This window comes from Leptopilina boulardi, unplaced genomic scaffold (assembly GCF_019393585.1).
Source record: "Leptopilina boulardi isolate dan_hultmark-lab unplaced genomic scaffold, ZJU_Lbou_2.1 LbouV2_123, whole genome shotgun sequence".
NCBI lineage: Eukaryota > Metazoa > Arthropoda > Insecta > Hymenoptera > Figitidae > Leptopilina > Leptopilina boulardi.
The window spans coordinates 1,060,861-1,347,753 of record NW_026137667.1 but is presented as its reverse complement, the minus strand read 5'-3'; the positions used below and the strand labels follow the sequence as shown (position 1 = coordinate 1,347,753).

Here is a 286,893-nt window from a genome sequence, read left to right as displayed (position 1 = left end):
TTGGTGAATTTATTGCATTAGTTCTTTTTTCTCATATTGTCAGCATGTCAAATTTAACAATACAAATAGAATAATAATAAGAAGGAAATTTTCAATTCAAATGAAAAGTTTTTGTATTAGGAATTATTTGTAACTAAATCTATGGTTCTGACTCGTAACCCCTATGAAGACATAAACTCATGTCCACGCGTAATTTAAAGTTTTTAACTCCCAGTAGGTGGTTGACCACCACCTGGGGCACAGGACACCTTATCGTGCCAACAGCTATATAACAACTTTCTCTGTTGTCTTCTTTTTAAAAAAAGAATTTTTGTTTTTTCCCTCTTATTAATTTTTTATGAGTTGTGTTTGCAGTATATATTCGCTACCGCTGCTACTATATATATAGTAGAAATAAATAAATTTCAATCTTCTAGAGAAAATTAATATTCGGTGGCCAGAAAGGCAAGAAAATAGTTTGCGTACGATAACGACGGAATCGAAGGGATTTCGTTAAAGACAATTATAGTTAACTATACATATAAATGTTATACATACTTAAATTGAGATAGTGGCTTATATGAGTAATAATAAATCACAGTTTGGTAATTTGCAGTAAATAAATAAATAACAATTAATAAATAAATATATAATAAATAGAAAAAGTAGTTGAGAAAATGAATTGTAGTTTATCAATCAACATTTGTGGTTTCCTTTTTTGAGATTGCCTTTTCAATTGAATGAGTTTTACATTTCAGATTTCACGTTCTTTCGTAAATGAAATCCTCGGACTCTAAAGAAAATTAATATTCGGTGGCCAGGAAGGCGAGAAATGTTCGTCTTACACAAATTAACAAAAGAACATTGAATTTATATAACAAATGATTTGACTAATTGTAAGTGTTAATGTTATATTAAAAGGTAAATTTTGATTAAAGTAAATTTATTTTTCTTAGTTTCGTAAATCGAAATACCGAGGCTTTCGTGTCATGACGCCATTTGCAATATTGGCACGCGTAGATACGTTGCATATCAAAAAATGCTCGAATTTCTAAACCTACTAGGCCATTACTTTCAATTTATGTGCTTGCCGATTCTTAAATCGACAAAGTTTGGGCGACCGCCCGCGGCTCATTTGGTCAGGCTGCGTGATATTTATATAGGTTCTTACGTACTTATATAAATCGACTGAAAGCACGATTCATTTATGGATGATTGGTCGAATTTTCTGTTTTCATCAACTGCCAAAAAATGTTGATCTTTATTCATTTTTCGTAGTATAGTTGTTTGCACTATAATAAAAAGTGCTACCAGCAAATACTTAACAATTGCTTAAAAGAATGTCGTCGTATATTTGGATCGATCAGTCATATCGAAGCCGCAATTCGTCGAGTGCTATTCCTTTCTCAAACAATGGCAATACGTTCTTTTCGGGTCACTGCCTTGGCATGATACTGGAACCAACGCGAATTGGGGTGCCGCGTAGAGGTATAGGGTGAAATTTAGTGCGGCGCGAGGGGTCCTCTGAATTTTGCCTAAGGCGAGGTTTATAGCCCTTCTTTGTGAATCTGGACGTGTGCTCCACTACAAACCTATACATATATATAGACTCTCGAAAATTTGCTTCGATCCACCAGGTTTATCGATGTAAAAGACAAATGTCGGGTATTCAAAAGATTTCAAAACTTAAAGCAATAGCTCTTTAACTTCATTTTTGTTATTCCCATTTGTAGAAATTTTTCTCAGTCTTAATGATAATGAGCCTAGTTAAAGGATTAGGATTATAAATCCACCGGCTTCTTTAAAGTACCAAACTTGCTTTTCTTCTGGCATATATATGAAACACACTCTCTGGTCACATTAAATTTTTTTTAAAAGCTTCTCAATTTTACCGTAACATTCCTTTTTTTGCTTGAAAAAAATTTAATAACAGAGGTTTCACGTGGATATTTCTTATTTCTATGGGTTAAACTAAATTGTCAGTGAAGGTATTTGAAGAATGTTGAAAATCTGCATTGCCAACGTCACGCGACAAAACCTGATTTTTGTGGCAATTTACTAGTTCACGAAGGTAAATATATTGACGTATTCAAACATGTGCCAGCGTGCGTGGGTTCACGCATGAACATACTCACGCACACTTAATACAAATTAAACTCACGCATATATATAGCAGGCAGAGTTTAAGCCTCAGGCGAAGTACCAACTATAATGAGAGAGGCGAGAGCAAACGGATATCTTCGACTTCAAGACTTGCTTGAGTCGCATATCAATCGCGACAAACTATCTCAAGAAAAAAATTATTATTTCTACAAAACAAATTTTGAAAAAAAGATATTATTTCTAGAATCTGTCATTTAGCATAATTCCTCTCGGCATTAAGCTAAATAAGTAAACGTTAATTTGTATATTTATTTTTATAATTTGCATTAGTAATAATTCTGCTTCTGAATATTGTTGTATATGAAGAAAGTTAAATCTTGGAGTTGAAATAAGTTCAAGTTGCTTTCTTTCACATTCTGAAAATAAGTGCTTGAGACATGATACTACATACATCAGAGAAATACCGGGCTTTGGTGAGTTCGAAGCTTGTTCGCGCTGTGGGCGTTCGACTCGAGTCTCAAATACGTTCAGAACTAATGTTTTATCACGAATTAAGAGCTGTAGAGCAGTAACGATCGTACTGTTCTGCGTCTTTTTTATGGCGCTGTATTTTTATGAGCCTATGCGTATGGGGCTTGTAAAATGTTACTGGATCACGCACCAAAGTTCAAAAAGAAATATCCAACATTTTAAAAAAGAAATTTTCTCCTCTCAATAGAAAATTATTTAATTTTTCATAATTTATTATAGAAATAATTGTCTAAATTAAGTTTATGAAAATAAAAACTTCATATCTTTCTGAATTTGATATATTCCTTTGAATAAATTACAAATCTGAAAGAATCCATCGATATTGTACTCAATATCGAGGGGTCGTTTCTTATCAAAGAAAAATATTCCCTCGTGAAACTTGAAAGAATCCGGAGAAACTGCAGATTTAAAGTAGCCAGAAATTGTATCTTGTAGAGTAACTTGAATCCACACGTTATGCATACATCAAATTCGAAATTTACATTCTTTTGAGATGAGAAAATTGAAAAATAAGCTTTTCGTTTTACAAATCTTTTCAAGACATTTTTTTTAATATTGTTAAAAATTTTGCTATTTTTTATGTGTAATAGTTTTTTAGTTTATAAAAAAATGGAGACTTGATGAAAACAGGTTAAAATTCGATAAAAAAAAGATTGTATACAAATATTCGCTGAATCGAAGAGATTGGTTTGTGATATAAATCTCTCTTTTTTCTGTATCTTTGTAAAATGCTTAAAGATTGATTGAAAATGTTTTGAGAGGCCAATTCGCCACGCGCTTAAGTCAACAAGCTCTTCACCACCCCAAGAGAAAAAAAAACTCTCAATGGGCTTTCGATGTTTCGAGAAAAATTTTGTCTATACAACCCCAAAGTGTATAGGAGATCCTTTGCACCTGACAACCCTCAGGGGCTCTTTCTTGAACCTGAAAGGATTCTCGGTCACAGGCATTTGTATTTCTCAAGATCAATAGGTATCAATATCAATCTTTTCAACGATCCTTTCAGAAATTCTCCTGCATCGTTTCCCGATTTTCCAACGAATCATCAGACCACGTCGAACCTCCACCTTCTAAACCAATATTAGGTACAGCTTTTACGTTTTGTCAGTTTTCTTTCCATATGGCGACATTTCTTGCAAACTAAACATGTTTAGCTATTTCTTGATTTGTTGGCATCACATGTCAAGGAACAAATATATTCTATTGATAAGATATTTATTTTCCACTAGATTTAGTTTTTAGATAAAACTTGCTATTAAATATATAGGTACTTGTAAATTGAAATTGAGTTTGAAATTATGTTAAATTTTTTAATGAAATATAGAAATTTTGTTCCAATCAAAATATGCAAATTAATTTTCTGGTTTGTATTTTACTTTACAATTAAGTTGTATATATATTTTTTTATGAAATTGTTGATAATTTATCGGATGCATTTTAAACCGATATTACCGTTAACTAGAAAACAACTCTATTAAACAAAGTTTACGATGTAAATTAGAACGCAGTTGATAATGTTCAGATTGAAAATAAATATAACTTACATCAATGATGCTGTTGATAGAAAATAGTAAAAATTATCCATTCTCCTATTTACTACGCATGTAATAGGAAATTACTTACGCAATATGCACATTAGATCATTTCCTTCCCTAATTAGGTAATTAGGGTAAGATGGTCATTTCGATCGGATGGGAAGCATCAGCTAAGGATATATGTACATTATTTACGCTCGTATACCGACCAATGGATAAACACATGCGCAGATTACATGATGCTTAAGGGCTTTTCATAGGTGTATGCAATTTAACAAGTAATTTCGAACTTACTCGAGCTTAACTTTCGGGGTAATCATGTAGTAGTTAAATTACTTTACACGACCGAGTTAAGAAGTTCCTCTGCAATGAGTTTTCCCGAATGTCACAAATTATCATTGATTTCTTTAAGTTGAAGAACATTTTCGGATGAAATAGTGCTCCCCAAAAGTTTCAGTCTATATATAATGTTAAAAAATCTTAATTTCGAGATGTTTATCAAGTAACATTATGTAATATAATAGAATTCCAGTGTCAATTTCAGAAATTGGATATTCAGGATATCCAACGGACTTTCTAGGGATATCATTTATTCCGGGAAAATTAGGATATCCCTAGAATGTGCCCTAAACATCCGTGGATGTTATGAGGACATTGTACGGATATACTAATTAGTATATCCGTACAATGTAATCCGGACATTAATGTCCGGATTACAGTTCGTATAATTATTAACTCTGATTCATTTTTTCGGTAACATTCGTATTAGCCAAAAACGCACGAAACGGAGCGATGCAAAATGGCGGATGCAATATGTCGAAAATATTTTTGAGAAAAGTTAAATAAAACTATACATATAAATGTTATACATACTTAAATTGAGATAGTGGCTTATATGAGTAATTATAAATCAGAGTTTGGTAATTTGCAGTAAATAAATAAATATATAATAAATAAAAAGGTAGTTGAGAAAATGAATTTTAGTTTGTTAATACAAAACAACATTTTAATGTTAATTTCGTTATAGTTAACTATACATATAAATGTTATACATACTTAAATTGAGATAGTGGCTTATATGAGTAATAATAAATCACAGTTTGGTAATTTGTAGTGAATAAATAAATAACAATTAATAAATAAATATAAAAAGTATTTGAGAAAATGAATTAGGTAAACACCAGATGTATTGCAGTTTAAATCCCAATAGAAGTGAATTAAAACGGAGACCAAATTTTGAAAAATATTAAATACAGAATCAATTAGGGAAGAATTTTTCTAAGAAGACAAGTCAAAGTATAGGGCGGTATTCATAGTTCCGACTTAAGCAAGGACTTAAGAGTTGCTTGATCAAGATGGTCTTATTCGAATGAGTCGAGCTTAAGACCATATATATTCATAGTCAGAAATAAGCAATTGCTTGGTAAAGGAAATGCAGCTTAAGAATTTCTTGACCAAGCAAATGCTTAAGATGATCTTATTGAACGATCGGCTTTTTCCGTAAATATTCTCTTGAATCCACCAATAAGAAATGGTTTTGAAAATTCGCCTCAATGCGCCAAGGAATATTTATACCTGCGTTGTTTTCAATTTGAGTTTTTCGTTTCAGCGTTTGAACGAACAGTTCATTCTGTTATTATAATTGTTTTTATAGTAAATAATAATTACAAATATAAATATAAATTTTGTGTATAAGGTTAAAAACTGTTTTATTGTGAACAAGTGATTTAATTATGTAAGTATATTTTTAATGTCATTTATAAAATTTTTGTGTGTAATCATTTGAAAAAGTAAATTTGTAAAATATTTTTTTTTATTAAATGTTTGTAATAAAAAACAGTAATAAAACAAAATTCAAAAATATGAACCTGTGAATATATTTAATATTGCTTAAAAGTAAAAATTTTTAATAATCAACGAATGAAATATATTTAAAATTTAATAAATAATGATACATAATAGTGAAATATTCACAATAATTATCAATATATTAACATTAATATTTTTAAAATTAGGCGTACAATTTGTAGAACACAATTTATTTTTCCTTTTTCAATTTAAAAAGACTGGTAATTTTGTTTATATCTTATCTTTATTGTCAGAAAAGTAATGAATTATGAAAATAATAAATAGAAGCAAAGTTGAAAATTTGTTATAAACGAATAAACTTTATTTTGTTCTAAGAAATATAATTTTTCTAAAATAATTTCTTTAAGGTTAAATATATATTTTAATTTTTGAAAGTAAAATCATTCTTACTTCTTACTGCTTTCAATGAGATGAGCAAAATGTATGTAACATCTGGATTTTATTGGGGGTAGGATTAAGTCCCTTAACGCGAGCAATATCTCAATATTTTCAGAAAAAAAGTACCCGCAATAAAAGTAAAAGGATACAAAAATGACTACCTGAAAGGAGAAAAAGTGAAATGTTTTTAATCCTGCTGAAATATATTTAGATAAATTTTTCTCCATTATTAAGATATGGAAAAATTATTTGAAATATTGTTATAGATTTTTAAAAAATTATGTGATTTTAATTTTTAATTATTAAATTTTTTTAATAAAAAAATCTTTTCATTATTATTAAATTTTTTTAAAAAACCAAATTATACAATTTATAAATGCATACAAATTTTTTAATTTTCAAAATTTGTAAAAAATAAAAAAAAAATTAATAACAACTTCTAAAACAATAATTTTTGTCAATTTTCAGAATATATGCGATTAGATGATATAAATGTATACACTTTCGTTTTTAAAAAAGTGCTGTACGCTAAAAAATTTTAATTGTTTATAAACATAAAATAACTACTTTCATACATAAATTCTTTTTTCTTGTAGAAATAAATGTATCCAAATAAATCTTCTTCTTTCAGTCCCTTAAATTATATATTAAAATCAAAAGATAATGGAATATAAAATTTGTAAACAATAAATAATTAAATTATTATAAATAATACTAAATTTTAATACTAATTAATTAAACTTTTTTTTAGTAATAAAATGTCTAAAAAGCATTACACCAATACGGAAAGAAAACTTTTCCTGGAAATTATCAAAAGATTTTCCCATGTTATTGAAAATCGCAAAAGCGATTGTTCCACCTTGAAAGCTAAAGAGGCTGCGTGGAGTGAAATCGAGGAAAAATACAATGGCTCAGTACTTATTGCAGAGCAGGTAAAAATAATTAATTGTGCTAAACAAATTAAATGTTTAAAGTTTGAAATTTCTAAAAAAAATTTTTTTTGCAGAGGTCGGTTAAACAGTTAAAAAAAATGTGGAGCAACATGAAGCTGCAGCAGAGAAATGCTTTAACTCAGGAAAAGCAAGATGTAATGGCAACGGGAAACTTAAATGTTCCAATAAATGTTGCTGAAGTGGACCCAGATATAGCCGCTATAGTTCCTGATTTAATGGCCACTGCGCCATCATATTTTTCATCAAACTTCTCGGAAGATTTAATAAATGGTAATGTATTTTTCGGGTTGTAAGTTTAAAATAGATATACTATTAATAATTTATAATCTAATCATTTTTGTATTTTAGAACGTCGAGAAGCAGTTTTTGATGATGAAGAAGTATCAACAGAGTCCCTCAGAAATGTTGTAACTTCTAATTCTGAGATTCAGGAATCAGAGGTTTCATTCCTTTTGAACACGGCATCTTCTGTGATTGATGTTAAAAAGAGACGTTTTCAAGAAGATGAAATTAATTGTTCACAAACATCGACTCCTTTGTCTGTGAAAAGGAGGTGCATGAGCAAGGAGTCCATGCTCGACTATGAAAAATTGGACATAGTGCGCTCTACAGCAAGTAGTAAAGTAGACAAGCAAAAGCTTGATAAGGAGACGAAAAAGACTGAGCGTTTGTTGAATATAATGAAAAAAGAGGAAGAGCTGCTTTCGTTAAAATTGGAGCACCAAATTAGAAAACAGAAGTTAGAAATGGAGCATTTAAAAAAAATCCACGAATTAGAAATTCGTAAAGCCGAAGCAGAAGCTCAATTGGCGGAAATGCGGTTAACACAGGCAATAGAGCTTACACCATTGTGAATTGAGATGTATTGTTTATGCTTCGAGTTTTTAACTTATGTTATTTTTTTAAAAACCTTATTTCCTATTCTTTTAAATTATTTTATTCCAAAGCTAGTACAATTAACAGTATTAAGTGAACATTTTATATTTTAGTAGACAATTTATTACACAAGATTTTATACTATTTTTAGATTTATTTATATTTAACTATATATTTATACATTCCATTATATTATGAATTATATTTTATTATATCATATTATATTTAATTTTATATTTACATTTAAGATTATTAAACAAATTTTTATTCTGAAGTGAAATGAAGTAAAGCTGTAAAAATATTATCAATGTTATTTATTGTGAAGAAAAGATTTTATTGAAATATGTACATAAAATATTTTAATGTAATGGTTTTTCTTTTTAAAATATGATATTGAAATAAATAATTTTTTATTCCAAATTATTACTTATTATCCATTGAATAAACGGTGAATTAGTAACTGACGTGCGACTTCTCCATCCATATTTATATTTTCTGCATTAGGTACAGGAACTTCTTCATATTCTTGTAAGTCATCATCTTCTAATATGTCATTGAAACGTAATGCCATATTATGCAAAACAGCACATGCAACAACAGTTGTTGTTGAACAAATAAGCTTAGTTGACATTCCCCGTGCCAAACATGGAAATCTTCGCTTCCATACACCAAAAGTTCGCTCAACAATTATTCTCGTTCGTATTTGAATTTCATTATACCTGAAACAATTTAATATTACACAAATGTCAAGTTTTATCTTCAGCAAATTAACTTATATTGATGTGAAAACAATTTAAATACTTACATGATTTCTTCTTCAGTATGAGGATTTCTGAGAGGTGTCATAAGAAAAGGCAAACAGGGATATCCTTTATCACCTACAATAATCCCATCTAATTGTCCTTGAATATAACGCATGTGAATTAACGAATTCTGAAATATACGGCTGTCATGTGCTCTACCTGGCCATTCCGGAACAATGTCGAGAAACTCCATTCGGGGTCCAACAACAGCCTACAAAAAATTGTACAATAATATAAAAACTATTCACAATTTTTGTCAAAAATAAATTTTCTACTAATATTAAAAAAAATCCTCACAGTCATCATTAGTATACCTACTTGTACATTAAGTGAAAAATAACCTTTTCTATTTCTAAACATTTCCTCAATCTGGTTAAACCTTGTGCCGACTAACTTAACGTGAGTGCAATCAATCGCTCCATCAACACGAGGAAGTCCTATTGCTCCATGCCCTCTTCCTAAAACGTTAAACAAACGATGATTCTCATTTCGGGCATCACCAGTTGCTGGTATTTTAATATATAAATTAATGAGACTGGCAAGCAACGTGGCGACACGAAAAACAATTCTTGAGACAGTTGATTGAGAAATCTTCATAGTGTCGGCAAGAACAAGCTGCGAAAATATAACATTAAATAAATTTTTAAATTTTACACTCCTATCACATAAAAGAATATTTATAACTTTCGAAAAAAAATTTGCCAACAAAATTCAACAAGTAGAATTATAGAAAATCTTTTATAGAGTAAAATAATCTATATATTATTTTTAAAAAATTTGATGTAATTTTTAAGAAAAAACACAAAATGTTAATTTTTGTTTTATTATTTAACAATAAATTTTGTTTCAAAATTGTACAAATGTTATTTAAAATTAGATAAAATCAATTTCAAATATATTTTCAGTTCTGTTAAAAACTACTTTTAGCTTTGAGGTTATACTAATAAGTCAAACATATTCAAGTTTAACAAATGTAAAGGTTACAGATTCTTTTTAATTTCTAATAATAAAAGTTACTTATTTTTATTATATAGCGCAAAATCTGTAAAAAAAATTAGAATCGTTGATTTTTCATACAAGGAATATTCTATTTGGAATAGTATATGGGTCTATATATAAATAAAAATTTTAAATTACCTGAAAACTTGAAGTTGCGAAATATCGTAAACAGAGAAGTAGTTGGAGTTGTGGTGCAATGGGTAAACCACGATTATTATGTTTAATTAGCCCTGCCTGTATTTCAGGCAAAATACCAACTAACACAGAATCTTTTGAAAAACGATAACGTCTCTGAAACTCCCACTCATCTATTTCAAAAGGATTTTCCGCATCTCGAATGTATCGTTTTGCACGTCTTATATTGTTCGGACCATCTTCATTATCAATATTATCCTCAATGTCACTTAAATAATCTATTATATCCATAGTTAACACTTTTTTCACTATAAATACACTAATAAGTTATTGCTTAAGTCAACTAAAACGTTGACTTTAAATCATAACCTCATTTCGTTCAAATAAGTTCACCGGTAATGTCAAATAAGAAAATCCTATTTGACTATGAATACTTGGCACTCTTAAGATGGGACTCTGCATCTCAAAATCAAAAGCATTTACTTCTTTAAGCAAATGCTTAAGTTGCGGCTTAAGTCAATCCACAATGCGCGACTATGAATCTAGGTGTCAGCTTAAGTCGCTGCTTAAGAAATAAGTATCGACTATGAATACCGCCCATAGAAAAAAAGCAATGACAATCAGATAGATCATCTGTTTTGGTGTGAGACTGATCTGTGAAAATGAAAATAAGAGAAAATCCACTGTGGCGAATTGTTGCGTGTAGGGGTTGCTTTTTGCCTGATGTAGGGGCATCGATCGTTGATGCGCAGGCGTGGTAGAGCAAGCGGAGGTGTGCGGTAGTTGACCGATTTCGATGACTGTGGGATGCGCAGATGAGCTTGCGCCAGGTGTCGCTATAGGTCATGTTGAGCGTGTACGCAAGTACGTTTTGCGACAAGGACGACGACGGCGGAGGGATGAAGTCATGTAACTGGAGGCGGTACCACACCCCCCCAGGGGACAAAGGCGGGGGCGCCACGGCGCCTCTTGCCTCAAGCACAGTGCGACGTCGCGACGCGCCACGTGCAGTGCTGGTACGATACAAAATCACTTCCTTCCGCTTGTCTTTGTTTCCTTCCGCTCATCTTTTCTTCCTTCCTTCCTTTTCGTCAACCTCTTGTCAGAACAAACCGGATCTGGCCTTCCATCCCCACCAGAAATTGCTTCTCGATTAGTCGCTCAGACTTGCCGTCGCCGGAGATACATACATGCATGAGAGAAAGAGCGGGAGAGAGAGTGAGAGAGAGAGAAGGTACGGCGTCTGATGTTGCTTGCATCGGATCGCTAATTCCTTCGAGGTGTACGCAGTGTGTGTACCTTGGTGATTACACGTGTGTGGGTGTATGTAGTATCTCCGGGCGTGAGTGCGTAGCCTACGATCTAATCTTTAATTTAATTGTCCTGTGCGTTCATTTTATCCAAATATTTAATCTTTCGTTATTGTTTGTTGTTGATACTTAAGGTGTTGGTGTGTTCAGGGGTTGTTTATTGTTGCCACCGTTGGGTTTGTCTTTTCGAGAATTATTGTGACATCGGTGTGTCGTGTAGTTATTGAAACACAGAATGAGGGAAGGTAAGTTTTCAAAGGATGTTTATGACATTTCCTCATGAAACAATCTTTTTTATTTAAGTCAATCGAATTAGTTGTACGTTTAGATAACTATGCTTGAATTATTTTACATCGGATTACGTGACATACAATAAGATGAAGATGATCAGAAATGCTATATGATTCTGTTATAAAAAGCTTTCAGATTTAAACCAAATCTCAATAATGTCCCAAGTGTCAAATTTTGAATGTTTTATCATTACCGCTAAAGAGTTTTTAAATAATTGTATTTCAAAATTTTTTTGCAAAACAATTTTAACGTCAAAAGTTGTGATTAATAGGGATTAAAAAAAAATTTTTATTAATTGTAAGTATGATTTACAAATATTCAAATTTCTATTTTCATTTTTAACAATATTTTCCGTACAGCAAATTTACCTATCGAGTTTCCCATCTAATAACTGGTATTTGCAAAACAATTAATTTGCACAGGAAATTTAAATCGGTACAGAAAATTAATAATGTTACGCTCAATTGAGTTGTTTAACTCAATCTGTACTCGAACGCAAGTTCCTAATGCTAGTCAAGTATAGCAGGGAATGATTCATAATCAGAGACCTCAAAAACTTCCTAGTATAGTTATTATTACCAGATTACAACAAATTTTTATATTTTTCTTCTTTTCTACAATTACGACTTTTCGTGTTCTCTTTAACATTTGCATGTCCAAAATTGTATACTAGAATTAAATAAGTATGGACGTTATATTTTTCTTCTGAGATCTGAAATCGTGACGTCATAGAAAAAAATGACGTAACAATATGGCTTCCGCAAGCAGATAGATTGTAAACAAGGCTTTACTTTTTAACCCTAAAAAGAGATTATTTTGCAATTTTAAGCAATTTTTGGATATATACCTATAAAATTACTCATCTTTTGAAAAGTGAATCAAAACAATTTTTTTAAATCAAAATTTTTTTATTAGTTACCTATAATATTGTACCTAATTTTAAATGTCATTCAAAATCAATTGTTTTCAACTTAAAAAATGTCTAATTTCGGCACCAGAATAATATTACTTCAAAAAACATAAACATCATCTAAAATTTGGTTGCAGCTAAGGTCTCTTTCACCGTAAAGCTTTTTAATTATATAACGTTTTCCGTATTTATAAATATATGTTGTGTTTAACCTTATGTAAATTGTGCGGTTACTTCGCGAAAATGTTAGTGAAATAAAATAGTTTAGTTTTAACAAAAATTTCTTATCACAAATGAAGATATTATTTCATCCACAAAGAGTACTTTAACGAAACGGGAAACTTTGGGTCTATAATGAAATGCGGTGAATACTCTGGAAATAAGGGATGGTAAAGTTTACAAAAAATATCAGAGAATATAAACTTTTGCGCTGTATAAAGAGAAGTTTTTTTCGAGGAAAGAGATGCGGTCCCCCTTCATTTCTCGAGAATATTTGCAATTAAAAAACGGTTGTGGCACCTCTGGGAGCCGTATTTAACTTTACTAACTAAGTTTTACCTTCGTCGACGGAACGCCCGAGGGATATGAGACGTCGTCAGGGCGATTCATATTTTTAGGGTCTACACCTGTACCTGTTGGCCGATTTCGACTACGTTCTTATAGTATTTGGTTTTCATTTTGTAGCTTAATCAACTTTTTCACAAATTTCGTTTGTGATAATTCAAAAAATGAAATATATGATTAACCGGAGGTTTTTGGGTGTCGTTGTTTACGAATCCGATGTCAGTTTTTCGATATTCAAAATGGCGTATAGGATTCAGTGTATATGAAGTTGACTGTCTATATAAGAAGGAAATACGAATAAGATTTATATTGTTTATTATAGTTTTATAGAAGCAATTGTTTTGCACTTAATATTTTGAATAGAAATTATCTAACACTTAAATCTCATTGAGAATAATATTGTACAGAGAGGACAATAAAAATGATTTTGTTCTGATATTTAAAGAAATATTATATAAACAGGAAACGTTAACATAAATTTATAAGTAGCGAATTCAAAAAATTTATTACAGCAAATTAAAAAAAACGAACAATCGCAATGAATTTTAAGGTTAATTTCGTTAAAGACAATTATAGTTAACTATACATATAAATGTTATATACATACTTAAATTGAGATAGTGGCTTATATGAGTAATAATAAATCACAGTTTGGTAATTTGCAGTAAATAAATAAATAACAATTAATAAATAAATATATAATAAATAGAAAAAGTAGCTGAGGAAATGAATTTTAGTTTATCAATAAAAAACCACATACAAATTTATTATCATTGTTTCCAATCGCCATTTGTCAGTCATACCGCACCCTGCTCTAGTGAAAATTTAGTGAAATTTTAGTTAAAATTAAAAGTTACTAAATTGACAATAAAAAAAAATAAAATTTGTACGACACTTTATAGAATATATATTTTCAGCCTGTGAGAATTTAGCTCTGAAATTACCAAAAATTTGTGGCTTTCCTTTTTGAGATTGCCTTTTCAATTGAATGAATTTTACATTTCAGATTTCACGATTCACGTTCTTTCGGAAATGAAATCCTCGGACTCGTTTTGGTATCGAATATAAAGTTGGAGGGCTCGAGAAACGTATGTCAAGGTTTGCCGCTTTTACAACGGAGAACCAAAACGCCAACATGTCCTATTTGGCTTTGGATTCAAACGCTTGGCAGGTAAGTTTTTTTAAAATTCATTTTTGAAGATTGATGAAAACAAATTTAAATTTTTATTCTCATGCGCAAAAGGTGTAACTATATATTACATGCACATATGAACGTCATTCTTGTTATTTATATATACTCTTTGCAAAAAAAGTATGTCAAGTCACTTCCATTAACCCCTCACTTTAATATCATTTGAAATATTACATTTTTGTTCAGTGCGTCGCAAAGCGAAAAATTTATTCTCGAAATTAAAGTTGTTCTATTAATATAAATCTGAATATCTAAATAAATTTACTATCTGTGGATATTTATAAAAATTTAACTGTAAGTTTGAAAAAAATTTGGATTTGGGGCATTTGGTCACGAAAATGAAATAAAAACAGGTATAAAACCAGTTTCGATACCTTTCGTGAACACTTTACTTCTTGAAGAATGTAAAAAAATAATTAACACCATAATTGCCTGTGACGATTAATTTTAAACAATGATAGATTTCTGAAAAATTTTTCAGGAGCGTAAAAAAATGTTTGACAATATTTCAGAACAGTCACTTAAGAGCATTTGAACCTTCGTGACGTCACAAATCATGGCGCATGGCACGCAAACTTCTCAGGTATGTGAAAAGCACAATTTTGAATATTTTTTAAAAAAACCTTTTGGAAAATGTTCAGAATAACATAGACTCTGTCTGTTATGTGCGGAAAATTCAAAATTTTGCGTTTAAAACGTTTTTTAAACAATGTTAAGGTCACAAATCATGGCGCATGACACGCAAACTTCTCAGGTATGTGAAAAACACAATTTTGAATATTTTTTAAAAAAACCTTTTGGAAAATGTTCAGAGAAACATAGACTATGTCTGTTATGTGCGAAAAATTCAAAATTTTGCGTATAAAACGTTTTTTAAACAATGTTTAAGTTGGTTGTCACAACTAAGGAAAAATACACGAATTGCTTATATGTAGGCATTGTTTAAAAAACGTTTTAAACGCAAAATTTTGAATTTTTCGCACATAACAGACATAGTCTATGTTTCTCTGAACATTTTCCAAAAGGTTTTTTTAAAAAATATTCAAAATTGTGTTTTTCACATACCTGAGAAGTTTGCGTGTCATGCGCCATGATTTGTGACCTTAACATTGTTTAAAAAACGTTTTAAACGCAAAATTTTGAATTTTCCGCACATAACAGACAAAGTCTATGTTATTCTGAACATTTTCCAAAAGGTTTTTTTAAAAAATATTCAAAATTGTGCTTTTCACATACCTGAGAAGTTTGCGTGTCATGCGCCATGATTTGTGACGTCACGAAGGTTCAAATGCTCTTAACTAAACAAAACTTAACACTTAATTTTGGAGCCTTTCAAAATTTTGCTGCCTCATTTCATGTCCTAGAGCCGATCCTGTTTTATAATTAAGCTACTTGCTATAGTTCGAAGTCACTTATATTAGGGTTTGTTTCACGTTGGCAAGTTGATGTAATCATCTTTGTCAAGGTATATCGAAGCCTGACGCATAATTGCAACTAATTGCATTATCCTTCCTCAGTGTACCCGCAAAGACAGTAAGGATTCGCTTCTCTTAAATCTTGCATGAATATTCATAAACAGTGAAAAGATGAACAAATTGATATGCAGTAACATTTTTTTTCTGTAACAATAACGTTTTTATAATTTAATTTTTTTACTGTAACAGTATTTTCAAATACGGGCAACTGAGAAAATCATTATTTTATTATTTAGTAAGCTAATAGGAACTAATAAGAAATAATACTCGTATAATCATAGGGAATTAAAATTTGAAGCTACATATACAGTCATCTGCTAAATGCAGATATTCGAGATGTCGGAGTATGAGCATAGTAAATACATTAATAATCGTGGATCAATCTCTAGCAATAGCACATGTTCTATACATGTAGCAGATTTCAACCATATACAAATCAACTAGAAACTAGAATACCAATCGTAATAAATCCTCTACTAATTCCCTCTATGGATGCAGCTATTACTGATCTAAATTAGTAACTGTTGATCCCTATTTTGTCTATATGAATATATGCAATGTGGATAGTGAATTCCCATCATCTGATAACGTATTAATATATATATAAAGCTCCGAAATAATGTCAGTAAATGTTTCTCGAAAACTGTTGATTTGAAAAATAACTAAAATTTGTTGATTACATATTTACCTGTACATGTTAAAAAAGATATCTCTTAAAAAAAAGATACAATTGGATCAAAAAGTGTCCGAATAGAATTAAATGCTAATAATATTTTAGAAAGTACCCAAACAAAAAATGATAAACCATTTCCGCTTCAGCTCTAATTTACCGTAAAATAGGAGAAAAAAGTTTAGAACGAATCATTTCTTCAAAAAAAAGTACTCGCATATGTTTCTAATTTTGGTGAACGAAAAATGACGCAGAGTAGGTTAAAGAATAAAAATTGAAATTGTTTAGGCTAAAAAAGTTTATGAATTACTGGGTCATGTTAGACACAGTATGGCGCGCATCAAGATCCCCTTCGGCAACTATATATACGAACCTACACGGGCCAACCGGAAACGTAAGACCTCGACCTTGTCATATAGGGGAAACGAAATTATCTAAACCCGAAGAAATTGGTCTGTTAGTGAATTTTACCTTCGTTTACGAATAATCACTAAAAGCGTAACTAAACAAGAGAAGAGACTAACAATTTTATTGTAATTCATCGTCAATAAAGATGTTGTCATCATAGTTAGCTAAAATTAATTTATTCCACCATCTCTTAAGATTTATTTTTGTTACTTGTTGCCAAGAATTTTGTAGTCTCCAATAGTAATTCTCTTAAAAGACATTTTCGATATAATTTTTTAATAGCCCCTTTGTCCATAGGTTAAAGAAGTCCGTTGACATTTGGAGGTAGAAATTTTACCTGCAGAAAAAATGTTGAAATAATCATAATTTCAATTGAATGCATTTCACTTAAATTCTACAGTACCTAAAATGTCTGGAATATTATCATTATTTCTACAATATTGCTGCATGTATTAGAATAAACGATTTAGAAAGATTCATAAATTAGTCACTTTATGATTCGGAGACTTTTTCTACATTGTATTGTGGCAAATCCGCTGAGATTTTAAATAATTAAATTTAGTAAAAAGAGAGTGGGTACGACTCAGACGAGATCTACAAAGTTGTCAGGTGTCCTTCCATTGAGCGTTGTGCGAGAGCAAATCAATGAGAGCAGAGCGAAAGCGAAAGAAAGAAAAATGTCGCTTGAGCGAATTTACCAGTACGATGATTATAATCATTGGTCAATCTCGATTAAATTTAATAATTGTTACGAAATATCTGTATTATACAATTTACTGTTCAGAGTTTAGATAATACATCTTTTTTTAACGTCTTTTAATATGATTCTTATTTTTCTAGAGGTAAAGTAATCTTGCGATTCTTTACATTATATGAATATATGTATTATATAAGAAATAAGGGGAAAGTGAATATGTCGTGTATTTGCACATTTTCCAATAAAGTGAAATCTGCCGCGTGGCAAAGTTGAGTGGAAGGTATGTCTTTGCCTGAAATAACAAGGGGGCACACGTCGAATTAATATATTTTGCTCCCACAGTATATATGTTTATAGAGCATCACCACAAATAGGCATAGCAACCGCACATAGGTTATACTATGCGTATGATCGAACTCTATATATTTCACTGCCGTGGGAGAGAATGACACTTGACTGCTACAAAAGATCCGTATTAGCAAACACTTCAATGTGTTCGGGTTAATAAAGTGGAAGTACCGAATCACAATTATTATATTGACGATTTCTGTCTCCCCTATTTACTGCAAATATATAAACTATACAAATTTCAATATCTTTTTTAAATTAAAGAATTTTAAAATTCCACATTTAAATGAAATTTTGAAATAAATAATTTTATAGCTCAAAATAAAACTGTTTAAAGAAAATAATATTTGTGTTGGAAATTACTAGAGAATATTAAAATCAGGGAGTTGAAAGAAATATGAAAGCGCATAGCAGATATTGTCTCAAAATTGTCGTTGTATCTTTGTTTAATGCATGATTCACTGTTTTGCATGTTAGATGAGAACAGTTGGTGGATACATCAAAAACCCGGCGCACTTCAAAGATGTTGGATCATGAACATATGAGGGAGGAGGAGGGCATACATACGAATACATGGTTTCGTTTGCGTGAACCTGTGTAATGGGAAGGAAGGAAAGGGTAGGGTGAAACGAAAACTAAATGATAGCTGAGTTAGTGTAATCGTGTGATGGTTTGCAAGGGAAATCCTCGTCGCGGAACTGACTGAAAATTGCAGGGGACGACAAATTGCATTTCGATTTCCATTTTGGTTTCAATTACTGTCACTACAACCCAGCTCCAGGATTAAAGAATTTTATTCTTTTCCTATTCAATGAATTTCAAATGCTGTAAAGTTTTAATAAATCTTTGAATCCAATCTTGTGCAAGAAGAACAATACCCTATCTCAAATAATTCTATTTTATTTTCATTCTTTAATTAGATCAGTTTTCTCGGAGAGATTAAAAGTACAAACATGAAAGACTGTTTTTTACATTACAATATGGTAATTAAAATACCCCTAATCAAATAAAAATTTAAAAACATCGATCCTTGGAATAAAATAACAGAGAAATGTTTGTTATTTATTGTCACAAAACAAGAAACGACGTAAACTGACTTTAGGAATTTGTTTATATAAGAGAGCTCGTGAATTAATAATATTATTCATATTTTTTTATGGAATTTATTAATTTAAAGTAATTTCTCTAGGTCAATAATTTTCCATATTTTTAGAGATGAAATTTTTGAAAAAAGATATATATTAGTGAGGATTCTGACGGATTTGAAATATGGTGTTTGAAATATTCCGTCCGTATTTTCCCGTGCATGGAGGAATTGTGTTGAATAAGTAATGTGACCAAGTCCACACTCGATTCTCCTGTTAGCGATATTCACATGTGCTACGTGACCTTTGTTTAATATAATGACAATGCATCGAGTTCGCGGTGGGTCGCTTCAATAGCTGCAGACACTTTGTAGGTGTGGTGTGTCCGAGACACCGTTTTCTATAATTCAAAAAGTAAATTCTGTTCCACAAACTATACACATGAGTTTAACTTCCCGCTTTTAATTGGCTCTTTAATTAATTTATAAAGGCAAACTGAAAATTCACAAATAATGGATATCAAATAATATAAGAAAATACAGAAAACTGCTATTTGATTATGATCAAAAAATTAATTAAAATCAAAGAAGAAAGAATAATAAATGTCAATGACTATCAAAAATTTTAATCAGCAATCTCGTTTTCTATTAGTTTCTTTTATCTCTTCTTGCAGACCGACGGAATTGACATTGGCTACGATATAGTATAAAACACTACACTAATGGAATTTAAATTCAAATGTCTCCCAAAGTGCTAATATTTTTGCAAATGCAATGTCAGCCTCAGAACAAAATTTAATATTTCTCTGTGTGAAGTAAAGGAAACTTGTGTAATGTATAAAAACAATGAAAAAATATCTGTATGTAAAGAGTTATGATAAACAGATAAACAATGAAAAAGAAAACTATGCAGGAGAAAAAAGAAAAGAGATGACGAGTATAGTAGGTGGGTTGGTCCATGCGATGACATTGTCCTTTGTTCTGCCCTTTTGCGGAAGACAGCGAGCAGTGAATATAATGTTTGCAGGCGCACAGAGAAATAATGACTAGTCCAGAGTTCAACTAATATTTGCTTCCAACTTTTAGAGATTTTTCTGGAGCATTCCTATTTACTTCGCCTTTGTCAGCCAAGCTACAAGTTGACAGGAGTACGAATTGGTTGTTATAAAAGTATGTTTCTTCTGACGGTATACACTACACACCCTTCAAGATGATTTTTTTTATATTCCATTGTTCTACCTTTTCTTTCCGTTGTATTTTTCAAGAAATACCTCCACTGTGTGTTTTTGGAGGAAAATTCTTTCAATTATTAACACGTTTTGTAATTTCAATGTTGTAACGTATTTTTACACTCAATAATTACTCTTAAGTTAAATCTCTAAATTTTACTGTAACAACTAAATATTTTTAGTACTAAAATCACTAAACTTTGACTAAATTGGATCTGGCAAATTCAATACAAAATGACTCGATATTTCGAACTTAATTTTATTATTGATAATTATTAAAAATCACTTATAGATATGCTCTGCATCGTTGAATGGACCGATGACGGAAAAACGAGTAATTGTAAACTGATTTGAACTTTAAATTAAACTGAATTTATAATAATTGAATTAAATAATATTGTAATTGGATTTTATTAATATGCGGCTGTAACTACAAAACTGTAACTTGAAATACATATACTTGAAAACTAAACATGTTGACTCGTTGAGGGCTGGATGGCAAATCTGAATAATATAATAAGCATTTTATTGTTTATTAGGATTATGAAGAATAATAGTAATTTTAGGACATAAGACATTACGATAGGTGAATGGAAAGCTTTTTATAGTAATAACCATTGATAACAGAGGCGCAGTGATCGCGGCATTTATGGTTTCGTACATTATGAACAAGCGTTGTTCCCAACCCTTCTAGATATGCGTTTCATGAATATGAGAATTTCACTGATTCAAATTTAGAGTGTATTTTATTAAAACATCGTCTATTAACGAAATATATAATTTAAAAAAAACGTATGACTATTTAAATAAATTTTTATGAAAATGTCAGTCAATGTCTGGAATAATAATAATAGGAGATGTAGGATAATGATAAGCCCATGTCAAGTGGGAGGTAAAGGGGGATTGATTTTGTAGCGGTATGAACAAGGCAAGTGGTCGACGAAATAGACAGACACTGGGGTAGAGAGAGTCTATTTCATGGTTAATTTGAGTAACTCGATTTCGGCACCACCATTACCGCTCGCCCTCAACGACCAGAACCGTTAAACTGGATACAGGGTGGCTTTGGTAACATCCCTTTTTGCTCCTTTCAACGATGCTAGACTCAGTAAGACCCCACAGAGAGGTCTACTGTAAATTCAACGACCTTTTAAGAGTAGTGAATAAAATCACTCAACTTAAGATTTCAATCTTCTTCTAAACTCCATCATTTTATGACAAGCAGTATTTTAATAATGTTGGATAATAATTTTAATCTTTAGAAAATATATGAAAAAGTAAATTCCGTAATCAATTTTAAAAAATTTAATTTCAATAAATTATCTCTTTTATCGCAACAATTATTTCGTGTTGAAATATTTAAAGTAAAATTTATACCGCTGAACACGAATATCGTGATGGATTTTTGATATTGACAATATTGATCCAGTACTGGTTTGCCGTTACTTATAGATAATATAGACGCAGTATTTTAGTGCTGCGCATGTTGTCAATATTGGCATATGAAAGCCTGCACTAGTTCTTCATTCAACATTTTTGAATAATAATTAATATTTACTTACTAATATATCACTGCATTTAACAAAACTTTTCCACGAAATAAAACTATCATCGCATGCTGCAATGCCGCGGATACGTGGTTTACATGCACGGACTTGCTAATCCTTAGCTGCGCAGCTAAAAATTAAACCTAATATACTTTTCATCAAATGTAGCAAATATCTATTAGCTGCAATAGCAAATAACTTTCTGTATCAGCTAAATTGTTAGCACAATTAAATTTATTAGAGAAGTGACTAGAGAGTTCTATCATATATAAGAATGCAACGTCGAGCGTCTTGGGTTTGTGATTCATGGATGATCAGGGTGATCCCATTGACAAATAAGAACGACGAAGGCCAACCTTTTTCTCATTAGCGGCTCTTTGAACTAAACCGCCTACGTTATGACAAACTAGATTAATTTTCTGTCCAAAGAGAGACCGCCTCTCTTTCTTCGATCGTTTATTATGAAATTACAACTGTCAGAGGATTCTTTATCGTTCACGAACCTTAACGAAGGGTTAGCAATAATCCCATAATGCACCTGTTCGAATGTTTCTCTTGTTATAAAATGTTTCATTGGAGACAATTCTTTTTTATTTAACTCTTAATGTATGATATTCTCTCTATTATAATTAAAAGCACTTTAAATTTTTTTTGGCTTCATTTTCCAATTAGAAATTTGGTTGATAAAATAATAAATAATTTTTCATATATGTAAAATAAAAATTTGCTTGAAAAATATTCAGAGGCTTTATGTGTTGAGAGTTAAAAGAGAGGGTGACTGGTGAAAGAGTTGAGAAAGAGAGTGGGTGACGGGGGGTTTATAACTCACGTCAGGCAGGTAATTAGCCGCTTTTGCCCAGCTGTAATGGACCCGCTAAGGCACCGAGCGAGACCCTTAACTTATTTAAATGAACCGGTAACCCATGTCCATGTCCAACGCGAGCCAGACACGAGACGATATAGAAAAACCATTTATAAACACTATTTCGGAGGCTTTACTTACTTTCTTTTCGTTTTATTACATTTCGGACATTGCATTGATGCACTAGAGATGTTCTTTTTTCAGTCAAGTAATTATTCCACATGATTTCAGGGGATAGATGGGGGTGCCATGATTCTCTGCAGATGTTGAGACAAAAGAAACCCGCAAACGGGAAGCGCAGGTGGAGCTGAATATTATTAATTTATTTAAATTCTTTATTTTTTTTTAACCGTGAAATATATTTCGATGCCGTTATCATTTTAATGAAGTTGAATTTTTAATAGATCCTAATCTCGAAATGCACCTGTTACACGAAAACTGATTTAGTAATATTAAACTTTTACTCATTCCATCTTTCAGGGAAAACGTTTTATTTACCTACTGAATAGTGATTAATTTAAAAAAAGTTTAAAAATAAAATTTTTTTAAAAATAACACCACCTTACCTATATTTCTGAATTGAATTGATATGAAATTGAACCTTGTGTATTTTGTGCAGTTCTCCTGTTCAAATTGTATTATTTGCTTCCAATTTTTTTTATGAATCCATCTCTGATTGAAGAGAACAATGTGTAGGTATACTGTAAATTTGGTAAAGCAATGAAATATTTGATTTGTTTTTGATGGAATGTAGAGTCAGGTCTAAAGGGCAGATATTGATTTTATGTTGAACTGTAAAAGTGTGATTTGAATTTTGATTGCGGACTGCGAGAGATCTCGTAACAGGATAGTGCACGCTTTGCCAAGCGCACAAGGACCCTTCAAGCAAAGCTTACTCGTCTAGAAAATTGAAGGAATATACGGTTTAAAGTGTTGAAACGACCAACAGACATCAATGCTTTCAAAAATCCACTTTCAATAGATAGGTACTTTTCACTCAATAATAATAATTTATTACTAGCGTCAATTTTGTTATTTATCTATCAAATTATTATGCAAACCAAAAATTATAAAATGATAAGAACTATTTTATTAAAAATAATATCAATTTTTGTTGATTGATATAATTTTCCATCGATGATATAAATTAGTTGACTTTTTAAATTATAAAGTAGGATGATAAATTGATATATTATTATTTTTTTGAATTTTAAATTCTCTAGTCAAAAGGAATTAATTTTGACACTGTAACGAAATTATTTATTATAAATTTATGAGACTTAAAAATTATTCAAAATTAAATATCGAGGAATTTGCGTGATAAAATCAGCCTTGAAGTTGATCTGAATCGAATTTTTTATTTTCATTTATTAGCTAATCTAACTATGCAAAAGAAAAGGAGTGAAAAAAAATATCGTGCCGCGTAGGCGTCACCAGGCATACACAAGAGTTTCTTCTAGGCTCTGATTACGATCTTCAGCGTACTATAATTTGATAATGATATGAAAGCACAGTTTTTATTATAAATACATGCTAATCTTTCTTTAGTCGTAACCTCGGATGACTATAATTTGAACCAAGTCAAAAATGGGTATTAAAACATCATGGCAGACGGTTTCCAGGTATTGGGAGGTTCATTTTAGCCTCTGTCAACTCAAACCACTTTAAACAATCCATTTCGCATATATGACATTTTTAATTCTTTCATTTTATTATTTTATTTTTTAAAAAGTTTATTTAACGATCAAACTAATTATTTTGTCAATATGCAAGGAAATTTACAATCAATATGCGTTTGCAAATGTTATCTGGAGTGCATTGTGATTTGTAGTTTCGTTAGTGAGATCGTTTGTGTATACTTGACGCGACAAAATGACTTGCATTTATAGCACTCATAAAAAGTCGATTGCCGGGTATCGCAAAGAAAATCACTCGCCACACGAAACCAAAAGATTACACATTTGATGAACCCTAATGGATACTTAAGATTGAACTTTTTTCAACAACAAAAACGCGGCAGATGTTTTCAATTCTTAAAAGAGTTAATTTTTTTTTTTTAACTTTTTCTATGATATTGTGGTGACAGCTGAATTAAAAGTGAAGGCATTTATGCAATTGGATGTAGTTGACAAAATTTTCTAGAAAATCAATCGTATTGGTAGAAATCGTTAGAAAACCCCTGAAAATCAGTTTTCCATTACTAGAGTAATTTAAGGATTCTTTTTTTACGATTTAATCTTTTGTATCTCCAAATTAAGAACAAAAATTTTCGTGCAAACTTTTTACAGATCCTTAAACAAACTTAAAAGGTGGATGAACTGACAAAATTAATGTATTTGGTTCACTGGTCGAAGATGTTGAGTATTCCAAACCAACTTTGCCCACCTTCTTTAGTCCTTCTGTTTCTTCGTGTTTTACTCTGAGCTCTCCTCGCCTTCATCACTTGTCCCTTTACCCTCTGATGCTTTTTCCCCCTTTCCTCATCTTGACTGTGGACTCTCCTCTCCTAATATCTCGTGGCTCCAATTAGTTCTGAACGTCGGTCTCGTAGCTATGTCCGTTTCTGCCGTTGCTTAGTTCATTCGCGAGCCTCAGCTTCATTAAGAAACGGTAATGCGTTTTGTTTTTCTTCTGCCGTACACCCAAAGAGGGAACGAGCTAGAGACTTTTAATAATTCCGCGCAGAGAGCTTCAGAGATTTATTATTTTCGGACTGAGCTGGATAAGTCCATATGGTTGATGCTCCCGTTGCCCCGGCGTATATTTTAAATCTTTTCTTTCTCTATCTCCTTGAGTTTTGGTCCTCGGAACTTCTGTCTTCCTGCACTGATGACCCACACTTATCATTTCCACCAATCACGATGTCTGAAATGCCCTCAAATTAACTGCCTTAATAGAAGTCCAAAGAAAAATGACATTTATTTAATGAAAAAAATACAACTACAGAAGTTATTTACCAATTGGAGTCTATATTTACCTAGTTGGCATTAAACATTTTCATATTTATTATATTGTCAATTGAAAATTAGCCCACATCGATTATTGTAATGCTTAAAAGAATCTCATACAACCAATATATGCACAGACTTTTTTGATTTAACGAGGTGTGGTGTCGGTTATGCCATAAATGGAATATCGAGACCGCTATAAACCAAACGGCCGAGTCAGTAAATTAGGAGCTGAGGCCTCTCGTAGGAAGCCCCTAAAAATACAATTAACGAGTCGTTTAACGGGTTCCGAAGAGGTCACTATCGTGTTAAGATTAACCTTCAGTACAAACAATAAGATTCAAATTTCTACAACAATCATTTTGTAAAAAATCGTATTCAGAACTTTTAATTTAAATGCTAAAATTCATTGTTTTAAATCTCGGCATAATAAAGAAAAAAGTTCTAATGTTTGATGAATAAAATTAAATATTAAATTTGTATAACTGATGCAAGAGTTTTCTCAATGTAAATAATATCTGATTCCAAACGAGTAATATACATTCATTACGATGTGTGATACATTTACTCTGACCATGGTGGAATTTATGTCCTCCGTTCAGAATTGTTTTTGAATAGGAGCAGAGGTAGTATAGTTTAGGTATAGGTATACCGCAATCCACGATAAATCATCTCGGGAATCTCTTGTTTAATGAGTTTTTAGTGGCGGTCCAAGCGACTGCAGCTCCGTTTATTTTTTAATCAAATCATTAACGCCGCTCTTTTTCCTTTGCTCTTCTGTCTGCGCCACCACCTTTTGTAATCGTCCTTGATACGCTCAACTTTCATGGAGATTTCTCTACACATGATGGGTCCTGCAAAACTAATTTTCTCGACAAAATATTTAATGTATTTTTAATGAAATCCTTTCATGGCGTTTGCTATATATATATATATATATTCTTTAACATAAGTAATTTTAGAAATTTTAAAAAAAGTTTGATTTAAAATAGACACAAAAAAAATTAAGCGATATATGAGTACTAGAGTGAAACTCATGACAAAATTCTATGCAATCAATCCAATAAAACTTCTGCAAAAGGGAATTTAGAAAAAAAAATACTTTAAATAATAGAGAACCAAAAGATGATTTAAAGAAGAAGAATCGCAAAAGAACACTAGAGGATCAACCAGGAGAAAAAAAATGAGAATCAAGAAATGGAAGAGTATCAAGATAATTAAAAGATAATCAAAAATTCAAATAGAGATTTTGCATTCTAATCTTTTAGTTAAATTTAATCGTTTCACAAAAGGATTTGAATAATAAAACAGAAATTGATATTAAAAGAATTTTATTAACTAAATCGAGTATTTAGAGAAATAAAAAATGCGTTATGACAAATTGAATTGTGAGAGTATTATGTTCGAGACATCCCTCATGTGGTTAAGAAGAAAAAGAAGAAGAAAAAGTGTGTTAGAGTGAGAACCCCGCGGGATACGACCCCTGTGGTGACCACACGACTCCTGTATAAGCATCTGTTTGGAAATCGCGCTTCTTATTTGCCAAAGGTCAAAACCTTTTGGTCAGAGTTTCTTTCACACCAAATAAAATGATGAATCTTGCTATTAGCCAGGTATTATTATGATATTGCTTATATTTATTACACTTTGTTTTAATGGTAATAAAATAAGATTAAAATCTACATAATGTAATTAAAAAATGGGTTAAATGATGATAATACGTGATGGGGAAATTTAGTGAAGGCGCGGCGTGACCGTTGAAGAAAGACGGATCTATTAAGGCTCCCTGGGTCTTGGTTGTAGTGTAGGGTTAACCCTGTAATTAACCGGTAGCTCTTTTACTCGCGAGAGAGCAAGTCCGACCGTTAAACGGTCTGCTTTTATTGGCCGCTTATTGGGTATTTTTGGCTCTTAGTGCCTCAAGCTTTGACGCCCTCGGCATTCGAAAAGCGGAAGTAGAGAAGTAAAATGCAGTACCGACACGAAAAAACTTCCTGAAGAGTGTGAATCACGGAATATATATTTTACAATGTGTTTAAATATTTCATTATAGCTTCGGAAGCAAAAATTCCTGATCAAGCATATGAGAAAAACAAATTCTAAAAAAACCTATTTATGATTTAAAAAATTTACAAGACCCTTAAAAAGACGCAATTATTACAGAGCGTATAAGAATAACTACGATGAATGTTTGAGTTTATAGATCAATGTTCAACCCTCAAAATCGATCCTATTTTGCTGGCGCTGTTAAGGTACTCAAGTCTAGTGATACTTGAGTAAAAACGAGCGAAACAAAAGTAAAGCTTACAGTATCATGATTTTAGGTTTGCACGTGTCCATAGCGATATTATTTTGCTTGCTAAGTGAAGTGCACTCGAAACGCGTTGTTTATTATCTGGCTCCATTAATTGTACTTTGAAACTTCTACCCTAATAGTCTTACATTTTTAAAATTTTAATTCAAAACTTTCAATAGCAGCAATTTGTAAATAAATTTTTATGGTGTTTAATTGAATTATAAAATTTAAGGTGTGATTTATGAATTTTTTTGTCTTTGTTTCGTTTAGTCTCTTTTTTTCTTGAAAAGTACGTAAACTACTACTTTCTAGCTCGATTAATATATATCCGTTGGAAGCTTAGATTATCCGTAATTAACGCCCTAACCATCACCTTTAAGAAATTGGATTATTTTTACGCCGCAACATTTCAATCAGGCCATCAACGTCCCCCCAAGCTATACCAAAAGATTGGACCCTGCAATTACTTTTCTAATTAAATCAATATCGCGCGTCAAAACAAGATTTGTCGATAGATTCTCATCGTAATTATTCATATATTTTTCTAGTGCACATTGAAATCATTTACTGTTTTCCAATCTTTATAATTTTTTCTAAAATACTATAACTGAAATCGACTTATTAAAGTCATCAAAATATCAACATTCCCAAGAGGAGCTAAAGGATTCCCAAATATCATCAAATTGGCGGTCTTTTTTGTCTTTGATAAATTCCACTTCAGACAAGAAAGTACTTGTTATTCACACCTGCATAGTGAACTGTTCTTTTACTGCAAGTTCATTGAAATATTACAATATGTATATTCTTAGCACTTGATAATCTAAAGCCTTCTTTGGACAATGCTTGTGGTGAACGCGTCGAACGTCCATATCGCCACGCCCTAGTTGCAGCTCTGACAGTTCATGTCGGGAATCGCGGTATTATAAGCGGCGTATCCTGACCATCATCCTTGTTTATGATCAGTAAAACGTGTTCGTTTCGCTGGGCACGATCTGGTGCTTTCTTTTCTTTATACTCACCTCACCCGGGTCCAGATTCAACCTTTCCGTTTCTTCACCTCTCACGTCGTTCCTTTTCTCTCGGGCAAACTCACGATACATAACATCGGCTATGTCCCTCTCAAGAAACCTAAAACTGATGGTTAATTATATTCGCCCCGCAACTTGGATGAACGAGAGCACGAAGGGTCTTTTTTAGTTTGCGCCACGTGCCGCCACGTGTCCGTTGCGCTACCACTGAAAAAGGAAACGAACCGACACCCTGTACTGGCCCATGAGGTACGTCCTCCTCTGTTATCGATAGCGAGAGCTCACATAAAAGGCACTCGTTTTCTTTGGCCTTCTGATTTCAAAAAGATTCACTATTATTTACTTAGGTTTTAGTCCTTCTCTTCTGATTGAAGACTTTGCTTTTGAATAAGAATATCATATCACTCTTTTAAATTGTAAAAGATTGTCATTTTTACTTTCATTTTAATAAAATTTTGATTACAATATATGAGAATATTTATATGCAACCTTAATGTTGAGAAATATTTTAACTAAACGAAATCTTAATTTTTTCGCACCTTTCCTTGATTATACTTTTTGCTCGGGGCTTTATAAAATGAAGGATAGCAACACAAAATCAAACGGATAAATGCCCGGTGTTCATATTACGTAGAGGAGCGCTAACTCAACTATTCAAAATATCTGTCCTGCAGCAAAATGCAATCATGACGCGTGGGATTTGGGACAGCTGTGCGCGTGCTGACGACGATTAACATGAATTATACGAAATGCCTTCGGACCAGCCGAAAGGTCCAACGGGGTTGGGCTATTGGGCATCAACCATGTTCGGCTTGTTTTGCCTTCCAGGCTGATGAAATGCTCAATGTTGCTGTTTTCGTGTTCATTCTATTTGGTTAAAATTTTTTATCCTTCATTTTTTTTCCAAATGTTCCTTTTCCTTAAATATCGTATTAGAAGTCAATAATTTAACTAAACACTCTTCTGAATTCATTATCATAATACTCTGCATTACTATTTTTACTAGGAAGCGGAAACATTGTTTTGTTTTAATTTTGTTTTCCTGGAAAAAAATATATATATAGCATTTCTTCCTTTGTTCAGAAATTGAATAAATTTTGCCATTTGGTTGAAAATAAATTACTAAATTTGTTTCTTCAGGCTTCTTCCATTTACGCCACTTATTTTTAGTTAATTTTAGCCATGATATTGTAAACGTGATAAAATTAAATTAATATGGAATTATAAAATATAGATAAAATAAAATTTTAAAAATGACAGATTGACTTCAACTAACTTCACAGGGTTTATTAATTACTTCCTCTTCGATTAGTGACAGAAACAATCATGTAAACGATGCACGAGATTTATAACCATCATCTTCAATCTCATATTCAATTTTTCTTCTGCAAACAGATGACAGATCTTAATTGACGATTTTATATCCATTAAAAGCTAATTGATATGAATATGCATACGCGTTGAAATGCATCATTGAGATAAATATTTATTTAAATATTTCATCTAAACTAGTTGAATACATAAGAATCGAAAAAAATAAAAGAAAAAAAAAGTTATAAAGAAATTTTGAATCCATTATGAAGTCAACATAGCCATTTGTCGTTAACTCTTCCTATGGCTTAACTCTTTTTATTTCCGGTGCTCGCACAGTACTTCCGATTGTTTAATATTAGATTGAAGGCACGGTTGAAAGTTTTAAACGTTAACGCGTTTTGCTGCCATAACTTTCTACCCTCGAGATTAAGTTACCATAACTAAATCCCGCATAGAACAAGGTGACGTTACCTGCTGGTAATCGCTTTTCCGAGACCTCTTCCTTTGCTGCCATTCATATATTTTGTCTTGCACGCCTCAGGTATTGAGATCAATATGCACCGGCAACTATTATAGTTACTGCTTTGCGATCCAAGATGAATCTATGTTCGTTAATTACAAGTCAGTAAATTACTTTTCTTTTTTTGAAAAAAGAAAAGCATATATATTGAGAGAAGAAATTGGAAAATGTGATTAATTACAATCATTATCAATTTTTAATTTATTTATGTTTACTGTCATTCACCCATATGTAAATTTTGAACTAATATGCTTCTTAGAATCGACTTATAATCTGAGAACTTATGAATGCTTTAGCATTTATTTTTAAAAATTATTTCTTCGTTATGTTCAAATAGAAATAGTGATCAGAGGAATTTTGAGATAGCGTAAATTGAAGTCAATAGGCGCCAAGTTGAAGAAAACATTTCGTCTCGTCTAGATGTTCGGCCAAGCAAGTAACTACCCTTTTATGAGTGCGAAGATACTGTGGACTTGAGGGTGGATCAAGTTGGTTGCAAAGGCGATAGCTTCGGGCTGATAGATGTTGGCTAATTATGTGGCCGAGAAGTCTTGGCCTCGAATGGTCAGAAAGAACAGCCCTTCCACACAGTCAACTCGCCCTTAGCCATGCGAATGTATATATATATGTCCTCCTGCATGAGGCGACCACCCATTGATATTAAACTCTATAGTGTTATATACAGCAACCCCAAAACCATCCTTCAATCATTTTCTTGGTCAATCCCCTCTTGAATAATAATAATAAATAGAAAAAAACGACACAATACCCAAAACCTCTTGTAGGTAATATGTTTAAATTTTAATGTCGTATACTTAGGGAACTGTAAACTATCTATCCTAATTTAATATTTCATTATCTATTGTTATTAAAAAATTTTACATAAAAATTATTTATTTATAATATAAATTTTTTTATATTTACAATAATAGCTGCAAATAATAAGCTTCGAATTAAATTTCCATTCGCCAAAATAGCACAGAAAAAAGCTGATAAAGAGAAAATCACAACACCTTAAACATTATTCAATGATAAAAAATCTTTACTTTGATTCTTATATTTTCCTTAATATTTATTTGCGAATATATTTTTGAAATTTATTTATGTAATATTTTGACAGCACAATTAAATTACATTCATTAAATTAAAAAGAAATAAAAGAAAAAATATTTTCTAACCTACAAAATTTTCTAATACATATATGCATTAAAATGCATGAATTTACAAAAATTTTCGAATTATAAAATTGCTACTTATCAACGATTATTATCAATTTTGTCAGTTTTTGATTTTAATCTCACTTATTGCTTTACTTTTTGAACTTTGACGGTATTATTTAGAAAGATCGCTGTTTTCTTTTCGTCGAAAATACTTGTCACATACATGTCCCGAAGTTGGCAACTACTGCTGGTGTCATATAAAGCGAGCATTAAAATTTAGAAAACAGTTTCACAACTTTATCAATTCTGAGTGATAGTGTCAAAATGCTCCCCTTTTTTTGACATTTTCGTCTGAAACAGATAATAAAATAAAGAGGATTAGATGTGAAAATTGAGTAATTTTATTTATAAAATTAAAAGTTACTATAAAGTTACTAAATTTTCACTAAAGCAGGGTGCGGTAGTTGATGAGAATTATGACAAATGACGAGTGGGGGTTTTTGGCTAGTGGGGACAATGGAAAACCCCAAATGCCCTCTTTTTGAAGAATCGCTAGTATAAATAAACTGTTGTTTCTAAAAAAATGAAAGCTGTGAATGACGTAAAAAGTGGTATATTTTCAATTCAGAAAAAAATTTGACAAAAAAAATTTATCGTTCTTTTATTACCTTCTTGTTTATGGGTGAAATAATAATTTATTAGTCGGCTGACTTGAGACTCGGGTTTCTGTTGATAATGGCATTTAGGTGGGTTGGGTGTATACTATAAACGCTAATTGCTAGGTCAGCTCTTGACTGTCTTGTTGTGTCTTGATTAATAGGTGTCAAAGTAAGTGGATTGTCCTAGAAAAGTAGTCAAGTTAAATTGGTTGCTGTGCGAATATTGATCTAATCGAAATCGTATATGACGCGCATAAGAAATAGTATATAACCTACGCCATGCGCAGTTTTATAATGCCTTCCAGCGTAAACTTTGTAAATGTTATCATCATCACTGTTATGTTCTAAGATTATAAATTTATAAACATAATTCGTTTATCGTTGCTAACTTTTGAAATACGTCAATAAGCCGCTGTTGCCTCAAAGCGTCCTAGTTTCCCCTTAAATAAAAATTTTGTTAAATGTGAATTTGAACAAATGGCACTCCTATCACATGGAAATCAGGAATCTTTATAGTTAAATATTTTTTCAGTGTTCTTTGATGTAAATTCCTTGAAGGTTTTAAGTAGATGTCAGGTGATTATTTTCAATTAAATGAAGGGATCATTAGTGTTCGATAGATTATTTCTCGAAGTAGAATAATAGAATATTACGATTTTACAAATTCACGATATGACCTTGAATACTGCAAGCAAGAATTGAGGCAATCGCGATGCTCGAAAGTCTCGAACGTGGAGGCGTTCGTTCGGTGGTACTGGCCCTGTAATTGGGCCCAAAACTTTTAGCTCCGCTCGGCCGAGCAAAGATTATACACCCGCATGTCCGGAGGGCCTACGGTCAAACGTTCTTGTGTGATATATTATGCTGCAGATACCTGTATCTGATTCACGAGGTGAAACAGCGTAAACGGAGTAACTTTTGTTCGTGTTAAGTCAAAAACTAAACAGGAAAAGCAAAACTTTCTTAGCCGCCGGTCCAGGCGCAACCAAAACATATCTTTTAAGTATTTATGCCTCGAGTCTTTGCGTTTCTAAATTTTTATTTTTAAATCAAAGAGGATTTTTCATTGTCAGTCATGGTCCAAGAACTTAACCTAAGAACCTAGGGACTAATTTTTTCCTACAGCAAAAGTTGATTATTAAAAAAATCTTTTCAGTTGAGGATTATCACGAGGTCATTAGAATTACATATCTGCTTTTAAGAAAAACAACAACAAAAAAAGTTACAAGTAGTTTAATAGAAAATAAAACCGTGTAATAAAATTGTGAGGAAGAAAAGAAGAAAAAGGAAGAGGTAAAAGAAAACGAAGAAGCTCTGGAGTGCGTACTCGTTGACGTGGCCACGCCCGTGGCGGATTCTTGGTACGTAACTCGTGCGATGGCTCAACCTACCAGTACTCGTTCTCCTTCCTATACTCACCGACTAAGATTATCGGTTTATTGCTTTTATTGCAATTGAATCCATGAATCCCTCCCTCCAGTACAATTCCAGTTGATGCCCCTTACCACCACGTTGTCCTTAGTATCCCCACTCTTCATACTTTCAACAGGACCGCCTTTAACCTCTACCAAGTCCCTAAGCATACTATAATACAATATTAACTCTTTTAAATATCCATTATATACTTGTTAATATGATAACGTGACACGCGTTATTTAAATTTTTCTTTTCAAACATTCCTTAATTCATTGCTATTAAACACCTGTGCAGAAATTAACTGACTTTTCATAAATTTGGAAGTAAAATGGGACTTTCCCTGCATATGATTTCAACCGTGAGTTTGGAAAGGACAGAGATATATTTGTGTCCTTTTCTATCTCATGCATTTCGTTTGCGAAACTATTGTGCATTGGCCCTAAAGTAAAATACACAGGGTGCAATCACAGTTCAGATACTTTGAGAAGGGTTGTCATAGTAACGTATAAGAGTGAGAGAAATAGAAGCATTCTCTGTTTCTCTCACCCTTATACGTTACCATGACGATCCTCCTCAAGGAAAATAAAGTTGCGCAGTCGAAAAAGTTGTAGAAAAGTACTGCATCAACTACCACACCCTGCTCTGGTGAAAATTTAGTGACTTTATAGTAACTTTTAATTTTAACTTTAAAGTCACTATATTTTCACTACAGTAGGGTGCGGTAGTTGATGAGAAACGTAACATGTAATCACCAGGGTTCGGAATGGTATAAAAAATAAATAATTTCTTTTCATTTATTCTAATTAATAAAATAAGTGTTACTATTAGAAACGTAGGAATTGTATATTTTATATGATGTCAGGATGAAGTGTTTTGTATTTCCTGCTCTCTCTCTCTCCCCCTCTATATTTATCAGAAATCCTCTGTCTCTCTTGTTCTTAGCTTCACGGATGTTTCTTATATCCCTTCACGTGTCTTCTCTTTGCCCCTCGCATGAAATATTTTGCTCGCACATGCCTTTTTCTTTCTATATCCCCGTTGGCTTTTACATTACGAGTTTTGCTCTTGCTCGTCGCGGTCCGCTCTTATATTGCTCGTCCGCCCTGCGGCTCATTAAAGTGATGCCTTCTTGATCCATAATTACAAGATGGCGGCAGCGCTTACATGGCCGATCTGCTTCTCAGTAAAACACTGCTCACATTTATCAAACCGATTTGCCTCTATAAAATTTGTAATTTCTCTAATAATTTTCATATTTATCATCTAAATTGTTTTGTGATGAATGTAGGTACTTATATTTATAGGAAAAAAAAATAATTTATGCCAAATTTTATTCCAAACTTTGATGCAAATAATTTGCAACTGCGACTCCAGTTAGTAAGGATTTTTGGTATAGAAAACATTCTGCACTATATTTAAAAAAATCTATAATAGTTTATTTCTTATGTTTGAAACTAAAATCTTTTGTTTGTAATATTTTAGTTTTTTATCAAATTGTTATAAGTAGATATCTAGATTTATCAAAACGAATGGTTTTCTTTATTAATTTTTTTATTTAACTCTCTGTCTATTTTAATTTGATTAACAATAAACAAATTGTCACTATAATTGAATTAGTCAAAAACTACTATATATAGTATTTCTATATGAAATTAGTTTGTTTGATGTTCAATATATAAACATTCCTAACAGTATAAATCTGTTTGAAATTAAAACTCAATAATCTCTGTGAAAACACGTCGAATAACTATATATTCATCCACATAGAAAACAGATTCGTGTTAAATAGACTGAAAGACATCTAAAAATTTAGCTATTGGCTAAAAATAATTCAATATTAAATTTTCTAATTGATAACTGATAAGTGCAATGAAACAATGCATTATATATCCGCAATTTTTTTTACGGCATTTTGAAAAGTCGTGACACTTCTATAATAATTTTATTAGTTCATGGGAACTTTGACATTTTTTCTCATACACCATGAACTAATACAATTATTATAGAAGTGTCACGACTTTTCAAAATGCCGTCAAATCGGAAGGACAGCATTTCTGCAATTTGTTGTTCATCTTGACTGAAAACTGTTTGTAATCTCGTAATAAGAAAGGTTGGTTTCTATTGTCTCCACTCGTCAAAATTACTATTTGCCATTTGTCATAATACTCATCAACTACTAGTAAAAATTTAGTGACTTTATTGTTAAAATTAAAAGTTACTAAATTTTTACTAGAGCAGGGTGCGGTAGTTGACGAGAATTATGACAAACGGCGAATGGGGATTTTGGCGAGTAAGAACAATGGAAACTAACCCAAAATGTGTTTTTAGGTTAGAAAAGTAAAAACATTCCAGTCAGGATCATTTTCAGTAACTTGAAGTTTGCCCCTTCTCAATTCCATATACCCAACTTAAAATGTATATGTTGCAACAAAAATGAGTCCAATTTTTTTCTGTGGCGTTTTTTTGATTCATTTGATTACAATTATGTGTAATTTTAATTTCAATATGTCTTATATGGTATTGAAAGATAACTTTTTTTAAAAATTGTGGAAGATTTTAAAAATCGCAGATGCGCAATGTTGAAAAGCTTTTTGCGAGCTTCATTTCTGATACTTAAATATAATAAAGCCACTCGCACCTGTTCCAGAAAATAAAACAAAGTAAAAGCAAGTACATAAATAATGGTGTTCGTCGAATGCCATTTAATTACAACCAAAAAAATATAAACGCACCCACGGGCTACACCTGTGAGTCGACCATTTGCAATCGTAAAGTTCGTTTCATGTACATTATGAGTACACAAGCCTAAGGAAATTTTGAGTCACATATAGCCCAGCAATCTTTATGATGAAAGAAAAATTCAATGGCCATGAGATGTTTTTGAATGATTTATATAAATCGGAAAAGACATAAAAATTCTATATTCAGTGAACACTAAAATACTTCTATTAAATTATATATATGTTTAATCCAAATGCTTATTCATATATTCAGAATATATGAAATATGTATACTTGTCGAGAAATTTTCGTTTGCGCGTGTCCATGTCAAGTGATTCACTTGTCAGAGTGGTAGTGGTTGCGATAGAGTAATTATTCGCAATTCCAATATTCCACCCTCGGGCATGGTGCATTCGGTTATTCATGCTGCTCAAAAACAATCGTTGGACCAAGGCCGTCATTTCTGCACAGAAGAAAATTATTTACGAGTGTTATTTAACTGCATTTAATAACTCATTTTTTAAACTTCTTTCCGTAAAATAAATTTTTAAAAATTTATATAAATACCCTGTGAGGTGTGTTATAGATTCCGAATCTAAAATTATTTATGAATTTATATATTCGACTTCCGAAATCAATAATTTTCCAATTTCTCTTGCCATTTAGAGAAATATCATGGCCATTGTTCCTACTCGACATTTGTCATAATTCTCGATAACTACCGCACCCTGCTCTTGTGAAAATTTAGTTACTTTATTGTTAAAATTCAGTTAGTAAATTTCTCACCTGAGTTGCAGCAGTTTCGCCGCAAGAGCGCTAGTATCGCTTTTACGAAAAGAAAAATCGTCATAAAAATAATTGTTCGAATAACTTTTATGACCTCGAGTAAGCTGGACCTCCAGTAGAGGCTAAAATATATAACCTCTCCTAACATTAATGATTCAACTGAGAAATCGAATTGCTACTTTGGAGACTTAAATTGGAAAGTTTTCTGCTAGAGTAGAAAGTAAAAGAAAGGTGATAGAAACGGAAATGAAGGTAGAACCGACGCGTATAGGCATTGTTTCCAAGTGGTCGCCCGAAGGGTGTGGGCTTCTTCAGGGTGCTGGCGTCCTACCGAGCGGCCCACGCCGACTGCCGCTCATCGACATCCCGACAGCCCGGGGACTCAAATCCAGAACCTCCGCACCCCTCATTTGTCCGGTCACAGTTCTTCGGGGTTCCTCCTCTCAGCTCTCACTCTGCTTGGTCCGGTTCGGCCGGTCTTGGATATGCACCGTGGTCCTTGGGTCCGTTCGTGCGGGCGTGGGTGTGCGTGCCTTCACTTTGCTCAGTAATCGTATGTAAATCGCATAGCAGCGGATTCGTTGTCTTGGTCGCGCGACCGTTCACGTCTCTCTGAACCGAGGAGGACGAACGATCCTGAGAGATGGTTGCCGAGGTTACCTCAAGGCAATCGGAGGAGAGCCGCATGCGTTGCTCGTAAACAAATTATCCGGACCTAAGGGTCGAAGGTCTATTGAACCGAGGCGATCCGTTCTCCGTTCTCATTTACATAGTTAGCCCTCGAGCTGCCGATGCCTCTTCTTCTTAGTCTTTTTCTTCTCGACCAGCGACAATCTTCCGCTTATGACCATGCATACATCGGTATATATAATGCCTCCACTCTACCAGATAAATACATTTGCTTCTCGGTAAGACCCTCCTTAACGGAGGCTTCCGGACAAGAATCCGAACTCCATGATGGAACAGGCTAGGGAATTCGCAATGCGATGGCGTGACTCCTATTCACGCAATCACGGTTCTCTGATAAACCACTGATATTCCTCAGTATGGCCTTTGCTGCCGGCGATCAGTTCTCCCATCTTCTAGGACCAATTGCCAAGAATAATCAACTTGGTAGATGCAGTTTGTAGTCCTTAACTGCGGTACAAGAGCAGCGCTACATCACGACTTGAAGTTGCAAACACCTTCAAGTCAAGAAATCTTGGGATCCAAGAAGAGACATGGCGTGTAGTTAGACATTCATATTTTAGCGAACAGTTGCTTGACACGATAGGAATATTCTTCCGGTATCTGGAGTCCTTTGTTGTACTCGGTTGGTTTCCATTGTCCCCTCTCGCCATAAGTCATAATTCTCTTCAACTACTGCACCCTAGTAAAAATTTAGTGACTTTATTGTTGAAATTAAAAGTTACTATAAAATTACCAAATTTTTACTAGAGCAGGGTGTGGTAGTTGACGAGAATTATGATCAATGGCGACTGGGTACAATGTAAACCAACCACTCTTACTAGTAATACGAATACTAATAATACTAATACTACTTAGAAGAATTATTAAATACTAAAAAACCAAATTGAATGAATATAATATTTATAAACGAATATCATTGATCAAAAACCTTGAAAAATAGTTGATGAAAAAAAAAAAGTTGTGGAATTTTGTTTCAAGGCGTGGACACCCGCGCTGAAAAAGAGGTGCATTGCACACGGACGAGTCAGTGTTATGTGTCGAGTGCAGCCTGCAAGAAAAGGGACCCACCGAGAGGTATATGGTTGGGGAAGGGAGTTAGGGCCCCATAAGAGGGGTCTGACACGCGATGCCTGCCTCAGGGGGAGCAATCACGTGGCGGGCGGCGGGGGCGGCCCGATTGGGCCCCAAAGACCGCACTGACCCCCCCCTCCCCCCAAACTACACCGCGCATAACCCCCTCGACCGCTCCTCAAGCTGCCAGCTAGCTATCTGACTCTTCTCTCCTCCCATGCTTCTCCGCTATTCTCTTATCTTTCTCGCTCACTCTTCTTTAAGAAAAAATACATATCCCCTCCAAGTGGATCTCTCGCTTCTTTGACCGTAGCACTGGCATTGCTAGGGGGCACTATGATTACGCCTGTAGTACACACTGCCGACAAAACGAGATAGCCATGCAATGCGCTTATACGAACCGCTTGTCTTGTCTACCTCCTAATGAGTATTGCCTACGAATTCCAAAGCATTCCCCCGTCCTGATAAAAAAAATGCTTATTTGCAATTTTCGTGAAAAATGAGACTTTTATACTCGCTACATAATGGGGAATCTGTCTACAGAAAAAAAATACTGAATGTATTTTTGTAATGTATCATTATAGATTCAGTACCAAATTCTATAGTAATAGCAAACTTCACATTGTTCAAAATAATTCTTAAGAACTTGTAGTTTATTTCGATTTGTATTTTTATTTATTTAAATCTGAAAAGTTTCTAAGGTTTCTTAAGGAGTAGGTTTTTTGTAGGTTATAATTATGGCTTCAATATATACACCATACATGTTGTTCTGCGCATACCATTGCTTTGCTATAATGTTGAGCTTCTGAAATGTGACACGAAAATATCTATAGTGGAATAAATTCCAGGGTTGGGAACGTAAATTACCTCAAGTAAATTCTCCAACCCTGGTAAATTCCCCAGCAATCTGTCACACTTCAGACGCTCAACTTTACTTTAAAAACCCTTTTTTATCATGCTTTACAGTGTAAAACGTTATATTATTTGGTGTAAGATGTTAATGACTAAAGTCTCAGTTTTCATTTAGTAAGTCAATATATTCTTTTAATAGTTAATTCTATAAATTGAATTAACATAAATAGACGTTTTGATATTTCACGTATCGACGCCACCTATTGATATAATGCATATTCAAATAACAAAGCAAGATCGTTCTTATTGAATTTTTTGTGCAGTATGATTCTTACAGAAATTTCAGTGCAGGATAATTCTTATTCAAAATCGCGTGCAAAACAATATCTACTGAAGCTAGCGGTCAATGTAATTTTTATTTAAATGTTAGTACAGAACAATTCCTATTCAAAATTTGGCAATATTCTAATAAATTTATCAGGAATTTAATTTTCATTTCAAAAGAAATATGAAATTAATTAAATTCCATTATTTGTAATTAATTAATAATAATAATTAAAATTGTTTTCAATTTCGATAGTTATGAAATATACAAAGGAATTTTATTACCGACCACATTGTAAAAAAGTTTCTTTATATATTTCACAACATTATCGAAATTGAAAACAATTTTAATTATTAGAGGATAAAATGTTGATTTCATAATTAATCAATTTTTCTATCTCTGTAGTCAAGAATTTTTTATTGCTGCTTCGATAATTTTAATTGCTGCTATTATACTACAATAAAATATTGATATAGGTTTGTAAACTTTGTACGAGTAAATGAACTTTTAAATGGGGATATAATGATAATCTTAATAGTAGTATATTAATTATTCTAAAAAAGGACCACTATTACTTTGTTTAATAAACTCGTTAAAATTATTTTTAATTATTCACATATATCATGAATTTAAATATAATGTAAAACATATTAACTTATTTCACAATATGTAGTTGTAGTTTCTAAATTTCAAATGATACTAATCTCTATTATACTATATACTAATCTATAATATAGTAATCTTAGTATTTAATTTTGATTTTATTATATTTAACTTACAATTAAGTTTCCAGATCAAAGAAACGGTTATTGTTTTAAAATTATTAGCTCCTGAATAGAAAAAAATTTTTAAGATTATAGTTTTCTGTAAGTATTTATTTGAATTTACTAGCCAATGATTTTTATTCTTCTTAATTAAATATAGTTGTAATGAAAGGAGAGATTTTTGAAAAAATAAAAAAAAATATGGTTTGTATCATATATTTATGTATTTCATTCAGTTTTTTAGAGTAATGTGAGTACATTTTTTTTCTTAAAAAAGCCATTACTAAAGAAAAATGTATAAGCAATAGGTTATGTCGTAAATAAAACTTTAATAGCTTGATGAGAGCTTGTTTATGGCCGCCTTGTTTTTCAAACATAATTAAGAGATCTGAGTTACCAAACGATGCTTTATTATATCGACGCACAAAAGCATTTAAAGGTCATGACTTTTCTTTTACCTTATAATAGAATTTCTAATTTTGTCTGTATATAACTTAAAAAATCGACGATACTGCGGTCATAAAGCGTATTATATTGTCATTTACATATTCTAAAAATTACATCAAATATTTAAAATTCATTTAAATTTAAAAAAAATTTCATCATCTTTTTTTGAAAATATAAACCTTCGAAATAATTTATTACCTCCTCTTTTTAAAAAAGTCTTATTATATCCTTTTATTGAGAAAAATATCTTTTCTTCGTGTGTATATTATTTTGTACAAAATCTATTCCTCGTAGACTGTATAGAACGTTAATCTTTGCTGTTTAGGCTGCAAAATGTTTCGTTCGCGCATATAATGGCGTGCAGAATGGTGGAAAGCTTCGCTATAGTGGAAAATTAAACGAAATTATCAGCAACGCCAGACCACTTGTTACTTGGTACCAGTGTATTACCGTGATGGAATTCTCGTTTATTCGCTAGCGCACGCGAAGATTGATCCTTGAAAAACGCAACCATCAGAAAAGGAAAATGGCAAACTTGTAATTTTCAGCATTCACCAATCGAATCTCTTCACTACTTCATATTTCAATGGCTTCCATTTTGTAATCTCACGTTATTTCTTTAATATATGAGTGCGGCAATTCTCATTTGGTTAAATATTTAAAAAATATAGAATTTGAGAATATAAAATTTATACTCAGAAAAAAGTTATTTAAATTTTTCATTAACACTTAGAAAAAAGAATTCTTAATTTAAATACAGAGATTATTTTTAATCGATTTTTATTAATTTAACAGAGTTTATAAGTTTTATTTTAATATATGTAAAATATTTATTACTCATTTAAAAATATTAATGTTTTCAATGAAAACTAGAACAACTTAAGCGCACGACGTGCGCCCTTTTTCTTATTAAAATTTGTAGACATTCCCTGGTAGAAAAAAATCTTGGCGCTAGCTAGCACCGCTAGATTACATAAGCGCCACTATGGAGTCTAGCAGTGCTAGCTAGCCCCATGATTTTTTTCTACCAGGGTTAATGTTTTACTGATGAAAGAAACATTTTTAATTTGCATGCGAAAAAAACTACGAAACGCTGTTTTCTGTCTTATTAAAAAAGACAAAAATGCTTTTGGATAAATTTACAACAATCTACACATTCTTCTGAACATTTCCATGATTACATCAAGATTTCTTTTTGCACATATATTTTTTTATATAATTATGAACGGATTTTTTAATTGCCTTTATCTGCTCTCAATAATAATTTTAATTATTCCTGTTAGAGTAATGTAAATTGCCACTAGAATTTCAGTAGAACGTCCGAAATATAACATATTAGGCTGCTTCCACAATAGCTAAATTGAATCATCTTGAATATGATTTTTAGGAGACAAACATACCTTTTTCCATTTACTTTTATATTTTATAAATATATTAAATAAATATTTAAATTTGACTTCCTTTTACTTAAAACTTTTTTTTTAAATAATGTCATTTGAACATTTGAAGTTCATCAGACAAGAAGAAGCATCACAAAGTATTCATATAGTTATACTTTATATAGGTGTGTATAATGCAATTCATGAGGTAAATGGTAGTATCATTTTGTGAGGAGTCAAAGACTTTCTTCCTCATGGGAACTGACAATCTGACAGTCGAAATTACAAGTTTCACGTTCCTTCGTGCGTAACTATAATCCACATATATATACCTGTATATAGTCTATTCTGATATGCAGACACACCCGTCGGATTCTTTTATAATCACTTACCCACGATTATATTTCTCTTAATTTTTATTGAACTTTTTAAATTTCTAATAAATTCAAAAGTTAACTTATCTATTTTATTGATAGCTTCAATTTATTTTGCCTTCCAATAACTTTTTTGTCCAGCAGTGATTTACAATTTTCATTTAATATACAATAATTTTTTTTTTGAATGTGCATTAGCCTAAAATTTAGGTTTTTTCAGTGCGGAATACTATTGCACAATAATTTCAGTCGATGAAGAAACATGCGTGCGGCTATAATTTTATTTTATTAATCCACTCTATTATTCTATAATCGCTCACCGTCGTCTTCTCCTGTCAGTTTGTAAAATTTCTATCCGCCTTGATGTGGGATGCTCTTTTTTTTTGTTTTGACCACTTCCGGAAATTTAGGTTTTGTTCTGTATAATTTTGTAGTTGATATTCTAACACTATTTTATTTTATATGTTTTCGAATTGCCTTTATTTTATTTTTTTTATTAATAACCATTAATATTTTTATTTAATTGCTACTTTTATGGTTTTATTTTATAATATGAATTTTATATGAATGTTTTTAATAATTGTGAAAAAAGGTTTCTGAACAGAGAATCTAAAACATGAAATCGATGAAGATCTGTGTGTCATTTTGAAGGGTACTTTTACGTAAACGTCCTTTATTTGATAATAATTGCACTGTAAGATCCAAGAATACTAATTTTCTCAGATTCACATTTAATATCTGGTATTTCCTTGGGGCTGCCCCTGTTTTTTCATTCATTCCTTTAGATAGCTACCCCGCAGCGTCGACCACTTTGTGAATTACTCGACAACCTCGTTCGCATTTTAAACCCTGCCTGGTTAAAAACTCAAAGCGTTATTCTTTTAAAATTATTATCTGTACTGAATTTTTTCCTGACACTCTCTCGCATAAACTTTCAATGTTTTTTAAGCGACGTTGATTTTTATATCTAATCTTAAATTTAAAACACAGTGTAAAAAAATTAATGTCTTTTTAAATATTAATAATTTCGTATAAAAATTAAATCAATCGAACATACCTAATTTGTTAAAACATAACGCACATTTTAACATGTCATAATTAATAAAATATTCCACACATTTTTATTTTTATAGGGTCAGTTGGGGTAAATCCGAACGGGGGGTAAATCCGAACGCTAATTATTTCAGCTTAATTAAAATTTTTAAAAATAAGTTCGATATGAGAATTTTTACCTCAGATCCTCTTGAAGAGATTCTAAGTATTATCCCATTTTTTGTTTGTTAATTAGCAACAGCATAAACAAAGATAACAAGTATTGCAAAAAAGATTGAAAATCAAAGATGACACTCTTTTAGTATTTTGTCTCGTATTTGAAGAAAAAGAAGCTAAAAATTCATTTTATTATTTATAATTGTTTGTTATGAATACTAGAACAGAAACTATATTTGATTTTTGCCTTCTGTAAAATTTTATTAATAATATCAGACCGTTCGTATTTACCCAAGAAAATTGGAAAACTGGGGTAAATCCGAACGGTATTTTTAATAATTTTTTTTTACATCAAAGCCACACAAAATTGTTTTTATTTGATTACACTATTATTTTAACATTATAAAAGTACATAGAAAAAAGTTTTTCTTTCTATACGTATCCTCGTTAGTAATTAATAAGCAGAAACTTAATCTCTGTTCTCTCGAAGGAGTGTTTCAATTTTTTTGCCAAATGGTTTGTTGAAAAAAGTTTTTCAGGATCTTAATAAAATTTGGTATTCTACGGTTTTTGGGGTCGCTAATTACCAATTTGAAGTCAGTTTTTCAAAATTCAAAATGGCGGACGAGAATTAAAAAATTCATTGGATTCGCTCGAAAATTGTTACTCGGGGGGTTTCAGGGTTATCAAATTTGATCATTTTTAAAAATAAGTTTTAGGAAAGTACGCCATTTTGAATTTAAAAAATTTGACTTTTATTTTTGTATTTACATTCAATCACTCCAAAATACTTTCTGTACCAAGTTTTGCAAAAATCCGTTATGATTTGATAAAGTTATTGAAGGTTTTAATTGTGTAATGCATTTTAATTTTTAACCTGTTTGATTTTTGTATTTATATATGATGCATTATTACATAATAGGTTTATTATCGTATTTTTTTTGAGTTTTTATATAAGTTTAACAATTGCAATACTTTAAATTTATTTTCCCTAAGATTTTTCTGAAATACAGTGGCGTTCGTATTTACCCCCATATTTTAGGAAAGTTGCAAAGTATCGAGGTAAATACGAACGCTAAGTTTCCTGCGATTGTAATTTATTAAAAATTTTTTCTACCCCATAAAATTGTTCTATGGAAGTAAAGTAACAACTTCATGCACCAGAATACCGGAAGTATTTTTTTTTAAAGAAAAAACTTATGTTATTGTTGAAACTTACTAAAAGCGTTCGGATTTACCCCAGTTGACCCTAAATAAGATTAAAATTTTAATAAAAGTAATTAAAAACGAGGAAGACATTTCAACACGCCATATTAGTGTCAAATGAAATGAATTTAAAATTTGCTTATATGCGAAAGTCCAAATAGTATAGATAAGAGGAAAGTCAATGAACTAGAATAAAAACACCTATTTGACTATAAATATTAGTTCTATTTTTATTGTTATTATTTTCATTAGTTGAAAATTTTAATTTGTTCTTTCGGATTTTAATATGTTTTTCGATAAAGTCCGCAGTATAACTATTGTTTTTATTTTTTTCAAATTGTCAAAATGGAATTTTTTGTTGGACAATGAAATTGCTCTATCAACCAAATTGTACACAATATTCTTTTTTTGTTGGATTGGACGATCTGAAAAATAATTATTAATAATAATAATAATAATTAATAACAATTAAATTTTAATAATAGTAATAATAATAATGATTAAAAATAATTTTGTTGACTTATTATTACAACGAAATTACAGCGCATTTTTGACAAAAAAAAGAAAAAAATATGGTTGAAACTTTCCTCAGTTTACTAGGATGATTTATTGGACCAAGTGATTTATACGCGGCTTGACCATGAGTAGAAGAAGAGATAATGCCCAACAAAGGACCAAAGTGGAAGATTAGAGACGATTATCGTGGATCAGGTGCGCGCACATAAACTCGTAACTCAAGCAACTTGACGCGTGGGTGGTTTAGCTGCGTGCGAGGTAATGGAAAAAATTCCTTATAATAAAACTAAATTCACTAATAACGCATTCTTTTACTCCCAAAAAAATTTTTTTTCTTATTTTCAAATTTTTTTGTTCGGCCCAATCCATTATATATTTACGATGTGTATAAACAAAACAAAATAAGTTTTATTGACTAATTTGTGGCCGCCTTTTTTTAATACAAAATAAAAATTTTTTGTATCACGGTGCTCTTGAACGAAATAAAATAAAAAATTACAACACCTGAAATTTTCTTCCAGATTCTGAAAATATATTCATATAAAAGAAAAAATTAAAATTTTTTATCCTGGGCTTTATAAGAAAAATTATTTTTTAAATTGTAGTACTATTTTATTTTGAATAAAATAATCAAATCTCAAACAAATTAGGAAATTTGATTTGTGACCTTAACTTGATCAATCGAGTAAAATCAAAATGATTTAAAAACGCGAATTCGAATGCCTCGGAAATAACCATTCTCAAAGTACCTGCACACATAAAATAAGCGCGAGAGGATGAAATTCGGATCTCTTTTTCGGTAGGGACTATATCATTTGTTACATTAGCATAATGACTAGGGATTTATATTATGAGTTCCCAATAAGAGAAGAGAGCTAGTAGCAAACGTACAGAACGAAATAATAAATAGGATATAGTTTCTGGTATTCGAAGATTATACACATCGCGAAACTCAAATTATAGATTTGTGGTTATAGCTCCTCTTACAATCTGTGGGGATTCAAAATGATTTACCCAATTTCTAAATTCAATTATCCTTTTTTTAATAACAATTACATAATAATTTAAAAATTATACATTTTTAAATATTTTTAGTAAATTTATTTAATCATTTTAAACAATAATCAGGTTGGAGAGTTAACTTAACAGTAGTTACAAATAAAAAAATTATTTTACTTAATTTTGGAACTTTACAAAAATTTGGCACCCGAGGCGGTTACCCGCTCGGTCAATATGGTCCTAGAGGCGGCTCTGATTTATGTTAATAATGTCTACAATTGTCTGTTCAGTGAATTTATAATATGTATAGTTTTCTGTAAATGAGGCATATAGAAATTTAGTTGTTACGTTTCCTATACACTTAATAAAGAACTACTGCTTTTATTCTTAGTTCTGACGCATCATTTGAGTCCTAAAAGACCATATTTGCCAGGAGAGTTCAGTTCAGATTTTGCTACCAGCACGTCATATTCATATACGAAATTTTGTAGAAGTACTGTTACTCTGTACAATTTTATACTCAAGTTGGACTTAGAAGAATCTCGTCAAGTGTTAAAAAGTTTAACAGCAAAAAGAACTTATAAAAGTATTCAAGGCTTTGACTTTGCCATAATATTTGGAAATCATCTGTTCTTACTTTTCTGGAAGAATTTTATTATTTGGGTTTTCATCACGGCCAACTGAATTCCGAACCTGTGGTTATCACCAAGGTGCGTCAATCTTCCTGTGAGCTCATAAGCGACAGCTGATACCAGCCGATCCTGTCTGTATTTAAGGACACAGCATTGGTCCTTTTTCATACATCTTACTACTAAATTATTAAGTGGAATGCTAACTTCCTTTATTTTCAAGACGGGTTGCTTCAGGATACTCTCTCTTTCAAATATCAATGCAAAACTTGCAAGTCCAATATAATTATATTTCAAATTCATATCATTGACGTATAAATTATGACGAGAACATTTAATTAAATAATATAATTCAACCCCAAAAGTTGTAGCAAAGCTATACAAACTACCTTTTGTTGTTTAATTAAATTTAGAACGCACCGTACTATTGTTAAATTAAATTCCATATCTTAGTATTCTAAAGTTGGACAAGGTATATAATATTTATTGAAAAGTTGGAATAATCATTCGATTGGATCCTCCCCTGGATGGTATTATAATTATATATGTATGTGCAAGGTGTGTGCTCGGCACGCGTGCTGAAAATGCTCTCTCTCGCCGATACGATAATTTTGTGAGCAGTTTAAAATGCTAGCGGACGAGTTGCAAGTGAGACGAGGGTTGAAGTGGTTCCACAAAAGTATATATATATATACTTGCTTTGCACAAAACTGCGCACTTCTCGTCGTGGTTTAATATATAAGTTTGTGTGTTACATGTTTTGCAAGAAGAAGAAAGCGCCCTGCCCACGCGCGTGTACATTCCACATTGCAGCTCGTTTCTATACTTGCATATGTATATACATATATACGTCCGTCTGTTTGTCCGTTCCAACGTCTGTCTAACCTGTTCGACTGTACCCTTCTCCCTCAAGAGCCAGAAACCTTCATGTCCGTAGGGCTTATATGCTTATAAATAAGAGCCAAGTAAGATTCACTTCTCTGTATATACTTTTAACCAGCACTTCAAGCAGTTACAAACAACTTATGGATTTCATGTGTTTGAGAGTAGCTTTGTCATTTTATGGAGAAATGCAAAAACAAGTAATTACTGTATTTATATGAACTGAGATGAAACGGTAGTATTTAAAAAATATATATCAACTTAGATTTTATAGAATATCACAGTAAACCTACAAGTAAACCTAATAATTCGTAAACAATAAATTAACCATAAAAGAACATTATATTTTCAATAGAATAAACAAGTGATATATTATAATATTTTCTTTATAAACTGTAACTTGAATTTATCTCGTTATTATTAATAATAGAAAGAAGGTGAAACATTATTATTGATAATTATTAAAAAAGACTGACAGTTATGCTCTGCATCGATGAATGGACCCATGATGGAAAGACGAGTTATTGTAAACCGATTTGAACTTTAAATTAAACTGAATTTATAATAATTGAACTAAATAATATTGTAATTGGATATGAATTAGATTTTATTAATATGACTGTAACCACAAATTGTAACTTGAAACACATACTTGAAAACTATTGAAAACTAATCATGAGGCCTCGAAAACTCGATGAGGCCTGGATGACAAAAGTCTCAATAACGATTGGTGCCATTGTGACGCCAATCACAAAAAATAACGTAACAGTATATATATATACCAGAAGAAATGTTGGATTACGTGTTTATACTTTTCACGCAACTTGAACCCCACTGTCGAAAAGTATCGACATCGTGGGGTCCAAAATGGACGACACCGACGCTTTAGGCAATGCGCAGTTTGTAATTCCGTGCGAATTTTCAGAATGGAATATTTCGCCTCGATATTATTGCTTACATTTGAATTTGCCGTCGCCACTGGCGCAGAAATCGTTTTAAAATTTACTCAGGTCATGCAATGTTTGACCTTTGCCATTCATATAATTTATAAACAGAAATACCGCGTATACGAATTTTTGAACAACTTCTTTTCACCAAAACATGCATTATAATTTAAGTTTTTATCACAGAACAGGGGCAAATATATCTGTTTACATTTATGAAGAGTATAATTCTTTTTAGGCATTTTAGAATCTTGAATCAATTCGATGTGATTCTTTTTCTATTATTATTTACTTACAACATGAAGAGTTATTAATGATCTTTATGCGGTGGAGTTCATATTAATTAATCAATATCCGATATATTTTTTTAGTTCGAGCCTTTCAGTATCACTGACAGAAAATGAATTACTGAATGTATCCTGAAGCAAAAGGACGATATGGCAAGGAAAACTGAAAAGTACTCACTACTCAGTGATTTTGTATTTCCGTTGCAAATTGAATTTCGATACGAATGTTTGCATCATGAACAAACGTCAGAGAGCAGTTGAATCTAGTAGATAATCTGTTCTTCGTCGCATTATCGCCCGCAGGCAAAAGCTTGTCCGTCCGTGCCGTGCAGTCGGTCTATCTCACTGACTATGGTTACCTGTCTATCTGTCTGCCTGCTCTCATGTCACACGTAAAGTATTCCTCTAATTGCGTTTATCCTCATTTCATCGATTCAATTTTCTACGCACACAATGCATTAATACGATTTCTTGATAGTTATACTGCTGCTGATGCTGCATTATTGTAAGATTTTCATTTGTATAATGACAATTTTACTTCGCGTCAAAATGTATATGGACAGTTAACAGTGGAAAAGTTTTGTTAAATGCAGTGATATATTAGTAAGTAAATATTAATTATTATTCAAAAATGTTGAATGAAGAACCCAGTTATTTATTAAAGGGAATAAAAAAGCCAATCAAGTAAACTTTCTTCGAATATGTATGTCAAAGGATTTTAGTGCCTTTTTCTTATTCTGGGAGTTTTGCTAAGTGACCCGTGGGATCCAACTGGGTTATGAGATAAAGCAAAAGAAGAAATATCGTCTACATAACCTGATTTTAGATTGATTGGGAAAAAATTCGGTAAAGTAAAAAAGCGACTCTTGTGTACTTAAAGTAATTGAAGCACTGCGGGGGATGCTGCGAGCGAAAATGAAAGAGCAAGGACGCATTGTTTCAAGGTAAAAGTTATAGTAGAAAGTATTCTGTTCCCACGACTGATGACAGAAATGTAAAAAATCTTTCATTCCTTTACACTATGGCTACTCGATTTCTGTTGACAATTAAAGTTTCCGTTTTTTGCCATAAAAAGATGTTTGGTAAAAAGAAGATTTCAAAAATGATTCCCATAGTTTACTCTTTCTGAAGATTTATGCCATAAACTCTTAATAAATCTGTTAGATTAATAATAATATTACATCGATTTCTCTGCTAATGTATGATATATCATATAAAAGAGAAATAAAATTTGCAAAATGAAAAGGTTTTCAAATTCTGCAACGTAGGTGATAATTAGTGAACACATGTCTCCAAGTCTGGCGCCAACAAATTACAAGGCTTATGTCTTCTCGACACACTAATAATTATATACTTTATAGTTTAGGATTCTTATAGGGGATCATTGCTTGCGTCAATGTTTAGGAGCTTTGTAGGCCACGATGCGGCCACTTGGGGTTAGCTAATGAAAAGGTTACTTGACCCCGCCAGAACGCCCCGGCGCCTCCTTCTCCAAGCTAAGAATCCCTCATGCCCAAATATACTGACGTTCCACATTGTATCCGCTTGAAGTAAACCAGATCTAATTCATAAGAATTATCCACATCCTCTTTTCATCTATAAAATACAAAACTTGAGTTTAAAATTATGATAGGTCTAGCGTATAGTTGTGGGTGGATCAAAGGTTTCTTTTTATAAAAGGTATCTATTTTGTGGCCTATTGACCAAATTATCAAGTATAAACTCTTTCGATACATTCTGTAAACATTCGAAACTATCTTAACAATTGGATAAAGAACAACTAGATAGTTTTCAATTATAGTGCGCGTATATAAATAATTTTCATTGACATTCTTTACTTTTAATTTCTTAATTCTATATACCACCAAAACTAGTAATGCCACTGAGATGTCACGGGCCAAAAAATACTGCTTGGTTGGCAAATTTTCTAATGAAAACCACGTAGAAAATTGATGCAACATTGGATCAGTTCAAAAAATAATTTTGCTTCATTGTAATTATAATGGTTCGTAACATTATTTTGTATTTTTTCAATGTCTTGGAATAAAAAATTTTTTGGTATGTATAAGGCTAAACATCGAACATTGGTTGAAATGCGAATAATGTGAATAGTGGAATTTCGGAACGTGAAAAGTTCGGAAATGAATGGTTTTGTGCATTTCTGAATGATTACACGAAACCCCTAATGAAAATTACAGAGGTTCTTAAGTGGCGCGAGGATATACTTACACACGGGACTCCGTTGGCGCTTTTTAAGCCAAGTTTGACTTATTCCACGACTAAGATTGTGTGGGAAGAAGCGTTTCGGTAATGAATGGTTCTGGCAGGTATATAGGCGCCCTTTTAGTCCTTCTTGAAGAGTATATAACTACAGTTTTGAGTTCAGCCTAGGAAACCGTTGAATTGGATGGGGGTGGATTCCACCTCGCAATTTTACTCAGTATTTCTCTTCTCGAAATACTTTCGTGGGAGGTTTGCATTTCTCATTTACGTTTCTTATTCTGTTTCCCATATTCACACTTTTCCCCAGACTACTATCATAATTAATTGTTATCGTTCTTTATCATTTGCGTTTTCAACCGAACATTTATTGGAAAGTTTTCTCTAATTTGGTATAATAAGGCCTAAACCTAAACATTTTTGTTTATGGTCATTCAACCACATGTTTGAATTTATTAATTTCTCAGAACCAAAATAAGTCAGGGCCAAATTTGATAAGAAAATGCTTCAAGGTGCTATGCTTCTTCTTCTCCAACTAATTATAAATTTATATAGTTAAACATTAAACTCATCTTAAAAAGTAATAGTAAGTGCGGATGTATAATTTAATAATACAACAAACTTGAAGGGCGTAAACAATTTTAAATTTCTTATAAATATAATATTCAGATGATTAAATTATTATGATTCTGAAATTCAAAATAGATCGTCCTTTCACGGTTGAAACACACATATGTGAGTAAAATGGTTTAATCGAGGTCTAGATTCTTTCTCAATAAAGTTGAATCGATCTTGTGATTCCAATATCGCAGCTCTTCTTCGGCACGTTTATTTGATCAGGCTCACATCACTTCGAGGAATTAAATTTTTAAGGTGGTGTACGAAATTGAAAAATATATTTGACAGCACAATTAAAGTACATTCATTAAATGAAAAAGAAATAAAAGCAAAAATATTTTCTAACCTACAAATTTTTCTAATGCATATATGCATTAAGATGCATGAATTTACAAAAATGTTCGAATTATAAAATTGCTACTTATCGACGATTATTATCAATTTTTGATTTTAATTTCATTTATTCTTTTGGTTTTTGAACTTCGCCGGTATTTATTTAGGAAGATCGCTTTGTTTACTTTTCGTCGAAAATACTTATATCACATGAAATGATTGGTTTCCATTGTCCCTACTCGCCATTTGTCATAATTCTCATCAACTACCGCACCCTGCTCTAGTAAATATTTAGTAACTTTAGAATAATTTTTAATTTTAACAATAAAGTCACTAGCTTTTCACTAGGCTATTAAATTAATTGAAAAAAACTTTCATTTGTAAATATAAGTTGAGACGGTAAATAAAGTAAAGGATAGAATAGATATCAGTAACTTTTGATAAGAGGAAAATTCTTCAAAGTATATATAGGAAAAGAATGGGTTTTCTTGTTAGGATGTCGTATGCAAGGTTACAATAGAGCCTCGGCCTTACTTTTGGAGATCGTTGATGAAAAGACTAGCATTACGTGTGTCGGCTCGTTCTTTTCGTCCGTTTTGTCGGAGCGTCCGTCAGATCGACCTCCGACCCCTCAAGCCTCTTTTCATCTCTTTCTTTCGTATTCTCTTTCTTTTCGATCTCTCTCAAGTTGGGACCAGAGAAAAGGAAAAAAATCGTCGCTTAAGGGGCGTATGGTGCGCCACGTCGTAAACATATTTTTATTAAATAATTAGATATTAGGGCTCCCTTTAATGGGTGGTTAGCCCTCGCGTGCCCTCCATTCCGAACATACCATCGTGTTGTACGTGAGATTCCCACACTTTGTGTCTCTTTACAATTTTAACTCACAATCGCCAAACAAATACTTTTTAACATCTAAACCGTTTATCCGTCCGTTCGGTTCCAACTTCAAATTTCTTTACAAAATTAAAAATTCAAGTCTCAATGACTATTTGAATATAATATAGAAATAAAAATTAATATCATATTTAATAATGAAAAAATCGTAACTTTTTTTCACCTAATTTTAAAGAAAAAAAATATAAGGCCAGGACAGGCAAACATTTTTATATCTTCACTAAAAATAGTTTTTGAAAAAAAAATTTCAGGTCACGAAATAGATCAAAGGAACTACCAAGTGTGCGACGTAGTTAAAAAGTTAGAAAGAGAATGGTTAAGTTAGTCTGTTAGTAGAAAAGCTTTTTCTTCGCTTGTGCTCTATATACATCACGATGGAGAAGGGGACTTAGAAACTTCTTTTTCTAAAGGTAAAAACTCTCTTAATATTTAAACATTCCAAAAGAGTTCATCGAAAAAAGTTTTTTTTAGTAGAAACTAAAAGAATACGTGAGATGTTTTTATATTGTATTATTTACTACAGATTTAATATTAAATTATAGTTATTTTTTAAATCATGAAACAAAATTTTGTCCTTAAATAATAAATAACAAAACATTTTAATTTTTTTTTAATGATGTCTTTCCTGTTTAAGGAGAGATAAAAATGAAGTGACGAGTTAAATTTTTCCGATGCTGAATCCACCCCAGGTGTTGTTTGGTAATTAATCTAAGGTTTAGGAACTGTGGTCAGAGAGCAAAAATGTTGAAAAAAAAACTAAAAGAAATGCCTTGGAGACAAGACCCGCGGGCGCCTCGAGAGTGTCGACCGCCGACACAAGAACGTGGTATTCATTCAATTATGACGCTGACACCAACCACATCGATCTTAAACTACCGGCGCTATATTATATTCTACTTTTACACTTCGAAAAATTCTACTAATTCCATTTTTTATTAACTGCTGATCAAAAGATATTATTTATATTTATACAATTCTATTTTTTAAGATTTAAATTTTATTTAATATTTTTTAAATTAAATTAAATTTTTTTTTATAAATAGATCCTTAAAATTAATCTAACACGATAATTCATAAACATTTTTACCAGCTCAATAAAATTATCAAACAAAATGAGAGCAATTGGAAGGAAGTGTTGTGAATTGCTATTGTACATTGGCCTTAACATGCAGTCACCAGAGTTGTGAATATAGCCATTAATAAAAACTGACCCTAATAAGCTGTCACATTTTAGACGTTTTACTTTAAACTGCATATAGTAATTTACATTCTGAACTCTGGTGACTTCATGTTATCAGTTTTTTGTCGTCTGCAGTTTAATATGTGTTGGAGATTCAAAGATATTTATAAAATATTTAAGGTTTCAAGTAAAATTTAGGTGGAAAGGGAAAACTTTGATCTTACAAGACTAGTATTTAAATTTAAAATCTTTAAATAAAAAAAAATCGTTTTCGTAAATTTCTGATTTGTTTAATAAAATTTTTAACGTCGAATGTCAAGTTCGATTGGAACAATAGTCAGTTTATGAAAAATTCGTACAGTAAAAGAGGTGGAGTAAATGAAAGCTGCGTATATAAAATGTAGAGTGCACATGACGTTGTCGATAAAAATTTCTTCCTATCCGCGTATACATATATATATGTATTGAACGTATCGACCTCACGCGAATAATGTTTTCCCGCGCAGTTTTTGCCATCGTGTTTACGCTTCATCCTGCTAAATTGAATTTTGTCCTGGGGCAAAAGAGGGAATGGAACTGGGATCGCGTTTGTTTACCCAAAAACAGATGGCGCACCCGAGAAACGCTCGAGGTCGTAGGGAAAAGAGGGGCTATCCTAATCCTTTCTCTGCGGGATCAGACCAAAGTATACAGTAGTCACCTGGTACTGACCTACAACTTAATTTCTATTTTTTATTAATTTTTTCATATATTTTGATAATTTCTTTTTCTTTTAAATTTCATTATCCCCATTCGTCATTTAGTCATAATTCTCGTCAACTACCGCACCCTGCTCTAGTGAAAATTTAGTAACTTTTAATTTTAACAATAAAGTTACTAAATTTTTACTAGAGCAGGGTGCGGTAGTTGACGAGTGGGGACAATGGAAACTAACCTGTAAAACAAAATTTTATATATCCATTGAAATTCTATATAAAAAATGGAAATTAATGACTCGGTTCCATCAAAAAGTGTTTCATTTTATTATTCGCAATATTGTCTAATAATGACTGGACAGTTAACGAATTGAAATATATCCTAAAATGATGCGTTGAAAATGCAAGAGGCGCGGAATTTCGTAAAGCCGCGGGATACAAACCGGAATGTAGTCACATCTGGCCATTCTCATGCGTCGACTCACGGTTTACATTGTGAGCAACGGAGTGGGACGGAAAATCACGATTGCTCCCGGCTGCTTATGCATGAAAACAGAAGGAAAGAGACAGATAAAGAGTTACTCGTTCATTCAAACACACATGTAAATATATGATAGTTATATCGTTACATGTATATATACATAACTTTTAATACCTCTATATATACCAATGAGAAACACATATAACTATACTTTCTGATATGTTGTGCATTTATACCTTGAGGCTCCTCATAAATAACAAATAATTTTATAATTACAATTGATGCACTGCCCGCGTTTCTCAAAAATGTATTTTATAATAATAACGAGTCAATAATGATCGATAATCGCCTCGAATGAATATACTGTATTTTTGCCACTTTAATTTTTATTATTTTATTTCTAATTAACCTCTCGACAAAGAGAAAATCGTAATCACATATCGAAATAATATTTCTTGTTGTTTCAATTCTAATTGAATGAATTATATTATATATTTTTAATTATAATTGTTTCTATAAATAATTTTGATAACATCCGTGTTCGTATTTCCTTCATATAGAGGCCATTTTCACCTTGTGGATAAATTTAATCTTCCGAGAGGTTAAAGGCAGTAGATATATTCTGCGTCTGCGCATGTTTACTTCTGCGCAAGCGCAGAATATATCTACTACCTTTAACCTCTCGGAAAATTAAATTTATCCACACAGTGAAAAAGGCCTATTAAATTAGAAGTTTTCTTTTTTAAATTTATTGAAAGCTTTCTTGTCAGAATTTATTTTGATTTTTATATTCTATAAATTAATTTCACTTTATATTCTTATAAATAACATTGCATTCTAAAAATTGATTTATTGATGTAGATTACAAAGAATCGAAATGCAATTATTTAAACGATAAATAATTACAAAGAAATCTAATTGGAAGACTAGAAATTTATATATGTTCTCTCATTTTATAATATATTTTCCTTTTATTACTGACTCAACATTATAAAAATAGGTACGTATACATGATCTTTTAGCAACTCCCACATACTATATTCTATTAAATATTCAATTGTCTTTTCCTGATATATAAGTCAAGTGTAAAAAATTCAACACATTTGAGAATATTTATACAAAATGAGCAACAGCGTATATAGTATAAACGAGCTGCACCAGTTATTCGTGCGGTGTAATATTTAAGTCCAATTACTGCGATTCCAGGTAGGATTTTATGGCTAGACTGATCAGGATCAGGTGTACTTGTTATATACGATATGGCTCATCGTATTATTTTATTCAATGACTTTGTTTATAGCATTTATGCTTATTTATGAATTTAACTGCAACTTTAATATAAATCTTTATATGTGTACGTATAGTGCAATAATAAATATATACGTGTCATTGATGTGAACATAATATTTATGGTTGGGAGGATTATATTTTAATATTGATAAATATAAGGGCAACTGGTTTCAAATTAGATATAACAATAAACTAGAAAAAAGTTCAAAATATGTGGAAAATATATTTAGAACAAGTTTTGAATTAGCTTTCTAACAATTTCCAAACAAGTTAGAACAAGTTTTAAATTATAGTTCGAAAAAGTTTGAAAAAAATGTGACAAATTACGAATTAGTTGTAACGAGTTGTATTATAATAAGTTGGAAACAAGTTAAGACCAGTTTCGAATTAGTTGATACAAATTGCAAACAAGTTTCGAATTTTAAGGAAACTAGTTTCAAACAAGTTAGGGCAAGTTCCGAATAAGTTCGAACAAGTCTCAAACAAGTTAGGGACTGTTTTAAATTTAGCTATATGTAACAGTTTTAAACAACTTTTAGAACAAGTTTCAAATCGGTTCGAACAAGTTCACCCCACTTTGTTGCGAATTCGATGTCAGTTTTTTAAAATTCAAAATGGCGAATCCAATATGGCGGACTATTTTTCGAAAAATCGCATGAATTTGCCTGAAACTCGTCACTCGGGGATTTTTGGGGTTGCTGATCACGAATTCGATATGTCAATTTTTCAAAATTCAAAATGTCGAACAAATATTTTAGTTGCTCTTGTGCCTATACTTTTGTGTACGAAGTGAAAAATTGTGAATTTTTAGTTTAGAGATGCTCTCTCTTTAATTCTTCCCAAATATATATATAAAATTAAATCTAGATATTATAAATATCAAATCTTTTTGACATGTTATTTTAAAAATATAATTATTAATAGAAGAATTTTCACACTGTTTGTATAAAATTGAAATTGAATGATTTGTTCTAATTAGCATTTGCAACATAGATGGAGAAAATGAAGTACAATGTGAAGGGAATTTCAAGTGGTGTATAGAACATAAAGCAGGCGTATCGATATTCATTTTACATGTTTGGTGTAGAAGCTCGAGGCAGCACCTTCCGGACCGGTTAATAATTCAATTCCTTCCACGTTGGTAACCCTCCTCGGCTTCTCCGCGGGTCTCGTGTCTCCTAAGGTGCATCGATTTTCTCAAACCTCCTACCATATTCGCATACACCTCAGACAAAGAGACCTAGATAGACGGAAGCCTTACCCCTTACATGTGGAATATAGTGAACGCTGAAGGAATGGAAACGCTGCTAGCGGCCATTTTGTAAGCTCTTCCCGGAGGAATCGATGTGACGTCGCCCTAGGGGCGCTTGCGCTGCAGGCAAACCTCCGTTGGTTCCTCGATTTCCTCCATTTCGCCCCTTCCTCAGCATCTCTCTGTCTCTCTCTCATTCTCCGATCAATTCTAACATTATACTTTGCCCCTGAATTTTATTTTCTGCCACCGTACTCTTACATTTATTCCTTTTCTAAATAAATTTATTTTCTTTTCTGTCATTATTACATTCATTTACTATTCAATAATGAATTTTCAAAATATAATTTAGGTAGGTTGAATTTAGGTCCCTGACTATCTTTTTAAACCATTAGGGGTGATGTAAGGATGTAAAAGTGTCTGTACTCCTAAAAACACCCTCCATTACATCGCATTCAGAACTTAATATTTTTTCATATTGTATTTTGCAAACAGTAAGATCAGTTTTTTTTTAAATTACTCAGGTATATATTGAAGTTTGCGAATTAAGTCCTTTTTCTAAATATGTTCCATGAAGACTAGTTTTATTCCTATATGATTGTTTTTTTCCCTCACTGTTGATATTTTTTCCCCAAGGGTGTGGGTAGGTGCAATATTACTTCACAGAGAAAACATTATATTTTTTCTTAGGGAAATATTTTTTACCCAGGACTGCGGCTCTAATGTATGTGCGAGTGGGGTCTGTCGCCTCAAGCGTCATAAATAAGTATAAAAATAATTTAACTCTCTATTAATAAAAAAAAAACTATAATTACCATAATATTAACATATTGTTGAAAAGATAAGATTTTTAAAATTTTGTTCAAAAATCTTTCTAACAAAGATTTTTTGTTAATTCCAATACTCGACAAAATCCCCACTCGCCATTTGTCTTAATTCTCGTCAACTACCGCACCCTGCTCTTTAGTAAAAATTTAGTATAACTTTAGAGTAATTTTTAATTTTAACAATAAAGTCACTAAATTTTTACTAGAGCAGGGTGCTTTTTTGAAAAATTCATCGGATTCGCTTGTAACTCGTTACTCAGGGGTTTTCGGGATCGCTGATTACGAATTTGATGTCAGTTTTTAAAAATTTTAAATAGCAGATCCAATTTCGGGGTTGCTGATTCCGAATTCAAGGCTGCCCGGAATTTCTGACAACTTTTACTCAGGAAATATATTAAAAAATATTATTTCCGGAGTAAACTTTATATAATATATATTTCAGGAGTAATTTTTTCTATTAACAAAACAAAAGGTTATGCCAGAGATTGTCCATCAGAGAATGAGATGAGAGACGCAGGACCAGAGGAGGTGCATCTGCATTTTCGTCTTTTGGGCGAAGAGCAACTAAAATTTATAACATCGGTAATCGTAGCAGGGCGTACACGCACCTGGGTACTAGGGTACTGGCACGTTATTATGATTAGCTACTTTCGTCTGGACGAGTGTGCTGTGGAGATTCCGATGGGATACGCGATACGCGATGCACACCTCGGATTACAGTTGAGATCATCTTCGTATGGATGCCTCAGGCCGTCGTCAGGTACCTATACCCTACCCACCTCCTACCAAGGCATACTTCATTTATTATGACTGTGATCATCGATTATGCACCGACATATTCCTCTCTTTTTCTCTCTCTTCTCCTCCTTCCACCTCCACATTTTCCCCCATCGTTTTGAGCGTCTCTTCTTCTTCTTCTTGGTCCTTTTCTTCCTTTTCCAGTCGGACCATATTCTCTCGCATTATATTCTTTGCCAAAGTTGGCGCGGTGGATTACGCTTTGGGGGAAGTACGAAGAATGCTGCCGGGTCTGATGAGGGTGTCTGGAAAGATCCGTTGCAAATTTTCAAAAGAGTTCGTCCTTTCTTTCTCTCTCTTTTTTTTCTCCCATACATATACTCTCAGGAATGCTTTCAGGGCGTTTTGCATATACGTATATAGAGTGCCGACGAGTTAACGATCTAGATTTTTGGCGATCGCGAATTATAAGTTTCGCGTGGTTTATGCTGCCATATGTATCACGATCAAACTGATCTTTTGAGCTGATATACGTGTCCCACAAAAATTTCGATCTGCGCATCATTTTTTAAACTCTGAAAGTTATGTTTGTTCTATGGTAAATTTTTTTGGGAATGTGATTTATATCATGAAAAGTCTTAAGGACTCTTTTAAGGATGGAGATGTTTTCTAGCTCCCGGTGATTGGAAGTCAACCCCTGAGGCCGAGAGGAAGCAGGACATGGACGCATGCGCGGAAGCCACGATCCCCTATGCTTTAGGGTTAGCTGCGGTCCTCCTTGCGGCCAAACAGCCTAGGATGACACGCCCCGGGCTACCAGATCAATAAGATAGCTTACTCCATACACTATCTACCTACCAACCTACCTGTTTTACAGCCTGCCTACCTTTTGGTTACGCCCTGAAAGACATTCAAAATCAAAATAGTCTAGAAAAAAAAATGACTAGCCACCGTTTTGCTGATTTATTTTAATTTTTAATTTTACCTAATTATTATTAATTATACCAACAAAAAACTAAATATTTTTAGAGATACAATATTGTTCCCACAAAGCGCTATACATAAAAACAGTATTCCTAGAATTTGAAATTGATAATACCTTTTCGCAGCGATTTTAATGGTTCAAAAAACATACAAACAAATTGAGCTGAGCGACGCAATGCGCATAGACTTTATGTGAAGGTTTTCATTTGAAAAGAGTATACGAGAGAATCTTGGATTCGATGATAATGCCATAATATAGAGTTCTAAACGAAAGCTATATAAAATTACGTTGCGCGAGCGAATTATTGTTTCCTCGAAGAGACTTTATATTTTCTTTGCTCTCTCTCTGTTCAAGACGAAATTTTTATAAACCCCATGAAAATGCGTGGCTCAATGGAAACAATGAATTTATATATAGTGTTCGGTATACCAATAAAAATAATGAGCGTGGATTGAACTGGTGAGATATTATATTGATTTATTTATCTGCTTTTCTATAGAGAGAGATAATTCCTATATCACAGTTTAATTATATTTAAAATAACACCATAAATGTAAAAGATATAGAAAAAATGGTTTAACCCTAGATTTTCAAATTTAACCCTTATTTTTCATTTTTAACCCCTTATGCTTTGTCCGTCTGTCCGTCGTAAACTCCTTTGGTTGCCATGGTAACAGTTACCATATAGCAACCATTTCCATGCCAACTGTTTCCATGACAACCGTTACCATAGCAACCTTTACCCTGGCAACTGTTAACTGTTTTTAAAATAAAATAATATATATTATAAACAGATATAGATTGAAAAAAGTATCTCAAATGTGGATGAGAATAAACTTTTCTATATTTTTGAAAAGACGTGCGAACAATATATATATTAAATGCGCATAAAGATAAATATATTTATATTTCGATTTTGAGAAAAGAATCAATGAGAGAAAGGGATCAGTTCGCCTGCAGTTGTCAGGTTCAGTGGCGACCTGCTCGTTAAAAGAATATCCCCTTAAAATTTCGCTAAGGTCAATCGCAAATTTTCTTGTAAGCTCGCGTGTACGCCCTAGGCCATCACGATCTGAACTTAACTGCTATGCGTTCGGATAACCAATTCAAAAATTCTTCGTAAAAGCAATTTCATCGACAAAATTCTTTTCGCGCCCTTGCACTGGGCTACATTCGTTTCACATATTATTGCTATTTCAAAGCGGAATATATAAATGTTACATTTTCATCATCAAATCACGGAAAAATTAGTGTTATTTTTGTTTCGGGTAATTTTGTCCAATATATGCTAAAACCCATAAGACTTAATCCTAAACTTATTTTTATACAAAAATTTGGATCAATTTGATATTCTATAGGATATTCTACACTAAGAGAAGTTTAACGCAACGACATCTGCATTTTTTGAGGGACAGATATTGTACCTCAATCATGGCAGTACTAAAATCGAACAGCAGCAGCGCCAATTGAGTATACATCAGATTCTGACCTAACTGTTATAGGTACAGTATTTGAACGTGTGTTTAGTTCGAAATCTGTGTTTAACTTTTCTCAGTGTAGGACGTCCTAGAGATATCCTATAATTTCTGGATATGTCTAGGACGTCTACAGGATATCCTGAAATATCCGTTGCTGATAAGAAAATTACAAGGGTGTATAGATACCAAAATTTCAAAAATATGGTTAAAAATTTTACGCCTTACACTTAAGGTAGAAGTTAATGTTCTTGTGGTATTTTTAAAAGTGATTGTTAAATGGTTACGTGGTGTTACTTGACATTATATTTTTCTATACCTGTTCGTTGACGTTTATGTTTCTTCAGCAAACTTTTGTAATTTATTTTTATTTTCTCGATGATTTTTTCCACTTATTCAAATTTAGATATAACATATGGTATATAAATATACTTATATATATTACTCTCTAAATCTGATTCAGTGAATAAAATCAGTCGCTAAATTTCAGCTAATTTTCAAATCAGTGAAATTTTATTGATATCTTTAGCATATATATATATAAAAGCCACCAATTCTCGCAATGAAATTTCTCTAATTCTCAAAAGTAAAATCACTAAAAACCACTAATTCAAGTAGATAGAATTTAGCAACTGATTTCACATCAGTGACTTTTTCACTGATCCAAAAGTTATAATATCACTAAACGTACAAGAGTCTGATTACCCAGTGGGCACAAAAAGTTCTGTGTTACAAGTTTTTACAACGTTTTTAGAAAGTTAATATCAGCTTAAATATAACGTTCTGAAAATGTTTCGCCAAACGTTTTCGGAACTTGAAACGTCAGAATATTATTTTAACAAATATACATTCTAAAAACAATTTAGGAACATCATTTTGGAAACAGATTTTGCTAATTTTAATAACTATTATAACCTCCACTTGAATCACACTGCACTTAATGGAAAATAAGACTGAAAAACTATCAAACAGTGTTACTTTTTGATATATACCTTAAGGAAAAATAAATCTGGAAAGGAGTGGCTTATTGTCGACACACGATTAGGAATTTCATTGATTCGTTTCTTGTCTAGTCAGCCAATCGAGAATCTACCCCGAAGGCACCACCCCTCAGGGAAGGGTCGTTCACTTGTATGCGACGGGTTTTCATGGCAATGGATCCCATTTAAACGCAAAGGGTAGCGTCCGTCAGATGGTCATACCACAAACAGAAAGTAGCGTTAACTATAATATATACCCACATCTAAAACTGAATTCCCTCCTCTATAACAGTTCCATTATAAATTAATTTCTTCCTTCTAAAGAAGAAATACTCTTCTAAAAAATGGTTTTTGTATCCAAAAAATCCATGTGTCTTATAAATAAACTTTATTGTTCCGAGTTCAAAGCTCTATCAGAATAATCCAAACGTGTCTTTATCTTTAAAAAAATAAAATTCGCGGAGGTTATCTGACGGTTTATCTAAAGACGGTGGTGATTTGGACCAATAGAGAGGAAGACTGGGCGTTACCAGGGCCCTGAACAATCTCGCGAGTCGAAGCTTCATTGGATACAGCTTGGCTGTTCGCGACCAATCCGCGAGTTGATTTCACCGATCGGGCCTTAAGGCCGCTCCCAGTTCCCCCCTTGCGTTCTCCAGCACGTCTTTCTGGTAGCTAAGGCCCCGCGGGCGCAGTAACCCTCGAGTCTTCCTGTACGACGGTTAGAGGAACCCATACACAAAAGACGAGGTATCGGAAACAATATCCTGCCTACAACTTGAAATATATCCTGGGTCCAAGTCACAATTTCTCCCCGGGGGCCGTATAACACATCGATCCAACTTTTGGGTCAAGTATGGATCTTGGATAAATTCTCTTGGGGGAAATTCGAAAAAGTGTCTTTAAGTGACCTATTCCGTCGGTGATTTTTTTAAGTGTTTGACTTTTTAACTGAGTTAATAGAGCTTATAATTTTTAAAAGAATTAATTTCTTGATAAGGAATTCAAACAGTTATTGATGTGCTTTGCGGTAATTTGTGGAAGTTAGAAGAAGTCCAGTGATATAGGTGATAAGTGCAAAGACTTTTCATAAACTGTATAAGTGTTAATTGTTTAAAGATGAACCGGCTTTTGTAAAAAAAATAGTCATTTCTCTTTTGTTCATCTTAGGAATTTTCTCAAGACGTCTTACACAATCAGCCAAATGCCAAACTTGGACTACTATAACACTGCAAGGATGCACCAAATGGTAAACTCTTTTCAAAATGCTTTACCTTTGAGAAACACGTTTGTTTCTGACAAATTGAACAAGAAACAACAAAATAATTTTAATGGTATTGATATTAAAATTTGGATCAATTTGATACTATATCTGCATCGGTAAAAGATGGGGTTGGTTTAAATTCTGCATTGTATATATAGCCATATCTTTGGGTATTGGGAAATCATCTGGTAATAAGATATATGCGATTTCTCTAAATAATGCAAAGTCACTTTAGCTTCTGAAACGCGATGATCAGTTCCCATTTTAAATTCTTTTCAACATATTTCTTTTTCGATATTATTTGGCATATCAGATTGTTTAATTAAATTTAGTGAGGATCCTCAGTCCACGAGCAATCGTAATTCTCTTCAAAATCCGAGGGGTTGTACACTCTAAATCTAAATCATTGAAAATTTCACTGAATTCAAATCAGTGGCTCAGTTTTCTTTAATTCACCAGTAGAATTTCACTAAGAATTAGTGGTTTGTACTGATTCCCAGTGAAATTCCACTGGTGAATTAAAGAAAACTGGGCCACTGATTTGAATTCAGTGAAATTTTCACTGATTCAGATATAAAGTGTATAATAATTAACTGTAGAATGCTAATATGCTCTAAAGATCTTAATTAAGACCTTTTTATAGAGCCTAATATGTGGTCGAAACCAACTGTTTATTTGGATCAAATAAATATTTGTTTTAATTAAATAGACGTTTGTTTGAATCAAATAAATGTTTTTTGAAATCATCAAAAAATTGTAATTTAATCCAGAGCAGAAAATAATTAAATTCTAAAGATTTAGTTACTTTTGCTTGATTTCCAAAAATGGTATAACTTTGGTATAATATAGTGACTTTTCAATGATTCGAAGAGAATGCATATATCTTTAACGCATCAAGTTATCAATTATCGTTAATTAGTTATTGATTGTAAAAATATTCGGGATCGTTAAATGAATTACCATATAATTAGACATAATCATTTTTGACTAAACTTAAATTGTCTATAAATATATAATCTACATATATATAATTACTACAATGCGCTTATCATTACACTGGAACGCTACTTGATCGGACTCGGTGGGAGATAAAACACAATGTTCGATTCTTTAATTTTCTTGGAATTTTCTCCAAATATTTGACCTATTAGGCGGTCGACGCTCCTGAACAGAACGCTTAAGTGCACACTTCATTGATGTATTTACACTTATTTAATTGTTATGTATATAAACATCGCAGCCAAGTTCTTATTTCTCTCACTTGTTATATAGTAGAAAATTGCAACTCGCGCAGGCATAGTATCTGATGTTTGGTATAACGTAGAGAGTTGTAAAAAAGGTCTATTTCTGCTAATTGACTGTTTTTAATATTTGAAAACGATGTAAACAGAACATTTGTTTCCTGAGGGGTTTCATAAGTGAAAATAGACACGTTAGCCTTATGGAATATAAATTCACAATATTGAGTAGTAAATCATTGAGAATTTCTTCGTATAGTTGTTCGCATACAGTAACCGCAGACGCCGTAATGACAGGCTTTAAGCGCAACTCGTAAAATCCTGGCACAATGGAATCATTCTTGCGCATTCACCCCTTGGTACACACGAGAGATGATTCTCGTCTATAAAGAGGTGTGCGTATTACATACTTACGAGTACAGAGCATTTCTTGTGCGTACCCGATGATAGGAGATTGTGAAAAACCGCTTTAATTCATAATATGTATGTCCAACGTTTTTGAACATTTCATGAAGTGCTACTACACCAAATTTTGCACTTTGTGAATCTAAATGAAATTTAAATACGTCCAAATATAAAATGCATTTCATAAAATGTTCAAGTCAATGACAATAATATTTACAACTGTAATTCCTTAATTTCAATTTTTGAAATTTAATATCATTTTTTTAATTATAAAAATTGCATTCCTTTGATTTATATTTAAATGCTGGTTTTACAGATTACGTTTTATTCTTTGCTGCCACTTTTCACTAATCATGTTGTTTACTTCGGCACGAGTATAAGGTTTTTGTAGGTAATGTTGCTCCAATTTTTCGAGATAATCATACTCTCATTTACCAACACAGATTCGTTTATTCCATCTTCTTTTCGAATTATAAAATATATAAGCAGTCTTTCTATGTCAAATGAACTAACGACACTATATTAATAGACATATATTGATTTGTAAATGAATGACTAATTGATTTTAATTAAAGATTAGACTTTCCGTAGAAATATTGGTGAGAAATTAACTGTTAATACAATTTCTTCATCATCGGCATTGAATAACTTGGACATTTCATGAAATGCATTTTATATTTGGACGTATTGTGAAATTTCATTTAGACGAAAAAATTAAATTTATAATTACATATTTTACTTACTAAGAAAAACCGCCATTACTGATGATGAATATTAATTCATGTTATACTTTTTGCTTCCTTATATGTAATATATATATAGCTATATTGTAAAACAACAAGAGGCGTTTTCATATATTGTTAAAAGAGAGTATATACATATAATGTCCGGAGTTAAGTCTTTCCGTTTATCGTTAAATTTAAATCACCTCCTTCGCAACTGTATTATACTAATTAGTAAGCTGTTAAAGAACTCTAATACTCAGTATTATATTATACTGTTAAAGTATAAATAAACAGCCATTGTCAAAAGTTATATGTACACAAATTACACATAAAAATAATTTATGATCGAATTTGTTACTCTCTTATACTGTTGTGATAAATATGCATTGAATATGTAATTTGTACTATTTTATAACTACATAAAGGAATAGTGATAGCATTAGAATTCTATATACAAATTAAAATTTTTGTTAAAGAAAGAATATATTTAAGCACACTTTTGAAATACTGTTATTTGAATTTCGAGAAGAAGGAACATTTAGTTCAGAACTAATTATAATAATCTACAAACTTTTTACTCTTTATAATTTAAATTGGCGTGTTTAGTATCTTTTATACTTAAATGAAAAATCATAAATATGAGAATTGTACGGACTATAAAGGGTTAAAAGTGAGGGAGAAATTTTAAAAGCTTATATAACTTTCTTACATTTAATAAAATATTCATTTTTATGGATATAAATGAATTCACTGTTTAATTAACTTCAAATAAATGTGTCTTAGATAGAATTAATTTGATATACGCAATTAAATATAATTCGGGGAATCCTGTGAAGCAGACTGTACAGCATATTTTACTATTCATTTTCGAGGACTCAGTATTGAATCAAAAGTCAGCAAATACATGAGTATTATATTAATATTTAATAAGAATATATTAATCAAAAATTCTTCATTATAATAATTACTGGCATAATTATTAAAAATATTATTAAAACGTTTTTAAAACGAACATGGTTTTTTGCTCACTGGGTATTAATTTGAATAAATGGAATTTCACTGATTCACCATCAGTAGAATTTCAAAAAAATCGATTTTGGATTTTAACGGTTTCTTATACACTTTACGGCACTAAAAAAACTAACAAGTTATATATATATGAAATAAAAATCAAATAAGTGTATTCATCCAGAATAAAACACCACGCGTATATATATATATAAATGTTATAATTAATACTTTTATCTAGAGCATCAATTCCGTTGTTGCTGTTAGCGCCTTGGATGTTTTATGATCGCCAATTACTTGGTTTCAATCATTGGAGGATAGTTTACAGACATATATCCGCGTGCACGCACGACTCCAGGGTCTATTTTCTTTCTTTTTGTTCCATCCACTTTTTATGAAAGACATATAGTGGTGGGATGCAAGAGTCCTATGTACCACCATATAGAATATATATACCTATATATATGTATATATACAAATGTAGAAGCATAGTGCAAGATACGGCAAAGTGTAAACTGTACCACTGGCACATAACTCCTGCGGGCTGACATTTCAATCAACTGGAGCGTGGTGTTACTTCTCATCAGTTTTATCGCGGCCATGAGACAACCCTTTCGAGACATCTTGAACTGCTCAGTCAGTTCTTGTCGATTTATAGTTTCCTATATAGGTATTTTTAAAAAGATATAGTTTTAGGCTGTATAGTATCACAAATTGTGACGTAAAAACAATCGAAATGTATTTCCTGCTAGGTCCGTGAAGTTCACATCGATTACGGTCATCGAAATATTAAAAACCATTAACAAAATAAAAAATAGTAATATGGATCTTCCTCTACTCGGATCAGGCTGTCAATTTTTAACTACACTATTAGGTGTATTTTGTGCAAGAAAATGCAATAAAATAGTCTGCCTAAGAAAAATTGAATTTTTTTGAAAATTTTTTTTTGACGAAAATCGCATTAATGGTCATAAAAATGGTGTTCCTCTACTCGGATCAGGCTGTCAATTTTTTTTCGACACTTTTAGGTGTATTTTGTGCAAGAATTTGCAATAAAATAGTCTGCCTAAGAAAAATTGAATTTTTTTGAAAAATTTTTTTTTTCGAAAATCGCTTTAATGGTCATAAAAATGGTGTTCCTCTACTCGGATCGGGCTGTCAATATTTTCTACACTTTTAGGTGTATTTTGTGCAAGAAATTGCAATAAAATAGTCTGCCTAAGAAAAATTGAATTTTTTTGAAAAATTTTTTTTTACGAAAATCGCTTTAATGGTCATAAAACTGGTGTTCCTCTACTCGGATTTGGCTGTCAATTTTTTTCTACACTTTTTGGTGTATTTTGTGCAAGAAATTGCAATAAAATAGTCTGCCTAAGAAGAATTGAATTTTTTTGAAAAATTTTTTTTTTCGAAAATCGCTTTAATGGTCATAAAAATGGTGTTCCTCTACTCAGATCGGGCTGTCAATTTTTTTCTACACTTTTAGGTGTATTTTGTGCAAGAAATTGCAATAAAATAGTCTGCCTAAGAAAAATTGAATTTTTTTGAAAAATTTTTTTTTTCGAAAATCGCTTTAATGGTCATAAAAATGGTGTTCCTCTACTCGGATCGGGCTGTCAATTTTTTTCTACACTTTTAGGTGTATTTTGTGCAAGAAATTGCAATAAAATAGTCTGCCTAAGAAAAATTGAATTTTTTTGAAAAATTTTTTTTTACGAAAATCGCTTTAATGGTCATAAAACTGGTGTTCCTCTACTCGGATTTGGCTGTCAATTTTTTTCTACACTTTTTGGTGTATTTTGTGCAAGAAATTGCAATAAAATAGTCTGCCTAAGAAGAATTGAATTTTTTTGAAAATTTTTTTTTTTACGAAAAGTGCTATATAGGAGGTAATAGGTGTCTTCCTCTACTCGGATTTTTTACAATACACAAAATCACTTCCAAATAGTAATCATACCGAACATGCAAGAATGAAAGTATTAAAATCAACTAATAAAGGATCAAGCAATTCTGTTGTCCATTCTCCATGGTTGTGACATTTGAAATTTGTACAAATAAAATTTAAAAAATTAGTTGCATTTGGAATATATATTAACAATGGTTTACAGCGGAATAATAAACAGCTGTATTTTGAGAAGTTAAGTGGCAAAGTTAAAAGCCGAATCGCGATATCTCTCTGGTGTTAAATGCGTTCCGGTGAGGGTCCCCATTTTTTTCACCTGTGCCACTGCGAGCAATAAATAACCGCCAGCTTAGCTGATTTTACTGCCGCGTGTTTGGGTGATCCCAATACTGCTGCTTGGAGCAAGGACCAATAACGCAAAGAAAGCCAATCTTCGGGCTAACTAGCCGTTGAAACGGCCCAGTGCCAGACAATACCGAGACCCTGGTTAACCTTTCAACGAAACACTTCCAAACCTTTCGGTATTAAAAAATTTTTTTAGTAGCGTATCCCAACCACTCACTATTAATTATGACCCTTGAATAATTAATAGTCTCTCAACATTATACGTACTGCTTTCAATTTCTTCATTTCATATACATCAAAAGAAAATATTTTGAAATTAGAATAAAATTTTCTAGATTATTTTCTTTAGTATATAACCTAAAACTTGGAGTATATCACAATGTTATATTTTTAATAGCAGTTGGTATTCTTAAAAGAAGAAGACATGCTAATGTGTGCCACTTGTCATAATTCTCGTCAACTACCGCACCCTGCTCTAGTAAAAATTTAGTAACTTTTAATTTTAACAATAAAGTCACTAAATTTTTACTAGAGCAGGGTGCGGTAGTTGACGAGAATTATGACAAGAGTGGGGACAATGGAAACCATTATAATACAGTAAAAATAAATATAAAGCAATCTTTTCTTCAATTTCAATTTAAATGAAACTGAATTATTTGCACGATTTCCATAACAGAATGTAAAGTTCATTTAGAACATCAATAAATAAAGAACCATATATGTAAATAAACATATCGCAAGTGCATATTAATATTAGTTTAGAATAAGCAGAATAATGTATAATGTAGGTGGTAATTGACGGAGAATGTTTATTTTAATGATAGTGGGTGTGTCACAAAAAAATGGAAACATTTTCTGCGCTGCTGACTTGAGAATACTGCTGTGGTTTATTATGACGAACCACTTTATATATATTTATCATGAAAAGACACGGAAAGAACCGGCCTATGTCATGTAATTATTTTCACAATTTTTTTTATAGGAAAAACACCAACAATAAAATTTTTTTACTTAAAAAAATAATTAATTAAATAATTAAAAATAATTTTAAAAAAATCGTACAAATTTCAAGGATATTACATACTCAAAATTTCTTTTTCCCATAGTCTTTTGTATATTTGGATTGTATAGAAAGGGTCCGGAGGAGTTATATGATGAATGTGGGAAAAAAAAAGAATTTTATTTGCCGGCGATCCCTGCGATTACATTGAAATTTGGCGGTTCTATCCTAGAATTATGACAATTATCTCGATTGCCCTACTATCAAAAATTCTCTTTTGATTAATTTATCCGGCTGCTATTCCTTAGCACACGAAATTCCACCAGAATCGTTTGTTCTGACTGCCAGTGATAAATCGTTTAACTTAATGGCTAATATTCTTGTCCTTTTTCTAGTTTCAGTCACAACAGTCACTGTATATTCAAGTTTTATATGCACACTGATTTATTTACTTCGTTTCTTTAATTGTGCTTGCGTTAGTTTTAAGTAACAAAGAATTGTAAGAATTCAAATCTTGATTATATAGATAACGGAAAAATAAATAAACTATAATAACTATATATAATAAATCATGAATATTGTAAAAAGTTGGCAGTGTAATTATTATTTGTTCGATCAGATTACGAGTAATTGAAAGTGGAATGTAATGTGAGTTTAATCGTCAGAGGGTTCAACGAAAATAAATTGGACTTGTCGAAAAGGACATTGCAGGTCTACAAATTGGAGTTGATAGCAGGTCGAGAAGCTAATTTTGGCGAGCATGCTTTTCCCTAACGCGTACACAGGCTCTATCTATATAATAACTGGTTAAATTCCAGTAGTAGCCTTCCTTACGAACGGTAGCCTCTAATCAAACTAATTTCGGGTTCCTTCGCCTCAGTGTTGGCCAACATTGGAATTATTTAGTAATTGTAAGTGATCGGAATGCTGTAAGCTCACTCTTTAGTCTACCAAATTGTATCTAGATATCTGAGTCCCACGTATATACGACATAACATTTAATAGAAGATTAATTAAAATAATTGTAATATCTTCTTTGTTTATATCATTCTTGTGTAGAAAATTTTATGTTGACGCTATTTTCATAGTGAATTGCCATTAAATTAAAACTTCTATACCTTAAACCTACCTTATTTAAAATCTTACCTTACCTTCTTCCAGTGCTAATTCCATCTTTAAATTCTGTTAAGGACAATATTCTAAATTGTTTTCGAATAAAGTAACAGACTAACACATATTGTGCAACAATTGCCCTTATGCTATCAATTTTAGATGATTTTTGGAATTTGTAGAATGTTCAATTTTTTCAACCAAAAATACGTTATTTCTGTTTTTTGAAAATTTTATTGTAATACTAGAAGAATATGATAAAAATGAAAATATTTGACCTAATATCGCACTTTCTGGGGAATCCCTCGTGAGTCTGGCAACCCTGCAGACATACATACATGATTCAGTCGATGCTCTGTCTTGAAACCATATAGTCGACCAATAGTTTGCCTTCCCTCCATCATTAACTCGATTTAATAGCAGGTCGTTAGAAGTCGTATACTCGAGGAATGAGACCATAAAAAATCTAACTCAGATTTAGGCCACTTCAGATGGTGATAATGGGATACTCGCAGTGCTGCATTTTTTCTATATATATATATATATATATATATATATATATATATTTTTTGTTTGGTTTTTTTCAGGAAGAACACAAAGAACTAACAAAAAAAATATTTCCTACCTCAAAATTACATGAATAGTCGTTATACGAGTGATGTCCTATTCTTCACGGAAATCTTTTATAATAATTATGAAATATACTAAACTAATTTAGAACTTTATTGTTCACTGAACATAATGATGTTGGCTCAAATTTATTTTCTGCTCTTCGTTTATAAAATTATGTATATATATATGATGCTTTGTGGTGAAAGGGAACTTATATAACTGCAAAAAATTTTAGGTTAAATTTTATTGTTTTTGTTGAACTTGATAGGTTATTTGGAAATAATAACACGTATAAGATATAAAAAGATAGGGAAATTACATCAAATTAACACTATATTTAACGATTGAAAATTGGCTTATATACACTTAAACAGCTTAAAATATGTCTTAAACTTGAAATAGATTTGAAATGAACCATACAATGTGCATACCGCAAGACCCTTTTAGTATAACTTAACCCAAAATGTGCTTAAGTACTCAAAGTACCTGGCTTTTTCCTTTCTCTTGAATTTTACTTTAACTTATTTATTGCTATATACATGAAAATAACTTATTATCGTCAACCCTGCTCTAGTAAAAGTTTAGTAACTTAGGAGTAATTTTTAATTTTAACAATAAAGTCACTATATTTTCACTAGAGCAGGGTGCGGTAGTTGACGAGAATCATAAAAAGAGTGGGAATAATGACAACCTTCCACATGCTGTCACCAGATTTAGGTATTTAAATTACTATTACCATAAAACGTCCAAAATGTCACACCTTTTTGGGTTAATTTTAGGATAAAATTTTTTATTTGTGCGGAGTAACTCAAGTGAGTTGTATAAATTCTGCATCAATTCTGTATAATTTTTGGAAATTGTACGAAAATAGAGTCAGTGAAATAAGAGTTGCTGTGTATATCGTGTATAAATAATATAGATTGGGAGATCATTGAAGCGACTAACACAACCCTCTCCATATTCAAGCAGGTAGCAAGCGAGGTTTGATCAAACTGCAGAACTCTACTCGTGTATCCGACGCGACGGTCCGGTTGCCTGGACGCGTGTTTTCTCAGGTATAGGTTATACACATGAGCTATATATTCTCTGCTTCCATGTATATTCGCAGGCGTATTGGGGACGACACAACCCCAGGATCCCATATGTTGTATATATCTATAGCGAGCCGTTATGAATATTCAACTGAAGGCTGGCATGGCTGCGTTCGAATCCATTATTCATTCCTCTCTGGCACCATCGCGCTCTCGGTTGCGTTTTCCGTGTAGCTGGTCTCGTGAGACAGAGTGAGAAAGTTGCGGTGGCCAAAATGGATTCAAGTCAGAGGAAGAATGAGAGAGAAATAGAGCACAGTCGTTGTTTTCGTTTTATCTTCCCTCCTAAAGAATGCGCCCTGTTCTCTCTAATAATCACTTAGAGCGAGAGAACTCGATCTTATGTAATAACCGCCTCCCGGATTTTTCAGATTCCTCTACTGCAAATTGCACTCACGAATTCGCTGGCAAAAATCATCTCATAATATAGGGTTTGAATTGTCAATAACATTACGTGGTGTACAGGGACATCAGATGATTTTTTTTGAAAATAAAAAACCTTTTTTCATTTTTATTACAATATTGTTCAAATCATTTTCATAATTCTCGTCAACTACCGCACCCTGCTCTAGTAAAAATTTAGTGACTTTATTGTTAAAATTAAAAGTTACTATAAAGTCACTAAATTTTTATTAGAGCAGGGTGCGGTAGTTAATGAGAATTATGAAAAATGGTGTGGACTTTGGCGAGTGTCGAAACAGTTTAATTGATACAAAATGTAACACAAATATAAATTAAAATTAAATTCTTCCTGTAGCAAAAATAGTTATGACGTATCATTTAGGTATATAAATTATATAGTTTTTTGTGGGTTAAAAAATTGGACGTTTAATGTAAAACTTTTTTCGCTGTCGAATGCAGGAGCCTAAATAGATGATGATTAGAGTTATTAGCATACTAACTTTTGTATCCAAAAGAACGCACGCAAAGATGTTATATATATAGAATATATATACGCCTGTACAATATACATCCAATCCTATAACCTAAAATTCAATTAATTCGCAAAGTGAAAAGAAAAACGAGCTTCAACTTTTTTTCAATTTTCAATAGTAGTGGGACTTCGTGATGATGAGATATAGTTGTCCAAACGTTATTTCTCCCTCTAAGAATTATAGTAAAAAATTGTAATTCTTTTGTATTCTTGATGATTATATATTTTTCGACCGCTAACTATGTGTTTTGTTTTGTTCTAGGTAAGTTGTGACTGGAGAACAATAATTGATTATTCGTTACTAGTTCGAGGGTAACACCCAAGATGACGTTTCGATGTGTACCAGCTTTCCAGAACCTTGGAAGCGGTGACTGTGGTGCATCTTGGGTGAGTATTGATTTTGAAGGAACATATAAACAGAAGGCGCGTTTTGTTTGATTTTTTGCTAAAATTTGTAATCGACTTTTTACTAAAGATAAACAAAAAGATAATAGTAACATTTTACTCTAAAAAGTAATAAATAAATTAGTAAACAAAAAGATATCAATAGTTTATGTCTCTTAGTCCAAGACAATTGAGGAAAGGTGAAAATAAGGAGAAAGCCATTTCAATACTTTTTCAACTCTGCAGCTCTAAACTCAGCAAAAACCTTATAAGAAAAAAAAATTACAAAAGAAAATTGGCTCTAGCATTTCTCAGGTCAAGTCAAAAGAAATTAATAAATCAATAAAATGGTCAATCAAAAATAAATTTAATAAGAAATTCACATATCGAAAATCTTTATTTTAATAGGGAAGTCACGATAAAAAAGGACACAAAAATAGGTAACAGAGATAAAAAGGGAAGAATCTAGAAACGGTCACAATAATAATTTTAAGGGATTGATAACGACAACAATAAATTAGGGACAAAATAAGAAAATTTCATAATTTTAATAACACAAAAAAACTTTTACCCAGTTTTGGAGTTAGCTGTTGCTGTTTCAAATTATTTTTTTTATATCTATAAAATCTTGTATTCAAAAATGTAAAAATGATATGGAAACTTTAAATGGCGCCTTTACAAAGTTACACACAAGACAATGGTCGAACCGGTTGTGTTCTACGAAGTAATATACGCCTGCGCGACTCGAAACTTAGATTCAAACCTTCCTCCTTATATTCTTATGCTGTTATTATTTCTTTGTTTCATTTTCTTCGTGCTCCCTTTGCTGCTCCTCTGTCTCTCTTTTTTGAGCGGGTAAATATTCCTTACAGTTTACTTACTCTGCCTCTCGGTTTATAATGGAAATTATCTTATTTGTGTTGGTACTTGAGACTCGTTTTAGTCTTGGGTAACCTTCGAGTACGCGCGCGTGGAGCGTCACAAGAAGAGGGTGGCTCTGTTGAAAGGGCGACCGAGATTATGCGGTCCTCTTGATTCTCCAGTCTTCTTTTTTATTTCTCTTCTCTTTAAAAAAAAAATTTAGTCCTTAAAGACTTCTCTAACGGACAAGTCACTAACAACTTCGTTTTCGATATTCTTTTTGAAACATGCTGCTCGTTAAACAACTTTTTCCATTGGTGTCATCTCTTTTGTATACGTGCAAACCGTTTATTATTTCTAATAACATATGTAATAGACTTTTTAGGAATTTGGTAGAAACCAAAAGATTCCTGAGATACAAATATATTTGTCTTTTTCTAATTCATGATTCACGTTTGTAAATCTATTGTGCGTTGACATTAACATGCAGACACCAGAGTTGGGAATGTAACCTTCAAAAATTTCACTCTAAAATAGTGTCACATTTTAGACGTTTTATTGTAAATTGCACATTGTAATTTACATTCTCACCCCTGGTGACTTGTTATCAAATAAATTATATTTGAACCAATTATTTTTTATTTTAAACAAATAAACAATTAATTAGTTAACAAATAGTATTTGAATCAAATAAATGTTTTCTTTCCTTTGGTAAAAGTTTTTTTTTCCTTTTGAAAAATTCTTAATCATCGAGTACATACATGAATTTCAAACTAGTAGTGTTAGAGAAGCATTTATAAGAAGGTTGCTTTACCATTGAGTGACCAATATTATTTCTTCATTGCTGTATAGTGAAAAACAATTATTAGGTATTAAAGAATTCCAAGAGGCAATACAAACCTTTTTACTCGACTTTTACGATCGCAGCACGAGCGCGTTTAATAGATGGAAAAATATCCGGATACGAGATTTCAAATGGTTGTTTTCTCTTCACTGCTCCAAGGAATAAGTTGCCGTTTGGCAACTTTTTTTGCAAAAATTATAATGCGCATTTGATTTCTGATTTCCGCTCTTGTATATATATATTTCTTAAGAAAGAAGTCTTTTTAATTCAAGATATGTATAATAAGGCGCTGATTGGTGACCGATTTGACGATAATTGCTATCCAGTTCAGCCATTAGTCATAATTTTTATTTATTTATACATATTGCCAACTAACATATAACTATACTTATCTTAAGTGATATATATTATTTTGCTTTCATTATTCTACTTTCTGTCATAATATTCATTTTCAATTTTCTGTTTTTTTAAGTCATAATTTTTACAATAATTGTATTCCTTTAATTGCAATTACGTTCTATTATATTTTTTATTTCCATTTTTTAAATTAATTTAAATGATCCGGAATCTTAACAGAATAAGAATTCTTTTATTTAGTTAAATTTTTAAATATTTTTTTCTTGAAGAATTTTAAAAATTAAGACTATTTTAATAAAATAAGTTATAAATTTTATGCATAAGAAATGAAAATAAAAAAAAAAACTCGTATGGCAAGGTAGAAGTTAAGTTAGCAGGGAATTTTTGTCAGTGAATTTAAATGTCAGACGCAGGCAAAGATAGTGGCTTACAATTAGTTGGGTCCACCCACTTGGCATAATCAATGCAGCGTTTTTCAGTGCAAAATGCGTCCGCTGATTCGTTATTAATTATCAGGTCACCACTATGTTATTAGTGCATTAGGCGAAACCGCCCGCTTTAAGCCGAGGGCGAAATTCTCCTAAGTTAACTCCTAAGTCTGCAGTGATAAATGCTACGTATACTCTGTTCGCCTAGCCGTGGGGGCTTTTGTTTGGAGTGACACACAGTTGTAATTACTGTTATATCAGTTAACGAATCGTTGAACCTGTTGCACCAGAACCATCTATCAAGCTTTTTCCTTACAGGTCGAAATTATTGTATACAACTGCGCAAAATTCTTATTAACACAATCTCAAATAATTCATATATATCTTAAGCTTTTGCTGTGTATATATATATCTGTCATGCATATAATTTATTTGATCAAATCAGCAATCATTTTTCTTATTACATTTTTAAATATCGATTTTTTGCATTTTACACAATGAGATTTATTGCATTTTCACACCAATAGATTGATTTATCTGGAATTTGAATAGTTTTAATTTTTCTTCATTTTTCATTAATCATATTATCTTTTTTTTTGACACGTCTCAAGATCAGTTTCTCATTAATGCTGTGTGTGATAATTCAAATTTCAATAGTTTTTGCGCCTTAAGGTAGCAGAAGAGTTTGAAGGCGCTCTCACAACTTTTTGGCTGCCTGTCTGCAGGTTACCATGGCAACGCACGGGTTTGAGTGAGACAGAAAATTTTAATATTCAAATTTTCTATCGCAGTCACTCTCATGCGTTGCCATGGTAACCTGCAGGCAGGCAAAACGGTGTGAGAACGCCTTTAGTCGGCGCGCAGAAGTCTCAGGTTAGGTTAGGCTTATTGGGACGCGACCGGCTCGACGAAACCACGAAGCAGATCCATTTTGGACATTGTTAGCGTAACGGGTTACTGAATAAGAGTTTATTCTGCTCCCTGAGCAGGAGTTTTATTTGAGCGTAGATACTTGATAAAGAAACTTTCTATAGCAGAGGTAGAAATTGAATTTTCTTGTAAAGGAACCGATAAAAGTGACACCCAAATATGAACTAATTTTTTCCTCAAAAATGTATGGTTTATATAGTAGAAAACCAATCGATAAGTGTAGGATCGAAATTTTTTCAAGGGGTTGTCCAGAATCACGCGATTACAATCCCATATTTGGTCATCTTCATATACTTATTTTTAACAGAATCGAGAGCTTGTGGTACATGTGAAAAACAGGGGTTCGTCGTGCCACAGGTCGATAATTTGCAAACATAATGTCGCGAGGACGTGACAATATTTAACTTTCTAGAAAACTAACCTCAAAAAAAATTTGCTTTATTGATTACAAATTTTATAAATATGAAGAAATTGTTAAACAATTATATTTTAAAAGCAACTTTTTTTTGTACATTAAATCTGAATAATAAAATTTGTGATAATATTAATAAATATCATATTACTTAAATAGTATTTAAATATTTTTCATTTTATCAACGGGTGTCGTTCACTGTTTTCATACCATACATTTTTAAATTAATATTATAAACTCTTATCAAGATGTTTTTTAATTTTTAACTTATATACTATTAATTTTAACGCAAATCTTTTATTTAAAATTTATTTTTTTTCGAATTGTGATAAATATATAGTTCTTTTTTTAAAGTAAACTTTTTAATTATATACATCCTTTGTTGAATTGTAGAATTAAACTATATTATTGCGGTAGAAATTACAATCTGATGATTAATTTTTGCTATCAAAGCGTGGCACTTTTGGCGAATCTAACCTGCATTACCTTTTGAACAAGCGTGTGCTGCAGAAAATCCCCTGAGGGGCGGCCGGTATTTGACCAAACTTACCTAGCAATTAACGCTCCTAATACTGCCAAAGTATAATTATAATTAGTGAGCTACGCCTTTCACACCGCCCCTTCTGAACTTTACTGGCAATCTACTATCTTTAGATTGCGAGTGCTTAAAAATTAGTGGATTGCTATTTTCTCTTTTATTTTACCGAAACTACTGTTGTATCTTGTTAGCAAACAAATAATTCAACAAAAGTCAATACAATATGATTTATTGATAAGTTTAAATCATTTTTGTTGCTTACATTAATTTTTTTCTGAACGGTTTATAATTCAATTTTTTTTTGAATAAATTAAATTATTTTTAAATAATGCGACACATTTTTCCCTTTTTAAATGATTGTCAATAATTTATTTTTTTAAAAAAAGGCAGGTTTCTTCACTCTTAATTATATTTGAAATATTAAATTATTGAGTTTAAAGAGGCAAGGAATTAAACTAAAATGAAGAAAATGCTTTTAACAAAGGAAATTATAGGTACTGTCAATGCAAATGGTTAAGGGATTGTGTGCATGTATAAGTTTGAAGTAACTATAGTTTGATTGCACGTTTGTATGCTCGATGAAGAAAGGTATACAGGTTGAGGACCCTGCGCGTGCCTTCGGGCGAAGTCTTGGGCCCCTTCGCGTGCCCAAGAATGGCCTCTTCAGGGTCAGAGGTCATCATTCAGCACGAGCCACCTCTCCACTAAACACTTTATTATTATTACTATTATTATCATTGTTATTATTGTCTTAGTCGACGACCACCCTGCTACATCGTTCAACATCACATTTTCCATATATCTAATCCTTTAATTAATTGGCAACAATATTTTTTTATTAGCTATTACTAGAATTAATAAGAGTAAATAAATACGGTATCGGTGACGCTATTGGAAATTTGTTAAGTTAATATAATAGAAGATATTTTGCTACACTGAAGCAATAAAAACAAATCCTTATATGTTTGAATCCTATACAAAATTTTAGCTGAATTTATCAATTATTTTGCGAGAAAACCTGCGGAGAATATTTACATGTAAAATCACAACAGGAGAATTCGTCGAGATATAGGTACAGAAAAAAAATTCAGTTTAAAAAAGAAGTCCTTATAATTGTGTAATTATATATAAAGTGAAAGTTAAATGCAAAATTGAGAAGTTTGTCGTTATGTATAATTATTATAATAATAATAATTATTATTATTATTTTTTGATGTGAAACAATCTGGTATGTGGTACTTGCATGTAAAGGCGCCCTTGAGGGAAAATTGAAATATAGTTATGACTCTTCACGAAGTGTATTTCCATAGGATAACATAGTTAGTGATGGTAAGAGAAGAATTCTGACTGAAATCTCGCAATGTCGGTAACTAAAGTCGGTAACGAAGGTACCCACAATTCAGTCATGATGGTAATAGCTTTCAAAGGATGCTGCTGTTTCTCTCTACTCTGTAGAAGGTTCAGATGCACTGTACCATCAGAGATTTAAATAATCTCGTTACGTATCACAGACGCTCAGTTTTATATTCGATCGAACTTTATATAAAGGTGCGACCCAATGAAACCGAGGGCGTTGATAGTAAACAAATGAAGGAAATCTCAAATTCAAGAGATTCGCCTAAATAAAGATATGAAAAGCTTAATTTTTTAATTAAGCAATTTATAATCGATGATAAATTCTTTTTTTAATGACAAAAACATATTTAAATAACTAAATATTTTAATTAAAATTCTTATCTCTTCAAAAAAGGTTTACACTTGTGTTTTTGACATTTTTTAAAACTGCAAGATTTGCTTTCTCTCCCCTTGGTTGTTGTTTTTTTTTTAAAAGAAGCTTTCTTTTCATGACACCCCATTCTTTCAAGGCTACTAATTGATATCTGTTTGGCTCGTACACGAAAAGTCAAGGGTAATTTATTACTGGCAAATTGCGAACTCATTCTCCTCAGGTCGCGTTGTAAGATGTAAAGATGTAACGATGTTAAAGACGTAACAGCGCCTTTAAGATGTGTGCACAGATACGTATGTTTCTTCTGAAATTTTTGTTCAACGCAAAAGGCGTATGAGCTGTTCTCCCGTTAGTCTCACCGATACTATCTACGTATTGATAGAGACCTGAGATGATGGAATTTTTAATCAACCTGGAACACTTGGATTTAATCCCGCCAAGTAATTATTGTAGGGGGACATTACGCAGCAAAACATACATCGTGCAGAATCATCAATGTACATCAACATGTATATATCAAACTTAATTGCAATGCCGCAATTTTCAACAACACAATGACGTTAAGTTTTATAATTCATATATATATATATTTATTACGCCCAGTGGAAATTATTAATGGTGCTGAACTGTTTCATGATCCATAGTATTAAGAGCATAGTGGTTTATAACAGAAATTTTTTTTTCATTATATACAAAAGAATAAATATGATAATCCTTTCCTTAGAATACTGTAAGTAAAAGGAGAAAAAATTTATATTTGCTATATTTAAATTTCCGTGATTCCTTTTACAAGAGCATTTAGTATGCAAATAACCCTTGTTGAATGATATAACTTCCAGATTTCGTAAAAGGTTGTATCATATATTATTTTACTTTGATGCCCTCACAAGACTAAATATAAATATATATATATATATACGCATATAGTATAGTCGTAATCGAACCGAACCCAAGCTTTTGCCATTTTGATAAATCACGATTCTCAATTATCCTTTTAAAAGACCATTTGGAAAATCAAAACTATATACAAATAAGGTTTACTTTAAATGCGTCGGTCATAAAGTCTTTTTCTATTAAAATGCCGCAGACTTTTTAATGATCAACGTTTTTCCCGTTACATATGTATATATGTAAATTTTATTTATAGTTACGAAGAGTAATAGGAAAAATTAATAACTAAATCATGCATTTACGAGATACTTTTTATACAAATCATATCAAAGAGATTTAACAATTGTTTGGAATTACAATTTATGTTACTATTTACTATTACTAATTCAGATATTGCACTTGGAAACAAAAATCCTAAAAAATTTGATTCAAATTCAAGTAAATAAAATTTGAATTTGTGACATTACTTGTTTACATTAATTTTAATCTTCAGAGAAGATTGACATAAAAGTTCTCATTATAAGATTCGTCTTCCAATCGATCATTGATTTGAAAGCTATCGTACATAATCAAATAAACTCGCGTGCTCTACAGTAAATACTGTGTACCGATCTTATATTATACCGGATCGATAGAAAGTCTATGTCAATTGACTATCTGTTAACTTTAAGATCGAAAATATCTCATACATTAATCATAAATCAGCACGCGAGTCCTCCGCATTTCAACGGTTTGTATATATAGTTATAAGAGAAACCTTTTATTTGAGACAAAATTTATTTAGCACAAATAAAATTTTTATTGAAACGAAATAAAATTAAAACAAATATTTATTTCGCTCTAAGAGAAATATATTTTTTCTCTGGATTTACAGGTTTAACAATCAAAGAATTCAAGATAATATATTCTTACAGCTTTTCTTGACTAGAGGTCCTGGTAATAATTCATTTTTTCAAATGAGAATGTAATTTAAGGAAATTGATTTTTTTTACAAACTATTCCACGTATCATATACTCAAGGAAATATGCTGACGAGTGGTAGATATCGATTTACGATACTTGCTGGCATTCATAATAATGTATCAAATCATCTTGAATTGCACTGATGATCTATTCTGCGGTACATCTATTTTGCGGTCATTTATCGCAATTCTCATCACCACAGGAATGATGTGTCAAATTTAAAACGTATCGTTCAAAGAATATATGCATCCAACAGGATGAAAACTTGCTGTCAAAAATTACCTAGGGGTGCCTACACAACCGGCGCACTTCCCAAAAATAGTTGAAGCATTTAGTACTTTATAAACAGAATTACATGAAATCAAAGAATCAATTTAGTTATCGTGAAAGATCGTTCTGAAAAAATGTAGTCCTTCCACGATAAGAAAAATGCAAGATAAATATATAATTAAATGAAAAAAGTCAAAAAGGACAAGTCACGAAACGATTCTAATTTGAGGCACAGAGATAGTGATTTGTACAATCTTCTTAAAACATTTCCATCTCGTGTTCTCGATGGCATCTCCATCTGCATAAGGCGATTTATATATATCCAAGTAAATTACGTTATCAGGACAATTATGCATCAAGGATTCTCGAAGAAGAAAGTACAAATGATGCTGGAGATTTATTATCAGAGACAGTTCTCCCAAAAAAAGGCTACTCCATCTTCTTTTTTAGTGGAACATATACAGTATGGTGTGGATCAAAGGGATGCGAAATTCGTCGGTAACGAGGACTTGTCGCCACTGCGGATCCGGTAATAAATCAAGAGCAATGAATGAGGATGTATTTGGGTTCGCTTTAGCCACGCTCCAATTCTCACTGGATACCGTCGAAAGTGAATACTTTGCAGTGTAACATCATTCTTGCATAATAATCAAAGAGTTTCGATATTGTCAAGCATATCTCAATCCTAGAGATTGATCACTCCGTGTCATATATTTATAATATATATGTCATTTTCAAAGTCTTGCTCCACTCTCTCTCTATATATATTCTCTTTTCAATTATCATATGTCAGTCAAATTCCACTGAAAATTAATATCAAAAATTTCATCGCGTACAGAATTTCTTTCACTTCATTATTTGGAATCTATTTTATTTAAAAGGCTCTAATGAATGATCGAATCTACAACATCAAAATTTCTCCATTTATTTCTTATTAAAATAAACTGTAAGTTTCATTTTGTAACTTATTTTTACTTTTAAAAATGAGAGTTCATGGTAACAATAAATAATTCGTAAACAATAAATGAACATTATATTTTCAGTAGAATAAACAAGTGATATTATAATATTTTCTTTATCAACTGTAACTTTTAACTTTAAATTAAACTGAATTTTTAATAATTGAACTAAATAATATTGTAATTGGATATAAATTAAATTTTATTGATATGGCTATAACCACAAACTGTAACTTGAAACACATACTTGAAAACTATTGAAAACTAAACATGTTGACTCGATAAAAGCTGGATGGCAAGAGAGCATTCTCAAAATGCGGTAAACATTAAATCGTTATTCATAGCGAAATTCAAAAAACAAGGATCTGCAAAGTAAATTTTAAAGAAGTAATTTTCATATATACAAGATGGTTCAAAAAGTATTTCATTATGTCAACTAATTTAATAAGAATAATATTCGTAAATTCTGGACTTTTTTGAAACTTCTTTTTTCTTTGAAATTTTCTCTCTTTCAAGTGAAGTCCTGGTCTTTTCCGACCCCTTCGTGCACCCCTCACTCAAGCCAAGATTCCGTTGTACTCGCACACTCTACTCGTTTGGTCCAGCTCAGCATCAGGTCAACGCCCCAGTGACCAGCGCACCTTCTTCGTCCTCTCAGCTCATATGATCATTCGATTGGCCCGGTGTCCAGTTTAAGTTCGTTACACGATGTGTAACTGGCGCTCAACTCACAACGAAATTTAACGATCGAAAACTGCTGTCGTTGAAACTGATGCCGTATACCACATTTCAGAAACAAATCTGAGCCTGGGAGGTAGTATAAAATTTTATCGCACCATGTCTTCAACTTGTGCAATATATTTTCATGTAGGTCAATTTATTTGATTAAATTTTTTTAAAATGTAGAAAAATTTAATACAAATTGAATTTCAATAAATAAATAAAAAAGAAAAGGACTATGCAATTTGAAATAAAGAAAAAATGCGCACGTCGTTTTTCGCTCAGAATACATGAGGAGGCGGAGAGAAGCGTGAAGTGATCGGCGTTGTAAATAGAGTTTATAATGTTGAGAGCAGTCGCGACCAATCGTTTCGCACGAACATAAGGACGATTACCGATTTTGTATTTTTCGTACGCGACAATTTTCTGGAATGACGGAAGAGAGACCATGCATTGCTCTTTGGATGCGGGCGACAGTCGAATGAACGTGCTTGCATCCTTTTATTCGTATAGATATAGAGAATAATAAAGAGAAAGAGAGAGAGAAAGATATGGCATATAGAATCTGAACACTGCATTCTCGAAGCACGTAGTCAACCTTGGCCAATGATACGTCGACGGATTCCCGGCATAATTGCGTGCGATGCCCTCCAAGGTTTTAATTTCGAAAGTATGCCGCGTCCCTTTGCCTATTACATTGGGGGCAACGCGCGAACCCTTCACGATTATCTCAGTAAATCAATTTCAAACACGCTCCACTTTAACAAATCTTTCATTCCTTTTTGCGCCAAGGTAGAAACGATATTTATGTTTCCTTTCGAATTATACATTAAATTATATTCAACTGCAAACTGAAAAATTTTATTTATTAAGAAAGTCAATTTTATTAATTTAAATATAAAAAATTGCTATAAATGTAAAATATACAATAATGCTAGATGTCTTGTGTCGACAGTATGAAGTATGAGTGCGTATCGTAGAGAGTGGGGACTATTGCACAGTCCTTTAAAACTAATGCATAAGCAGGTGTGGTCAGATTAATTAGTCGCTACTCAAAGTGATAGCATGATTAGTATATTGTCTTCCAAAAATATTCAGTGAAGCTTTGGAAGGATTGATTATCTTCAAGTTTTTGTACTTTTCTGATTAAATAAATAAAGTAAAGTTGGCTCTCAGTTAAGTAACAATTTTACCAAAAATAATATTATTAGTTACACCTGAATGAAAGATTTTAATTTGTTGTTTTATATGATCTAGTAGCAATATATATTTTCAGAATCTGGAAGAAAATTCCAGGTGTTGGAATCTTAAATAACGCTATAAAAAAATTTGTCACCTGTTAATAACGAAAATGTGTGTTAAAATTTTATGCCTCTAAATTAATTCTCCTCATTTGAGTATGTTAAAAACGTGGTTTCTGATGGAAGCAAAGAAAGAAGTAGTATAGTGGGCGTGTATATGAAAGAAGTTGCTATCTTTGCCATGCGGTGGTAAAAGAATGGAGAAATAGACTAATCAGCAAAGAAAACTGGCAAGAGTTGCGAGCTGCTACTCCATGGCTGGCATAATCGCGTGGTTGGGGACGTGATTGAAATAATAACGAATCTCAGTAAGTCACGCCCCTGTTGCTTAGTCATTGGTGGGAGCAACGATAAAACAAGTCCTATTAATAATGTCTTGTGTTCAGAACAAGCGAGGGATAGACAGAGAGTATAAGGAGCATATAGGAACAACTGCTCGGCATTTGCGCTCCCGTTTAATCGCACGTTTGATAATGTCCGTCATCAATTCACAGCCCACATGTAGATTGACGATTCTCCAGTGATTGCTCTTCGACTGAATGAAATAGCTCGACAGCCTTCACGTTTAGATTTTACGATATCTGAGCGTGTGTGTCTCCTCTACTATTACTACTTCTACTATATTGCTGCCTTTGACATTAATCTGATTTATTTTATGTCATTAATCGTTTAAACGAAAAAAAAAATTTCCTCTAAGGATTAACCATACCGAATCCATAAGGTATTATTGTAGAGGAACCAAAGGTTTATTTATTTTCACATTTTTACAAATCTCTCTCGTAAAAACTGGCAGGTTGATCTTTCGTTCAAATATCTGATCCCATTGAAAGCAGAGTCAAACACTTAGAACTCAAAACAAAATTTACAAAGTAATATGTGGATGAAAATGACTTACTTTAAAATACACGTAATTTTCGTTCCTATACAAAGATCGATTGGTTGAGGAATGGCCTAAGATTAGTGACTGGCTGGTTCAATCAGTATAAGATCCAGGAAAAACTGGCCCAAAGCTGGTGAAGATCCAAAATAGAATAAAACTGACTCCAAGCTGGTAATTGTCGTTGAACTTGTTGAAGGTCCAAGATAAAATAATTTTAGAATGATTTCTTGAGTAAGAATTAAATACTGCACCGTCAGCAGGAGTTTTATTTGAGCGTTGACACTTGTTGAACAATAAGAATTTTCTCGAAGAAGAACTGATGAATCGGACACTTAAATAAGAACTTGAATTTTCTTAAAGAACTAATAAAAGTACATAAGAACTAACTTGCTTCTCATAAATGTATATGGTTTATATAGTGGAAAACCAATCGATAAGTTTAGGATCGATATTTTTTGGCAAGGGGTTTCCCAGAATCACACGCGATTATAATACCATCCAAATATATTTTGAAGTGATGATAAATTTAAAGAGTATAATTTATCAAAATCTGTTACGATCAAAATAGCAAAAAAAATCACCGTATAAAGAAAAATTGTTTTTTAACATGAAGAATGATTTGAAAATAAAATGCTTCTTGTCATAGGCACTGAATTAGCACATCTCTTTGGCTTTTGAATGAGCTTTTAACGGACCCTTAGTAAACTCCAGCTGCATATATACACAAGTGTTATCCGCATACAAAAGGCGTGATATAATAATAAACGCTTTTGCCCAAGTCGTCTTTGCAGATAGGTGAATACGTATATATAGAGTTGGCCATTTTTACAGTAATATTTTACACGAACGGGCATTATATCGTATCGCGTTGGTTGGATGGCCTTTCCCATCAGAGGGATATTGTGAGCCTTGCATACGTGCTATCTGCATCCGGCAGAGACGCGAGTAGACGTGAAAATATGCTCAAAGATTTCTCCTGGGAAAAGCATCAAAGCCGTTTACTCCCTTTCGTCCTCGCGACATATTATCGAAGGACAGTTAATCTAAAAAATGTAACGTTCCTTCACTTCTTTTCTAGGAACCCCACCCTTAAATATTTTTTCACATATACATAACAACATAACTCTTCCTTCTAGGATAAAAGGTATCTCATTTTTCTGCAAATATAAGTTGATAAATTTATTATTTCATTCATTAAATTCAATAAGTAGTTCATTCATAATTTCCAATAATGGAAATATTAATAAATTTTCAATCAAAGTATTTAAAGATTAATAAAATTTTTTCTAATTTCAATTAAGGCAAATTTCCTGAAGAAAGCAATGATTGCAAAACTTCATTATCAATCGGGTCAATATACTCCAATTGCAGAAAACTCAGTATAAAAAGAACTGATCAGATCTAGATTAACGTAACAGATAGAATAAATTAACTAAACTTGTTTTACAGCAGTGACTCTCGTTAGCTGAATCTTTATAGATGCAAAAAAAAAATTTTCTTTCATCTATTTTAAAAAAAAATTCTTATCACTCTCCCGTTAAATCTCATTTGACATAGTTAAGATATCAATTATTTGAATTTTAATAAATTGGAACATAATTTCATTGCAGTTAACATATCTGCAAAATCATATTTGAAAACTTAAACATTTATATAACAACTTAGAAGCAAAATAATTGACATTGAAAATTTATCATCAATTAAGTAAATATAGAAAAAAGAATATAATAATTACAATGAAAAAGTTGACAATAACAGATAACCTCAATTTGGATTGCTAGTTATACTGATGAGTGCCTTGAAAATTCTAGTTCTCGTTTGAGCAAGATACGTGAACGTAGAGCAAAGGCAGCACCCATCCAGCCTGGACAGGTGTGCATACTACATACTATATGTATACTATGGCTAAGAGGGGAAAGGGGGAAAAAGAGGCGATCTGTCTTGGTATGTCGGCTGCTGCCCGAGGGAGAAGCCTCCGGTGAAAGAGCCCCAAGGCCCACCGCCACATCGTTTCGCTCCGCTACTGGGATAAATTTATAAAATTTATTCTGGAGAACGGTTTATTAGTATCTAATGATCTCCAAGTTTACCTGTCTTACCAGCCTCGATACGCGAACAGATACGATCCGGTTGCGTCCATCAACGGTTTGCTACAATTCATTTTTTTTAAAGACGATCAAGAGATTTTATATAGTCGCGAAAGATTATTCCACCTGTCTTACTCAAGCAAAAAGAATAATAAAAGCTTCACAAGCGCAACTTTTACCAAAAATTAATTTCGAATCTTTGAATCATCAATCATTTATTCCTTTGAATTATATTGTATTGTATAATTATTAAGAAAAATTGTCATTAAAATTTGAAAAAAAATATTTCAATTTGCAGATATATTGAGAAATAATTTGAATTCTGAATTTAATGAATTAGAAACAGAATAATTTTGTGTTTGTATCATTTATAAGTGCAGGTTTACTGGAGACATTCTTGCAGGAGATTGTCATTACGTTTTATTTTATATTCTCGCGTGCGTATTTGGGTTAACGTATGGAGGAATGTTGCTGGTGTGACAAGCTAATTTGACGACGGACATACGTTTCAGTTGTATCAATTGGAGAAATAAATACGATGTATCTGAAAATCTATACCTCATTACAAGTTTAGAAAATAGAAGTTCAAACGCTAGAAGTATATTGAGAATTATTTTTAAAAAACATTTACTGTTAGTTTCAAAATGAATTTTATCAACAAACTTTTGGTTTACCAATAGGATTATGAAAATGATGATCACCAAGTGCTGCATCAAAATAGCGGCAGCTGCGCCGAAACTTGTTTATCATAAATAAATTTATAATTGTGATGGAAAATTTGTCCTCAAATCTTTACTTATTGACAATAGTTACCCGATAATCTTCTTTTAACAAAAGACTGATTTCTGAAATGATTCACATTAATTTGCAACATAATGGATTAAATAAAAAAGATGATACTAATAAACTAAATTCAAGATATAATTTTTCTTTGAAATAGATTTATCAATTTTTATTCTTCTCATACTTGATACACTTGTCTGTCACCTTCTCAGTGTTGTTTCTCTGTATTTATCTAATTATCTGTTTATTTTTTAAGTTTCATTGACCATATTTTTTTGATTTTCTCTGCCTTCATCGTAATTTTATTTCTTCATTGACCTTTGAAATTTTATTAGCTTCACTAATTTAATTTTATTCCTTCAGTATATCTGCATCTGCCATCACATGATGATCCGTTCGTGATGTAATTGTTACTTTATTTGTTATATTGACAAAGAGTTAAAATAATTGTGTTTTAATTTTCACCTTTTTGACTCGGAAATATTGATAGATTCTATTTTATATTGAACTAATTTCTATTAAAAATGTCTTTTTTTAAATCTCTTTAAAAATTGAATTTCGTTATCTTCTGTAAATGTATATCTGAAAACAGAAAGGTTTTGTATTTTACTGCGACAAGAAGTCTTTGGAGGCGTATTCTTATACGCAGTATACATAACTGGGCAGTCAGGATCCGCAGCTACTAATGGGAAATATATCCTGAGAACAACAATGGTCATTTGCATCTCTGAATAGAATCAGCGGTCTTCACAATGGGATTGGAGAAGCAGTATTGTCGTATTTCTCTAACGCTTAAACTTAAAAAATTCGGTTTTACTACACCCTTAGAGGCTGTGAAGCAAGTCGACTTTAGATCACGCACAGCAATCGTTAAAATACCTCATCGAATGGCTAGTTTTACCTAGTTCTTTCTAGTGATGGACTTGAGACGTATTTCCATTGATTTCAGTTTCTAATTGAAAACTGAAGAAAGGGAATTTCAACGCTTGTCTTGGTACGATTTCTAGGTTTTAAATGGAAATAATAGAAATTAGATTCTATTAGGATGATTTTCGATGACAATTACTCTTCATTGTAATTGAAATTACTATAGCTTAGACTACTTATATACGTGTAATCTTCAGCATCAGTAGTATTTTTAAGGCGCATTCAAAAAAATCAGGTTGTGCAATTTATAGTCGCTAAGTGACTGGTGGAAGTCTACGTGTGATCCAAAGGAGTAGCATCTGTTAGCAAGTTACGAAAGAGGCTATAGGGAAACCGAACAAGTATCTGGCAATCTGGGAAGTTTAGACAGAATGAGCAAACCAAGCTCGTCGCGGCATCGTTGTCAATCTAGGGAAAGGATATAGGAGATAGAGAAGATGGTTAACCAGCCTGATTTAACGTAAGATGAGACTTGAGGAGTGGACCGAATGTCAGTGTTCAATGAACAGAGAGGGAACTTGGACAAGACAGAAAGAAATACATACCTCTTTCTCTCTCTTTGATATTTCTTCGTCTCTCCTTCTCTGTCATCCCACATTGATACATGACCACACATCTGTACGTACGAATGAGAGGACGAAAGGCTCACAGCCATCAGGTGAGGATGGAGGCAACAAGGCCTCTTCTCAAAAGAGACGATAAATACCATCCAGCTCCTGTTGGTCTGAGAAATGCACCTTTAAGAAAAGGATAACGATCTAAAAAAAGGATAAAAAAAACAGTGCCCGGGACAAAGACGAAGACAGTAACCAAAACGGACAAGAAGACGAAGACATCAATATGAAGGTTCTTGGATTAAAAACAAAGGCAGCGATATAAAAGAGAAACTTGTTTCAAAACAAGAACATAGAAGATAAACAGAAGCAGAACGATAGAGAGGATAAGACAAAGGATATAAAAAGACGTGGATGAAGGAAAGGACTAATGTCGCCAAGGGGTCGAGAAGATAAGGACGCAAAGAGTCCAGTTAACCGAAGTGGGAAGAAGAGAAATGAAAAGACAAAGGAGAGGGAGAAAGAAAGAAAAGCGGAGAAGACGAATCCGACAGGTGGTGGTGGTGGTCAACACTTGCTCCATGGACGAAGATTTACCCCCTCCTGCCGCGGGCGGCGCCACTCGGATCCTTTCCTCTTTTCGCCTTTAGGCCATTCTCGAGAGGCGCGCGCGCCAAAGCGGTATGTCCAGACCTCACGTCTTCTTAACAAATTTACTAATACGCGTGCGCGAACGTGCTTTCCCGGGGACTTTTCCGAATCTCTACCACGTGACACTAACCACGTGACGTTTCACGGACGTCATCAAACGTCGTCACGGATAACGTCTCTTGTGCCTTTTGACCGGTAATAGTATTAGTGAACTATCTAGGAGATTGAAATATGGCATATAAACTAAGGAGGGTGAAGGACATTCGGGAAAGTGAAGTGAATTTGTGAAAAAAAAATTGACATAATTATCATAACATTGAATTATTATTTTATTCGGTTGAGAAATAATGTAAAGGTGTAATAGAAAAGCCTAGCTATGTCGGTACTTGAGGGCAGCGAGGTTGATAGATCCACAATGTCACCTTTGGACGAAGTTGCGTCTCCGACTAGCGTCGGCTCTGAACTGATGGTTACGGACATATTGGATGAGCATGAATCTGATCTCAGTGATCTTAGGAACGGAAAGCGCAAGAGGGACACGGATGGAGAGGGTCTTAGTCCAAGAAAACTTCCGTCCTTGTCCAGTAATAATAACGATGTAGGATTTGTTCTCGAAGAAAGCGGTCAAGATGCTCTACATGAGGATGTAGACAATGTAAGTCTCGAGAGTTTCTATTTTCATTAAAAACAGACTTTAAAATGAGGTTTAATATTGAAGTACCATCGTTTCTTGACATATGTTATAATAGAATTTATAAGAATTACTCAAATATTTTACATGTACAACATCATCAATCTTTGTTCCACTATTGTTATTTGTTCCATATTGTTATTTTGACTTACCAATAGAGTTAATTGTAATTATTTGCTGCAATTAACCAATAGATTATAATTTTATTGACCACCAATAGAATTTTAAATAATTTTCTTTGCTTTGTACCGTAGGTAATTTTTATTGTAATCAGCTTAATTATTTACGAGTCTCACCTGATTAGATCCAGATATATTAAGATTCCCATTTCTATTAGTAAAAATTCTTTTTAAATCTTTTGTAAGGTATTCTCATACAACGGTAAAATAGTTGTCATAAATATAATTCTTCTGTAAGGTCGTAAAAAATGTAGTTGTGACAACCAAAAGTAGCTACAACATTTTGGAATAGACTCGGGAATAGAAATAAGTTATTACAAAAACACTAATGATTTTTAACTTTTTCAACCATTACGGATATCAATGGTTTCATTGATTTTATTCCAAAATGCAGAGACCAAGTTGAAGTCAACAGTTATAGATATATGCATATACTAAAAGTTAGATAATTGACGTTTCTATGATTGTGAAAGAACTTCTAGCCTCTTGTCTTTTCAAGATTCTTGGAATATCGAAAACCAGTTCCCATATTCGCTTTCTTCGGATGGAAAGACAAGAGGAGACACATCTTGCCTTAGGCAACGACGATACGAGTTTATTTTATACTTCTCTGCATGAAGTTTGTCTCTACCGTTCTCACTTCAAGGAGTGAGAGAGAAAGAGAGAAAGAGAAAAGTGAGGGTTCCCCAGTCACCCCGAGGGTGCTTCAGCTTTGAGTCACTGCTACACCTTCAGGCAGTTCGTGTTTACGGACATGCACCATTACTTATGTCTTATGCTTCCATGGATATAGAGACTTCTTCTTCTTCTTTTTTTGGAGTTCTCTTCGTTTTTTATTTTCGTCTTCTTGGATCTCGCACTTGTTTAACGACACGACGAGAGGCTTCGTTGCGGAAATGAGGACAGTATAAGGCGCGTAGGCACAAGAGTCGTAGGATAAGCATTAAGCACTTTGACGAGGTCACAAAACGGGTTTCAGGAAAAACCTATGCGCGATCTCCTGGAGTTATAGAAGACGCATCGTTCGATTTGATGGATTATTGTGTACTTTGTCGTAGTGTGGAATTTAGCGAATCGTGATGTAATACTCGATTTTGAATGTTCATTTAGAAAATGTCTTCTAGGTTATTCTTCATTTTTGATATATTATAACAATTAATTAAGAATCTGTATTAGAAACATCATTGAACAGAAACTATGAATTCATCATTAATTTATTTATCGTTTATGTCGAGTACGATAGTTTTCTTCACTTTTGAATTATTATTCCGTGTTGTACGCATAAGTGACATGGATCGTAAACGCGTAAGTTTTAGCAAGGCACCAATTTTCTGGCATATGTGGCTGCACTCGAAAGGCCAAAGATTAATCACTTGTGGTATTTTAGATAATGATAGTTCTATGTGATATTCATATGCATTATGGCGTGATATATTGCCCGAGGCTGCGAGAGGCCTCAGTTAACATTCTTCATGAGTGATTCCTCGATCGGGTCGACGTTTAGTTCACTAAGAGAAATGATTGGTTAGTTATATACCATTTATATGACTATATATTTTCAGTTTTAGTAAAATATGCTGCTGCTGGTTTATTAGTTGCTGACTAACTGTTTACATTAGTTTTTATCAAAACAAAAAAGGTGAAAAATAATTTCGTCGCATGATTCAAGTGATAATAATTATCTGACGTAATTAACCAATTCTGAAATTAAATTCTAATGTTTAGAAATAAAACAATTTTTTGTGATTCCTGCAGAAAATTTTGATATTTAAATATATTTATACAATATATATTTGTCCATAAAAATAAATCAACTTTTTATAAATATCGTTATAAGTTTGTATATATTTGCGTTAATTAATTTTATGTTTCATGTAAATGTGGAAAAAGTAATAAAAATCAAATATCAAAGTGAATTGCATTCGTCTGAAGAACCATTAATTACTTTTATTATTTTGATTGTATGGTGACACACATAATCACTTTAACGATTCATTCAAGTCTAAAAACTGCCCCTGTAAAAAAAATGAATAATAAAACTGCTGAATCATTTTTTTAATAAAAAAAAACAGTTAAAATTGATTAATTAATTTATGCACAATTCGTGCAGCAAATTTTCAATTAAAAGTATTAATTGCTAACATGAGTTTTTTAATTTTATAATGTTAAATTATTTTCAGTCAATGTTATTATTTTAATGTTAAAATTTTTGAGTTAAAAAAAATGTTTTTTAACAGACTTATTTTTTGTTTGGAAACAAAGATGTTTTACATCGTCATGAGAGAAATAAGCAATTTCAACAAGCTTATATATATATATATATTATTGCTATCGAAAGGGATATATACTCTATTCCTTTCACATTTGATTTTTTATATTTTCTGCGCGTTTTATAATACTGCAACTCACTGTCGGCTTGACAAAGACCGTTATTATTATTGTTATTACTATTATTAGGAGGAACAATAATGAATTGATCAATCTATCGATTTTAGCGATGATCCTTACGCCATTACATTATTATTATCTATGATAATTATGAAATAAAATTTTATATATTATTTATAAAAGCCATTTTCTTATATTGCATTATTATAGTATTCACCAGTTTCCAAAAAAAACTTTATATTTAAATATAACAGAAAAAAAAATTATACTTAAGATACTAAAAATTATCCCGAAAGAGGTGTCACATTTTGGACGTTTCATTTATAACTCTAGTTAACAGTTGGCAATGGATCATATATGAAAGTACTCTAAGTGAGTGGTTTTATTTGAATAAAGAAATCAAAAAATTTTCCAATTTTAAACTTTTCTCGAATGAGAGGAACATTTTATGAACATTGCTACTGTTTACGACTATTTGCAGCTTGGAACGTTTATCAAAATTGCTGTTACTTCATTGCAGCCATTTTTTTAATAGAAAAATGTAAAAACATCTTTGCCTTGAAGACGATGGTTTGAAGTGAGAAAGCTCTTTTCATAAAAAAGTGACGGAGTTATAAAACACACCTTACGTTCAGAAATGGTTCTGGAAGTATCAGAAATACACATCCGGTTCGTAATCCACTCGCCAAGATTCTAATTAGCCTCTTCTTATCTTATGCACTTAGAAAGAACCAAATAACTTTGGTTTCATATATTCCTCTGTTATAATAACAAAAGGGATTTCGTTTTCAGTCTTATCCCCCTTGTGGTTTCGTCTGATGACTTAACACAATTTTTATAAAAAGAAGAAAATAGTTCCCGAAAGTGAAATCACTGGCCTAACCTGTTGCTCATCGATTAATGACTCAGGCGAAACTATTCATTCATTACACATTCCTTCCATGATTCTGATAATTCCCATGTAGGAAAATAAAAGAAAGAGTTGTTCGAATATACTTATTTTTAATCCTAATGCAATTTTAGCATAAAAAGCAACTGAGTAAAATTGCTGATACTTTATGATAACCCCCGCACCTGAAAAGTGTTTTCAATAAAAGCCAATTTCTTTATAAAATTATTACAATAAAAATATTAATCTATAAGATTTCTTTGTTCTCTTGAAAACGTAACCTAAGAAACTTTATTATATCTTCTACTTGGGTCTTCTCCTTTTTCATCTCTGAAAGGTTAAACTGAAAGTTCTTTGCACATAATGTGGTTACGTCGTTCCAAGACTTCTTTCATAAATGAAACAGCTTTTGATTGTGGGAGTAGCACCAAAACATATTCTCTCTCTTTTACACCCAATGTGTGAGACTTGTTTTCCTTCTTTATTGAAACTACACTTTTGCATGCGAGGTAATAAAGATATGTATTAAGTCGTGTTCTTGTGCGGCTTCTGGTGCGAATAAAGATGCAAAAATTGTAAAAAAGAAAGAAAGAACGTCGTGCACTGACCATTCAATAAAACTGTCCTTTTCATGTTGGTATATTTATTCATTTAATCGGCATTTTACTGGTATTATGTAGGCAAAGGCTGTTATGTGCGGTTTCTGTTGCTCTGGACTCCAAACGATAGGTCCATTGAAACACGCGCGACTTGCTTGTCGAAGGTGCGATATAATCGGCTTCTTTACATTGCTTTTATTACCCTGACTATTTACTTGTTTGTGCTTGTAAATTACTTCTGACTGGGCTTTGTGCTCCTTTATCCATTGCATTTCTAATCTCGAAGATTCTTTTCACGACAGCTTGCACGAAGAAAAATAATTCATTTATATATAAATCTATTTATTAATTTTAATGTTTGTTAATTTTAGTTTGGTCTATTTAGTTGGAAGAATCAGAATGCGGGCGGATATTTAAGGAATAGTCTATATTGTATTCTCGCTAGAGAATAAAAATAGTGATTGGTAAAACAAAAATTTTGCTTAACATATTTAAAACGTTGTCGTGAGGGGAAGCAAGCGGTATATATGTACATGCTAATAACATAGGCACGAGAATCATAAAACTTTTTACAGCTTCCCATTTCTTATATATACCGTTCACAGCAACAGAAAGTTATACTACGCGTAACCATTTATGTATATTTCATTATTTGCGTTTTGTTTCGCCTCTCTGGCAAAAGTACTAAATTCCATGGATTCCATTATATTATGGAAGAGTGTCGGTCAATGCACTTTTGCATTATCTTTCAATTTTCGAAAGCCTAAAGTACCTAAAAATACTTTGATTGACGTCTATAAAATATATTTGATTGAATCTGAGTAAATAAATTAATCATTAGACCTCATTCTAAAGAAGACATATTTGAAACATAAATATTTCTTGAGTGAATTTCTGAGCTATTGAAATTAATTAAAATCAATACAATCATACGTTAAATTAAAAAAAAAACAAATAGTAGATTTTAAAAAAATTATATCATGACTAAAATATGAACTTTTCTCTAAGTACACGTGAGGTGAAGAACTTTAATCTTCAACTTGGAGGTCAGCTCCATTTACATGGTAATAACAGAAGGTTCTCTTAATTATACCCATCAAGTGCGTGTTCACAACAACGAGTCAAAAACACTGCCTTTGCATAAATATCGAAAAATTAAAACATTATTACCACATTCAATTATTGTACACCAGAAAACAGACATTTTGAAATTAGGCAAAGAACTTGAAAGGTCATTATAAAATAAGAATTTTAATAACATCATTTTAATATGATGGATGGTTTCCTCATTTCTATTTGAACCGTTTTTGTTAAAAAAATTTCGTAATTATATACATTCCTAAAGATAATCATTCTTCAACTCAAAATTGAAAATGACATAAAAAATTTTGCCTAATTTTAAAATATTAATTTCCACAAAGTGTGTGCAATATGTTGCAAACAAAAGAAAGTTGCTGTTTTTTTTTGCTGAAAAGTTATTTTTCTGCTTCTTAATTTAATAAAATAATTGAATTTACTTAGGGGACCATTTGTTTTATGCATGAGCCCGACAAAAGAATATTTTTACTCTGACGTACGTTATACAGCTTTCTACCAAATGACAATGCACAGATTTCACCATTCGCGACTTATTAACGGCCATTTCGTTAACAGTATAAGAATCTTCGACTTCTTTTTTTTTCATCTCCCTCGTTTAAATTAATCGCGCCAATTATCCCAGGCGCGTTCCAACGTATAGGCAAGTGCAATTACACGTTTTCGAATCTCTTGTCCTTGATACTTATTAGTTGCGTTCGCGCATATGTAGCTACCGATTCTGACATTAATTTATCGTTTTTCTTTTACCTCACAAAGCGATACCGACTCTGGTTTATATATCCATTCACAAATTCTGATTTTCTTGACAAAAATTTCTTTATTCTTTTCGTGATGAAAGAATATAAATCTATAAATATTGAAAATAACTAAATATTAGATTTATTATAATTTTCTTGGTATAAGTAAAATTTGGCCTCTTTTTTATGTTACGTAATTTGTAGATCTTATTTTAACCTGCACTTATACTCATCTATTTCTTATTTGTGTGTCGCGAACATTTATATATTCGTACAAATATTGCTTCCATCACATATCGGGGCGTGGAACCCACTGAAGAATCGAGCAGGTACAAACACACGAGTATCACTCGGATTAGGTTTCCATTCTAGGGATTCTGATCAAAAGGATCGGGTCTGAAAATATCTACGGGGTCAAAGTCCCAGAATCGCTTTCAGAAATTTTTATGAAAAGAGGCGTAAAAAAACACGGGATTCTACCATGGGTTATGTCCCGCAGAGCTAAGTTTAATTTATTTCATTAAAAAAAAAAAAAATTATAGGTCACAAAACCTTGATTTATGCCTTTATTTTAACTCCACTTGCGTGATAATAAACATGAAAAGAAAGAATTTATAGTTTTTAGTAAATTTTAGGAATTTTAGGAAACTATACATATGTTGCACATTCGTCGCACATTCATAATGAGTGTAAATAATGTCGATTTTTGCGTTAAATTAAGTTGCAATTATTAATAATTAATATGTGATTCAATTTTTATCAATTTTCCACATTATTTCCCACTAACTATGAATGTGCAACGAATGTGCAACCTATAGTTTCCTATCCGCCAGGGTACTTACACTGTAAAAATCATAGTAAAATAAAATACATTGTAGGAGAAAGGAAGAATAATTGATGAAAAATCATTTATTACATGAGTGATAATAAAAGTAAAAAAAATCAATTCTCGAGGTCACATCAGATCTTGGACAGGTGAGTTTATACATTCGCTGACATTTTAAAGCAACAATTATTATTACACGCGGAGTTCGGTCCTTATCTTCATATATATAAACGATTAGGGGAAAAAATACAAAATAGCCATGAACTTTTGGTCGGCCCACGATTTCTTTGCAATGGACATAAATCGTTGTTCCAGAAGAGAGCGCGCAGTATATTCTCTCATTGAATTCATAGGCGATAGTGCAAATGTTCAATTGCAATTAGCGGCAAATGCAATTACGAATACATTTAAGGGCTTCTTAACCAGAACGTGACGTCTCTTATACGATAACGAATCCTTCATTAAACAAAATGAATTATATTATAATTTCACCTTTAATCTTAAATAGCATTATATTATTAATTTATCATTAGAATTATTATTTATTGTTGTAGGATATCTTTAACATTATAAAATTTATATTCTTAACAGTACATTTTATATTTATGTGCGTCTTTATAAACTTTGACTTATCACAAATTTGGAATATGACAAAAATATAAACGGGATTCGGTATTATGGAAGTTTTTTTTACATCAAGGGAGAAGTAAAGAGTCTTCTGAAAGTTGGCGAAGTAGTTATAGAATTAGGCTTTTTATTCTTCCTGATCAGTATTTCAAATATGGAATACTGATTTGAAATCAGTTTCACTAATTCAGATTTAGAGGATAATAGAATGAAGTTAGTACTATTTCGTAAACTTTTATTAAATAATTTCTTCAGTAGGACAGTTGAGCCATAAAAAAGTGTTTTTGTATTCATGTACAAGAATTACAGCGTTCCTCCCGTACTCATTTGTCACATAAAACTGTGAATATCTTGCTGAGGTTCTCACAACGAACAGTAATTCAATATTCTGCATAGTAGTATGTATTTTATTAATTCCTGGTGATTACAATATGCACATAAACGATGCCTTTCCACAACGCCCGACAACGGTAAAGTGATATCCAGAAAAAAATTTGCATTTAATGCTTTTTGAAAAATTACCAAACATGAAATATGTCTTTTTTTCAAAGTATCAATCATTTGACTCTGAAGTTTCATTCCTTCACCTTTCACAATGCCAGAAAGAAAAAAGTTTTATAAATTTAATAATATAATATCCAAAATTTAGGAACAAAGCATTAAATTAGAATTCACATTCCATAATTGAATGTTAGGGATATATCTTTCAAGAAATGTAAACCTCCTGTGTGTGTATATAACATATATTCCGCTCGATCGACGTCGCGTTGTTGGTCCCGTTAACTCGAACCCTCCTGACTTCTTTTCTATACTGTGTATCAGTGAACGTAAAAGGCAACGTTATGTTCTTGTGTGAATTCTGTGTATTAAAAAATTACTTATACGATCCATCGAATATGCAGCCGAAAATTAAGAGCGATCTTCATATCGTGACCGACAAAAGACGCCGCTCCCTCTTTCGAACCAATTGACCATTTTGCATACAAATGATGCGTGCGCAATAGCAAACATTACCACATGCAACTTTACGTCATTTCAGTTTACTTAGTCTCTACAAAAGTTTTTATATCCAAAAGAAAACTTCTTCAAATTTCTAACTCTCATTGACATAATCTGTAAAATCACTAATTGTTTAGTTTAATTTTCAATGATGATTTCCGTTTTATCCTTTTTGCGAGCTTCTCGTTTTACGAAATTAGAGGCAATTGCATATGAAAGAATTAACCTTCTCAAGTGCAAATTAGTTTCTCGTGAAGATCCCTAACAGACTGAACCATCATTTTAATCGAGAAACATTGCATCAAAATTATAACTACTATAGTATTTATTGTTTATCAAGAGACCATACGTTTAAGGTCAGATTAATCATTTGAAATACCATCATTATTTTAATTCCACTCTATCTCGAAGGTCTTAAGAGTGTTTAGATCATCAAGATCGTTTGAAAAAACATTGGAAAGTTTAAATGAAGAAATTTACGTTTAAACAATCATTATTGCTTCCTCATAAGGAAGCATATATAGGTAAATTATCGAGATTACCGGAATAATAGATTAAGTTGAAGTTTATTAAAATAAAAGAAATGCATTATTAATTGTGTTATTAATATTGGTAAAATTAAAGGTGATTGGTGACAGGTGCACATCTGAACGGGATGCTGTTTGAGAGTCAAACCCTACTGAACCCCATGACGTCTTATGGAGGAAGCCTTTTCGAATTGGTGCGTTGGTTACCGTTGGGTGGCGCTGGATGGGCAGTTTGGAATGCCGTTTAGCGACTTCTCTCTCCCACCTTAATCGTCCCTGTTACGCGTCTTTTATTCGCGTATGGTGTGCCATCTTTACCAAACTGGCTTCCTCCTTCTTCCTCACTATTCTTTTTCGTTATCCCCCCTTTCTCTTTCTATTTTATTCTTTATTAGATAATACAGATTTTGTTAATTTTAACAACTATTTTAGTTCTACTCTATAAATAATTGCCCAATATTAATTGCTTCATAACTTTCGAAAAATTTAAAAAAAAAAACAGTTTTTGATATGTCTTTCATTTTCTCTTTCTTCTCGACGTCTTTCTTTTCATTATATACCCTGTTTGCAGGTCAAGTTGCTTCAAAAAATTTTTAACGATCCTCTCGTGTCGAAATTATGCGGGTAAGAGTATGAAACAGCACTTAATTGACCAAACCTACCACGGTATTTGGCCACTGCTTGTGTTTTATGGATGTAAGTTTTATTTATTTTTTTTTGTGCTACAAGATCAATTCACCTTTCTCGAATACGTTTTGCTGATTGCGTTTCTTTCTCACACGTATTTTTTTTCTCCTTCGAAAAAAAACCATTGATATTCAATTTGTTGTATTAAGTTCTAAATGGTGGAATCTGTTGTTAAAATAGTGCACTGACCGATTCAAAAATAAAAAAACTAGAGTACTTTAAAAAAAAACTCTCATGAAATAAAATTGAATTACAAGAAAATGATTTATTTTCTTTTTGAAATAATGATATGATGCTGGTCAGCTTCCGAGCAGGCTTTTTCATTTGAGATCGTCTTAGCGCTTAGAGTCACGCACTTGTGCGATCTACACTTCGGTGATGATCTCCCAACCACTTTGTTTGCCGTACTGCTTCATTATATTAGCCTTTCTGCCACGCGAAGAAAATTTATGACAGTAAGAAACTCTGCATCTTTAGTTCATTAAACCCACATCCTACAATATACACGATATTTATTCTATATTTATATATTATCACCCTGAGTGTGACGTTTTATCATAAAATATATATTTTTTTCGTGATGCTAATCGTAAATCAAATATAAATAAATAAACCCTATGGTTAAATCTGTATTATCATTAATCGGTAAAACAGATTTGTCTATTTCAATCAATAAAAATTACCAAGAATTCTAGTAATATTTTTTTCAAATCCTCAATCTTGAAGGAAAAATAATATAGAGCCATTTTTATATATAATCTCGCATCGAATGGTCAATTGATGTCATAAATCGAGTAAAACCGCATCAATGGATGATCATACTAAGACCTAAGGCCAAATAAAATCGTTTATCGAAAGTCCGTTAATAAAATGACTATAACAAGTATACGAAATCACCTTGAGAAATAAATTTTATTCTGAACCTAATAAAATTGACGACGAATTACGACAATTACTACCGTGATCGGTCAATTTCTCCCCCTCAATTATAAGTGGAAAATGTTTAGAAAGTCGACTTTAAAAATTCCTGTCAGTTTCGTCGGATTGGTGACTTTTTTGCGAGCTCAGGTGACAGCATGATGGCAGTGCTTGGCTTCTTGTATATATAAGAAAATGCCAGAAGGCACGCGCATTACTCCACTTTTCTGCGTTGTTGCTCCGCCTGTTTATTGATCATTCTGATAACTGCTTTGCCCCTTATGTATATTATAAATTTCCTGCAGTTTTAATGAAAATTTATGTGTTGGAAGTTCAATCTTTTCATATAAACACATATGAATAGACATTTCTAAGAAAAAAAAATTTCGTTTAGAAAATTCTTCGAAATATCATTTGGGATTCTGACAGGTGAAATGTAATTGACCTTCTTGGAATAGATATGCTCCCAATATATCCGCACAGAGAAATCGTGTTAGAAATCGATTTTGATTTTGAAACTTTTAAATATCGAAACTTGTTTTCATAAAGGAAACTGTAATTTTTATTGTTTCGCAATTTTATCATTAAACAGAATTATCAGAACAATCATCAATAGGAGAAATATAAGAAATATGTTTTTTTAATTCAATATGAAAAGTAAAAAATTTGTTTATCTAAACATATTTAAATAGGAAAAATAATGTACCAACAAGAGGTGTAACACTCAAGAGTCAGATCTTGAATTCAATTCTTAACAACTTGTTAGTCATATAGTTAACTTCTGATGAAGCGTGAACTGTTTTTGGTAAACTGTCCAGAATCATTAATTCTTTTAAAAAGTCTTGCATGATAATATTTTTTTATTTTGAATGGGCGAGACATCAATGACATGATGTCTATTGACATGGATTGATGTAGACTTTCTTTACTAAAACATATGTTAAGAGAAATATCACTTTCAAGCTTTTACGGTTTTGAAATTCAGATACGGTTTCTAATTAGACACGAATCATAAACTTATTTTATGTAATTAAGAAATACGTCCCTTAATTTATATATGTAACGCAAAAGTAAATTTTTATCAAAGTTAGATATAAAAAATTTATCAAAATGCCATGTCACTCTCAATATATAATATTTCTATATGTAGTTGATAATAATCAAAATTCAGACCTACTTTAATGCTACTTCATCCTACATCACATTTACTTCCTACTGAATAAATAATCGACGCATAACTATGCCGGTATTTATAGTTACAGATTGATCCAGATTTAGAGAGTAGAATCCAAATGGTATTATGACAAACAAGAAATACTAAATTATGTGAAAATGACCTAGATTCATCACAGAACCAAAACATTCATCTGAACCCATATAGTGAAAGTTGGCATAACATTCAACTTGTCATGGACTTATAACAATCAATTGATTGAAGTTGCCATAACTTTTTTTGTTCCGGATGTCAAAATCTGTACAAGTCGTATAGAATCAACCGTAAATCATTAAATGGTATATCTAAAATGATTTCTTTTATACAGAAATATGTACTTATAAATACATAATTAAAATAGTAAACCTACAGATTCAGAAATCTTTATTCACATAAGTGCTACAAAAATCATTACAGGAGTTTTATGATCTAAAATCAATAAGATTTTGACTGTTCTTCCTTTGTACAAAATAAGGCTGGGAATTTTCCAAAACAGGTTTAATGTATCTACACGATTGACAAAATCAATAAGAGAGTTCATCGTAACAATAAATAATTCGTAAACAATAAATTAACAATAAAAGAACATTATATTTTCAATCGAATAAACAAGTGATATTATAATATTTTCTTTATAAACTGTAACTTGACTTTATTCCGTTATTATTAACAATATCAAGAAGGTGAAACATTATTATTGATAATTATTAAAAATGACTTATAGTTATGCTCTGCATTGATGACTAGACCTATGACAAACTGTAACTTGAAACACATACTTGAAAACTAAACATGTTGACTCGATGCAAAATTCTTTAAACATGGAGCGCCAGTATTTCAACTGGACTTGTGTCAAGTATAGGAAATTCTCAAAATGCGGTAACATTAAATCGTTAATCATAGCGAAATTCAAAAAACAAGGATTCAAAAGTCTCAATGGCGATTGGTGCCATTGTGACGCTAATCACAAAAAATAACGCCACAATGTATAATCAAATTCCAAATTTCTGATGCCAATTGTCGAGTATTAAATTCATCATGGATTACAGAGTGAACAGCCCCTTGGTTCATCTGTAACTGTACAAGGAGAAATGAGAGTCGTCCTGTTTGAAAGCAGATAAGAAGATGTTTTTTATACTGAAGAAGAAGAGGAAGAAGAAGATAAGAGGTTAACCCTCCGACAGGGGCAGGTCAGGTCGTGCCCGAGCACGTTGCGGACATGGTTCGACGCGCGACGTGCGAGTGACGTGTGCCATGTGGCAGGATTGAATCGGTGGAACTCGGTGAACGTCGGTTCCGCTATTCACTTCGAGGGGCGTCCCCTATCCCCTTGGAGGATCCATTCGTGAAGAGGGGGTACCGGCGCGGCGTAAAACTCCACGTGTTGCTAGTGCCTCGTTGTATCTCCCATCATATTATATGTATATCCCAGAATATTTCGGTCGCAGAAGAAGAGACGGTCTACCGTCATACCGTTCGGTGAAGCTAGTCCACACCACGCGGCCATAGGATAGGGTACACAACTTACGTACTTTACTTGACCGTGATAACGTGTGTTTCTCGAAAGTGGTGGTTCAACTGGACCTCCCTCTCCTTAGTCGAGATTCTTTAGTAGACCCCCGAATCAGTCAACACTCGACAACGACATCATCAGCTGTTCCCGTGCGCTCGCATTCTTTTTTCTTTTATCATTCATGTTTTACCACCGCTCACGAATGGGATCCTAACATATAATTAATTCATTCATAAAAATGAGTTCACTTGTTTATGAAGATTGAATTAGTGAATCTGGGTAATCTTTATTACTGATGAAGATCTAGTGTCATTGGAAATAAAGAAATGTGACAAAAGTGATTAAGGAACTTTAGATGGTTCGAAGAAGATTTAACAATTGGAATAGGTTTTCAGAACCTTTGTTTCTAGAAAACTTGGGTAGTTCGAAGCTTCTTAGCTTCGAATAATCCTTCCAACGTCATCAATCTAGGAAAATCGAAAGAATCTCAAAAATTGAACAATTCGAAAAAGAACAGAAAGCATATTTCCTAATAAGTGAAAGGTTTCCCAATGATTTAGTTACTAATAATCTTTAAGTGAAATCAGTACCATGATGATTTAGTTATTAATCTTGATTTCAATTTGCAGTATACAAAGTGATTCAAATCTGATAAGTTGTCGATGATTGTGAGAGGAATTTTCGTTTATTGAAATTAATTCACTCAGTTCGTGATGTGTGTTAATGTCAAATGTGAAGTTTAGTGTATCGTGTTTTGTTATAAATTTTTTTATTTTTGTGCCGTCAAACTGGAGGTTCTGGGAATGTTTCCGCCGCGGACGGAAACGTCCACGGCTGAGAAGCTGGCTTTGTGCTATGCGCCACACGTGGACATGACAACTGTTATTGAAGTTGAGGTGAACAAGTTTTTCACTCTTATTTTTATCACTCACAGTTTATACTATAAGAAAACAAAACATTGTGTAGTATCAACGCTTTTTTTGAATTTCAATTTGATATTAAATTAATAGCGTTGCATATCTTATTTTCATATGTCACAATTTTCTTCAATACTATCACGAGGTTACACGATACAAGACGCCGTTAGCAATGGTTTCTAAAATAGTACAAATTACAAGCAACAAATTTAACACTTTTTTTTAGTGTCAGGATAACGTGTTACTCCCAAAATAGTAATTCCAGAAGTTAATTCATTAGCACCTTAATAAAAAATCATCTTAATAACGGGTTTTAAAGGAAATGAAAATAAATTTAGAAAAATTTAAAGGCTATTAAATAAAAAATTCAAAATTATGTAAAGGCAAAAGGGGTTTAAATGTTACTAATTGTAAGGAATTCTTTGCTTAATTATCAGGGGAATTTTATTTTGAAACAATTGATTATATAATTAATCAAATAATTTTAATTTAATTAAAATTAATTTGATTAGATTAATTTAATTAAAATTAATTTAATTTGTTTGATTTATAATGGAATCAGTATTATGACTGTTACGTTATAGAAATTACTGCAACAAGTGTAAACTTCTTAAAAATTGGAAAGTATTTCCCAATGCCAATGTAACTCTTACATTGGAAAATTTGGTTATACTTAGTAGACATTGCATACATTTATCATCACTGAATTCCCATGTGTCACATGATAGTTATAACCATCTTGTTCAAACTTCACCGGAGCATTAAATATCTCTGTCGACATCGGATTCTTTTCGCCCGGTTCCTCATTAAATATATAGCTGAGATTCTTATCTACGAAACCGTTACGTTTGGCCATATTGACTTACTGTCTAAATGCCACTACTAATTTAGAGCAAATCAGACCGTATCTATTATTAATTTCATTTTTAAATCGCTTTCTTCATTAAATTTTTTTTTAAAGTAGAATTTCCTTTTAGAAATGAATGCTTTGTCGAAGACTATCATAAATTTTTAGTTGAACTTTTGATACCGAATAGCAGTAGCTAAGCTATAAACTGAGAACTATAGACATGATTCTGATGTCAGTATCAACAAATCATTTCTTTCGGTATCGGATTTCATTTTGAATCCACTCGTTTTTGATTCACCTTTTTTGATAAATAAATAAATAACTAAATAATTTTATTTATATATAAACAAAAAGCGTATTTTATTTCTATATATTTTCTATAATGATATTTTTATAACAGTTACGATAACGCTTGCCGTAGCTTGCAGGTTCTGTATCAGGAAATGTCTTATATTTATTCAAGTGGAGAAACATCTATTCTCATAGTGCAAAGGGTATTGTAGATAAAAGGACTATGGGTATATAGTCCGAGAGTTGGTATATGAAGATGTTCCAGATACTATCAGATTTCAGACGCGTTTAAACGTACACCTACATGTCTTGAAACTAAGACGTTCCACCCAATATCCGGATTATTATCTATGATAAATCTTTACTAACAAAGTTTTACGATATTCCGATCGCGAGATTGCAGTAGCCAACTGGTTGTGAAACTGGTTTAACAGTTTTCTCGAAATCTTCAAAATATATTTCCCAGAGCTTTTAAAATTGTCTAATGTTTATGTCATTATGTTCAATTCAGAGCGTATATTTATTTTATTTATTTATTTGATAGATCTAGATTGCTCGCCAATATATTTAAGTGAAAGATATTAGGGGTTTAAATAAATTTTTTTTCTACTCCTACTAGGACTTTTGATTTTTTTTGAATTTATACCGTTAAATATTTTTTGTCACTAAAGAATGCCGCTTTTATAATTTGCTTTATTTTTCACAAGTACATTTTTAAAGACTTCATTTTGTTTCACAAATTGAAAAAGTTTAACTATGTTTCCCTCACAGCAACGGATATTTCAATTATTCAATTTTAAAAAATAATATCATTCTAAAAATATTTTATATACTTAAACTATCCAATTTACCGAAACACTATATTTACTACAAGGAAATAATTAAATGAAGAATTTATTTTTCGTACAGGGAGAGAAATTTTTTAAATTAGCTGTGGTTTGACGATCCTTTGGAATATTAATGTTTTATTCTTTCAAAAAAAAAAAAACAAACGATGAGCGTTGGACTGAATATCAATTTGTTAAAGACACTTTTAGAATATTCTTTTAAAAATGCCAAAGCTATAATTATTAGGATATGAATTATTTAATGTAAAAAATTTTTATGGTAAATGATAACATAATTATAAATGCTGTAATATAAATTGATACTTGTTGCTAACTTGCCAATCAATAATTCAACTTCTTCGTTTTGCGTTTTTACTCTATTGGGTCCGTTAATTGGGATTTTTGAAAAAATCAGGAAAAAATAATTAAGTCTTGTTTAAATTAAATTTTCTCTTTCTACAAAGATTTCACCTTTGGCTTCTTCGTCAAACAAAGAATTTCCTGTAATGAAGAAAATATTAATTACTTAAATTTTCAGAAAACATCAGCATATTTTATCAAACTATAATAAATGCACTATAAAGTAAACTAAGAAGCTGTGTTCCTTTTTTCCACTTCTAGAGTTGATATTCAACTATTTGGAATAAATTCTGGTTTAAAAATTTTTTTTACTAAAAGTTGCGAAATTACTCTTTAGTAACATATATGGCACTTGACTTGACAATCTTCCTGCTACGGTTTATCATCTCTAATAAGATACCAATCAGGTTTATCGCGAAACGATACTGTCCTGCTAGGTTGTTATCTCCAGTGTTCGAGATCAGGATACGCCTACATTTTCTGTTCAGTAGCTACATATTTGTGCATGCGACAGATACTCAAGGATTTGCATAGTTTATGCCCATTCGCCATTAAAATCTAAAGCTGAACTCAAAAGCTTGTATGCACCGCTGCGCTGCCGGAATCTTGTGGGCGTTGGTACGCTGGTAGAGTTGATATCTTTTGAGCATTGCCTTTTTACGTCATCTTCTCTCTTTTTGCGGTCCAGAATCCTCACTTGCTTTATAGGACCATATTCCGATTTCTCACTTAAGCTCCACATTAAATTGCCAATGTTCGGCATCACAGATAAAAAGAATACAAAAACCGACCACAGGAAATCTTGTAAATCATACTTAAAGATTCACGATATACATGGCTCTACCTTTTAATGTACCTCATGTAAAAACCTGTGAATTTACTACCGAGAGCCTTATGAATAGCTCTGATATTCATGCTTGGATTCAAACTAATTTTTACTTTCATTATAACTTCGTTTTTTGAAAATTATTTCAAAAATGTTTGTCAAAGAAATCTTGTTTATACATTTAAATTAGGATCAGATTTTACATGTTTCTTGAAAATTTTATAGAATATAATTTATAGAAAATTTTATATTAGAAAAATTCTCAAATTTCATTGAAATCCAAGCCTCTGAAAATGATGAAAATTTCACTTGGCAAGACATAGGTATGTTGTATCTGTAGGAATAGAAACGAGAGAACCTGTTTGTCTAGAACAACTATGAAGATAATTCGAATCCCGTATAGTGGCTCGGCTATAATCGACGTTTTGTGAGCCACTGAAAGAATGGATTTATTGGCAAGAAAAAGAGGAAAACCTGGAAAATGACATTCGTAACGAGATAAAGGTAGCTCGTTAACGCGACGCTCAAAACAAATGCCGTTAAAGTTATTCCATAACCCCGGTATTCGTTATACGACTATAAATTCTATATTGCCCAGCACATATCCTGTTAATTAATATCATCTAATAAATATTAGAGTCGATTAACGTCGAGAAATCATACTTGTTCGACAAGTAATACGCCGTATAAATTTTCAACGTAATATATTATCCTAATAACCAAATATTTCAACATTTGATGTTTACACCAAATTTGTACCCGGGGCTACAATTTAATATTATAGTTAAATTGTATTTACTTAATTTTGTCGCTACATTCGCTGGCTCCCCTTCCGGATAGGTAACTATGAATGTGCAACAAATTCGTTGCACATTCAATAATTACAGTTCAAATGAATAAATTAATTATTTAATGATTGATTTTGCATTTTTCTTGTTACAATTATTACTAATTAAAGTGAACGAATTTAAATATAAATGAATAATTTGTTTTTCAGGACCGTCTAACGGGCCATGGTGGAATTTCCTCGCTGGGCGGTGGAAATTCGTCACCCTACTCCGGTGGTCATCATCATGGTCATCGGGGTAATGGCAATGGAGGCGGTATGCCGCATCATGGAGGAGCATCCTTACCAACAGCTTCAGATTTCCAACCACCTTATTTCCCACCCCCGTTTCCGTCCCATCATCATGCACCAGCGAGTCCTCAACATCCGGGACTTGCACAACCCCAGCACCTGGATTATCTTGTCGGTGATCCTTATACCCAAACCCTTAACACCCTTCATCAACATCACTACAATCACTTGAGTGCGGCAGTTACCGCGGGCCAAAGGAGTGGGGATCTCAGGAGGGACGCAGAAGGCATTCACGTGGTAAGAAATCATCTTGATTATGTCGCATGCCAACGTACATTTTACAAACGTCTTCCACTGCTCTTGCAGAAGCCGAGAACCTTTTAACTGGATAATATCTTTGTGAAATCTCGTATACGCTCTTATAGTATGATGTCAAGTTTTTTGTAAAAAAAAATCTTCTTAATCAAACTGTTCACAAACCGCAAAATTTCAGTTTTTATTAAGAATAAGAGTATGATAAATATTATTTAAATCTTTAATTTCAGTTTTCTAATGAAATTATTCCACTTTAAAATAGGAAACATTTCTTTAAATAATCTGCGTTTATAATTTGATTCTAAGCAAATATTAGTATTTTCAAATAAAAAAATGTGATGATTTTCATGAGAATGAATAACCAGTGCCAGCGGTGGGATCTTCATTTTCGTTTTATTCTTCTGTAGAGTTTTGTCAAAAAAAAATTAATATTCCCTATGCAAATTGTTGGTCAATTTCATTATATTACTTACAATAATATAGCTGCGATAAGCTTCGAATTAAATTTCCATTCGCCAAAATACCACAGAAAAAAAGATGAAACAATACAAATTGTCGTTTTCAACAATTTTTTTTTCACATGTCTTTTAAAGTTTACTGTCTTCTTACATTAATATCTTTATGTGACATAAAATGAAATGATATAACTAAAATGTGATTTTAAAAACCTGCAAAATTCAATCATAAAATAAACCTTCTATAAAGATAATGGAGCATCAGGAAGAGGTCTAATTTTTAAATAAAGAAAATATTTTACCTTTGATAACTTTATTAAAGGCCATATAGTTATAGCTTTTATTGCTGTGCCCTGTCAAAGGTGCTTGAATACCGTTAAAATCTAATTGCACTCTTTGATAGTCATTCGGCATTAATGTATACTTACATAAGCAATAAATGCAATTCAGCTTTTGCTAGCTCGTTACATTCCTCATTTCAAGAAATTATTAAGTAATCGAAGCGTTAATGTTCCAATATAATGACCGTACAATACTGCGTGTTCATTACCATTACTGATTCATTTTAAATCATCTTCTTTTATGTCAGTATACAACGCGTATAAAGGTCATTCAACTTGATACATTTTATCAATTTTCCTCTAATGAAAAATTCTCCAATGTTGACAAATCTTTTCTAGTGTATTTCTTAAAAAAATTATAGTAAAAATAATAAATTATATCGACAAAAAGCTATTTCAGTGGAAATATTGATTTTTATTTAATTTGTAAATTTTAATCAGATTGTTGAAAGTTTATTGTTATGCTGAAAGTATACATAGATATTTGGATAATTCCAAGGTACAAACCACGGAACTCGCATAGTTACTGTTAGCTGAGAGAACTTAGATGAAGTCTTATGTATGAAATTTAACCACACAAATCGCTTTCATCTTGAAACAATATTCGGCATCATATATAGTATATTATAAATTCTGAGACATTATATTCATAAATTTTTTAAAATTTATATAATTTTAAACAACAATAATAAAAGACAAAATAATTATCAAAATTATCCAAATCAGCGTAAAAATTATAACAATGGCTATGTAGAAAATGCAAGATATATACACCTTACAATGTTAATCAAGAGGATAAATTTTCACAAAATGTAAATAACCAAAACAATGATGATTGTGAACAAGCAAGTATAAATGTAACAAAAAAAGTAAAAAATCCATATACCATTTCGTATTTTATTTTTATAAACTATATACTTTTAATGAAATTCTAATAGAAATTCTGCCAGTTTATTATATTAATGACGATTAATTACTTTTTAATTTTTATTAATTCAGTATGAATTTAAGGTAATTGTATTCGTGATTTGTAATTAAAATCTGATAATTAATAATCAAGCTGTTCTATATAATATATTGGATATTAAAATGTGAAACATGATTATCTCATTTTATAATGTTAAATAAAGAGAAAAGGATTCGCTTGTATAATGTTGAACCAGGTCTTCAATAATAAAATTTCTAAAAATATCCATATTAATTAATAATTAATTGATAATAATCATATTAATATACTTTTCAATTATAAGTATGTGATTACTATAATTCTTTAAAATTTAGCGCTTTTTTGAACTTAAAAGCTTCTCAAGACAGTTTTCTTTCATGGCTTAAAATTTTGCATATAGTGGGCCATGCGCAGTAATTTACTTATTAAGTTCCGGGCAGACCTTAAACATTCCCTGAAGGTGCATACCGCAAAAGTTTGCTTTGATGCAAACATGCCAAGAATTACAATGCCTGACATACTGTACGATAAGTCGAAAGGGTTCCATTCTTTCAGATGCAAATCATCATACAGCGAATTTCTTAAATTTATGCTGAAAAATTTACGCCAAGCGAATATTCTACATTTTTTTATATTCACTTTTAATAATATACATTGTAAAGAATTTCTATTTTTTTAAAATAATTTTCGTTATTTCATTTCAATTTCTTTTAGGAAATAGGTAAATAAGTAGAACATTATATATATTTTTGCTCAAGTGAATCCTAATTTTTATTTATAATATATATTCTAATTGACACATTAAATGAAAAAACAAATTTATTTTTCACCTTAAACAACTTAATCAGTATAATGAGACTCAAACTCATCAGGTAAATGTAATTATTTTAAACATCAGATTTTAAGTTCCAACGGTCCTTTCATGTGAAATGATATTAAAGAAATATAATTATAGAGCGAGAGGAGAAAGTGAAGATTGAGTTGAAAAAAGAAAGCTTCCTTTCATAAGAGCCTTTAAGGTTTTAAAATTGCAATCAGTTAATTATCATAAATTTTTTTATTTTTGCGTTAAAACTTGACAAATTTACTTGCCATCATGTTGGAAAATTTTGTTGAGATTTTGTTTCGAGTCAAGGGAGATATGAGTAAAATAATACCAACACCTGTTGAAGCACGTAATATTGCACAATTTGTCATATACAAAATCTTTATATCATCTTACCAGGAAACGAAAGACAGCCATTAAAATATCTTGCGGTAGTAAAATAACAAAATTTTTCGTTCTTTTTCAATGAATAACGTTTTTTTTTAATTTTGTTTCGAGAACAATATTTAATATAAAAATTATAAAAATAGAAATTTTTTTTAATAAAGTCTACAAGCTACGTTAAGTAATAAAATGTATAAAATCGGTGAAATTTATAAAAATTAATTAAACAATAATTCTTCGAATAAGCTTTCACATTGTCACATGTTGTCACGGGAAATGAAATAAGAGATGAGGATTGAACAAAAAGGAAAAAAAAAGTGGAGTGCTAATTAAGCAGGTTGGAGTGAAGTGAAGACTAACTTCGCGTTAGTTATAAATTGATGTAACCGCACCACGCCACTCGACTAATGAGATGAAACGTGATCGCCTTTCTCTCGTTAAACGACGGCCACCAAATGAAATCACGTTGACTGAATTTTTGCCGCTCCGATATCCCGAGATATATATATACCTATACCCATTACTCCAATCAAAACTGCTTCAAGCAAAATAGATAAGTATCATGATTAGTTCCCTATACTTGTTACAATTGAATCAGTTTAAATTTCACTAATTTTCAGTAATTTACTTCTTGGGATTTCAATGAGTTTTATCATCAGCCAACTGCGCTTTGTGTTAATAAATTAATTTTGTATGATAATTTAAATTCTACTGGTACGATTCTTAGCCTAATTTAGAACCACGAAATAGATCTGAAATATAATTATTTCGTTCTATTTTACATTGGATTAAATATCGTTTCAATTACAATGTTTCGGATGAGATTTATATGATCGATTGCAATACAGGACAAAAGAGATTAAATGAGTGATTTGCGTAATCTTGATTACTTGCAATAATTATTGGCAATCTCTGACTATTGACTTTCTTTGAATGAAATGGTGCGCTGAAGATATTAAAAAAAATAAAATGAAAATGCATGTATGTATGTTTATTTACACGGCTACAAGCTATGCATGTATATTAGTAACTCCACACGCAGATAAAATTTTTTATATGTGTGATGGTATCGTCAAGTCATCGTAGACCTGACCCACGTGGGAATTGGGTCTTACGACTAAGTATAAAAAAAAACTACCGAAATTTTATTTCGTATGAGGCGTGGTCCTCTCATAAACTTAAACACACATAAGCAACTTTTCCAACGTGGAGAATAAATTATTCATAATAACTGAGACTGACGTATTCTTCAAACACGTGCGTCCGAAATTAGACTTTTAGGAATACCTTGTATTTTCAATAATTTACTTTTGTAAAAGTCTTAAGCAGAGTACTTTATTTAAATTTCCGTTATGCTTGAAATGATGTGCCACAAAAACAATTGGAAATGTAATTTTATTTTTTACGTTGCATGGAAATTCCAGACAGAAAAGAAAAGACAAACAGAAAAAGAATTTTTTACACCTTTCTAATTAAGTAAAGTTCATGCACGCTTTTACAAATGTCACCAAACGTGGGAAATGTGTCAAAGAGACGCAAACTAAGATTGGTTAATTATCGTTTCTCTGAGAATAAGCGAAGGTTATTTTTCGATTTGAATCGGATCGCGGTTTTAGAGTCACTCGAATACTCGCGTGTTTAGCATTTCAATATATCCAACGAATAGTGATCAAACGAAACTGATAGACTTGTTTTTGCTGTAGAATTTTTTTTTACCATTGATATTATCGTAAAATACCTTGTCTTCATCATACATATACATTCTCATAAATTAGAATAAAACTCTTCAGGTAAATGTAACAACTTGCTTTCATTTGAACAGAAGCTATTTTATGTGTTTAATATTTCATGTGTTCTTTAGTAACTTAATCTTTGGAAAATAAGTCAAACGTTCCGTTAGCAAATTTACGTATACATGCTTTACTAATAAGAATGATTTAACCATCGTCACGATTTAGACAATTCTTCACACCTCTCTTGCCTATTAGAAAAGTCAATAATATTTAAATTCTAAACATTTTAAGGAAGTGAAACTCTTTTTGCGGTTCACTTGTATTTAGTTTATTGATTAAAAAGATTATTTACATTTGTACGGAGAGAATTTGTACTTTAATGTGAGAGATTAAAGAGCATGAAGGTTTATAGTACCGCTAACCAAGTGTTTCCATATGAAAATGTTGTTCATCCCATACTGAAAGTTGATTCCTATTCGTCTTCAATGACGTTCGCGTAAGGTACACTGCACCATCAACACCTGATGGAAGATGAAAATTAAATTTAAACCTATAGGAATTTTCACCTTCCTTATAATATATCTACATGCATAAACCATTCGAGGTATCTTAATGATAGAGATGGCAAAGGTCCTCCCATGACGGATTTTCACTCGGTGTGAAATCAGGCTTTTAGAATTTCATCTATACTTTGCACAAACCATTCAGTGAATATTTTATTCTTTGTTAATGTTTGAAAACGTTTCCCATTTTCAACGGGCATTCATCATTCGATAAAGTATATATACTTTATGCTACTGATTCCTAAAGTACTTTAACTTTTTTTGTTAATTAAAAAATCATGGATTTATTTTTTTTGCTGTCCTAGGTAACTTTTATAACGTAATTATTATCAACGGTAGATCTCTTGTTTTTTTTAAATCTTTAAATAATTTCTATGACACATCACGTACTACTGAAGTTATTTGTTGAGGCCTATTTTTCTGTCCGTGCACGCACATATTTATACACATACATACATGTATACAATACATATGACCACTCGATACACTTATCATCAGTGACTCTTCTGAAGGAGGGAAGATTGTCATCGGGGAAACGGAAGGCAGGTCTATGCGAAAGCAGGAGATTTCTCGCTAACGATAACCCGCAGACCCGCTTTCATCTCACCACATAAAGAGAAAAATAACTCTGCGTCAGGTCGAATCGACGCTGATTTTAACCCCTCATGAAATTTACTCATGATTCACAACGAATTTGATTATCATGTCAAACTAATTGTCATTATTAATTGATTTTGAAAATTTTAATTCTACTTTAAAGTTAAATAAATTAAAATTTTAATTACGTCTTTTAAAGTAATTTTAACACAAAGATTCTTCTATGTTCAACTTGAGTATAAAATTGGGCAGAGTAACAGTATTTGTACAAGATTTCGTATATGAAAATGTCGTGCTGGTACCAAAATCTGAACTGAACTTTCCTGGCAAATGTTGTTCTTTTATACAAATAAATTATGGTTTTAATAGAACAATGGTGTGAAATCAAATAAGGGTTAATTAATTTTTTATATAAATTTATATTGTGACAAATATCTTGAATTGATCATATGTAATTTTATTGTTTCAGACAAATATGCATGCGTCGTTTCCTTACGATGGTGGACGAAATAGTGGTGGCGGTGGTGGAGGCGGAAGAGGTGTTGAATATGGTGCTGTTCGACGTCCGGACGCACTTCTTCCACCCCCAGGTCTAGATCAGACTGATCTTGTACTTCATACAAGTCTCGTTGATGACCCCCAGGTGAGCGACGATGTACGTAATCGCAACACTTATTCATGATCAATTTATAATTTTTAGCAGCCGGTAAAAATTATTATATATTTCTATTACTAACAGCAACTTTAATATCGTTCAATCCAAGTCTAAATTTTTACTTTAGTTCAAATAAAGACAAAACAGCAAATAAGTAAACTTCTTGTGGTTGACAAATATTTCGCTTTGAATTTGTATTCACATTCCTGTCTGTTTTTTTAGGAAATTTTATATACGTACAAAAGGGCATTTAGTATAAGTTGAGAATTCTTTAAATGCTTTTTCATATCATAAAGAGTCTTGAACCTTTTTTCGTTTATTTCAAATAGAAAGAATAAATAAATCTGTTAAAGACAATTAAACAGTACACTACAATTTATAATCTAAACAAAATTATATCATTCTTTTAATTTAATTCATACAAAACTATAATTTATTTTTAATGTTACAGTATAGTGGAATTATATGGTTTCTTATTTTTATTTTGCAGAACACAAATGTTGACGATGGAGGATTCATGAACGATTTACCCCTTTTAAAAAGTAAGTAAAATTGATTAATAAAATTAGATTTTTATTCCTTGTAATAATTAATTAATTATTATCAGTTATTAATAATTATTAAATAAAAGATGATAGTTTACAACTAGTTAAAGTATAATAATAAAAGAGAAATTTTCTTATAATCATAATTAAAAATGATATCTCCAATTGTGGAATTATTTAAAAATGAAATTGTTAAGAATTAGGAGAGAAAGACAAAAGTTATTGGTAATTTAAAGTTTACCATTCGTGTATTATACATAAATACAGTTTAGTGAATGCAATCCACACACAACATGTGATGTAGAGCGGGGTCTCGCGTGACTTCGTTCAAAATTCCTCCTCAATGGTGTCGAATGTCAAAAAGTCCACCACTTGGTGCAGGATTACCTACTTATTAACCCACAATAGACTCGCAGTCTGGATTTCGATTGTGAATTGCGTGTTCAGCTATCCTCATATTACAAACGTCTCTTCACATACATACAGGGTGTGGTGCTGAATTAATGACTTATTTCCGGATAGTATCAATAATTGTTTTAGTATATAATAATACTTTTAACTTTTTTAATATTAATTTAAAAAAAAAAATATTAATACATAAAGGTATCGAAAAACTATTATTTGAAGTGAAATGTTAAAACAATCCTAAATTTTAAAAATAGAAGTAAATTTTACTTCACCCTGTATGTGCTCCATATTTTCAGCACGCCCCGATATTAAAGCTAATAAGTCTGCTCGGTTGTCCATCGTGGCCCCTCGTGGTTCTCTCTTTTTTTTGCCAAGAGAAATGTACATTGACATCAGTTAGATCCAACGTAAGAATTTCTAGGAGAACGCGCGACGATGTGCCACGAACGGAACACGTTATTACCCCTTGAAAGAAGAACTATACGGGTATAATGGACTGTTACGGAAATGTACAATAGTACAAAGGTACAATTGCTATAGAATTACCGATGCGTACTTGGTGCATGACGAAGAGAGAAGAAAATCATGAGTAAATGTTTAAAAAAAAAGCAGGAAAGAGAAAGAGAGAGAGGTGTCAATAAGAAGAGAGCTAAAAATAAAGCAAAAGTGTGTGCCCGCGGGCGGGTCGGATTTCGTTATTGTCATTGTAATTTCTTGACGGGGTGTAGTTTTTGGGGCGGTCTTCACCACAGGGGTATTACCTACAGATGGCTGTTTGTTCGAATGTCACCGAGGGTTATTATATGCCTCGTTTACTTCGCGCTCTCAGACCTTATTTGGACATTTTTTCCACAACCCTCCTTCTTGTCAACTTTCAACACACTCGAGACGTGTCTAAATTATATATATGTACTAACCGTTGATTCCAAAGTGCATTTAAAAATATTTTAAAATACAGATTTTTGTAATGTTCACTGTTTTTGAAACACTTTAAAATCGTCAGCATATTTATGATATTTACAATATTTAAGTTACTTCCCGAGGTCAAGAATAAATACTAATAATAGGTTTCCCTTTGAAATAAAACAAATATATGAATATAACAATTAACACTTGCAAAAATTAAATTTCTTGAATGTTCCATTGTTAAGCAAAGAAATAAAAATACATGTCAGAGCACCGTGAGAAGAAACTCTGCTGTTTATTAATAATGAAGCTCAAATGACAAATAGTTTGCTTGTCAGCTTCCATTGAATTGATTTTTTCTCCTGCTCTCTTGCATCTTTCAAGGCAGATTACATATACTTATATATATACATAACCGTATTTTGAAAGTATGACCTGGTTTCAGCAGACACTCTATGAAGGCACACGTATAAAAAAATATGAATTTAGTAGATATATACATCAACTGACAAGACACGCAAATATGTGGGCTGTATAGGTGAAACACTCACCTGGCTATATAGCAAATACAAGATCACATTTCTCACTATCTCGTTGCAGAGGGAAATTTTTATTCCTTTGTGACATTTAATTGAGGAATCTTTAAAATAAACTTAAAGATAAGACATTTTTTTGCTTCAAAAAAATTAATGCAAAAAGAAATCTTATATGACAAACACTCGAAGAAAATTCTAGTCACAAAGTTGTACTCGAGGCACGTACGAAAATTAATCTTGAGAAAAGAAAAAAATGTGTCAGAACGATAAAAAGAGGAGTTTCTCGATTTTATCATGCTTCTTGTACAGCGACTAATGAAAATTTCAGTTGACAAGTTTATAAAATTACAAAATCACGGACCTCCACTTATTTTTAGACATGTTTATGATTGTAATCTCAACAATCTGAAGCTGAACCTCCAAATTTTAAACTTACCGAGCAACTACCATTGAAATGCAGTGAACACAATATTATATATTTCTTTCATGCAATGAAATAAGAATAATTGAATGGCGATAATTGAATAAAGTTTTTCTCGAAACAAGTAAATGGAATTAATAGCATTTAAAGGAATAGTAAAGAAATGAAGAAAAAACCGACAAGAGTGATGTTTCTGCGGAAAATCCTAAGCACGTGTAATCCTAGCTTATACATCAGGTTTATGGTTCACTTATCTGTATAGGAGTAAACAGAATGCGGCCCTTTGAAAAGGGTTTGCCTCTCAGTCTTTCAAATGGAGCACTGTTCTTGGCAGAAAATGACGAAAGAATCAGGATCAGTAATTGTATAACCGGCTTCCGAGAAGCGGGACACGATCATCTTGCGCCGTTCAGTGGACGACTTGTCGTTCAAGTCGTTTTACTTTGATTCGCTCAACCATCGGTAGATTCATCCACCTTTCTTTGGACTCGTTGACCACTCCTCTTTTTGTAAAAAAAAACCAAGTTCAATTAAACAATCCGTTAGCGAGCAGGCTTCAACAATACTATCAATTCTCCTGTCGTCATATTTGTTACGTCTCAGAAGGAGATGCACAAAACTTATAACATAATATTTTATTTTAAACCTGTTTTATTTACAAAGCGGAAGGCTTCGAACTAAAGGAACAGGTAGGAAACAATGCTTTTGTTAGATGAACCAAAGTTATGTTTATTTTTCACTCTTACAAATATCTCTCGTAGAAACTGGAAGTTTGATTTTTGTCCAAATATCTGATAACACTGAAAGCAGAATCAAACATTTAGAATTCAGAATTAAGATTTCTAGAGCAGAAGTTTTATTTGAGCGTAGACACTTGATAAAGAAACTTTCTAACAGAGGTAGAAATTGAATTTTCTTCAAGAGGAACCGATGAAAGTGACACCTAAATAAGAACTGATTTGTTCCTAAAAATGTATGGTTTATATAGTAGAAAACCAATCGATAAGTGTAGGATCGATATTTTTTGCAAGGGGTTGGCAAGAATCACGCGATTACAATACCATATTTGGTCATCTTCATATACTTATTTTTAACAGAATCGAAGGCTTGTGGCACGTGTGAAAAACACTGGTTAGTCGTGCCACAGGTCGATAATTTGCAGACATAATGTCGCGTGGACGTGACATATTGTAACATTTTCTTGTATCGGTAATATCGTCCTATGCAGAAAGGAGTAACTGCCCTCTGAAGAACTTTAGTTTTATTTCAATAAGCATTAGAAAATTTTTTAAAAGTAAATTCAGATGAATTGTATACCTGAAAATTAAATTCGAAAATTTTGTAATTATTTATGTTTTGCAATTACTCTTGAGTTAAAATCGAAACTGGTAATTAAGTATAAAGAGAAACGTGACCGACAAAACTCGTGAAGATATGGTTTAGGAAGATCGTTTACGCTGAAATGTTGTAAAATGATTTACAAAGTTAGTTAGTATGTTTGCGTGAGAGACTATTTAAATGCTCGTATAATACACCGAATGACGTTTCAATTACACATAAATTTTAATGACAATATGCTTAATGTACCGTTAAACCTAATTAATAAATGCGGCAGTCCACAATTTTCTAATCCCTTGCCCCTGTTGAAGAATTATCACTTTCAAGTGCAGACATTGTGCTCATTTCGTAATTAACAATTTATAATTAAAATGAACTTTGCATAATGAAATTGATTTAATTTTAGTTGAATTTTTTTTATTATTTTTTCAACTATATAATTCAATGTGTACTTGGAGGAAAATGTTTCTGTAATAAGTTCATTGATTTTGATTTAGTTAATTGAACATCGAAGTTCTGAAAACAGTTTTGCAGTCACCATTTTTAATAGAACGCACAAGAATAAAGTCGTGTGTCGCTTCTCTTCATATGAGGTCTAAAAAAGGGGTGTGTAAGTAGTGAGAAAGCAGGGAAAACTAAGAGGGATAGGATAGAAAGTCAGTCAGCATGCACGAAAATCAAAACCTTAATTAAATTAACGAGGACCAGTACCTTTGCACCCTCGAGCATTCATTCAATCCCCTCCACTATTAAACTTTCGAAAAGTCGCACCCCAATCTTTCATTCTAACCAATCAAGGTCGAGATATAAGTGAGACATTTCTGCACGACGATTGGTCCGTTTCCGGCGCTTTTGATTAACCAGGAAATTGTGCGTACACGCGTCAGACCTTTCAAAAGATTTAACACCCTAGGATATTGCAAATTTCGAGACCTATATGTATATATTGAACTCTTTGTGTCTTTGCTCCATTTCTCTTTTTTAATTGTAAAATCAAATTAATATTTAACGACCTGATTCAAAAATTGACAAAAATTATTATTTTTAAAATAAAAGGAAATAAAAATGATATATTAAAGGCAAATTATCGAAATTTAAGTTGTCGGTCGATATATAGTTATATATTAATCTTACGTGGTATTATTATATCGTTCATGAAATGATAATTTAGAAGAGAAACGATAAGTTATTAGTAAGACTTTTATTAAAGCATAAACCTCATTTAAGCAATGACTGTGCGGTTTTTTGCTAAATCTACTTTCTCTCTTTTAAAGCGAACACCCTGTCTGCGTGGCGGATCGTAAGTAAGTGTCACGCGTAAAGGCACTCAACAAACAGCGAAATATTAATTTATCAATATTCCTCGCGTAATAATCACATCACATAATCTCCTCATAAATCACGTGCGTTCGTTACAGCTCTGCCGAGTCATTTTATATATGTGTGAGTGTGCAAGGCTGCATTAACTTTAAAATGATTTCTTTCTGATAAGTATAGCCGGAGGGCGACAATGCCATGTCAACTCAGTGCATTGTACAAAAATTAACACAATTAACACCATTTTTCAAATTCATAAAAGCAATAATAGAAAATTTTTTAAACTGTTAATGTATACCCTAATCTCTATTTCCAGGCAACTTTATCAAGTGTAGATTTCCATATTCAAACAAATACAAATCTTCAAAGTAAAGCTACGAAAAATCAATGGTCAGGAGCTTTCGAAAGATTTCTACCAACACTATTAATTTTCCAAGAGTGGTAACAAAGATTAAATCGTAATTCTTGTTTAATATTCTTATATGCCATGTGCATTGCAATAGGCGATTCACTTAACAATTTGAAAGATTAAACTACAGAGATGATCCCAGTAAACCCAAAATATTAGTTAATTTAGGATATAATTAATTTATTTAAATTAATTATCTAGCAGGGTTTTTCAGAGTTTGAAAGAATTAAAGATTTATACATGTCAAAGCAATTCTCAATAAAATATTTATTAATTTGCAAAAGTGCAAAATGGCAATTAAATTCACAAAGATAAATTCATACATGGACTTTAAAAAATTAAATGATACACATAAGTATATTATTATATAGTCTTTCGTGCAAACGTCGATCACTATTCAATATTTTTTTTAGCAATATTCATTTAAAGTTGTATACGTTCGGCGTATATATAGCGTAAGAGAATTAAATTTTATCGCGTGTTTTGAATGTCGGCACAAGTGAAAAATTAACGGTACGTGTAGCAAAGTTATACACTCTTTCATATAAAGGCGAAAGAACATGTTGTAAACTTTATAGCAAAGCCTTCAAAGATAGATGAATCATCCCGCCCAGATTGCGTACTAGCAAATTTCTAATCTGACCTTCTCAATTTTTTATCTAAACCTCGATACTACTTTCAAAATTTCCAAATATATTAACGTTTTTTTTTAAGGTACAAAGTAAAAGAAAGCAAATGCCAACTAAATAATTTAATATAATTGAAATAATTTAGTAACCAAAAAAATGGCTCAATTTTGTTTTGCAATAATTACCTTTTTTTCTCACTTTTTTACAAAATCTAGTGAATTTAATATTTAATATAATTATTGCTGTATTAATTTTCAAAATGTTTTTAATAGTGATGATTATCGTGAAAGCAACCGGTCGGTGATTTTCATCACAGTTTACATTCTGAACTGGTTTTGTGGTCGAGTCGTTAATAATTAAGACAAAAAATCGATGAGTAATGAGAAGAGGATAGACAGTCGGTCTAAAACTAGAATTCAAAATGTTTGTAGAGATTTCTTTCTTCGCTTATCAATTTAATGATGTTTTATATGAGAACATTTCCAAGGAATATATCAATTAATAAATATTATATAGTATTATCATTTATAATAAGTGCTTATATATAGCATTTGTAATTGTAATTGTGTTGCAGTTTATAGTAACTTTTAATTTTAACTAGAATTTTATTAAATTGTCACTAGAGCAGGGTGCGGTAGTTGACGAGAATTATGACAAGTGGGGACAATGGCAACTTGCCCAGCATGAGAAGTTTCACATAATAGATGTTTCATAATTGGACAGTTTTACTTGTGTGGGGAATCCGTCGTAAGTCGACGTAAGAAATGTTAACTCACACTAGTATTGTAAACGCACCAAAAAGGGATTCTCCCGCGCACCGAACCTAGTGACACTATGGAACATAGATGTGTGAGATTGCATATAACTTAGACTGGAACATGTGTTGTTGTGTTAATTGGAGTATACCATTACTATGATATAAAAAGAGAAATATATTTATTGATTATATAAATATAATAATTGATTAGTTTCTATCGTTATCATAAACATTCTAAATCCTCCTTCTGTTGGATATTAATTTGGCTATTTCATAATATAACCTCTATAACAAAATATATTTTTTTATAATTAATTTTTTTCTCAGACTAATTATTATGACTTCTATAAAATTATAGTCATTTTAGCAATTTAGATTTTCTACGTCCTCGATTCTTATAACCCTATAATTATACATTTCTTTTATTTTGAAATATTTGCTAAAATGATGCTTGCATTAGAACACAAAGTTTGAGTCAATGTATTATATACGTGAAATACATATATATATTTTTTTTTCGTTTACAGTGATCAATTAAAGCGTAGATCTGCTTTTACAACCACACTATATGAATAAGTCGTTAAATTCTCATTAAATCCGTGAATCTTTGAAAAGCCGATATTCTCTTTGATTCGCGACAATAAACCTCGTAATTAATATATACGACGATTTTTCGGAGGATTAAAGAACAGATTGGTAACATTATTTCTCATAAAAGTCGTTAAATATTTTTTTATATCAATATGATAACCATAAATATATGAAACAAATAAATCAATAATCAGTATAGTTTGTAATATTATAGAGCAATAAATTTATCATTCCTATATTTTTTTACTTTCTCATGTGAATTGTAATAACAATTTCTGTATTCTTGTAAAAAATGTATACTTTTGTGCTTAGTTTTTTCTTAGCATAACGTTTGTGATAACATTTTTTTTACCATTATCCATTTCCTCGAAAGTATTGGCATATCAATCATCCAACGGCTCTTCGCCGGGTATTAACTAAATTATAGCTTTGATCATGTATAATTTCCTATTGGCATATAGTAATATGAGAGGGATTGAGTCCTTCGCGTGATATTTGTGTACTAATTTAAACTTAATTAATTTCCAAATTAAGTTGTCGAAACTAAAATTATTTATATATAAAACCTCACAATTTTGTTGATCTAACATAGTTTAAAAATGCATCAATCCATTCCGTTACTCTTTTAAAAGTATAAAATTTTTAATAATTTTCAAGATTATATATGATTTTCAAGTATTGTAAGATATTGATAAAAAATAAATTGAAAATTATGATATGAACATATTGATTAACCGGATGTCGTTGTGAGATACGTAATAAAATAAATTCTTGGCAGTTTTGCAATCGCCTCGATGATCGACGATATAGTTGTCAAGGCCGCTCATTTGCAGCATCGTGATATCGTTTTCATTGAGTGTTCATTGGTTTTCTTGGTGCTCTTAGTGCTCTCGCTGCACCCCGTTTCCGATGGAATGAAAATTACAGAGCCTGCCGTTTTACACAGCAATCACTACTAACCGCTTCTATTCTGCTCCCATTTTATACCTTTCTTATATAAATCTCTCCAGTATTGCAATAATATCGTGTAAATTTCGACTTCTCACTGTATTAACCCTTAAAGTTGTTACAAATTATATAATAGATTATGTAAAAAAAATATTGTTTAATGTTCCACTCGTGAAATATAAAAAAAATGGGTCAGTCAATCAGAATATATTTAGTTAAACTCGAATACCATATAATTAATTACAAAAAATAAATATGCGTCGAGATTGCTTAATTATCGATACTATATCAGGATTTTTGTTTGGAGTTTATTTTAATAGATACCGTATACAAACGGATGTGACGAGTTTTTAATTTCCGTGGCCGCAAATAATTCTTTCCTTGCGATATATGGAATCTATCTAGAATTATCCAATATTTATGCGTCGAAAATAATCAAAGTTTAGACTTTTTAGTAATGCTTAACGTAAAATCGATAATCGGTGATTTGATCAAAGATATTAATTCAAGATGTCGAGAATGAGTATAAACTGAGTATGAAATCTCCTCATTCTTACTTCGTGTGCATATCAAATGAAGCAGCAGAGAATATTATGATCTGCTGATATGCTTCCTTCTTTTCAGGGTAATACGTTATAATTGATGGAAATTAAAGCTATAGGCCGTTAATAATTATTTGCCATCATAAAATGGGTGACAATTAATCTCTGTGAAGCAGGTCGTGACTAACCTCAAAGCACCTTGGCTTTAATCGTTACATGGTAATATATCCACGCCCCGGCTGTAGTGACAAATTGTCTCCTGTCTTGCACTTCCTAGACTATATCTCGTCTTAGACAAGAAGGTAGTAGAACTTGAAGGAATATCGGTAGCTACTGAAAAACCTGCTTTCCAACCTTTCAAAGCAGATGAACATTTTTAAATAAATATTATCTCTGCGTGATTAGAATTTTTTTTTTATCTCTTTTAATCCGTAATCTGAGAAAGTTTCATTCTTCCTACATATATTCTGCACGTACAATCAATTACACGTATTAGGCATTTTGATATGTTTGAATAATTTATATTTTATCAAACACTCAAAGTATTCTTTTTGGTTTCCGCATGGGTTTTAGGAAATCATTTATTATTATCGAAAATTAAAATCAGTTTTTTGCTTTCTCCTTCATATATTTTTAATTTTAATTCAATTTTACATCTGTTAATTTTTTGATTAAATAAAATATGATTTATAGATTATTAAAAACGAAAGTTAAACTACGATTACATTTTATTGGTATATTGTTAGGTTGTTAATAATCAGGATTTCTAACAAGGACACTTGGTAAGATGTGAAATTCCTTTGTCAATCGAAATACTTTTGGTGCCGTTGTGAATCTTTAGTATGTAATTTTCTACTTCTCTATACTCATCCTATCAAGATTAAAGGTTTTCTTATCTACGTTGTCAATCGGAAAGTACTGTTCTTCGTACTTTGAACATCATCTAAACTTATATTATATGGTAGTGTTCAACATTTTGTTTTATCATTTCGTAAAATATTATGCTTCAAATTGAGTTAATAATAAAGGTGTTTATGCTTTTTCTAAAATTTATAGTTGTAGTTATATAAGTTTGAAAATATTTATCCACTGCATTTTTATATCTTGTCGTTATGTGTAAATGTCTAATATTCTTAAAATGTGATTTAAAAAAGATTATTTAAAATTATTTACTGGAGTAAATTAAATTGTAAAAATCAAAATTTGAACAATCTCAATATTTATTCGAAGCAACGAAATTCTGTTAGAAAATATTGGATATCACAACCATAAGTTCATTCAATTTGTTCCTTTTAAATAATGATAATAATATTTAAAAGCCTTGTATTTATATTTTTATTCAAAAATAACGGGGTAAGTAATTGGCAAAGTAATAATATAAAGTTTTAAATGTAAATGCAGTGTGTAAAGAAGACGTAAGACAACTTTGCAACAAACGGTTTAAATTTCGAGAATAAATTGCAAACTATTAGTTTTCTAACTTTACCTCGAAATCTAGTGCTTAAAATATATACACCAATATAAGCATATTCTCTCCGAGGCTATAAGATGGAAGCTATGCTTATTATCGTAAAATAAATTATTATACGCCTCCGCAAATAGTGTCTTTATGTGGAGGCTGTACAATAACTTATGATAAACTATGAACAAATGAAAGTCGAAGAAGGTAAATAACTGATAACGAATAATGTGATATTTCTTGATTCAATACAATTGAAATTGTATTTAGTTTTCTGAAGGTATAGAAGGGTAAAATAAATTTATAAAAATGATTAAATCTTGTCATATTTTATCTTACTCGAATTTCATTTCTTATTAAAATTGAATTTATTAAATTGTTTTATTAAATATTAAAAATTTGGATTGCAAAAATAATGAAATACTGGGGTTTATGTTAGAGGGTAATCTTTGCATCGTCAGTCTTTGATTTAAGGAATTTGAAGAAATTAAATTTCTCTAGCAGCTAATACTCTCATAACCCCTTGTTCAATCAGGATTGAAAAGGCAACCCTTGTTTCTTGTTTAGAGGCTCTTTATTCTACCTCCAACCATCGTTCAAGTCTCAATTCAACGATGAAGAGTTTTCAAGCTGACCATCGCGCTTTATAGTTTGCGTAATAACACGATGGCTTTGACCAGCCCTTCTCGATATTAAGCATTCCACAGGGAAACGATGCCGATGCAATAACGCGAGTTATCGATGTATTATATAGAAATGAATTTTCATCGACTGCTTTACTTTCAATATGCTTACATTTTTAATATTCCTTAAATATTTTCTCTTCAAATATAAAATTTTACATTTCTAAACGCATTCGTATAAATATAATTTTATATTTTCTATAAAAATAATTATTTTTATATATGACAAATTATTCAATTGATGCGTGAAGAAAATTTCAAAATCAATATTTTGAAAGACATTGAATTTTTCAAAAACACATTTTCTAATTAAGAATTCACTCGAATGTCATGTGATGACATAATTGCTAGTTTCGTCTTAGACCTCGAAAAGTTGTTGGACAAGTTAAGAAATTATATCCACGAATTATAATATTCGAGATTTTCTCTCCGAGTACTCAGGGAATTTTAACTAAAATATATATGACATCTTCACTATTCGTAAAATGTTTTTGTGATTTCAAGAATGATTGGGGTGATTCTTCAGAAATTGGTTAAAGAATTTTGTTTCTAACATTGATTTTAAAAATTTAAGATATTGCATTAAAATTTAAAATTTTCAAATATAATTATTATGTTTTCTGAAAATAACATGTCCAATTCGCGTTATTTTTTTGTTGAATAACGATGGCATTTAAAATATTCGTTTTATTTATGTATATGTAATAGAGGAATCTAATTTACTTTCAGATATGAAACCATCGGATAGGGGTGACAAGGCTATGTTAACAGGGAACGCACAACCTTCGGACGTTTTCTGTTCGGTGCCTGGAAGGTTATCGTTATTAAGCAGCACCAGCAAGTACAAAGTGACAGTGGCGGAGGTTCAAAGACGATTATCACCGCCGGAGTGCTTGAACGCGAGTCTCCTCGGCGGGGTATTACGGAGGTAAGTTTATGGGTGCATATATAGTTCCAGCTGTGCAAGTCAAATTTATCTGAACAACAGTCTTATGTCTATTAACTTTAAAGAAATCTCATGTAAACCAAGCCACGCACCATTACATTTCAAATTCACTACTTCCATGCTTAGAAGCTACTGTTACACTGAAACATATATTTTTCTTCGTACTTGTCCTTAATATAATACTACCATGTGAGATTAACAAAATGCTTTTTGTACATGAACCAAAGGTTTGTTTATTTTTCACATTTTTACAAATATCTCTCGTAGAAACTGGCAGGTTGATTTTTTGTTCAAATATCTGATCCCACTGAAAGCAGAATCAAACACTTAGAACTCAGAATTAAGATTTCTAGAGTAAAATATAAATCGAAATGACTTACTTTAATTTAAAATGTAATTTTTTTTCCTCCTGAAGTCAATCAGTTGAGGAACGACCCAAAATTGTCGACATACTGGTCCAAGCCTGGCAAACCTAAAAAAGGGCAAAACTAACCCAAAGCTGGCGAAGATCCAAAGACAGTGAAACTTGCTCAAGACTAGTAATTGACGTTGAACTTGAATAACTTCTTGAATAAAAGTTAATACTGCTCCCCGAGCAGGAGTTTTATTTGAGCGTAGACACTTGATGCAGAAACTTTTTAGCAGAGGTAGAACTTGAATTTTCTTGAAGAAGAACTGATGAAAGAGACACCCAAATAAGAACTGATTTGTTCCTCGAAAATGTATATGGTTTATATAATGGAAAACCAATCGATAAGTTTAGGATCGATATTTTTAGGCAAGGGATTGGCCATAATTAATTAATTTCACATTTCTTTTTCAAATTTAATCATTTTTCGTAAAACAATAAGAATTATTAAGACGTTGTAAAGTTTTGTTTAAATTTTTAAATCAGTTGAATCTGTATTGCAACTGAAAATATAAGTATCCTACGAATATTTTTTTGGGTTCTGTGAAGGCAACTCAAAAATTTATTAGCCTGATGAAAAAAAGAAGACGTGAGATAAGAATGTCGCATATAATATATGTTTAATCCGTAGTTAAGATAAATTTCCAAGAATCGATTATCATAGACATAATTTAGTTTGGTTCGATCGAAAAATACATTATATTGCTCTCTGAGGTGTTGTTATCCCAACGTAATACTCCGACGTATATGTAAATTACAGACTGAGAGAACTACCATATATATACTAGATACTAACATAAGGCAAGAGCAAAGTACCGAACGAAGACTGGTCCATTCACGACTGTAATTCTCTCTTTCTCTTCCAAGTTCATTCATATATATATATATATTTTCTGCCAGCTGTTCTTCGACTCTTACCTGTTATCATTGTCGCTCCCATATCTACCATCTCTGCAAAATGTATCTTATGTCATTATTCTTTACCACGCTTTACAATTTCTACTCTTTTCATATTTTTTTTTCTATTATTTTATTTGTAAAATATTCTTGGTATTAAATTTTTAGTTATAACTATAACTGTATTTTTGGATTTAAATGATTACGAATTTGAAGTCTGACTTTTAAACTCCAAAATTATATTTGTAAATAAAAACGTAGAAAATTGTATTTAGTCATTTGAGTTGATTTCTGACGTGCAAAGAGTATATAAAATAGATTTATGACTTTCTCAGACTTCCTCCTTATCTGATGCCCCCTTCTCACTCAAGTGGAAAACTATTCATTATGCAATGCTTTATCGTAAAGGGCGTGAATAAATCACACCCTCATTCAGTGTTATTTTACACTTCAGTTTAACTCTCTTTCTCTCTCTTCCCCAATCTTCAAGACTGTTTCTTGTTCTCCTTACACTTTTATTTAGCTTCTTTATTTGCCATTTCACCACAACATAAACTTTTCATTTTAAAAACCAATTGCAGTTTTTATTTATAAATATATTATTCAAATATTTTTTAATAGTAAATGTTCTGAAAGTTATTATGTAAGCCCCAACGTTAAATTATTTTTAAAAGTATATTTCTCAACGTTAGAAACATTCTAGAACAATAGTTTGAAAATCATTATTCAATATTTTAAGTGAATTTTGCAATATGATGATTTTTTCAAAAACTACATTAAATTAATTTGGAAAATAAGTTTACGTAAATATAGAATTAAAATATATAAATCCTATTTTACTTATGTTAAATATAAGGAATAAAATAAAATCGTTAATAAAATTATTGTACTTTTATTAAATTTAAAGTACACCTTATATGTGAAAATTATAAAACTATAACGGTAAAAATTTGAAATGAGCTTAATTAGCATTTTATTAATATATCACGAATCTATGGCCTCAATTTTATTGCTACTTTCTCAAAAAAAAATTTCTCCTCAACTGTTATTGAGGTTAAATAACATCACCAAAAATAAAATTGCTATTTTAAAACTATTAATTTAATAATAACTTTTAGTATTTTCAAAACATTTTTTTTTAATTCAACAAGAAAAAGAAGAATATCAAACGAATTGTTTGGGGAAAAAAAAGAAAAATTTAACGCTTTCGTTGATTGAGAATGGAAAGCGTTAGACACAATTTGATTCTCTCGCAGAAAAAGGGTTTCGATTGAATATCGGTATTCAGTCAAGATCTATATCAGAGAACTGAGAACGGATCCGTTAACAACTATAACGATGCTAGTATATAGAAGCAGCAGAGGACTCGAGTAATCAGGGTGGATCGACTCTTGAGTTCTCGGCATTTGTAGGGATCTGCCGAAGCTGCTGCTGAGAGATTCAAGTGAACGGGACACGATGAGTTGATGATCGAAAAGGGACAATGGGGGGGTAAGAAAGAGGCATCCTGAATGGAAGGGAATCTAGCCTGTCGCGACGATAAGAGCAATAGGTTCCTTTTCAAGACAAGGCTCTATAACGAGTGGAGCGAACTCCTCATCACGTCCGGAAGTGAAGCTTCCCTCATCTCATTTACAGTTTCATGATCTTATAGTTATTCTTCATGCAAAATCGATTTTGCACTAATTTCTTGAATAAATATATCCTCGAGAGAAATGACACTTGAGTTTCAATCTCATTTTCTCCTAATTTCAACTTTTCCTAGAAATTTTTATTTATTTTGTAAAACAGTTTTGCATTTTTTTTTAAATTACTGCTAATTCATGAAATATGATAAAAAAAAATAATTGATACTGATAAATTATGATTATTTAAATATTGAAATTTGTTTGCAGAGCGAAATCAAAAAATGGTGGCAGACTATTGAGGGAAAAGTTGGAGAAAATTGGTCTGAATTTACCAGCCGGAAGGAGGAAGGCTGCCAACGTTACGCTATTAACATCGTTGGTAGAAGGTATACATTTTCATGCAATAAATGTCTTATTATAATTTTTTACATGTAAAATTGAGTAGTTGAGGAAATCAAGCAACTCAAAATTGTAAAAGCAAGACTTTATTTGAATTAGAAAATTAGCAAACAGAGTAATAAGGATTCATAAGATATTATTGTTCTATTTTCTTTAAAATGACTTTCTATTTCTTTTTTTAATTAAATTATTCAATTTTCTATTGTCTACTTATTGAAAAAGTTTTCACAAACAAGTTGAATAAACAATTTTAAAACATAACTCAATAAAACTAATGAAACAGTTCGTTTTATTCTACATATTATTTAAATGTTTCTTATTTAAATAAAAGATAGGCCCAAGCTTCAAAGGAATACTTAAATAATTTATTAAAATTTCTACACTATTCTTAAAATGTTTCTTATATTTGAAAATTAATTGAAAGAAAATATACTATACAGTATATATTTAAGGTATTCTTGCATTTTAAATATATATTTCCAATTATATAACTGAAACTTGACGTAAATTTAAGCATGCAACAAAATTAGACTTAAATAATTTATTTAATACCCGTTGATTATAATAAATTACATTGTAATCATAGGCGTTATAATTTTAATAGGTCATGGAATTTTATAATAAATCTGTTACATGGAGAAACATTTATTTTAAATAAGAATTGATTACTTATATATTCTTAAAAGCCAATTAATTGTCGGTCTTGTGATTAATTACCTTTTACTCACCGCAATGAAGTAATTTACTTAAATTGAATATTCGTACTTAACTAATTGAGTCAATATTTCAGTAAAAATTAAAATATTATCTAACGCTGAGGATTTATATAAAGCAAACTTCATAAATCAAGTGTATATTTAAAAAAAATTGATTAGGTTTTAATGAAAGCAGGGTGGGGTAGTTGATGAGAATTTAAGCTGCTTTCACAATAGCTAAATCGAAGGCTTAGAATTGTCCCTAGAATATAAGGAAAATTACTATCGAAGTAATTACTAACTAGAATAATATTACTTCCACAATTAATGTACCAGAAATTTTTTAGTATACTCAATTATTAAAAAAAAAATTTTTCATATTAAATGAATAGAATATAAAAAAGAGTGGTCAAACTAAAGGCAATGCCCACACGGTCCTTCTTGTCATCAAGATCACAGTAAGTCTTGAATGAGACGTGAAAGTGTGGGAACAGTCTCTCTCGTTTCTCTCTCAAGTGCATGATTCATGCGTAATTCGTCACTGATTGTCACGATGAGAAAACTCAGGAACTTCCTCTCATTCGAACATTATTACTGTTTAGGCATTGCGATCTTCCAAGAACTTTGCACCTTTCACATGATTCTCGTGAATGAAACAAGTTCGCCAAGAGGAATGCAAATATCTCACCCACGCTTCACGTCACAGCTGACCAATATATTCCTTAAGTTCAACAATCTCTAAACCAACAAACTCTGGACAAAGTAATATTTTCTCTAATTATATTACCACCCACTATCCAGTAATTTGCACTTTCTGTACAACCTCGCATTAATTGCAAAGCTAAAATTATTAATTTTAAAAACTTAGCAAATATATTATTTACATTCTGCATTTTTACTTTAGATATTCTGTCATAATAAATGCAATGCGCATCATTAACCGGATTTAGTTCTTTACTCAGAGGGAAAGAAAGAGAAAAAAATCTTTTTTAAGGCCTTCTAAGTAAAAGTTCTTTAGACTAAAAATTATTTGAGGGAATTTCTCTTTTAATCAATCGACTGTTCTGAGAAACTAGGGAATTGTAAAGAAAAATAATGTTTTATCAAAGACTTGTTGTAATAATAGAGATGAATGAATTGAATGTCGAGTTGCATGACTTAGATCAATGTTAAACGCCAACGTCAACTGCACATGAATTGAAAGTCGTTCTAAGAATGATATAATAAATTATTCCGTACGAGCATTGCGCTCTCTCTCTCTCTCTTTTTCTCTCTCTCATCAATAATCGTTCCACTTTTAAGTAAGCTAAAAAAAATAAAAGGTGTAAAATAAACTTATTGATGGAGTAGAATAAATCACTTCATCGTTTATTTGCATTTCGTAATTACAGTTTTTTTTAAAGTTTGTGATGACGCTTCCTCTATAGAAAGAAAATTAACACCTCAACTAATTTCCATACGAATAAAAGTGATTGTCATTTTGGAAAAATTCATTTTTATTATTATTGAACATTAAAAAACAAATGATGATTATTCAAATGCAGATCTTAATATGTGATCATTCATATAATAAATTGATACAGAAAAATAGGTGGTCTTGGAATAGAGAAAAGTTGTTCTCCTCATATCTAATCATAAGATTTTTTTTAATGATGAATATAACGGATCCATCTCGTGATGTAGAATTATATATGTTCAATTCAATTCGCGGAAGAGAATTCCCGAAATCTATTTCCTCCTCTGTAACCTCCCTCTCACTCTCGGATCTCACAAACATCCATTATGGAAATAATGGAACATCATTTGCGGTCGAAGATCGTGATCATCGATCTCAGATGACGGGCAAACGAGCGCCCGCCGTGTGAGACGATTGCTATTAGTCTTTTTACAATTGAAGCTTGTGCATAACTTCTAAATCAGATCATATTCAAACAGATATAAAAAGAATAAAATTAAAAAAATGTTGATAAAGCAAAATAATTTCCCCAATGTTTATATTCTATACAGTGGTTTAACGCATATATATAATTATTATAATGTCATGATTTATTTATGTTTTTCTTTAGATAATTTCATTCACTGAAAAGACATATTTCTTTCAAGTATTGTTGATTTGACTATATAATTATTAAGTACGTTAGCAAATAAAATGAATCAAGTAAAATTACGTAAAAACTATTGATTTGTCGATGAATAATCATATGTGATTTATAATGTAAGAGGTGAGAAACCTCAGAGAAATAACGTGATGAATAGAAAGCAACAGAGTTGTTAAAATACTCTGATCGTAATTGTTTCTAAGTGCAAGTCATGGAACGCGATATTTGCCATAGATGATAGAACCAATTTCACGTATAGCATTGCCGCACAAACATATTACGTGACTAGGAAACTTTTTTCTTATACATATATGCTACAACCACACGTCCAATAGTGGCCCATGTAATTGGAAAATATAACATGTAACAATATATTTTTTGCAATCGACAATAATTAATTAAGAAAAAATTTATGATTCATTAAAAAATAAAAAAGAAAATTTCAAAGAATTCGGTGTTTTATATAATATTGAGTAGTAATATTTAATCGTTTTTAATTAATTTTCTTAAATATTTTTTATTATTTAAAATTTTTACTATTGTAGGATTAGACACATCTGTTAAATCATAAAAAACTTCAAAACGTGATAAAATACAAATATATAGAAGTGCGAAAAACTGAAAACATATTCGACAAAATTGTAAATACCAAAAGATACTATCTAGTTTTCAAAATCTCTACATCGATATTTGGTTGTAAAATATTTTATTTGCAAAAGAATTTTCGTATTTCTCAAATGTTTGTCACAAAAAAAGCAGATATATTTCAAACAGATTTCTCCTTTACATTAAAATTTGTTACTCTGTAGCAGTGTATTTGAAAAAGTTTTGTCAATTTTATTGTGGAATTGCAAAATTAAAATGAAAAACTTGGAATTTGACTTAAATCCAAAGAAAATAGTTTAAATAGTCGAGGTGCTGAATGAAATACTGATCCGTGATTATTTGCAAGTTTCTCGAGCACGGCGTTCCACTTAAGTGCATTGCACAATATTATCTAAACAATTCAGAACTTCAACCACTTTTCAGGATAGTTACCTTCAATTTGATTGCTGCACTCGTGTGCTCTCAAGCGCATCGAGCTTATAAGAACTCTGAAAATCATAATTGACAAATTATTCTTCTTCAAACATTCAATCTAGTTATTGTTTTATATGAAGAGTAAAATTTCTCACAGGTTTTCTCTCACTAAAAATAAGTATATCTTTTAACACATTAAAGAGGATGGAAGGCCTAAAATGTAAACTCACAGAAATCTTTAAATTATAAAGAAAAAAATGTTGTTTGATCGATTTTATGGAATTTTATATTGTCAATCGTAATTTAATAATGATTATTAAGGCAGGAACCGTAATCATTACGATAGCAAGCATAAACTACATAATGACGTACAATTACGCAGAAATAGCAGCAATTATCGCGTGTGATTACCAAGTCTCCATTTAGAAAATATCTTTCTTCTATATAATTGTGTTATAATTGCCGAGCACTTTGCCACTGATAAATAACAATTGAAGTACAGGCACTCATTCGACAAAAAAGTTATTAATTCCAAACTAGAGAAAATTCTTCATTTTTAAAAACGTTATGCATTTATTTTTATTTAAAAATATTAAGACGAATGTGGGGCGCTCTGAAGAAAGGTACTTTTTAGAGAAAAAGCTCATGTAACGCCACAGGTTGAAGGAAGTAAACCCGCTGAGTTTTATTATCATGGAGATCACCACCCAGGGGCTTCCCCTTTTACCCAGAGGCTCCTCAGGCGCGAGGCACCTGCAGTTCTAGCGAATTATCTAATTTAGAACTCACTTCTTCAATTCACTTCTCGTTAATAACTTTTTTTCTCGTCAACTACCGCACCCTGCTCTAGTGAAAATTTAGTGACTTTATAGTAACTAAACTTCCTTGTTACTTTAAATATTGAAAAATTAAAATCTAAGAATATAAATTTTAGGGTTGAGTAAAAAAAATACGGTTCTTTTTTGCTATTTTTAAGCACGATGAACTGAATCTTAATGTCCAACTACTCGTATAAATGCTAAGTAGATGATAAATCTTGTTAAATTGAACTTTAATAGTCACTAAAGATGTTGGCAAGTAAAAGCAATGTTTTATATGTGGGTTTTTAATTTAAAAACAAAGACATTGATTTAAATTTATGAAGGTCGCATAAATTATAAATTCTCCTAATTATATCTTCTTGGTGGTCATCCTTGTCTTCTCATTCTGTGTTTAAAATTATATACAAACCAGTTCATTATACTACAATCAAATAATTAGTAATATCTATTATAAATTTTTTGAAAAATAATATTAAGTAACACTTATTTAGGTAGTGGAATCTTTTATTAAATTTCGATAGAAATATTTATACTTTCTTACTCATTTGAACATAATATAAATACGAGTGAATGCAAAAGAGTAGTCGCAGTAGATAAAGAAGACTTTAGTCAGACTCTCGTCTGACTGAAAGTGATTTTCTTCAATCTCAAGATTTAAGATTTCATTTTTCTCTATATATAATTATTTAAAGATTAGTATTAATTAAATTTACGTTGTTTAGGGGTGCCAAATTCTACTTTCATTGATAATCTTTTATGTTTTGTTACAAAAAATAGATAAGAATATGTAATTTAATAATTATAGTTAAATAAAATAAATTGAAATTATAAAAGTTAATAAAAAGTTAAATTACAGTAAAATAAATTATATATATATTGGGAAAAAAAATTAATTAAAAATATCTTTTAAGGTATTTTAAGTATAAGCTGTAAATTTGTAAAAAGAACACATAATTAAAGTTAATTATTAATTTATGGTTACAGGAGAGGCTATTCACCTTGCCAGAGACTTTGGATATGTTTGTGAAACGGAATTTCCAGCGAAGCAAGTTGCCGAATACCTTAGTCGACAGCATTGCGAACCGCAGGATTCTTATAGGAGAAAAGAACTGCTTCATGCCACCAAGTAAATATTTACCAAATTTTCAATTCATTAAATTTTATCCTCGTTTGATTTTTCAACTTTCGAAACATTTCTCATTAAGTTTTAAAAAGTAATTTCGTTTTGATAACGTTACTTTAGTAATTCAATAGAGATATCAATGTTTATTTTACTAAAACTTAAAATATAAATAAGATATTCCATATTTTTCATTTGTTATTTACTTTGATTTAGACAAATCACCAAAGAGCTCATGGATCTATTGAATCAAGATCGATCACCCTTGTGTAACACACGGCCACAACACATCCTTGATCCAAGTATACAGAGACATCTAACACATTTTTCTCTTATATCACATGGCTTTGGAAGTCCTGCAATTGTTGCAGCTCTTACAGCGATACAGGTAAATCACGTCAATTAACTATTTTTACAATTAAGCACTTGGACAAAGTCAGGGATCTTAGGGGAAGTAGTCGTTAATTAGCCAGTCGATCTGGATCTTCTATTTGAGAAGTCGTACTTCGGGAAATCTCATATTTTTCTAAGAATCGCGTTTCACGCTACTATTGTATCTAATCTAGTGTTATTTTTAATAAATCCATTTATATTCTTTATTAAAGGGTTACACCAGTGTAGGAGGCCGAAATTTAATGTTTATTGATATTTTTTCGTGGAAAGAGAAATAGGAAGATAATTAAATTGAATGATATTGTAAGGCATATATTTTTCTGTTTGTAAAAATATTTTTTTTATTTAAAATTCTTCGAAAATGGTTTTTATTGGAGTAGCTTCATTGCACGCAGCACACAGGTTGCAAAATTTAATCTGGATTAATCTTTAAGTTGAAATACAAAAAGAGAATCAACTCTCACTACAAAATATTGATGATATTTATTACATACAAAATATTCTCTTCTTCCGCAGAAGTTCCTGAGTGAATCTCTAAATCATATGGAGAAAATGTATCCGGGGAATGGAAGTGGCGTAACTAGCAGTCAACAATCGAGTCTAGATGCAAATAAAAATAAGGACGGATCATTAATGAATGACATGAAAAAGTGACGCCCAGATGACCCGCCTACCTCCAACGTGGTCACGTCAATCAGACATTCCTGGCCCTATAATTGAATCGTCGCTCGTCATCAAGACAAGCTAAACTATCAGTGGACCACGTGCAATTGTGCACTTTTCCTAGAAAAAAAGTGCACGTGCGTATTCACGCAAGAATGTATACGCAAATCTGTAGTTGAGGTTGGCTGGTCAAAAATATTATATGTATATGATTAGAAACTGAATCAGATTTACAAAAAGACGAAAACGAATCAGAAGTGTATTTTACTTAATTAGTTTTCTTTTTTTTTTGTTCAAAAATTCGCTTCAATGATCTCATCGAGAGTTGAGGATGTACAATTCAGTCAGTGGAAAATAATAAACTAATGTCGCCACTAAAATTCAAAAATGTAGATAGCCAAATTTTTTTCGAAAAAAAATCTAATTTTTACTAAATTTTTAAATACAAAAATAAATAATTTGTAAACAATTGGAAAAGATCGTAAAACTGAAGACAAATTAAGGCAACTGTAAGTTTTTTGTCACATTCAGAAATTTTGAAGCACATTTCTTCGCATCTGTCTCAATAGCATAGAATATTTCAGTTTTGCAATATTATCGATATTCTGACTCTCGACAAATAGTCAAAAAAAAATTACGTTTTTTGAGATTTGTGACGACTGAGTCTGATTTTTTCGAAAAAATTCTGTCATTTCGTCTCGAGTGTGTAATATTGTGAATAATGTTTCTCAAATTCGTTGTGTCATATCTGTACAATAATTGTTAAGTATTACTTAATTGGCCAAAATTGTGTATGAAAAAAATAAGTCTTTCGAGGCACGCATATTTGTAATTAGACGGTCTTTGAAATATAAATGTGGAATATTAAAAAATAAATTAATTTACGTCGACGAAATCTTCCCACAATCTTCCAATAAAATCGTGCCAATGCGAAACTTGCCATTTGTTATGTGCCAATTTAACAAACGTGAATAAGGGGAAAAGCAATGAAACCTTGGTCATGAGAAATTAACATGTCGATGCGATGGCTCTAAAAAGAGAAGAGAAAAAAAAAATACCCACACTCACATAAATAAAAGGTATTAGAGATATAATGTAGAAAAGAACAAAAAGCCGCACAATGCATTTTAAAAAAAATATATATTAATAAATATATATTATATTTAAATGCGTGTACGGTCAAGTGCAAAAAGCGCTTTTGAATTCTCATTCAAGTACAATATCAGGTGAACCTGAGACATATCTAACTTTGTAACTATAATTTAGAAGTTAAAAAACTCGAAATAAGTTATACTTGAGAGCATTTGATGTTCCGAGCGAGAATATGTACAGAGCATTTGATCTTTCTTGTGATATAATCATATATTATTAAGGCATCTAAGTAAAAAAAAGATAATACATTCCATGTTTTTAATAGGAATGATTCGAGGCAAATGAATATTTTCGAAAATTCACCTTCTTTTTTATTCCAGATACTTAAATTTTCAAATTAAACAAGTTTACTATTTCGAAATCACATGAAAGCTTCTTCTTTCTTAAGAGCGCGTCACAATTTTTATAAATAATTTATTTTACAAAAAAGGAGTCTCTTTATTTTATTTATTTATGAACTTGTAAAAATTGCAATTAAAAAATAAATTAAATTATTTATCATTGCTAATAATTAAAAAATGATTATGGAATAAAAATGATAGGCGTATTTTAACCAGTATTGATTCGTCTTGGTGATTTATAGCATAATTCGAGATTACCCTATTGCCAAATCTCCATGTTTGATTTGAATTTCAAACCAGTGGAAATAAACGGTTTATTAAAATTTTAGTTTTATTTTAAAGATGAATTGTGTCTTGTTTATAATTATAAACAATACAGAGAGAAAGAGTATGTGTGTATTTGTGTGTGTGATAGTGATAGACTGTGTTTATAAAAAATATATATATATTTTCTGTTTTGAAATAAATCTAATATGGAGATAACATATCCACAGTTAGGCAAAACTTGAATTATTTTCCGTCACAACTACATAGAGGACTCTTTTTAAATCTATAAGATTCCGTAAATTAATAATTATTTATAATCGCTAGCAAGCGTAGAAAACTTTTTTCTACAGGAATTTCTGTGCCAACTGTGAAGAATGCTGTAGATGATTTTAAGCATCATTCTAATCTTGTAAGATATCTTTATTAAAAATAATTGAATTTAGTAGTATATTATATTCTGATATTAATACGGTTCATTTTTGTATATTTGGTGTGTGATAAATAAATAAATAAGAATATTGTTTCTAAGCAACCCAATTTCTCAATGCAATTATACGTTTTTTCATCCTTTTCTATATCCAAATATTGCTTTAAATTTTATTTAAAAAGAAAATTATATACCAATCAAAATAAATAATAATTTATTAAATAATAAATCTTTATTATAGTTTTTATCAAATTAAATTTTAATTTGTATAAATTTAGAAAAGTTTTTATATATTTATTTTAATATTTGTTATAAGTGGGGGATCCCATGTCAAGAACATGCTATATTTTAATTAAAAGCCTAAATGGCTTTTAGTTTATTGCAACAATTGACATGACGCGTTTCGGCACAGAATTCTGTGTCCTCATCAGAAACATTTCTGCAAAGATAAATCTTTTTAGAATTTTTTTTAAATGAAGATTAAAGCTCTTTTTATATAGAATACATACTGACATTGTCACGTCTGTTTCATTTTAGTTAATAATATACATAATAAGAAGTAAATATTTGAATCATACTAATTTTAGTTATAAATAAATGTGTCATATTCAATAAATGTGTTAAGCTTATAAACAATTGACTATATTAATACTATTACATTAATTTAGGTTAGTTTCCACGAACCCATTCCCTGCCGGGTCATTAACATAAGATATTATTCTTCATTTTACTAAATATGGCTTTTGCTTAAATGTTCAATTTTTATTTAAATTAGCCAGGCGCTCTTTATAATATTTGAATACCGGTTCGCCTTTATAACTTGTCATAAATTGAACATTTCCCAAGTGGTCAATTCATTGTTTGATTATTAACTTTTATTTAAATAAATGAAGAATCAGCCATTACTTAAATTTTAAAACTATTTTTTTCTATATAATTATTTGAATTGAATTGAAAAATATTAGATATGATAATTGTATTATGATGTTTTTAACTTGAACCCTTAATATAATTTAATGTATTTATAAATTTTTTGACATGGGGATTCTATGAAAAAAAAAAACTTTTCCTTTATTTCATACGTTTCGGCAACTGATGTGTGCCTTCGTCAGTGAATTTTTATTATAGTATCTGTAATGATAAGTACAATGTAACTGTAGAGTGGTGTTTAAAATGTAGATATTAATTAAAAATATAAAACAAAAATAAAACTTTTTTTGAAACACATGTCTGACATGTGTCTCAATATTATAGGTTAGAAAGGTCAATGAAAAATAGATTTAGTATTGAAAATCAAATCGGTATCAAGACAAGGTTCATATATAAAGTGTTTGATATATAAAGGTCGGTTTACAAACATATATTAAGAACTCTAGTCTTCTTAATGAGAAAAATAGTTTTTCCAATAGTAATAAAAATAATGATAATAATAATAACAATAATAATAACAACGCTAACAACAGTAATAATAATAAAGAGAAAATACACAAACGAAAAAACTGCAGCAAATTACTAAAAAAAAATTGATTTATCGCACTTTTTTGTCAAAATATAGTCAAAAAACTAAAAAACCCAATTTTGTTTCATGACTTGGCATGGAATCCCCCAAGTGTATCAGAAAAAAATTTGCGAAAAATTTAAAAAAAAAAAAAAAAAAAATTAAAATTTAAATTTTAAAATTTAAAAATTAAATAAATAATTTCATGCGAATAAATGAGTTAATAAATTTCAATGGATTAAATTTATTTCGAGTTCAAAAAAAAATATAAATGTTAAATGATAAATTTAATTAAAATTATAAATGAAAAATAATCATAAAAAATGATTTTAATAATTTATAAATTATTTAATTAGAATGAATTTTTGATTATTCTGTTAAGAAATAACAGAATAGAACAAATATCAGTAAAGTTTCAAAAAAAAAAATTGTTTTTTAATTATTCTCTATATTTAACTAACGAAAATTTAAATTAACAATTACGTTTAACGACATAATGAATTCTCGTTGTAACATTCCTAAAATTGTAATATGTATATTAAATAAATGAAATATTCACTCTAATCCGATTAATTTAATACTCAGTCGAAATAATTAATTATAAAAATTAGGTGTAAATATAAAAATAAATTAACGCTGAAAATCTACATTTCTTTTATTATTTTTATTAAAAATTTTACTTATTCTTCTAGAATTGACTAAAATCAGTCGCTGTAAATTCGTTCAATAAAAGTAGATATGTACATTCATAAAAATTTTAAATGTTTAATACTTTTTAAACATATAAATTAATATTTCTTTAATTTGTTTGTTTATAATTTAATGATTTAATTTTATTAGTTTATTCCAGAGAAAGTTTACGAGTTTCGTTACGGTTTTGATCAATCGAAAATTTTAATTATAATATTGATTCAGTTTTGAATTCGAAACAAAAGTTGAAATAAAATTTTAATTTTAAATCTGTAATTGATAATTAAGTTTTGATTTTGAGCTTACAATAAAAAGCAATTCATTTTTACTTATTTCGTTATTATCATGAAATAAAAAATTAAAAGAAACTATTTTAGAACTGAAAAAATTTGTTTTGATATTTACTTTTTAATCTATGAATCGAAACAAAACTTTTTTCTAGTTTAATTTCGGTGACAGTCTCTGGTTATACTCTCTTCTACATATTATTAATTCATCTATTCTACTTTTAATGTTTTATATTTTTTTTTGTATATTTGAATAATAAAAAATTCAGTTTTATTATATTAAGATTTTGTACCTGGGTGAGATTTTTTTTTAGAAATTTTTTCGGAATTTAGGCACAAAATTCTCGTTTTTTTTTTTTGTTTTTTGTTAATCTCATTTTCAATGAGGCCTTTTTCGCGCTGTTTATTACAATATATCGAATGAAGCATTTTCATATATAGTCACAATATTCCAAAATCGACGTGTTCTCGATTGCCAGGATATCTTGTCATCTTCTTAACGATAATACTCCATTTCTGTCAATATTAGGCACATGTCGATACAGATGCATTTGTTCAGCTACTATGTATCGAGCTTTGCACCCGATTTCCACCTGAAAATAAAACACAAGTGTTTTATTTTTTAAATTTAATTAAAGCACAACAAGAAAAAAAGGTATGTGCAATTTTTATGACAAGTGAAATTTTATAGCACCATAGACACGTTATAAAATAGAGAACACGTCTAAAATAATAATACTGAACAATAAAGGTTCTATTCGATTCTAAATTTCTCTCTAATTCAATTTTATTCTTTTCAAATTTATTTTATTACGAATCATTTTGTTTCTAATAAAAATATTTATAAAATTTAAAAAATTTTGAGTAAATTTTCTTTCCTATAAAAATATTGGTGTGCACATGTATTTTGATCTAGAGAAGACGATAGGATGATGAAAAAATAAAAAATTATTAATTGTTTAATAATTTGTTAATGTAAATAATGACATGTTGATAACCACGTAATAAAATGTCTCTAGTGAGTCCAGGTAAATTACAAAACAATACTAAATCTCTGCTGTACGGGGTAGTCCAGAATGGACCAAAAACGTGAACGTAAACGTAACGTCACAATGTATTTTAAATGGATATGTTACGTTCACGTTCATGTTCATGTTTTTGGTCTATTGTAGACTCAACCTACTAGCAGAGGTACAACCCACGTGTTGCCATGACAACACGTGCGTTAGAAAAGGACAGAAAAGTGTAGGCATATCTGGCCATAGTCATACAAAAATAAGGTAGCTGTAGCCACAATGTTATATGCTCATATTACACTGACCGACACCCTGACAGTAAACGTTATCTACTATTAAAAATGATAATAACTATAAAAATAATAATATTGAATTAAATATCACTTGTAAATTAATTAATATACAATACTTAGAAACTGATACAGTTGACAGAAAATTTTATATGTTTATATTTTCCTCAACATTTTACTTTATAGAAAATTAACCTCAAAACATTTGCTTTATTGATTACAAATTTTATAAACACGAAGAAATTGTTAAATAATTATATTTTAAAAGCAACTTTTTTTGTACATTAAATCTGAATAATAAAATTTGTGATAATATTAATAAATATCATGTTAGTTTACCGAATCCGATCAATAAAAATCGCGATTTCCAGAGTTTATTAAATTTTGTTCCACTTTTGCATATCACCAATCGAAAGGGCTTTCACCATGCTATCGTCTTCTCTAGACCCAAATACGTGTGTAGAAATTTGACTTTAAATCGATTTTTCACAATTATTTTTACTTAATGAATAATTTTTTGTATAAGGTAAAATTATTTTTTTTAATTAATTTTTGCGCCAGCGTCCTATAGACGGCAGTGGAAAAAGTTGAGGACCCATGACAAAAATATATGTTGTGTAATTGGAGTCCAACTTGAAACTAATTATAAGTCTTGAAACAATAGATTCCACCTTCTACGAACCCAAACGATCATCTATGCAATATTCAAACAATTGTTATAACATGACTTTCTGGATGACGACCCTTTTCAGTTGAAGGGGCCATTCAAAGCTTAGCAAAGCGCTATACTCACATCAAAGTGCTTCACGGTCCATGGCTCAGACAGAGGCCAAAAAGGTTTCAAGCCACAAGAGCGCGTTCCCACGCAACCTGCAGGGATCTTCTATACACCTGATAAGAATATATTTCAAATTAGGATACAGTTTAAAGTCACTCTCGTCAAACCCAATAAGTCACAAAACCAATTTACATCGTCTACATTATATATACCCAAAACTCTCAAATATTTGATATTATTTGCCACGACGTTTGGGAAATTTAATTTTAAAATTTTATCAAATTTTCAGAATATTTTTGAAATTCCCTTTTGAGACATAATAAAGATGAAAGGAAATTTTCAATATCACTGTTGCAAATAGTAAAAATTTTAAATTTAAATCCGTAATAAAAGAATTGTAAGTGACGAAAAATTTCCACAATTTTTTTTTTAATTTTAGGACTTTTAGTTTATAACTACTTAAATAATAAAATTTTTACACGAATAACGAATACGTTTTTTTACGAATAAGTATTAAAAGGGTCATATGAGAATTTTTATGGCCACTGAGTATAAAAACAACAACAGATTGTCAAAATTCAAAGTAAAAAATTTTCATTCCAACAATGTTGAAAAATTTTCTAACTAAGTCATGATTCGTATTCAGCAATCCCAGAAAACCCTGGAGAAATTTATTTCAATTAAACTCATGGAATTTTTTAAAACACCGTAAGCTATTTTGAATTTTCAATATTTAATGTTTTTGTTTTCAACGATCTGAGAAATATAAAAAAAATAAATTTTATGGTTTTATATTTAAAGAAAAATAATTCAAGTTCATGATATTTCATCTTTATTATCACAAGTATGAAAAATTATTTTTGAATGAAAATGTTTGCTGGTTTTTGTAATTTTGTTTGAAACCGAGACATAATTTCTATAATACCTTTAATCCAAGTTTGGCGTGCAAAAATTATTGAACTACGATATATTACCATATTTTGCACTTTATTTAAGCTTACATGATATATCATCACTCGGCTTAATTAGAATAAATAAAAATTGTATCAATTATATATGGGAAAAAGATTTTTAAAAAAATTTTCATATTAAAAGAGTGTGGATAAATTTATAAATGAAAATCTGGAAGTTTATATTTCTATTTTTAAATTTTGTTGCAATTTAATAATATTTTTATGACATCCGGAAATTTTTTTTTTTAATTTAATTTCCTTCATTTCAGGTGGTTTGTGAAACCGTTTATAAAGTTTTGTCGCCTGTTTCAGTTGGTCGTCAAGCACGATAAAAAGCTTTATCTGGAAAAAAAAAATTGCCCATGAAACTATGAAAGAGGGATTTGAAAATTTTCATTTCATTTTCTAGAGAGTTATAACCACTTGATGGTTTATCTTAAATAAGATTTTTTTAAGAGGCCACGAGAGAAAAATATATTTATAATTGCGCACACAGTAAGCTCTTAAAAGTTGTCGAATATTGAAGTCGCTAAATTTTAAAACCATCGAGCTCTTAGGATCAAGTTTTATTAAAGAAACGGAAAGCGGAAATTTTTCGTCACTTGATGACATTCAAGAATTTAACTATTAAACCCCCTCCCATTTGTATTTATACTTAATCTTTTTATTTTTTTAACTTTAATTTAATATTTGGTAATTTATTATATTTATTGTGAATATTGTTTTTTTTAAGTATCTTATTTGTTTATTTAATTTAATTGGTGTAAGGGAATATACTCAGGGTTGGACACTTTGCTTTTCTTAAAATAAGAACACTAGCGCCATTTATACACGGACGTAGCGAAGCTTCTCGTAGTGAAACCTAACTTTTTGTGCCATTACATTTTTGGAGGATCAAAAGTAGCGTCTGCTGTGACGTCGGTGCATTTGTAGGAACGAAAAAAGTTTTGTGAGCGATGTGATTAAACATAAAAAATGAATAAAGAAAACAAGAAAGTACATGAAAAATGACATGAAAATGTTTTTTGAATATTTTCCGTGGATCAAATTTTTCACATTCTAATTACAATTTGGGAGGAAAATTATCATTATAATTTACTTTATTTTTATATTGTATTCTAAATTTTGTGATTTTTTACCTGTTTTGATAATAACAGTAGATTTTTTTTTATTTTTTAGTCAGTTTTTTAATTTTCTCTTTTAAAAATTTTTAAATTAAACTTAATGCGGATAATTAAAAATTAAATAAAATTGTTTATTACAAAAATTTTATTACGTGAAAATATTAAGTTTTATTAACAAAAAGTTCTTTCACATTGTGACGTTGCACAATTTTTCGTAATTATTATTATTTTTTTTTTAAATAAATAATTGAATCGCGAGCATAATTTTGTAAATAAACAATCGCCAGTGATTGTCAAGAATTCTCAGGTCATAGTCACATTTAATATTTGTTTCTAAATTTGTTTTTCTGTATTAAATGTTTTTGACGATTTGTTTAAATGAAGGAAAATAATTATTAAAATTTTTTTTATTTATTTATAAATAATTTTATTTTTTATTGTAAAATTTTTAAAAATAATAATTTTTTTTTACAAATAATTTCCATATAATTGTAATTTTTTATTTTTAGAAATAATTTTAAGATTAGCAAAACTAAAATTATTCTTTTTATGTTGAAAATTAAAAATGAATTTTAAATTACATTGAAAGGATATAAATAACTAAAAAGAATTATTAATGGATAAATATTAGATTAAATAAAAGATTCATTAAGATTCAGTATTCATTGAAAAAGAGGTAAATTTATTTTTCAGATTTTTTATGTTTATTTCTCCTTATTATGACAAATACATTTATTGAATAAATATTGAATTAATTTTCCGTTGATGATATTTTTGAGTTACTTAAAAGGACGCCCAATCTCATCTCGAATTGAATTTACAAATTAAATGATATTAGATACATTACAAGCAATGTTAAAAATTTGTGATAAGAATTTTATTTATTAGAAATAGTTGAATTTTTAAAATCAAGTAATTTTTCACTTCATAATTTGGACGTCCCCTTAACGTATTTCGCATTATAATTATTATTAGTATGAAGTTTCCTACATTATTTTAATTATTATATAATAATTAAATGTGTATATAAGTATGTAATTCAGAAGAAAAATTTTACGACTTTTATAAAAAAGAGAAAAAAAATACACATTGATACATGAAGTTACATAATTTCCAAATGTTACCTGTAGGCTACACTGAAGATTACATTATTTGATGAAAAAAGCAATAATGATTATTATTTTAATGTTTTACGCTTAACATTACAATAATTTCTATTATTTTTAATGATTTTAGAATAGCTTATTAACTGCAAGAGTCGACATTTTATTCTGTAGTAAACGTATTAATTTTATATTGTTTTTTTAAAGACATATTTATTCCTCTTTTATTGAATTAATATAACGTAGAAAAAAGGGATAAAACTTATTATTTACGAACAATATTATTTGAGTATATGTAATTAATTAATTCACATTAATTTTTTATTAAAAATTAATCTTTAAGGATTTTTACTTAAAATTCATGTTGCCCTGTCACGATTTAAGAGGACATTAAAGGAATGAGTTATGTATTTTTGTTCAAGAGAAATAAAGCAGTTATTTTTTTTAAAAATGAGTTGTAAGGATTGCGTCATTTTTCGATAAATGCTGTAGCGCGTTTTGTTTTATTACATTTTTATATGTATTCATGTTACATATTTCCGATTCCACCTGACGATTTATCCATTCCGAACATTGGTTTCATAGAGATGAACGATGTCTGAGGTCTGAAAATATATTTAGGGGACAAAAAAAAGAAAAAAAGGATCAATGGGAAAAGGTAGGTGGGACGAAAAGCGCGTATTTTTAGTTGAAAATTCTTTGCATTTTTTCATCTTTTACAAAATCGAACTTTAAAGTTATGGTTAAAATAAATGTAATTTTTCATTTTTAAAAGTTTAAAAGTAAGAAAAAATATTTTTTTTTAAACAAAAGCTTTTAAATGATAAAATAATGCAAATAAAATAATAAATATATCGAAATAAAAAGTTTTAAACAGAAAAATATTTGTAAAACGAATAAATATAGAGTAAAAAGTTACCTGGGTTTCTTTAGGCAGTTTAAAAGCTTTTGCAAGTAAAACTATGTAAAGTTTTACAATAGATAAAAATTAATTAAAATGAATTATTAAGGGGTTACATTAATTTTGAATTTCGTTAAAAGGAAATTTTTACTTGGAGGGTCGTGTATACGGAGCTGTGCGGTAGCGCGAGGCCGAGCCTGAAGTTGTTGTAGTCTTGTAACTTTTCCATGCGCGGCTTGAAGAATCCTCTGCGAATTTCATGGATTGAGGTATTTTTATTAATAATTTTTTTTAGGAAATACCGAAGAAACGTTTATGAAAAATAAATCTATCTTAAATGGGACGTTTGCACATTACTGAAATTAATTTAAAAAATTGTTGCCTTGAATTTCCTTCAAAAACAATTTTTATAATCGATTCTCAAAAATTATTTAATTTCAAGAAACTAATTTATTTCCAGAAATTATTACCAAAATTTTACTAATTAATTTACTAATTCTAATAAAGAAATTGGAATATTTGAAAAGTGAAATCTTAAATCTTAAAATTACAAATGAAATTAATTATAGTAAAAATAATAAAATTACAATGTCGAAGAAATTAATTTACAATTAAAATTTCTCAAAATTCACTTATTCGTAAAACTAAAATTTAATTAAAATAAATGAGAAAATCTAAATTTACATAATTACAATTTTAACAATAAATACATAAAAGATAATTAATTTTATAAAAATGAGTTTCAAGACAATGTTTCTTTAATAAATTAAATTTCGGTAATTTTCAGGCATCCCTTATATACGTTAACACTTCTCTAAGATAAATTAATATTTAATTTAATTTATTTCATACAAGATTAGGTTTGTCTTACGCGCGTTTTTTTTTTGTTTTAGAAAAGTTAAGTATATTATTATTTACGCTAGTTAAATTTCTTCAGTTGATGAAGAATTTTAATTTTTTTTGTTTCTCAACAGTTTAAAAGTTTTTTAATATTTTATTAAATTTCACTTTATATTATTTGTATTTACAAATTATTTAAATTATCAGGAAATGATCAGATTTAATGCGCGAATGACAAGCCATAGTTTAGTTTATTTTTGATAAATTACAAAAGCAAGGATATAATTTATTAACACCTGTGCCTTTGTAAAAAGTGATTTTTTTAATTTTAGACGATTTTCTTTTGATTTTATTAAATTTTTTCTTAATTTTCTTAGTTGACTTAACAAAATATAATTAATGATTTATTGTTTAGATGATAAAATGTTTAATGCAATTTAAATAATATTTTCTTACCTGGATATTCCGATGATTCATAATAATCGTGAGATGAGTGAGGCATTGAATCATCTTCATAATCGTAAGATCCATATCTTCCACTAGATTGATACATATCATCGCTAAAAATAATAATTTAATTATTAATTAATTAATCAATAATTTAATAAAATATAACTGTTTTTTCTTTCAAAAAATTTAATTTTTTAAAAAGATTTTAAATTTAAAACATTTTTTAAATATATTGAAAAATACTATTGTTCGTAATCTTGAATATCAAAATATAAAAAAAGTGATTATTGAGATTTTACGATAAGTGATTCGTATGATAATAGTACGTAGTACCCGTTTCCTCAGAATAGTAATAAAATTTCAGATAAAATCTTTAATGTTGAGGAATTAGTACTGGTTGCTATCTAGAATCTATTTCTGTCATTACCTTTATCAGAATAACTGTAGAAGGAACTTTCTTAAATTGATCCTTTTAAAGTAGATCTGGCGAATTTTATAGATCTGACACTATATTTTTTTTTATAATGTTAGAGGTCGTGCTAAATTATATATCTTTGTATAAAAAAATGCTTCGATTTATTAGATATTATGAAAAAGTTAATTGACTCGAAAATAGTGGCTTTATCTTTATTTAAATATAAAAAAGACATAAAAAACGACATAAAAAAAGGAGGAAGCATTAATCCATTAACTGAGATTCATAATACTAATAATTCTTAAATTATTAAAAAAAATTTTTATTAAAAGTCGGCAGGGGAAGAAGTTTGATTCCGACAGTTAAGGACGAACTAAAGATTCTTCAGGATCTTGTCAATGAGGCGAAGGCAAAATATGCCCTAGCTGATAACGGAGATTGTCCAGAGAGGACTGTAAAGAAAGAGAAACAAGAGGAAGCACCTTTTATGAAGAAGATTGCGAAGGTGGCTGCAGCACCGAATCTTAAGCAAAACAAGGAAGAAGAAGGCGACGAGTGGATCTACAATGATAATCGGAGTTGCAACCGGAAACACATATACTGACGTACTGAGCAAACTTCGTAGGAAAGTGAATCCGGACTACAGCCAAATGCGTGTCATAGGTGTAAGGCCTACGAAAAAGGGAGACTTCCTGATCAAAATCGGAGGAGACTCCAACGGAAAGTTTCCACTGTCCTCACTGGACAAATTCATTTCACATCAAAGAGGCACTCACCGCGGAGGTCTCCAAAACGGTTGGAAGCATGTTCTTGATTATTACTTTTGTTAGTAAATTAAGAAAAAAAATTTTATTTTGTTTCAGATTAACTTCTGCAACCTGTGTACTGCGTGTAGTGGAGCCTCTCCAATAAAAACCATTTTCGAAGAGTTTTAAATAAAAAAAATTTTTGTACAAACATAAAAATATGCCTAACAATATCCTTCAATTTAAGTATCTTCCTATTTCTCTTTCCACGAAAAAAATACCAAAAAACGTTAAATTTCAGCCTCCAACAGTGGTGTAACCCCTTAAATTCGTTGAAGCTGATCAGAAGTTTGCAGAATTTAAAAGAAGAGACAGACGCTAAGAGAGAAGCGATTCGTTGCATTCACTGGTCTTAACTGTAACATCATTATATCCTGCGGAATAATTGTAATAGAATCACCGATTATAATTCAAGATTTATAATAAAGTTATTGAATCGTTTTATTAATATTGTGAACAAATTGAACGAGAAAATTATTAGTCAAGTATTTAAATCTAAATCGATAAGGAGAAGAAAATATCAAAATTGAATTGCGTTTATATTTACGAGTTGAAGCAGAAAAGGTTTTAGGATCTTTCGAATATTTTCAAAATAAGAAGGAAAATAAATTTTGAAATTTAATTAGACTGTAAAAAGCAAAACATAAAACTTGACGACAGATGCTTTTTACATTAGGGAGAAGAAGAGTCATACGGTATGATAGAAGATTTTGGTATTATGTTTCAGAGAGAATAAAGACAATGGCAAAGGCTACAAAATCTCCATAGGGGTAATAACTACTAGCCCTCCCTAGTCGTAATATTCACAGTAAAATACAACAGTTGACCGAGTTTCCTGCTTGTACATGCGCTTCAAAAAATAACAAAGTGTGAATGTATATGTACATATATATATAAATATTCTGACAATTGTAAAACTTTCACCAAACAATATCAACTGAACGGGAAGATTATTTTACTGATACTTACGCTGTCGAGGATTTGTAGTGGCGATCGGAGTATCGGCTACTGGTCGAAGATCCATATTCGTAGTCATGTTTCGTGGGTTTCTCGTATCTACCGAGAAAAAAATTCTCTGCATTCATTCAAAAAACTATCATTCCAAATAAATATTAAAATAAATAAAAATCATGCAAACATACAAAATAAATAAAATATTTAAATAAACAAAATATATAAAAGGAAACGTAGGAATACGATTTGAACACGGATCAATTGGCATAAACTACAAATATATTTTGTTAGCGGAATAATAACTCAAACGCTTTTTCTTTTTCAAAGAACTTCTCTGAAAAAATTTTTAAGTTGCATAAAACAAATGAATTAAATTTGGTAAATATACACTTTTTAAAGTTCTAGAAATAAAACGAAATATATTATATTCTATATATAATATAGATTATTTTTTTATTATTTATGATGGCTCTTGGGAAAGAATTAAATTTAATTAATTAATTCAATTAAATTTTAAGAATATTTTTCTCTCTGATTTTATGAAAAGTTATAAGTTATTTATATAGATGTTTTTTTTAACTTTATTAAAAGGTAAAAAATAATAAAATATAATATATCTCCAATGTTATATTTCTCTTGAAAATAAATTGTTAAAAAAATTCATTTATGTCCTATTGGTTATTTTCTTTTAATGTGCACAATTTGATATTTTCAGTGAAATAATTTTTCTTCAATATTAATATTTTACATTATGTCACTCATGAAGTGCATTTTTTTCACTTTTATTTGTAGAAGTATAATTATGTAAAAACTCAACGTTGATCGACCAGTACAATTTCCTCGAAGCTCTTTAAAAATAACTTCCCATTCAGTTAAATTTTAACGGTTAAAAATATCCTATATTTAATTTTACAACTCAATTGAGAAATCAATTTGAAATTAAAATTAAATGTTAAATTAATTAAAATTAAATTAAATTACTATGTTAAGAACTTAATTTTATTTGAAGCATAAAACTCATTATAAGCAAGTTTATTTAAATAGAAAATTTATTAATCTAATAATATTATTTGCCTTGTTGAAATTATAAGCCAGTGCAGAAATAGAAAAATATTGAGAAAAATAGTAGAAAATTTGGAGAAATTTAATTACACAAAAATTCAATTCAATAAAATGGAAATAATTAAAATAAATTCATTAAATTGTGAGTTTAAATATTTAAAAATTGAATTGAATCAGAAAAAATAGATTAACTAGAAATTCCATTTGATAAAAATTGAAATGCATAAAAATTCTGATGTGATTTTTGTTAAATATTGAATAATTAAAATGCAAATTCTAGAAATTCAATAAAATAAATATTTTACTATACACAAAAAATTTAATAAAAGCGGATTCCTTCTAACACATTTAGCTATAGGGTAACTGCACCAGTGATTGCATAAATATTGATTTTCCGCTAACTTTGTCCTATTATTATTATTATTATTTTTTAAATCAGTTTATTGTTTGAAATTATTGACTCGTCATTTTTTCGAAGAAATTAATTTTTAGGCGTAATTATAATGCCTAAAATAAAAGAAATTGAAAAACCTGATTATTTAATTAAATTTATGTGATACATCAGTTCTGAGAAGCAAATGAGTTCAAACACGTAGTTGAATGACCATAAACATAAATGTTTAAGTAATTATCACCCACGTACTATCAATTTCCAATACAAAAGAAATAATAGTATTGTCCAAATTTAAAGAGACATTATATTCTTAATTTCTATTATTCAATATAATGAAACGCGTGAGAATTATATCATCAGATAAGATTGTCAAAATATAGTAGAAATTTATTTTTTGCTTATTTCTTATTCTATGCTTATATTTATTATCTTTTATTTTTAAATTATTTGTCGCTTTTTCAAACTAAATTAGAGGAATCAAAGACACAGAAACGTGCATTTCCTCGGCTTATATAGTCGCGTCCCTAGTCTTAATTTTTCTGGGCAAGTAAAATTCAAAATGTGCGAGTGTGTGAGTAGGAAATTTTAAATTGATTGAGCGAAAATCCGCGAGTTTCCCTCATCACTTTAAGCAGGGCGCTTCTCCCATGTATTTCTTACCGCCAGTTTCTTAACTGCTGTTCTTAGTTTTATTAAGGAAAATCCAATTTGTAATTATTAATCACTACTTTGTGCCTTTTAATATTAATTGATATTTGATGATCCTGTAATTGGTCCAAGTTACTGTTGGATTTATTTCAATAAATAAAAATAAAATAAAAATACAATCACCATAATGAAAAAAAACATGAAAATCAAAATTTAAGTATTGCGTTAAAAAAAGTAAGACATGAAAAATTTACCCATAGGTTTGGTCCATGGCGACTCTTGCTCGATCCAGAATAGAGAGGACTTTTGTTTTCGCTGGAACTGGACGAGTGATGGGCGGTCCTCGTGCAGGTGGCGGTGGAAGGATTGCTATTGGGAAAAAAAAAGTACAAGCAGATCAATGACGATGTCGGTCTCTCTGCAAAGTGCAGTTAACCACGTGTCTAAAGAATACGAGGACACATTTTATATATCTCAGAAATGGCGCGAAGAAAATTCGAGCTGTCGCCAGCTGTCGATACACGACGTGAGATATGGATGCTGGTAGCTCCAGGACTTTTTCGCTCACACTCTCTTCAAATATCCCCGGAGAGTGAATAAAATGATCTTTTTCTGAGTGCTACTTTTCAAGAACTTCTTTACTTTCATTATGATAAATTTTTAAAAAAATCTAATTATTCAGAAAAAAATTACAAAGAATGAAGAGAATTTTTAGAATTCTCAAGTTACTATTTAAAAAAAACACACACATTTTTGCGTCATAAAAAAACACTACCTCTTAAAAAAAACTTCTATTATTCTTTCAGGTTCTTTTCAAGCAGTACTTGAGGACACATTTGTAGAAGAATAAAAAGAACAGAAAAGATAGGAAACTTTTTGTATAGAAACTGACGACATAAAAGGGGTATGACGTCCTTAATAGAAATTTACCACACATAAAAATTCGAAATATCTTATTTAAAAAATTTTTTTCATAAATCTTTAAATTATGCATTTTTGCACATCTTAAATTTTTTTTTTAATTTTGAAAAAACATTCGAAGAGATGATACAGCATTTACATGTATAAAATATGTAAATTATTAAGTATGTATTTTTTTCTAAGGAATTCTTGAAAAGTAAATGATAAAAAATTTTAATTAATGCAATAATTAGAGAGAATAAAAAAAAGTTTTTAATGAATAGATAGACTTTTTCTTTATCTTTTTTTTTTATTTATATTTTTAATTTCTTTATTTTGGAAAACAGTTAACTTCTTTAATTATTAAATTATTTTAATTTGTAAATAAATAATTATGACGTTAAATTTTTTTTTAAAGTTTTGATAAATTTTATAAATATTTAAAATGCTAAAGTGGTTCAAAATTGAAGTATAGGTAATATGTATACTAAGTTTGAGTGCAATCTATAACAACTATTGATTTTTCCATTTTTTTGTCACAAAATAATATTTTAGTTATATATCAGCATTTAATAAATTATTATTGAGATTAATTCAAAAAATTAAATGAAAATATTAAGCTTGATAATTGAATTTAAAGAAATAAAAGAATAGGAATACTAACCGTTAATTAATAACGTCTTAAATAATCTTTTTCATAGAATTTGAATTCAGGCAAAGTCGTGAAAGTGACAGCTGATTGAAATCCAATTATCTTTTCATTTACTGTAAAATCAACTTAATTTCAAAGCGTATTCAAGTGGTTTTTGTTAGCCTCATGTCCTTCAAATTATTAATTTCTATTTCTAAAAAAAATCTTTAGAAATTCATTCTCATAAAAATTTTCTTTTAATAACAATGTTTTTTTTCAATTTTTTTTTACGTTCAACGTGGTATTATGAACAAAAATTGTTTTTCAATCTCACAATCTAAGAAATTAAAAACTAAATCTAAAAAATTGTTATTGTTAAGCAACATAATTACACTTTTTAAAAATATGTTACCGTTTTCGAGTTATTCTTTATTTTATCAGTAACCTTTCACTGATTTAAATTTTGAGAGTAATATTTTATTTTAAGTTAGAATGATTTTAAATATGCAAAGAATAAAAATTCTGTATGTCGTCAATAATTTTTACGAGCAACACTTAAGAAGGGCTCTGCGAATTAAAGGGGAACTTGGCAGTCTGTTAGAGTCTACTTAATTTAAAATCATCACTTAACAAAATTAAAAAAATATTAACTTCGATTTGATATGTAGTTATAAAACTGTTTTTTTGGGTTAAAAATTGAAATCTCAATAAAAATATTCAATTTAGAGATTGGTATTGGTATTAGAGATTAATTTTTTATTTTTCGTCCGCCATATTGGATCCGCCATCTTTTATTTTGAAAATCTGATTTCAGATTCGTAATCAGCGATCACAAAAACCCCTGAGTGACGAGTAGCAAGCAAATTAAATTAAATTTTTTATTTTATTAATTTTATTTTAGAAAATATTCATGCATTTTTAGATAAAGGGTTAAAGTGGCTATAAAAAGCCACTTGAGAATACATTGCCCTCGAATGGATAATATATTTCTTCTAAAAAAAAGGGGGAAAAGAGAAAAAAGATTGAGGTAGTGAAAAATGTCTTGTTTTACATAAGTAGGATGTCACTTACGTCGTGCTGATCGCGGTGGCATACCCGGTGGTGGAGGTCTCGCTGATCCTCTTAGGATGCTAGTGGGAGGTCTCATGACTGGCGTACCGTCATCACCCATAGTCATTTCCATTTCACGCATCTGTTCCTGACGGATGTTGTCATTACTGTCCGGTATAAGATATTTGCGAACCTCTGCCAGAGCAAATGCGATACGAGCATGAGCCTCAGCTGGTGGGGCTAAAGCTGCAATTTCCACGTGAAGATCATCAGAAAGGTGGGCGTACTTTGGATCCAAGGATTGCCGACACTCCTCCTCCTGGAAATTCATAAACATATGTTTGCATCATTAATTTCTTTGTTTCTAAAGTACTCATATCATTTGTTTATACATTTTTGCAATTACAGATTATCAAAAAAGTTTAATTCAGTTAAAGATTAGTACTAAAATCATTTGTAGATTATTTTTGAGGTATTTGTGACAGGATAATCGTTGAATACTTGGAAGTGTTCTTGTAGATGTAGAAACTTCTAACACTTGACTTGAAAATTCTTCTAAGTCGAACTTGAGTAAAAAATCGAGTAGAGTAACAATACTTGTATAAGATTTCGTATGTGAAGACGTGCACCAAAATCTGAACTGATCTCTCCTGGCAAATGTAGACCTTTTAGTCAGCGAAAGATGCCAGAAGTCATCTTCCTGACACACATAATTGGAGGTGAGTCCCGATTATTCAAGAATACCAAAAGACTGTAATGATGATTATTTAAGCTAAAGGATCAGCTCGCCAAATGGTGTCAGAGTATCTATTTTTAAATCTGAATCTAACAAAATTCAGCAGGTAAATAAATATGGCTGCTAGATAATTTAATGTCACATCAAATAAATCCCATATCACGAATAATGAACAGTTAATTCATAAACTGTAATATGAGTAATAATATGAAAAGTGAATAGATGAAAAGAGGAATAATGTGAAAATTATTATCAGTTAGGAAACACGCAACCTGATGTTATTGTTCTTCAGTGTTGGAAGAAGCAATAAAAAAATGTGAGAAATGTATTTTGATTAACTTTCGGTTGAGTGAGTTTATATATTTGTTGGAGCGAGTAAGTGCAATGAATGAATTTTGAGGATAGAACATGTTTAAAGCTATTGTTAATTGTTAGCGAACCAAAGGCAGAGTACAAGAGATAACTCCCGAATGCTTGATCCAGGATGCACAACAATAGCCATGTTAATATCGTCGCGTCGACCTCAACTGAAGTCTAGTCAAGCACGCGATCCAATAAATTTACTCGTGACAGTATCGTTTTACCAAAGAAGAAATGTAGCTCCACTTAACTGAATGTAAGAAAGATTTTCATCTAACAAAACTGCCAAAATACAAATTATAGCTTGTGCATGAATTCATTCTGAAATATTTTTCTCCATCCGTGAAAAATAACACGAAAAATTTTTATTTATCATAGTAAAAAGCTTAACAATATTAATAAAAATATTGTTCGAAATTGATTAATTAGAATATTAAGAATTATTTCGACTGTCAAATATTAGATACAATAGTCTGCTTTAAAAATACTCTGCAATATATAATTTATGTTTCACCTTACACAATAATACTACAATGTCCAGTATAATTTCAGCAAATATGCACTTTGTGAAACTTAAATCAGATAATTTTATGCAAGTGGAATGTGTAAGTACATGCAAATGTACTTATGACAAAGTAAATATTGTACACTCGGTGTACTATCGTTAAGAGTTGCTAAAGGAGTTTATGTTATACAAAGTAAATGCACCAATTTTATAAGTAAATAGAAATAAACATTGGTCAGATTAAGAATTAAAGGTTGAGGTAACGTACTAAAAGCGAACCTCTGGAAATTTCAAAGATACTCCCAGCTTAATGGAATACGAACTTGAGAATCCAATCAAGAGAAAAAGTAACAACCACTGAGAACCCACTGAGTTTCGAGTGTGGATCAAATTTCGCATCACTTTTTTTTCCTCAGAATAATAAAGCGAAGTACTTTAAGTTGAAAGTTCACGTCTTAAAATAATTATAGGATTATAGGTATAGAATTACCCTTCCTTTATTGTTAAATATTGAAAGCTACTTTAATAAAACTGTACAATCAATTTAAGTTGTAATTTTTATTATCAAATTTTGTGAAATCTTATTTTATTTTCTTACAACTTATTGACAGAAATTTTTAAGATTACATTTTGAAATTTAATAAATACGTATAAAAAAGTACTGAAAAAAATCGGATTTAATAAATTTACATCTCTTTGACATCTGTCAGATGTAGAAAGCTATTTTTCGTGTTAGATGTATGTTTAGAGCATAAAAAAAATAAATATGAATCGATGTTACATAGGGGAGCATTAAAATGTCCAAAAAAAAGCGTTACGTAATTTATGGATGGCCTTAAATTGTTGTTCCTCGCGAAAAAAAGTAACGTGGTTTTTTTTATATAATATTAATAGAATTTATCACTTTGTCACGTCACCGTAACATTTTTTATAAACAAATAATATTTTTTGTAAAATTAATTTTTAAAATAAATAATTGTTTATAAACCTCTCCTCAACTTAGTTTCTTTAACTAAGTTAAATTGAGGGATTAGAGTAGGGAATAATTATAAGTTCCTATAGATTAGGAAAAATTAATAATAATTAAAAATTTTAATTAAATAATTATGACATAACAACTTTTAAAATTAATATAAAATATATTTTCAAAGCAAGTTTTTTCTCTTAAAAATATAGATTTTTAGAAATTATTTTGTTCTTAAATTGTGTTTAGCATTAAGACTAATTTGAAGCTGGTAATTTTAGGGGAGTTTCCACACGCTTTAATCTCAACAACGGCTTTTCTCATCTTTGATTAATCTCACATTAGAGCGCGAAAATTCACCCTCACACATTAAACATCTCTATGTTAATGCTGCATGACACTCATTCACACACACTTAACTCGTTGGTTCGTTCGGAAAGACTAACACACACACACACACTTCATCTGCTGAGTATCTCTAGTATGTAATCAGTCGTTTAAAATTCATTAATTTAATCAAAACTAAAAGGTAAACAAACTTTGTAATATTATAAAACAAATTTAAAATTATACGTTGTAACGAAGCTTCCCAATCAATGGCGAAAATTACGGTACAAAAAATATAGCATGAAGGAAAATGTGTGCTTCATTAAAATTTCAATTTTTTTTTATTATCACGGTTATGACTCCTTGGATCAATGTTTGAATAAAATAATCAGAAGACTGGTGCTTTAGTTGTAAAAATATAGAACGATTATTTTATTATTTATTTTGTCCTATAGACGACATTTTTGTACTCTTTATTTTCAGCTTCCTGATGTTCCTGCACACCTACCTAACACCGCCCCATTACTCTCTATCTTATCCTTTGATAGTCTCTAAAGGCTAATATTTCTCCCTTTCGAGTGCGATCTTTATTTTCTTATATTTATCAGAATATTTGGATTTATCTATTCCATATTCTAGACAACTTATTGTTTTTCGTAAAGTAATTTTCAATTGTATAATCTTCAATAAATAAATTTTTGAATAATGTTAAAATTAACTTTTAAGAATAACTAAATAAGTTAAAATAACAATACTCGACTGTAATATTCGAATATAATAATTTGTCAAAATTTATAATGGAATGCATTGTTTCCATAATTATTACTGTTACTATTTCTAAAAAATATGAACATGTTCAATATAGTTTGAATCCCTAGTTTATAACTAATTGAATATGTATAACGTAACCACCATATTAATTTATGATAAATTATGTTTAATATAGAACAAAATATTGAAATTATTAAAATAAGGTAAACTTAATAGAAAAGTATATCTGATACAAAAAAAATTTAACAATTGTTTCAAAGAATAGTTTTTTACAAAGTACTTTTATAAAACAATTTTTTGAGATCTCAAAAGAAAAATGACTGTAAAAAGGTTAAATGTATAGAAATAGAAAGATAGAAACGAAGGAAAATATGATAAAAAAATGGTAGGCTTCTCACCTAGAGAACCTTGTAATTTATCTCCGGTTCTTATACTCTGAAGCTATGCTCAACATTTTTTATCTTATTTTTCTTCTTTCCTCTTTGCTAGATTTCTCGCAAAGGAGTATTCTCTTTCTTTTTGCCATCGAGTAATGTCGTAAGGCTCAATAAGATCTTATCCTGCCATCATACATTACAAAATAATGTCAGTATATCCTCGTACTCTGTCCCATTCATAGCACATTTACTTGTTCGATAGAATTTTTTTCTCATATCAAAACTACATTTTCAACTTTCCTGATTATTTAGCATCGACTCTAAATTCATTTTTATAGAAAGGAAGAGTAAATATTTCGTCAAAGATCAAATAACTTTGTAACATTTTCTTCCTTTAATTTAATATTTACAAAAAGATCTTTGTGTCACGGTACCTCACCAATGTAAAAAGTGTTGGTGATACCTCATCTTTGCATATGCTCACGCATTTCACAATTACCAATAATCGAGAATAAAATATTTTCATATATTTTAATAAAATCTATCATAATGTTAATTTAATTATGTAAAGCTACATTCATAAAAAAACAATATTAAGAATATGAAGAAAAATAATTGTATAGTGGAATATATCCAGAAAAAAAGATTGTTCAACTTAACAAAAACGAAAACGAGCGATGGATCACGTTTTCTTCGTGATAGAAGAAAAAATATTCACTTCGATGCCTCCGATATTCGATTTATTCAAGTCGAACGCATATTTTACATCTCAGTGAATATCACGTCATATACGAGATCTGCATATATTGGAAAATGCGAGAGCATATTTCACAAATTAAGATTTGTCAAAATTAAACTTAAGGAAGCTGTACAATATATACCATTATATAAAATATTCATAAAATACATCTTTTTCTTTATAAATATTGTACGACAATGCAAAAAAAAGTTTTATTTATTAAGATTCACTAAAGCTAGGAATATTGTAAACAAAATAAATAAAAATTGTTTCATAATTTTTTTCAATAATATATCATATTATCTTCTTCTTACAGTTGTGGTTTAATACCAATTTTAAATATAAAAGATAATCTGAATCAACACTCAGGTGAATCGCAATGGAAAATAGAAGACAGAGCACTGGGACAGTCATAGTGCACTGGCAAAAAATAATAACTCTTTTGACAAATTTCATTTTAACCCAGCTCAGAATCCGCTAAACCATACAAAAAGTGCGCTACACATTTTATGTAGACAAATTCCGGGTTAAGACTTTGAAAATATTTTCAAAGCGTTTAATTAAAAATTTCAAAAATACATTTTTTCATCCAAACTTTTTGACTATTTTTTTGGTGGTATTCCCGAGCGATTATCTCGCAAATTTAATTTTTCGAAAATTTTCCGAATTTATTTTTTAGTATAGCTCAGCATCCGCTGGACCAAACTAAAAGTGCGCCATACATTTTATGTTCAGAACATTTTGACTATTTTTTTGGTGGTATTCCCGAGCGATTATAACGCAAATTAAATTTTTCGAAAATTTTCCGAATTTATTTTTTAGTATAGCTCAGCATCCGCTGCACCAATCAAAAAGTGCGCCATACATTTTTTGTTCGCTACTTTTTGCTAAAGACTTCGGCGGTATTCCCGAACGATTACCTCAAAAATTTAATTATTCAAAAATTTTTCATAAATTTATTTGAGTGTAGCTCAGCATCCGCCGGACCAAACAAAAAGTGCGCCATACATTTTTTGTTCAGAACTTTCTTCTAATGACTTTGGCGGTATTCCGGAGCGATTATCTCTAAAATTTAATTTTTCGAAAATTTTTCATAAATTTATTTGAGTGTAGCTCAGCATCCGCTGGACCAAACTAAAAGTGCGCCATATATTTTTCGTTCGAAACTTTTTCCCTATTTTATTGGCGGTATTCCGGAACAATTATCTCGCAAATTTAATGTTTCTTAATTTTTTGCAAATTTGTTTTCCAGTGTAGCTCAGCATCCGCTGGACCAATCAAAAGGGGCGCCATACATTTTTTACTCGCTACTTTTTGCTAAAGACTTTGGCGGTATTCCCGAACGATTATCTGGAAAATGTAATTTTTCAACAATTTTTCCAAAATGTTTTTTAGTGTAGCTCAGCATCCGCTGGACCAATCAAAAAGTGCGCCATACATTTTATGTTCAGAACATTTTAACTATTTTTTTGGTGGTATTCCCGAGCGATTATAACGCAAATTTAATTTTTCGAAAATTTTCCGAATTTATTTTTTAGTATAGCTCAGCATCCGCTGGACCAATCAAAAATTGCGCCATACATTTTTTGTTCGCTACTTTTTGCTAAAGACATTGGCGGTATTCCCGAACGATTATCTGGAAAATTTAATTTTTCAACAATTTTTCCAAAATGTTTTTTAGTGTAGCTCAGCATCCGCTGGACCAATCAAAAAGTGCGCCATACATTTTTTGTTCAGAACTTTTTCCCTATTTTATTGCTGGTATTCCGGAACGATTATCTCAAAAATTTAATTTTTCGAAAATTTTTCATAAATTTATTTGAGTGTAGCTCAGCATCCGCCGGACCAAACAAAAAGTGCGCCATACATTTTTTGTTCAGAACTTTCTTCTAATGACTTTGGCGGTATTCCGGAGCGATTATCTCTAAAATTTAATTTTTCGAAAATTTTTCATAAATTTATTTGAGTGTAGCTCAGCATCCGCTGGACCAAACTAAAAGTGCGCCATACATTTTTTGTTCAGAACTTTCTTCTAAAGACTTTGGCGGTATTCCGGAGCGATTATCTCGGGAATTTAATTTTTCGAAAATTTTTCCAAAATGTTTTTGAGTATAGCTCAGCATCCACTGGACCAATCAAAAAGTGCGCCATACATTTTTTGTTCGAAACTTTTTCCCTATTTTTATGGTGGTATTCCGGAGCAATTATCTCGCAAATTAAATTTTTCGAAAATTTTCTCCACGATTTTTTGAGTGTAGCTCAGCATCCGCTGGACCAATCAAGATGTGCGCCATACATTTTTTGTTCGAGACTTTTTGATCAATTTTTTGGCATTATTCCCGAGACATTATCTCGCGAATTTAATTTTTCGAAAATTTTTCCAAAAAGTTTTTGAGTGTAGCTCAGCATCCGCTGGACCAATCAAAAAGTGCGCCATACATTTTTTGTTCGAAACTTTTTCCCTATTTTTATGGTGGTATTCCGGAGCAGTTATCTCGCAAATTAAATTTTTCGAAAATTTTCTCCACGATTTTTTGAGTGTAGCTCAGCATCCGCTGGACCAATCAAAAAGTGCCCCATACATTTTTTGTTCGAGACTTTTTGATCAATTTTTTGGCATTATTCCCGAGACATTATCTCGCGAATTTAATTTTTCGAAAATTTTTCCAAAATGTTTTTGAGTGTAGCTCAGCATCCGCTGGACCAATCAAGATGTGCGCCATACATTTTTTGTTCGAGACTTTTTGCTCAATTTTTTGGCATTATTCTCGAGACATTATCTCGCGAATTTAATTTTTCGAAAATTTTTCCAAAATGTTTTTTAGTGTAGCTCAGCATCCGCTGGACGAATCAAAAAGTGCGCTATTCTTTTTTTGTTCGCTACATTTTGCTAAAGACTTTGGCGGTATTCCCGAACGATTATCTCGAAAATTTAATTTTTTGAAAATTTTTCATAAATTTATTTGAGTGTAGCTCAGCATCCGCTGGACCAAACTAAAAGTGCGCCATACATTTTTTGTTCAGAACTTTCTTCTAAAGACTTTGGCGGTATTCCGGAGCGATTATCTCGGGAATTTAATTTTTCGAAAATTTTTCCAAAATGTTTTTGAGTATAGCTCAGCATCCGCTGGACCAATCAAAAAGTGCGCCATACATTTTTTGTTCGAAACTTTTTCCCTATTTTTATGGTGGTATTCCGGAGCAGTTATCTCGCAAATTAAATTTTTCGAAAATTTTCTCCACGATTTTTTGAGTGTAGCTCAGCATCCGCTGGACCAATCAAAAAGTGCCCCATACATTTTTTGTTCGATACTTTTTGCTCAATTTTTTGGCATTATTCCCGAGACATTATCTCGCGAATTTAATTTTTCGAAAATTTTTCCAAAATGTTTTTGAGTGTAGCTCAGCATCCGCTGGACCAAACTAAAAGTGCGCCATACATTTTTTGTTCGAAACTTTTTCCCTATTTTATTCGCGGTATTCCGGAACGATTATCTCGCAAATTTAATTTTTCTAAATTTTTTGCAAATTTGTTTTCTAGTGTAGCTCAGCATCCGCTGGACCAATCAAAAAGTGCGCCATACATTTTTTGTTCGAAACTTTTTCCCTATTTTATTCGCGGTATTCTGGAACGTTTATCTCGCAAATTTAATTTATCTAAATTTTTTCCAAATTTGTTTTCTAGTGTAGCTCAGCATCCGCTGGACCAATCTAAAAGTGCGCCATACATTTTTTGTTCGCTACTTTTTGCTAAAGACTTTGGCGGTATTCCCGAACGATTATCTCGAAAATTTAATTTTTTGAAAATTTTTCATAAATTTATTTGAGTGTAGCTCAGCATCCGCTGGACCAAACTAAAAGTGCGCCATACATTTTTTGTTCGAAACTTTTTCCCTATTTTATTGGCGGTATTCCGGAACGATTATCTCGCAAATTTAATTTTTCTAAATTTTTTGCAAATTTGTTTTCTAGTGTAGCTCAGCATCCGCTGGACCAATCAAAAAGTGCGCCATACATTTTATGTTCGAGACTCCCGGGTTAAGACTTTGGCGGTATTCTCGATTAATTATCTCGCAAATTTAATTTTTCAAAATTTTTTAAAAAATTTATCTGAGTGTAGCTCAGCATCCGCTGGACCAATCAAAAAGTGCGCCATACATTTTTTGTTCGAAACTTTTTCCCTATTTTATTCGCGGTATTCCGGAACGTTTATCTCGCAAATTTAATTTTTCTAAATTTTTTCCAAATTTGTTTTCTAGTGTAGCTCAGCATCCGCTGGACCAATCTAAAAGTGCGCCATACATTTTTTGTTCAGAACTTTCTTCTAATGACTTTGGCGGTATTCCGGAGCGATTATCTCGCGAATTTAATTTTTCGAAAATTTTCTCCACGATTTTTTGAGTGTAGCTCAGCATCCGCTGGACCAATCTAAAAGTGCGCCATACATTTTTTGTTCAGAACTTTCTTCTAATGACTTTGGCGGTATTCCGGAGCGATTATCTCGGGAATTTAATTTTTCGAAAATTTTTCCAAAATGTTTTTGAGTGTAGCTCAGCATCCGCTGGACCAATCTAAAAGTGCGCCATACATTTTTTGTTCAGAACTTTCTTCTAATGACTTTGGCGGTATTCCGAAGCGATTATCTCGCGAATTTAATTTTTCGAAAATTTTTCCAAAATGTTTTTGAGTGTAGCTCAGCATCCGCTGGACCAATCAAAAAGTGCGCTATACATTTTTTGTTCGAAACTTTTTCCCTATTTTTATGGTGGTATTCCGGAGCAGTTATCTCGAAAAATTTAATTTTTCGAAAATTTTCTCCACGATTTTTTGAGTGTAGCTCAGCATCCGCTGGACCAATCAAGATGTGCGCCATACATTTTTTGTTCCAGACTTTTTGCTCAATTTTTTGGCATTATTCTCGAGACATTATCTCGCGAATTTAATTTTTCGAAAATTTTTCAAAATGTTTTTTAGTGTAGCTCAGCATCCGCTGGACGAATCAAAAAGTGCGCCATACATTTTTTGTTCGCTACTTTTTGCTAAAGACTTTGGCGGTATTCCCGAACGATTATCTCGAAAATTTAAATTTTTGAAAATTTTTCATAAATTCATTTGAGTGTAGCTCAGCATCCGCTGGACCAATCAAGATGTGCGCCATACATTTTTTGTTCAGAACTTTCTTCTAATGACTTTGGCGGTATTCCGGAGCGATTATCTCGCGAATTTAATTTTTCGAAAATTTTTCCAAAATGTTTTTGAGTGTAGCTCAGCATCCGCTGGACCAATCTAAAAGTGCGCCATACATTTTTTGTTCAGAACTTTCTTCTAATGACTTTGGCGGTATTCCGGAGCGATTATCTCGCGAATTTAATTTTTCGAAAATTTTTCCAAAATGTTTTTGAGTGTAGCTCAGCATCCGCTGGACCAATCAAAAAGTGCCCCATACATTTTTTGTTCGAGACTTTTTGCTCAATTTTTTGGCATTATTCCCGAGACATTTTCTCGCGAATTTAATTTTTCGAAAATTTTTCCAAAATGTTTTTTAGTGTAGCTCAGCATCCGCTGGACCAATCAAAAAGTGCGCCATACATTTTATGTTCGAGACTCCCGGGTTAAGACTTTGGCGGTATTCTCGATTAATTATCTCGCAAATTTAATTTTTCAAAATTTTTTAAAAAATTTATCTGAGTGTAGCTCAGCATCCGCTGGACCAATCAAAAAGTGCGCCATACATTTTTTGTTCGAGACTCCCGGGTTAAGACTTTGGCGGTATTCTCGATTAATTATCTCGCAAATTTAATTTTTCAAAATTTTTTAAAAAATTTATCTGAGTGTAGCTCAGCATCCGCTGGACCAATCAAAAAGTGCGCCATACATTTTTTGTTCGAGACTCCCGGGTTAAGACTTTGGCGGTATTCTCGATTAATTATCTGGCAAATTTAATTTTTCAAAATTTTTTAAAAAATTTATCTGAGTGTAGCTCAGCATCCGCTGGACCAATCAAAAAGTGCGCCATACATTTTTTGTTCAGAACTTTCTTTTAATGACTTGGGCGGTATTCCCGAACGATTATCTCCAAAATTTAATTTTTCGAAAATTTTTCATAAATTTATTTGAGTGTAGCTCAGCATCCGCTGGACCAAACTAAAAGTGCGCCATACATTTTTTGTTCGAAACTTTTTCCCTATTTTTTTGGCGGTATTCCCGAACGATTATCTTGAAAATTTAATTTTTCGAAAATTTTTCCAAAATCTTTTTGAGTGTAGCTCAGCATCCGCTGGACCAATCTAAAAGTGCGCCATACATTTTTTGTTCAGAACTTTCTTCTAATGACTTTGGCGGTATTCCGGAGCGATTATATCGCGAATTTAATTTTTCGAAAATTTTTCCAAAATGTTTTTGAGTGTAGCTCAGCATCCGCTGGACCAATCAAGATGTGCGCCATACATTTTTTGTTCGAAACTTTTTCCCTATTTTTATGGTGGTATTCCGGAGCAGTTATCTCGCAAATTAAATTTTTCGAAAATTTTCTCCACGATTTTTTGAGTGTAGCTCAGCATCCGCTGGACCAATCAAAAAGTGCCCCATACATTTTTTGTTCGAGACTTTTTGCTCAATTTTTTGGCATTATTCCCGAGACATTTTCTCGCGAATTTAATTTTTCGAAAATTTTTCCAAAATGTTTTCTAGTGTAGCTCAGCATCCGCTGGACCAATCAAAAAGTGCGCCATACATTTTTTGTTCAGAACTTTCTTCTAATGACTTTGGCGGTATTCCGGAGCGATTATCTCGCGAATTTAATTTTTCGAAAATTTTTCCAAAATGTTTTTGAGTGTAGCTCAGCATCCGCTGGACCAATCTAAAAGTGCGCCATACATTTTTTGTTCAGAACTTTCTTCTAATGACTTTGGCGGTATTCCGGAGCGATTATCTCGCGAATTTAATTTTTCGAAAATTTTTCCAAAATGTTTTTGAGTGTAGCTCAGCATCCGCTGGACCAATCTAAAAGTGCGCCATACATTTTTTGTTCGAAACTTTTTCCCTATTTTTATGGTGGTATTCCGGAGCAGTTATCTCGCAAATTAAATTTTTCGAAAATTTTCTCCACGATTTTTTGAGTGTAGCTCAGCATCCGCTGGACCAATCAAAAAGTGCCCCATACATTTTTTGTTCGAGACTTTTTGCTCAATTTTTTGGCATTATTCCCGAGACATTTTCTCGCGAATTTAATTTTTCGAAAATTTTTCCAAAATGTTTTCTAGTGTAGCTCAGCATCCGCTGGACCAATCAAAAAGTGCGCCATACATTTTTTGTTCAGAACTTTCTTCTAATGACTTTGGCGGTATTCCGGAGCGATTATCTCGCGAATTTAATTTTTCGAAAATTTTTCCAAAATGTTTTTGAGTGTAGCTCAGCATCCGCTGGACCAATCAAAAAGTGCCCCATACATTTTTTGTTCGAGACTTTTTGCTCAATTTTTTGGCATTATTCCCGAGACATTTTCTCGCGAATTTAATTTTTCGAAAATTTTTCCAAAATGTTTTTTAGTGTAGCTCAGCATCCGCTGGACCAATCAAAAAGTGCGCCATACATTTTATGTTCGAGACTCCCGGGTTAAGACTTTGGCGGTATTCTCGATTAATTATCTCGCAAATTTAATTTTTCAAAATTTTTTAAAAAATTTATTTGAGTGTAGCTCAGCATCCGCTGGACCAATCAAAAAGTGCGCCATACATTTTTTGTTCGAGACTCCCGGGTTAAGACTTTGGCGGTATTCTCGATTAATTATCTCGCAAATTTAATTTTTCAAAATTTTTTAAAAAATTTATCTGAGTGTAGCTCAGCATCCGCTGGACCAATCAAAAAGTGCGCCATACATTTTTTGTTCGAGACTCCCGGGTTAAGACTTTGGCGGTATTCTCGATTAATTATCTGGCAAATTTAATTTTTCAAAATTTTTTAAAAAATTTATCTGAGTGTAGCTCAGCATCCGCTGGACCAATCAAAAAGTGCGCCATACATTTTTTGTTCAGAACTTTCTTTTAATGACTTGGGCGGTATTCCCGAACGATTATCTCCAAAATTTAATTTTTCGAAAATTTTTCCAAAATGTTTTTGAGTGTAGCTCAGCATCCGCTGGACCAATCTAAAAGTGCGCCATACATTTTTTGTTCGAAACTTTTTCCCTATTTTTATGGTGGTATTCCGGAGCAGTTATCTCGCAAATTAAATTTTTCGAAAATTTTCTCCACGATTTTTTGAGTGTAGCTCAGCATCCGCTGGACCAATCAAAAAGTGCCCCATACATTTTTTGTTCGAGACTTTTTGCTCAATTTTTTGGCATTATTCCCGAGACATTTTCTCGCGAATTTAATTTTTCGAAAATTTTTCCAAAATGTTTTCTAGTGTAGCTCAGCATCCGCTGGACCAATCAAAAAGTGCGCCATACATTTTTTGTTCAGAACTTTCTTCTAATGACTTTGGCGGTATTCCGGAGCGATTATCTCGCGAATTTAATTTTTCGAAAATTTTTCCAAAATGTTTTTGAGTGTAGCTCAGCATCCGCTGGACCAATCTAAAAGTGCGCCATACATTTTTTGTTCAGAACTTTCTTCTAATGACTTTGGCGGTATTCCGGAGCGATTATCTCGCGAATTTAATTTTTCGAAAATTTTTCCAAAATGTTTTTGAGTGTAGCTCAGCATCCGCTGGACCAATCTAAAAGTGCGCCATACATTTTTTGTTCGAAACTTTTTCCCTATTTTTATGGTGGTATTCCGGAGCAGTTATCTCGCAAATTAAATTTTTCGAAAATTTTCTCCACGATTTTTTGAGTGTAGCTCAGCATCCGCTGGACCAATCAAAAAGTGCCCCATACATTTTTTGTTCGAGACTTTTTGCTCAATTTTTTGGCATTATTCCCGAGACATTTTCTCGCGAATTTAATTTTTCGAAAATTTTTCCAAAATGTTTTCTAGTGTAGCTCAGCATCCGCTGGACCAATCAAAAAGTGCGCCATACATTTTTTGTTCAGAACTTTCTTCTAATGACTTTGGCGGTATTCCGGAGCGATTATCTCGCGAATTTAATTTTTCGAAAATTTTTCCAAAATGTTTTTGAGTGTAGCTCAGCATCCGCTGGACCAATCTAAAAGTGCGCCATACATTTTTTGTTCAGAACTTTCTTCTAATGACTTTGGCGGTATTCCGGAGCGATTATCTCGCGAATTTAATTTTTCGAAAATTTTTCCAAAATGTTTTTGAGTGTAGCTCAGCATCCGCTGGACCAATCAAGATGTGCGCCATACATTTTTTGTTCGAAACTTTTTCCCTATTTTTATGGTGGTATTCCGGAGCAGTTATCTCGCAAATTAAATTTTTCGAAAATTTTCTCCACGATTTTTTGAGTGTAGCTCAGCATCCGCTGGACCAATCAAAAAGTGCCCCATACATTTTTTGTTCGAGACTTTTTGCTCAATTTTTTGGCATTATTCCCGAGACATTTTCTCGCGAATTTAATTTTTCGAAAATTTTTCCAAAATGTTTTTGAGTGTAGCTCAGCATCCGCTGGACCAATCTAAAAGTGCGCCATACATTTTTTGTTCAGAACTTTCTTCTAATGACTTTGGCGGTATTCCGGAGCGATTATCTCGCGAATTTAATTTTTCGAAAATTTTTCCAAAATGTTTTTGAGTGTAGCTCAGCATCCGCTGGACCAATCTAAAAGTGCGCCATACATTTTTTGTTCAGAACTTTCTTCTAATGACTTTGGCGGTATTCCGGAGCGATTATCTCGCGAATTTAATTTTTCGAAAATTTTTCCAAAATGTTTTTGAGTGTAGCTCAGCATCCGCTGGACCAATCAAAAAGTGCCCCATACATTTTTTGTTCGAGACTTTTTGCTCAATTTTTTGGCATTATTCCCGAGACATTTTCTCGCGAATTTAATTTTTCGAAAATTTTTCCAAAATGTTTTTTAGTGTAGCTCAGCATCCGCTGGACCAATCAAAAAGTGCGCCATACATTTTATGTTCGAGACTCCCGGGTTAAGACTTTGGCGGTATTCTCGATTAATTATCTCGCAAATTTAATTTTTCAAAATTTTTTAAAAAATTTATTTGAGTGTAGCTCAGCATCCGCTGGACCAATCAAAAAGTGCGCCATACATTTTTTGTTCGAGACTCCCGGGTTAAGACTTTGGCGGTATTCTCGATTAATTATCTCGCAAATTTAATTTTTCAAAATTTTTTAAAAAATTTATCTGAGTGTAGCTCAGCATCCGCTGGACCAATCAAAAAGTGCGCCATACATTTTTTGTTCGAGACTCCCGGGTTAAGACTTTGGCGGTATTCTCGATTAATTATCTGGCAAATTTAATTTTTCAAAATTTTTTAAAAAATTTATCTGAGTGTAGCTCAGCATCCGCTGGACCAATCAAAAAGTGCGCCATACATTTTTTGTTCAGAACTTTCTTTTAATGACTTGGGCGGTATTCCCGAACGATTATCTCCAAAATTTAATTTTTCGAAAATTTTTCCAAAATGTTTTTGAGTGTAGCTCAGCATCCGCTGGACCAATCTAAAAGTGCGCCATACATTTTTTGTTCGAAACTTTTTCCCTATTTTTATGGTGGTATTCCGGAGCAGTTATCTCGCAAATTAAATTTTTCGAAAATTTTCTCCACGATTTTTTGAGTGTAGCTCAGCATCCGCTGGACCAATCAAAAAGTGCCCCATACATTTTTTGTTCGAGACTTTTTGCTCAATTTTTTGGCATTATTCCCGAGACATTTTCTCGCGAATTTAATTTTTCGAAAATTTTTCCAAAATGTTTTCTAGTGTAGCTCAGCATCCGCTGGACCAATCAAAAAGTGCGCCATACATTTTTTGTTCAGAACTTTCTTCTAATGACTTTGGCGGTATTCCGGAGCGATTATCTCGCGAATTTAATTTTTCGAAAATTTTTCCAAAATGTTTTTGAGTGTAGCTCAGCATCCGCTGGACCAATCTAAAAGTGCGCCATACATTTTTTGTTCAGAACTTTCTTCTAATGACTTTGGCGGTATTCCGGAGCGATTATCTCGCGAATTTAATTTTTCGAAAATTTTTCCAAAATGTTTTTGAGTGTAGCTCAGCATCCGCTGGACCAATCTAAAAGTGCGCCATACATTTTTTGTTCGAAACTTTTTCCCTATTTTTATGGTGGTATTCCGGAGCAGTTATCTCGCAAATTAAATTTTTCGAAAATTTTCTCCACGATTTTTTGAGTGTAGCTCAGCATCCTTTTGACCAATCAAAAAGTGCTCCATACATTTTTTGTTCGAGACTTTTTGCTCAATTTTTTGGCATTATTCCCGAGACATTTTCTCGCGAATTTAATTTTTCGAAAATTTTTCCAAAATGTTTTCTAGTGTAGCTCAGCATCCGCTGGACCAATCAAAAAGTGCGCCATACATTTTTTGTTCAGAACTTTCTTCTAATGACTTTGGCGGTATTCCGGAGCGATTATCTCGCGAATTTAATTTTTCGAAAATTTTTCCAAAATGTTTTTGAGTGTAGCTCAGCATCCGCTGGACCAATCTAAAAGTGCGCCATACATTTTTTGTTCAGAACTTTCTTCTAATGACTTTGGCGGTATTCCGGAGCGATTATCTCGCGAATTTAATTTTTCGAAAATTTTTCCAAAATGTTTTTGAGTGTAGCTCAGCATCCGCTGGACCAATCAAGATGTGCGCCATACATTTTTTGTTCGAAACTTTTTCCCTATTTTTATGGTGGTATTCCGGAGCAGTTATCTCGCAAATTAAATTTTTCGAAAATTTTCTCCACGATTTTTTGAGTGTAGCTCAGCATCCGCTGGACCAATCAAAAAGTGCCCCATACATTTTTTGTTCGAGACTTTTTGCTCAATTTTTTGGCATTATTCCCGAGACATTTTCTCGCGAATTTAATTTTTCGAAAATTTTTCCAAAATGTTTTTGAGTGTAGCTCAGCATCCGCTGGACCAATCTAAAAGTGCGCCATACATTTTTTGTTCAGAACTTTCTTCTAATGACTTTGGCGGTATTCCGGAGCGATTATCTCGCGAATTTAATTTTTCGAAAATTTTTCCAAAATGTTTTTGAGTGTAGCTCAGCATCCGCTGGACCAATCTAAAAGTGCGCCATACATTTTTTGTTCAGAACTTTCTTCTAATGACTTTGGCGGTATTCCGGAGCGATTATCTCGCGAATTTAATTTTTCGAAAATTTTTCCAAAATGTTTTTGAGTGTAGCTCAGCATCCGCTGGACCAATCAAGATGTGCGCCATACATTTTTTTGTTCGAAACTTTTTCCCTATTTTTATGGTGGTATTCCGGAGCAGTTATCTCGCAAATTAAATTTTTCGAAAATTTTCTCCACGATTTTTTGAGTGTAGCTCAGCATCCGCTGGACCAATCAAAAAGTGCCCCATACATTTTTTGTTCGAGACTTTTTGCTCAATTTTTTGGCATTATTCCCGAGACATTTTCTCGCGAATTTAATTTTTCGAAAATTTTTCCAAAATGTTTTTGAGTGTAGCTCAGCATCCGCTGGACCAATCTAAAAGTGCGCCATACATTTTTTGTTCAGAACTTTCTTCTAATGACTTTGGCGGTATTCCGGAGCGATTATCTCGCGAATTTAATTTTTCGAAAATTTTTCCAAAATGTTTTTGAGTGTAGCTCAGCATCCGCTGGACCAATCTAAAAGTGCGCCATACATTTTTTGTTCAAAACTTTTTCCCTATTTTTATGGTGGTATTCCGGAGCAGTTATCTCGCAAATTTAATATTTCGAAAATTTTCTCCACGATTTTTTGAGTGTAGCTCAGCATCCGCTGGACCAATCAAGATGTGCGCTATACATTTTTTGTTCAAGACTTTTTGCTCAATTTTTTGGCATTATTCCGGAGACATTATCTCGCGAATTTAATTTTTCGAAAATTTTTCCAAAATGTTTTTGAGTGTAGCTCAGCATCCGCTGGACCAATCTAAAAATGCGCCATACATTTTTTGTTCGAAACTTTTTCCCTATTTTTATGGTGGTATTCCGGAGCAGTTATCTCGCAAATTAAATTTTTCGAAAATTTTCTCCACGATTTTTTGAGTGTAGCTCAGCATCCGCTGGACCAATCAAAAAGTGCCCCATACATTTTTTGTTCGAGACTCCCGGGTTAAGACTTTGGCGGTATTCTCGATTAATTATCTCGCAAATTTAATTTTTCAAAATTTTTTAAAAAATTTATCTGAGTGTAGCTCAGCATCCGCTGGACCAATCAAAAAGTGCGCCATACATTTTTTGTTCGAGACTCCCGGGTTAAGACTTTGGCGGTATTCTCGATTAATTATCTGGCAAATTTAATTTTTCAAAATTTTTTAAAAAATTTATCTGAGTGTAGCTCAGCATCCGCTGGACCAATCAAAAAGTGCGCCATACATTTTTTGTTCAGAACTTTCTTTTAATGACTTGGGCGGTATTCCCGAACGATTATCTCCAAAATTTAATTTTTCGAAAATTTTTCATAAATTTATTTGAGTGTAGCTCAGCATCCGCTGGACCAAACTAAAAGTGCGCCATACATTTTTTGTTCGAAACTTTTTCCCTATTTTTTTGGCGGTATTCCCGAACGATTATCTTGAAAATTTAATTTTTCGAAAATTTTTCCAAAATCTTTTTGAGTGTAGCTCAGCATCCGCTGGACCAATCAAAAAGTGCGCCATACATTTTTTGTTCGAGACTCCCGGGTTAAGACTTTGGCGGTATTCTCGATTAATTATCTCGCAAATTTAATTTTTCAAAATTTTTTTAAAAATTTATCTGAGTGTAGCTCAGCATCCGCTGGACCAATCAAAAAGTGCGCCATACATTTTTTGTTCGAGACTCCCGGGTTAAGACTTTGGCGGTATTCTCGATTAATTATCTCGCAAATTTAATTTTTCAAAATTTTTTAAAAAATTTATCTGAGTGTAGCTCAGCATCCGCTGGACCAATCAAAAAGTGCGCCATACATTTTTTGTTCGCTACTTTTTGCTAAAGACTTTGGCGGTATTCCCGAACGATTATCTCGAAAATTTAATTTTTCGAAAATTTTTCATAAATTTATTTGAGTGTAGCTCAGCATCCGGTGGACTAATCGAAAAGTGCGCCATTCATTTTTTGTTCAGAACTTTCTTCTAATGACTTTGGCGGTATTCCCGAACGATTATCTTGAAAATTTAATTTTTCGAAAATTTTTCCAAAATCTTTTTGAGTGTAGCTCAGCATCCGCTGGACCAATCAAAAAGTGCGCCATACATTTTTTGTTCAGAACTTTCTTCTTATGACTTTGGCGGTATTCCCGAACGATTATCTCCAAAATTTAATTTTTCGAAAATTTTTCATAAATTTATTTGAGTGTAGCTTAGCATCCGCTGGACCAAACTAAAAGTGCGCCATACATTTTTTGTTCGAAACTTTTTTCCTATTTTATTCGCGGTATTCCGGAACGTTTATCTCGCAAATTTAATTTTTCTAAATTTTTTCCAAATTTGTTTTCTAGTGTAGCTCAGCATCCGCTGGACCAATCAAAAAGTGCACCATACATTTCTTGTTCGCTACTTTTTGCTAAAGACTTTGGCGGTATTCCCGAACGATTATCTCCAAAATTTAATTTTTCATAAATTTATTTGAGTGTAGCTCAGCATCCGCTGGACCAAACTAAAAGTGCGCCATACATTTTTTGTTCGAAACTTTTTTCCTATTTTATTCGCGGTATTCCGGAACGTTTATCTCGCAAATTTAATTTTTCTAAATTTTTTCCAAATTTGTTTTCTAGTGTAGCTCAGCATCCGCTGGACCAATCAAAAAGTGCACCATACATTTTTTGTTCGCTACTTTTTGCTAAAGACTTTGGCGGTATTCCCGAACGATTATCTGGAAAATTTAATTTTTCAACAATTTTTCCAAAATGTTTTTTAGTGTAGCTCAGCATCCGCTGGACCAATCAAAAAGTGCGCCATACATTTTTTGTTCAGAACTTTCTTCTAATGACTTTGGCGGTATTCCCGAACGATTATCTTGAAAATTTAATTTTTCGAAAATTTTTCCAAAATCTTTTTGAGTGTAGCTCAGCATCCGCTGGACCAATCAAAAAGTGCGCCATACATTTTTTGTTCGAGACTCCCGGGTTAAGACTTTGGCGGTATTCTCGATTAATTATCTCGCAAATTTAATTTTTCAAAATTTTTTTAAAAATTTATCTGAGTGTAGCTCAGCATCCGCTGGACCAATCAAAAAGTGCGCCATACATTTTTTGTTCGAGACTCCCGGGTTAAGACTTTGGCGGTATTCTTGATTAATTATCTCGCAAATTTAATTTTTCAAAATTTTTTAAAAAATTTATCTGAGTGTAGCTCAGCATCCGCTGGACCAATCAAAAAGTGCGCCATACATTTTTTGTTCAGAACTTTCTTCTAATGACTTGGGCGGTATTCCCGAACGATTATCTCCAAAATTTAATTATTCGAAAATTTTTCATAAATTTATTTGAGTGTAGCTCAGCATCCGCTGGACCAAACTAAAAGTGCGCCATACATTTTTTGTTCGAAACTTTTTCCCTAGTTTATTCGCGGTATTCCGGAACGTTTATCTCGCAAATTTAATTTTTCTAAATTTTTTCCAAATTTGTTTTCTAGTGTAGCTCAGCATCCGCTGGACCAATCAAAAAGTGCGCCATACATTTTTTGTTCGAAACTTTTTCCCTATTTTATTGGCGGTATTCCGGAACGATTATATCGCAAATTTAATTTTTCGAAAATTCGTCCAAAATGTTTTTGAGTGCAGCTCAGCATCCGCTGGACAAATCAAAAAACGCGCTATACATTTTTAATCGAAACTCCCGTGTTTATTTTTACCTAGCTGAGCATCGAACAAAAAATGTTTTGCGCACTTTTTGATTGGTCCAGCTGATGCTGAGCTACATTGAAATAAATTTTGGAAAAAATTTCGAAAAATTAATTTTTCGAGATCGTTTGTGAATATCACTAAAGTCTCAACCCGGGAGCCTCTAATAAAAAATTTATGGCGCATTCTTTTTTATAAAATGCTAAGTTATTTTATGGGTTATTAATGGGTCCTTGAAAATCTGTAAATAGTAAAATTGAAAAAAATTTGCTTTGACTAGTTAAAAAAGGCAATGAAATACTTAAAGAATAATTCATATAAATGTTGTAATTTTTTTCGCCTCCCTATGACAACAGTGAACAATCCTTGATTCCTATTTGCTGAAATATTCACCATAACAGTATTCGATTGAATGCTCATTCCCCAGTCAAATTCCCGATACTATTGCTCGTTAATGTAAACGCGTTTTCAACGCAAATGCAATTAAATTCCCTGCTATCGAGAACGAACTGTCGTAGTATATATGACAAGAAAATCGACGAGTAAAATGAATTCTAATGTTAAAGTGAATTTGTGAAATTTATTTTTTAGTGAAATGTTAAAAAAAAATTTGCATACGACTTCATAAAATTGTTTATTGTAAAGTGGGTCATGAGAAGCATTTTTAGCATGATTTTTTTTTAAAATAAAAACTACCAGAGAACTAGTGGAAAAAGAAAGCGACTAGTGGTCAGTTTATTTTGCAGCGACAATTTTATGCTTCCGTAACTGTCCTCGTTAAGTTTGGTGCGATTAGGTTGTTATATTTATACGTGACGCTGAATTCTTCATCATGGCGAACTTTATCTACAATGCATTTTCATAATCCAGGTATTTTAATAAAATGAAAATAATATTCCAATTAATAAGAATTGTTAAATTCTATATATTATTATTTAGTTTTTAATGAGAAAATTATTTAGAAATTTTTTTTAAAAATAACAACATTTCAATTTTTTAATGAAAATAAAGTAACTACAACAATTTTTTCTTCAACGAAACATTGACATATCAATAGTTAAATAAAACATTTCTATATTTGGATTTCTAAAAGAAGAATTTCAATATAAAGTCCTATATAGTGGGAATAATTTTAGACTCGTTTAATTATTTTTACTCGTCTCGAGCGTTAATTCTTTTTTCTTTTTGCCTGTCTTCGGCGAAAGCTTGGGATTCCATATTCATGCAAAGAAAATTTAAAAATAAATTTCGCATAAATATGCGGAATTTTTCGCGCTTTAAGTAGGCTCTTCGGTTCCTCTTGTGTCGTTCGACTTTCAGAGAACTTTTTAGGTTAACTGCAAATTCTTTCTAGTTTTTACTTGCGGTTTTTAAGCTTCGAGCAAATTGCCAATCGGTGAAATAATATTTTTAATTTAATTATTTTCATTCTCGTCAAACCTTAAAACTCTACACTTCATGAATGAAACATAAAACTTGTTTGAGGGTTAGGTCAGAGTACATTAATTGATTAATTAAAATCAATAATTTATTGAAATTTAATCCAAATTACTAACATAATATTTAAGTTAAATTAATGAATATTAAATTAAAATATTCACTTTAAATATTATTATATAAATGATTTTTTCTGGATAATTAATAATTGTTTAGAAGAACAATCATATAATCCTTCTTTTTATAAGGTTTTGTATTATTACCTTAATACGTGTATTGATGGTACACTGGAAATTGGTTAATATCGTTGAAAACTCGTTTAAATCAGAACCTTGGAACCTTGATATAGATTTGAATATCTTGAACAGGAACTTGAACTTCAATTGGGAGAATTTAAATAACTGTCTAAGTACTGGAGAAAGAATTAGAAGAAAGAACTTGGAATTAGAATGAATAATTGTTTGAAAGTATTTTAGAAAGAGAAATATACATTCTTTTATTTAGTTTAATGATATGTGACATTTCTTCTGCGTTCAGGTCAGCGATACTACATTTGTGATTATTATAAGCAATAAAACTGTCACAGTTTCACATCGTCTTCTTATCGCTAAAGGACAGACATTTCTGAATTTCCCATTTGGTATTCTACGTTCGCGAATCTCAAATTTACCTTACGGCGAGGACGCGAAAATTTTTCTCAATTTTCCGCCCGGGAAATAAGTGTGCAAGGCTTCAACTTAAACTACTGAAATCTTAGAAAGTTTTAAGACATTTTTATACCAAACTTTATACAGAGGGAAATCTCTTTAAGTACAAGAAAAAAAGTCAAAGCGTTGATTAAAACCGATTTTAAGTTCAAATTGAGATTCAGCGAAAATAATTCATTCAAGTGTGAAAATAAAGGACGTTAAATACATTTACAGTAAAAGCTGAAGAAGCTTCGACCAAAAGTAAATTAATTTATTTAAAGGGCGACAAAATTGTAAAGTAGCTCATTGTAGGTATATTTAAACACCGAGAAAATACACTTTGAATTTATATTTTGTGATTGTAATGTTTAATTACTTTGATGGATTATAATTTTTATTGGATTGTATTATTTATTTTGGAAAAGATTTTTGTAAAATTTTTTTGTTATTTTTATACTAGAAAATTTCTTTTTTTGATCATAATAACAGATTTAAAGATGGTGTTGCGCCTTGGGCTTTCCGCACACTAATAAATAAAAGCTCATATATATGGAGAGCTTTTCTATCTTCGCTTGAAGATTGATGCGCATGCAGTAAAACTTACTACCTCAGACTTTCGTATTTTTTACAGTCTATAATTAATTCATAAATGTGTACCAAATATTTAAAACATGTTTTTTTAAATAAATTCACTTATTCTTCATTATTCAATAAATATTTTTTTTAATTTGGTTAAATCAAAATTAGTGAGTAGAAGAATAAAAACGTGTATAGAGTAATAAATTGAAGAAGCTCACCTTTTGACGATCCTTCATAGAACCTCTACCCAAGACTGCCATCTTGCACATCGTCTCTTCCTGCAGGCGTTTCATGGAGTTACCCTTGGGACCCAATAGTTTTCCAACAAAATTGAACTGAAACAAACAGATAAAACCACTATTTTCGCGTCTTCATAAAAATGGAATTGTACAATCTGAGAACTTATTTTAAAACTTTTATCCAACCTTATTTATATCAGAAGTTATTATTAATAATTTAGGTCCTTTCTTTATTATCAATACCATACCATTTTCGAGATTTTTAAATGATTTTAAGGCACATATTTATCTATGTTTGAGACGTAACACATGTTACAATAAACGTTAAATTCTTAAGTTAATTAAACAGATGAATGACTAGCGGTTGTGTTAATATAGTATCTAGTATAGAATGTTTGTAAATGTCAAATGCAGGTAATGCAAGAGATAGAATCGGAAGGAAAGTTTTGGGTTTTAAGCATATGTTACAGGATATACAATACAACGTCGCCTGAAGCTGTTTCTGATCAACGAAAATTCAAAATTTCAATCTGTCCTAGTATACAACTATAATTCAATCAATGAACTACTCATATTCATGTTATTGTTACATAAAACAAGACAATTTATCACTCCAAGTAAATTAATAATATTTATTTTCATTTCATTAATTCAGTACTATAAAATATTAATAGTAAAAAAAGTTTCTAAACTTTTATTTTAAAAACAAGCGTCTGAAAAATAAGTTTTCAAATTATAAAAATTAAAACTTTTTATTACTTATTTCTTTTTACTCTGAACCTCAACTATTTTTTCACGAGAAATACTTTTAAAAAATTATGTTGTCGAAATTAACGCAGTGAGCAAAGAAATTTTATCTGACCAACAATAGTTTATCCGTGTAAAGAATTAATAAAATGTTTATACTGTACTATTAAATTTACGCCTGGTTTAAATTTCCTACTTTAGTATAAGTTTAACTGGACAGTTAAAAATTCGTTGCTCCTTAAAATATTTGCTGCTCGTTGCAGTTTATACTTTACTTGCCTCTAAAATTCCCACTCGAAGTATTTTGTAAAAGAGAATTTGTTTTAAAAAAATATATTAGTAAATATTTTTCTTTTTACAATTAATTTAATTATAGTACCAATCAGTCGAATTGAACATTTTTGTAATGATAAAACAAAATGACTTTTATTGTTACATTTTAATCCTATACAGAAAAAACATGGACTATAAACGAATTTAATTAATATTTCGAAAATATTTTCGCAATTTATTCACAAAAAGCTTAATACCCTACTCTCCCCAATACAGTGTATTATTCATCAAAGTGCAATCATTTTTTTTATTTAACTAAAATGTTATTTCCTTTAATTTTCAATAACTTTAAATATATCAAAAAATTTTAGATATTGAATTAATGTCCGATACGTCAATTCAATTTTACTAATATAATTATGTAAACAGCATGTACATATATAAATATACTCCCGATGGACTGCGGGGAATCTATGCAAATAAATAAACAAAAATTTAATTTTCGTTTTAATTAATGTTTAATTTATTCGTATTATTAAATATAAGTATTCCTTATGTATTCTAATTATTAAATTATTAGATTCTTTTTCCCTTAACCCTTTTTTTTTGTTAATTAATGCTAGTTTTTTTTCATAAGAATCATAATGTATAACTAGTTGTCGCAATACAATTTCTTTGCGCATCTCATCATTAATTTCATTGATGTCAGTAGGTGAGTTTAAACAGAGCTTTTTAAAATTAAAGCTCAAAGACTCTGAATTTCGCCAAAGTACTTTGTGCTAAAATGTAAACTCATCAGATGAACAAAGATCTGATTTTCATATAATTTTCAGTTTTAATTAGGACCTCCTTTACTTTAAAGACTAATTTAATTTCAAATGTATCTTAAACATTTATCATTTTTTATTACAGTTAACTCACCATTTATTCCCTTAGAAAAAATATTTTAAAAATTATTTTAAAAATAATAAAGGAGCGCTCATTCTATCTTATTCGCCCCGAGCGCAATTTCGTCTAAAGTCAACCCGGCAAGTAAACTTATATAATAAAATTACAGTTGCTAAGAGATTCTTAAGCCATTTTCATTTTTTTGTATCTCTATCATAAAGCGTCCAGAAATGATATTTAAAACGATAATTTAACGGAGATTTAAAATTTTTTTTATTATATTTATTTCAATTCATTTAACTTCTTCACATCCAAGAATAATTGGATATTTAAGATCATGTGAATGTTGTAGTTTAGGATATAACAGATGTGAAGAAATTAAAACTAAATTTTTTAGCATAAGACTATCTTTAATAACATTAGTGATTCTTCAAAAGCTTATTGAATCATCGGGTTTTCACTGTAATTGATTCGGTTCAATATATTACAGCTCTGGTAAGTGCTGACTTCATCCATCAGTATCGAGAGATTTAGGGCATTTACCAGTAACGAGGTTTTCCTGTAATCCCATAGTAATAATTTTTTCGTCACAAAATATCATTTTTGAAGAATTAAAACAGTTTTTGTATTTGCAAATTCATTTGAGTTATATTGATCAATTATTTAATTTCTAAAGATTCATAATTCGTTTCAATATGTTAACTTTCAGTAATTTTAATTAAAGGAAATGAGAAAAATAAAGAGATGATTTATTTCTAGTATAATTTTTACGGTTTAAAAGTCTATAGATGTTGTGTAGCTGACGACTGTTGCGTTTATTGAAGCACATCGTGATATCCTATATATTGAACAAATTATTCGCTTTGCGTTCAATGGTCATCTCGACTCACAATACTCAGCAGAATGTTCAGTCATCGATCGTTTACGAGGGAAGTTAATGTGAACATATTAGCATTTTCGGCAACAGCTTTTGTTCACGCACGCCGCGTTAGATTCGATGATCATACCGTACGACTGTATTCGAACTAGAAACTAAAATATGTTCTAGTCAGTAGACCTAGATTCGTGCATTAGGCCATTTCATAATTTACACACGACTAGATACATTTCACGTACTCTATTCTGTATAACAATAATATATTTATATTAGTACCTCATCAAAAACACAACTTCGATACAAAAATTTATGTCAAGTAGTGAGGGAAAATCGCGGATTATAGCTCAATCAATTTAAAGTATCTTACTCACACACCCAAACATTTTGAATTTTACTAGTCCCGTGAAAATAAGGGTAGGGACGTGTCCTTTATAAGCCGAGGAAATGCACGTTTCTGTCTCTTTATTCTGAACAGTGTTTAACTGGTAAGAGCTTCTTTTTATATTATAAATATAAAGAAATTTTCAGTATTACAAAAACTTCAAAGTCAAGTCTTTTATACTTGGAAGTACTGATTGTCAGGGGTATTCGCAAGATTTCTACCAACAAGATTGGTTTTCTGAAAATTATCAATAAAAATTATTGATAGAAGAAATAATAAATAATAATGGTTTTTTTTATTCAACCTCACTTGGAGTGATTAATATTATCAACTGCGTATTACTATAATTAAAAATTTCAAGTATCTAATAAATAATAATTTTAAAAATCAAGAATGATAAATTAATTTACTTAAAGAGTGAAATAAAACAAAAATAAGAAACGTTATTAATGAAATTTTCGATTTAAAGAGAAAAAATTTGCAGTGAAGACATGTTTCATTAGTCAAAATGAAAAGTTCAGATTTAGAGAGTAACATATCTTCTAGAGGAAACAAATAGGAAATAGAGAAAATGCAGCAAGTAATTAAAGAAGTGGTGCAGTTTTCTCAATTTCGTCTTTTTTCCTTCAAGGCAATTTATCTTACAAAGTTAAATTCATGATTTGGTAATTTTTCACCAACTTTTTTTTTTTTTGCAATCCGACATTCAGTACGCAATCGATTGGAAATAAATCATATGGACGTAGTAATTGTGCAATGAATATAATTGTAGTAATTAATGAATATATTATAATTTAATGAATGAATATAATTAATTAAAGTAATTAAACGAAATGATACTAAAATATTTTCAAGAGTATAAAATATATTGTCGAGTATGTGCAATTTCTAACATATATATATATGTATATACATTTAGATAGTGAAAGTAATTAAAAGAATGCAACAAAACTGATGTAGACAGTGATTAAAAATGCCAGAGAGTATGAGATGCACTTATACGGTGTGGAACGTGGAAATGAAGATTTACTTTTTTGGCACGCCTAAATGTATATATAATAAAATAACGTGTGTTGAAGTTGACGCAGATTGAAAGAAACTTTTTTCTATTTAATATATACGTATGCGTATGTACTTGTAAAGTTAGGATGCATAATCAGTGTGATGCACTTCTCGAGTTAAAATTAAAAAAAAACAGGTTGGACGTTGCTAGCTTCCATTAAAAATGCACCAACGATGCAAATCTCGACGAATTTCGTAAAAAAAAATGCAAGCCGTGCAAAATGCATCCACTTAAACTTCGCTGTCCAACAGTTGGTATACTCGATAAACAGTTTTCATTTATTTGCATTAAACTTTATCGTTTTTATGGTCTCAAATAAGTCAGATAAAATTAAGTTCTAATCCCTTCAAGGATTTAAATTTAATAAGCTTTCAAGTTATACGATAATTCTAGTTAATATCGTATTTAACCTAAAGTTAAATTTGTTTAACAAAAATTCATAATTATAAACGGCAGGTTCGTAATTAAAATCATATTGTAAATCACGATCACAATTTTATATCAGATTCACATTATGCTCAATCAGAATTTACATTCAAATAATAATTCATGAAAATCATATACCAAAGAAGAATTATTTGTCAGATGAAAATTATTTTTTTAAATTATGATCAAGTGGAGCAATTTTGGAAATTTAATTTTACTTTTAGTTTATTGGGGAAGAAAAAATCACTGAATTAGAATAAAAGCATATTCCAATTAAAAAGTTTAAAGCCTTCAAATACAGTCGTTAGTACAAAAATAATATTGGTTATATATAAAATACGTTTGAAAATTGATAACTATTATTTATTGAGCAGTAAAATTCCTCAGTGATTGATATAGTTACTTTTTTTTGACGTACTTTCTTCTTTTTCCATCAATTGCAGAACGTCGAGGTACATGTCTATCAATTTCGCGCATTTCAGGTAAACAATGTCTATGGATTAAACGCTTATTGAAAAAAAGTAGAACGATTTTCCGAGGGAGTTTAATAAAAAAAAGGTGTAGTCTTGTCGAGAAAATCGCATTTTGCACAATAGCTGCAATTTGATAAATGGATATGAGTTTCATAAATAACTTGAAATAAATTTTAGTTCGTTTTTGCTTCGCGATGGACAAATGTGCGCAAAAACTCTTTTTGATCAAACATACTCTTCATTATCTTTTTATAAATAAGTAAAACTATAGTTAATCGTAAGAGAAGACAAAATTTATCCTACTCTTTCTTATACAGTAATAAATTTATTGTTGTTAAATTATTGTGTTGCAATAAAAATTTGAATAATTTCTAAATTTGTCGTTCTGTGTTAATATATTTTGAAATTTATCGTTAATATTTTCGTTAGATTCAATATCCATTGAGATGTGAATTAACAGTAACATAATATATTCTGCAATCGATAGCTAAATAATTCATTCACAATGCACGTTCGAATTTGCAATTTGCATTAAGGAAATCGCTATGCAAAACCTAAATTTATCGTTAAAGCACTCTGCACTTAACTTCCATCCGGTAGGTCATTTACAACGAATTTTGAGGGAACGGTAAACAGGTGAAAAGGCGATAATTTAATGGAATTGCAGCTTTTCTACATTTAATGAAATTTTAAAGGACACGAAATCTATCTAAATAGCTGTAATTAAATTTCCCACGAGCACCGTATCCACACCTTATCGGTTCATAACAAACGCCTACGAGATGCATATTAATTTTTTCCCCTTTCCGTCAGTACTATTATGGTATCCGACAGTTTTCCCGACATAATTTATTCCTGACAACTCTTTTTCTAGATTATATTTTCCTGACTTTTTTTGTGAATAAAATTTTCCAACAATAATTATATATAGGTATATAAATCAATTGAAGGTGTAAAAGTTGTTCAATTGTCCAAATATCAATAATGTTATTTCATTGCTAAACTGGTGTCCATATATATTTGATAATATTTAATTGAATAAAATAATTATTTTATCAATGCACAATTTTCTCGTGAAATCAGAATTAATTGCTCTCCTTTTTTTCTAAACGTAAATATATTTTCTGATAGACCGAGTTCACTATTTTTGTTTAATCTCTATAAAATAAACATTTTTCACAATCCTTAATATGAAAATCTTATATAAATTCTATGGTGCAACAAATCATAATGTTGTCAGACAGGGCGTTTGTTACTTGTCAAAGTTACGAGCAATTAGTTACGAAGTTAATAGGATGTAGAATGGGTTAACTTTCGACGAAAGTATCGACATTCCCTGGACAGCACCAATAAATCATAACACATAAATCGCGAATAAAGTTTTACCAGAGCCAGTCAGCAATAACAATATAGAGCATAAACAAAAGACAAATTTTGCCATGTAGAAAAAATTTCCCAATTATTTCCAAACGAAAAAATTCCAAACTCTCTAATGCGGCGTAAATTGAGTTGTTCTCTAAAACTATAAGTAAAACAGCCGTATAAAAAAACACATCACTATAGGAGAAAATTAAAATTTCTGATACAAAATCATTTGAATAATTACTATTGTCAAGAAAATGTTAAATGAAAATGATTTCTGTCATACAAAATTCAATTTGGTTTACTGATTACCAATCTGAAGTAATGTTTTCAAAGTCCCTAATGAAGAAGATTTTCCTCGAACCTATTTCGTAATTCACGGATTTTAACTTCCACACAAATGCATTGTTTTGTCTTTAAAAGGTTTTGTCCTTATTATCTTGTATTGATCTGTCTCTAAAGTAATTTTCTGATCACTCTGCTTCTGTGGTTTTCTCCAACAAAGAAAGTCACCCTGATTTATAAATGCAGGTGTTCAGTTGAAACAGATTAAAGATTAAATTTCGTGAATTTTCGAAAAATAAATTCATATACAGGTTGACGAAAAGTCTTGAATTAAAATAAAAACGGAAAATGAAATTAAATTTATACAGGGAACAATTCGGATTTGTTCAGCTGACAGGTTAATTGTTCTTCTAGTAATTAATTTTAAGGCATGTTTAATATTCTCTTATAAGAATGGAATGAGGCAAAGCTTCTGTTTCAAAAGTTCATCTAATTTTATTTGAAATATCACGAAACATACATTTTTCCTTCTAAATTAAGAGTTAATACTTTAGAAACAATGAATTAACTTGATAATTTTCAAGATCCCTATTCTCACAAATCAGCGTTATAAACTTTCCAACAGAAAAGGCAGAATGATGGACGGTTATTGAGAAAAGTTTCTTGTACTTTTTAACAAAATCGAGAAATGAAAGAGCAAATTAATTAAAGAGAGGTAATAGGAGTTAGAGAAATGGAAAGACAGGAAGTTCATCCTACCGTCTGTCCTAGACTTCCTAAACTTAAAACGTTGCAGATGAGTGCTGACCCTACAGAGCAGTCTGATTTATTATTACATGACGATTGGCGATATAAAAATGTGGGTCAGTACTGCTGAATATTAACCTTTTTTCCATAAAATCAATTCCTCCGTTAATTTCAAACTACAGTATATTATATTTTTAGAGAATTCGAGTCCGAAATAATTCTTCATATAAATCTTACTGAAAGTAGCACTGACAATCGTCTTGATGATTCAAAGCTTTACTGAAGATCGAGAAAAGGTGAAAGAAAAGGAAAGCCTATGATTTAGGACTTTAGACTGCTAGAAAATAGCTCGTCTTTAACTTTGACGTTGCGAGCTTAAAGTTAAATTTCGAATTCTGCTTTAGTATTTACTACCATCAAAAAGGATACTTAAAATTGTAAGACTTGAACATGAAGATTAGGTCAAGCCAAATAAATCTTGCTCTTCTTTTTTTGAAGAATTAGAATGTGACGTTTGTGTGATCCTTTAAAGGAGGAACAGAGCTTAAATGATCTTTTAAACAGTCAATCTTTAAGGATTTTTTAAATAAAATTGAAATCAAATTTTGCCTTTAATTGTTCCAACCTTATGCATTAGAGTTACTTTTATTAATATTTCTATAGTCACTTTGACGAGATTTTTAGTTAATGTGACTAGAAAATTTGAGCCAGTTTTACTAAAATTACTTTGATAAGATTAAACGTACATAATTGAATTAACTAGGATTCTTAATTGCTATAACTGCACGAAAAATAATTAAATTTCTGAAAGTACTATTCAAAAGTTTGCGAGATATAATTAGTTACCTGAGCTGAAAACCTTACATAGAAAACCAAAAACAATCTTGAAATTGCATTTAATCTCGAAAATTTACAATTCTCAAAGTGATACTATTTGGTTAGGTAAAAATAGTATAACCACAATTAGCAACATTTATTAAAGAAAATGAAAATAGAATTTACGTTCGCGTTTGCAATTATAGAATTCACCGTTTTCTAGGTAATTTCGAATTTTTCTAACTCTTCCCGGTTTTCATATCTTTGACAACCGTATAAATTTCAAAAAAGTATCCTAACAACAATTGCATAAAACACCAGTCTTATATTTCTAAAGACATTCACAATAAATGAGACCATTATTTCTCAAATTAAATTCCAATATAAAAGATTTTGTAATAATGCTTTTAAAAGGTTAAATTCCATTGTTCATATCTCTCGCTTCTACTTTTTGTTCTGTAACAATTATGATATGAAAAAGATTCGATCAGATTCGGTGGTCTAATTATTGGAACATCTTGAGTAAGACGACAATAGAAGCAATTAGCGCTAGAAGTCAATTCAATAAACCAGATTAGTATCCAATCAGAAGCTCACTCATTTCAAAGTTTATCGAAGCAAAAGAGTGTACAAGATGTCTATGAGAAAATCCCAATTAAACAAGACTCTACAAGTCAATTGAATTCCATCCGTTCACTAATTAATGCAGCATGTTCACCCATCTCTATCTCTTGACACTCACTGAAACACAACTTCAACATGTTGTGAATATTGAAAAGATTGTTTCATCATTCATTTTTCTTAAATGGAATACAATCAATAATCAATTGACTTTTTTATGAGTTAGTACTCACGCTCATAACTATTTTAAATTTCGTAAAAAAATGCAGTTAAAGTCACATTGACACTCCAAGAATTTTTACTTTCTTTTACGGAGGTTACAAAATCAAATTCTGAACCCAGCTGACAACTATTAGCTTAAAGCATTCAGAAGCTCTCACTCCGGGGATTTCTCACATCGATTCTGAGAAGCAAATGAGTTCAAACACGTGGTTGAATCAAATAATTATTTAGTTTTTTAGCTTTTGTTATTAACTTTTCAAAATTCTTCTACTTGTTTAAACAATTGATTGTTTATCGATATAGTCTTTATTATTTAGTAATTTAGCTGAAATAGCTTAGATTTAGGTGTATCAGCTAACTATTTTCCTCCGTGTTATAATTAAAAGTATAACCATCTCCCTTATAGTCAATGTAAAAGTAATATAAACTTCACTGAATTTAATATATTTTAATAAAAGAAATCACATTATTTTATTAGCGTGATATCAAAATAGAAAATCAAATTTTGTCTGGTGTTGAAACGAATGTGATACCGTTATATGATTTGAAGTTTATCCCTTTGCGGAAACACACATTGGTTGTACGTAACAGTAGCAGCATCCAATTTGCTCGTCGTGTGATATTTACGAGTCAGATATAGTCGAATATACTGGCAAACGGACTACCGAACGAGGTACAATATCCACCAAAACCATCGTTAGGGTTAGAATAGATATTTGAAAAAGCCACTATGTTTTTGACAAGAGCACTACCCTCCGTACTTAACTTCATCAAACATTCAAGTAAATAAAAGTAATTACTATACACGTTATTCAATTTCACTTGCAAATACTATTTCTCCAACAGAATGAAAAATAAATATTCTTGTTGCATTTTATTTCAAGGCGCGATACACAATTTTATAGCGTACTCATTAAAAAGGGAAAATCTAAAAAATTAATGCAAATTTGCTTTCAGATGTGTGTGTATATGTGCGCCACGAAAGAGAGCGAGACTTCATTAAAATTCCTCGGTGGTCGAGCATTTATTTTTTTAGACTGACGAGAACCATGGAATTGACCCGAGAAACTGTTTTTATGACTTTTTCTTAAAAATACTTTTGTTCAGGACTATTTTTTTAAAAAAAACGTCAAAGAATTCAACTCTGAATTTCAACTAAACATAGAAAGTATATTTCGTGAATTCGGTTTCGACATGTCAAAGACTGTTGTATCTACTTACATGACTCGTCTGTATTTCGAGTACTTAACTTGGTCTCAAAATGAAGCTTAAGGGTGGCCAAGAGAATGGATTTTTCTCGAGCATTAAAGAAGAATATCCGTTTGCAAAAGGCAAACATAAGACTCTCCGTTTAAAAGTAGTCAGAAATAACCTCGTCAGAAGAGAAAAAATATTTTCTACAATAAAAAATAATCGCTAAATTATACTGAGATCTACTATTCTAACCAAAAACGTTATTATACGAAAAATTTATTAATGGAAATGCACAAGTATTTTCCGACGTGAAAAATTATATTGGACTAGTGGGTCTAAATTAAAAAGCTATCAATGAATGCAGTTGTAAAAGTCCCTTGGTATATCGGTGAATTACCATACCATAGTTGCACGAATTTTTTTTAATCTGGATTCTCAATTGCCAACAAATTTTGTTAAAAATTTAATTAAACTACATATGATTGATCCTTTCTATTACTTTCATTTAAAAATGTTCTAAATTTGAAATTCTAAACTTCATTAAATATGGTAAAAATAAAGAAATTGAGTTTTTAATATTAAGCAACACCTGCTAGGTATTTTTGAATTCATTTCCATGAAACTGTATAATTTTACTTTAGCATAATACATAGCTTCTGCAGTTTTTCTTTAGAAAAGATTTTTTTTATAAATCAATATACATTGAGAGGGGATAAGGAAAAACACCATTAATTAAATAAAATTTATAACAGTTACACTATTTAATAATTACTTCAAGTTTGATATTTAAGAAAGGGGCAGAATGCTGACTAACAAGATTCAATTTGATTTTAATAATTATTATTAATGTTAAATAATAATGAGTTTGATTCAGAAGGAAAACGTTTCATAATATACAACTGGGGACTCACTGCCCATTTGAAGACGACGCCTCGTCCCTAAAATTATAAAATCACATTTTAAATTTAATTTCACAAAAAGACAGAAAACCAAGTTTATTCTACGGACATCAGAATGTGAATAAGAGAAAATGTCTGACGAATCGATAATCGAGAATCCTCAATGTCTAAAACGAAAGAACAAATCAGAATCGAATTTATTTATTATAGGTCGACTATTAATCTGACGACTTTGGCAAGTTGGATTGTTAATGCGTGAATTTAATTATTTAAAGAAAATGAAGTAAATGAGTAGGAATTAAATTTCGACTAATTAAAGTTTTTCAAATTTAATTACCAACATAAATTTTAGATTTCCTTTGTAATTACAACTAAAAACGTTTTAATTCTTCAAACGTAAAACATGCATTTTCAGATAAATTATATGAATTTTCAACACAATGAAAATTAATTAAATTAAACTAAACTTCCACACAAAATTTTACTAATTTAAAAAATGAAAAGATTTTAAACTTTACAAAAATTTATTTCAAATAATTAAATCAAAATAATACTGCCAAGACTGACAGAATAAAATATACATTTTTATCTGTAAAAATGTACCCCCTTGAAAATTCTGTTCTATGGAAGATCTAAATGTTTCCAGGATATAAGAACATTCTTAAAGTGGTTCCTAAAATAGAATTCAGCGAGAAAAGTAGATTTTTCTAGAGAATCAAAGAGAGAGAAAGAGAGAGAGATTCAGTGTGGAAAATTGGAAGGTAGGTGAAGATCACAGAACTCGGAAATGATGACGGATCACAGGACTGCGGTTGAGTTCATTTGTGGTGAAAAAAAATTCAGACTTTTGCTACGAGTGAGAATCAAATAAACGACGGCGTATATTTGACTTAATGGTTATTGATGAAAAATTTCATCTCTAAGCATTTCATAGAGATGCATTGATCAGAACATTCGATTACGACACTATTAACCAACATTGTTTTGCATGAAAGGCTGCCTGTGACGGGGCATAAAAGATAACACCAATATAATCAAGCGGCACTTGACCGGGTTTTGCTCGCGTGCTCAATCCCGTTTTTTGTTATCTTTCTAGTACGAAGCCTTGTCGATAATTAAACATTAACAATTTCTCATTAGAAACATAATTAATTTTCGTAATTAACACGAAGGCAAATTTTTTTCATTGATACGTATATGTATATATTGTAATGGACTTTTTACTAAAGATATAAATAAATGAGAAAACTGACTCTAGCATTTCTCTGGTCAAGTAAAAAGAATTGGTTAAGTACTAGTTATACTCGCTTACCTAGGATTCCGTTCACGATTATTTAAATTTAAATATTTAAATATAATATTTCAAGAGGGTTAAATATTCGATCAAAAATATATTTAATAAGAAATAAATTGCGAATTAATTAATTTAAAAGCAAATTTCAGAAGAGAAATATTTGTTTAATGATAAGTTTTTTTTCTCTGTACATATACTGATGCACTGTATTTATGTCCTACATGTATATATGTTTGTTTGTACATTTATAACCCTAAAGAAAAGATACATATTGCATTCCATTTAAACTAAATGATAACATTGGTTTGCAATGCCGTTTTATTATCACAGTTTCAACTATATGTGCATTCTATATATGTAGCAACTATATAGCTTTGATTATAAAAGAAATTGTAAATTGTTTACCATGGGAATTGATCTTGATTCAAAATAAAATACATGGAATCAAACTCAAAGTTGCACAAACTTTAGTTCTATTTAGTTCATGACGCGCTCCATGTTTTAAGAATGAGATACTGAGAAAAAAAGACCTCAGCTTTTTTCTAAATAAAAGAAACAAATAGGGTCATTTTTCAAGTCAAGTTAAATTTGTTTTTGATTTATATCAAGGTAAAAATTGATTTTTAAAAAACTAATACAACTATATTAAAAAGCGTTTGTGAATTTGCTATTTGTATTTTTACTATTCTGATGAAAAAATATTATCTATTGTTAATAAAGAGACCTTTTAAACCAAGTAATCAATTACAAAGTTTAGAATTAATTATTTGTGTAAATATAGATACAATTTGTACGCTTAATGTATATTTGAGAATTGTTTACAACGTGAACATATTCATGAATCATTTATTTTCATGAAGTAAAAAATTACTGTGACTCGCACTCCATAACGGTATAAATATAAAAAATAAGTAATATAAAAAAGTTCACAAACTCCATGACCATAAACTGCCACAGAATTTAATTCGCAGTACTCCATAAATCGTTTTAGTGCCGTAAATATAGGTGGCAACATCTCCATATCTGAAATTAATAAACTAGAATATTTGATACTGCGTACTCGTATAGGTTACATTACCCATAGAATATTTTTATGAAAGAATAAAATTGTTAATATAATTGAAATAAAAGTAAATGATTTTCTGACCATTGACTTACAGAATTAATTTTATTTCTGTTAGGGTAAGAATTTGATAGAAAAGGGGTTTTAATAGTTTTAGGGAAATTAATCAAGAAAAGAAAAAATTAAATATTACAAATTCCGGTAGGCTAACAACATTCCCCTTAAAATGAAAAATTATAAATTCTCTGCCAAACTTGTCGCTAATTTGCTTCTTTCAACCTTGCAATTTTACTAATATGCATTAAAAAAACTTTTCCAATGTTAACTGTCCATGCCTTTTAACGCAAAGTAAAACTGGTTAATATTCTTAATAAGAAATTTGATATTAGAAGCATTTAGAATAATTAAAAGAAATTTAAATTAGATAATAATTTAGGAGTTTTAAAGTAGAACTGAAACTGTAACTAGGAGCGTAGCAAATTTTAAAGTAAGGTGGTAAGATATCGCTGTAAATACTAGTGAAAGCATGTTTGCCTGGTAACAGATGTTGTGGCTATGATTCGTGTAACAGAGCTTTTCAACCCATTAATCACGTCGGCGACGATGTGAGAAGATACCCGACCCAGCAGTTTCTATTAGCCGATAATGATACTATGGCTAATCATCCATGGCTCATCGAGGGGACTAAAGGGAATGGTAACAATATCGCAAGTTGTAATACTGCAAATCTAGGACGTTATTGGAACGTCAATTATAAATGATGTTACATTTCTAGGAAGAGAATATATCTACGGTTATATACATGGCTTTTAGCTAGAGTTACAGTTACCAAAAATCTAATCTCCGCTATGATTAACTAACAATATTATCACCCTCAATTATCATTTGATAATGATTTAATAGCACTCGAGATTAATCAAATTATTATTACACCACGAACAGAAAGTGAGGTTTATTTTATATTTAAATATTTAGTTTTAATATATCAAAAATAAAAAATAGGAAAACAGTGAAAACTGATAACAGACGTACTGCTATCTAAGTCAAATATATTATTATTTATAAATATATATTATATATATATACTTTGTAACGTTAAATTTGATTTTAAATTTAAATTATTTATTACAAGTAAATTTTATAATTCTAATCAGGAAAAACTAAAACCAGCTCAGCAATTCCATTGTTACTTTACAGCAACAAAAGACACTATTAATATTCACTTCTAATTTTAGAAAAAGTTAAATAATGGCAAAAGGCCGAAAGACAAGATTTTTATTTTATTTATTCAATTATACTTTAATAATAATGAGATCGATTCTGAAGGAAACAACTCCTAATTAATTTATTGAGACTTACCGTTCATTTGACGACGACGCCTCGTCTCACTTGTATAATTTTAAATTTTAATTATTTTACACGAAAAAAGGAAAAATACAACTTGACTCTACGAACACCAGGATGAGAATGAGAGTAAAATGACTGACGAGTCAAACTCGAACGCGTCTTTCTGGTTTTCTTGAATATTCGGGACTCTCATCCAAATATATACACCAGGAAACTCTTCCCTTGATGACTTCTAATTTCAATGATAGATAGTAATGTCCTCAACGTCTTTGTGACCCGGCGAGAATCCTCAATGTCTCGCGAAAGTTTTCATAACAGAACGAAAGGACAATTCAGAATCAAATTTATTTGTTATAGGTCGACTATTAATCTGACGACTTTGGCAAGTTGGTTTATTAATACGTGAATTTGATTATTTAAAAAAAATGAAGTGAGTGAATGAATTCCCACCCTGGTGTCGTTTATTTACAAAATTTATTTAAATTTATAATTTTTAAGTTATTTGCACGCGACAAAACTTATAATTGGTTCTGCCTTTTGGAAATCGCGTAACTTTTAAATACTGACACAAATAGTTATGCACTTTCGACTTGAGATGAATGATATGTTTATTTATGATATAATTTAACTTCAACACTATTAAAGCTGAAATATCATTAAACCACGTTTCATTACAAGATGTATAATTAATGCAACCGCAGGGAATTTCAGTAACTTCTGGTAATACTAGTTACGTTGAATTCCTTATGGTCTCATCTTTATCGTAGATTACTGTATATTTACGACTTAACTGACGTTTAATTCGACAAGAGAAGAGGCACTTGTCCAGATTAGTGTCAGAGCATCTTAAAACTAACCACCGTTAAAATCTACACACGAACACAACATACCTTTTAATAAATTTTTTTTTAATTTTTTAAAATGCAAACTCTACAAATTTTAAAGTAAAATAATTATTATCAAACCACCAATAAGTAAATTAGAAATATATAAATTTTAAAATTACACTTTTCTTTTCAGTAAAAATAAATTTATTCCAACAATATTTTTTACGTCAATTATACTATCTGGTATATTAATTTTCAATCACAAATATTATTACCTATTCAATATTTTAGAAATAAAAATATTTAACGTTGTATAGTGCTTTTTTGTTTCGCATTAAACCATAAAATTAAAGTTGTAATGTACTTTTGAAGAAGGTTCACCTATATGATTCGGCAAAATGATAATCCTCATTCATTTTAGTTTCTACTTAAAAACGATATGAGAATTTTAGCAACACTTTTACCTTGGGATTTGCAACTCTCGCTCTGTTAATGTATAAGTGTAACCCGTGAAACTGAAACGGGCCGACGAGTGCATTCGTACATGTTTTTCGTTAAATGAGCCTCTGGCGTACGCTTACATTTAAATGGGCACAAGAGATAGAGAAATGTTTTCATGTCCAAAGATCTCTTTCCACTGTACTTGATGCACACAGTATTTAGGCGAAATTAATCACTGGGTGTAAGGTATGTTGCACTAATGGTTTAAACAATATTTTTTTATTTCTGAAAATTTAGCCTTAATTGCAAGATATTTCTGAAAAATAATTTTTTATCAAGACAAAAAATTAATTATTGTACAACTGTTCCTGACTAATAAACAGTCAACAGTTTCACTTTTTGAACGCGAATTTTCAAAATTACATAATTTTACCCCAATAGTCAACACCCGGAGAATTGACTCATAGATTTTTGTATCGATTTCACGGTTGTATTTTTTTACATTTATTCCTTACAAATGTTTTCGATTTTTATGAATTTTGTAAATTTCAAAGTGTAACCACAGAAAAAGAAACATAGTTTTGGTAATTAGCAGATATTTTTCCTCTTAAAATCAATAAGAAAGAAATACAAAAAATAATGTATATTAGCTCATGATGTAACATTTCCATCAATAATTATTTTTTAAATATCTTTATAAATGCAATTTTTCTATAAAGTACCGATTTCTATTCAAATTTAGGAATTCTATAAAAGAAAGTTGAAAGCACACATATCGAGAATTTATCAAAAAGCCACAGAACTTATAGTAAGAAACCTATATAGTGACCTTATGTATTATTTATTTAGTCACGCATGCTCAATTTTCAAAGAAGAAGATATTTCATTTTAACTTTTTGCTAAGTTCAATAGATGATGAAAAGGCTTTATAGTCACTACTGAACTTACGAGATATTTGAATCATATTTGCGTTACTTAAGTTGTCGTGCTTTAATGTTTTGAATAAGTTTAGCTTTCATCTGCTTCGCAAAATTAGAAGATTTTTAGAAAATTAGAAGTATGAATAATATAAATTTCGATAATAACACTAATTCTTTTATATTTATTTATCATAAGATTTTTATTTTTAAAAATTATATGTATATCTGACCGTCAAAGAGACAAATCATTTACAAATGAACACATTCGATATAATGGTGACTGAGTATTGAGAATTTATGGTAGGTAGAAAGGGACATAATTACGCATTGTATATTGCGACTCATTAAACGGAATCGATTGGAATATAAATGGATAGTCAATCGGACCCTTCACGAGTTTAAATATAAATAATATGCTTGAGAATTTACGTCGATCTTCAACCGACAAAACATCAAATCTTTTTAGCAATAAACTAAACTCTGTACCTCTCGAAGGATAAACTTTATCTCTCTTCCATGCCAAGAATTTTAAAAGTAGTTTATGACACTCAACATTTGCATCAAACGAAATGTGGTTTTGCGAACAAAATGAAGTGAAAGAAAACAGAAATTATTGAAGTTATTAATAACTCGATATCAATATGCTAGAATTGTAATTCTTGAAATTTATACTGCTTTGTGTTTCGGAAAAAGATATGCCGGAAAATATTTTGTCTAAAGATTTAAACGATCGAGATTTTAAGAATTTTGAACACTTCCAAAACAAAAAAATATATTTAATGCAGTCAAGTTTTGCTTTCTAAAAAACAAAATTTACACTCACCACGTCTTAACAGGTCAACACAGAAATTACAACTGTAAAGATTCCAATTTTATAATGAATATTTCTTTAATTGAAACTCAGCAATTTTAATTATATTACACAACTGATTAAATTATTTTTGGGATTTTCAATTTTAGTGCAATTAATATAAAACATAATATAAACACGATAGTTGTATTTATTATTATTATTAAGAAAAATAAGTTTTTGACAGTATGTAATTTAAGCCTAGGAGCTATACAACTTAATTTTCTCATACGTAAAGCAGAATCTGGTGTTGTCGGCAACCCCAAATTTCAACTGCATGTCAAACTTTTTGGATATGACATAAAACAACTTACATATAGTGAATTTTGTTTGTTCAACCACGATTTAATATTTTTTTAGTAATATTAAATGTTGCTGACAATTCCTTTACAGATTCATCTGATTCTAATTATTTAAAATATTCAATTTCTCCGAAGCTGATAAATTTAAACAATTTCTTTTTCTTTTATTTTTGATGAACTTAATGAATGTCTTGGATACGTACCTTGGGGTGTTCGCGGACTGGCACCAAAACCTTGACGGCAACTCTTATTGGCTTCTCACGATAGATGTCCACGTACTTTTGGTCCCTGAGAGGTTTTCCCATGGCCTGAGTTTTCTGAATCTCTGTAAAATAAAGCAGATTCGTTCTTTTTTTTATCGACTGTCGAATCTAAGAGCAATAGTCCCCCCAGACCCATATATACCTATACTAGACAATGGCAAAACCAATCCTGGTCTATACAAGATAAGAAATACATATATGTACATGTTGGTATCGAAAACTTTTCAGGAAGTTGCTTGTGCATATTTATCGACACACTGTAAATTTTAAAACTCGTTCACACGATAAAAAGGTAATGAGTTTTTTATAGTCGGAAATTCAAAAACATATCTGGGCATTTAAGATCTTTGACTTTTCAATTCCATCTAGTTATTCTTAATGTCATCTTTTTTTAAAGTCGAATTTTAGGATAAATTTTAATTGTTAAATTCTATAATTTAAGACTTAATAGAATAGGTAGTTTCCCTTCACATATTTAAGACTAAATATGGAGCTATTTCCTCAACTACTACATTTTTCAGTGCTAACATACCGTTGTTATAGAAACTACTAACGAATCCTAGAAAGAGAATTGAAAAGTAACGTGTATCGGGTTGCAATAGTACAGCCAGTCGGAATTCTAAAGTACAATGTTCCTAAAGAAAATTCATGTTTAGTAGAAATAATTAATAAATTTTTCAATTAAAATTATAATATTTTAATTGTAAAATAAAGCAATTAAATATTTATTGAAAATTAAAATGTTTCGTTATTTTTATTCACCAAAGTTTAAAGCGTTACAATATATTTTTCTCCGTATAAATATTTCTTTAAAACAAATCAAAAACATATTTAAATGATAACGTTGATGAAAATATAATAATTCATTCGCAGGCTAGAAAGTTTTATCAAATTTTAACCTCATCAGCTTCGTTGTAGGGGTTCCAGTCTGAAGCGACAGCTCTGATAGCCACAGAGTGCAGCTTCATGTCACCGTGACTAAAGGTGAATAGATGGACAAAGGACATTACAATTCGAGATGAAATGGAGTACGATTCCTCTGATAATAATAATTATTTCAAGTGCAATAAACAATTGTTGAATAGTGGTAAAGATGTTAATTTTTTTTTGGTTAAATCCAAATTTTATTTTTAAAATTCATAATTATATGAGATTATACTGGTGAAACAAGTAATTACTTAAGGAAAGAATTTATCAACATAAAAGAGACCGCAGACTTAATAACAGAAGTACTGCCTCAGTCATCCATGCACATGATCAAGATCACAATTATCACTCAATTTTTTCTCACCAAAAAAATTATCATGAATACTGAAAACACTGTAATCACTAACAATTAATTACAAACTGAATTCTTCTTTTTTCTCACCCTAAAAAATTATCCTGAATACTGAAAACGCTGTAATCACTAACAATGAATAACCAATTGACACAAAAATACACAACTTTTTCAGTAGTGCTATCATGTGCCTACCGTCACCGAATGTACAGGCTCATCACCTCTGTCATATTTATTCTATTTATGCACCTTCATTTCTACAAAGGTTTCAATTAAAAGTAATGTTATATAATTCCAAATGAGGTTTATAAGTTCAATAAATATTAATCGATAAAAACACTGACCAGCCTCTTGTCAAAGCACTTAGCTGTTTAATGGTCTAGTTTACATTAAATTCAAACTTCTAAAGACTCTTAATGGCCTAGCTTACACGTTGTTCTTAGTTCTCGCGAACTAAAGACAAGTAAAACAACGGAGAAACAAGTTTAATTATGAAACAAACTACATCTTACAAAGTAAGATAATAAATATTATTTCATTTTTATTCTTTGTTCAAAAAATTTAATTTTAGTTTAGAAATTTTTTTTTCATTTATTATTAACTAAAATGTTATTTAACTGATATACAATAAGAAATATATAAAATTCCGTATTGTAGTAATTTTATTTAACTGCGTTTTTTTTTGAAACTTTTTCTTCTTTCTGAGGAAGGCGAGAAAATGTGAAAGTACAGAGTGGTACAAAAAAGTCGATTTTTCGTGTATAGTGCTTACCACAATAGTTGATCAAGAGGTGCACAAAGAGGGTCTCGTGGTTTTTTTTGCCCTGATAAACTTTGGTTCTTGATAAAACTTCTTAGAAAGCTGCTGCAGCTTCGTATTTCGCATCACATAACAAGAAATCTAAAGGTTTCGACGTTCACAGACACAGAAAATGCTAGTATATTGTGTGACAGTATATGACCAGGATCTTCTTTACAAATGCTGCCTTGCATTCACTACTACTTCTAGCCTCCATCATAATAGTACATCCAGTCGATTAAATTTACTATATGCAGATTATATGTAGTGGACAAGGATTATGAGACGTTTTTTTTACATCGATTATGCAGAATATGAAAACGAATTCCAGATTCTTTTTCACTAAATATTTGTCGAGTAAATAATATAGTCAGAGTTGCAAAAAATTTATTTTAGTATTAATTTGACTTGTCATAAAAAATAAATAGAATAAAACTAAAAATAGAACAACATGGAGAATAGCATATCTATTTTTTGCAGATGGCATAAATTATTCTCAGTTTGATGATTAAAGACAAAACTTTTATGCAACTCAAAAATAAAATAAAAATTCAGGAAGAAAGAAATGTAAAAAGGTTTATATATATATCTACTTTTAAATTTTAGTCTCTTTGCATAATATCTAATATTAATGTCAACGCTTAAAATAACATGAAACGTAAAGTAATGCCAATTTTACGTTGAAACAAATAGGAGTACTAAAAACGTTTGCATGCAATTATTAAACAACGAATTTTCCAGTACTCGTTTCTCGTTTGTACACAGCTCGCGGAGACGTAAAAGATTCATAGACTCCCGACAACCTTCGTACAAAAGCAAAGAACAAGATTGTACATGAACAACTCTTCGACTGCATTTAGCATTTGTGAAACGAATTGCTGTTTTTTTTAAATTCACTGAAAAATAGCATGTTTTTTATAAAGACAATTGATATTTAATTCTCTATAAAAAAGTTTCGATTGGGTATATAAATAAATTCTTTAGTTTAATAATTTTCCACACTTTTGAAAAATTAAACTTAGAAATTAAATTGTATCAAGTTATATTTCCTTAAAACAATCAGAAGAGATTTTTTCATTTTTCCAAACAAGTTAGAGTACAATTGATCCCAAGATTTTCTCTATTGGGAAAAGTATTAGGAATAACGTCAGTTCTAATTCTTTTTCTTGAGCCTATGCACAATATATGGCAAAGATTATCGGTTCTCCAGAAAAAATGGAAGGACACATTTGATGCTAAGAAACATAAAACAAAAGTTACACTAACACGGGGTTTGTAGAAGGAAATTTATTTCCATGTTCTAAATGTTTACAGAGAGTTATTGGTCAGACTTGTCATTGCATTTTCGACGGCGAAATATAACTATAAAACTTAAAATGCGCGAAAGGTTTTACCCCCATTTTTAATGGTGGTGGAGGATAACCGATCGGTAGCAGGAGATTCTAGTGTACGCTTTAGAGTCGGACAATACGTATTTCTATCGATATCGTTTCTACAAGCATTATCTTTTGGATTATTGATAAATACGCTCCAGTTCCTGCTCTCTTCCTAGTACGTATACGTATGTGAAGCATGCAATAAATGAACTGAGGAGGTATACACACAACTAACCATATCCATTAAGCTGCAGTCTTTATTTACTCGATAATCGGACTTAAAACAATTTAGCTTTAAAATTATTGCCGATACAAGTCACTGACATTAATCCTCTTATTAAAATGAAATTTTTACAAGAAGAATAAACTGTTAGAGTTACAACGATAATTCAGAAATATGTTGCAAAAAGAGAAAAAGACGCTCAGAGCGAAACGATTCGTTCACCGGTAACATCGTTATATTCTGCGGAATAATTGTAATAGAATCACCGATTATAATTCAAGATTTATAATAGTTATTGAATCGTTTTATTAATATTGTGAACAAATTGAACGAGAAAATTATTGGATTATCGCAAATAACAATTCCGAGTGCGGGATAAAGCGCCAACCAAATTATAATGATCAGCTCTGGAACGATTTATATATTTCCTAATTACTATAAAACCATGTTTTTCGCCTATCGAAATAGTAATTTTGAAAATAAAATTTACCCTTAAATAGTCTTTGTCCCAATATAAAATTTTCAGTTTACAAGAAGAATATTTCTTTAAACGATTCTAAAAAGTCAGTAAAAGTAATTTTTAAGTTGTTACAGTCAATGTAGCAGTTTGCCAATTGATCTGCTTCCTTATTTCCCTGAAGTCCAATATGTGATAGAATCCAGTAAAATTTAATATAACTTTTATTTAAATTTTCGTTATGGGATTGTAAAAGCTTTTTTTTATTACAAATATATAAGTATTTGTTTTAATATTTAGATTAGTATATTTCAAACTTTCCAGAGCACTTAAAGATTAACAAAAACCGCATTCAGTCTACAAAATAAAGTGTTATTTGAAAGCAAAACATTTTTCATTTTATGTAAGACTATAGAAAATTTTCAATAAATTCAAACATGAATAAAGCATTGTAGACGAATTTACATTTTTTGTTTGGTTTTTCAGTGTGTTTGTCCCCCTTTTTTTTTATCAGTTTGAAGAGTGGAGATTTTTTTACGAGATTTCACGTAAGTGAAGTTCCGTATAAGGAGAACGTCTTCGGTATTTCCTATCTTCTTTCCAACGTTTTTTCACGGTTGACACATGCATCCGGAGATTGCGAAGCTCAAGGATTCAACGAGCGAACTCCATTCCATGAAAATGACGACCAGCATTCTACGATGAAAACGTAGAACGATCTTTTTTAGGCGCTTCCATTTTTATGGTATCGATGACTCTGCATAGAATGAAAATACATAGCCTTGTGAATTGAGAGCCTTCCGATTCAGTGCAATGTTATTCAAACAGCAATCTACCAAATGGTTTTTGGTGATGCTCGATTTTCAAATAAAAACATTTAGTCTCACCCTGTCTCAGTAATATTATATGTACGTTTGTTTTTATATTTTCGATAGTGAAAAATGAAATAGAGCCTTTACAATATTTTGAATAGAGTAAACATGTTTCAAATCTTATCCATGAAGTTTACCCAATGACATCTTTTCCAACCTCCTCTTCTTCCACTCTCAAAAATATTCATCCCCAAATTTGCATTCGACTCAAAATTTAAGAAGGGTTAGCAATATAAAAACTAAAGACTCTAATGAAAAAATCAGCTTTTAGTTCCAATTCCCTCAAGTTCTAATTCCAATTCAAGTTCCAGTTCAAGATATCATTCAAATTTATATCAAGGTTCCAAGGTTCTGATTTCAACGAATTGTCAACGATATTCATCAATTATAAATAAATTGAAAAAGTAAGTGATTTTATTGTATATTAATTATCATTCTTCTCTCAACAGTATCGAAGTTTTAAATAAAAGCGGATACCTAAAATTTTAATGAAAAAGGCCATTTCTAATTTACGAACGTGATTTAAAATTGTTACTAATGAAATTATCGTGAGCTATTCTTTCTTCTTATTTATAATTATATTTATAAACCTCGTTAATAAATGTAATTTAATTTTTAAAACTATACTTTTATTGATAAATTAGAAATTTTGATAAAACACTTTCTAAATTATGTAGTTCTGTATTTTTAAGTTTCTATTAGCTCTGAGAAAACAAAGGTGTATCAGGATCGATTTTCCAAACTTCCATTGTTTTTCCTATTTACGAAGGGGTTGAACCCTTCGATTTCTCTTTGTGATCAAAGGAAGAAATACTACATTCTCTTATACTTTCCAGGAATTCTATATGTGACTTTTCAATCCTTTAAATAGTAAATTTTCACTAACACTTTATTACAGTGTTTTCCATATACCTAAATACATCATTTGAATATCATCTCTTGATTTTATTAATCTATTTAAAAAATAAAGTCTTATACATAGTTTATACTTGATAAATTTTAAAAGAAAAATTACAAAAGGAGGACATCTATTTTCTTTGACATCTTCCTGCGTGTTGGGTATTGATCTATACAAAAAGGTCGACTTTTTAAAAACGTGACTTTGCATTAACGTCTTCTCAATTTATTTGTCACTACTCCGGTTTACGCCAAGTCGGTCATGAGGACTAAAAAAATCAATATCGAAAATAATGACACAAAATTGATATACATATAAATGTGTCATTTATTTATAAATATTTGACTTGAAATTAAATTTGAATAAAAAATTTCTTACAATTGAATATAGAGGGTTCATTTTATAATTAATTAGAAAAGGTATATTGACATTACAACTCTACCCACAAGTTTCGAAACTAAATGATTAATTTCTAATACTGTTAACAGTTCTGCAAGTTTCCCGGACTTCGCTTATAGCAATTAGAACTAACTGAAAAAAGTATTGTCTTCCCAAAAGAACAAATAGAAAGGTTCCTTATAAAAATTGATGAAAAGTTACGACACTTACGAAATAAATTGAATTCTAAAGTAAACTATGAGAATTTTATCTCTTACATTTAAAATTTCAATGTGGCGCCTTTTTTCCAAAAAATAATAGCTTTTTTTTCAATTAAATTTTACATAAAAGAATGTTTGTAAACTGCAAGATGCGCAACGAATCTCTTTTAAGGCGGTCTTTTTCTAAAATCCATTGTGTCTTTCGGTTTTGAAGCTCGCGAAGCGTGTACACAGATTCGCAAACTCGCTTTGTGAAACCAATGTGAATACGTAAATTTTAATGGTCCTGAAAATATTTTTCACCTTGGCGTGTTGAAGAAAATCTGTCAAGTGAATTTAAATATAAAATTCCTCTGATAGAATTTTATTATACAATGCTCAATATTATGAATTAATAACATATAATAGAATTTCTTTTAGTTTCAATGAAAAAATTTATCAACAACTAAATGGTACTCCAATGAGTTCACCTAGTTTACCGTTTTTTGATGACATTATGGAAGATTTAGAAACAATATTTGGATTTTTAAAAACATAATTTTAATTATATTTCTTTATTTTATTTCGAGGGAATTTTTTTCAATAAAGTGAGTGTTTATGTTAGTAATTTTAGGATTGAAAGTTTTTCACACAATGTATTGATGTTATCTGTGACTTTACAATAAAGAAGTTTCTTCGCCTACAATCGATAATAGGAAAGCATAACCATGAGAGACTTGCTGTACAATTGAAAATACTTACACAAAGAAAATCTCAAACGAATTACTTGATCTTTTTTGTTCAAAAACTCTCGACACAATCTAACTTTTATTCTCATTGTTGGAAACTTTAAAAATTGGTGCAAATATGAGTCATTTTAAAAGATTGATATGCATACAGAAATGAAAGAGAGAGATTTAAAAAACATTTCCTAACAAATATTTATTTATTTTAAAAAATGTAAGTTTTAGAGCATGAAATTATGAATTTATCATTTCTTGGATTAAACTAATCAAATTGTAAGTTGTATAAGCCTTATAAGTAAATGAAAATCCTGTAGATTGGTGCATAATGAAGTCACTTGGTTTGTAATAATGAATTATTTAGTTTCAGCAACTGTGTTTGATGTGACATATCACATTAAGTGCACTCACTTTTATCACATGTTACTCTCTAGTGTGCTCAGAAATGTGGTGAACTTGCAGTGACAATCAGTTGGTGCGTGACTAAGTTTCAGTGACTTTGTAGTGTTAGTGCTTGCCAGCTCGTGTTCCCAAGAGCTCATACATACAATATTTTACGTTACAGTGAAAACTTCCTCTTTATTCCTCGATATTTTACTGAGCGAACGGAATATTATACCATTTTCCATAATTTACAGTCTTTCTCACACATTGTATTTTTTAAATTAAAAAAATGATTCAAAAATTTCAAGATATTTTAAAAAACTTTATTGGAAATATTTAAGAAACTAAAATTTAATCAAGATGTCACGTCACCGTAACATTTTTTATAAATAAATAATAATTTAAACAACTTTTACGAGCTGTCGTAAGATTATTCCATAGAAGATCCAATCTTAGGAAACCAGGTGTTATAAGAAGATAATTGGAGACCCATCAAAATACAAAACCTTATAAAAAAAAAGGATTATATGATTGTTCTTTTAAACAATTATTAATTATCAAGAAAATATCATTCTTATAATAAGTAAATAATCTTTTGTCTAATTATCATTTTGTTCATTCATTTAATAACCTCTAGTTTCTTTAATTAAGTTAAATTGAGAGATTAGAGTAGGGAATAATTATAAGTTCTTAGATTAGGAAAAATTAATAATAATTAAAAATTTTAATTAATTATGATATAACAAAGAAATAATCTGCCTAGGTACTAGAAAAAAAAAAGAATTTGATAAAATTATTGTAGGTCCATATTTCAATTTCTGCACAGGTAATTCTGTTGCTGTTGATAATTCGTGAGACTACCGAGGAAGGTTTATGTCCAGTGGGAGTTGTTTTAACACGAGAGCATACATAGCTAAACCAACCCCTACCTTTGACATCGCTGAATTAGGCAGAAGCGCCTCTACTAATTCGGAGAAGTAAGGTCGGGTTCAGGGGGAGATACTTTTTTGTTTTGGTATAGAAGCACCCGGAACCAACCCAAACAAGTACTAGATTGTTCCACCGAATTAAAGAGGAACGTCTAATATAATTCTTTAGCAAACACGGGAGAAAAAAATAGCTGATATATTACAGCTAAATATTATTAGGCAATTTGTTGTTACAGTGAATCCATATGAATAAAATCATCACCAAAAATAAAATTGCATTTTCTAAAGCTGATAAATCACTTTTCTTCGCGCATTTCTTTTACATAATAGAATATTTTGTCACTGCGTATTTAAATATTATATAAAAGGTGAAAAATTAAAAAAAAAATTTTAATGTTGCTTATTAAAATCATTGTCAGTATAAAGCCAAAGTGGTATTAGAATTTATAATTTATAATCTATAAAAGAAACTTTTAGAAGAGAGAGCAATCTTGAAAGTATTTTTAAAATTCACGATAATGTGAAAAAGTTTACCGAGAGTGTATTAAAGAGTATCTCTGAAAAGCGAGTTCGCAGAGGGACCATTTGAGGTGATCTTTTACACAATGGCCTACATATATGACCATGTATATATATGAAAATAGAACAAGCAATAAGTGTTTATGGATAATTTTGAAACGATGTAATCAAGGGGGCGCATATGCGTGCAGGAATTTATCAATATTCTCAAAACACGCTTTGGTCAAACGTATATAACCTCTGCCGTACTCGAGCTTGCAAAGGAATTTCAATTCCCATAAAACGACAGCAGCTTTTATGGAGAATAAAACAATATTTCATCTCTCCTCTTCAATGTGGTGCCGTTGCCTCCTCCTTATATAGAAAACAGCTTACATCGATCGACAGCATAACCCATAGAATAACGTCTGAAAAAAGGGTAGAAAGCTCCCTTGGAAAAATTCTCACAAAAAAAGAAAAACAATATTTTCTAAGGTACAATTTGATTTATCCCATATTTTCATAGATTAAGAATATGTTTACAAAATGTTAATTTTTTTAAAACATTTTTTTTTTCCACAAAAAGAATTTCAATATGATGAATTTCTTGTGAAGAAAATCGCTTGATCAAAAATTCAGTAACACAAGCGAGCTATTCTTTTTCCGAAAGAAAATTTACCGCCATATGTCGTAGTACTAAAATGACGTTTTCATGCATGCCAATGAGAGCATCTGACTCATAAAATAATAGGGAACTTATTGCAATGTTTAAAAAGGCGTTAAATATTACAAAAAGCCAAGAAGCTCCTTCATAGGTTTTGAAAAATGTAGTTGAATAATAATTTTTCAAAAGAATATTTTCAAGGCGATTTTCACGTTCGCATTAAAATTCATAACTATGCACAGTGTGTGTGCATTGTGGTTAGCCATAAAATATTTACATTCCTTTTATTACAACAATCTATTGAATACAAAATTGTTAAACAATTTTCATTTATAGTGAATAATTCATTTTTATTTGCGATACTGTTAGATAGGGTAATTTCAGATAAAGTTAGACTCTTCCAGACACTTAATATTGTGTTTTTACTGAGTTAACTTATTACTCTCATTAATCAAATTATGAAATTTAAAAGTTTATAAAATAAAATAACCTTCTACGATGTTATAGTTAGCAATTTTAAATTAAAATAACAAATGCAAAAAATTAATATAAAAATATTTTGTTCAATCCGAGGTTCAATCTAACATTTTTTTATAATTTGGTATAGTTTTGATATTGACTCAAATGCCTTTGAATTTAAAGAGTAGAATTTTATAATATACTAAAAGAATTAAAAGGTATATTAAATGTGTAAAAATAAAGTCAGTCGGAGGTCTTTGATCATTAATTTCCACTAAAAGTAGTGTAATGATTCTTTGAAATGCCTTTTTGAATTTAATTTTATACCATAAAAAGCTCGTACATCCAACATACATGTGCCACACACACAAAATATATATCCGGAACCGTGTTTTATTAATTATAAGTAAGAAACAAAGCGTAATTCGTATAAGTACTTGCAGTGGGCGCCTACGAGAAAATACAAAAGCTTTAGTACATACCGTGGATTTGTGACTGCGACAAACATTGCCCTGTATATACCTGACCTAATTACTTTCCTTAGAAAATAAAGAAACTTTGACATATTTAATTTTTTTTCACAAATAAAACCAGTACTTTTTAAATAATAATAAGAATAAAAAAGTATTTTAAATTAACTGACTATTTAAGGACGCCAAATTATTTTATGGAAAATAACAAAACCTAAAAAAATAGTTAAATAAATCAACAAGAAAAGTTTATAATTCTAATTAGAAAAAACAAAAACCAGCTAGGAAATTCCATTGCTACTATACAGCATCAATTAACCATAGAGGGGGGATAAGGATAAACACCATTAATTATAAGGTCAGTGAAGTTCACATCGATTACGATCATCTTAATTTTTAAAAAAAGATAATGCATAAACACAAAAAAAAATTACAAAAAACTTCAAAAAAAACATAATACTTAACAAAAAAAATTAGGTTCAACCAAAAATCTATTTAAAAAAAACAACCCTAATATAATCCCCTACATTGACATTTATCAAAAAAATTTAATTTTCATTACACACACAATTTTATTACAAATTCAAGCAGAAAATACAACTAAAAGTGTAGAAAAATTGACACCCCAACGCAAGAAGAGGAAAGGTCCTTACTTATCATAGGGGTAATAAAAGAGGTTTTCCCATACTTGTATCAATCTGTCAATTTTTATCTACACTTTTAGGTGTATTTTGTGCAAGAAATTGCAATAAAATAGTGTGCCTAAGAAAAATTGAATTTTTTTGAAAATTTTTTTTTTACGAAAATCGCTTTAATGGTTATAAAATTGGTGTTCCTCTACTCGGATTTGGCTGTCAATTTTTTTCTACACTTTTGGGTGTATTTTGTGCAAGAAATTGCAATAAAATAGTGTGCCTAAGAAAAATTGAATTTTTTTGAAAATTTTTTTTTACGAAAATCGCTTTAATGGTCATAAAATTGGTGTTCCTCTACTCGGATTTGGCTGTCAATTTTTTTCTACACTTTTAGGTGTATTTTGTGCAAGAAATTGCAATAAAATAGTGTGCCTAAGTAAAATTGAATTTTTTTGAAATTTTTTTTTTTGACCTGGATGACATTTTGGTGCTTATAAAGGTCTTCCTCTACTCGGATCGGGCTGTCAAATTTTTTCTACACTTTTAGGTGTATTTTGTGCAAGAAATTGCAATAAAATAGTGTGCCTAAGAAAAATTGAATTTTTTTGAAAATTTTTTTTTGGACCTGGATGACATTTTGGTGCTTATAAGGGTCTTCCTCTACTCGGATTTAACTGTCAATTTTTTTCTACACTTTTGGGTGTATTTTGTGCAAGAAATTGCAATAAAATAGTGTGCCTAAGAAAAATTGAATTTTTTTGAAAATTTTTTTTTGGACCTGGATGACATTTTGGTGCTTATAAGGGTCTTCCTCTACTCGGATTTGGCTGTCAATTTTTTTCTACACTTTAGTGTGTATTTTGTGCAAGAAATTGCAATAAAATAGTGTGCCTAAGAAAAATTGAATTTTTTTGAAAATTTTTTTTTGGACCTGGATGACATTTTGGTACTTATAAGGGTCTTCCTCTACTCGGATTTGGCTGTCAATTTTTTTCTACACTTTTAGGTGTATTTTGTGCAAGAAATTGCAATAAAATAGTGTGCCTAAGAAAAATTGAATTTTTTTGAAAATTTTTTTTTTACGAAAATCGCTTTAATGGTCATAAAATTGGTGTTCCTCTACTCGGATTTGGCTGTCAATTTTTTTCTACACTTTTGGGTGTATTTTGTGCAAGAAATTGCAATAAAATAGTGTGCCTAAGAAAAATTGAATTTTTTTGAAAATTTTTTTTTGGACCTGGATGACATTTTGGTACTTATAAGGGTCTTCCTCTACTCGGATTTGGCTGTCAATTTTTTTCTACACTTTTAGGTGTATTTTGTGCAAGAAATTGCAATAAAATAGTGTGCCTAAGAAAAATTGAATTTTTTTGAAAATTTTTTTTTTACGAAAATCGCTTTAATGGTCATAAAATTGGTGTTCCTCTACTCGGATTTGGCTGTCAATTTTTTTCTACACTTTTGGGTGTATTTTGTGCAAGAAATTGCAATAAAATAGTGTGCCTAAGAAAAATTGAATTTTTTTGAAAATTTTTTTTTGGACCTGGATGACATTTTGGTACTTATAAGGGTCTTCCTCTACTCGGATTTGGCTGTCAATTTTTTTCTACACTTTTAGGTGTATTTTGTGCAAGAAATTGCAATAAAATAGTGTGCCTAAGAAAAATTGAATTTTTTTGAAAATTTTTTTTTTACGAAAATCGCTTTAATGGTCATAAAATTGGTGTTCCTCTACTCGGATTTGGCTGTCAATTTTTTTCTACACTTTTGGTTGTATTTTGTGCAAGAAATTGCAATAAAATAGTGTGCCTAAGAAAAATTGAATTTTTTTGAAAATTTTTTTTTGGACCTGGATGACATTTTGGTGCTTATAAGGGTCTTCCTCTACTCGGATTTGGCTGTCAATTTTTTTCTACACTTTTGGGTGTATTTTGTGCAAGAAATTGCAATAAAATAGTGTGCCTAAGTAAAATTGAATTTTTTTGAAAATATTTTTTTTGACCTGGATGACATTTTGGTGCTTATAAAGGTCTTCCTCTACTCGGATCGAGCTGTCAATTTTTTTCTACACTTTTAGGTGTATTTTGTGCAAGAAATTGCAATAAAATAGTGTGCCTAAGAAAAATTGAATTTTTTTGAAAATTTTTTTTTGGACCTGGATGACATTTTGGTGCTTATAAGGGTCTTCCTCTACTCGGATTTGGCTGTCAAATTTTTTCTACACTTTTAGGTGTATTTTTTGCAAAAAATTGCAATAAAATAGTGTGCCTAAGAAAAATTGAATTTTTTTGAAAATTTTTTTTTGGACCTGGATGACATTTTGGTGCTTATAAGGGTCTTCCTCTACTCGGATTTGGCTGTCAAATTTTTTCTACACTTTTAGGTGTATTTTGTGCAAGAAATTGCAATAAAATAGTGTGCCTAAGAAAAATTGAATTTTTTTGAAAATTTTTTTTTGGACCTGGATGACATTTTGGTACTTATAAGGGTCTTCCTCTACTCGGATTTGGCTGTCAATTTTTTTCTACACTTTTAGGTGTATTTTGTGCAAGAAATTGCAATAAAATAGTGTGCCTAAGAAAAATTGAATTTTTTTGAAAATTTTTTTTTTACGAAAATCGCTTTAATGGTCATAAAATTGGTGTTCCTCTACTCGGATTTGGCTGTCAATTTTTTTCTACACTTTTGGGTGTATTTTGTGCAAGAAATTGCAATAAAATAGTGTGCCTAAGAAAAATTGAATTTTTTTGAAAATTTTTTTTTGGACCTGGATGACATTTTGGTGCTTATAAGGGTCTTCCTCTACTCGGATTTGGCTGTCAAATTTTTTCTACACTTTTAGGTGTATTTTGTGCAAGAAATTGCAATAAAATAGTGTGCCTAAGAAAAATTGAATTTTTTTGAAAATTTTTTTTTGGACCTGGATGACATTTTGGTGCTTATAAGGGTCTTCCTCTACTCGGATTTAACTGTCAATTTTTTTCTACACTTTTGGGTGTATTTTGTGCAAGAAATTGCAATAAAATAGTGTGCCTAAGAAAAATTGAATTTTTTTGAAAATTTTTTTTTGGACCTGGATGACATTTTGGTACTTATAAGGGTCTTCCTCTACTCGGATTTGGCTGTCAATTTTTTTCTACACTTTTAGGTGTATTTTGTGCAAGAAATTGCAATAAAATAGTGTGCCTAAGAAAAATTGAATTTTTTTGAAAATTTTTTTTTTACGAAAATCGCTTTAATGGTCATAAAATTGGTGTTCCTCTACTCGGATTTGGCTGTCAATTTTTTTCTACACTTTTGGGTGTATTTTGTGCAAGAAATTGCAATAAAATAGTGTGCCTAAGAAAAATTGAATTTTTTTGAAAATTTTTTTTTGGACCTGGATGACATTTTGGTGCTTATAAGGGTCTTCCTCTACTCGGATTTGGCTGTCAATTTTTTTCTACACTTTTGGGTGTATTTTGTGCAAGAAATTGCAATAAAATAGTGTGCCTAAGTAAAATTGAATTTTTTTGAAAATATTTTTTTTGACCTGGATGACATTTTGGTGCTTATAAAGGTCTTCCTCTACTCGGATCGAGCTGTCAATTTTTTTCTACACTTTTAGGTGTATTTTGTGCAAGAAATTGCAATAACATAGTGTGCCTAAGTAAAATTGAATTTTTTTGAAAATTTTTTTTTTGACCTGGATGACATTTTGGTGCTTATAAAGGTCTTCCTCTACTCGGATCGGGCTGTCAAATTTTTTCTACACTTTTAGGTGTATTTTGTGCAAGAAATTGCAATAAAATAGTGTGCCTAAGAAAAATTGAATTTTTTTGAAAATTTTTTTTTGGACCTGGATGACATTTTGGTGCTTATAAGGGTCTTCCTCTACTCGGATTTAACTGTCAATTTTTTTCTACACTTTTGGGTGTATTTTGTGCAAGAAATTGCAATAAAATAGTGTGCCTAAGAAAAATTGAATTTTTTTGAAAATTTTTTTTTGGACCTGGATGACATTTTGGTGCTTATAAGGGTCTTCCTCTACTCGGATTTGGCTGTCAAATTTTTTCTACACTTTTAGGTGTATTTTTTGCAAAAAATTGCAATAAAATAGTGTGCCTAAGAAAAATTGAATTTTTTTGAAAATTTTTTTTTGGACCTGGATGACATTTTGGTGCTTATAAGGGTCTTCCTCTACTCGGATTTGGCTGTCAAATTTTTTCTACACTTTTAGGTGTATTTTGTGCAAGAAATTGCAATAAAATAGTGTGCCTAAGAAAAATTGAATTTTTTTGAAAATTTTTTTTTGGACCTGGATGACATTTTGGTGCTTATAAGGGTCTTCCTCTACTCGGATTTAACTGTCAATTTTTTTCTACACTTTTGGGTGTATTTTGTGCAAGAAATTGCAATAAAATAGTGTGCCTAAGAAAAATTGAATTTTTTTGAAAATTTTTTTTTTACGAAAATCGCTTTAATGGTTATAAAATTGGTGTTCCTCTACTCGGATTTGGCTGTCAATTTTTTTCTACACTTTTGGGTGTATTTTGTGCAAGAAATTGCAATAAAATAGTGTGCCTAAGAAAAATTGAATTTTTTTGAAAATTTTTTTTTTACGAAAATCGCTTTAATGGTCATAAAATTGGTGTTCCTCTACTAGGATTTGGCTGTCAATTTTTTTCTACACTTTTGGGTGTATTTTGTGCAAGAAATTGCAATAAAATAGTGTGCCTAAGAAAAATTGAATTTTTTTGAAAATTTTTTTTTGGACCTGGATGACATTTTGGTACTTATAAGGGTCTTCCTCTACTCGGATTTGGCTGTCAATTTTTTTCTACACTTTTAGGTGTATTTTGTGCAAGAAATTGCAATAAAATAGTGTGCCTAAGAAAAATTGAATTTTTTTGAAAATTTTTTTTTTACGAAAATCGCTTTAATGGTCATAAAATTGGTGTTCCTCTACTCGGATTTGGCTGTCAATTTTTTTCTACACTTTTGGGTGTATTTTGTGCAAGAAATTGCAATAAAATAGTGTGCCTAAGAAAAATTGAATTTTTTTAAAAATTTTTTTTTGGACCTGGATGACATTTTGTTGCTTATAAGGGTCTTCCTCTACTCGGATTTGGCTGTCAAATTTTTTCTACACTTTTAGGTGTATTTTGTGCAAGAAATTGCAATAAAATAGTGTGCCTAAGAAAAATTGAATTTTTTTGAAAATTTTTTTTTGGACCTGGATGACATTTTGGTGCTTATAAGGGTCTTCCTCTACTCGGATTTAACTGTCAATTTTTTTCTACACTTTTGGGTGTATTTTGTGCAAGAAATTGCAATAAAATAGTGTGCCTAAGAAAAATTGAATTTTTTTGAAAATTTTTTTTTGGACCTGGATGACATTTTGGTACTTATAAGGGTCTTCCTCTACTCGGATTTGGCTGTCAATTTTTTTCTACACTTTTAGGTGTATTTTGTGCAAGAAATTGCAATAAAATAGTGTGCCTAAGAAAAATTGAATTTTTTTGAAAATTTTTTTTTTACGAAAATCGCTTTAATGGTCATAAAATTGGTGTTCCTCTACTAGGATTTGGCTGTCAATTTTTTTCTACACTTTTGGGTGTATTTTGTGCAAGAAATTGCAATAAAATAGTGTGCCTAAGAAAAATTGAATTTTTTTGAAAATTTTTTTTTGGACCTGGATGACATTTTGGTACTTATAAGGGTCTTCCTCTACTCGGATTTGGCTGTCAATTTTTTTCTACACTTTTAGGTGTATTTTGTGCAAGAAATTGCAATAAAATAGTGTGCCTAAGAAAAATTGAATTTTTTTGAAAATTTTTTTTTTACGAAAATCGCTTTAATGGTCATAAAATTGGTGTTCCTCTACTCGGATTTGGCTGACAATTTTTTTCTACACTTTTAGGTGTATTTTGTGCAAGAAAATGCAATAAAATAGTGTGCCTAAGAAAAATTGAATTTTTTTGAAAAATTTTTTTTTACGAAAATCGCTTTAATGGTCATAAAATTGGTGTTCCTCTACTCGGATTTAACTGTCAATTTTTTTCTACACTTTTGGGTGTATTTTGTGCAAGAAATTGCAATAAAATAGTGTGCCTAAGAAAAATTGAATTTTTTTGAAAATTTTTTTTTGATGAAAATCGCTTTAATGGTCATAAAAATGGTGTTCCTCTACTCGGATCGGGCTGTCAATTTTTTTCAACAATTTTAGGTGTATTTTTTGCAGGAAAATGCAATAAAATAGTGTGCCTAAGAAAAATTGAATTTTTTTGAAAATTTTTTTTTTACGAAAATCGCTTTAATGGTCATAAAATTGGTGTTCCTCTACTCGGATTTGGCTGTCAATTTTTTTCTACACTTTTGGGTGTATTTTGTGCAAGAAATTGCAATAAAATAGTGTGCCTAAGAAAAATTGAATTTTTTTGAAAATTTTTTTTTTACGAAAATCGCTTTAATGGTCATAAAATTGGTGTTCCTCCACTCGGATTTGGCTGACAATTTTTTTCTACACTTTTAGGTGTATTTTGTGCAAGAAAATGCAATAAAATAGTGTGCCTAAGAAAAATTGAATTTTTTTGAAAATTTTTTTTTGGACTTGGATGACATTTTGGTACTTATAAGGGTCTTCCTCTACTCGGATTTGGCTGTCAATTTTTTTCTACACTTTTAGGTGTATTTTGTGCAAGAAATTGCAATAAAATAGTGTGCCTAAGAAAAATTGAATTTTTTTGAAAATTTTTTTTTGGACCTGGATGACATTTTGGTGCTTATAAGGGTCTTCCTCTACTCGGATTTGGCTGTCAATTTTTTTCTACACTTTTGGGTGTATTTTGTGCAAGAAATTGCAATAAAATAGTGTGCCTAAGTAAAATTGAATTTTTTGGAAAATTTTTTTTTTGACCTGGATGACATTTTGGTGCTTATAAGGGTCTTCCTCTACTCGGATTTGGCTGTCAATTTTTTTCTACACTTTTGGGTGTATTTTGTGCAAGAAATTGCAATAAAATAGTGTGCCTAAGTAAAATTGAATTTTTTTGAAAATTTTTTTTTTGACCTGGATGACATTTTGGTGCTTATAAGGGTCTTCCTCTACTCGGATTTGGCTGTCAATTTTTTTCTACACTTTTAGGTGTATTTTGTGCAAGAAATTGCAATAAAATAGTGTGCCTAAGTAAAATTGAATTTTTTTGAAAATTTTTTTTTTGACCTGGATGACATTTTGGTGCTTATAAAGGTCTTCCTCTACTCGGATCGAGCTGTCAATTTTTTTCTACACTTTTAGGTGTATTTTGTGCAAGAAATTGCAATAAAATAGTGTGCCTAAGTAAAATTGAATTTTTTTGAAAATTTTTTTTTTGACCTGGATGACATTTTGGTGCTTATAAAGGTCTTCCTCTACTCGGATCGGGCTGTCAAATTTTTTCTACACTTTTAGGTGTATTTTGTGCAAGAAATTGCAATAAAATAGTGTGCCTAAGAAAAATTGAATTTTTTTGAAAATTTTTTTTTGGACCTGGATGACATTTTGGTGCTTATAAGGGTCTTCCTCTACTCGGATTTAACTGTCAATTTTTTTCTACACTTTTGGGTGTATTTTGTGCAAGAAATTGCAATAAAATAGTGTGCCTAAGAAAAATTGAATTTTTTTGAATATTTTTTTTTTACGAAAATCGCTTTAATGGTCATAAAATTGGTGTTCCTCTACTCGGATTTGGCTGTCAATTTTTTTCTACACTTTTGGGTGTATTTTGTGCAAGAAATTGCAATAAAATAGTGTGCCTAAGTAAAATTGAATTTTTTTGAAAATTTTTTTTTTGACCTGGATGACATTTTGGTGCTTATAAGGGTCTTCCTCTACTCGGATTTGGCTGTCAATTTTTTTCTACACTTTTGGGTGTATTTTGTGCAAGAAATTGCAATAAAATAGTGTGCCTAAGTAAAATTGAATTTTTTTGAAAATTTTTTTTTTGACCTGGATGACATTTTGGTGCTTATAAAGGTCTTCCTCTACTCGGATCGAGCTGTCAATTTTTTTCTACACTTTTAGGTGTATTTTGTGCAAGAAATTGCAATAAAATAGTGTGCCTAAGTAAAATTGAATTTTTTTGAAAATTTTTTTTTTGACCTGGATGACATTTTGGTGCTTATAAAGGTCTTCCTCTACTCGGATCGGGCTGTCAAATTTTTTCTACACTTTTAGGTGTATTTTGTGCAAGAAATTGCAATAAAATAGTGTGCCTAAGAAAAATTGAATTTTTTTGAATATTTTTTTTTTACGAAAATCGCTTTAATGGTCATAAAATTGGTGTTCCTCTACTCGGATTTGGCTGTCAATTTTTTTCTACACTTTTGGGTGTATTTTGTGCAAGAAATTGCAATAAAATAGTGTGCCTAAGAAAAATTGAATTTTTTTGAAAATTTTTTTTTTACGAAAATCGCTTTAATGGTCATAATATTGGTGTTCCTCTACTCGGATTTGGCGGTCAATTTTTTTCTACACTTTTGGGTGTATTTTGTGCAAGAAATTGCAATAAAATAGTGTGCCTAAGAAAAATTGAATTTTTTTGAAAATTTTTTTTTTACGAAAATCGCTTTAATGGTCATAAAATTGGTGTTCCTCTACTCGGATTTGGCTGACAATTTTTTTCTACACTTTTAGGTGTATTTTGTGCAAGAAAATGCAATAAAATAGTGTGCCTAAGAAAATTTGAATTTTTTTGAAAAATTTTTTTTTACGAAAATCGCTTTAATGGTCATAAATTTGGTGTTCCTCTACTCGGATTTGGCTGTCAATTTTTTTCTACACTTTTGGGTGTATTTTGTGCAAGAAATTGCAATAAAATAGTGTGCCTAAGTAAAATTGAATTTTTTTGAAAATTTTTTTTTTGACCTGGATGACATTTTGGTGCTTATAAAGGTCTTCCTCTACTCGGATCGGGCTGTCAATTTTTTTCTACACTTTTAGGTGTATTTTGTGCAAGAAATTGCAATAAAATAGTGTGCCTAAGAAAAATTGAATTTTTTTGAATATTTTTTTTTTACGAAAATCGCTTTAATGGTCATAAAATTGGTGTTCCTCTACTCGGATTTGGCTGTCAATTTTTTTCTACACTTTTGGGTGTATTTTGTGCAAGAAATTGCAATAAAATAGTGTGCCTAAGTAAAATTGAATTTTTTTGAAAATTTTTTTTTTGACCTGGATGACATTTTGGTGCTTATAAGGGTCTTCCTCTACTCGGATTTGGCTGTCAATTTTTTTCTACACTTTTGGGTGTATTTTGTGCAAGAAATTGCAATAAAATAGTGTGCCTAAGTAAAATTGAATTTTTTTGAAAATTTTTTTTTTGACCTGGATGACATTTTGGTGCTTATAAAGGTCTTCCTCTACTCGGATCGAGCTGTCAATTTTTTTCTACACTTTTAGGTGTATTTTGTGCAAGAAATTGCAATAAAATAGTGTGCCTAAGTAAAATTGAATTTTTTTGAAAATTTTTTTTTTGACCTGGATGACATTTTGGTGCTTATAAAGGTCTTCCTCTACTCGGATCGGGCTGTCAAATTTTTTCTACACTTTTAGGTGTATTTTGTGCAAGAAATTGCAATAAAATAGTGTGCCTAAGAAAAATTGAATTTTTTTGAATATTTTTTTTTTACGAAAATCGCTTTAATGGTCATAAAATTGGTGTTCCTCTACTCGGATTTGGCTGTCAATTTTTTTCTACACTTTTGGGTGTATTTTGTGCAAGAAATTGCAATAAAATAGTGTGCCTAAGAAAAATTGAATTTTTTTGAAAATTTTTTTTTTACGAAAATCGCTTTAATGGTCATAATATTGGTGTTCCTCTACTCGGATTTGGCGGTCAATTTTTTTCTACACTTTTGGGTGTATTTTGTGCAAGAAATTGCAATAAAATAGTGTGCCTAAGAAAAATTGAATTTTTTTGAAAATTTTTTTTTTACGAAAATCGCTTTAATGGTCATAAAATTGGTGTTCCTCTACTCGGATTTGGCTGACAATTTTTTTCTACACTTTTAGGTGTATTTTGTGCAAGAAAATGCAATAAAATAGTGTGCCTAAGAAAATTTGAATTTTTTTGAAAAATTTTTTTTTACGAAAATCGCTTTAATGGTCATAAATTTGGTGTTCCTCTACTCGGATTTGGCTGTCAATTTTTTTCTACACTTTTGGGTGTATTTTGTGCAAGAAATTGCAATAAAATAGTGTGCCTAAGTAAAATTGAATTTTTTTGAAAATTTTTTTTTTGACCTGGATGACATTTTGGTGCTTATAAAGGTCTTCCTCTACTCGGATCGGGCTGTCAATTTTTTTCTACACTTTTAGGTGTATTTTGTGCAAGAAATTGCAATAAAATAGTCTGCCTAAGAAAAATTGAATTTTTTTGAAAATTTTTTTTTGATGAAAATCGCTTTAATGGTTATAAAAATGGTGTTCCTCTACTCGGATCGGGCTGTCAATTTTTTTCAACAATTTTAGGTGTATTTTGTGCAGGAAAATGCAATAAAATAGTGTGCCTAAGAAAAATTGAATTTTTTTGAAATTTTTTTTTTCACGAAAAGCGCTTTAAAGGTCATAATAGGGGTCTTCCTCTACTCGGATCGGACTGTCGATTTTTTTCTACACTTTTAGGTGTATTTTGTGCAAGAAATTGCAATAAAATAGTCTGCCTAAGAAAAATTGAATTTTTTTGAGAATTCTAAGTAATTTCACATCTACTATACGTTGTTTTGACTTCATTTCCTGAACATTTCTAGAAGCTTATGTTTAAAGTTTTGATGATATTAAAATACAAACATAGATTTAAGATATAGTAAATAATAGTGTCACGTAAATATTTTACATAAGAAAAATGTTGAGAGCTTCTTCTTATGAATCAGAAGTTTGAAAGCAAAGTTTCACTACAGTTTAAACAAGTATTTTATTCGCAGCATCTTAAGTACTATTTTCAATTTAAATGGTACTCTGCGATTCCCAACGTTAGGCATGGAGGAAATGAGAATGAAACTATTTAGAAATCTACCATTTGGCTAATAATTTTCATTTTTTTAAATTGTTTTAAAAGTATCCTAACAAATATTAAAAAGAGTTTTAATAGTTCATTAAAAAATCGTTGTAATTGTATAATTTTTTTTCTTTAAATTAAAAAGGTCATTATTTATAACTACTGTTAACTAATTATTTATTGCCCGAGAAAAAAAATATAAAAAATTTATTTTTAAGAATCATAAAAGGGTTGCGCTCATTCCATATTCGCTTGGGCGCCATTTCGTCAAATGCCGATCCTGGTTACAGAATTCCCTGTAGATCAGTAAAAGTTAGAATAGCAGAAAAGAGGTAGAAAGCTTATTGACAAGTGATAATAAAAGTCAAACAAGAAGGAACTAAACTTGAACAATTTAAAAACTTGACTGTATGAAATATTTCATCTAATTTGTTAACAGTTAAGAAATTATTTTAAAGACGAAATGTAGAAATATTGACTAAACAGATCCAATTTACCTCAAAAAAATATATTATTTTCAATTCGAAAAAAACTCTTAAAAAATTCTCTTATACAAACTAAAACATTGATTGCTTAATTAAAATTAAAACTTCATTAAGAAATCGATAGAATTGTTTCCGTGTTGCTGTTTATGCATCCCCGTAATTGGCTAAATGAAAAAAATTAATTGCTTTGAAAAAATAAATTGATTTGAACGGTTTCTCGATGAACTTTTTTTTAGCCATTGTATAAGAATTTTTTTTTGCTACTATATAAGGTAGACGAAAATATCTTTTATTTAGAAATAAACATTTTCCACATACACAGAATATTCCATTTCTTTCATCAACTTTTTTCATCTAGTTTTCTTACGGCGTTTTGAAAGTTGAAGGACACTTTTATACCTTTTTATGTAAAAGTACTTTTAGTCTCACTATAGTTTATGGTGAACCGCGGGACTAGTTCTTTGCAGCGTCAGCGAACCGAATAAATTAGGCGAATTCCCTGCAGACTGTGACGCTATCCGCTCGTCAACGGTAAGTGAATCTCTTACTCCGTCTGCATGGCTCGCAGTCAAATCTCAATTAACAAACTCGAATTCAGTGGAAAATTCGAAAATTCCATCAAAGTTCTTGAAAGCGAGGAAATCACAAAGCATTTGAAAAAAGCACATTTAAAAGTCATATAATTGAAAAATAACTTCGTTTCATTTTTTTTTTCTATTAATTCAAGTGGAAATTCAATCTTTCACTTCAAATTTCATTTTAGATTCATTAATAATAATTACATACAGACTAAACACTAAAATATTCACAAAAAAAGAGCTATCTGAGTTGTGAATTTATTTTTTTAATATTTTAAAATATATTAAGAAACAAATATTATAAATGAAAATTAGATGTAACGAGCTTGTTGATTCCTTTACTTAGGAAATTTCGGTCGAGAACTGCAGATTGCAAAAATTTAACATTTTTAAAAAATTTTATCGATTGAAAATATAAATGTAGAAAAATTTTCTCTTTTCAAAAATTAAATATCTATTTTATTATTTATAATACCTTCTACTGTGATGTGAATACACTATATATATATATATATATATATATATATAAACTAGAAAAAAATGACTTATACAATTATAATTTTTCTTTTTCACAGACTATTTGTGACCTGGTTGCACGTAGAAAATTTATAGTTCTCGAGATCAAGTCTAACAAGGAACCGGACATATATAGAACATCTACTTGGCGTCGCACTCAAGAAGTGGTGCAAAAAATTACCTAATGGTTTTCTACTCAAGACAGTGCATTCGTCACAGTTAAATTGAGTGACAGAACAACCACTTATTTTCATTTTTTATAAGCAACTACTTCACTCATAACCGATACATTTATAATAAAGAAAAAGCATCTTGTGAGCTTTTCACAATATCATAATGCTCTAAATAAAATTTTAATTCTCATTCTTATTTTCCAACTTTATTAATATATCAATAGTACTTTCTTTTAAATCGAAACTAATACAAAAATATATTTATAATGAAAAAGGTTTTTTTATTTACAGATTTACTAACACATTTCTTTTCGCAATTTCAGGAACATTCTATTTTCTTCCGCCTCAGGTCATTCTTAAATAATTTCTGAACTAGTTTTTAGTATAAAACTGAATTTAGCACCAAGAGAAGAAATATCGTTACTGAAGAGGGAACAAGTGCTTGAAGGCCTTTGGAAATTGACGACCCCGGATGTATTTATTTTAGAGGCTGCTTCAGGGACTGGAAGACAAATTCGCGGTAACGCTATAGGCGAATAGAGGGGAAGAAAATCGTAGAAAGTCTCGAGGTATATATGAAGTAAAATCAATACTGAAACGCAACTGCCAAGTAAAGGAAAAAGAAAGGTGGCATTTATTTTGAAGATTGATGTGCGAATTTACGATATACAAAAGTTTTTTTTTGTCGACAGTAGTAGTAGCAGCTTGTTTATAAAGTAGACTACTACCGGAAATACATCAAGTAACTAAAAGGTCATAAAATCAATCAAAACTTTTCTCTTGCGAAAAAAGCTTTTTACTTTAAATGACACTTTTAATTAAAGCTTAGGAAAGGAGAAGAATTTACCGCTTTTTCAAATAGACTCATGAGAGTCAAATTTTATACAACACTAGGATCTGGTTACATGAGATTGCTTGGAATGGCTTTGCACTGGGTAGCAAAGTTATGCTGGACTAGAAATTTTTTTTACATATGTATACAATATTATTAATAATTTTTTATTAAAACGTTATATAAAATCATGTGTTTGGTCATATATATATTATGTCATATTAATAATTAAATGTTTTACAACAATGTTGTATAATTTAAAATTTTTAAAATTTTACAGTAACATCATAGAGAAAGTAGAGCGAATTTACCCTTTGTTGTTTCTGGAAAGTTTACAACTCAATTTGAGGTCGCTACTAACAAATCAACACAACTTATTTGAAACAACTACTGTGTATAAAATTATAAACCATTGTCAAGTTTTTGTAAAATTTTTTTTCCGTTTGTTTCATGATAACTTTTCCTTAATCATAGAAATAGAAATTAGAACCTACATAAAAAAATTAAAAAGTTTAAAGCCTAAAACTAAGGGGTATAATTAATTTGTCAATATTTAAATGTCAATAAAATTTTTTGCAAGTAGGACATAGGTTTACAAATAGATTAATCAATGCGTATTTAAATCGTCTGTATTGTAGTAACGATATTATTAGAGTTCATCCATTTTTTAAAAATGGAACCATTTTTTTATAAATTTTTAAAACGCCAATAAATTTTCCAACTTATATCGTATACATGACTTGAAAATAGGTCAATCGATGCAATTTTAAAATCTGTATAGTTTTATTACATTATATAAAAACTTTCATTAACATTTAATAACGAAAAAAAGTTACGTTCCTTAAAATAATGATGATAATTGTGAAGTTGATTTTGATTCTTTCTCCTTTAGCTGGAATTTAGAATATTCAATTAAATATCGCCTTTTTGGATCAGGTTTGAAAAAAGTATGGAACTATTTGATTTTAGTTTGGATGCCAACGTTTCGGTCTCCGATTGAGTGCCATAATCGGGGCAAAAATTTTTTTTATCTCCAAAAACAAAGGTTGTAAGAAGTGCTCGAAAAGCTAGGAAACAGGAAGGTGACGGTTCTAAGACCCATCGAGCGAGGGATGAAGCTTGCAGTTGTAGTCACCGACCTCGAAGTGTCGGACAGGCTGAAGCATTTAGGGTACAAAAAGGTAGGTTTCATGTCGTGCCAAATAAAACAAAGAGTGTTCATCACTATGTGCCATCGATGCTTTAATGACATCCACATAGGAAAATGGAAGGGTCGCGAAAGCGAAATCCCAGGGACCTTCACCTACGAAATTTAAAACGTACCAGCAATTCCGTGTGAGGATTAGTCCAGCCAAAAGGTCTGGTTTTTAGTGGATCGACTAGAACAAAAACGTTCATCCCCACATAAACTCGGAACACTGGGCTTCAGGTATCTGCCTTGGATATCAAAGGTCATGCAAATTTTCCACTTCCCTCGTAAAAAACAGATTAGGATAAATAAGAATTGGGATATGTAAAGATAAGTAGGAAATAAGAATTAGGTTACAAAACGGTTAGATCAAATTAGAGTTAACTCAAATGGTGATCAGACCAAACGAAGATTAAATCAAGTTTAGGGCAAATAAGAATTAAAACTAATACAGATTAAGCCAAGTGAGAATTAGGTCATATGATCATCAAATTAATTTATTAATTAATGAATTTTTAATAACTCTCACTCCTTCAGGTATGAGGTCAAATTTTTTTCTATTTATCAGTCATAACAGACATCAAAATTAAATTAAAACTCCTAATTTAAAATGAAATTACTGTGGAGATGTGACACTATATTTCTCCGTGAAATTTGAGATTGAAATGTTATGCAGTAGATTTAAAAGCGAAAACGAATCTTCTTAATGGAAAGATATTTGATGAATGCGCCACTTAATATAATATACACAAATTGCATCCACATTTTCAGCGCGAAAACATTCCCCGAAGGTTAAAAGATTATGCTGGTAATCCAAACTTACCTCAGGGATGTCGCTTACATCGACTGCTGATTAAAATTTAAGCTCTGCTTACATGTCCCATCATCCAATCAGCTTGGGAAATTGCAAAGTTAGGCTTTACTTAAATATTAAATAGATATGTCGCAACCGAGTTTTCCACGAAAAGTGATGCTTCATTTCAAAATTAGTTATTCAAAATATTAATCCTTTCGCGGTGAGCAACATTCAGGAAAAATGTGGTCATCTGATGGATGCAATGAATTATAAAAGTTCAGAGTTTAAATTCTCAAGTTATCCCATAATTTTTAGAATTTATTAAAAACAATAAGATCATTTATGAAAGCACTTTGAAAACATGTTTATCAGTCATTGAAACATTTAAAATAAATCTTGGTACTTTGAGAAACAGTGCTGACTAATATTTCGAATAATTTACAGTAAAAGTAACGTTAAACCAAATATAAATTTTATTACTTTTCGATTTATTTCGGCGCTAAATCTAAAAAGTGGTTTTTCATTTGAAAAACATGAAATAAATAGTGAAACGCTCCAGAACTGTATATATATGGTGGCATCGACAAAACTTTGATATTTACAGACCTCACGTTGAGTTTATTACTGGAGTTTATTTTCCGCGTATACATAGAAGCGTACGGACGGCTTTCGCATTTGTGTCAACGAGAATGTTCCAAGATTTATAACACTTTTTCCCCACCAAACGTAACGCGTATACAAACTGATCCTTTGAAAGAATGAGCAACAACAGTGTTTCAATGTATATTGTAAAGGGAGCTGGAGAAAAATCGAAATAAAAAGGGTGAAAGAAGAGAAAGATTGGGTTGGCCATGCAAATTACTCGTTCAAATATTTACTTGAGATTGTGCGAATCCGTCAGGAATTTTATGGAGTCGACAATCTGATGCTGTTTGACGATAAAAATCCTCAATACTTTTTGTACGATAAAAGTATCGTTTATTTATTTTCCTTTATACTTGAGTGCTAAAAGAAATAAATTATCTAGAATTTTACATTTTACAAGTATCTTCTTTTTAAATTATTACGTTTTAAATAGAAAATATAAAAAAAAAATTCTTAAACTGTAGCGTGAGTAGAGAAATGTTTCTAAACAAGAGATGGCAAATAGCTGCAAGAAAGAAAAACGTTTCTGTGGAAACGAGATCAATATTTCAAAAACGACCCTGGGAGAAAACCCATATAAGCTTTTCCTCCTCTTTTCAAGAGGGTAACTGATTTTCCGAGTGAGTACACCCACATTTGCAGTTATTACACTGGTCATTGCGAAATTACTTGCGCACGAAATTACAAGAATGAAAAGAATCTAACGAAGTAAGAACCGCTTGGGTTAATGGATAGAGATCACGAGAAATTTCACGAAGAATTATCCTTTAAATTAAATGTATGCATGGACTTGGGAAATTTTTAATTTTTATCTTAAAACATCTTGCGTCTTTTTTTCCTTTATATTTTTTTTCTAAGAAAAATAAAAACTTGAAAGATACAATTAAGAATTTTAAATTTGAATAAACTTTGAGAAAAAGTTTTCAAATGACAATATTCGATGTACATTTATATATTCAAGAAAGTCTGTCAAACTAACTAGATTCTAAAACAGTTACAATAGTGGAAATGAAGTTAATAGGAGTCTAACCAATGCTTGGCAAAAGTTAACTCAGCGAATTAGTTTGGAAGAGTCTTTCACTAGCAAAATTCATTTGCCTGAACATCTGAAACTACGCGATGATTTATAGTACTCTCGGCATAACTTGTATTTAAAATAAATTAGCCAAGTTATTTAAATATTTATGCAAAAATAAATTACATTAATTTTTGGTTTCTACATTTCTCTTTAAATTAAATTTACACAAATTAAATTAAATAATCTTATTGAATCGAATTCAAAAATTTAATTTTGATAATGCATTACATAAAATTTAACATTAAGTCAGTGACAAAAAAATCTATTTTAGCCAAAGACAAATTTCAAAATAAGTAGAGCGGAATTTGCCTAGGATACAGTACAATCCATCACTTAAAACAATGAAAACCACTCTCTCTCTTCCCCACCATTGTTTCAGTTCAAAGTTTTCGAGGGTGTAATTGAGATAGCAAGATAAGAGTTTTATTACAATGTATTTGCTTCTCGGGGTTTAAATTGATACATCTACTGTCTCAAAAATTTAGTTTGTCGTGAAAAGATTTTTTTTTATGTAATGAAAATTTTAGTTTAGAAAAAATATTAAATTTTTCTTTTTTATTTTGTCGACGTAAACATTAGTAACATCAGTTTCATTTATACCCCTGTCTATGTCTTGAAAGTCAAATATTGAAATCGTGCCAAGAAAGAACAATTCGAACTTTGCTTGACAAAAATTTCAGTATGTTCCCACAGTCTTATTTTATTACAGTTGACCATGACATTGTAAAAGAATATGTAGAGCAATGACATTTCTTGAATTTTGATCTTTTTTTTAGGCGGAAAAATAGGAGAAAAAATAAATCTTTTATTTTGTCAATTCCTGTGCTCAGGAAGGTTGACGGGCCGAGGTGATGACCACAGGTCCAGAGTTCAATAAGCCGTGATGAAAACCCAAACAATGAGATTCTTCCGCAAATGGAAAGAAAAGATGATTTTCCAAATATTGTGACAGGATAATCGTTGAATATTTGGAAGAGTTCTTGTAGATGTAGAAACTTCTAACACTTGATTTGAAAATTCTTCTAAGTCGAACTTAAGTATGAAATCGAGCAGAGTAACAATACTTGTATAAGATTTCGTATATGAACATGACGTGCACTAAAATCTGAACTGATCTCACCTGGCAAATGTAGTATATTTTCATTTTAAATTATTTTTGAGTACGTTTTGCTTTGTATTATTACAACTTGAAAAGTTAAAAATAAATAATTTGACGGAAAGAATCAAGTCGTTGATTAAAATAGTGAATATTGAAGTATGCCTATTAATACCATTCGAGTTTGTGGATTCTTGAAAAACTTGTTGCCGTTCGCAGGCAAAGTCCTGAGGGGCATCTTAGTCTGCTTGTTAAATTGGAAAGTAAGATGAAAGAGGGTTCTCTCTCCGTCTAATCGGGGTAGAATTGTTGATGGCGTGGTTGTGCTTAAGAAGACCCAACATATTCTAGCGGATGTTGGAAGCCGTTTGATGGAGCCTCGATAGCGTTAAACTACGCCTAGAAGGGTGGTGCTTTCAGGTGGTACTGAACTCCCAAATGCAACTGTATACTATATTATTAATACGGGAAACTCGTACATGTAGGCGCGCAAAGAGAAGTGGGCTTGCATGCAATGGATGGGGTGCCGATATATCGAAGGAATCGCACTCAGTGGATTACAGACTAGATGCTAAAAGGTCACGTGCACTTGTGGCCAAGCCATATACCGGAAAGATACCGTCAGACTGTCGGGAATGATTCTCACTCTTAGAATTTACGATCTCTCATTCCACGTTTCCGGAATATCGTACGCCCTGGGCAATAACTCGGAATACGTCGCCGAGAAGTACAATACAGTTTAAAAGGCGTCTCAGTTAACCAGCCCAGAGATATTACTTCTCGTAATTCCACGCGGCTGAATCCGAAAATTTCAATCTCCCACAGCGTATGACTGACAACGCTTATGACACACCGTCCGCAAAGCAAATAATACCATTTTTAATGAAACTCTCAGCTGCCAACAAATTTCTTTCTTATCTTTATTAGGTAATACCATCAACTAAAAGCATTTATTCATTACTCGCTAATGTCATTTCAGTCATGAAACTTCTATCATTTTATGCACTGCAAATGAAAGCGTAAAGCTTTATTGGACTTTTATTCAAATTCCTGATATACTGACTATTCTAATTTGCATACATTCTATTCTTAAAGTCAGTTTTTTAATATTCTTTATTCTAAAATGCACAAAATATTCTTATACAGAACAGAATGGAAGACTTAGTCACCTGGTACATGGAGAATTAAAGAATTTTTTTTCAATTAAAAATATGACATGCAGAAATTCTAATTACCGTCTATTAATTAAATTGAATGGAAAATTAAATATGTTGTGCACTTTTTTTTTATATACATTTTGCAAGAGATGAAGAGTAGTATATATGAAATATGGTTGATAATTAATTTTAGAATTTAAGACACGTTCATTTATATATGAGGACAAACAGTGGTGTGACATAAATTCTGAGCGACGGTACAGAGGATTGAACCCTTTGCCATTTTCGTAGAATACAGATGATTTCACAATTTCACATACCCCCTTCAAAGAGTTCCGCTTAAACGAAATGTCTGTTACATGTCTCCCTTATATATACTGCAAGTGTGGAATTGTATGTACATATATGTATATTCCAAGTTTTTAAATTGAAAACTAACGACAAAAGAACTGTAATTGTTTCAGGAGCTAGTCGTTATGTTTGCGAGCGTCTAATTCAACTCATTTTTAAAAAGTTATGTTTTTTGCTGTGAATAAAAAAAGAAGATAATTTATTTAAAATTTTAATTTGACATTGATTTTTCGTGTCCTTTCCTTTACGTGACAGTCCCTAAGGCAATGTTTTCGGTTCTTCAAGTGAATCTTTTACTATACAGAAAAGTAATGTGAAAATTATTAAAATTTACAATAGTCAATTGTATCCTGGAGTATAGAATTTTATATTTTCTTCTTACATATGTTTGAATTACAATATAGAGAGTAACGAAAAAGTTTTTTTTTTCAAATATACTTTTATGAAAAGGATGCAAATGAGAAAAAAAAGATTTCTAGAAAATTACACACTCCATAAGTAAAAAGAAAAGTTTTGTATATGTTCAATAAAGTTGATTCGCTCGGGCGTATTTAATCGACCCAGAATACATTTATGTATCAAGACAAGAAACTGGAAGGCGGGTAGAATTAATTATACGGCTTGTAGGTCAAACCGCACATACATTGAAGCCCCTTAACGTAAGTTGTTAGTGAATTCACTTGTAAACCTTTTTACCTCTATGAGCATAATCAGATATTCTGAGGAAACGAAAAAGTCATTTTTCTGAGCAAAGAAATTAACTTTTTTTCAAAACTTTTACATACATCTTCTTTCAATTTAGATACAGAAACTTTATCCAGTTGAGTTGTAATATGTATTTCCATATGATACATAACAGAAGCTTACATTTCACTTCAATTATACAAGATGTTACTGAAAAAAAGATTTCTCAAAAAATCTCTTTTGCGTTATAAATGATGAATGAGAAAAAAAATATCATGAAAAAATTAATATGCCATTGACAGTTGAATTGAATTTGTTGTAAGCAAGTGAATCTCATTTAAAACGTAACCAAATGAGGGTGAAAAAAAAACCAGTGTGCTTTTTCTGGTCTAGATGAAATTCAAACGATCCAAGCCTTTTCTTGGCTACATCTCTGTTTTATCGTAACACGTAAAAGCAGACTGAAAAATTCAAAGACAATCCGTGAGCGAATCTTTTACCTCTCTCACTGTGACTCAGGCATCACCAATTTATTTTAGAAAATCCATTAAATATGTCTTTCGAGTCTTTGCCACTGGTTAGTTCTTTCTGTGATGTATAAAAGTAAGCTTGAAAAGTATAAAAGAAAATGAAATTTAAAAAAATCCATAATACTCTCTTGCACGGTAAAATCAAATTTTTAATGAAATAAACTAATCTCGCAAATTATATTCCATCAATCTTATATGCCAAAACACAGTGAAATTTTTCTTGTAATTTTTCCCCCATGCAAAAAATGTGTAAAGCATATCGTACTTTATACAGAATTTCAAATAGGGTCATACGAGAAAAGGAGAAATGTTGCTCCGAGAACTATCTATATCAACTGCACAAACATTTCGCTGTGTTACGCCCTTTAACCGCGCGGCTGGCAATTTCTCGTTTTTCTTCCGTCCGTCGAGTTTTTATTGTTACGTAACATATATGTTGCAGTTTAACAAAGAACACAGCTATCATTATTACTCTGAATACATTGCAGTAGAATATTTCTTGCATGTCACACGCACTGTAAGAAAAATCTGTTGTAAACATTAAACTTAACACTCAAACGTCACACTATACGTTGGATATCTTAAATGGGAGTGTTATTAATTTTACAAAAAAAAAAATTCTTATAGCAATATAAAAACTAAAGACTCTAATGAAAAAGTTAGCTTTTAGTTCCAATTCTCTCAAGTTCTAGATCTTATTCAAGTTCTAATTCAAAGTCATTCAAATTCTAATTCTTTCTCTAGTTCTTAGTTATTAAAATTCTTTTCAAGACATTTAAATTCTTCCAAGTTCTATCTTCAAGTTCCAGTTTAAAATATCATTCAAATTTATATCAAGGTTCCAAGGTTCTGATTTAAACGAGTTTTCAACGATATTAATCAATTGTAAATAAATTGAAGCAAAATTATTTGCCTATTAAACCTACAAGAAATTAGCGTGTTTGGAATATTTGCTTGAATGTATATTTCTAGTAGACTAATTTTTAAATCGGACATCTGGAGCATGTTGTCAGAGTGAAAACGATTCTTTCGGATTCTATGTGTCATAAAAGTAGAGTTTTTATTGAAGTTCTCATCATTTTATAGTGACACGAAGGTAATAGAAATAGATGGAAAAAAAGTAACAATGTATATGAACAAATGGGAATTGGAGGTCGCAGATGTGAGATAGAATGGTGAAAGTAGGGGGACCACGATGACCGTCCGGCGCGGTCACCGCGGCAGTAGATAATTTACATTTGGTCAAACAGAGTATGAAAAGGGCGTCGAAAGTGGCGCGTTAAATTCAGTAGCTTGAACTAATAAAAAAAAAGAAGCAATCATCACAAGTGCAATTCTTTTTTCATGAAAAAAATACCATGAAATTAACTTTAAGTGAAAATATTTAAAGGAGAAAATGTAGTTTTTAACCTGTTTTATTTAATTATTCATTGACCTTTTCTCATTCCAAATTGATTTCAAGAAATTAAAATTAATTTAAAATGATGAATATAGGGAAATAAGGAATTTTACGGAACAGTTTACAAAATAATATAATTTTTGCTCTGAGCAGTATTTAAGAGCAACTTGTTTGTTCAAACTAGAATTGGGTGTTCGATTTCACATGTACAAATAAAGGGCAATTCAAAGAATCAGGTGAGTATAAATTTGAGAAAGATATTCCAACAGTCACAGTGCTGTAAACACAAACTACACGAATATACAGTGCATACCAATTGACCCTTTGCGGAACTATAACTCGAAACCAATTGAGTGACTGAATCGACTCATAATACCGTATCTGGTATCTGATCTTCAAAAGAAGATATAGGTACACGTTACTCTGTATGTTACCAAGTTCAATGCATTTATTACTGATTGAGAATCTTCAACTGAAGTTTGAATTAAATTTCTTTTGAATTTTCAATCTCGAATACATTTTTTTTTATCAAGACTGTCGAATGAAACAGAGAGTCGTGAAGATATAGTGAAACGAAAAAGAAAAAAAAAACGTGATTCGATTTGGCTTGTCTCCAGAGCCTCGAGTGGAAATTCTATTAGAAACGCATCTCTCTTTAGAAACTAGCTTACCTTTAAGGTACGTTTTTTCTCTTTTGTCTGATCTAACCATTTTTATGACAAACATAAAAGCAAAATCGAACAAGTACAAAATTGTTTTTTCACGCTTTGTTGCTGTTAATAAACTACGTTTACCCATTGATTATATATATTTAAAACTCTAGTTAAATATTCTTACAATACTTGGGTATTTCTTTTACGAAAACGTGTATATTTATAAAATCAGGAGATAAAATAACAGATTCTACTAAATTTGCATTTCTTAATATATTTACGTCAGCGATTCAATTATTTCACCTGAAAACATCTGTCTGATTCTAACAAGAGAAAATTCTATAGTCTTCTTATTTGGAAGTGCTACGAAAATTGGCACTGCCAACTTTTTATATGTATAGGATAATAAGAAAAAAAGCCACGCTATTGATCATTGATTAAATCATCTTCTAGAAGACCCAAATAAGAACTTGAATTTTCTTGAAGAAGAACTGATGAAAGTGACACCCAAATAAGAACTGATTTGTTCCTCGAAAATGTATGGTTTATATAGTGGAAAACCAATCGATAACTTTAGGATCGATATTTTTTGGCAAGGGATTGGCCAGAATCACGCGATTACAATACCATATTTGGTCATCTTCATATACTTATTTTTAACAGAATCGAGGGCTTGTTGCACGTGTGAAAACAGGGGTTCGTCGTTGCACAGGTCGATAATTTGAAGACATGATGTCGCGAGGGAACATAATAATCAAATATTTAATTTTCATTTTTAGGTTGTGTGCGAAACTGAATTCTTATACTTACTTTCGAAGCGTTTATACATTCCTCCATGTTCCATTTTCGGAGAAGCTGCACTAGTTCTTCATTCAACATTTTTGAATAATAATTAATATTTACTTACTAATATATCACTGCATTTAACAAAATTTTTCCACGGTTAACTGTCTATGCCTTTTAAGTAAAACTTGCTGTATCAACTAAATCGTTAGCACAACTAAGTACCAAACGGTGACAAGCGTGTTAAGCATGGTCTTAGTTTCAATTATTTCGGGTACTATCCCAATCTATCTAAAAAGATATATAAACAAGAATACACTTGACACTTTGGAAAATATTATTTCTAATAAAACGATGTTGTTACATGAAAATAGACTTGGCTTTCCGATTGAAAACATATTTTTCCAATTTATCTGAAGAAGGATAGCTATATATCTGCTGATGCAAAGGTTTTATGCTTCCCGACGATATATCCCATTCGCGATCGTATAAAGGAAACCATACTATCAAATGCACAACATATCGTCTCTTTTTTCACTCTTATAATATCTGTTATGATGTCTGTCATTACCACCATATGAAAAAGCACATTTTAATATCTACCATCAAATAGTTATTCCTTTTCACGTAATCTTGTGAAAATGTTTTTTACTGTTACAAAGTTATGTTTACAAAGCAAATTTTCAACTCACTTTACGTATTGACTACAGGAAATGTCCTTCCTCACTCCACAATTTACGCTTAAAGAAAAGACAGAAATTTATGTAACTTTATTAAATTCAAGAAAGTTTGTGAAAACATTCTTTCGCAAAAATTGTAGTATTCGAGAAAATAGAACTTTAAATTCTACAAAACTTTCTTTAGAAACTCATTGACTTGAAGACGCTAAATTTTATCGAAGAACAACATGAAATTTTTTAACAAATCAAATTTTAACAAAGATCACAATAAATTTTTCATGAAGATATATTATATCAATTTACTCAAAAATTGTAAGTTATATAGAGAAATCCATTTTTCTGTTGTTTATAAAATGTTTCTTGTTATTCATAAAAATTAAGTGTACTCTAAAAAAATTTTACACTTAATTTTACTACAACTCCCAAAAAATAAATACTGCAAAGGAAATTGTTAGCATTTATTTTTTATGACACTCTTCACAACAAAATCGAGACACTTGAAGTATTTTGCCTTATGTGACAAATGAAATGAAGAAATCATTATACTAAGAATCTTAGCCATAATAGTCGCATCACGTTTGCGATATGCCTCATTAAACTCTAAAGATTCCCCGAATATCTCGCACAATTACAAGGATTGCTCCTTTCTGGCCTTCCAAGTCTAATTTTCACCGATAAACTTGGGCCGCGGCTCTTGCATCTTCTCTAAACTTTAGCTAACAATGGACCAACATAGAAGCGGATTGCAGGTCAAGTATTGTCCTCTCATACAATGCCAATTACAACGATAAACGGTCGCGAATTGGACAACGGATGTCCCGTCTTGTGTCACAAAACTTAGATAGATGATTAATGGGCTTTAAATGAAGCGAATAATTATGAAGTCGATCGATAAGCATTCAACAAAGAAGAATGAGATAAGATTCTATACTTTTTTATACTCAATGAAAAACTCTTGAGTCTATTTTCAAAGAATGATTAAAACTTTAAATTATCCTCATCTGACAGTCAGTTTTAAAAAACAATAATTGTTTATAGTTTTTGTTTTTTTAATAATTCATTTTTTGTTCTTTACTTCTTATCATTGAGCATAAACATCTTCTCAACCATTAGATTGCTATAAAAATTTAAAATACATTTTTAATAACATTTTTATTAATTTTGTAATCAAAAAGTGTAAATTATATTTTCACTCTAAAGCATAATATTTTTACGATATTTGTTTGCTTTACAATGTATTAATTCTGTTTTCCACTAAAAAAAATATATAAACATATATTTTATAAATTTTCATATTTTGTTTGTGCAAAATAAATTCCATTACGGTTTTCACATAAAATTATTACTTAAATTTTTAGTTTAATTATACAAATTAAAATCGAAATAAACTGACCCCATTATTTATAAAGTTTAAAGCCTATAACTTTTATATTAAAATCGTTACAAAAAAAATAATGTTGCGAATCTCAAAGCGATAGGTATTTAAGAGAAGAGATGTTTGAACTCAGTATAAGTATAAAAATGTAATGTTTACAATCTATAAAAGTAAAAAAGAATCAGAAAAGGCAATTATTATCTTAAATTTCAATCTCGTAAACTTCAAAATTCAAATCATTTTATTTGAAGTTTGTGAAAATATATACATCGAATATTGTGGTACAAAATTGGCTGCGTTAGAAAGTACTGTTTTTTAAAATCTGACATTCAAATGCCTTCAAGTAAAAGTTTCATCAGAAATTTGTAGTTGGAACATAACACAAGCAGACTCCTTTGAGTAAATGGATGAAAAACAAGTACTTGAGAAGAAACTGAAGGAATTCAAAGTTTCTCAAGCGCATGAGTCTCTTCACCAAAATGAAATTCGCTACGGATGAAATAGTATGAAACGACAGGAAATTCCCCTGAAACGATTAACACTTTACGCTACACTATCAGAACATTTTCAAGTGCGCCTACATAAATTATAATTTCAAGATGTAACTGGAGCAACAACTACTAAGAATAATCTTTAAAATTTCCATTCTAAAAAAAAGAGTAAGGTGAAGCCGAACTTTTAAACTTCTTTCAAATTTATACTATATGCGATTGAAACCGAAAAGCAAACCACGAATTTCCTTATTCTTTTTATTACTTAAATATTAATTTTACAATTAAATAAACGATATACTATAAACAGCATAATATTAAGAATTATTCAATCAATTCTTTTCCATTTATTCTTTTAACATTTCCTGAATTATACAATCAATTCGATTAAAATACAAGGACAAAGGAATAGCATGTCAAAACTAGTTTGTTTTCAATGATAAACCGCCGTGCTTCGTGTGGCAATCCAAATCTTCAACACGAGCAGAGAAACGTCGCCGCAAATATTCAAATTCATTCCGCAAAAGCTATAGGAAACTTTTCTATCCACGGACCGTCAGTTTCCCAACCGCAACTTTTCGCACGACATCGTTTCCGTCTTTCAGTGCTTCCAAGGAGTTTCAGGATACTCTATAGTCTAGAGAAACTTTCAAATTTATCCGACAGTCTGGCATAGAATACCTATGCTTAATCGAATTAGGTTATCTGGCTTTCTCAAAAAGGGCAATTCTTTCAAAAGGTTATATAGTAAAAAAAATTTTTTTTTCACAAGTAAAGAAAAAAATTAAACCAATTTTGTTATTACACAGCTCAACAACCGTGTGTCACGCGATTTTAGTTCATAAAAAAGCGTCATATGGACAATTGATCAGCAACTGCTTTCATAACAGTCAATTTATGTACTTACTAAAATATATAGTAGCACTAAATATAAGTAGTATAATTATTTTAATGGAATATTGTTTCCTCATGAAGGCATTTTTATAATAAATAATCCATAAACTCAGCAATAATAATCTTTTGTTGATCGTTGTACATAGAGACCACAGATTATTCGACACACTAATTTATATTAAAATATACAAATATATTTATATAAAACCGCATATTTGTTTTACAAAGAATATGTTTATTAAATCACAAAATACCTAACGGCTATCGGCTATGTTTATATCAATAAAAATTTAAGAAAAAATACCGAAATTAAAAAAAAACACTTTCCTCTAAAAGCCTTGAACAGAGAATTTTTCTATTATAATAATGCAATTATTATAATTTTTCGCCAATGAAAAGAAAATGACAAATATTCACATTCAATTGTCGTTTGGAAAATTGTAATCGATCTGAAAAAAGACGTCTTTTATAATAGAAAATGGATGAACTTGGTCGACAATAAGGGATCTACCTGCTAATGGTGATTACTGAATTGTGCTTTACGTTTCAATTACTTCGAAGGTTTAACGATTTATGAGCGAGCTGATTGCAATGGCATAGCGTTATGACGCCCTCAAGCGCCCTTAATTCTTGCTCGTTGAACGATTCTTCAATCTTTTTCCCAATAGAAGTTACCGACATCCAAACGACAAAAGACTGAAATGGGCGTTTTCTTTAGAGATTGCAACCCTGTGCGCGATGAAGTTCTCATCATAGCGAGGGTGCATTTTTTTCAATCTTGTTTTTTCTAATTTACTTCTGACACGAGAATTTTTCAAATATAATACACAATTCATAATTTTACTAAACAAATACTTTTTGACATATTTTTATTCTAGATTTTTTATAATTTTTTATAATTAAAGTTTACTTGTACAAAAAGTTTTTCTCCATTAAAACTTTCTGTGAGAATGGTATGTAGCAAATTGACTTTTAACAAGTTCACGCGTTTTAACGTAAGGAACAACTTAAAATTCTAATAAGGCATTAGACGACAGAGAATGAGGAAACCAATTTGCGTTGCCATTACTATCGCCTATTAAATATACCTCATCATAAGACTAAATGTAGAAAGGGATGAGAATAGTGAAAAGATGGAAGAGCTTTTGAAATTATGACATTATTATACCAGATTGAAAATCACGTTCTAAAATAAAATTTTCGCTACCTGTGAAGGAGACAATATTTTTCTGCAGATACCAACTTAATAAATTTATTCTAACAGAATTTTTCTTCTACTTTTTCATGTCATTTTTTTTAAATGTGGAATTTTGGATATGATATCCTACAAGGCGACTTGTCCCATTTTACATAAAAGATCCTACATTATAGAATCTCTTACGGAAAACTGTATACATATTTTGTATTTCCACGTGGAAATTAACAATAGGATAAGCAGATATGCATAGACAATCATTAACAGCAAGCGTAACTCCAACGTAAGAGTTTGTGCATTAATTAGCAGGTAACACGTGTCGTAATGAGAAGAATCATCTTATATTCTGTTGGTTGTCTGCTTCATTTCACACGAATGCATGCGATAAGATTAAAACATCTCTTAAAGAATCTTTCTCATTCAGTCGTTCTAAAAGGAGAAACATGTATTTTAAAGAGTCGAGGCGAGTGAAAAGCTTTTAGAAAGCAGCAACCGTAATGACTTTCGCAACGAACTCTACTTTTATTCACTTATGAATGCACTGAACTTAGTTTTCTTCATCAATGACAAAAGTATAAGATATGAAAATTGTTCATTAGATAAAATCTAAGAGAATTATAGAAATATTCACATTTCCATGATTTCATGATTATGATTGCGCTCGATTTAAAAAATCAGATCATCGCATCATATTTCAATGTAAAACGTGCTTTATTATCATTAAATGTTCAGTTTTCTAAATCCTTTGTTTTTCATTAATTTGAGCGCCTTATTTAATATCGATTAATAATAAAGGAATCCTCTAAATTGTTAACTAAAATCAAAGTCTCGCGAAGTTCACCACATGATTCATACTCTCTAAATCTGAAGTGAAAATTTCGTTGTTTCATTCATTAATTATAACTAAAATTCAAAAAATAGACTAAAATTGTCAGATCCGTGGTCTCTCTCACTTATAACAAAAATAACAAAGAATAACATTTTTTATAGTTTATTGAAAAAGCTATAATTTTGGAGATTATATTTCGAATTTGTAATTTAGTTATCTTCCCATAGGTACAGAATCGGTACAACATTTTACAATACACATATTCATTACTTATGAAATGCATTGTAAATGATCGATAGAATTTCCCCACATGTTCCATAAATATCACATTTGGGGTTCAGCAAAATAGTATCTACATAAATCAAAAGCACCAACTCTAGAGAAATTAGTCCTTTGAGATATAAATGCCTTTTTGTTGAATAATTTTTCAAAATGATTTAATTAAATATTATTTTCAACAATTTCGTATTAACAACAATAAATAAAAATATATTGAAAACAAAATTTTAAAATTTAATTTATCCAGATTTATAAGTCTCTTCCTAAATTTACATAAATGTAAATTTCAATGTCAATTAAAAAAGAAATTGTATATTTAGTCGGTTTTAAAAAGTAAACTGAAAGAAAATTTGAAAAGTAAATGTAGAATTAAAAAAAAAATTAGAATGTAAAGAAAATTGTGCACTTTTTGTTGGAAATACTGAATGTAAAATGTAATGAAGAAATTTTGACAGGCGAAGATGAGTAGGGTAAAGAAAATTTGAAGTCGTGATGTAAGGGAATCTAAATGAGGCACCCTTTGAAACGATGATTAAAGGCGCTAAAAACTTTAGCGCTTATGAAGCGAAAGGACTTTAACGAGATAGATTCTGTTGAAGATGATTTGGAATATGAAAAACTAACTGCTGAATAAAAAAAAAATTTAATATCACTTGCTTACATTTTTTTTAATTCAGTACAACTCAATTATAAAGTTTTATCAGAATAGTGAAACAGAAATTTCTTTTTTACTCTTTAATATTATACGAAATTTCAAAATGAATACGTAGTTAAGAAGGATCCCTCAGTAATAGAATTAACAGAACATTTTTGACAATACTTTTTTTCAAGAGAATAATTTTAAAGTTATAATTAAAAAAAAAAAATTTCATAAAAAAATTTGTATACTTTTACAGACTTTAACTCTTTTTAGGATCGCTGATTGCGAATATGACATTGGTTCTCAAAAATTCAAAATGGCGGATCCAATATGGCGGACATTAAATTTAGAAAATGCTTGGATTTGCTTAAAAATTGGTATCCGGGGATTTTCGGGGTCGCTGATTACGAATATGACCTTCGAGTAACATATTTCATGTAAATTTTTTAAATTTGTAATAAATTTTTAGTTTAAATAGTCAACACTTTTTGTTATCTTTAAAGCAGAAAAAATTTTTTGTACGCGAATTGGGCTTCATCGTTTCTCGAATTGGAATCACATCACATTTTCAACACTCTTTATTTTATTTAATATTGACAAAATCACTTGACAAACAGTATTTTTCACCGTCATTGGTAAGCATTATCGCATTTCATTGTTTTTTAGTGTACAGCTTAATTTTCTTTATTTTCACGTTTAAAAAGTTTTACAAATTGGACCAATACCAATTATTTATCAAAACTAAGTGACAAATTTGAATTTATTGAAAATTTTAATCAATGATTGAAGCACTAATAGTTTATAATTTGTGTAAATTGAAACTTAAATCAATCAAAATTTAGGTAAATTGAAATTCGGATAATTTGAAACTTAAATTAATCGAATGTTTAATAATTTACATTTGGATCTAGATCTTTTCACTACTTTGCAATCAAAGTTTCTGAAAACTTTTAAACCACTATGTACTTACTTTAAGATAAATATATAAGTTATACCATTTTTTTCTTTCAATAAAAATCTTGTAATTATATAAACTTTTCCTACATCTCTTTATCTTTTTATAGTTCGATTACGAACTGCGGAGATTTGTATCTAAATAAATAAATTTAGTTAGATTGAAATTTTGTTAACTTAAAATTTTTGATCTATTAAATTTGCATTTAATTAAAATTTTAATTAATAATATAAATTTGTTTGACCAATAATAATTAAAATTAATTTAAAGTTGTATCACTTGAAATTTAAATAAAAATTTAGATTGATTTGAAATTTAATCAAAATTTAATTTAAATAAAATTATTGAAAAAAAATATTAGTACTATTCTAAATATTTAAGTAAACAAACTTTTCCAATAATTCTAATCTTTTTCGATTCATCGAACAATATCTTTTAATGAGTTTCAAGAAAAATAAATAAAAGGCACGAGGAAGGAGAAGGGGATTGACTAAATTTTATATATATGGGGCATTTCACGGGAAATTTTTATTCAAAATTTTATATATAATATTACAATTATATTATATTATATTATATATGGGGCATTCTTTTTTAAAATTATACCCCTAGTAAACAATTAACAATATAAGACAATTTTTAAATAATTATATCTCCTATTTAATTAAATCAAATTACTTTTGCAATGAGTAGTTTTGAAAGAAAAATTTCTAAACTTTATTATTGTAGAAAAAAGTTTTTTTTTGTTTACTAGGGGTATAATTTTAAAATAGAATACCTCATATTATATTACAATTTAAAAAAAATTTATCCCTTTAGCTCTTATAGTATTCGAGATATTTATAAAAATGTAGTGTATACACACACACGCACACAGAACGGCATTTTTAAAAAATGTGATTTTTGGATTCCTGAGGTCGAAAAACATAAATATACATCAAAAAATCAAGTTCGAAAAATTTCGGTATTACAGTGCTTTCTCCATGAGGAAACAATAAACAATTAATGAAAATATTCATTTTGAGAAAATTAAAATTAATTTTTTTAATCATATAAAAAATTTAGATTAAAATACTGACAGTGAAAATAAAGGTTAGAATAATAACAATAAGTAAAAAAAATAATTCTTACCTTGATCAATTAAACGAAGTGCATTTGGCCATTTGGATGAATCAATCTCCAATTTTTCTTGTAATAATTCACGCACATATTCTCCAGTTTTGTCTGCTTGTGAATCTTTATCATCTTTATCCAAAAGACTCCTTGGTTTGTCGGCATTATTATCATCACGATATTTATACTCGCCGTTACTTGATCTGTCAGTCATGATTGTTAGCGCGATTTAAAGCACTTATTTTATGTTTATAATTGTTGTTGTTTAAATATTTTGAATTGTTCAAAAAATAGTAAAATTCAGTTCTAAAGTCAACGACGCGGCTTCGCACAACCACAAGGATTACAATGGCGAGCAGGCGCAGTCATGGCGCAGTGATGAACGTGAAATATAGAAAGTATTCCTGTGACTTGCGACTCGATAACAACAACCAGTCGCATCAGCGCACCCAGCGGTAGATTTGGAACTAAAAGAGCAGGAAATTCAAAGTTAACACTATCTTTCCAATAACGAATCTTATATGAGAATAAAAAATTTTTAATTATTTAATCAATATTAATAGGAAAAATATATTGTATAACTAAATATATTCATTTTTACTTCTTTATACAAGACATTTTATATTTATCCCTTAAAAGTTATAATGTTTCATAACAATTTTTAAGATATTTCCCCAGTGGGCAAAAAACACCTTTCTTCTAAAAAAACGTTCTTAAATTGTTTTTTGATCGTATAGGGTTGAGTCGTACAACACGTTAATATCTATTAAATAGCAATTGTTGTGACAAGTTCCAACCTAGTCTCAAATTCTATTCTCGTTAAGAACTAACTTTTTTTTTATTAGTTCTCGTTACCTCCACTCTTAGTGTCTCTCCAGATTGTGATTTAAAATTTGATTCTAAAAGTTTTGTTGGCTTTTAGTATTTAGGTCATTTTTACTATAATGCAGTAAGGTAATTACAAACTTTAGTATATAAAAAAATCATTATCGGAATCTCTACGAAATAAGTTTACAATTAGTCATAATAATACGAATTTAGTTCGATCAAAAAACTTAATCCAAAATAATGAGTCCTGTGTATTACAGAATCCACAGTCATTCCGCCAAAAACAAATTTCAATTTATATTCTAATGCCAAATTAAAAATAAAATTTGTAAATGAATAAAAAATAAATTTGGCGTAGAAAAAAAATATAAAATAGAATCTGAACAAACGGAGGCAATTAACGGAGGCGCGGGACATCGAGATTTTTTTTTTTTGTTCTCTTTCATGTATGCACTTCCTTTCCTATACTTTCGTAAAAGGCGCATAAGCCGAGAATTTTTCGTAATAAGATTAACGCTTCATAAAAAGTGGTTTCACTGCATTAGCTCACAGAGAGCAGTGGCAAAGTAATTTTCAGTACGAAAAGCGCTCTTCAATAATTCAAAAGGTGCACTCGCGCCTTGGCAAGTTTCTAAGAATACGGTTGATTTCCGCATCTAGTATTCCACTTCCTCCCCCTTTTTTGGAGCAAAAGCAATGCTCACCTTAATATTTTAAGTTTGGACGAAATGTCTCATCTGACAATGGGACACTGAGTAGATACATTTTGTATACAATTTAGAATACATCATTCAATTCAATGTATACATCTACATTGATGAGGGACTATTTGAGTACTACTAGACGTATGAGGGTATATTTCTAATTAAATTTAGAATATTTTTAAATTGAAAAAAATTCGCAGATTCAAAATTAAAAAAGGTTCTAAAGAGAAACTAGAAATATATGATTTAGTCACCGTTTTTATTTAGGTTCTATGCAGGAAGTATCAATTTTTAGCAGTCGTTTTAGTAGAATCCATTTATAAATAATCGCCGATTATTTTTCAGAATCAAAATTCAATTCTGTAGAAAAATCTAATTACTTTTTGTTCTTCCTCAACATGGTCCTTTTATGGACCTCCTACCTCATGATAATTAAGATAGTCTGATTTAGGTCGGGTTCGAAATAAGGTCAATTACCCAGCAAATGAAAACTAATTCAGTCAAATTAAAATGAATACACCCTGGTCTTCAGTGAATCCCGCTTAGCGACAAATTCGAATTGGAGATATGTTGCAATTCACCTGAATTCGACAAAGCTTATTCAACTTCCAAACACTTTATTAATTGTGTCAATATCAAAATTCAAGATATTATCTCGTGGTCGTGAAACACTAAACAAGTACATGTTATAAGTGTGATCTAATCTTCCATGTGACCTTCCTGCGTGGGCTTTATTTCGAAGATCAGAAGGACTGTAATTGCTGAAATCAATTTCGCCTATATCCATTTATTATTTTATAGCTAGTCATAAAATGTCAAAACAAATAACCTAAACTGCATTGCGGTCTTACAAACAAGCACTAAAAATGGCACAATACTACAGAGAGGTATATTCAATTTCAAATTTCAATCGTGTGTAATTCCGTACGATGTTGCTAGTAGTATACCCACATAGTAGAAAAGCTTGCAGTAATGAGAAAAATGTCCTACCTCTACAAAGATTGCTGTAGGCTTACAATGAAAAGTTGTTGAAAACTTTTAATATTTGATTGATGCAAGATTTAAATGAGAATCACTAAGAAATTATATTTTTGTTACTAATAATAAAAAATAAATTACAGTTCAATAAAAAAATTATATTTTTTTAAAATAAAACGATTTTCAATCTTGTTTTAGTGATAGAGGGAATTAAAAAATAACAAGTTGATCCTGATAGTAAAAAAAGAGCATTTATCGAAGGCAGAAAAGTGTTACCATGCAAGCGTCTGTGAAATCTTGAAACTCTAATCGATAATTACCATCACTTAATCTTCACCGTCCTATGGTCGAGGGAACATTAAATGCTTTTAATAACCACAGCCCTTATCCGGTTGGACCATTTTCTCGTTATGATACGCGGCATTACTGCAAAATCTCTGGAAAATTAAAGTAAAGGACTTTTAAAATTCAAACATATATAAATTCTTGATATTTAAAAAAATGTTGGAAAAAGGAGCAAAAATAAAATTCGTGTTGTGATAAAAATAAGTCAGAAAATAATTCTTTACATTTTCACGGTTGGATTTTTTTTTAACTTCATCGTTTTTTAAATATGATTATTTGTTATAAAAATAATTTTCACTTTTCTTAAACAAATAAACATATTTTTAAAAAACGGTGCCTTTCTAAAAAAAATCCCAGAGGAATTATTTTCTAAAACCACCTATCGAAGTATTATTATATCTGTACTTGAATGTGCTTTACAATGGTGATTGCAAGCCCGAGCCATATCATCGGTGTGTTAGTATTAATTATAATTAATATTGGTCAAAACTTCCAATTACATCCCAACGCCATTATTAAAGAGAAAATACTCATAAGAGCAGATAGAATTGGGGTAGCATAGCAACGTACTTAAAGATAACGCTCTGCCAAGAAAAAAGAAAATTTCAGAAAAAAGAGACCAAAAGATAGATGGGAGGTAAATGGAACCTCGTAAAACTAAAGAATCAAAATCCAAGCTAGATGATTGAGAGAATCGAAGAATGACTAAGAGTCAAATAAATGCGAAAGTGTTACCGGGGGTCAGATGGTTGGCGTAAATGTGGGCGGGTTGGTTAAGTACGGTAAAGGCGTCTGCAAAAAGCAGGGATCTTGTAAGTCTCACTCTAACTTGGATATAGAATGTGAATAAAGTATTAAAAAGAACTTTTACTTGGACCATCACCGGAAATTGTCCTCTTACATCGCAAAACTATTAAAACTTATACTCGCATTCAAATGGAAATATCTTCGTCAATAATAAAGATAGAGGCTTTATTTCAATTGATAAGAATAATGATTTTATCACTCGGTTGATATAATAAAATAAGAAACATGAAGATAAATTGTTAAACAACTGACTTCTATTGATTCTAACACTAAAATAGGTTAGTTTCCATGAATCCATTCCCTGCCGGGTTATTAACATAAGATTTTATTCTTTCTTTTACTAAATATGGCTATTTTTGAATATTCAACTTTTATTTAATTAAGCCAGGCGCTCTCAATAATAATATACTAAATAGTTCGCCTTTATGATTTGTCATAAGTTGAACGAATTTTATACTCATTGTCCACCTACCTAATTAAAATACCACTCGGACGTAAAAGATTGATTAATTTATTTATTTAATCTGATATGTCCCTAGGGTTAATGAGCCCTATGAAGGATAGGTTTTTAACGATAAGTGAGTAATATTATAATATTTTCTTTATAAACTGTAACTTTACTTTATTCCATTATTATTAACAATAACAGGAAGGTGAAACATTATTATAGATAATTATTAAAAATTACTTATAGTTATATGCTCTGCATCGATGAATGGACCCATGACAGAAAAACGAGTTTTTGTAAACTGATTTGAACTTTAAATTAAACTGAATTTATAATAATTGAACTAAATAATATTGTAATTGGATATAAATTAGATTTTATTAATATGACAGTAACCACAAACTGTAACACAATACATACTCGGAAACTATCGAAAACTAAACATGTTGACTCGAAGAGGGCTGCATGACAAGAGAGAGAATTTGAAAACTAAATTCTTAATTTATATTAAAATTGACACTAGATGACTGCAATGATTTTCTTTAATTTTAACCGATCTAAGGGGAAGTCGGCGTCAATTTATCAGTCGATACTGGATCTTTTGTTTGAGAAGTCGCATTTTGGGAAATCTCATATTTTTCTAAGAATCGCGTTTCACGCTTTTATTGTATCTGATCTAGTGTTATTTGTAATAAATCCATTTATATCTTAAAAATAATGTATATCTTCAAAAGAAGCACGACATTTAATGAAAGAATGATTTGTATAACTCTGGAACTATTCAGCTATTACATTTTAAGGACAAGATAATTGTTTTTTAAACAAATGTTGTATCTTACGATTCCAGTGACACTTAATCTACAACACACGGGTATCTACCTGTAAATTGAACGGGACACATGCGTGTACACGGATTTAATGTAGTTTGTGCAATAATAGTTAACAGACAACCGACGGTGGCGCCGTTTATTCGACCGATAGACCCCGAGCGTCGCGACGCTTCAGTTTGACCCGCACACTCGTTGCAATTGGTTGTGTCGTACTGACGATAAAGTTTACGTACGACGTTACAAACGTTATTCTATTTTCTCGGTGGACGGGAAAATTTAGTATCTGATAACAGAAAACGATAAGCAATAGTCAATTAACTCTAATTAGTTAATTAATTAGCGACGATTATATTAACTCGTCTGTTAAAGTGTTTTTGAAGCACGTGTTTTCTTCTCCATGCTTGGCAAAGGGAAAAAAGAAATCTGTATGGAAAAAGTGCTTATATTTTTTTAACTTTATACATTTTCAATTATTACAAAATATACCATTATTTATTTTTTCTTCCTACTAAATAATTTATGGTGTATTAATTGAAAAGTTATTTCGTTTATTTTTAACAATTTATTTTATAGTTTCAAGTAATCAGTGACAGATTTGCTAAAGTTTGTGATTAATGGAATAAAATACATAAAAACTGCATTGTTGCAGTGAGAATAGCGGATACTCAGTCAGAGAAAAAAAGACCAAAATTTGTTGCTGCTATTAAAGGATCTATTTGATGATAAAAAAAATCATAAAAATAAAATAAATGTTTTTGAACAAATTGCTTAAAAAATACACAAGTTCTGGAAATACAAAGGAAAAAACAGTTGTATAATTAATTACATGGATTGTTATTTATTTTAGAAAAATTGCCTAAAAAGACGTTTCACGACAATTAAGGGAAAGACAAGACTTTTATAATGTTTTATAACCGATATAACATTTAACTGAAAATGATAAAAAAACTAAACACATATTACCTAATTTTAAATCTTAAATAATATAAAAATTTTTATGTAGCGAATTTTGTTTAGTTTTTGATGGTATTTTATTTTAAATTTTTATTTTAAAAAGTTAATTTTCAATTGTTAAAGTTCATCTAGTATTTGAATTACAAAAAAATTTTAGCTTTACAGTTACCTTCAATTCATAGTAAGACAATTGAAAATCAACCTTTGTAAGTAAAAGAATTCTAAATTAATTATCTACAAAACTAAACAAAACGCATATGCAAAACTTCAGACCAGATAAAATTCACTAGCAAAATTTTGAAAAGGAAGTTTCAAAAAAATTACAAGCTTGAAACCATTCGGCGAGTAAATTCGAGAGCATAAAAATTCAGATCATTATAAAATATTACAATATTTTAATTAAAATTTTACAATTATACTAATATCATTTTTTCTAAAATTAAAAGTTGATTATTACAAAATTACATTAACATATAATTGCAAATTAATGAAAATAAAGTGTAAATTGCAACGTATAAAAAGCGGAGTTTATACATGTAAAAATGTAATTGCGACCTACTTTTTTGAAATAGAAGAAAATTAAATTAATATTTTTTTAAATTCTGAACGTTCATCTAAACGAAAAATTTGTTTACCACGACTTTTAATACGAATTTCATTATAAAATATTGCTTTACGTATCAAAAAATAATTTAATGAAATGTTGAATTTTTATATTTTCATTGCATATAGTAGCAATTTTTAAAAATTATTAGTCCGAAAAAAAAGATTTCGTTCATTTGAATGTTCAAAATTTTAAGCACATCTAAATTACACATTTTTCTTTACTATTAAAAACAGAAATAAACTTTTATTATACGAGAGAGCAATTTTCATCGTGTTTAAATAATGTTTACTTCTTCAATTCGGCTTTAACGAAAAACTAGGACACCTACCTGAAATGTTTATTGTATCAGTTATATTAAGTTTTTATTATTCAAACGTAATAAGCGACTGGAATTTTCAAACTTAAATAAGAGAAGAAAAAAAATGAATTTTTAAATAATGGGCTCAATTTTAACGAATTACTTTAATCGACAAAGAAAATAATACTACAATTTAATTAAAATAAATAATTTTTTTGCAATTATAAATAGGTAATTATAATATAATAATAATAATAATTTAAAAATATTATTAATGATGCTGGTTACAAATTACATATTTTAATTTTATATTCAAAAAACAAGAGAACAAAAATTTTGACCTAAAAATTAGTAAGTAAATGAAATTGTGAAGAAAGAAAATTTTTTTTACACAATCTAGTTAATTAAGACACAAGCTGTAAAGTGCTATAAAAATTTTGTCTTCCTGGGTACTAGGGCACAAATAAGGTAAAGTCATTTTGTCCCCAGCTAGAATTTTCCAAAGTGTACTTCGATCGAATTTGTTAAAGACAAGAAAGAATTTATTTTTTAAATCTTAGAAATATTCTTAAAGTTAAACATAAAAATTTTATAATTTTTTTATCATTATTTTTTGAAAATATTTTTATGAATTATCTGCATTTTTATATAATTTATAAATTATGATAATATAGTAAAATAATTTTATTAATCAGAATGTTTGATTTTTCTAAAAACAAGTTAATATATTCAGAATGTATTCGATGATGAATTGTATACTCTCCATTACTGATTCCTGATTGCTTCTCATTTACTTGAGAATCGAGTTTATTTAGGTAACTTCCGATTCCGATCACAATAGTCTGCTGGTAAATAATGTTGTACATTTTCGTAATCAATTTCCAACACTCCAATCAACATATAAATTGGTCTCATGGATATATATGTAGCTAATAATGCAAATGTAGACATTTTTGAATTATATCTATTAATATAAATGTTAGTAAAATAAATTTTCTTAGAATCAAATCTTGTTGCCAAATTAGCTAAAAGTATATAGCATCAATAAAGATAAATTAAAATTTAAAAATTATTTTTCAATCAACAGATGTGTCTCGGATTATTTTGCTTCCTCGTGGAGGAAGCTTTGTAGTCCTTTCGTTTATAAAACTTTTCAAAGTGGCGGAAACAAATTTTTTTCTTTATAGAAACATGTTATATGAGATCCTGATCAATTTTCCGGATGTATGTATGTGTGTGTGTGTGTGGATCCCTTTTTTGTTTAGAAGATAACTTTAACAGGTTTTAATGGATTTAGATAAAATTTCGTAGGCTCATTTATCATATTAATATCTCAAATCTGACCAAAGGATTTTTAAAAATACCTCAAAAAAAAATTTTTATCGTCTTTTTTCCAAAAATTTTTTTTGGCGGTATTCCCGAACGATTATCTCGCGAATTTAATTTTTCGAAAATTTTTCCAAAATATTTTTGAGTGTAGCTCATCATCCACTAGACCAATCAAAAAGTGCGCCATACATTTTTGGATCGAAACTTTTTCCCTATTTTATTGGCGGTATTCCCGACCGATAATCTCGCAAATTTAATTTTTTGTAATTTTTTCCAAATTTGTTTTTTACTGTAGCTCAGCATCCGCTGGACCGATCAAAAAGTGCCCCATACATTTTTTATTCAGAACTTTCTTCTAACTACTTTAGAGATATTCCGGAGCAATTATCTCAAAAATTTAATTTTTCAAAATTTTTTCCGAAATTGATTTGAGTGTAGCTCAGCATCCGCTGGACCAATCAAAAAGTGCGCCATACATTTTTTGTTCGAAACTTTTTCCCTATTTTATTGGCGGTATTTCCGAACGATTATCTAGCATATTTAATTTTTCGAAAATTTTTCCAAAATCTTTTTGAGTGTAGCTCAGCATCCGCTGGACCAATCAAAAAGTGCGCCATACATTTTTTGTTCGAAACTTTTTCCCTATTTTATTGGCGGTATTCCGGAGCAGTTATCTCGCAAATTTAATTTTTCGAAAATTTTTCCAAAATCTTTTTGAGTGTAGCTCAGCATCCGCTGGACCAATCAAAAAGTGCGCCATACATTTTTTGTTCGAAACTTTTTCCCTATTTTATTGGCGGTATTCCGGAGCAGTTATCTCGCAAATTTAATTTTTCGAAAATTTTTCCAAAATCTTTTTGAGTGTAGCTCAGCATCCGCTGGACCAATCAAAAAGTGCGCCATACATTTTTTGTTCGAAACTTTTTCCCTATTTTATTGGCGGTATTCCGGAGCAGTTATCTCGCAAATTTAATTTTTCGAAAATTTTTCCAAAATCTTTTTGAGTGTAGCTCAGCATCCGCTGGACCAATCAAAAAGTGCGCCATACATTTTTTGTTCGAAACTTTTTCCCTATTTTATTGGCGGTATTCCGGAGCAGTTATCTCGCGAATTTAATTTTTCGAAAATTTTTCCAAAATCTTTTTGAGTGTAGCTCAGCATCCGCTGGACCAATCAAAAAGTGCGCCATACATTTTTTGTTCGAGACTCCCGGGTTAAGACTTTGGCGGTATTCCCGATCAATTATCTGGCAAATTTTATTTTTCGTAATTTTTTAAAAAATTTATCTGAGTGTAGCTCAGCATCCGCTGAACCAATCAAAAAGTGCGCCATACATTTTTTGTTCGAGACTCCCGGGTTAAGACTTTGGCGGTATTCCCGACCAATTATCTCGCAAATTTAATTTTTTAAAATTTTTTTAAAAATTTATCTGAGTGTAACTAAGCATCCGCTGGACCAATCAAAAAGTGCGCCATACATTTTTTGATCGAAACTTTTTCCCTATTTTATTGGCGGTATTCCCGACCGATAATCTCGCAAATTTAATTTTTTGTAATTTTTTCCAAATTTGTTTTTTACTGTAGCTCAGCATCCGCTGGACCAATCAAAAAGTTTAGAAGATAACTTTAACAGGTTTTAATGGATTTAGATAAAATTTGGTAGGCTCATTTATCATATTAATATCTCAAATCTGAACAAAGGATTTTTAAAAATACCTCAAAAAAAAATTTTTATCGTCTTTTTTCCAAAATTTTTTTTTTAATCGAAAAAATTTTTAAATGGAAAAATTTAAGGTTATATATAATAAAATCGTATTCCTTACGTCAAGACGAATCGATCGATATATATAAAGTATACATTTGAGGTAAATTTAAAGAATTAATGAAAGTTAACAAATCAGAAATTCACATTTTAGCAATAAAACTTTGCTTTCTCCACGAGGAAGCAAATTTTTTTGCTGATCGTAAAGAGGAAGCAAAATGTTCATGTAATGAACATCTGAATTTACAACTTGTTTATATTGTCACAATGGTTATAAAACCAAAATTACCCATTTTGCTTGCAATTTTCTAGGAACAATTTTATAGTCATAAAATATTTCAAACATTATTGAAATTGATCACCACAATGTTTTTGTTTAAAAGATGAAAAATTTTAACCCTAAGTATACAATTTCATTTACTTCTGAACTATTAACAAATAAAAAATTTTTCTTTTTGAATTATTTAAAACTATATATAGCAAAATGTAAAAAGTTTTATAACTTAAAATAAAGTTGTGAGGAAGGGAAAATTCTTTCTAAAGACTTTCTTTAATGATTGTGAATGAGAATACTAGCTTAACCTTCTATATGTGCCTCCATTATGTTGAATTCCCGGTTTTGTGATCCTAGATTCTGTGGCTAATGACTATTTCCAAACTAAGAAGGGTAGGACAGAGGGTAAAATGGGAATAAATGAGTTTGTATTTTATATCAAGTATGAAAATCGAGTATAATTTACTGTGTTCTTATTGGAACTAAAACTTATTACAATAAATTATGCATAATAATTATGAAAATTTTTACTATTTTAAATAATAAATAGTTAAATTAAATAATTTTATAAAAATGAAAGTAAAAAATACAATTAATCGAGGGGGAAATAACTTGTGAATTAAGGTGTACACTTGTGTTGAATTATCCTGATTTATCTTGAATTACATGAATTATCTAAAGTAATGTGAATTATCATGAATTACCTTGAATTACTTTGAATTATCTCGAATTAACTTGAAGTATATAAATTATCCTATATCTGTGTTATGTCATAATTATTCAATTAAAATTTTTAATTATTATTAATTTTTCTTAATCTAAGAACTTATAATTATTCCCTACTCTAATCCCTCAATTCAATTTAGTTAAAGAAACTAAGTTGGGGCGAAGTTATTAAATGAATGAACAAAATGATAATTAAACAAAAGATTATTTATTTATTATAAGAATGATATTTTCTTGTTAATTAATAATTGTTGTGAAAGGTTTTCCTTTATATAGAAACATTTTTGTATGTGAATCTTTCGGCGAGACCAGCTTAGCCTATAAAGGTTTTTTTCCTTATATAATTATTTAAGAAAATTGTCTATGTTTTACATATTGATTATATGAACTAATCATGATATTAACATTCATTTATATTACTTTTAATTTCTTTGAATTATCTCGAATTACTATAAATTATCTTGAATGAACTTGAATTAATATATCGGAGCATCCTAATATCATACAAAAACATACCACAATATTAATAAAATTAACAATATTTTGTTTATCAGCAATTACCCGAAAATAGAAGAGAGCGTGTTTCCTACAAAACGTGTTTGGTAGGCTGAAATATAGTCATGACACTTTGCTTCCCGTTGCTGGACATCATGCAGATCCTTATCGTTTACATTACCTAACATTATAATGCCATACAACCTGTTGAGTAAATTTTATAGCTTCTTTCTCCCTATCTTTTATCTATTTTAACTTATGAAAATGACTGAGACACTTATGACGATTTGATTACAGATTCATCCATTATTTTTAATTATAAGTAAATGTTGGAGAATTAGTTTTATGGCCGCCAACCTACGTCTGAATTTTGTAAACTAACTTAACTGTAGCAATAAATTTTCATCTGCTACAATTTCAATGCGTGTGTTTAATTAAATTACTAACGATATTGGAAATTGAATCTGTGGAAATAGAAAAATAAATTTCCTAAAGCATCACAAGATACATGGATGCCGATCTTTTGAAAAACACGTAAAAGAAGTAACGCGAAAACGAAAACTTCCGGAGCTTTTATCTTTGCCCATCTCCGTGCGCATCCAGGCGTTATGCTTTATCTGCCGGTGAATATCTTTCCCTTTCCTATATACGAATTTCCCGCCGCTGTGTGAATACTATTCTTAACAAGATTCTCCACGTTTATGAATTTATCAAATCTCGATGTACATTTATCAAAGATTTCATAATACGAGTAATAATATTTTATCTCGAGATTGCCATTTTTCAGTTGTGACATTTTATTTGCATTTCAAACAATATTACAATAACACTTTTAATCAAATAATGTTAAAATGATTTGAAATATTGGTTTTAAAACTTTACAAATACATATCATTCACTCCAATTCGAATGTAATATATAAATTGTTTTGATTCAGTTTTTGAAATCACGTAACTTTTAAGAACATAAATGAAATTACGTTACTTAATTGTTTTTTCAGATTGTATCGTCCTCAAGTTGAAATTAAGTTAAATAATACAATAAGATATAACTAATTACACTGAGATTTAATAAAAAAACTAAAGTTTATTAACTTTTTAAAATGCAAATATCTAGGCAATTTTTCTTAAATAAGAACAAATTTTAATCTGTCAATGTTTATTAATTATTTTTCATATATAATTTTTTCATATTTTCTTTATTTCTTTGATACATATTTATTAAGTTGCTAATGATTCATATTTAAATACTAATTCAGACAGTGAAAATCGTTAAATAAACTTTTAAGTAAGGGTTAATAAGAGATAAAAAAAATTGAAAGAACCTCTTTGCTTTTTAAAGCAAGCATAGTGACGGCAAAAAATTCGACTGCGTAAAACTAGAAAAGAGACGAATCAGTGGCTTGAAAGAGGCACTGCGTGAAAATGGATCTCGGAGAGGAGGAAAATAACGAAATTGTTGGAGCACAGCACTCACATCATCTGCACTACATCAACTATGGAAAACACGGTAAATCACTAAACTTTTTTTTCTATGAAATTTTTATTAAAAATTGTTACAAGTAATAAGCGAGACGTTTGTGTCGAACAAAAAAAGATATTTAAAAAAACAACGTTGTTTTCTCACTTTTACGCTATTCTATTTGTCCTATATTCAACTTACAAACAATGTATAATTTAATTCAAAAGATTCTTTTTAAAACACATTGGAAATTCTGAATATAGGGAAAAACAAAAAAATTCTTTGATATAGAATAATCGTCGTTTGAAAAGTAATTTTTTGGATTCATAATATTTTTATAACGCATAGTTATTTTATCTTGTAATAATTTTAAAGGAAAACCATTTTTTCTAAAGAAGAACTTATTAAAGCAGTGGACTTTTGTTTATCATCAGCATACTGTACATATAATAATCAATTTTATAAAAAAAAATTCGGACTACCTAGGAGATCTAAGATCTTCTAGTACCGCGAATTTGGCAATGGAAGATCACTGTTAGATTTCAAAAGTTCACCGCACTTATTAGTCCAACATCCGATTTTTATTTTCTGTAAGGTTAATGGAAGGGGAAACATGTCTCAAGTCTCCCTTTAGGATCTCTACGTCTAACAATATTGCTTGAATAATATTTATGGTACTAAAGTTAATGAGGCAGCAGCCTGGCATATGTATATACATCCTTAAGGCACTTTATCGCTCACTATATACAGAACAGCTATTGTGCCATAGTATAATGAGACTGCGAATTGCTGGAATTCCGTACTGACTTATTGAACTACTTCTAGTTTCAAAATACTTGGCTTATTATACTGTAAATACTAAGTGACAAAATGTACAATTTAACTTAAAATATATGGGTGATTCTCCAGAAATTGGTCATTTTCGAAGGAGACATTTTTTTAGAGTAATTGAAAATCTTATTTCTTTTCGCAATTTCCATTTATTAGCATCAAATATAATTGAAGTAATCATGCTACAAAATTATTTTAAAGGAAGACTTTCACTCATGAAGTAATTTTACATTATTTAAAAATTATTTCTATTAAGTTTACATTGATTTATAAAATTTATTTTTGTTACACCTTAATAAACAATTACAAACACTTAACTCTTAAAGAAAATTATACTTTTTTATTAAAAAAAAAACTAAGCGGAGAATTCGTATGAAAATAAATTAAATAAGTTATATATAGATAGAAATAAGTAAATAAAAGTTATACAGTCAGCATTCTCTTGCAAAATCTGAGGTACTAACCGAGCAAAAAGAATAAAAAAGTAACTCGAAAACATAGAGGATTTCGCAGTAACAAGAACTAAGTAGAAGGCAATAATCCAATAAAATATTGCCTTCTTTTTCCGCAGCTCTTGAGACTTATGGAGGCATCACCGCCCCAGGAGGGAACTTTGTAAATAGCCTGCTCAAGCTTCTAGGACCATTTTCCATCTACCACGCGATTTCAAATCGAAACGGGCATAAAGCATAGCTACACCTTTAAATTTATCACTTTAATAAAATTTTCTTGGTCCAGCATCATTATTTATAACACGCTCATTCTTATTGAAACTTCACTCTTTTCTATCACTTAAAGATTTATGAATTATTTCAACAAATGAGATTATTCTCTTAAGAATTACTATATTCTTTGTAAAATCTATTGAAAAAACCGAGGATTTAGAGAGACAATTGGGAGGTTTAAGTATTTACTAATTGATTACAAAAGTTGTTTTTTCTCCGCTGCACAATTCCAGCTGCAGTAGAATTTTCCTGGAAACCGTATTAATTCCCAGACGCCGTCTCGTTTTTTGTGAGATTTATTCTTGGATTAATGTCACTTTATTAGTACTGCATTTCTGACTCGAGCTATTTATAACAATTTACATATTGAACAAAATGTATATACAAGTTTTCTGCTACAAACAAATGAATATAGGGGAGATTTCTTAAAAATAATTGTCTGTAAAATATATTTACCCTAAAATATATTTCCGAGGAAAATTGTCAGCAGGAGTATTATCCAAAACACACCTGCCTTTAAACCATGATAACTCAGTCAACATATAAGTCAGCCAACACGTCGTTTATTTTCTTTAATTTTGAGTGATTTTCAGTCTAAATAACGTTATTTTTTATTGTGTTTTGATTTTTGTAATAAATAACATAAAATTCATTGAAGTTGTTATCATAAATTTTGGGATATAAAAAGACCACATAAAAAATTATGTCTCCTTTTTTAAATAAATATAAAAATATTTGACCATCACAATTTTTTATATCAGGCAAGCATTTCTATACCTTAAAGCAGGTCTGTTTTGTTATAACATCATATTTCCACTTGATACATATATGCATTAGAATTTTTCAAGTGGAAATAGCGCGCTACAGTCAGCCGTTAATATATTTCTTCAGTAGTATAAGCATGTAAAGACTCTTCCTTAAAAAGAAATGATGACTTCATTCATATTGTTCAATTAAATAATTTTTTATTTTAAAAAATAATTGTAAAAAAGTATATTGCAGACTTTGAATATATTTTTTTAAATAAAACCCTAATAAAAAGTAATCAATATTGAGTAAAAGAATGCAGAACATATATATTAGACTACTCTGACAGATATCCATTAAGTACTGTCAGAATCATTTAGAACCATCATTCGGAATTAATCGAACCATGTCGTCACAATTTATATCATATTCATGTGTTCATATTCATCATCATAATTTTATGTATTATGTTGTTAGAAAACAGTATGTTAAAATTAATTTTTAAAATTATAACATGATTAAACAGCAAATTAACAGTGATTTTCCTAGTTTAAAATACTAATATATTACCTAAACTTTAATACAAATAGTCTCACAGTGTAAAGCCGACAACGTCGTCTCGACATTTTCAATGTTGGGTAAACATTAAACCGATGGGAAATTTTCACGTGGGCACTACAACTTTGCAAAAGGTTTTGTAGTACTATTGTTTCTATATTGTGACAAAGTTCACGTGTTAAAAACTTGGCTGAACTTTTTCATCTCATTAGTAGTTGCTCTTATGCAATATTATTATTAATGATAGTGATTTTGTTTTTAAAAAAATAATTTAATTTCATCTTGGAATTAATTTCACAAAATAGGATAGATAGAGTTGAAGTAGAAACATCAAACAGTAAAGTACAGTTTGTAAAAAGTATACAGCGACCTTAAAAAAAATGTTTCTCTCGGTTAAAACTTTGTTTTAAGGAATGAAACTTTTTATATTTTATCATTTTTACATATTTTAATCTTCAAAAGAAGTTTGTTTCGTCTTTTTTAAATTTAGTGTTTTCACCACAAAAGTGGCGCTCTCAAAATCGTTAAGTCTATTTCAGGATTTGAAATAATTCTGTATCCATTAAATTTATTTTTATAATAAAATCAATCATAAGATGAATAATAAATTTATAAGATCTTAGAATTGTATATGTAAATCAATAGATATAAAAAAAATGTAATGAATAGAAAATAAAAAATTCAACATAACTATTAATACATTTAAGGGGTTACACCACTGTAGGAGGCTAAAATTTAACGTTATTTTATTATATTTTTTTCGTGGAAGGAGAAATAGGAAGATAATTAAATTGAAGGATATTGTTAGGCATATTTTTTTGTTTGTAAAAATACTTTTTTTATTTAAAATTCTTCGAAAATGGTTTTTATTGGAGGGGCACTACTGCACGCAGCACACAGGTTGCAAAAGTTAATCTGGAACAAAATAAATTTTTTTTCTTAATTTACATTAAAATAGCTACAGGACCATATATTTGACCTTCTAATGATATCTTTTAGTGAATTAGAAAAGTTCGAAGTTGAATTCAAAGGTATTATGTGGACCCGACGAGCAGGTATTCGGAATATAAAAATTCAAGTCATATCACAACGATATGAAATTGGTGTGTGGTGTATGAACGCAAAGGTGTAGCGTACAAACTGAATTTACTGATACATTCGACAGCCGATTGACGTTTATTATACAGGTTGAAGTTATATACATTCTGAGTAGAAAGATGATCGATCCTCTAATAAGCGTATCAATCAAACAAGATATCTTTCAAATGTTGGTAAAGTTTTCTAACTACCTACAACATCTCTCGATTGAATAGATGTTGCTAATATAATTGAATTCTATTCTGATGATAATCAATAAACTAGTACACTCACCTTTCTGATCTAACTAGTTCTAAAATTAAATTTAATAGCAACTTGATAATTCAATCAAATTCAAAACATCATGTAATGACTGACAAAAATTAAAATGATAAATTAATTCATGCAACTTATAATTTTTTACACAAAACATATAATGATTTATCTAATTTTCTTTTAAATATAAAATTTTCATATAAAGACAAATTTAATTTCTGAGATATAGTTCTAATAGTAATCAAACTTTAATTGATTAGCGTAAGTGAATATTCAGAACCAATCGGATTAAACGCTGAAGGTTGTGTTAAGCCCATAATGAAGGTATGAGCAGTATGTACATGCCCGACAGGCATAAGTACAATAACGTACAATATATCACTCTTGCCATATAATAATATCAAGAGAAAGACTATATATAAGTGAACTCATTCAAAATTCAAGTAGATTGCGCAACTAACAGAAAATTTAGACACAATGTTGTCTTTAAAGACAAGATATAGAGGTAGCATTTAAAATTGTTATACTTAATATTATATTTGTATATCTTGCTCTAGTTTGAAGCAAAAATTTTATCTCTTGGAGGAGGTTTGAGATTAAGAACAGGAAGCTCGTAAAGTGACTTGAAGTGTCTAAAAATAATGCTTTCCTTCAAAGAACTTGCTATTTAAAATAAGACTAAAATGAGAGACAAGAGCTTTGCATTAATAATGAGATTCCAAGAAACTTTAATATTTCATAAAGTTTTAGTCCTTTTAAGAATTTCAATTACAAATAAGCATATACGAAAGGTGTAACTAGTTCACAATAATTCACATTAGTATATTGAAACACAATTACAAAATTTTTCAATCCATAGAGATCCACTCATCCTGGAGTCCGTAGAGTGTAGTTGGTGCTTTCCTTTACTCATTCTCATCCTGGTGTTCGTAAAGTCAAGTTGTGTTCTATTCTTTTTTTATGAGATGTTTACCTTCTGAATCGATTTCATTATTATTTACAAATAATTTTAAATAAGGGAAGTTTGAAAAATTTCATTTCACACGTGTTAAACAATTTTACTACAGCGATGAAATAAGTAGGTTAATACCTGAACAAAAAGATTGTGTTTCTTTGAAAAATAATAAGACCAGGAAAAGAGTATTAGAAAAATGATTAATTTTATGTAATTGAAAAGAAATCCGTATTTGTATTTATTTTCATCTTTTATTACTATTAAAATGGTAATATTAAATGTACAAATTATTCTCTTAATTTTCTGATTATTTAAAATATTTTTTTTCTATTTTCTCAGTGTGCAGATGCTTTTAATATAATCGATGTAATGTTTGTTTGCGATCGTATAACATTCAATAAAACTCCCTTATTCTAAAATGGGATTAAAAGCAACCTTCCGTAAGAGGAAGATGAATAGGTTGACATTAGCAGAGACATGTTTATCGTGTGAGTAACCTCTTAGATTGTTTACTTCCCGCAATTTAAAGCTAAATCAATAGCAATGGGAAGTTAAAAATCGAGGACAAAAAATGTTTACCACATAGAATATAAAGTATATAGTATTATGCTGAAGTAAAAAGAATGCAAAATTGAAGACAAAAATCTTATTACAAGGAGAAAACTTTAAGATGAGAAAACTTTAAATATCTGCAATCAATACTTTCTTGCAAAGTCCCACTAGTTATAAAGCAATAAGGTTCAGTATCAACATCTCAAAGACACTTTGAATCACAATTCAGCACTAAAACGGAAAAACTCATAACTGCTTATAAAGCCTGTTGTAGATTACAATTATAACTTTCCTGAGTAGATGGAGACAATATTTGTTGAAAAAAACTTATATTGTAGAAAGAAAGATTTATTATTAAATGCTGTCGTAAATAGATACTCGAGGGTTTAGAAATAATTTAATTAAATTTTACAAATTTATAATCTTTATAATAATGAGATCGACTCAGAAGGAAACGACTCCTAATTAATTTATTGGGACGCACCGTCCAGTTGACGACTACGATAACGCGTCGTCTCATTTTTATAATTTTAAATTTTAATTATTTTACACGAAACAGAATAGTACACAACTTGACTCTACGAATACCAGGATGTGAATGAGGATTGTGATTATAAAGTGTAAATGGCGTAATTTGATAATTAACAATTATTTTATTAAATATATCCAAAGTTAACTAAAATTTTATTAAGAAGTGATATTAAGTAAGATATAAAATTTTAATTTTACTGACTGTTTCACGATTAAAAATTGACTCTACAAAGATAAGAAAAAATATATACGAGAAAAGTTTGTTAGTAAATTTCAATTAAGGAACCTTGAAAGATCGACATTCAAATTTACTCAGAAAAGGGATTTGAGTATAGCTGAAATTCTATCTCAGCGTATGGTACGCGATAACTGTGAGCTAAGAATATACTGTATATAAGATCGCCAGTGGAATTGCTGAACTTTGGCAAGACTCGTTACTGAACTAATTTTATGCGACGCAATGATAATATGACATGATCTACTTCTTGGAATAAAATATTACTTTCTTGAATGTACGTGAATCATGTAATCATAACTAATATTCCCTTCTATTCATTCAGACAATTTATTAAAAAAAGTTTTCATTTTTATTTTGTGAAAATTACATTGGGAAAGCAGATGTGTCTGCACTGACGAGACTTTATATCACAAAAATTACAATGCAAATTTAAATCCGGAAATTTGTTTTAAAAATTCATAAAGTGATGTCGAATATTTATAATGAAACTAATTAATAACATCACCCCTATCTCCAGATTTAAAAACTGGTACAGTTATTCCCTTCTTCCATTCTGTTGGAAAAATTCCAGAAAAGACAATGATAAATTACAAATTAAGAACAAAGGATGCAACAAGGATGAGCTACTTTTAAGTATATTTAAAAAAATTTTACACCACATTCATGAAATTAATGACCTCCCTAGCCATCTCTAAAGGGCGCGAATACCTGACGAATGGTACTGACACATACAACTCAGGTGAAAATAGATCTAAACTAGAGATTACATCCCGGAACGCATCTGTCACCTGAGCTAAAACTGTTATAAACAGGGATGAATGTAATAGTTATTTAAATTTAATTAATTTTAATTAAAAATTATTGTTGTTTTAAATTTGGAATTGGGGACTTTTTGAGGGATTTTAATTACTATTGTTATTGCCCTTTACATTCGCCTATGATCGACAAATTTTCGACTCAAATTCCAGCGATCAAGTATAAGGAATTTTGTTTGAAATTAGTTTAATTTAGTAGGTAAAGTTCACTGGCCTTATTGAACGAAAACGACGTCGTTTGATAAGGTAGCTTTTAGTTTAATCTTATGATTGACAGATTTCAGTGGTGGAGTTAGTTGCCCTTTTATTACTATAAGAGTCATCTTAGTTAAGTGTAATTAGTTTTAGTCAGTTGTAGTTTAATTCAGAATTCTGGGAGATGCGACATAGTGGGATATATTCGTCCATAGTTATCATCTTCGAGAATCGAGCATACGCTACAGTTTAATCTAGTCATGTACCCAATTTTCAGATTCTGCTATTACATTTTGTCCTTTCAATATTCAATAACCAATTTCAAAATAAAAACATAATACAAATTAATATGAAATTTGAATCAAATAAAACGTAAATCGTGTAATATTTACAAAGAGTTAATTAGTCAATCAATTGTAATTCATTATTTTATTTATTTGTGATCAGCAATTTATTTAGTTTCTGCTCCATTAAGTTAATTTCAGCTAGAGAATTTATTGACATACAATACTCAACCGATGCAGTTCGCAAACCACTGCTTTATGTCACTTCCCACCTAACGTAATAAAAAGGAATATCTCTGCCTCTGAAATAATAAAAGAAAAAAGAGCATTTTTTGTACAAGTGTAATGAAAAATTTTACAACGGAGCAAGACAAAATAGTGATCGTCAAGTTAGAAAATTAACTGCACAACAAATCATTGTTCCATAGGGAGAAATATAGGTTACGTTTATTTTCAAAAGATTCACGATTTAAATTTATACCCCATGCATCGGTCCGTAATACTCGGGGGAGGTAGTGGATCCCGAAAAGCGAGGCATTAAAAGCTAGAAGCTCTTAAAATGTCCGTTGAACATTATAGGCATACGCTAGAACGATGGGCGAGCCTACCGCAGGATAATATAAGAATATCCCACAAAGCCATGAGATGAAAATGCGATTTACGCCAGTATATAGTCAAATCTTGAAGTCTTTAACATTAGTATTACACTATAATTCACTTCTATCTGAATATATACATTTTTTATGATATTTAAAAAACTAAAGATTTAAACAATTGCTCCTCATGTTAAAATATATGCATCCCAGTTAAAAATGTTTGTTGAATTAATTATAGTTTCTTAGAATTTAATTTTATGCATATAAGAAATTATAAAATGGAAGATTTCAATCATAGATACTTTCAGTAATGTATTTATTTTGTTAAAGTAATACAAACGATATTTTCAATGCAAAAAGGGCATTGTTCATTGTAATTTAATTTCTTTTAATTAAATTAATATTAATTAAAACGTATACCTATATTGACTATTAAACCTCCAGGCAATAATTAGTTAACATTATTATTTTATTGAATTGAAATACCTTCGTAACGTTTCAAAACCTAAAATATCCTATTGAAATTTGTAAAGTTATATATATACGACATTAAATACATATGTAAGCGTAGTGAATAAAGCCCAAGGACCTCTATAAATTATTATATCGAACATCAGTCTACTTTCAAATGAACAACTAATTGATTTGACTTTCCATATTTCATTAATATATTGGAAACTGTTAATTTAGATATTTCTACAGGTGATTCATGATATAATAGATATTCAAATTGATTGAGAAATATTAAATGAATTTTAACAAATTACATTTACCGAAACGTGACATTACACTAATTTAGGCCAGCCTCATATCATAGGAAACAATTTATATACAGACAGTCAAAAATGATCATATAACTCTAGAATATAGATATATAGATTCAATTTGATTTTAATAATTATTATTATTTTTAAATAATAATGAGATCGATTCAGAAGGAAAACGACTCATAATATATAACTGGGGACTCACCGCCCATTTGACGACGACGCCTCGTTCCAAAAATTATAAATTTATCACATTTTCATCATGTCACAAAACAAAAAGAGAACTATTTGCACTCTACGAACACCAGGATGAGAATGAGAGTAAAATGGCTGACGAGTCAAACTCGAAAGCGTGGTGTTCTTGAATATTCGTGATTCTTATATATACACCAGGAAGCTCTTCCCTTGATGACTTCTAATTTCAATGATAGATAGCGATGTCCTCAACGCCTTTGTGACCCAGCGAGAATCCTCAATGTCTCGCGAGAGTTTACATAACAGAACGAAAGGACAAATCAGAATTGAATTTATTTATTACAGGTCGACTATTAATTTGACGACTTTGGCAAGTTGGTTTGTTAATTCGTGAATTTGATTATTTAAAGAAAATGAAGTGAGTATTATAAGAAAACAATTTTTATAATTTAAAACATTTTACAGCCATTATGGCTGGATTCCCACCATTCCCACAGGTGGACCCTCTTTGTATATTAAGATGTCAATAGTAAACTGATCAATAAAATATTGACACAATCGTTAAATGTAGATATAGCATGTATTACATGTATGTCTCATATCGCTTTGCAAGGAAGACATAAACAAGATGAATATCGAATGTAGCGGTAACGAACTTTAAACCTAATGACGCTCTCAATAACTTTATCGACACAAGTTAGAAGATATTTATGGTTTATGTACATAGCAATGTTTGAGACTATCGAGTTAAAATCTGTGATTAAATCTACTAGTTTCAAATATACTGGTGAAATTTCCCTGTTCGACAAAGTTTTCTTATATATCAAGAAACTCTCGCGGGAATATTCGAATGCTATCTATTGTGAATTTCAATTTTATAATTATATCTCCCGTGAAAATAAATATTTACCTATGTAAATAGTTTTAAATATAGTTTTTTTCAATCCATTTCATTTTTATTAGAATCCTTTTGACAAAAAAGACTAAAAAAATTAATATAGATTTTTAATACAAAAAGCAAGTGCATTTTATACTCACATATATATGTATATGTATGCATCGACAATCTCTTTGATTAAGAGGGTAGGTACTACTTAGACTATCATCAAGGTTCGCGTTAATTGCTTTCAATTAAACCTTCGTTTCAAACGGGAAAGTGCCACGGTTACTAACGTAATATTAAATGTGGGTATATAGTATGTTCACTTAATTGAGCCTTAATTTACTAAATTTGATTCCATTATTCATGCATGTGGCCGCAGGTCAATTTTAGTTTATAGAGAAGTGAACGCTGGTCAGAATACTCAGTAAGAAACATTCGTCCACTACAACTTAATAAGATTTGTTCTACATATGCGGAGATTTCATTTAAAATTAAAAAATTTACTTTTAAAAAATTAATAAATTCATTTATCTAATTTAGCATATTTATTTTCAGTTTACATCATTGCAATAATTAATCACTCTATTTTCCTGAATCGATATTTTTATATATCTCATTCAAATCTCATTCAAATTCTACACAGAACTGAAGCATAACATAAATTCTAAAATATCTTTACAATGATCATATACGTGGAATTCATTCAAAATTCAGTCGTCAAAATGCATTTATAAATTAAAAATTTGTGTTTAATGTAATGCGGCAGAAAAAAAAATAAACGACATTACAGAAGTCATGAAAAAGTGTAAATAATGAACAATTCGAGCCAAAATAACAAAGCCATTCTTTGACTTGAATCTGCTTTTGCAGAACACAACAGAGAAATTTTTCGTTCATGGTTTTAAAAATAATTTTATTTCAGTAGAAATCTTTAATGTAAATTAGCTTAAAACGTTTTAAAAAAATAGTATTAAAAGCACTGATTACAATTTATGTTTCAGATTCCAACGGTAGCGGAAGGGGTGGAATTCGTGGAAGTGGAGGCGGTGGTGGTAACGATGGAAGCGAAAGAAGAATGGTAGACATTACAAGGGATAAACCGATTAAAGTTGCCGTTAGAGTACAAGTTCCCGTTCGCGATCACCCGAAGGTGAGAAATATGAATTAAAAAATCAATATGTTCTTTTAAATAAAAAAGTTTCGACACATCAATATACGCTTTACATTGAGGTAAACTCCATGAATAAATAACAATAAATTAATCTACGATGTACGATGAAAGAATTTAAATTAATTAATATATTTCTAATTTTTACGTTAAAACTACTCTTAATTTATAAAACATTCTTCAATAAGACAATTTAATTTTGAATAGCAGTTTTCTTTTATAAGTAATTGCTCTTTTTAAAGTGTCGTAAAATTATTTTATTTTTCTGCTTGCTTAAAACCACCTGATGTCTTATTTACATAGCTTTATTATGCTTCCAGATAGAAGATTATTTTTTAGAAAGTTTGTAATGAAAAGTTCTGAAAGTTTCTAGATAATTTTGCAGCTAACTTATGGCAAATTGCAAAATATCCCCCATGTGTCAAATTTGTAAACGATGGGCAAAATTGATGAGAGCTTTTAAAATTGTAATATCTATAAAAGCCAATTGTCAGGATCTTTCTGACGATTTCTACAAAAACACGATTGGTTTTTCAAAATTAACAATAAAAATTACTTGCTGAGTAAAGTCGGTTGTCAGGAGCCTTCTAACGATTTCTAGTAACACGGATGATTTTAGTCAGGAGCTTTCGAAAGATTTCTACCAATACTATTGATTTTTCAAGAGTGGTAATAAAGATTAAATCGTAATTCTTGTTTAATATGCTTATATGCCATGTACATTGCAATAGATGATCCACATAATAGATTGAAAGATTAAACTAAAGAGATGACCCCAACAAACCCTAATATTAATTAAATTAGGATATAATTAATTCATCATTAATTATCTAGTAGGGTTTTTCAGAAGTAAATTCATTGAAGTTTAATGAAAATCATTAAGGTTTAATTTTTTTATACAAGAATAGAAAAGGTAGATTAAAATCAGGTGAATCTAACCCTTAAATTTTGGTTAGGTAAAATTTATTAAATTTAATTAAATTTTTGACTTTTGAAATACCATTTTAATATCCATTATATTTAACTTGAAGATGATGACGAACGAAGTCATCGAAACGTCGTTTTTTGTTTTGTGACAATAAACAACAATTTAATAACATAAATCTCTATTAATTTATAATCGTTTATAATCTATAAATGAATAACCTAGCATAGAATATTAATTATTAATTCGCATCAACGAAGGTACTTGAAAATTCAGTGTAAATATTTGTGATGCGATATGAAGAAAGGGACCTAAGAAGCAAAGGAATTATATATTATGTTTACGACAATATTACACTCAATTTTTTTACTATCTGAATATTAAGTATATTTTACGTCTTTTTTACTTAACATTCACGACTTGCAAATTTTAAGGAAGAACCTCTATATAAATTATTCATATTTTATTAACAGTAAGTTTGTTTCAAGAAAATATCATACCCTCTTGTTTTCATTGCAATAAGGATTGCAGGAGTGATAGTGTTTCTACGTGACAGGATTAGTCAGCTTTATTTTTGTTTCTGTTAGTATTACTTGTAAGAATACATCATATGGTTTAATTTATGTAAGACTTAGAGTTATTTCTCAATATGAAATTTGAATTATCTAGTCTACAGTTTATTATTTTTTGTATTTTGATCCGATACCTTAAATTTCTGTAAACATATTGAATGATATAAATATAAGGAAGAAAAAAACTGACAGTATTTTTTTTAACTTTAAGTATTATTAAATCTATTTTTTAAAAAAAACTTTGCTAATGAAAGTCAAGGAGATTATTTCTCTAATTGTATTAAAGTATGCTCGACGTTGTCTTGTAAATGATTTGATTTCGTTCTAAAAGTTTGATTCGAATTGCTTGTAGTTTAACTTCGTGGGAAAACTATTGGGACCAAAGGGAAATTCCCTAAAGCGATTGCAGGAAGATACGATGTGCAAAATGGCAGTACTTGGACGTGGATCCATGAAAGATCGACAAAAGGTAAGAAATACAAAGAATTCTACTTTATACACACTTGAATTCTTGAAAGTACAAAACCTATTACAATTATTCATGAATTTAACACGTGCATGTTAAATTCTACAGACGTAGCAATAAAGTAAGTTTCTATGTCAATATTTCCTCTTATGATATATAAATAATGACTATACATATTAAATTCTTGTTTTAATTAATTTTTTTTATAAAACAAGATGAAATTAAAGTTTATACAAAAAAAGGATAATATTTATAAATTCAAGTGTTAAGAACAATTATGTGATATTATAGGAAGAGGAACTTCGAGTAAGCGGAGACCCAAAATTTTCTCATTTAATGGAAGACCTACATGTTGAGATTTCAGCGTATGCTACACCTGCAGAAGCTCATGCAAGAATTGCATATGCATTAGCAGAAGTGCGCCGATTTTTAGTTCCGGTAAAAGCAATAAATTATAATACATAATAATAATTTATAAATTTTTTAAATTCAAATACTATTATTTCTCTCTCCTCTTTATCTTGGATTAATGTAATCGACGTCATAGTAACTTAAATAATCAAATTAAGAGCCAGAAACAACGTCAAAGGTAATCCCGCCACGTTGATTTTCAATATAAGTGAATTCGAATAGCTAAATCTGTCTTCATATTGTCACGAGAGTAATCCTTTGAAAATAATTTCAAATTATACTGTGCGTCACACTAAATTAATTCACCACAAATTTTTGGATTATTTCTTCATTATAAAAAATTTGTAAATTGGCGATATAAGAACATTAGTGCTAATTACTTGGTATATCATAATTATATATTATGTTACAACTGGAACAAATCCAAATTGAATTACTGTCATTAATTGTCAATTTCAACGTCTTTTAGGATAATTTAACGCCAATAACGTTGTTTAGGTTCTCCATAAATCTTGAAGAAACCCAATCTCAATATTGAGATAGTATCCCAACGTTGAATCACTTTAGTAAATTTAGCTGATTTTCATCCCTTCAAATTGGTAGTTCTCCTTTCATGTTATCCATCAAACAATCGCTTTTGATAGCCAAGACTTTATCATCCATGATAAGTACTTAAATGTATTATGTTTTCCAGTTTTTATATCAAGATTCACAGCAAGTATTTTTTTAAATGTTTTTAAATTGTTTACGATTACAAGTTGAATTTTTAATTAGTTTCGGATTTCAATCTTTATTGACTGTTTTGAAATCAGTGGCCTAATATTTTAGTATATACGAGAATATATTATAACGTAGATTTGGGGGTGATTATTGATTTTATTTTAATTTTAATTAATTTATTAATATATTTCCCATTGAAACTACGTTATATACACTTTTTAATTATTAATTTTGCCATAACTAAACCAATAATAATAGTTAAATAACCCTACAAATAAAGTTTATAATTCTACTTAGGAGAAACCAAAACTAGCATAAACACAATTAATTAGACAAAATTTATATCAATTATACTATTTATTAATAATCCCTTTAAATTTGATATTTTAGAAAGGGGCAGAAGGCCGACTAACAAGATTCAATTTGATTTTAATAATAATTATTATTTTTAAATAATAATGAGATCGATTCAGAAGGAAAACGACTCATAATATATAACTGGGGACTCACCGCCTATTTGACTATGACGCCTCGTTTCACAATTAGACCTTCGTTACATTTTAATTTTGTTTCACAACACAACAGAACCAAATCGAATTTGTTCTTTATTGTACTGTTTAGATTCAGTAATTAAATTACACATTTATACATACAAACATTCACGTTGTAATCAATTCAGATTCACCGATATTCTCGGAAGCCCCATTTTTCCATTTTATATAAAAGTACCTATTTCAGTAAAAGTTTAAACACTCAGTTAGAGTTAAGCCCACACTCAATGCTTCCATCAAGCTTTTTTCATTTACAGCTATTCGTAAAAGGAAATTTCTCTTTAAGGATTCTGAAACCTCTCGCACACGATAGAACCTGTGGGAAAACGTGTCTACTCTAGAACATGCTTCATATATACGATTTTTTTCTTTTTAAAACATACCATTGGAAAAAGTATATGGGTAGTTCTACAAATGAAGAAAGAAACTGATGCTCGTTTCCTCTATTAATTAATATATTCTCCGTTAATACCTATATATTTATAATTTATAGAATTTGGCATCTTCATATATTAATTATCAATTAAATTAAACTAGATTGAACATAGTGTAAAATAATAAAAATCTAATCGTTAATTTATTTATGTAAGATATAAGTTTAATTAGAATATAATCTAAAATTTTCCTTCTAGGATTACAACGATGATATTAGACAGGAGCAAATGTGGGAGATGCAAATCTTGAATACCCAAAATCGTGAGGGGTCTCAAGCAGTAGAAGCTCCATTAAGTCCCGCATCAAGTTTAGATGCTGCAGGTTCACCAACTGCAGCCACTACAGCAAACTCAATTGATGGACAAGACGACACTCCTAGCAGGCCAACACCTTCACCACCACATCCAGCAGCACTTAAAACCCAAGGAACGGTGTTGCCGGCTGCAACTTCCACTCTAGGTGAGTATTATGATCAAGTAACAATGTAAATCCACAATGATAGGGTTAATCCCTTCTAATAAACTCAAACACATTTAGCAGTTTCATTATAGTACAAGAACCTCTATGAACCCTGAAATACCCTAAGCTTTCTACACTTACTTATCGCAAAGAAAAATTATTTCCTTAAAGATAAAAATTAAAATATTTAAAAAATTTGTAGAGTACTTGATTTGAAACTTAAACCGAACGAAGAAGACACAACAGACCTGTTGTGGCTTTAAAATTCTATAATGAAATAATCTATAAGAGAGAAACAGCTAAAACAAATGCGACGCCTTTTTACAAATGGCAAGGGTTCAGATGACAGATGGTACACTTGAAACACTAGAACAGTCGCGCGTACTTTCAACAACTACAAGTGAGAGAAATGAGAATACGAACACAAAAACGCGAGCTGAAGAAAGTGAGCAATTAGAATTTGATGATGAATTTAAAGGAATAAAACAATAAAATTAATTACAGGAACTAAGGAAAAAACTACTGCTAAGTTAAAATATGAAGTTTTGTTTTGCTTCCTTATGGAGTTTTTTTATATATATATATAGAATAAGTTTCATAATGATATCCTATGACAAGGGTAAATCTAATTTTAAAAATTATGTTCGAATTATAAAATGTTAGCAATTTGAAATATCAAATAAAATAATTGATCTTGTAAAATGAAAAAAAAAAACTAATGAAAAATCAATTCTTAGTTTATATAAAGATGTTATTTCTTTTGGTAATAAGTTTTCGGATTTTTACCTAAGAGATATAGGCGAAGAATTCTATGAATGATCTCTTTCTGATTTACGACCGTAGATCAGATTGCAACAACACAAAAATGTGACAACCCGTCATGAGATTTGACTTTTATTTGATTTATAGAATTGAAATCAATAATTGGTGAATTCGACTCACGAACGGTTAGCACAAAAAGAGCGAAATGAATTCCATTATTTAATAAAATAATAAAGCATTATTGTGGTCAGCCCCAAGATATCCCTGTGGGCAAAAAACCATGTTCACCATGTTTCATGTCCACCAAATAATGTTCTGGAACATTATTTGAACATCCATGTTCTTAAAATGTTCCAGAACATTATTTGGTGGACATGAAACGTTCTAAGAACGTCCTTAAAACGTTTTTAGAACGAACATGGTTTTTTGCCCACAGGGATACGAGAATAGTGAAACATCTTTGATTAACTCCTTGATTATTCGTTACAGTATGAGTTTAAATTAATGAAAAATACTTTTGATATGTGTTACCAGGTGGACGAAAGCGACCTTTACTTCCAGGTGGGAGACCCGCGATGTCGCCTACAAAAAGAACTGTAATGTCTCTTCTAGCTAGAGCTCGTGCAGCGCAAAACAAAGAACCACTTCAGACAACAGCTTCCATCATCGCCGCGACTCATCCGCAGCCAACTGCACCTTTAATACAAGCTACCCTTCAACTTCCAACAGGAGGCCTACAACCTACAAACCCAACTTCCCAAATAAGTAATGTTGGTAATCCTCAGGTTTCTCAATTGCAACTTGCACCTCAATCAATTCCTCCACACACTGCTGTTACACAACGACAACCTATTCTACAATCTCATACACAACATCAGGTTTTGTCACCAGCTATTCACGGATTATTACATACACAGTGAGTATTTAAGTAATGCTACTTTGTTACTTATTTGCAACTGTGCAGAACAAAATGAACGCCACTTTAGATTGCCCAGCTACTGCCAGGCAAATACTGCTTGGGACCCAAGTTGTGTTAGCTTTAATGCTACTACTTTGTCTACTCAGGCAGTTACTGATTGGGTCTGAGTTATCATAGCCTTTTTTTCTCTTCGTATATAATCAATTGTAATTAATAATTTGTATTTCTTCGAAAGAAAAAAAATTAAAATTAAATTCCAAGTCGTTTGTTAATATACAAATTCATTAGAAAATATTTCTAAAATTACTGTTTTAGGAGAGCAGCTGCAGGGGCGACAGTGGTTCCAATTCTTCGTGAGGACTTTATGGCTGGAATAAATCAACACCAGGTTCAGAATGTTCATATAGCGTGAAGAAATGGTTATATCTACAAAACGAAAAATGAAGAAAATAGCTAATTGTTTATGAATATGTTTATATAAAGAAACTTACGTATTAAGTTTAACAGTTCTATCAACGTTAAAATTTTTTAATTTAATCATTAGATATAAAATAGCGAATAAATTGAAGTGAGGGAAAATTTATTTCTATTAAGAATCAACATTCGCTATAGTATTTATTAACTTTGTTATTTATTTATTGTTTTTTAGTTCTAATTTATTTTTGTAAAAACAAGAAATTTTTATGTAGTTTCATAGAAGAATAATTACGGACTTTTTTAAAGGGTAAAATTATTTAATTTAAGTTATTTAATAATTTATTACAATATAATTAATTAATTGAATAACAATCATAATAATAAACTTAACAATTTTACCTTTAACAAGAAATTGCACGATATTATAATGAATCTTTGAAGCATTGACACTAATTTCTTTCGATCTATAACGATTGTCGAATCTTTCTATAAGTTTAATCCTATTTTCCAAAAAATTTCGCAATTAAAACAACTTACATATATGATCATAAAAAAATATGTATAAAATTTAAATACGAATTCCGTCATTGTTTTGAATCAATTCAACATACAAGGAGAATTTTATTCTTGAGATACACTAATGTAAAAACATTAATTTTACTAACTAACAATCTTTTTAATATGTACAACGAAATTATAACAAGAGTAATATACTTATATAAAAAACAAAAACTCTAGGCAACAAGAAATATAACAGCTTATATGTATATAATTAATATATAAGCTTATATGTCTAAATACATTTAAAAGTTTGTTTATCTACACGACTATACGACCATTGACTGACTTTTAAACTAAATTCTTAGTTATTAACCAAAACAATTATTGTTAAATAGTAAATTTATTATTAGGTATGTAATACCTAATGCTTTATTTTTTATAGTTGAGTTATTCAATAATTTTTATAGAAAAAGAAATATGGAGAAGTTAGAAAAAATTAAATACTATTTCTTTGTTTCATAAAATAAAATACTATAAATACTGCGAGAAATAAATATTGTAAATTTATGCATTTTATTGCTTCATTTTCAGTGCGCGGCTATCACGAATTCAAGAAAAAACTATAGCACCCTTTTTTATTTCTGGTTGTTTGATGTATTAGAGACACTGCACTTATATAAAAAATTACCTGTGAAAAAGAAGGGTTGGGTAAAATATCTTACATTCAAATTAAAGCGCCGCCACTATAATCCTAAAAACTGATGTTGAAGAAATTAATCTGCTTTTCTCATTTTGTAAACTGGACTAACTTCTGAGATTTTTTACATGTTGAATTAAAAGAAACTAGATTAAAAAAATACTATAAAATATATTGTAACAAAAATTCTAAATATAATAACATACAATTTAAAGGTAGATACAAAAAATATTGTTGATAAGAGATTTATTTATTTTAGATATTTAACGGTTCAATAATTTATTAGACCATTAAAGGCCTAAAATAAATAAACCTCTTATCAACAATATTCGTCGGTACGCAATGTAACCTAATATCAAAAAACTATTTCGTTTTAAATAAAATAATAACTAAATAATAATATCTAAATGAAACCGATCGATTTATTATCAGATGTTCAAACATTTAGTATATTATAATAGATTAAGTAAATAAAACCAACATTAGTTAAAGGAAAGTAATAAAAAAAATTGTCATTATAAATTAAGACTCAATAAAGCATACTAGACTGGTATTTTTAAACTCATGATCAATTTGATCTCAGAAACCATTACAATTAATTATAATTTGTGACGTGCTTTGCTCAAATTAAATGAAAATGTGTCCCTTTACAACGAAAACAAAAAATTATCATAAGGAAACATTCAATTTTTTAATAAAAATGTTTCATCTAGGCGACAATTAATTTTATAAATTATGAATTTAATTTTGTTGCAAACACTGACATTTCCAATCACTTGATCCAATCATTTTTTTCACACCATATACAATTCTAAACTTTTCTCTAGCACATATCATCAAGATAAAACAACATAATTAATTCCTTATACTTTACACCATCCAGTACCATCCCGTTTCTTATCTTTTATCCATTACTTTTTATGGGATGTCGTACAAAATCCCACTGGGACAATTATTTCTTTACGAAGAACCAAAAACAAAGTGAAACGAAAGGGTAACCTACATTATAGCATTTGTCAGATCACTGGATCAAATGAAATCACTATTCTAATATTTTTTACTAGTAATAATATTTTGTAAAGATTTCAATCATTAAAATATATTAATTTAAAGACGAATTTCTATTTGAATTATACTATAACTAGCTAAAAGAAACGCGCGTAAACGCGCGAGATATCTGCAATTTTTTATGAAAAATTTATTTTTATTTGACGGACACTTTTTGGAATTTTGATCTCACAAAAATAATAATATTATTTTTGTAATCGTTACTGTATTACTATTTCAACATTATGGTGTTATAATAATATAATACCTATTATTGCCCAGTCAATATGACCTTTAAATTTTGTACTCAAATAAAGATTATACAATGCTACGATCGTCGAATTGTCAGCAATACATTTAAATGACCCATCTCAGGATCCATGCAAGGTGAATTCCTATTTTGTTTACCACAAGGCCCATGAACTTAAAATCGCTTTACAATGTTAAAAAGTTCTGGATTCTTTATTTCGTCTGTGATTTCAGCACATATCATTTTATTTAAAGTTTCTGAATCGCAAATTTGTGTACGTAAACAAATAGTTAAACGCACATGTGTCAATCCACGCTTTTTTCTTCTCTATGAAAGACGATACATATAAAATTGTAAATGAATAAAATTACAAGTACCTTGAGTATGCTTAAGGTTAACAGTCCATCCAGGATCACCATAAGGAAACATTGTAGGATATGTCATAGGATCAAAATTTTCCCTAACAATAAGACTAGAAATTATTTTCTTATTATTTTCTGTTGTGCATACTGAATTTACATCAACATGTAAATCCCTCTTCAATTTCTGTAGATAATTTCTTCATCTTACAGGACAAACTTTTTTCTTTGGGTATTTTCTTTTCATTCTCAGTTTCAGTAGACAGAACTCTGTTGTCATTTTTACTGGGAAAAGTCTTTAAAAAATATGAAAGGTTTAGTTCACCATTTTCAACTTCTTTAGCTCGATTTATGAAAAGACAATTCCAATCATTCTCTACAAATCGAAATCCTAATATTAGACATTCTAACTGCCGGAAAATTATTTAATTAATTGTTTTCAAAAAATGATATCAAATGCTTGCTCATTATATTATTATCAGTTTCATAAATTAATCTTTTAATTTACACTGTTAACCAATACAGATGTTGCAAATGCTATTGCATTATACTTTACACTTAACTGTACCAATCGGTTGTTGATCAACATCTACAAAAAATTCTGTTGGTTTGAAAGGAAACAATCTAATTAAATATTCTATTTGGTGAATATTCAAACACCCTGCATTAAGGCTATCAAAAATATAAAGTCTTACTCCATCGTAATAAACACAAATCCAATGACCAGCATTGTTATTACCGCTAAAAACTATTTGAATATGTTTAACTCTTTCTCTAATTGGAACAATTAAATCAAGCATTTGTAAATACAAAGTACTTTGCATAATGAAAAAAGAATTTGAATCATTTTTTGATAATTCTTGAAATTTATACACTACCGTCCGAAATTGTGCGAACTCTGCTTTTTCAACAACTATAAAACTGTTCAAATCTTCAAAAATATTAAAACTAAAATTTTTTCCTCTTTATTTTATTAAAGTTAATAAAATTCTGAAAGAAATGACACCTTGACAAAAAGAATATGTTAATTTTTCAATTAGATATCTAAGAAAAACCCAATTTTCAATGTTTTTATTATTTTTTTTATATCTCTGGCAAAAATTAATATTTTTAAACGTTCTTAGGCTCATTGAAATCGTATTTTGTTATGCAATTCAAATTATATAAAACAATTCATGTACACATTCTTCCCTAGCGTATGCAAACCGTGAAAGTTGGCTCATAAAATGTCAAAAAATTGTGATTAATGTTTATATGACAAAAAGTGATCAGTAAAATGTATAAATTTCAAATTTACTTACATAAATCAGAGAAGTTTAGAATGATATATTTACTTGATTTTTAAACATTATATTTTATTGTAGAATTAAATTTAAATTTTTTGACATTTTATGAGCCAACTTTCACGGTTTGCATACGCTAGGGAAGAATGTGTACATGAATTGTTTTATATAATTTGAATTGCATAACAAAATACGATTTCAATGAGCCTAAGAACGTTTAAAAATATTAATTTTTGACAGAGAAATAAAAAAAATAGTAAAAACATTGAAAATTGGGTTTTTCTTAGATATCTAATTGAAAAATTAACATATTCTCTTTGTCAAGGTGTCATTTCTTTCAGAATTTTATTAACTTTAATAAAATAAAGAGAAAAAAATTTTAGTTTTAATATTTTTGAAGATTTGAACAGTTTTATAGTTGTTGAAAAAGCAGAGTACGCACAATTTCGGACGGTAGTGTACATGTTCATATCATTTAACATTTCATTTACATTTTCAATAATTTTAAAATCTTCATTACTTAAAATAAAATACTCTTCTATGTTCGACATGGTATCCTTCTTCAACTTTCAAACTGTTGATAAAGCCAATTTTCAAAACAAATCGTTTATTTTAGTTTATTGCTTTAAAAAATTTACTTACATGTGTTTCACCTATAAAATATTGCATTAACTATAATTCAGCTAACTTATGCAACAATGATAGTCTTTTATGAACGTGAATTAGCGTTGTTTAATCTTTTTCCACATTACATCATTTTCGATAATGATTATTATTGAACTTATTTTCCTCTGCACTTTTTATTAATATTCAAATCAATATTCAACTCACAAACTATTATTTAACCCATAAAACAATTTTAACCCTTAAAACAATATTCAAACCTCTTTCTATCTATTTAAATACTTTTCCAAAAGCCAGCATCCTCTATTCTCAAACAGTCAATATTTTTTTTTCAATATCGAAATATATTCAATGCCAATGTTATCCAATATCATATTTTATTATCCTCAAAATCCAAATATCTTTAATGCCAAAATTACCCAATACCAAAAAATTTTTCCAAAAGACAGCTTCCACTATTATAAAACAATCAATATTTTTGTTGCATTATTAAAATATATTCAATACTAATGTTATCCAATATCTTTCTTTATCCTCAAAATCGTAATATCTTTAATGCCAATGTTATTTAATACCAAAAAAACTAAATGGATTGAAGTATTTTTTATATGAAACATTTAAGACAACCAAAAGAAACAAATATCTTCAATACCAATATCATGCCATATCCATATTTATCTTTAAAATACATATATAATTATTAATACTATACAAAAATAGGAATATATTTTTTGGGCCCAATACAAAAATGAAAAAGACAAATATAATATAAGAAGATTCAACACCTGCAGTAAGTTATTGATCGACAAATTGCAGAAAAATATTATAAACTTTATAATAATCAAGTTAAGTTACCTGAGACTATTAGAATCTTTTTTTAGCAACACTACTACAATGTTGTTGAAACGGTAGTCGGTTGCTCTATGTTTATCTTACATCAGCAGTAGCCGTTTCACTCCATTGAGGAGAAGTGTTATACCCCCACTCTACCAATCTGGGCTTATATTAAGTTCTCGCGAGTGGCAGATATTACGGTAGGCCTGAGTGGCATCCTCGGGGATAGGTGTTGGTAAGTTAAGTATGAATACACCACTTCCACTCACTGGGATTAAACGGTTATCATCTATATCGCATATACAATAATAAAAAAATTTCCCTCAACCCAAGACTGTTAGGACGAATCGAGCGATCACGGATTGGGTCCTGAAAAGGGAAGTGGTATATCTTCATTCTATCGGCCTGTCCCGGGCTCAGACCTCGAGTAAGTCAATTACAGCGGGGGCCTGTATGACGTTCTCGGGCTTAATGACAATATTATTTTATGACGCTTAATGAGTTTTTCAAAAAAATTATAAAATTTTTAAATATAAACACTGTTTAATTTATTTTGACATATTCGTTTTCCTCAGAAGTTCACGATTACGATCATATATTGCTCCAATAATAACACAGGCACAAAAAAAAATTCAGGTCCCAAAAAACACAACCCCATATTCCTATGTTTTTGTGGTCGCTGAAACCGAATATGACCATTAACAATTTTTTTGACGACCCATTTTCCCGCAACCACCCCTTGCACCTACTCACGGGGGTTGGAGTTTCAAATTAAAAAAAAATTGAGTATGGTGTCTATTCCAATGTTTTTTTGGGTCGCTTCATCCCAAAAACACCATTGAAAACAAATCCTTTCTTTCCTTAACCCCGTACAACCCTCTGGGAGAGGGTTAAAATTTTAAATTTCACAAAAAGTCAAGTTCGGTGTCTAATCCTACGTTTCTTGGGGCGCTGAAATCAAAAAACACCACCAAAAACAAATTCTTTACCCCCTTAACCCGCTAAAACCCCTGGGAGGGGGTTGGAATATCATTTTTCACGCCGCTAAGTGTAGAAAAATAAATTTCCTTAAGACTTTGTAGGTGCGTATTTGTGTAATCATAGGTAACTTTCAAGAAAACTTTATTGTTGGTGATGTTTTTTGGTTCCCTGGCGGATTCGATTTACGTAATGTCTACTTAACTAAGCGGACTTTAGGTAGACATTAGGTAGACATGTAAAAAAACGTATAAAAAAGCTATTAATCGACTTATTATGATAAAAAAAAGTTGATAAAAGGGTAAATGAATGTTTATAGAGTAAATTCGTACAAAATTTGTAATTAATAAAGCAATAAATAATTAATAATGAATGGAAATGTGCGCGAGGTACCTGATTAGTTCAGCTGTACAATTATTTTCGTGCTATTTTCATGAAAAGAATATAAATTAACTCCAAAAACAATTGATATTTATAAAAAAGTGTAAAATTGATTTAATTTGAGTGTTTGCAATACGAATTATTAAATAATAATTAAGTTTTTATCAAATGTGAATAGTGTTGTGAAAACCTGTGAAAACTAATGAGTTACTACATTACCGATCGCATATGACAATAAAAAGTTCTCGATGAGTGTAACAAAAAAGCTCCAATTTAACCAAGTACATAATTTCCGAGATTGCCAGAGAAGGCGCCACCAGTTTTTACAATACAGTGCGAGCATGTTTTCTTCCAAGCTTTTGCTTTGAAAGAAAATAAAAAGTGAATTTTAAAATTCAGAATAAAGTTATACAAATAATTATTGATTTCATAATTGTTTCTCGTTCAAAATTACGGACATGATTGCAGCTTTTTTGTTACACTCATCGAGAACTTTTTATTATCATATGCGATCGGTAATGTAGTAACTCATTAGTTTTCACAGGTTTTCACAACACTATTCACATTTGATAAAAACTTAATTATTAACTATAATAATCTTTGAATTCATTCCTTCATTCCGTCCATTCATTCATTCCGTCCGGACCCCTGCTGGGTTTTCGGTGACAGAGAAAAGAACAAGTTATGGAGAGAGATAGATATATCTTTATTTTGCAAATGAGGGTTCACTTGACCTGCAATCTTTTAAAGAGGATTAATTAATAACTCTGAGGACCCAGGTAATAATTTCTTTCTGTCTTTATCACGTAAAAAAACTATAAAGAAAGTCTAAAACTAAATAGGTAACGCATACCTTTCTTTCTTACACCAAGGAATATAACATAAGTACTTCTTCGTTTAACATTGCGTTTCTCTATCTAGACAATTCAAAATGGCATAAGAATATCTTCGTCTAAAATCTTAATCTTCTTCCTTTTTGTTTTGAAAATAAAAATAAATATATATCTATATGTGACGTTCCATGAGGAAAGGGACCTTAGCTGCAAAAAAATGAAAATTGAGTTTTTGATATCAGTCGATAGATCTTGAGTTGCTCTTTCAGATACAAAAGTTAAAAATTGTACTTTTCTATTTAGTTTTTTTGTTATAAAGCATTAATCATGACCATGTTAATCGCGTTCCAGCACGGACTACAGAAACCATCCCCACCACTTCTACACTAGTATACTTGTCGTAAGCGTGAGCTGTAGGAACGATGTAGTAGTAAGGTGGTGGGGCTGATTTTCGATGGAGGGTCTCAACCAATCAGGGACGCTCTACTTTAAATATCTTTTCTGGAAAATGCGTCTATTGCAGCTAAGGTCCCTTTCCTCATGGAACGTCACATATATATATATGTGTGCATACCTGTATTAGAGTCCCTGAAAATTTTAATAAAAAAATTTAAAAATTATTACCTAAGTTCTCAGAGTTAATCCTTATCAACAAAGGTTCTATTGTCTAAGGGTATTTTTCCATGTAATAAATGGGAGAAAAGAAATTATTACCTGGGTCCTCAGAGTTAATTCTCATTGATTATTTAACAAAGGTTCTATTGTCCAAGGGTTGGTTTTTTGTGGTAATTAATCCGGGGTCTTAATACAAGTGTATATATATGTATATATGGTATCTGAAATGAACTACTGATTAATCATATAAGAGTGTCCTTTTGCACTTATTGGCTGATCAGTAGTTACTCATTCATAGTTCTCTCATTCTATTGGATATTGGTAGTTGTATTGGATAAAAGGCAAAATTTGTTATATTGAATTAAAGGCAAAATTGGTTATATTTAATAAATGGCAAAATTTGTTATATTGGAGAGAGTGAGCGAGAGGATTAAAAATATTTAGATTTTCATGAATCAAAAATAAAATTAAACGAAGTATACTATGGCCAACATAAAAGAGTATGTTATTTTGAGTGATGAAGATTTAAAAATTGTTAAAAATAGAAATAAATTGTTAAATGACATGCATATGTACAAATTTTATAGCCTTAATGAGGGGTGTTTAAATATGCATCAAATGAAATATTTAATTAGATTGTTCCCTTTTAAACCAACAGTAGTTTTTGTAGTTGTTGATCAATAACCTTTTGGTAGTGTTGAGTGTGGAGTATATGCAATAGCATTTGCAACATCTATATTTTTTAACGTAATGTCAAACAGCGTAAATTATGAAACTGATAATAACAGAATGAGAAACCATTTAAAGTCAATGTTTGAAAATAACACAGCCCCACAAAAAAAAAAAAGTGTCATGTACTTTTGACCGGAATACCCTAACCCTATGTATTTTGACGCGCTGAACATGAATCCGAAGTCCGTTTTGCTCCATCACGTCAGGATTTTTTTCTAACCTCAAAAAACATGTCGGATTTTGAGAAGTAGGCGATTTTTTTAAAAATTGATGTATTAACTTCAAACTTGGTATCTGGGGGTTTTTTGTGTCGCTGATTACGAATCTGAAGTTAGATTTTCAAAAT

At 30.4% G+C, this 286,893-nt stretch overlaps 5 protein-coding genes and 1 long non-coding RNA gene across 23 annotated transcripts; 4 read left to right on the top strand and 2 right to left on the bottom strand.

Moving 5' to 3' along the window:
- Positions 1–7,152: 7,152 nt before the first annotated feature.
- Positions 7,153–8,351, top strand: LOC127290867 (uncharacterized). The gene is made up of 3 exons (XM_051319689.1): positions 7,153–7,327; positions 7,402–7,618; positions 7,697–8,351. The coding sequence occupies exons 1-3, from the start codon at positions 7,154–7,156 to the stop codon at positions 8,200–8,202; spliced, it is 897 nt and encodes a 298-aa protein (XP_051175646.1). The 5' UTR covers position 7,153; the 3' UTR covers positions 8,203–8,351.
- A 172-nt stretch (positions 8,352–8,523) lies between these two features.
- On the bottom strand, positions 8,524–10,743 carry LOC127290863 (putative nuclease HARBI1). The gene is made up of 4 exons (XM_051319678.1): positions 10,165–10,743; positions 9,346–9,642; positions 9,030–9,238; positions 8,524–8,943 (listed from the first exon to the last, which is right to left on the bottom strand). The coding sequence occupies exons 1-4, from the start codon at positions 10,450–10,452 to the stop codon at positions 8,655–8,657; spliced, it is 1,083 nt and encodes a 360-aa protein (XP_051175635.1). The 5' UTR covers positions 10,453–10,743; the 3' UTR covers positions 8,524–8,654.
- Positions 10,744–11,064: 321 nt separating this feature from the next.
- Positions 11,065–143,975, top strand: LOC127290759 (transcription factor AP-2-epsilon). Of its 11 annotated transcripts, none has more exons than XM_051319576.1 (11): positions 11,065–11,177; positions 11,606–11,716; positions 14,243–14,407; positions 112,204–112,581; positions 118,914–119,099; positions 119,590–119,641; positions 131,318–131,516; positions 134,736–134,854; positions 140,487–140,628; positions 140,839–141,010; positions 141,532–143,975. In XM_051319576.1, exons 3-11 carry the CDS (start codon positions 14,327–14,329, stop codon positions 141,667–141,669), a joined length of 1,467 nt encoding a protein of 488 aa, XP_051175533.1. In that variant the 5' UTR covers positions 11,065–11,177; positions 11,606–11,716; positions 14,243–14,326; the 3' UTR covers positions 141,670–143,975. The 11 variants fall into 11 exon arrangements, with proteins under 11 accessions (XP_051175533.1, XP_051175557.1, XP_051175566.1 ...); XM_051319609.1 differs by lacking the exon at positions 11,065–11,177 and adding an exon at positions 76,043–76,162 and having other exon boundaries at positions 11,185–11,716; XM_051319591.1 differs by lacking the exon at positions 11,065–11,177 and adding an exon at positions 11,186–11,395.
- Positions 143,976–148,439: 4,464 nt separating this feature from the next.
- LOC127290837 (KH domain-containing, RNA-binding, signal transduction-associated protein 2-like) lies at positions 148,440–246,922 on the bottom strand. 4 transcript variants are annotated; one of them, XM_051319652.1, is made up of 9 exons: positions 246,557–246,921; positions 202,801–202,922; positions 184,258–184,374; positions 160,677–160,974; positions 158,329–158,443; positions 155,986–156,072; positions 153,802–153,905; positions 152,657–152,753; positions 151,183–152,209 (listed from the first exon to the last, which is right to left on the bottom strand). In XM_051319652.1, the coding sequence occupies exons 1-9, from the start codon at positions 246,750–246,752 to the stop codon at positions 152,134–152,136; spliced, it is 1,212 nt and encodes a 403-aa protein (XP_051175609.1). In that variant the 5' UTR covers positions 246,753–246,921; the 3' UTR covers positions 151,183–152,133. The 4 variants fall into 4 exon arrangements, with proteins under 4 accessions (XP_051175613.1, XP_051175622.1, XP_051175609.1 ...); XM_051319656.1 differs by lacking the exons at positions 151,183–152,209; positions 152,657–152,753 and adding an exon at positions 148,440–148,537; XM_051319653.1 differs by lacking the exon at positions 155,986–156,072.
- Positions 226,760–228,309, top strand: LOC127290899 (uncharacterized). Its single transcript, XR_007844507.1, has 3 exons — positions 226,760–227,035; positions 227,218–227,869; positions 228,007–228,309. It is a non-coding gene; the product is annotated as an uncharacterized LOC127290899 (long non-coding RNA).
- A 4,729-nt stretch (positions 246,923–251,651) lies between the features above and the next one.
- On the top strand, positions 251,652–279,729 carry LOC127290816 (KH domain-containing, RNA-binding, signal transduction-associated protein 3). 5 transcript variants are annotated; one of them, XM_051319632.1, is made up of 8 exons: positions 251,652–251,903; positions 259,181–259,431; positions 270,610–270,758; positions 272,626–272,742; positions 273,031–273,177; positions 275,054–275,315; positions 276,612–276,993; positions 277,312–279,729. In XM_051319632.1, exons 2-8 carry the CDS (start codon positions 259,347–259,349, stop codon positions 277,406–277,408), a joined length of 1,239 nt encoding a protein of 412 aa, XP_051175589.1. In that variant the 5' UTR covers positions 251,652–251,903; positions 259,181–259,346; the 3' UTR covers positions 277,409–279,729. The 5 variants fall into 5 exon arrangements, with proteins under 5 accessions (XP_051175589.1, XP_051175605.1, XP_051175606.1 ...); XM_051319648.1 differs by having other exon boundaries at positions 259,148–259,431; XM_051319649.1 differs by having other exon boundaries at positions 251,652–251,914; positions 259,264–259,431.
- Positions 279,730–286,893: the final 7,164 nt, after the last annotated feature.

Bases quoted from the DNA above. Each gene is read 5' to 3' on its own strand.
- LOC127290867 (XM_051319689.1), top strand. From the start codon at position 7,154: ATGTCTAAAAAGCATTACACCAATACGGAAAGAAAACTTTTCCTGGAA. The intron at 7,328-7,401 runs GTAAAAATAATT...TTTTTTTTGCAG, and splicing joins CAGTACTTATTGCAGAGCAG to AGGTCGGTTAAACAGTTAAA. The intron at 7,619-7,696 runs GTAATGTATTTT...TTTGTATTTTAG, and splicing joins CTCGGAAGATTTAATAAATG to AACGTCGAGAAGCAGTTTTT.
- LOC127290863 (XM_051319678.1), bottom strand. From the start codon at position 10,452: ATGGATATAATAGATTATTTAAGTGACATTGAGGATAATATTGATAAT. The intron at 9,643-10,164 runs GTAATTTAAAAT...ATATTTTCGCAG, and splicing joins TCGCAACTTCAAGTTTTCAG to CTTGTTCTTGCCGACACTAT. The intron at 9,239-9,345 runs GTAGGTATACTA...AATTTTTTGTAG, and splicing joins ATTTTTCACTTAATGTACAA to GCTGTTGTTGGACCCCGAAT.
- LOC127290759 (XM_051319544.1), top strand. From the start codon at position 93,621: ATGTCGGTACTTGAGGGCAGCGAGGTTGATAGATCCACAATGTCACCT. The intron at 131,517-134,735 runs GTAAGTTTATGG...ATTTGTTTGCAG, and splicing joins CTCGGCGGGGTATTACGGAG to AGCGAAATCAAAAAATGGTG. The intron at 141,011-141,531 runs GTAAATCACGTC...CTTCTTCCGCAG, and splicing joins CAGCTCTTACAGCGATACAG to AAGTTCCTGAGTGAATCTCT.
- LOC127290837 (XM_051319652.1), bottom strand. From the start codon at position 246,752: ATGACTGACAGATCAAGTAACGGCGAGTATAAATATCGTGATGATAAT. The intron at 184,375-202,800 runs GTACGTATCCAA...TGTTTGTTTCAG, and splicing joins CAGTCCGCGAACACCCCAAG to TTCAATTTTGTTGGAAAACT. The intron at 156,073-158,328 runs GTAAATTTTTCA...TTTTCTCGGTAG, and splicing joins GCCATGGACCAAACCTATGG to ATACGAGAAACCCACGAAAC.
- LOC127290816 (XM_051319632.1), top strand. From the start codon at position 259,347: ATGGATCTCGGAGAGGAGGAAAATAACGAAATTGTTGGAGCACAGCAC. The intron at 259,432-270,609 runs GTAAATCACTAA...TTTATGTTTCAG, and splicing joins CATCAACTATGGAAAACACG to ATTCCAACGGTAGCGGAAGG. The intron at 273,178-275,053 runs GTAAAAGCAATA...TTTTCCTTCTAG, and splicing joins TGCGCCGATTTTTAGTTCCG to GATTACAACGATGATATTAG.